The 269,240-nt window shown below is 43.7% G+C and overlaps 2 protein-coding genes and 1 pseudogene across 3 annotated transcripts; 1 reads left to right on the top strand and 2 right to left on the bottom strand.

The window, feature by feature from the left end:
• Positions 1-10,758: 10,758 nt before the first annotated feature.
• LOC143649180 (olfactory receptor 7G3-like) lies at positions 10,759-29,646 on the bottom strand. The gene is given in 5 exon segments (XM_077119379.1): positions 10,759-11,180; positions 11,183-11,700; positions 28,614-28,683; positions 29,110-29,393; positions 29,447-29,646. Coding segments are annotated over 5 exon segments (1,494 nt in total).
• A 51,370-nt stretch (positions 29,647-81,016) lies between these two features.
• On the bottom strand, positions 81,017-82,706 carry LOC143649179 (N6-Methyl-AMP deaminase-like; annotated as a pseudogene).
• Positions 82,707-109,880: 27,174 nt separating this feature from the next.
• INSR (insulin receptor) lies at positions 109,881-268,567 on the top strand. 2 transcript variants are annotated; one of them, XM_077121458.1, is made up of 22 exons: positions 109,881-110,006; positions 130,561-131,112; positions 211,137-211,458; positions 216,087-216,235; positions 217,493-217,637; positions 220,207-220,421; positions 221,685-221,811; positions 222,509-222,759; positions 224,761-224,928; positions 227,661-227,862; positions 229,908-229,943; positions 235,793-236,067; positions 239,573-239,712; positions 250,643-250,802; positions 253,195-253,297; positions 256,006-256,073; positions 258,016-258,260; positions 259,307-259,417; positions 259,504-259,663; positions 261,205-261,334; positions 261,860-261,994; positions 263,641-268,567. In XM_077121458.1, the coding sequence occupies exons 1-22, from the start codon at positions 109,907-109,909 to the stop codon at positions 263,993-263,995; spliced, it is 4,149 nt and encodes a 1,382-aa protein (XP_076977573.1). In that variant the 5' UTR covers positions 109,881-109,906; the 3' UTR covers positions 263,996-268,567. The 2 variants fall into 2 exon arrangements, with proteins under 2 accessions (XP_076977573.1, XP_076977574.1); XM_077121459.1 differs by lacking the exon at positions 229,908-229,943.
• The last annotated feature ends 673 nt before the right edge of the window (positions 268,568-269,240 follow it).

Here is a 269,240-nt window from a genome sequence, read left to right as displayed (position 1 = left end):
TCCACTGCCCCTTCTTCAAGCCAAGTAGAAGGACACTTCGGACCAACTGCCTGACATGGAAAGAGAGTTCTATATCTAAGTGATGACAAGACCAACACTGTACATATCCCGTCTCTCTGGATGGCCACAGCATATCACCTGGCCTCAAACACCCTTTTTACCCAAGAAGGCTATTTGGGGTCTGCACAGTTGGCAGAGCTGGAAGTTGTCTACTTAATACGTCAAGATGTTCTGAGCCAAGGTCCAAATCTTCACCGATTCATGGGCTGTGGCCAAAGAACTGGCATGGGGAGTCAACCAATGGAAACAAAGTGATTTTCTCATACAAGGAAGGCCCATGTGGGAGACTCCACATCTGAAAACAGCTTGCAGGATCACCCATTTCCACATATAACCCCTCACCACACCAGTGTCACTATTCAGCACCACTGCTGATAAACTACCTAAAATTCATTCTTGCATATATCTGGCAGGTCCTTCAGAGACCACCCATTTAGCCATAACAACCCCGCTTCCTTACCACTGGCAGTTTGAGCCCATACCGCTTCAGGCCTAAGATGTTTCTCTACCCTGGGGAAGTGGGTACATAGAAAGGGATTGCTTCTAGGCGCATCAGTGGCCAAAAATACCTCTTAAGTCCTGTGACTTAAGTTCCAAGTCAAAGTATTGGCATTCCATAGATGGGATCATCTTCCACAGAGAGTGGGTGATAAACCCTTTTCTCATTTCATACTAGTTACATCGACCCACTTCCATCACGGCTGGAGCCAGCAGGAAGTAAAACTTATTGTTTCCAAACCAAGGAGTGGAACAGTCTAGACCACCTTTAGAAGTAAAAGATAAAAACTATGGTGCATGCCAGCCACATCAAAAAAATTGCCTCCTTTTACCCTGCTATGAGGGCCTATTCACCATTCAAGGCACAAACATTAAACATGAGCAAGCCCTGAGAGAAAGCGTTATCCAGTCTGTCAGGAAAGGAGACAGATCATCACGTCCAGGTGTCCAGACACGGGTACCAGCCCCATAAGGTGCTCCTTACTGACAGGCACAATGTCAGAGGTTGCCCTAGTTCTGGGTGTTTGTATTTTTCTGGTTGCTTCCCCACAAGGCCTCACCATGCAGGACCAGGAGTGCTCAAACAATGCTCAGCCAATCCTAAAATTGTACCCAGGAACGGGATAGAGGAAGTTGCTCCTTAACCAACTGTTCCCAACCTGCCACCAAATGTGGCTAAGGACCCCAAAATAACCAACCTATATATCAAATGTGTCTACCAGGACAAATCATAAATGATTCCTGAGCCAGGTATAACCTAAAGAAGAGTTTCATACTGCACCAATGGCCTCATGAGTATAATCAAGTCAAAACTGCCTGGCTAATTGTCTTCTACCCCGTCTTGAGAGATACATATCCCAAAACAAGAGATTAGATTGCGAGGAGGGTCTACAAAGAATTAATACCTGATGAGCATTTAAGGGTAAACAAAACATATTCTCCCTATGGAGGGAAGTGTGTGAGGCTGCACAGAAACACACAAGCAAAGCTCTTGCTCAATGCATCCTAAACCATCCCCTAAAAGTTATGTCACTCGGTAGTGACAACTGTTTAATAGATATAATGACCAGGGATGATTGACTGTATCTTAAAGCTCATGACAAAATTTCCCACTTTTTTTTTTTTTTTGCATGGGCAGGCACCGGGAATCGAACCTGGGTCCTCTGGCATCGCAGGCAAGCATTCCTGCCTGCTGAGCCACTGTGGCCCACCCAAAGTTTCCCACATTTTTTGGATTGCTTCTGTCATGGTTAGGGACATGTGTCAACTTGGTCAAGTTGTGGTACCTGTTTATCTGGTTGGGCAAGTGCTGGCCTGTCTGTTGCGATGAGGACATTTCATAGAATTAGATCATGATCACGTCAGCTGCATCCACAGCTGATTCCATTTGTAATCAGCCAAAGGGGAGTGTCTTCTGCAATTAGTGATTCTTAATCTAATCATGGGAAGCCTTTTAAGGAGGATTCAGAGGAGACAGGTTCCATTCCTGCTTCGGCTGGTGAGCCTCTCCTGCGGAGTTCATCCAGACCCTCCATTGGAGTCATCGGCTTCACAGCCTGCTCTGTGGATTTTGGACTCTGTGTTCCTGCAATCACGTGAGACACTTTTATAAATTTTATATTTGCAAGTGTTCCCTGTTGATTCTGTTTCTCTAGAGAACCCTAACTAATACAGCTTCTTTGGAGAACAGCCCCACCCTGGGTTGTCCCCCAACAATCACCCACCTCTCCTCCAATGGTAATGCCCCAGTGCATGAATTTGCCATTTGAGATGACCTCAGCTCGGAGAGTACCAGCCCAGCCCATGATACCATCCAACACCACCACTGAGGGTCACCCACTGCTGCTCCTGTCACCGTGGTGAACCAGAGCCATTCCCATGCTCAATCCAGCTCACAAACACAGATGCTGCCTTGAGAAATAGGAAGGGAAAAAAATGTCAGAATACTCCTCAGCTAGAATGGAGAGACTGCCTAACCACGGGCCCATCTTACTTATGTGGTGCTTGTCTTTATAACACCCCACAACTGAGTCACACCCTGTGTTGAATCCTTGCCCCCGTGATTGTAAATGTCCCTTGCACTCTGCCTGCCCGCACTCACCATCTAAACCTTGCTCTTTACTATCACACAGCTGAGTCAACCTTCCAACTTCCAGAGCCCGCATTTACCCTTAGCTCCTTTTCCTACGTTCTCAACACGTTATATTCCCTGGCCAGGGAATCTGTTTGTTGTTGTATTGGCCCTTATTTAACATTCCTGATACCTTATTTAGATGTTTTTGGATAATTTCCTACACTTGGACTACCTCTTGGCCCAAAATGGGGTATCTCTGCAATAAAAGCACCTCTTGCTGCATGTGTATTGAAAATTCGGTTTGTTCCCATCTTTTGGCAAATCTGAATCATCTGCTTCTGGAGGACCTCTTTTGTTACTCAGATGTGGCTTCACTCTCTCTAAGCTCAACTCTGAAAGTGAAATTATTGCCCTCCCCACTACATGGAACATGACATCAGGGATGAAAGTCTCCCTAGCGACATGGGAGATGACTCCCAGGGATGAGCCTGGCCCTGGCACCGTGGGATCAACAATACCATTCTGACCAAAAGGGGGAAAAGAAGTGTGACTAATAAAGTATCAGTGGCTGAGAGAGTTCAAATAGAGTCGAGAGGCTCCTCTGGAGGTCACTCTTATGCAAGCTTCAGTTAGACGGTGCTACTTATCGTAACTTGTCAACCCCCAACCAAAACCACTCCATCCAATCCTAAAGAATATCTAGGGCAATTTATAAGAGTCTATAAAGGTTCCATGCACTAGGGTAACTTTCCAGGAACCTACAACCCCCAGATGGGTCCCTGGACCAGATAAGTCCTGAAACCTAGAAGGCCCAGCCTCTCCAGAATATCAACTAATTCCTTCTCCCTACCCCATATTATTGACAACCCTTCTAACATGAAAAAGTTAGAATGGCCATAGCTCAAATACCCTAAAGAATGCAAAGAAAGATCAAAGGTGATGGTGGACTTATACAGAGAACGTAAGATTTAACAAATGAATGTGATTGTTGAATCACTGAATTTATATTTCTTTTAGTCTCCAGTATCTTAGAGCAGCTAGAAGTAAGAGTCTAAAATCTGGAATTGTAACCCATACCAAACTCTGAGATCTGTTCTACAACTAATTGTGGTGCCATGTTTTGACATTTATTGCTTTTTTGTATATATGTTATTTTTCACAAAAAAGAAAAAAACGTCGATTGTGATGAAAAAAATTTATTGCTTCTCACATCCTGTATTCTGGAGCAGCCAGAAGGAAAAATCTGAAAGGATCATGCAGTAGCCCATGACAAACTCTGGTATCTGTCCTGCACTACTTGCTGAAGAGTGCTTTGAAAACCATTGCTTTTTTATTTCTTTGCTTTGTATATATGTTAGACTATATAATAAAAAAGTTAAAAAAAATGCAATTGGGTATTTTTTAAGTGAAAAATATGCCAGAATTTGAAAAATATGAAGCTCTGGCTCCTGTACTAGGAATAGGTCCCCTCTATCAGAGAGGAACGAGTGTTCTTTCTTCCAAACCTATCTTGGTTCCAGAAAGAAAACAGAGAGAGAACCATTGATTTCTCCTCATAACAGAGATGGAATTCATCTGTAAATTAGCCAAATGTGCTATTCTTTAAAGGGGTTTTTGTACAAGAACTACAGTGGGTCCTGGGGTTATACATGAGCAATATTTCACTTTACAGCTCAAACTGTAGTCTGAGAACATAAATATTCCCTACAGAGATGCAAATATCATATGGAGCGTTCATAAAATCACTCTTACTAGATTGACATCAGATGTACTTCTGATTCTGTAGCTAAACAATAAAAACAAGTAGTTACTGATGTTTGATTTTTCTATTTTCAGACAAATATAGAAACATAATAGCACAACTGAAGTTGAATTGATTATTACTACTTATACAAATATGATTTATGCATTTATTTTATAGAAATTCTCACTTGTGTCAATGGAAGAAGGAAGAATTTTCAAAAGTTTATTGAATGAAGAAAATAAATTGGCAAATAAAATTATGCTCATTCCCCAAGCAATACCGTGCATCCATCAAATTAGATTTTAACTAGACGTATGTAACTTACAGAGACAAAGAACACAATATTGGAGGTAATGAGAACATATTGGGGATGATGTGTATATTAAAAGACTAGGAAAACACTTTATGAATACTTAAATCAATACTAACATTAAGGAAATATTATTATGTAAATATGCCAATCACACTGATGACAATGGTTGTCTGAGATGGACAGAAATGCAAGGAAAAAGGATAACATAGACACAGGAAGAAAAAATCAAATGGCATTGTCCATAGCTTAAAATCATAACATGAAGCAAATATTTCAAATGTTTGCATTTTTATATAGTGCTTGCTATAAATGATAACAATAATAACAGGTAAAACTAATGGGACCTTTAAAAAGTTCCTAACATTATTCTAGCAAAAGTTCTTAAATCCATGTATTTAGGATTACCAATGGCTTTTCTACACATGAGCTTCTGATTTTATGGGTTCTTAATTAAAGTCTAGAATTCAGCATATTTTAATAGACTCATGGGTAATTATAAAGTTCAATTGGGAGAGAGACCTACTGCATTCAATATTCTGTATATATTATTTTCCTTAAATCCTTCCAACAAAACTCTAATGTAAGTTTAATTATTATATATAAATATAGTCTGCTAAAAATACTTGCATTTAGGATAGAATCAATGTTCTGATTCTAGGTTTTTATGATTATTTTGAAGCCACAGGATTGACCAACACCCAAACTTTGATTCAGATGTCCAAGAATGTCTGGAAAGGTCATTGCCTGCATAAAGAGATTGTTTGTGTGGAGCAGGCTAGACCCCCAAGGCTGGTCAGACGATGGCTGGTCAGAAATGGTTTAAGGGAGCAAGATAAGTGGGAAGATTTGAGTTTCTGTTGTGGTTAGTGGAGAGACTGGGTTAAGAGTCCTCATAATAGGACTTTGTCTTGCCTGGTTTAAATCTCTGCCTAATGTAAAAATAGAGACTTGGAACTCTTATTACCATAACCATAGGTGGGATGGAAGCAACGTCGATGGTGAGCCCTAAATGCAGTCAGAATCAAACATTCAAAAATGGGATCATATTCTTGATTATATACTTATAATTTTTATAACATTTGTTGCATTTTTTTTTTGGCATGGGCAGGCACCGGGAACTGAACCTGGGTCTCCAGCATGGCAGGCAAGAACTCTGCCTGCTGAGCCACCATTGCCCACCCAACATTCGTAGCATTTTTAACAGCATTTTTAAAGGAGAAGAATATTTCTTATTCCTTATGTTTCTTCATAGAGGAAAGAGATATTGAAGTGTCTTCATGGAGTTTTTTCAGCTCTATATCCTTATTTCTCTATAGTGGGACTACAGAGGAACAGCTGACAAGCAAATAAATCAGTGAGAAGTGGTTCTGAAAAGAATGCGTTTGTGAAGACTCAAAAGTGTTGCTAAGCTATCAGGGTATAGGCTCCTCGAGTATGAATGCTATATGTAAGTATTACTTGAATCTGAAATAAATACACAGTGCTGAGTGGCTGTATACTGTTTCCTTATAACAAAACACTATTTTCTTTTCCAAATATGTCTCTGCTTCGTGGAACCACAGAATCTAACCTGTGTCTCAGAAGTCCTCTTCTTAGTCCTCTGAATTGACCCAGAACCACAACTTCACCTATTTGCGTTGTTTTTGTCCACGTACCTGGTCACCTGGCTGGGGAACCTACTCATCATGCTGACCGTCAGCTCTAACTCCACCTCCACACCCCCATGTACTTCTTACTCTTCAAACCTGTCCTTGACTAACATTGGTTTCACCTCTACCACCATCACAAAGATGCTTTTAGATAGTCATGCCCATACGATAGTAATTTGCTATACAGGCTGCCTGATACAATTGTCCTTTCAAAAATCATTTTGGATGTTTGCATGGTCTGCTTCTGATTGTGATGACCTATGACAAGTTGGTAGAAATCTCTCACCTCCTCCCACATGAACTCTCAGCTGTGTGGCCTGATGGTTCTGCTGTGTTTCATAATCAGCCGTTCTAGTTTGCCGGTTGCCAGAATGCAATATATCAGAAACAGAACGGCTTTTAAAAAGGGGAATTTAATGAGTTGCTAGTTTACAATTCTAAGGCTTAGAAAATGTCCCAAGTAAAACAAGTCTATAGAAATGTCCAATCAAAGGCATCCAGAGAAAGATACCTTGGTTCAAGAAGGCTGATGAAGTTCAGGGTTCCTCTCTCAAGTGAGAAGGCACATGGTGAACACAATCAGGGTTCCTCTCTCATCTGGAAGGGCACATGGTGAACACGGCATCATCTGCTAGCTTCTTCTCCTGGTTTCCTGTTTCATGAAGCTCCCCAGGAGGCATTTTTCTTCTACATCTCCAAAGGTCACTGGCTGGTGAACTCTGCTTCTCATGGCTATGTCGTTCTTCTCTGCTGCCTCTGAATCTCCCATTCTCCCAAATGTTTCCTCTTTTATAGGACTCCAGTAAACCAATCAAGACCCACCCAAATGGGTGGAGACATGAACATGTCATCACCTAATCCAGTTTACCAACCACTCTTGACTAAATCACATCATCCAGAGAGATGATCTGATTACAGTTTCAAACATACAGTATTGAATAGGGATTGTTTTGCCTTTAGAAATTGGGATTTTGATTAAAACATGGCTTTTCTAAGGGACATGCATTTCAAACCTGCACGTCAGCCTTTTGTCAATTTTACTGCTCTCAAAGAAACAAGTTTTGGTTTTGTTCATTCTCTCTATCGCTTTTTTATTGTCGATTTAATTTCTTTGTGCTCTAGTCTTTGGGCTTTATTTTCTTCTGCCTGTTTTAGGATGAGTTTTTTTGTTCTTTTTAGAGTTATTATAGGTGTGCAATTAGGTCTTTGGTTGTAGCTCTTTTGTCTTTTTTTAATGTAGGCGTTTAGGACTATAAATTTCCCTCTCAGTCCTACATTTGCTGTATCTCATAAGTTTTGATATACTGTGCACTCTTTTTCACTCATCTTGAGATGTGTGATGGAATTCTCTTGCAGGTTCTTTAATCCTCTGATTGTTTTATGTGTGTAACTTTCATATATTTGTGAGTTTTTAGTTTTTGCCTGTTTGTTATTTCCAGCTTCATTCCCTTATGGTCAGAGAACATGCTCCGTGTCATTTCAGTCATTTCGTATTTACTGAGAGTTGTTTTGTGACTCAACATGTGGTCTATCCTGGAGAATATTCCTTGAGCACCTGAGGAAAAGGTGTATCCTGCTGTTTTGGGGGTAATGTTCTGTGTATGTGTGTTAGGTCGAGTCCTTTTATCATATTATTCAAGTTTTCTATTTCATTATTGAACTTCTGCCTAGACCTTCCTTCCAGTTCAACTTATTCTAGACCTCTAGCATAGCTTCTGTTGAACTCATCAGAATTTTTTAGTTCTTATTTTCTGGTTCATGCCCTGCTATATAGAACCTTTTTTAAAGAAGAGTTTCCCCAGTTAGGATCAACCCCAATCAGATTTTCTCCAACCAGAAAGGCCCAGGTCTCAGGAGGAGGGTGTAATCAGTACCAAGTGCCCCTGATGGTGAGACCCAGAAGGTTGTCAGACTTTCCTGTGAAACCTCTGAACTCTGTGCTTTTCCTATCCTGCCCAGCCAGTCATAAAGTGATGTGGTGCCTTTAATTCTCAGCAGACCTTCTCTGCCAGAGGCATGATTGAGACTGAAGCTAAGGTAGAAGGTGGGATTATGTTGCTTCTGATTGACAGCACCTGGGCCTGACATCCCTGTGGCTGACCATCAATTAAGCTGGGTGCTGGCCTCTATTTTCTTGGAGAAGGCATACCCCTTAGGGAATTATCTCCCCACTTGACTCATTACTTTGTCTCTCTGACCTACCTTAACTTAGCCCTTGCCTGGGTCCCGCTGACAATTGAACCTGCCTGGGGCTTTCTGTAATGAACCACTTAGAATAGTTTAAAGATAAAGGAAGAAAAATGCCTTCTCAGAGCCAATCCTCAGCCCCAAGGTTTGCCAGTCACGCAGTTGGTACCTCGGAGTTGGTACCTGGTTCTATGTGCTCCTCTTCTTTTGAAACAGCCTCTTTCCAGTATTCTAAGCTCAGCCAACTTCAAACTCCTCTGCTTTATTCTTTTTAATTTTATTTCATTTTAGTTTTTATCAGCCTTGCCTCCTCCCTGATGATATTAAAACCACAAATGGAGCTTGGTTGAGTTTCCTTCCCTAACTCCCAGTATAGACTAAAAGATATGCCCTTTAGGGAATTCTCTCCTTCACTGGATAGTTACTTTGTGTCTCAAACATACCTTAATTCTTCCCTTGCCTGGTGCAATGCAGAAGCCTGAGAATGCCCACAGCTTTGTCTCTCTAATGGGAGTTCTGTGTGGGATCTCAGCCATCCCACCCACTCCAGACTGGTGAACAATGCGTGTCCAGTCACTGAAGTCTGCTCCTCCCACCCCTAACAGTGGTGACTTCCGAACAGATCCTGACTATTCACTAGCAGCCCTAGAAAACTAAATTCTACACCTTTCTATGCCGCTATCTTGCCCCACTCCACATCGTCATTCAATATGAAGAAGAAAGCAGGAACAAATAAACCTTCAATGAAGTGACTCCAAATGGCATCTTGCCCACCAATAAATACCAACTTTATTTTATTATTCAGTCCAAACATGAAACAATTCATATATATTTAAATTAAGATACACTGGGTTAATTTCTGAACCAAATGACTAAAATACATTAAATCAGAAGGAATGAAAGGAACAGAGGTCTAGACGTAGAATGAAATGGTTCCAGCTCGCATTCATTGACCACCTTTGCTGGGACCTCATCAAGTGGCAGGCACACTAAGTACTTGTAGCCATTGTGTTGCTTGATCTTCAGTCTTTTCTCATCAGAAGATCCATCTAAGCCACATGCCATCATCAATTTCCTCTTGCCAAGAAGCAGTACTGGAAGGAGCATGTGTAGGCCAAATAATGACCCCAAGACAGCCACGTTCTCACCCCCATGACCTGTGAATGTCCTGCCTGTCATGGTGTAAGAAACTTTGCAAATGTAATTAATTACCTTAAGGATCATGAAATGAGGAGATTATCCCGAGATACCCAGTGGAGCCTAAATCCAACTAAAAGTATTTTTATACAGGAGATGCAGAAGAATGTTGGAAGAGGAGTGTATATAAAGACATAAGTAGAAATTGGAGTGATGCACTCTGAAGATAGAAGAGACCATATACAGAGGTGGCCACTAGAAGTTAAAGAGGCAAGCAAATAGATTGTTCCCTCAGAGACTCTAGAAGGAACCAGCTCTGTTGACCCTCTAGCTTTAGTCGAGTAAAACTGATAAGATTTGTGATCTTCAGAACGGTAAGGGAATGAATTTGTGTTCTTTTAAGCCACTAAGTTTGTGAAATTTTGTTACAGAAGCCCTAGGGAGCGAACATAGTGTATATGCCCCCATTTCAGGCTAATGAGAAACAAAATGTCTTTTGGATAATTCCTCGGAAAGATTTTCTCTCCATTACAGAGAGACCCAAGGTGAGGCAGTAAGTTGCTTCTCTCTGGGTTTCATGTTTAAAATGACCCCTGCACAGCTGCAGCCATTGATTACCATCAGGGGATCAACCTTTGAAGTCAATAGATGAAACAGTGAAATGAAGTCCTGTGGTTCTGATCTACAGATCAGAATTCATCTACCCTGTTTGTGGGTGCTATGTTAGGAAATATGATATTTACATTTATCATTGACTCAATCTGAGTTGAGAGTGAAGCCTTATTTAGAGTCTAATGCAACTCACTGATAGAATTTGAGGATCTCAAACATTCCTAAACATGTGAGCCAATATGATTATGCCAACATTACAGATGAACAAGCGAAGATCAGTGGGTTGACATAAAGTGTCAAAGGTCACACAGCTATGACAGAGCAGAGTAGGGTTCAAACACCAGGGTCAAGATTCCAAAACTCTCACCCTTAACCATGATGATTTCTGGTCTCCTGTACTCAAAAAACTTGCTCAGGCTTTCTGGAGCACTCATTATTTCTTTTTTCCCAGCATATTTGGAAATGGCTCAAGGCCATTGCCACATCAACGGAAAGAAGATATTCTAGAATTTCTCAAGGCTGCCATCATGTCTTTGTTCCTCAAACTGTAGATAAAGGGGTTCATCATGGGTGTGCCTACAGTATACATCAGTGATGCTGTTGCACTTTTATTGGATGAGTGATTACCTGCCGAACTAAGGTCCACCCCAAAGCCTGTCCCATAGAACAAGGAAACAACTAAGTGTGACCAAGAGGTGGAAAAAGCCTTGTACTTTCCACCAGCTGATGGGATTTTCAGGATGGAGGAGATAATTCGAACGTAAGAAAAAATGATCCCAGCGAGAGGAACACCACCCGAGAGACCAGTCACTAAATACACCAGGATGTTATTAATGAGGATATCGTAACAGGTGAGCTTGAGAATATGAGCTAGTTCACAGAAGAAGTGGGACACTTCAAGCCCGCACAGAAGGACAGCCGTAGGGACATCAGAGTGTGGAGCAGTGCGTCCAGAACACTGATGATAAGGGACAGCAGAACCAGCAGCCCACACAGTCTGGGTTTCATGATGACACTGTACCTCAGTGGGTGGCAGATGGCCACAAATCGGTCGTAAGCCACCATTATGATAATTCCATTTTCCCATCCGGCAAACGTCAGCACGAAGCAGATCTGAGAGAGACAGCCTGCGTAACTGATGGATTTGCTCTGTGTCTGGATGTTTACGAGCATCTTTGGGATGGTGGTGGTGATAAAGCAGATGTCCACAAAGAACAGGTTGCAAAGGAAGAAGTACATGGGGGTGTGGAGGTGGGAGTCAGACATGATGGTCAGGACGGTGAGCAGGTTTGCAGTCACAGTAACTAGGCACATGGATAGAAACAGTCCAAACAGGAGGGGCTGAAGTGCTGGCTCCTGTGAAAGTCCTAGAAGGAGAAATTCAGCAGTATCTGATAGGTTTCCTGGCTTTATGTTGTTGATGGATCTAATAGAAAAGACGGAGTGACAAGAAAACAAAACCAAAGAGAAAACTCTTTAATCTCATCTATATTTTGAAATCAAAGCAGTGACAGATCCTTCTCTTTGCCTTTCTCTTACCTCTCCTTACCTTATTTTGTTCCTCTCAATTCTCCCTGACTCCCAAGGTTTATTTACCACCTATTTTTTTTTTGACAAGTAGGGACACTTGATGAGAATAAGATAGGAATCAGACATTGCCCTGACCCACAGGATTATACTAGACCTTCAAGTAAATATTCATTCTAGAATAAAATTTTCAGAGTGTATTCTAGAACACAGGGTGACAAAATACAGCCTGTGTGCCAAATCCTGCCTGCTATCTACTTTTGTAAATAGTATTTTATTGCAATGCAACCATTCATTTATGCATTTTCTATAGCTCCTTTTACACAACAGTAGAGGTGAATAGTTGTAACAGAGACCATATGATAAAACTAAGGCTAAAATATTTAAAATATTTACTATCTGGCTCTTTGCAGAAAATTTTGCTATTCCTGATGTAGAGACTTGATTAGGGCTTGATTATATTTAGGTACAATTTTTGGCAATTATTCTTATGTATTGTCATGAAAAAGTACAAACTGTCTGTTTTACCAGATTTTGTGGTGTTTATTGCCTGGATCCATTAATTAATTCAGGGATATAAAATTCTGATAATCTAATTCTTTCCTCTCTTATTGAGTTTCTCATTTATTTCCTCACTTACTGAAATTTTTCCATAAAGAGAGACCTTCCTTGATCAAAACCATGTACTCCTTAAGGCAAAGTTCTCATAAGAAAGAGAGAATGCATCTTGATTCCTGCATCCAACACTTCTTGAAATAATAAATTGGTTCCCAGAATTATCCAAAGATGAGCATTTATCTTTATGAAGCTTTACACTCTAAATGCATTTGAGGTATTATAATCCCTTGTAGTTATTATTTGCATTGATTCTCAAATAGTCCCATCTTTGGCCAATGGAAGGCTCTTCAACTTGGTTCTTGAGTCCTTTTGAAATGAACCTATTATTCCAATATCTCTTTTAACTTTGGTAGGTAAGATATTCTAGGGCCATCAGATATATTCCTGTCCCATATTGAGAAGCAACCATTTCTCCATGGAGAACAGTTTCTTTTAAGTGGTAAATAGTAATTTAGAAATCACAGATTGGCCATGAGGGGGTTCTGAGTGTAACTGGGTTGGTCAGTGTTCTTAGCCCTTTTCAGTGGGCAATCATACAATAGGTCTTTTTAAAATATTGATAGAGTCCTGTCATAAAACCTAAAGAATAAGTGCCATTCTCATTAATCTGTTCTTGAGGAAATTGAAGAATGGAATGTTTAGTAAATTGCCCAAAGATATAACTGGTAAATGGCACAGCCAAATATTTGACTTTCATTCCATAGTTAACACGATTCATTTTATGGCACTGTGTCCAACAAGTCCAGAGTTCATCTTCTTGTGAAATCACTCAATTTCCATCATTTTATTTTGACAACTATAATCCCTACCTGGTCTTCAGTCTTCCACATACTAGCTCCCGGAGTTAGTGAGTTTCAGTTGACACCATCAAAAGAGGACACATCGTCTGGGCCCGAGGAAAACATTAGAAAATGCTGCTGGAGAAAATGAGGCCTGTATGGGTCAGAGAAGCAACCTGCATATGGGACTGATTTTAAGAGATACCAGGCCCAAGGATCTCTGTGCCAGAGATAGTCAGAGACCCAGGCTGATAGGGCTTCACCCAGTTCTAGTTACATCACCTCAAACATGGTGGCCTTAAAGCCATGAGTGTGATGGCTTAAAAATGTGTCCACAAATTATTTAATATTTCTTCTTAACAAGCAAAGAAAGAGAGATACTCAGCAAATATGACTTTCTTTTCATTACTATTATTGTTCTTTTGTATGCTGTGTGGCGGGGGCCACGTTTCCTTTTCCATGTGAGGGTCCCATATTGCACCACCATTGGTTGATTTTTTGTTTGATTGGTTTTTTGCTCATTTGTTTGCTTCTCTGTTTGTTTTTTGGGGAAGTGCATGGGCCGGGAATTGAATCTGGGTCTCCCACATGGTAGGCAAGAATTCTAACAGTGAACTACCCTTGCACCCCCCATTTTCATTAGTTGAAAGTTAAAATATCCTCCAAAGCTAAAAGGTGAAACATTTTTTTCCATAACAGAATTGTGGGAGAGAATTATACACACACACACATATATACATAGTATATATACAAGAGTATATTTATGCCCCATGTTTCATATATATGGGCTCTCTCTATATACACATGGCTATGTATATGCTATATATAGCTACATATGGGGTCTTAGCCAAATTAAAGAAAATAGCAATAATATTTAAGTATGAGATCTTTGTGGTCTTAGAGAGAAAATGTGTCATAATTAGCTAACTTTGATATCCAGGCCATTAACAGGTAAGCAAGCCTCCAGACGCCTGGCAGAAGGAGAGAAAGGAGGTTGAAGCCAATGCAGCTGGATTATTACTCTTACAGGATAATATAGTGACTTATAAATATTTAAAGTTTTTGGTGTAATGTATGCACATAGCAAAACCATCAGCACTCGTTCCCTAGTTTTATCTTTCTGTCTGGGTGAGAAGATAAGAGATTTGGTTTTGGAAGTTCTTTACCTCTGTTTCAACAGTAATTTCTAAAACAGATACCCATGATATTTTCTGTGTAACTACCTTTGACCACACGAATGGAGGTTAAAGAAGGGGATATAATTAATTGCAAAAATTTCACATATCTGCAGGATTTACGTTTACTCGCCATGTACGGATTAGTAGTCTGGGTAGATCCATTTGGCCTTTACTTTACTCTCTTTATAGCATATTGTTGGTATCTTTCTCTCTCCTTTTCCCTTTTTTATTGTAGTTTGTGGAAATAACCCCCACACCAGTAGCATAGGTGCCTCCCTTTAGTTTTACTTGTTTTCACCCATCCCTTTCATTGACATAACTAATAGACAGTACTGGAAAAGAAAATGTTAAGAGTAAATAATAGAAGATTAGACCCTCCTTCTTATTTTTCCTGGTCTGGCCACCACAGCCCCTGGTTCAGGAGTCTTTGCAGCAATTCCTGGAAGAGTCCATGGGATCAGCAAAGCACTAACTCCATGTCTCTCCTATGCCTTTTCTGCTTCCCAGATCCATGAGAAATGCATCTTGGAGCTTTCAAAGAAGTCAATAAAGGTTTGGCATGTGCTGGGAATGTCAGAGCACCTGCCTACTCATCTTATAACCTAACAATTTAGGACTTTGTGTAATAGTGTCTCAGGGATCAGTGAAAACGTACCATATAATCACAGCACGTGTTCAGTTGACTGGCACAGCAAATTTCCCTAATCCAAGCATTTTACTTCACAAATAGAGGCCCTAATCAGTGAGCGCAATTATCCTGGAGGCAGATAAGTGATCATAAAAATGTCAAACATTTCGGGATAAGACTAAGAGACTCTTTGTTTCAATTGTGAATCCCCAGTTGCTAGTTCTGTGACATGGGAATGTACCTGAATCTCTTTGAGCAGTGTCAGTTTCCTCATTTGTATAATGGGTACTTCTGTAAAAATGTACACAGCTGTTGCAGAGGTGATGAATGAATAGGTGAGACGCGTGAAGCCCAGTGTTCAGCATACGCGGCGCTTTCTTGACCTTTCCTATTCTTACTGTCTCTAACTGTAGACATGTCCTGATGGTAGGAGGGAAGTGAAGGGTAGAAGAGAGGACACTTAAAAATAATGTCCTAGATCTTTAAAACTCCTACTGATTGCCCACCTATTGTTAGGAGGCAGAGAGAAGGAATAACCTAAACAAATATCATTTTACAAATGGGCATGTCACATATAAAGATATGCAAAACCAAAATATTTAATTTCTAGATGTATAAAATCAAAGAATGAAAAAATAAGAGAAAAGCAATTTCTACAATGATAGCTACAGAGTGGTAAATTTTATGTAAGTATATATACCCTCAATTCAACCATTGCCTATTCTTATAATGTTGCATTTCAAGCATACTGAAAAGTAAAAAGAATGAGAATGAAAGACTTTAACCAGACAGTATGATCAATGCAAATATTGTAGCATGCTTATTTCTGGTTTTGTTTGCTAGTTTTGTTTAATAAATAAAATAAGACAGGCATCACTGAAGCCCCGATATGTTACCACATGGTCTCAATTCTTTCTTGCTTTGCCATGGGGTAACCATGATACTGGATTTCACATGAATCATTCCCCTGGGGAGGTTTATATGAGTTATGACATACAAGTGATATGTTTATATATTACATTAAATGGCTTTTTTTTTTTTTTTTTTTTTTTTTTTTTAAGAGAGAGGGAGGAAAGGAAGGAAAGACAGAGAAGGAAGGAAGGGAGGAAGAAAGGGAAACATTTTTAAACATTTTCTTGTTTTATTATATTTTGTTTGTTTGTTTGTTTTTTACATGGGCTGGGGCCGGGAATCGAACCGGGGTCCTCCGGCACGGCAGGCAAGCACTCTTGCCCGCTGAGCCACCGCGGCCCGCCCTTAAATGGCATTTTTACTCTATCATTCAGCAACTTTACTTTTTAGCTCAATTAACAATATATTTCCTGTATTTATTAATATTGATATAAGAAATTTGGTTCACTCATTTAAAAATCCAATTCTTGGTTTGATCATTTGGGTTTGTTACAACTTTCTACAGTAGAGGAGTATTTGGGGAGACACTTTCATGTGTAATAATGATGTTAAATAAAACATGGTGAATAACACCAAATCATAGAGAGTGGTGGCCTGTGGGAACAGAAGGAGGCTAACAACAATAAAGAAGGTTTGGTTTGTATATGTAATATTTGTAAAAGTGTCTGAAGCTCTAAGACTGGATTGAACCAAACGTGGACCCGCCAGACATGTGCAGTAGCTTAGACTTCAACCTACAAGCCCCTAGACCTCACTCCACCATTTTCTTTCATCACAGATTATATGAAGGTGCCTAGTAATAAACTTTATCTTTGGGAAAAAAATGTCTGAAGCTAACCTGGCAAAATGTCAGTATTAATATATTTTGGAAGGCATTCACAGGACTGTTTATTTTATTGCTTACCACGCTATTCCATTTCTTTAAAAGAGTACATACATTTTTTTATTTTTTTGAGAGAAGCAGACCAGCCGGGAAGGAGACTAACAGGTTTCCATAGGTCTCAACCTTCTCTCTGAGAGTCTGTTCCAGGTAATGGGCCTCATATTCAAGGATGAAATCAGGATAAGGAATGGGAAGACTGAAAAGCCAAACCCACCTCACCATGACCAAAGGAATGACAGAAACCAGAGAACCGTAGAACACTTATCAAGCTTCTGAAGGGGTTAATATATACTTAAGTGAGAAAGAGTCCCTGGAATTTCATAGGCAGAGTAGAAGATGGAAATAACGGAAGATGGTCACAACGTGAATGACAGGAGAAAGCAAATATGAAAAAGAGAGTCATGAAATAATTTAGAATTTATGTATAACTTCAACTGTACTTACTCCTTCCACTCTGATGTCCTCCAGATAGCCTGGTTAAAAAAATAAAGACCTATTCAAATTTAAACAAATTTAAATCAACCAGCCTAATAATTACTTGGGAAGGCTTTTAGGGGTTGCCTGCCTGTGAATATAGGCATCAAAACCAACCATCTTATTGTAAGCTCTTATAGCAGCTACGTATATTCAGAAGTTGTAACTGTTATTTCTAGATTCTGAGATACTGAGCTATTCATATATAATCTGGTGGTTCCCTGAAACTTTAGGTGTTTATGAGACTCAGAGTTTGAACTCTGTAGCTATGAAAGTCAGCACTACCCCATACAGAAACTTTTTAAAAAGTTGTAAAAGGGATCAGACTTCAGCTAGCAATATGAATGAAATGGATCTGGGTAGGACTAAGGTAAATCAGAATAACAGGATAAAGGGTGATATGGTCTATATTTTAAAACTTCAATTTATGTGTGAGATGAAAGGGAGAGATGTTTCTTTGGTGCAAAATTTGTATTTTTAGTAGCACATTACCTAATTTAACCTCTATGGTCAGTTTAGTTGAACACCGTAAGTACATGGAATCTTGAATATGGCATGAGCTCTTGTTGGTTTGTCTAGGTTAGTGTGATGGTCTGGTATATCCCAGAGTAATTTGGGCAGTGGATAAGAATATATTTGCAAAGTCCCCTTGGGGGACTGGAGAGAAAGGAGGAGATATTCAACTTCCCCATTTGGAGAATTCCTGATATACTGGCAAGCAGTGGGGAAAACCAAATCAATAGGCTGAGCCCTTAATCTTGGGGCTCACCCCTATGAAATTTACTCCTGCAAAGGATAAGCTAAGTGTACTTATAATTATGTCTAAGAGTCACCCTCAGAGAATCTCTTTTGTTGCTCAGATGTGGCTTCTCTCTCTAAGCCATCTTGGCAGATGAATTCCCAGCCTTCCCCCCAACCCCTACATGGGACATGACTCCCAGGGGTGTAAATCTCCCTGGCACTGTGGGACAGCACTCCCAGGACCCAGCAACATGGGACTGAGAGAGTCTTCTTGACCAAAAAGGGGAAGAGAGAAATGAGACAAAATAAAGTTTCAGAGGCTGAGATATTTCAAACAGAATCGAGAGGTTATTCTTATACATTATATTGTTATCCCTTTTTAGTTTATGGTGTCTTAGAGTGGCTGGAAAGAAGTACTTGAAATGTTGATCTGTGTTCTGGTAGCCTTGAATCTTAAAGACGATTGTATAACAATATGGCTTTTATGATGTGGCTGTATGATTGTGAAAACCTTGTGTCTGATGCTCCTTTTATCCAGGGAATGGACAGATGAGTAAAAAAAATGGATAAAAAATAAATAAATAATAGGAAGGATAAGGGGTAAAATGAATTGGGTAGATTGAAATGCCAGTAGTCAAAGAGAGGGAGGGGTGAAGTGTATGGGATGTATGAGTTTCTTTTTTAATTTCTTTTTCTGGAGTGACCAGTCCAGACTGGCAGCAGCTCCATTTATGCAGGTCCCACAGCACTCTTGTTGGCTTTCTTTGTAGTAGGATTGTGCCCATCAGACAGCAGGAGTTTCCACAAATTGTTCCTGGATAACTCCATTTCCAACCCTGGCTTTTTCTGAAATGGCGGCTGGTTCCACATTTGGTTAAACCCTCATGTGGGGCACTGTTCTCTGGGGTCTCCCTTCTAAAATTTTCCAGACCATCAATTTCTGGTTTCTTTGTACTCAAGAATTCAGTTTTCGGTTTATCTCTTTTCTTTCGCATTTCACGATGAGCTGAAAGAAGAAACTAGGCTTTACTTTCCACATTTAATTTGGAAATCTTTTCCACTAAATATTCAAGTGCATGGCTTTTAAAATCTGCCTTCCAGCCAAAATCACAATTCAATTTTGCCAGATTATCTGCCATTTTAAAACAAGGATTACCTTCCTTCCAGTTTGCAATAACACACGCCTCAGTTCTGTCTAAAGCCTTGTCAGAGGTATCTTTAGCATCTACATTTCTACCAACAGTACTCTCAGAGCATTCTAACCTTCTCTATCAAACTCTCACAACTCCTCCAAAATCTTCCCCTTATCCACTTAAAAAGCCATTTCAATATGTTTGGTATTTGCACACTGCAGCAGCACCACCTCACTTCTCTGGTACCAAAATCTGTTCTAGTTTGCTAGCTGATGGGATGCAAGGTACTAAAAACAGAATGGCTTTTAAAAATGAGGAATTTATTAAGTTGCAAGTCCACAGTTCTAAGGCCATGAAAATGTCCCAACTAAAGCAAGGCTATAGAAATTTCAATCTAAGGTATCCAGGGAAAGATACCTTGGTTCAGGAAGGCTGATGATGTTCAGGGTTTCTCTCTCAACTGGAAAGGCACATGGTGAACATAGTGGCTCCTGCTAGCTTTCTCTCCAGGCTTCTTGCTTCATGAAGCTCTCCCAGGGCCATTTTCTTCTTCATCTCCAAAGGTCTCTGGATGCATGGGCTCTGCAGTTCTTGTGGCTTTCCAAAATGGTTCCTTCTTAAAGGGCTCCAGGAAGTAACCCCACCCTGAATGGGTGGAGACACATCTCCATGGAAACCACCTAATCAAAAGTTACCATGCACAATCGGGTGGGTCACATCTCCATGAATAATAAAAAACTCCCACCAGCCATGTTGAATGAGAGTTAAAGGACATAGCTTTTCTGGGATACACAACAGATTCACACCCGCACACTATGCTAGGGGTCAAGAATAAGTTGAAATAAAAGCCAAAGAACAACAAAGAACAGAGCCAACCAACAAGAAAATCCTAGGCAAAAGAATGAAAACAACCTCCAGGATAAACGAATCGAGGAAATTAGATGCCTAGACACCAACAAAAAATTATGAGTCTTACTAGGAAAAATGAAGATACGACCCTGTCAAAGGACCAAACTAACATTTCAAACCAGACACAGGAGTTGAAAGAACTAATTAAACTAAATGTTTGAACAGACATGCAAAATCACATCAAAAATCAGATCAAGGGGTTGAGGGAAGATATGGCAAAAGAGATGAAGGATATAAAGAAGACATTGGGTGAGCATAAAGAACTTGAAAGTTTGAAAAAAAAATAACTAGAAGAACTTACGAGTATGAAAGGTACAATAGAAGAGATGAAAAACACAACGGAGAACTACAACAGCAAATTTAAAGAGGCAGAAGAAAAGATTGGTGAACTAGAAGACAGAATATCTGAAATCCTACACATGAAAGAATACATAGAGGAAATAATGGAAGAATATAAGCAAGATCTCAGGGAATTGAATGACAACATGAAGCACATGAATATTTATTTCATGTGTGTCCCAGAAGAAGAGAGGGAAAAGGGGACAGAAAGAATAATGGAGAAAATAATCATTGAAAATTTCCCACTTCTTATAAAAAATGTAGAATTACAGATCCAAGAAGTGCAGAGTACTCTAAATCGAATAGATCTGAATAAGCCTACTCCAAGGCACTTACTGTTCTGGTTTGAAAGGATGTATGTACCCCAGAAAAGCCATGTTTTCATCCTAATCCCATTTTGTAGCCATTTCTCCTAATCCCTATTCAGTAGTGTATGTCTGAAACTGTAATTAGATCATCTCCCTGGAGATGTGATGCATCAAGAGTGGCTGTTAAACTGGATTAGGTAGAGGCGTGTCTCCACCCATTTGGGTGGGTCTTGATTAGTTTCTCAATCCTATAAAAGAGGAAACATTTTGGAGAATAAGAGATTCAGAGAGAGCAGAACAGAATGACATAGCCATGAGAAGCAGAGAGTCCACCAGCCAGCAACCTTTGGAGATGAAGAAGGAGAATGTTTCCTGGGGAGCTTCATGAAACAGGAAGCCAGGAGAAGAAGCTAGCAGAGGATGCTGTGTTTGCCATGTGCCTCTCCGGATGAGAGAGAAACCCTGACTGTGTTCGCCATGTGCCCTTCCACTTGAGAGAGAAACTCTGAACTTCATTGACTTTCTTGAACCTGGGTATCTTTCCCTGGATACCTTTGATTGGACATTTCTATAGACTTGTAACTGGGACATTTTCTCGGCCTTAGAACTGTAAACTAGCAACTCATTGAATTCCCCCTTTTAAGAACCATTCCATTTCTGGTATATTGCATTCCGGCAGCTAGCAAACTAGAACACTTACTAATCAGACTGTCAAATGTCAAAGACAGAGAGTATTCTGAAAGTAGTAAAAGAAAAGCAATCTATCACATACAAAGGAAGCTCAATAAGACTGCAGATTTCTCAGCTGAAATCATGGAGGCAAGAAAGCAGTGGTATGTTATATTTAAGATACAGAAAGAAACATCGCCAACCAAGAATTCTATATCCAGCAAAACTGTCCTTCAGAAATGAAAGAAACTGTCACCGGCTCAACTATGGCAGAGTGATAAGGAATTATTCTCAACACCATGAATTTTCATTCACTTTGAAAAGTGATATTTGCATTCGCTACCAATCCTTCGACAACCGAGGTGAGCTGGAAAAGGAGATGCAGAAAATGAATCCAAAGACTGACATAGGTGCAGTATTTTCCCACAGACCTGCTCAATACAATACTGTGAAGCTGGGAGCTTTCCAGGCTCAGGAGAAAGAGCTGGTGTTTGACACTGATATGACAGACTATGCAGATGGGAGGAGATGTAGTTCTGCAGACATATGGTCTAAGTGTTGGACCCTCCCGACAATGGCCACGCACATCATCAACTGAGCATTGAAGGAGAACTTTAGATTCAAGCATCATCTCTGGGTATATTCTGGAAGGAGAGGCATCCATTGTTGGGTCTGTGATGAATCGGTTAGAAAATTGTCCTCCACGAAAGTGGATCAGTTTGATCCATTTGCAGTTCCAACCGTAAGTTCCATGTGTCGTGAACTGGACACCATTTCCACTAATGAAGAGGAAAAAGAGAATCAAGCTGAGTCTGACGTCAAACGTAGAACCAGAGATTATAAGAAGACTTGTCTAGCTCCTTATGTGAAATTTTTTGAACAATTTCTTGGAAAACTGGATAAATACCGACAAGGAAAGCGTCTCAAGAAGAGTGGTTTATGGAAAGATCTCTGAAGATAACAATTCCGCAATTTTAGACTTTGATTTCTAGCTGCTGTGAGATACTGGAGACTAAAAGAAATATCAGTTTAATAATTCAGCAGTCACATTGTGAACACCTTTTGAAAAATCAAAACCAAGGGGCAGCCCCAATGTGCAACTGGTTGTTGTGGGGTGGGAGCTATGGACTCGAGATAATTTCCTAGAATGCCCTGTCTCTGCTGTGAAATCTGGTCACCATCTTCCTTCTTTCCTGAAGTTGGGTGACCCCAAAGGCCAGCTCTGACCCCCAAAAACCCCCTCCTTTCCCCTGTTCACATGCCATCCATGGGTACCACTTCCTATAAACACATTCAAGACCTTCTTTGCTCTGCATTCACAGCCACCACGATCTGCAGGAAACTCTTTATTAAAAAAAAATAATTAGATAAAAAAAAATAGCTTCCCAGGGTCTCATCAGACAAAGCACTCTCAATGCCCTAAATGCACCTGGCTTTTTTCATTTACCTATTTACCCAGTTTTCTTGAACTTAAGACCCCCTCCCCTGCCTGCCTGTCCCGTTTCTACTCCTGCCTGGCTGAGTGGCATTTGGAGAACAGCCAGGTCACGGGAGCATCCCAAAGTGGCTTCTAGATTAAGAAATGAATAAACAGTGGGTTAGAATTAGCACTCATTCAATAAGTATTTATTGAGCACCTACTGTATGCAAGGCACCGTGGCTACAGCAGTGAACAAGACAGACAGGAATTTTTCCCTTCACGGAGCATGTAATTTTGCAGGGAAGATAAATATTTAACAAGTAAAGAATCCTCTTAGGATGGAAGCATTTAGGGTGTTGATGGAGGCATTTAACAGGGAATCAGACTAAGCTCAGGAGGCCAGAGGCTCCTGGAGGAAATGACAGCTCAGCTGACATCGCAAGGATGAGTAGTTAGGTTGATAAAAAAGAGAGAGAGAGAGAGAGAGAGAGAGAGAGAGAGGGAGAGAGAGAGAGAGAGAGAGAGAGAGAGAGAGAGAGAGAGAGGGAGAGAGAGAGAGAGAGAGAGAGAGAGAGAGAGAGAGAGAGAGAGAGAGAGAGAGAGAGAGAGAGAGAGAGAGAGATGGAGAGAGGGAAGAGAGAGAGAGAGAGAGAAGAGAGAGAGAGAGAGAGAAGAGAGAGAGAGAGAGAGAGAGAGAGAGAGAGAGAGAGAGAGAGAGAGAGAGCGCTTGGAGGAGAAGGTTCCAAGCAGAAGAACAGCGAGTTCAGAAGCTCTGGGACTAGGAGGAGGTTGCCTTTGCATGTAGCGAGAAGTGGGGAGGTTTTTTGTCCTTATCACCAGCACAGTGAAAACCCGCGAGAGAGATTGAAGCGTGCCGGTGCTGAAACGCCTTCTCTCGGCTTTAAAGGGCACCTGCTATTCTGCAACTGCCACTAGAGGGCGGTGCTTGCCCGAGGTTCCTCCTCTCTCTGGTCAAGTTAAGCCCTTCCTGAGAAAACCAGAAAAATAAAATCAGGGGTGGCTAACCCCATGGGCTACAGGGACCGGGTCTGAGTTAGTAAGAAGGATTAGTGTGAGACCCAGGAGGTTTCTTTTAATTTTTATTTTGAAATGATTCCAAACTTACGGGACAGTTGCAAAAATGATAAAACCCCATACGAGGAAATCCAACCTATATACCCCTCCACTTTTTTTGTATCTATGATACCCAGACCCACCAACTTTAAGCATTTTGTCACATTTGCCATATTTTTTCTCTCTATCTATTCATCTATCTATTTTCTAAACATCTGAGAGTAGGTTGTATGCATCGTGCTCTGAAACACTTAATACTTCCCTGTGTTTTTCCTAAGAACAAGGACATTCACTTATGTACAAGAAAGTCAACATTAAATTTCAACTTTCACATATAAAGCTTATAGTCTATGCCCCAATTTTTTCACATGTCCCCAAAATACCCTTTCTTCTCCATCATTAGTTCCAGCGTCTTCATTCTCTCTCTTTTTAATTGTGGAAACATACAACAATATCTTTCCCATCTCAACCCTCCAGGAATACCATTTAGCGGAATTGATCATATCCGCAGCCTCGCCACCATCCATCATCAGAACTCTCCTATCATCCCAAACAGAAAACCTGCGCCTACTTGCATTAATTCCACATCCCCCTGCCAAGGAACCTACACTCCACTTTCTATGCTTTTGCGTATTCTAGCTATTTCATATAAGTGGAACCAAACAACATTTGTGTCTGACTTATTTCACTCAGCATGATATTCCTTCTCCCACTTTTGATAGAGTAAAATATTCCCTGCTCTGGAAAAAAAAATAAATAAATAAATTCCAGATGGAGTAAAGATAACATGTAAAAAATGAATGAACACAAATCATAGAAGGAATCTACAAGGCTATTAATACAACCTAAGGTTTAAAAATCTGTTTTTCTTTAGCATGATGGGAAGCCCAGATGTCTTTTTTTTTTTTTAATATTTTTATTATAAACAATGAACAAGCATGCAAACATTCTTGACATACAAACATTCTTGACATGGTTGCAATCAATAGCTCACAATGTCATCACATAGTTGTGTATTCATCACCATAATAATTTTTTTGAACATTTGCATCTCTCCAGCAAAAGAAAGAAAAAATAAAAACTCATACATGCCATACCTCTTACCACTCCCTTTCATTGACCACTAATATTTCAATCTGTTCAATTTATTTTAACCTTTGTTCCTCCACTATTTGTTTATTTCTTATCCATATTTTTTACTCATCTGTCCATACCGTAGATAAAAGGAGCATTAGACACAAGGTTAGCCCAGGTGTCTTGAATGAGAAAATAGAAATATCCAATTATACATAAATTAACAAAAATTTAGGGAAAACGTAAACACAACCATAAGTAAGGATCAGTTGGTTGTCTGAGGAGGGTTAGTTCCTTCATATATAAAGAGTTCTTACACATTGATTAAAAAAAAGGCAATAATAAGCCAAAAAACATAAGTTGGAAAATGAGATAGGATATAAATAGGCACTTCTTAGAAGTGCATAACCAAGTGGCCAGAGGACATATGAAAATAAAATCCCCAGAGAATACAAATTTGATAACAATGAGCTGTCATTTCACACTCAAGAAAGTGGCAATGACAACAACAACAACAAAAAGTGTAACCTGTAATTGAAATTAGAAAATTTATTTGTAAAATTCTGTATGATTTCCTATACATTCTAACATTGAACAAATGTTTTCAAGGAATTATCATAAATATGCAATAATGCAGTGATTAAAAACATTAAAAAATGATAAAACCTCCTGCTGGCAGAGAGGCAGAGAAAAGGGTAAAGGGTATGACATTTATTATTCTGCAATTGGAAACATAAAAATCCCCTTACCATAAAAATCCACATTTGAGGCTATCCCTTGGCAGTCTCTGCCCTGTGTAATCTCGTTTCAGTGGTGCAGCTTACTTTCTAGAACTTGCTAAGATTTTCCCAACCCATCTTAGGTAAGACCCAAGGAGGGACACACCCATTGCAGGGGTCCCATTTTCTAAGTATCAGGCCTCTCCCTTCTTTGGGTTTTTAAAAATTGAGATAGATTTACACATTGTGAAATTCACTCTTTTTAGCATACAGGTCTATGATTTTTGCCAAACACATTCAGTCTTTGCCAAACACATTCAGTCACGTAACCACCACCTCAATCAAGAACAATTTAGAATTTAGTAATTGGAATTGCTCAATTTAGAACAATTGCCTAGTGCCCCTTTGTAGTCACCTTCTCCCCCTCCTCCTGCAAACTACTGATTTCTTCTTTGTCCCTGTAGTTTTGTCTTTTCCAGGATATGCTATACATGGCATCAGCCAGGGGATTTTGGGGTTTTGCTTTATCCTCTGGAGTCTGGCTTCTTTCACTTAATAGGATACCTTTGAGATTCTCCACATTGCTGCATGTATCAATGGTTCCTTTGTTTTTATTGTTGAGGAGCCTTCCATTGTATGAGTAGTTAAATTGTTTCTAGTTTTTGGCAGTTATAAACAATGCTCCTGTAAACCTTTTTGCAAGAGATTCTGTGTGAGCCTCAAGTTCGCATTTCTCTTTGGAAAAAAAAAACTAGGAATGGGATTGCTGGGGCATATGGCAAATGTATGTTTAACTTTATAAGAAACTTTCAAACTTTCTCTCAAAGTGACTGCACTGTTTTGCATTCCTACCAGCGATAGTTCCACATCCTCGTTGGCACTTAGCATTGTCATTTATTAATTTTAGCCATTTTATGTTGGTGTGTAGTGGTATGTCATTGCGTTAGGGCCCCTTTATAACATTAGAAAACTCTGATGGTTCCACAAATGCTCATCCCCTAGGCTTTTAATATCTCTGGACTGAGAAGGGAGGCAGTTGAGTCTGCAGGGGAGCTCCTGGGTCAGCTCTTGGTTCTGCCGATTATTTGCTACCTGTCTTGTAGTGAGCAGGCAACTAAGTCTCTATGTGTTGGGTTTTATTCTTCTTTAATGTGACTATCTTCCCATGACATAGGATTAGATGAAGACATTACAGATACATGGTCAGCAGCAGCCAGGCTTTCTCACAGTTTCTTTTGCTAACCTCTTTCAGCCACAGGGCCTTTGCACTTGCAATTCGCTTTGTTGGAACATTTCTTCAACTGGTCCCCTTCCTAATTTCTGGGTACGTGTGGATGTGTATACAGGCGAAAAGCTAAGATAAATTCAGTGATGCCTTTGATTTGTGTTTTTAAAGCAGCATAGCACCTACCCATGTTAGAAAAATAGGCTTATGTACATGATATTTATTCACCTGGTCAAGAAAGTGTCCCTGGTTCCCCTGTGGTCTCAGGGGTAGAGTTGCCAGATAAAATATAAGCAACTGGGTGGGTGCCCTATTTTTATTTATTAAACTGGCAACACTGCTCAGGGACCCCTTGCAGCAATCCCCCAAATCCCTGGAGTCTGGTTTCCCAAGTGCGGAGCGTGGCATGGGGTATGGGGACATGGGAGTGGGTGGGTTGGTCCCTCATCCTGCACTTTTTTTTCCTGAAGATCTGCCCTTTCTCTGGCTGACAGAACCCTCAGAGGAGCCATAGGGTGTTTCCAACGCCTCAACAGGAAAACCACATCTTAATATAACCCAAGAACCCAACATCCTCATAACGAGATACCCTCAGGGAACAGGGTCACTTCCTTACATGCTTCCAGTTGCAAGATGCCTCTTGAAGTGGCACCCGGGACGGGGAATGAATAATAGTAGGGGAGGCTCCCAGGCTAAGTGATTGATGCGATTATCTCATTCAGTCTTCACAACCGTTCTGGGAGGGGGTAAGTCCCATGGCCCCTGATTTTGCAGCTGGGAGAGCTGAGGCTCAATGAAGCTCGGTCCCAGGACGCACGGCTTCCAGGAGGCTGTGGAGTGCAAAAATTCCTTGACATGTGTGCCTTGTGAAATGCACGTTGAGAGAGGTGGCTTCTGGGCAGGCTGTGTCAGTTGGGGGGCTGGGGACCCGTATTGCGGGCCCTGACAGTCTCTGCTGGGGGCTGGGTACACAGTGTCTCTTCCCAGCAGTCTCCTTCCCATCCCAGCATTCTTCCCGAAGCTCTTCACATTCAGGTCAGGGGGCCACTAGGATCACATTCTCAGTCTCCAGCCTTGTACCCTCCTGGGGTTTATTGGAGGCAGGGGGGAGGGATGAAGGCAGGGATCTTCCTGGGATGCTGGGTGGGGTACACGAATAGTGTCAAGCCCTGCCATCTAATGGTCGGGGCCACCTGGCAGTGAGAGGTTGTGAGCGCCTCGTCTCCAGGGTCATTCAACTTCCTGCAAGGGGAAGTCAGGCTCTCCACTTCTCGACTCAAACTCTGCACCAGTCCCCACTGAGATGGTTTCCTTCTAGCCCACGAGGCTTGTCTCAGCTAGGAGTGTGAGCCGCAAAGGGATGCTGGTAAAATCCCTGCTAACTTCTCTGTCTTACAATGGAACAGCTGCCCCTGGCTGTGCCATTTGGCCAGAAAGCCCATCTCATTTTATTTATTTGGTGGGGGGAGGGAGCTGTCCAAATTTATTCTTCAACTAACAGAAAACAGCAGCAGGTAAAGCTACAGGGATTTCTCCACGGATCCTACATTCACAAAGCATATTTGGCTTGACAGGGAGAAAGCTTCTGGTGGGTTCTCGGTAACAATATCTACTTCCCAGTGGAAACAGGTACTGTTCTTAGGTTCACTTACAATTCCAGAAGGAAGCGTACAACCTTGCAAATAAAAAAAAACAAACTTTTTGTTTTTAAAGCATGCACTTTGCATACCCGACACTGTGCCAGGCATGGGACAGGGGTGCTGCCAGACACAGGTCTGCCCTTGCAGAGCTCAAATCTGCTGGAGGGGCAGACAAACAGGTTATCACATAGCCACATGGGGCGTGTGGAGGAAGAGCTTGGGGGAGGGGCCCCTGAGCCCCAGACTTGGGGTGGGGTGTCCAGGAAGGCTTCCTCAGGAGGTGAGGCCCCAGTAGACACTTGAAAGAGAGTGATGGGGAGATGGAGACCCCAGAAAGCGATGTCACCGGCCTTCCCCAGACCACAGGAGGCAGTTGTCAACATGTGGGCAACTGAGGCTGAGGCCACTGGGTGCCAAGTCTCGTTAGGTTTGTTCAAAATGAGTTTTAGCTTCACCCCAAGAACAAGGGGCACGGGGGGCGGGCTATGGGAAGCTTTATGCAACGGGTGGGGATGGGATGGCGGCTTGGGGAGAACGGATCTAAGGGCGTAAGCCTGGGGTCCAAGAAGAGGCAGCACGGGTCACCAGTGCGAGGGGACGGTGGCTTGGTGGCCTGGACTGCCTCCCCGGTGGACAGAGCCTGGGTGGAGGCTCCGAAGTCAGCTCTTTGGCCCTTGGGTACGGCGTCCCTTCCCACGTTCCCACCACTTGTGCGCTCGCCTTTCCGGAGCCCGGAATTTTCCAGCCGTCCCTTCTGGTTGCCCTGGAAGGGAGACGGCTGGGAAGAAATCCTTCCTCCAGAGCAGCTGGGCCCCGAAGCGGAGGCTCCCCCGGGCGGACGCTGTTCCATTTCCTCTGGACCCAGGCGTCTGGGAAGGGAACACTGGAGGAAGGGCAGGGCGGGGGGCCTGGAGGCAGGAACCTCTCTTCCCGGCGCCTGCGGGAATTCAGCACCCTCGGGGCAGAGGGCTGCCGTTGGAGGGGCGAGCTGGACGAGGGCCAGGAAGCCCAGGCCGCACGTGTGCAGGTCACCACGGGGGACACCTGCCGGTCCTTCCTTGGGTGCATCTTATCCTCCACCTCCACTGGGCACCGCGCCTTGGAACTGTGCTGACGGGCCATGAGCCTAATCTAGAAGGTTCTTTTCCCAGAAGCCCTTGCAGCTGGCTCCCTCTCCAGAAGCTCACACTTGCACGAAGGGCGCCTCCTCGGGAGCGCTGCCTCCCCCTACTGCCACTCTCCAAACCCTCCCTGCACTTACTTTCCCTGTCCCCCTCCAAAGCCACGTCTTGGTTCGCTCATGTCTGGTCTGCTTTTCTGCGCATGGACATAAGATCCTCAGGGAAGAGGGACTTTTGTCCGTCTCCTTCCCTGCTGGATTCCTGACACCCGTAGGTGCTCGGTAAGCATCTGTGGAAAGGAAGGAGACAGTCCCTGTCCCCCGGGGGAGGCCTTAGGTTTTCGGGGATATTTATGGGGCACCTGCCATGTGCCTGCTCCATTTATAATCAGACTTATGCTTAGAAGAAGGTCCCATCTGGGTGGAAGAGAATAAGAATAAATATGTGAATCAGGCAATAAGAGCAAGGAGGGAAGGGCACGCAAGGGTAATTCAGAGGTAGAATTCTCGCCTGCTATGCAGGGGAGACCTGGGTTCAATTTCAGTTCATGCATTCCCCAGCCCAAGTAAAATATTCAACAAAATGGTGCTGCAATAATAGGATACTCACATGGGAAAAGAATGAAGTGTGACTCCCCCTACTGTACATCATACAAAAATGAAAAAGCAGGGAGGGAGATAAATCAGGGAGGGGGTAGGGCAGTGCTTGGGTTGAGTCAATTATAATTGACTTATAATTTTAAGTAGGGAGGACAGGGAAGGCATCAGAAGGCATCTGGTGAAGACATCAGAAGAAGTGATGTTGAAGTAAAAATGAGAAGGAGCTGAAGGACAGAGCTGTGGAATGATCTCTGGGGAAGAGCGTGAGGAAATGGCAGTGCAAAGGTCCTGAGACAGGGCTGAACAGTGAGGAGGGCAGTGTGGCTGGAGTGAAAGGGAGAGTGGGAAGAAGCTGCGGAGAGGACTTGAGCCTTTACCCTTGGAGGGCTGTGGGCAGAGGAAGGACAAGGTGTGACTCGGGTACCTACAGGTGTTCTCTGGCTGCTGTGGGGAGGGCAAGGCTGGGAGTGGAGGAACCAGGTTAGAAGTGACTACACTGGCTCAGGCTGGCGGTACTGGATCTGGACCTGGTAGAAAAAGAGGGGGAAGGGATTCCGGGCACATTTGGAAGACTGAGCTGGCGGCAGGAGATTTGAGATTGGGTCCAGTTGAAGGTTGCGGGTGGACTGTGGGTATGAGAGAAAGCGAATGCAAGCCAAGGGTTCTGGGCAGAGCAGCTGGAATTCCGATGGACGGAGATGGAGAAGATGGAAGAGGAGTGCGCTGGGGGTGGGAGGAAGATTGGACCCTGGGTTTTGGCCGTGTTGAGCATGAGACATCCATGAGGTTCTCCCAGGTGGGGGTGATGGGAAGGCAACATCTTCCAGGGAGAGTCCTGGAGTGGCCATCTGTGAGCTGTCAGCTTACCTCGAATCCTCAGCGTCTTCTCGTGACTTTCGGGAGAGTGTGCAGGCATGCAGAGGGGCGTGCGGGAGGTGGGCTCTGAAGTGTGCATGCATCCTAAAGTGGATGCATGTGTCCTGGGTGGTGTGTGTGTGTGTGTTTGTGCACTGGTCTGTGAAAATCTCAGTCCCATGTCACCTGCCGCTTTAGTTTGCTAACACTGCCGGAGTGTACTATACCAGAAATGGGTTGGCTTTTACAATGGGGATGTGTTAACTTACAATTTACAATCCTTAGGCTGTGAAAACGTCCACCTCAAGGAAAGCATCTACAGGCTGGCACCTGGACACTGACGAAAGGCTGCGGGCATCTGGGACACCTCTGTCACACGGGAAGGCGTGTACCCAGAGTCTGCTGGTGCTTCTTTCCTAGGTTTTGTTGCCTACGGCTTCTGGCTTCAGTGGCTTTGACGGCTTCCTCTCTCATCTTTTCCGTGTGTCCTCTTTTTTTTTTACATGGGCAGGCACCGGGAATCGAACCTGGGTCCTCGGGCTTGGCAGACAAGCATTCTTACCTGCTGAGCCACCGTGGCCCGCCCGTGTGTGTCCTCTTTTTAAGCTTCTGTCTCTCTTAGTTTCTCTGGGGCTTTTTCTGAGTTTTACCCTCTTAGAAAGAGCTCTAGTAAGAGGATAAGACCCACCCTGGGGCACTCCTTGACTGAAATTGCCTAATCAGAAGGAACCACCCACAAGAGGTCTACACCCACAGGAATGGATTAAAAGAACATGATCTTTTCTGGTACATAACAGCTTCAAACCGTCACCTGCCCTGGCTTCCAGGGTCCCTACCTTCTAGCACCACCCCAAAAACTTCTTTGCAAGCTTGTGGCCCCCTTGGTTTTCCTTGTGCTTGTGGCTGAGTTCTGGGTTTGTGGATGCTGGGTTTGAGGCATCAGACCCCATCTGGCCTGTGTGCCCTCAGAGGGCAAGGCCGGCCTGGGTCCCAGAGCCCAGCACCCACAGCCTGGAGCACACAGGTATGCTTCAGATGTTTGTCAGCATGAATTTGACAGGTACAAAGGGAGCTGGGCCTTGGGGAGAGAGACAAGGGTGACAGGAAGGTGGGCCCAGCTTTGTTTGCCTGTGTGGGTGTCTGAACATGTCTGTGTGTGCCACATATGGTCACACACAGATGGAGCATGTTGGGATGTGTGCCTGAGGCTAAGTCTGTCTGCATGCTCTGAGCATGTCTGTCTGTACAGATTTCGCATACGTGTGCCTGTGCATGCGAGGGCAGCCTTGTTCCCTAGTCTGTCTGTGCACATTGGCTCACACAGATGCGCACGTGTCTTGAGAATGCTTGTGAGTATGCTTCCATAGGTGTGTCTGAGCAGGATTGTGAGTGTGCCCACGAGTGCACGTGTTCTGAGTGTACTTGTGTGTGCCCACGTGAGTGCACACACCCTGAGCAGGCCTGTGATTGTGACTGTGAGTGTACCCACGTGCGCCTTAAAATGTCTGTGCTTGTATGTATGGGGGGGTTGTTTTTCTCTTTGAGAGAACAGAAATAATCATTTATCATCTCTCATGGTGTCTGGGGGTCAGGAACTCCAGAGCAGATCAGATGGGCAGTTCTGGCCTGGGGGTTGCAGGAAGCTGCAGTCTGATGTCAGCTGGGCCTTTCCCAAGAGGTGAGATCCACCCCGGAGAGGACTCACTCACCTGGCTGCAAGGTGGGGCCAGCTGTGGGCAGGAGGCTCAGTTCCTTTCCACATGGAACTCTCCAGGGCTGTTTGAGTGTCCTCAGAATATGGCGGCTCATTCCCACAGAGTGAGCAATTCAAGAGAGTGAGGTTGGAGTTGCAGCCCTTGTTACCTCAGATGCATGGATATTTTGAACACATTCTTGTGGGTGTACCCACAGGTGTGCAATATGTGCTTGAGCAGGGTTGTGCACGTGGCCACAAGTGTCTGAGCATGTCTGGGAGTGTGTGAGCACACATGTGCCCACGTGTGCCTAGGCATGTTTGCATGCATATTTCCATGGGTGGTTTTGAGTGTATTCCAGCATGGGCACCCAATAAGTTGCAAAAATATGCTTGAGCATATCTGTGTATTCACCCAAGTAAATGCACACATGTCTTGAATGCACCTGATTGTGTGCCCATGTGGGTGTGTCTGAGCCCACCTGTGAGTGTGTGCTCAAGGGTGCCTGAGGATGATTGTGTGTGGGCACATGAGTGTGTCTGAACATATCTGTACCTGGGGCTCACGTGCACCCTCAGACTGACTGAGTCTGGCCCTGGTGATCACACAACTCCCCATTGATGCCTTTTGGGCCCAGGAGAGTCTGGCCTGTCTGACTTCCCTCCCTCTCCCACAGCCTTGGCTCCTAGGCCTTTGGCCTTCCCCCAAGCCAAATGTCCTTTCAAATGACCCGGATGCAGAGGAGGAAATTCCTCCCAGTGGCTTCCGGCCCTCACGGCAGTTCCCATGGAGGGCTCCAGGGCTGTCTGGAGTGAGAACAGTCTCCTTGGAAGGAAGCCCTGAGAGCCAGGGCCACAGATGCTTGGATGGCCAGTGGGTAGGTGGAGGGCCCCACCGGCTGGAACCAGCCTCATGATTCCACCACCAAAGTTCAGACACGGAACTGGATCATAGTGACACAAATAGATGTGATCGATTGGGCAGGTGGTGTGGATAGGTATGTTATGGAACCCGAAGGACATGGGCCTATAACTGACCCCATTCAGAACTGAGGAGGCCCAGGGGGTAGGATTTGAAGCCAGGCCAGTGGTTCTCACCTGGGGTGATTCCTTCCCAGCCCCACTCCTGAGAATCAATGTCTGGAGACATTTGTGGGCCTCTTGACCAACGAGAAAGACTACCACTAGCATCTAATGAGTAGAGGCCAGGGATTCTGTTAAGATCCTACAATGCACAGGACAGCCCTCACACAGCAGAATGATCCCAGCCCAAATGTCAAAAAGTGCTGATGTGGAAAACCTTCCTCTAAGGCCATGCTTCTTAGGAACATCAAGAGAGACAGGCGGGACTCTGAAGCATGGGTTGAACTTAGAGGCATCAAAGGTGTTTAATATGCAAAAGACTTGCACAGATGCTTCATACACACACACACATACACAAATAAAGATGAATAACCAGTGAGCACATGAAAAGATGGTTAATATCATTAGTCATCAAGGAGATGCAAATGACAACCACCAGGAGATACCGCTACACACCCATTAGAATGGCCAAAGCGAAAATTCTGACAATATCAAGTGTTGACAAAAACGTGGAGCAACTGGAACTCTCCACTATGTTGGTGGAATGTTCAAGGGAACAACCACCTCAGAAAAGTTTGGCAGTGTTTTAGTTCTTTGGCTACTCAAGCTAATTTCATGCAATGGTTGGCTTAAACAATGGGAGATTAATGGCTCACAGTTTTGAAGCCAGGAAAATGTCTAAATCAAGACATTGTCAGGGCAATGCTTTCTCCCCAAGACTGTGGCACTCTAGGGCTGGCTGCCAGCAATCCTTGGTCCTGGGCTTCTCTGTCACTTGGCAATGCACATGGTGGCCTCTCCTGGCCTCTCCCTTTTCTTCCAGATTCCATTGACCTTCTGCTTCTGGTGACTCCATCTTTGGCTTTCTCCCTCTGATTCTGTATTTTTTTCTGCTTCTAAAGGACTCTAGGGAAAGGATTAAGACCCAACCTGAATGGTCAAACCTTAACCGAAGTCACCTCATCAAAAGGTCCTACTTACAATGGGTTCACACCCATAGGAATGGATTAAGTTTGAGTATATTTTCTTCAACCCCCCACAGGCAGATTCATATAAGTTTACATTTATCCTATGACCCAGCAATTCCACTCCTATATATTTATGAAAAATGAAAATGTGTGCCTTACAGAGACACGTGTAGGTTTAAACAATATATTTATTTTCCTTCATTCTTTTAACAAATAGTTTTTGAGAGCACCTATATGTGCCAGATGTTTGAAATATGTCAGTTAAAAAGCCAAACCCCCTCCCCAAGATTCCCTATCCTCAAGGGACTTAATTTTTAGTAGGGGTGGGGAAATAGACAATAAACAGCAAATGTAATAAAGAAGGAAATGATTCAGCATTTTAGAAGGTGGAAAGTGCCAAGGGAAGTGGATGAGGGGGCCTGGGAGTTCTGGTGGGAAGAGGGGGATGTGTGCACCTTGTGGTTTTTACCAGGGCACTCGACAAAATTGGCCATTAGACTTTCACTAACTGACCTCCTGCCACCCAGCCCAGCCGTCCTATTTGCTTGGAAGATGAAGCCAAAGGCAGAGGTCCCCATGAGTCTGTTTTGTCTTAAAGGACTTTTGGGGGTGTAAGATTAAGGGAAGGGTCCCCTCTCCAGGACTGAAAGGTCTCCCCTGTGGTTATCGGCTGTCCCCGAGGTCAGTCTTGCTGGGTTAGCCTCTGCCTTCAGGCTGTTCGGTCTTAGCAGTGGTACCTTCAACTTGGGGTCTTCAGGTCTTAGGGCTCCTGGAGCAATCATCCGCCCCAGGGTGCTGACCTTGGTAGCCCTTTGGTTTCAACAGTGACCACTGATGTGGCATCAGAGATGAAGAAAGGGAAAGGACTGAGCCACACGCAGCCAGGAGGCTCCTCTTGAAGACGTGTGTGGAGCCCCAGGGTTCAACGATGGATGAACTGGGAGCCTTATTATAGGCTTGGGCAGAGCCCGTGTTTGGGGTTCCTCCAAAGCAGACCTGAGCCAGATCCAAGGGAGAGTAATTAATTTTGGAGGTGTGATCCCAGGATGATGGTAGTAGATATCTGTCAGGTCTATACCAAAGAGCAGAACCAGGGGGACATACGTATTCATAGGCCTGACTCCTAAATTCATCGCTCTTATGGTGCCATAGTCTATTGGTCAAACCAAGTCATGAGCACAACCCAGCTTCACGGGCTGGAGAAGTGGATTCCACTTCCTAACAGAGCTACAAAGAATTGCAATCATAAGCTGTTCCCAATCAAAGTAGCGCTTCCTCAGTTTCATAAAGGGGGAATTTGTGGCTTGTGATTACTTCTCACATACAGGAGAAGCCGAGTTGAAATGCCTTTACTCCATGATTTGGGATTTTTACGGTTGGCACAAAATATATAAAAATGTAAATGGGTTTGTCTTCCAAAGATGTCGGTGCTGATCGGCAGTCATTGCAGTGTCTTTAAAATACGGGTCTATGTGTACAAATATTTTCCATCAAAAATGAGTTTTGAACAGGTTTTCCCCCTCTTTTGGTTCTTTTCCTGAGCTAGGTTATGTAAACAAGAGTCAGCCAGTACCTGATAGACGTTTCCCATCTGCCTGAGGGGAGAGGGCAGGAAAGTGGAGCTGATTCCCCAGACTTCTTCCCAGCTGGTGGGTGTGGGTGACCTCAGGACCCGAGGAAGGATGACGCATTGACCGGTTACGGCTTTCCCAGGAGGGACCTTCCTGAGCCGGACCCTGGAGAGCTTCCCACGGACAGATGCTTGCACTGGCCACATCTGAAGACCAGGGGACTTTCCAAAGTCCCATCTTTGGGGCAGTTTGGTGGTTCTTAGTGCTACAAATGCAGTCATAGCAATTTTCCCAGTTATAGAACACTGGTGGTTGCCAGGCCTGGGGGCTAAGACATTCATAAATGCCATCTTATAGCCTCCTTCCACCGATTTTGGCCTGTTTCCTGCTGCTGACTCCTTTCCAGCCACAGACCTTTCTCCAGTCTCAGGGCCTTTGCACTTGCTTTTCTCTTTGCCTGGTGCTCTCTTCCCCAGATCTTCGTGCCTGGCCAGTTCTCATTCTCCAGGCCTCAGGTCAATGATCATTTACAGAAAATGCCCCAAAGGATATCATAAGGACATATGAAAAAATCAGAGTATCGTCTGTAAGCTTTATGTTAGTGTTAAATTTCTTTAATTTGATCATTGCAGCTAAGGTAGTTACATAAGTGAATATCTTTGTTCTTGGGAAATGTACATGGAATTATTAAGTGTTCAAGGAGGATGATGTATATAACTTACTGTCAAAGGTATAGAAAATAGATATTTAGATAGATAGATAATTGAGGAATAGACAGATAAAGTGATTTGGCAGATGTGGCAAAATATTAAAAGTTGGTGGATCTGGGTATCTGGGTGAGGGGTATGTTAAAGTTGTTTATATGGGTTTTATATCATCTTTGCAACTTTCCTGTAAGCATAACATTATTGTACATTGAAAAAGTAAAAAAAGAAAAGAAAAAAAATCACCAGACCTTCCTGGCAATGTGGGACAGAAATCCTAGAATGAGCTGAGACTCAGCATCAAAGGATTGAGAAAAACCCTAGAATGAGCTGAGACGCAGCATCAAGGGATTGAGAAAACCTTCTCGACCAAAAGGGGGCAGAGTGAAATGAGAAAAAGTGTCAATGGCTGAGAGATTCCAAACAGAGTCGAGAGGTTATCCTGGAGGTTATTCTTATGCATTAAGTAGATATCACCTTGTTATTCAAGATGTAGTGGAGAGGCTGGAGGGAACTGCCTGAAAATGCAGAGCTGTGTTCCAGTAGCCATGTTTCTTGAAGATTGTGTAATGATACAGCTTTCACAAATGTAACTGTGTGATTGTGAAAACCTTGCGTCTGATGCTCCTTTTATCTACCTTGTCAACAGACAGTAGGACATATGGAATAAAAATAAATAATAAGGGGAATAAATGTTAAAATAAATTTAGTTTGAAATGGTAGTGATTAATGAAAGAGAGGGGTAAGGGGTATGGTATATATGAATATTTTTCGGTTTTCTTTTTATTTCTTTTTCTGAATAGATGCAAATGTTCCACGAAATGATCGTGAGTATGAACATGTAACTAAGTGATGATATTATGAATTACTGATTATATATGTAGAACAGAATGATCAAAAGTTAAGAATGTTTGTATTTGGTGTTTTGGGTATTTAAAAAAAATTAAAAATAAGTAGAAAAAAAGTGAGGCATATGGGAATGTAAAATGGTGCAGCCACTGTGAAAAGCTGTAGGGCATTTCCTCAATGAGTTAAATATGGAATAACCATGGGACCTGCTAATTCTTGGTATATACCCAGAGAGAGTCAAAACAGGGTTGCAAAAACTTTTTGTATACCAGTGATCATAGAGGCATCATCACAATAGCCAAAAAGTGAAACATCCCAAGTGTCCATCAGTAAATGAATAGATAAACAAAATGTGGTACCTACGCATAGTGGAATAGTATTCAGCCATAAGAAATAATGAAGCTTTGAGACATGCTGCAACATGAAAGAAGCTTGAAAACGTGCTCAGTGAAACAAGCAAGGCAAAAATAAGAACACGAATTGTATCTTATCACTTATAAGAGATGACTAAGAAATAGCAAATTTGCAGAGATATAAAACAGATAAGGTGTTTCTAGGGAAATGGGGGATGGGGGAAAGGGAACTGTGTTTGTAAATATCAAAAATTAAAAAAATGTACAATGTGTGTGGAAGTGAGTGTACATGCATTTAACTCAGTTTCCAAAACTGAGGAACATACATAATGATTTACAACTTTCCAGGAAAGAGTTTCATTAAAGCATTGTATAGGTGAAGAAAGGTGCATAGAAGTGAGTGAAACAGACAATTCCTTTGGTTAAATAGGAAAATATAAAGGAAATTACAGAATACTTGTACCCAAACAATGATGTAACTCCACATGTCAGAACTTGGGGGACATGGCCAAAACAGTTTTTAGAGGGAGATGTATAATCTCAAATATGTTTCTTAGGACTCAGCAAAGAACGAAAAGGATATGAATAAAATACATTGGAAGAGCTAACTGTTGAGTATTGGAATATGGGAATAAAAGGGAATGTCAATTGACTTGTACTTACTGTGGACTCGGGACTCAGAATGCAGTTGGCCCCTGTTTGCTGTGTGACTCTACATGCATGAGTTTGTAAGTTGCTGGAATGCAATATACCAGAAATAGAATGACTTTCATAAAGGGGGAATTTCATAAGTTACAAGTTTACAGTTCTAAGCCCATGCAAACGTCCAAACTAAGGCATCCAGGAAGAGATATCTTAATTTCAGGAAGGTCAATGGGTCAGGAACACCTCTGTCAGCTGGGAAGGCACGTGGCTGGCATCTGCTGGTCTCTCCCTCCTGGGCTCCATTGTTTTCAGCCTCTGTTCCTGTGGGGGTTCCTCACTTTGCTTCTCCAGGGCTGGCTTTCATTTCTTGGCTTCCCATGGCTCTTTCTAGTTTCTGCCTTGCTTATCATCTCATGGCAATGTTTGCTGGGCTCCAAGCATCTCCAAACATCTGTGTCTCTTCTCTGAAGCAATTGTTCTCCAAACATGTACTTCTACTCTCTCTAAAATTTCTTCTTTTAGAGGAATCCAGTAAACTGATCAAGACCCACCTGGAATTGGTGGAGTCACATCTCCATCTAATCAAAAGGTCACACCCACAATTGGGAGTGTCACGTCTCCGTGGAGATGATCTAATCAAAAGTTTCCAACCTACAGTATTGAATCAAGATTAAAAGAAACAGCTGTGCCCCACAAGACTGAGTCAGGATTAAAACATGGCTTTTCTGGTATATATAATACTTGCGAACAGGCACACTACATAAGTGACTTAACCTCTCTAAGACTCTGTTTCTATGTCTGTAAAATGGGAATGATATAATGCCTGCTTCACTGGGTTGTGAAATTAAGAAAATTAAGTCTTCAAAACTCAACCTGTGCCTGGAGTGTGGTAGATGCTTTATTGGTACTATAATTTTTTCCCATTGCATTGCACTTTTAAGTATTTGTCCTAGTTTGCTAGCTGCCAAAATGCAATATACCAGAAATGGAATGGCTTTTAAAAAGGTGAATTTAATAAGTTGCTAGTTTACAGTTCTAAGGCCGAGAAAATGTCCCAATTAAAGCAAGTCTATAGAAATGTCCAATCAAAGGCATCCAGGGAAAGATATCTTGATTCAAGAAGGCCAATGAAGTTCAGGGTTTCTCTCTCAAGTGGAAGGCACGTGGCGAACACAGTTTCTCTCCCATATGGAAAGGCACATGGTGAACACGGTCAGGGTTCCTCTCTCATCTGGAAGGACACATAGCAAACACGGTGTCATTTGGTAGCTTCTTCTCCTGGCTTCCTGTTTCATGAAGCTCCCAGGGAGGCGTTTCCCTTCTTCATCTCCAAAGGTCACTGGCTGATGAACTCTGCTTCTCGTGGCTATGTCATTCTTCTCTGCTCTCTCTGAATCTCTCATTCTGCAAAATGTTTCCTCTTTTTATAGGACTCCAATAAACCAATCAAGACCCACCCAAATGGGTGGAGACATGTCCTCACCTAATCCAGCTTAACAACCACTCTTGATTAAATCACATCTCCAAAGAGATGATCTGATGACAGTTTCAAACATATAGTATTGAATAGGGATTATTCTACCTTTATGAAATGGGATTTTGCTTAAAACCTGGCCTTTCTAGGGTACATACATCCTTTCAAACCAGCACAGTACTATAATTTAAGACTGCAGTATCGTTACTTCATGGCCCTTTATGAGCTGAACTTGCTTTACCTTATCTTCCTGTGAAGTCTACATTCCCTTAAGTTTGCATTCTAGTCACACCCAAGTACTAGGGCATTTTCTCCCCTCTCTGCATGGCACCTCTTTTGTGAAGTAGCACATCACCATCATCAACAATGATGAACATAGCAAATAACATTTACTGAGGCCTCAACTTGCTCGTGGCAAAAGCCAAGTCAGCTACTTTTTCTGTATAGGGCCAGGATATAAATCTTTTCAGCTCTGCAGGCCATATGGTTTCTGTTCTATCTAATCGATCCTACCATGGTAGCGTGAAAGCTTCATTTGCCATAGGCAAAATGTAAATGAATGGTAAGTTCCAATAAAACTTCATTTACATAAACAGGGTAGTGGCCAGGATTTGACCCATGGGACATAGTTTGCCTATTTCTGATTGATGGACATGCTTTAATTCTTCTACTTGCCACAACTCTATAAAGCAAAAACCATCATCTCCCTGAGCATCAGGAAAACTGAGTCGAACATGCTTGGCTAAAGTTCTCACCCTGGCCCTGTCTCTTTGTCTCTCTGAGTCTCAGTTTTCTCATCTGTCGAATGGGGTGATCATTCTCAGATCCAGACAGAGGACTTCCCATATTCATCTCTTTTTTTTATATCCCCCTCTTTCTTTTCCATTGAGTGTATCCCATCCTGGAATCATGTTCTTTATTTGTCTACCCAGTTGTTAATTGTCTGACCCTCTGATGAGAGGGCAAGCCCAGAGTAAGTGCTCAATAAATATCTGTGAAATATTTGCAGTGTTGTCAAGAAGATTCCTTGTAAGATCTGGGCACAGAGTAGATTCCCCAGAGAATCCTATACTTTTCTTTTCTCCTCACTGGGCTTACAGTGCAGCTGGGAAACCCAAGATAATTATCATCCCTCATGCTCACTTTACTGCCCTCCATCTGCCTTAACAATTAGAGGTGATGGCAGCTATTCTGGCCTAGGTTCCTGGGTCTGCCCCTTCAGGAAGCTTCTTTGATACCCTGTTCCCAGAGGTGTCCTACCTCTGGATCTGCACTCCTGTGGTTGGATGAGCAGGTGAGGCCAAAGCTGATTGCATGCTGACTCCCCCAGCACTTGGCCGTGTCTGGAGAGGTGGACAATCCCACTGGTCACGATTGGAGGCCAAATTGAGATTCCCTGGTCTGGGAGGTAGGAGTGAGTGGAGGATGGTGGTTTTGGCTGCAGATCCAAACAGAGTCACCATGTCGGCAGAGTAGGGGCAGAGGTGATGGGGAGAGGAAGAGGCTTCTAGCACTCCTGAAGTGGTCTGAGCTGAGCTCAAACAGGGCTCATTGGCGTGTCGTCCCACCTTCTGCACAGGTGGGATGCGGAGGTGACTTCCTTGGCTCAGCAGTGATTTACTGAGCATGCTCTGAGTGCCAGCTCTGGCAGTGGGGATTGGGGGTAGAGGGGCTGTGGTAGTTAGATTCAATTGTCAACTTGGTCAGGTGAAGGTGCCTAGTTTTATTGCTGTGGACATGTGCCAATGGTATGTGAACCTCATCTGTTGCTCATTACATCTGCGGTCAGCTAGGAGGTGTGCCTGCTGCAATGAATGATGCTTGAGTTAACTGGCTGGTGCTTAAATGAGACAGCACAGCGTAGCACAGCCCAAGCAGCTTGGCACACCTCATCTCAGCACTTGCAGCTCAGCCCAGGCCCTTGGCGATGCAGAGAGAAATCATCCTGGGGAAAGTTATTGGAACCCAGAGGCCTGGAGAGAAGGCCAGCAGAGACCACCCTGTGCCTTTCCACATAAGAAAGAACCTCAGTTGAAAATTAGCTGCCTTTCCTCTGAAGAACTAATGGAATAAATCCCCTTTTATATAAAGCCAATCCGTCTCTGATGTGTTGCATTCCGGCAGCTTGCAAACTAGAACAGGGGCCAACAAGACAGATGTTTCTGGCCCAGGAGATCTCAAACATCGTGTGCAGGAGACAAGACATAAATTGGGGTGATCTCAATGCTCCAACACAGGTGGCTGGGGGAGGCCAGGGAGAGCCCCCAATCCAGCCTGGGCATGAGGGGAGGCTTCCTGGAGGAGGAGGCTGCAACGGGAATGATTCAATGTAGCATTTTGGGCTTGGCCATCCTTATGGACTGAGTGACTTACGGCTAATTCAGTAGGACTGAATGACTTACGGCTAATTCAGTAACATCTCTGAACCTCCACATTCCCAGCCATAAACCCAGATGGAATCTCTTGGGCAATGTGTTTGAAATTCTTACACAAAATGGGTTTTAAGCAGTTTGGTGATCTGATTTACAAAGGTGACAGACTCTAGATCTCCAGCTCTTTGGATTCATACCTAGTGAGATCCCCTGCCATGGGTGTGAAAAGGATCTGACTTCCTTCTAATCAACACGTATTAGTCAGGGTTCTCTAGAGAATCAGAACCAAAGGAGAGATCCGTAAATAAGAGATTTATCAAAGTGTCTCATGCAACTGTCAGGATGCAAGAGTCCAAAACCTGTACAGCAGGCTGCAAAACTGGCAACTCTGATGAAGGGTTTTGATAACTTCACAGGAGAGTCTCGTGGCTGAAGAAGGAGTGACAATTCTCTTCTCCCTTAAGAGTCTTCAACCGGGCAGGCCACGGTGGCTCAGCAGGTAAGAATGCTTGCCTGCCATGCCCGAGGACCCGGGTTCAATTCCTGGTGCCTGCCCATGTTAAAAAAAAAAAAAAGTCTTCAACCAATTGGATTATCTCGTTTGCAAGGGATACTCCCTTAGTTGATGGCAGATGTCATCAGCCACAGATGCAATCAACTGACTGATGATTTCATAAACCAGCCTTCTAGTTTATCAACCAGCCCCAAAATATCCTTGCAGTGACTGTCAGGCTGGGCTTGCCTGACCAGACAACTGGGCACCATCACCTGGCAAGTTGACACCAGGACCCAACCATCACACAATACAATACCACAAAGCTGATGGGATTTATGTGATTAGGTATGTTACAAAAGGTTGAAATGACTTGCTAGGAAACTCTCTGTTTTCTTTACTGGCTATGAAAACACAAAATTTCATGTTGTAAGCTGTCCTAGGGAAAGGGTCATGCTGCAAGAGGCTGAAGGCAGCTCCCAATGGACAGACAATGAGAAACTGAAAACTTCAGTCTGGCTAGCCTGTGAGGAACTGAGCACTGCCCCATGAGCCTGGAAGTAGGTTCTTCCCCGATTGAGCCTCAGATGAGAACTCGGCCTTGGTTGTCACCTCGATTGCACCTTTGCAGAGAGTCCAGCTAAGCTGTGCCTGGACTCCTCACTCCCAGAGACAGTGAAATAATAAAGGTGTGTTGTTTTAAGCTTCTGAGCTTGTGGTAGTATGGTTATACAGCAATAGATAACTAATATAAATCCTACCCCTGCTGTGGAGTGGAAAATGGATTGTAGAGGTGAGGGTGAAATAGGGAGACTTAGGAGAGATGAGTAGAGAGATGATGAAGAAAGAGGAGATGGAAAACTTTTGTTCAGTTGTGTTTTTTACTTGCTTTCTTTATTAATTTTTATTTACAAATACTCTGTATCCACCAAGCAATCCCCATTCCCCAGTGTTCTAGTTTGCTAGCTGCTGGAATGCAATATACCAGAAACGGAATGGCTTTTAAAAGGGGACTTTAATAAATTGCTAGTTTACAGTTCTAAGGCCAAGAAAATGTCCCAATTAAAACAAGTCTATAGAAACGTCCAATCTAAGGCATTCAGGGAAAGATACCTTGGTTCAAGAAGGCCGATGAAGTTCACAGTTTCTCTCTCAAGTGAGAAGGCACATGATGAACACGGTCAGGGTTTCTCTCTCATCTGGAAAGGCACATGGCGAACACGGTCACAGTTTCTCTCTCAGCTGGAAGGGCACATGGTGAGCAAGATATCATCTGCTACTTTCTCTACTGGCTTCCTTTTTCATGAAGCTCCCCAGGAGGCATTTTCCTTCTTCATCTGCAAAAGTTGCTGACTGGTGGACTCTGCTTCTTATGGCTATGTCATTCCGCTCTGCTCTCTCTGAATCTCTCATTCTCTGAAATGTTTCCTCTTTTATAGAACTCCAGAAACTTATCAAGACCCACCCAAATGGGTGGAGACATGTCATCACTTAATCCAGTTTAACAACCACTCTTGATTAAATTACCTCACCCAGGGAGATGATCTGATTACAGTTTCAAACATACAGTATTGAATAGGGAATGGGATTTTGATTAAAATATGGCTTTTCTAGGGGACATACATCCATTCAAACCAGCACACCCAGTAACCTCCAATCTACTTTCTCTGTGAATTCACTATTTCTATTTATTTCCTACAAGCAACACCACACACTATTTGTCCTTATGTTCTTTGCTTATTTCACTCATCATTAGTTTTTTGGGTTTAGCATGTCTCAGAACCTCATTCATTTTTATGGTTGAATAATATTCCATTGGGTGTAAGTGCCACATTTTGTTTATCCATGTAACTGTTGAAGGACACTTGGGTTGTCTCTACCTTTTGACTATTGTGATTAGAGCATCTGTGAACGCTGGTGCACAAGAATCTGTTCAAGATCCAGTTTTTGCTTTATTTGGGTATATACCTAGGAGTAGAATTGCCCAGTCATATGGTAATTCCATTTTTTAATTTTTTGAGAACCATCAGATTGCTCTCTCCAGTGGCTGCACCATTTTACATCCATACCACAGTGCCCTAGTGTTCCAATGTCTCAGCATCCTCTCCCACACTTATTATTTTCTGTTTTTTCTATAAATAGTATCCATCCTTGTGGTGTCCCCTTGTTTTTTTTTTTTTAAAGAAATTAATTTTTATCCATAACCATTCAATGCAATTCTTACAGCGTATGCTTGGATGGAATTTTCTCATGAGACTGATGACATGGGACGGAAAATACACCGTCTATCCCACTGGGTTCCTTTGAAATGAAGACAACATGTGTTCAAAGTTTAACTCTGGGCCGGACATTTAGTAGGTGCTTTATCAAATTCACAAGCTGAGTCTATGAGACCAGTCTTCTCTTTTTACAGGATCACACTGGCTTCTTGTTTTTTTTTATTATGACTTTGTAAAAAATATTATACAAGCAATGCATATTCATCATGAAAAAAATAGAAATGCAAAGAAAACGAATAACATTAAAAACCATCTGTGAGTCCCTGTTAGCATTTCAGTATAAATTTCCAGAGTTCATATTTATGCCTATATCATATCTTTCTGAACAAAAATTGGGATAATATTATTCTTACTGATTTTTTTATTAATTAAAAAATTAACAACAAACAAAAATATTAACATATCATTCCATTCTACATATACAATCAGCAATTCTCAATATCATCACATAGTTGCATATTCATCATTTCTTAGAACATTTGCATCGATTTAGAAAAAGAAATAAAAAGACAACAGAAAAAGAAATAAAAGATAACAGAAAAAAAAGATGATACATACCATACCCCTTACCCCTCACTTTCATTTATCTCTAGCATTTCAAACTAAATTTATTTTAACATTTGTTCCCCCTATTATTTATTTTTATTCCATATGTTCTACTTGTCTGTTGATATGTTATATTCTTACTGATTTTTGACTTGCTTTTTTCTACTTAGTTTTTTTGCAAACATCTTTCCAAGATGACAAATGTTGCACTGGATCCTTTCCTATGACGATCATTTTTTAAAAATCTTTTTAATTTTGAAACAATTTTAAATTCACAAAAATGTTGCAAAGGTCATATAGAGAGTTTCTGCAGAGGCTCTCCCCAGCTTCCTCTTATGTTAAAAATCTTACATAAGATTATGTGCTTACACGGCACATTTGTCACGACTAAGAAGATGACATTAGGACATTACTATTAACTAAACTACAGCCTTTTTTTTCAGATTAGTTTTTCCACTAATGCCTTTTTTCTATTTCACAATTCAATTCCAGTATCTTATATGTATATTTTATAGTCTGTTGTATCGATTCCTAGTTCTTACACTTATATAGATTGTTCTGAATTATCTATTATTCTGTATTGTGCATGAGAACTGTCGTTACACACAATTCTTCTCATCTTTTCCCAATAATTATTCCTTAAGATGATTCTTCTCAAATTTAGGTTTATTGAGGAATAAATTCACATATGGTGAAATTCACCCAATTTCAGAGTATAATTCTATGAGTTTTGAAAAGCCTATACAGTGTATAATCACCATGTTAATTCAGATACAGAAATTTCCAACAACTCTTCCCCCCCCCCCAGTTTCCATATGCTGCTTTGTAGCCAACGCTTTCCTTCTCCCAAGCCCCTGGCAACCACTGAAATACGATCCATCCCTACAGTTTTACCTTTTCCAGATTTTCATATAAATGGAAGCACATAGTATTTAGCCTTTGAGCCTGGTTTCTTTCACTCGGCAGAATACACTTGAGATTCATTCACATTGTTGCATGCATCAGCAGTTCATCCCTTTTTTCTTTTCTTTTTTCTCATGGGCAGGCACTGGGAATCGAACCCGGGTCTCTGGCATGGCAGGTGAGAATTCTGCCTCTGAGCCACCATTGCACCAACCCATTTCATTCCTTTTTGTTGGTGAGTATTATTCTAGGGTATGGACGTACCACAGGTTGTTTATCTATCCACGAGTGTAAGGAAATTTGAACTATTTCTAGTTCTTAGCATTTATGGACAAAGCCACTAATACACATTGGCACATGGGTTTTTACGTGAACATCAATTTTTACTTCTCATGAGTGAACACCGATTGCTGGGTGATGCAGATTCATCTTTGAAAGACTGTCATGGTACAATGGTCTGCATGTTTTTATATAGAGAGCAAACATTGACCTCAACTTTATCTCAATTTTAATTATTAATTAAATTAATCTCTATTTTATTGAGATTGTCTCACTTTATTCTTTCACCTGCAGCCTATGAGATTTCCCATTTCCCCACATCCTCACTCACCAGCACTGAGGATAATGTTTGGCCAAATGATAGGCAAAATGACATTTCATTTTAATTTGCAAATCTTTGATACCCAATAGGATTGAACTTTTTTTCATGCATTTATTGGCCATTTGCCTTTCATGTTATGATTTCTAAGATTTTTTTACATATCCAGTGTCCATTGGCAAATATATTTCAAATATTCTTTTCCAGTTTCTCTTCTTTCTTGTAACTCTTTGAAAATGATCCTCAGAAGTTTAAAAATTGTGTCTAGTCAAATTTATCAGCCTTTGCTTTTATGATTTCTGCTTTGGTGAATATTCATTCTGTGTTTTCTTCCAGCAAAGCATTGTTACAGTCTTTTAGGTTTAACTTTTTTATCCATCTGGAATTTATTTGGTTGTGTGGGGTGAAGTGACGGTCAAATTCAATTGTTTTTTCCAAATGATTAGTCAGTTGTCCCAGACCCATTTATTGAATAAGCTGCCTTTTGCCCTCTGATTTGAAGGTTCTCATTTATAAAAACATAATAATCATTTGTATTTTGATCTGTATAAAGATTTCCTATAAATCTATTTTTCTTCATGTCTGGGTCATATTGATATCTTCACAATATCAATCCTTCTCATCCAGGGACATTTATTTGTTTAGATTTTTATATCCCTCAAACTTATTTATTATTTATTCATATTAATCCTTCGCATTTATTTTCAGATTTATTCCTGGATCATTCATATTTTTGGTTGCTATTATAAAATGAGCATTTCCCCATTATATTTTCTAGTTATTTCTGGTCTATAAGAATGCTGTTAATACTTACATATTTATTTCATACTCCGTTATCTTCCTGAATTCCAATGAACTCTAGTAGTTTTTCAGTTAGATTTCCTAGGGTAGATAAAAATGATCATCCATAAATAAAGATATCCCATCTCCTTTCCTTTGGTATATGTTTTTCTTATTTTTTTCTTATTATAATATAATAGTTGAAATATCCACATAGTAAATGTTGGTGAAAAGAATTCCTAGTCTTTCCTCAATTGCAACTGGAAAGCCCATATTTCCCTGTTAACCACGATGGGTGGGTGAGATAGAGTAATTTCTTATTAAGAAATTAGTAATAGCAGAGTAATTTATTATTAAGAAATTATTAATAGCCATAGGTACTTAATGATTTATTAGGTAATCACGATGTGCCTGGTACTTTTCTAAGCACTTCACAGAGGTTGTTTCATTTAATTTTTTTCAAACAGCCCTCTGAGGTAGGTACTGTTGTTATTTCCATTTACATGCTAGGAAACTTAGGCTCAGAGAGCTGTAGAAAAACCAGTAAGGGACAAATTGCGTTTTTGGTTTGCATGGGCAGGTACCGGGAACCGAACCCGGGTCTCCGGCATGGCAGGCGAGAACTCTGTCTGTTGAGCCACCACGGCCCGCCCAAGAATTGAGTTTTAAACGTAAGCAATAGAACTTCTGCGTCTGAGTGTTTAACTATATGCTATATCAACCTCTAGAAAATAAAAACTATCCATCCATTACTAGTTTACTGAGTTTTTACATCAGGGATGGATAAAGATTTTATCAAGCAACTTTCTGACTTTTTGGAGTTGAACATGAACTATTTTTTTCTTTCACCTACCGATAATGAATTTTTTATTTGCTTCATATGATAAGTTTATTAAGGTTGTGGTACCTTCTTCTTTTTTTTTTTAATAACAGTTGTATTGAAATATCAGTCACATACCTAAGAACTTACACATTTAAAGTATATAACTGAATGGTTTTGGCATATTTACAGTTATGTGTAGCCATTACCACAAGCAATTTAGAACATTTTCATCACCTGATAAAGCAGCCCCATACCCTAAAGCTATCATCTACTTATCCTTCTGTTATTCCCCAGCCCTAAGCAACCATTATCTACGTTTTGTTTTTATAGATATGCCTTTCTTTTACATCTGTATAAATGGTAGCATGCCATATTTGGTCTTTTGTGACTGTCTCCTTTCACTTAGCATATGTTTTCAAGGTTCTCCATGTGTCAGTACTTCATTCCTTTGTATAGATAAACCACATCTGTTTATCCATTAATCAGTTGATACGTGGGTTGTTTCTACCTTTCAGCTATTATGAATAATGCTGTTATTATAAACATTTGTGTACGGGTTTTTATGCAGACATATTTTTTTCATTTCTTTTGAGTATATACCCAGGAACGGAATTGCTGGGTTAGGTGGTAATTTTCTATTTAACCATTTGAGAAACTGCCGGACTGCTTTCTAAAGCGACTGCATCATTTTACTTTCCTACCAGCAGTGTACGAGGATTCTGATGTCTCCACGTCCTCACCAACAATCATCATTAGTTGGCTCTTGATTCTAGTCATTCTCGTGGGTGTTGAATAGTGTCTCATCAGGATTTTTATGTGCTCTGCCCTGATGTGTAATGATGTTGGGCATCTTTTCATGTATTTGTTGACCACTCGTTTATCTTCAAAGAAATGTCTATTTAGGTGTGCTTCCCTGTTTAATTGAATTATTTACCTTTTTATTACTGAATTGTAAGTGCTCTTCATAAATTCTAGATATGAGGCCCTTATCAGATACACTGTTTGCAGATATTTTCTCCCATTCCATGGGATCTTTTCCTTTTCTTATTAGTGTTCTTTGAAGCCCAAATATTTAAGCTTGTGATGAAGCCATACTTATCTATTTTTTCTTCCGTTGCTCTTGCTTTTGGTGTCATATCTAAGACTCCATTGCCAAATCCCTGGGCATAAAGTTTTGCCCCTGTAGTTTCATTTAGGAGTCTTTTAGCTTTAGCACTTATGTTAAGTCTTTCATTCATTTTGAGTTAATTTTATGTATAGTTTAAGTAAAGGTCCAATTTCACCCTTTTGCGTGCGGCTATCCAGTTGTCCCAGCCACACTTGTTGAAGAAACTGTACTTTCCCCATTGAATTGTCTTCTTTTTAGTTAATTAATTAATTAATTAAACTTAACCACATACAAACACAAACATTCTTACCATATGATCATTCTATTCTTGATATATAATCAATAACTCACAAGAATTTTTTTTGAGAAGTTTTTAAAAGAATTCTGTAGAGTGCTGGTAAATGAAAGAAGAAGAAGAAGAAAAAAACATTCCCAATTTGTAGTATTTGCCAATGACCAAGGTGTAAATACTGCCATGACTGATTTCAAACTACCAACAATCTGGAGTGAGGAAGTGGGAAGAGAAGCACTTGGCTGTTTCTTGTGACCCCGTATGACCCAGTACCAGCACATCACTGCTAACATTTATCTACATTTACACTTTTGGCAAAAGCCTCCGTGATCATTGTGAATTATCATTTTAATACACACACAAGTACGGTAAAGCATCTCTACTGTTGTATCACTCAACTTCCCCAGTGAGGCATGCAGAAAGATATTGCAAACAAGCACATTAATATTCCAGCAATGAAAATGTATGGATATTCACTTTACATGTCCTAAATAAATATTAATAGTGTCACAGCACTTTTGGTCAAGTTGGTCACCTTCTTAGTTTTTTCCGATAATAATTTAAAGATATATTTTATTATTGAAGTCTAGCATCAGCTTAGTTTTGGCATCGAATTCACTCTAAAAAATGTAGTGTGCAAAGGATTTTTGGGTTTCAGAATCATGGACTGTCGTTGGGAATTGGATGGTATATCCCACAAAAGCATGTTCAGCTCAATCTGCTTCCCTGTGGGTGTGAGCTGACTTGTAAATAGAATTTGTCTAGATTGAAGTGAGTCAAGGTATGGACCCATGTATCACTAGGAACTTCCAAGATCCCACTAAGTGTAGCCAAACTGAATAAGGGTAGAGCTTAAGTTACACGACTGGAGGCCTTAATTAAGGGAGGAAATTCAGGTGCAGTCAGAGAATCCAGAAGTCAGAGAGAGACCCAAGGAGAGGTCAAGGACATTGCCATGTGACAGAGACAGTGATAAAAGTCCAGGAACCTCAGGGATGGTGACAAACCATTGACAGACTATTACAGACTTCAAGAGAAGACATGGCCTTAATGACACTTTAATTTGGGACTTCTTGCCTCCAAAGCCAATAAATCCTTGAGTCATTAAATCCTTGGGGTTTAAGTTGACCCATTGTGTATTTGTCATAGCAGCTCTGGCAGATGAATATAACTGGGAACCCGTGTTTTACTTCTGCTCTTTGTGTGTGTGTGTGTGTGTGTGTGTGTTTGTAGCTTGGTCTTTAGATAATTTTTTTGTTGGTTATTGGGGTTTGTATCAGGGCTGAGCTGAAGTTTAATTTCCTAGGCTGCTCAAGCAAATACCATGAGATGTGTTGGGTTAAACAATGGGAATTTATTCACTTGTGGTCTGAAGCTGGGGAAAAGTCCAAATCAAGGTGTCATCAAGTGATGCTTTCTCTGTAAAGACTGGAGCATTCTGGGCTGGCCAGTGGTGACCCTTGGTCCTTGGCTTGTCACATGGCAAGGTACATGGCAGTGTCTCCTGGTCTCTCCGTTCCCTCCCGGATTTTGTTGATGTTGCTGCTTCTTGCTTTCTATAACTTTCTCTGTCTGAATTTCATTCTGTTTATAAAGGCCTCTAGCAATAGGATTAAGACCCATCCTGATTGAGTTGGGCCATGACTTAACTGAAATCACCTCATCAAAATGTCCTACTTACAATAGGTTCTCACCCACTGGAATGGGCTACATTTAAGAACGTGTTTTTCTTGGGGTATGTGCTGGTCTTAATCTGTGCTGGTCCCCAGAAAAGCCATGCCCTTTGATCTTTATTAAATATGGCTGGGTGGGAGCGTTTTTTATTTCATGAAAATGTGACCCACCCAATTGTGGGTGGTAACTTCTGATTAGATGATTTCCATGGAGGTGTGTCTCCACCCACTGAAGGTGGAGTTGGTTGCTGGAATCCTTTAAAAGAGGAAACATTTTGGAGAGAGTCCCTTTGGTAGAGCCACGAGAAAGCCAGCAGACACCGCCATGTTTGCCAAGTGCCCTTCCAACTGAGAGAAAGACATTGAACGTCGTAGGTCTTCTTGAATCTTTCCGCGGATGCCTTAGACTGGACATTTCTCTAGACTTGTTTTAATTGGGACATTTTCTTGGCCTTAGCATTGTAAACTTGCAACTTATTAAATTCCCCTTGTTAAAAGCCATTCCGTTTCCGGTATATTGCATGCTGGCACCCAGCAAACCAGAACAGGGTACATACAGCGTCAAACTGCCGTAAGATGTTTATAGAATGATTAGGAAATCTTCCATCTGTTTTGGAAATCTTCACTTCCTGAACTTATTTTTTTGGGGTGCATGGTCCAGGAATTGAACCCAGGTCTCGCTCATGGCAGGCAAGCATTCTACCACTGAACCACCCACATACCCCTAATAAAACTATTTCCTGAACTTTTAAAGGTTGAATGATGGCATAACCTTCTGGGATTGACCTTTTTTAGAGGGTATTTTTGATAATATCCTTAGATTATTCCCTTATTATTTATTTGTCCATTCAGCTGTGTACTCTTTCCTGTTAATTTTGGTAATGCATATATTTGCAAAGAGCTCCATTTTATTGAGATTTCCAAATTTATTGACATAGAGTTGTACGTCATATTCAATTTTAAAAATCTCATCTATGTCTGTGTTTATAGCTCTTTTCTATTTCTGATTTCAGATGATTGTGTTCATTTTCTTTCTCTGTTTCTTGGATATACTACCTTGAGATGTGATGATTCACTTCCCAGATTTTTTTCTTTATTCCAATATTTTTATTTGTCATAATTGATGAAGATCTGCTTTTGTCACGCATTATTAATTCCTTCATCAGCTTGTTTTATTTCTATCTTTACAGCTTCTTGATTGAAATGCTCTTTGGTTCATTTACATCCCTGGTAGCAAAGTAGAGGGATGGAAAAGAGTTCATTTTGCAGAATGTAGGAGAAAGGAGGGTCAGGGAAGTACATATGAAGTGGGAATTTGTTGGGTGAGTAGGAGTTACCTAGATGCAGAAATGTTCTTGCTGGTTGAGATTACCACCTACTATAGAAGGATAAAAGACCATTCTTGTTCTAGAAATGAGTACTGATATAGAGTGTTTGCATGAATAAACAAATGCCACAAGCTGCCATTGGTAATAATATATTTATTTGTATGATTATTTGAGTTGACTATAAGCTCTATGAGGGCAGAGACCACTATTTTCTGGTGCCAACTCCAAGACATGGCACAGAGGAGGTCTACACAAATATTTACTGAAGAAATGCACAAATTCCCAGAATAGTTATTGTGTGCTAAACCTTGTTCCAGGCACTGGGGCCACAGCTGTGAAAAGAGCCTACAAAAATCTCTGCCTTCCTGGGGGGACAGATGGTAAGAAGGAGACAGATAATAAGCAAGTAAACACATAAATGAGGAAAACGAAATGTTCTAATGGAATAGTGGAAGATGAAAGCGGTCAAGGAGGATCTCACTGAGAAGGTGACATTCCCTCTCCCCGTCTTGGGAAGATGTGGAAGGAAGAGGCTGCAGGCAGAAGGAACGCCAAATGCAAAACCCTGGAAGCCATCTGAGCTTGGCATCTTCAAGGAACTGAAAGTTCTCTTGGGGCTGGAACGTGGGGAGATAGAGGCAACGTGCTATAAGGTCAGAAGGAAAGTTACGAGGGACTTTGCCCACTGAGGTGTGGAATTTGGAGTTTATGGATTGTATGGAGCAAAGACTTGGGAGGGACACGTTGGGGACAAACAGTGTATTAAAAAGAAAATATAATCCCAGTGGGTGCAGTACTGAGAGTGGACGCTAGGGGACAGGAGTGGAAGCTGAGAGGTCAGGGAAGAAATGGCTGCGTAGTTGGTACAGATGGGAGATGATGGATACAGAGAAAAGTGGTCATATTTGGCAGCTCTGTATGAAGAACAGCTTTGGACCAAATGGGACTACTTGGTTCAAAATACTACATTTTTTATGGCTTCATTGAGGTATAATTCATCTATAATATTCAAAGTATTAAATTTGATGCGTTTTGACATATGTGTGTATCTATAAAAATACCAGCACCAGCAAGATACTGCCTATATTCATCACCCCTAAAAGTTTCTTCCTATTCCTTGTTAATCCCTCCCTGCTGCCCCTCCCCTGACCCATCTACCAGCCACCTCCTCTGTGCCTTCTGTCACTGCAGATTAGTTTGCATTTTCTAGAATTTTATGTAAATGGGGCCACATAGCATACGCTCCTATTTTTTTTGTCGGGCTTTTGAGATTCATCCATGTTGCATGTATCCATTGTTCTCTTTTACTGCAGAGTGTGACATTCCATTGTGTGGATATACCATAATTTAAAAAATTCACTCTCCTGTTGATAGGTATTTGGTTTGTTTCCAGTTTGGGGCTATTAAAATTCAAGCTGCTAGGGACATTTGTGAACAAATCTTTGTATGGACATATGCTTTCGTTTCTCTTGGATAAATGCTTAGGAGTGGAATGGCTGGGCCATATGGTAAACATATGTTAACTACTTAAAAAAAAAAACACTCAACTGCATTCCAAAGTGGTTGGACTATTTTACATTCCCAACAGCAATCTTTGAATGTTCCAGGTCATCCACATCCTCAACACTTGTTATTGTCCTTTTTAAAGTTTCAGGTGTTCTAATAGCTGTATGGTTGTATCTCGTTGTGGATTTACTCCGTATTTCCCTGATGACAAATGGGGTCCAGTGTCTTTTCAAGTGCTTATTTATTGTTCCTATACCTTCTTCGGTGAAATGTCTGTTCAAATCTTTTGTCTCTCATCTATTTTTCTGAGCTTGTTTTTCTCCCTGTTGAGTTATAAAGTGTGTCTTAATTTTCCAAAGCTGCTATGACAAATACCACATAATGGATTGGCTTAAACAATTGCTGTGTATTGGCTCTTGGTTTCAAGGCTTAAAGTCCAAAGTCAAGATGATGGCAATTTCCTGGTTTCTTTAACATTCTGCTGCTAGCTAGCATCAACCCCTATGGATCCTCAGTTTCCTTCTCCATCTCCCATCACATGCAATGTCCTCTCTTTTCACTGGCTCTTAGGACTTCCAGCTTCTTCCTAGGTGGTCTTCTGCTGACTTCCAGCTTCTTTCCATGTGGCTTCTCCAGCCTCGGTCTTCTGATTTCTTCTCTTTTAACATGCCTTAGTTGAGGGACATATTCAGTCTACCACAGAAGGGTATATATTTGAGATGCCAGTCCTTCATAGGTTATATATTCTGCAAGTATTTTCTCTCAATCAGTAGCTTGCCTTTTTATTTTCCTAACAGTATCTTTTGAAGGACAAAATGTTTAACTTGGATGAAGTCCAAGTTATTGATGTTTTCTGTTACAGTGTGTGCGTGTAAAGTTTGTGGGACATCCTAAAAATACCACCAGCTACAGATGTGGAAACTGGGGCTCAGCAAGGCCAATTTGTCCATACTTCTTTCACTGCCATTTGTGGAGCCCCTGCCCTTGTGATGTGGACCAGCCTAGCCCCTTGGATTCCCTGCACAAGAAGGGGGTTTGGATCTAGTGGTGGCCAAGTCCTGCTGACCTTCCATTTGGAAGATGCATCCATGTTTTAACTCTGTCTTGGGTCATGAGGTCCAGTCTCTCTGGCTTCCTCGTTCCTCACTGTCCCAAAGACCAGAAATAACCAACCCATTGGTTGTGTCAGCTGTCGGAGCTCTTGGGGTCCTGGTCTCTGACTCCTGTCTCCTTGGAAGTTGGAAGGGGTACCCTCTTTAGTTTCCAGGATCACTTTGCATCTCTGGGGTCTCCCTTTTCCAGCTGAACCTCCCCTACTTCCCTGGTGATAACTCCAGGATTTTTCAAAGACATCCCTCCCACTCATCGTGCCTCAAAGACTTTCCAATACACCAGGCACTTACTGAAACCACTCTTTGTACTGAAAATAAAACCCACACTCTAGCCCACAGCCTACCAGACCCTGTGGGATCTCTCAAACCTGATTCTCACATCTCTTACCCTTGCTGCTGATACTCCACCCACACTGTCCCCCTTCTGCCTCTTGAATGCCCCAGACTCATTCCCGCCTCCCGGTTTGGTTCCAGCATGTGTCACTCAGCACAATCAGGCATAATTTCTTTGCTATGTCATGATGGTCTGTCTTCCCCACCAGAACATGACTTAATAAATGCAGGGACCACTCACTGTCTTGGTCAATGCTGGGCTCAGCAACTTCCTTTCTAAAATTGAAATATAACGTTCATCGTATTGTTCTAAGCAGAGGATGATGTGGTAGGATTTCATTTTGAAAGATGTGGACAGTTAGAAGGTGGTTTCCAATGAGAGCCCAAGGGTTGCAGGTTGTATTTTCTAAAAATGGGCATGACAGTATCTCCCAGGCCACATGCTCTTTTTTGCAATGTGACGTGGACCATTCTCCATCTAGAGGTGAGTTGAGATTCTCTTCCATTAAATCTGGGTGGGACCATGACTATACCGAAAGTGATATGAAGTGGCTAAGTCACTAAAGGTGATACATCTTCCTCTTGTTACTTTTGGGAGGCTCACGCCCATTACCCAGCCGTCATACCATGAGGAAGCCCAATAGCAGATTGTGGGAAAGAACTAGACCCACTGCCCACATGCCCAGCTGTGCTCTCAGCTCTAAAATGAGTGATTCATATTAGAAGCAGACCACCCATCCCAGATGGGCTGCCCCAACTGATTACTCCACGAACCCCTACCAGATTGCAGATGCATGAGCAAAATAAATGATTATTGCCACTTTAAGCCACTGTTTTCTGAGGGTTTTTTGCACAGCAATTGTAACTGATACACCAAGACATTAGATGGTCTGGTGTCTAATTTATGAGCCACTTCATACAGTTCAGAAAAGGAATTGTAAGGACCTCGGATATTTCTTGCTGTGGGTTGCAGGTACGTGAGCGTTTGTTATATCATTCTTGGAATTGTACATGGGCATTCCATGGGCTCTTTTGCATTGCCTGTATGATCTATGGATTAATAAACACTTACAAAAGTCTGTTGGAGACTTAAAAGACAAATACTAGCCTTGGCTATGCATCTGCAATTCTGAAGAGCTTCTGGAGGGTAAAGAAGTGGTTGGGAGATTTTACACCCCTCCACACTCCAAGAAATGAGGCCAGGTGCTTGCATCAACCCCCCACCCAGCCCCAACACCAGGGATAGAGAGAGCCTCCAAGTACATCACAAGTGGCCTGTATCCATTCCTTCAAATGCCCAAGTCTCTACCATGCAAATATTATACACTTTGTTTAAATATGTAAGCATTGCTTTTCCCCATCTCATGAATTAACTGCCTCCCATCTGCCCACCTATATTTGCAGATGGTTCCTTTCCCTTCCCTTTTACCCTTACAATAAGAGAACCTTGAATTTTTTTTCAGTCTACAATGCTGGGCTATCTTTCTTTTTTAAAAAATATTCTTATTGGCACATCTTCACACACATATAGTCCATGCGTGGTGTACAATCAATGGCTCACAATACCATCACATAGTTGTGTTTTCATCACCATGATCATTTTTTAGAACATTTGCAACACTCCAAAAAAAGAAAAATCTCAAACATACCGTACCCATTACCCCTCCCTCTCATTGACCACTAGCATTTCCATCTACTCAATTTATTTTACCCTTTGTGTCCTCTGTGGTGGTTAGATTCAGTTGTCAACTTGGCCAGGTGAAGGTGCCTAGTTCTGTTGCTGTGGACATGAGCCAATGGTGTGTGAACCTCATCTGTTACTGATTACATCTGCGGTCGGCTAAGAGGTGTGTCTGCTGCAATGAATGATGTGTGATTTAATTGGCTGGTGCTTAAATAAGAGACTCAATGTAGCACAGCCCAAGCAGCTCAGCATATTTCATCTCAGCACTGGCAGCTCAGCCCAGACCTTTGGAGATGCAGAAAGGAATCACCCCGGGGAAAGTTATTGGAACCCAGAGACCTGGAGAGAAGGCCAGCAGAGACCATCCTGTGCCTTCCAACCTAAGAAAGAACCTCACTTGAAAGTTAGCTGCCTTTCCTCTGAAGAACTATACGTTAACTAAATAAACCGCTTTTTATTGAAAGACAATCCATCTCTCGTGTGTTGCATTCTGGCAGCTAGCAAAATACAACACCTCCATTATTTATTTATTATTTTATTCATATTTTTTTACTCATCTGTCCACACCTAGGATAAAAGGAGCATCAGACACAAGGTTTTCATAATCACACAGTCACATTGTGAAAGTTATATCTGTATACAATCGTCTTCAAGAATCAAGGCTACTGGAACACAGCTTAAGAGTTTTAGGTACTTCTCTCCAGCCACTCCAATACACCATAAACTAAAAACAGATATTTGTAGAATGCGTATAAATAACCTCCAGGACAATCTCTCAATTCTGTTTGAAATCTCTCAGCCACTGAAACTTTATTTTGACTCATTTCTCTCTTCCCCCTTTTGGTCAAGAAGGCTTTCTCAATCCCTTGGTACCGGGTCCCAGCTCATCCCAGGAGTCCTGTCCCACATTGCCAGGGAGAGTGACACCCCTGGGAGTCATGTCCCACGTAGAGGGGGAAGGGCAGTCAGTTCACCTGATGAGTTGGCTCTGAGAGAGAGGCCACATCTGAGCAACAAAAGAGGTTCTCTGGGGGTCTTAGGCCTAATTTTAAGTAGGCTTAGCTTTTACCTTGCAGGAATAAGCTTCATAGGGGCATGCCCCGAGACTCAGCCTTATTGAATTGGTTGTCCTCCCACTGCTTGTGAGAATATCAGGAATTCCTCAGATGGGCAAGTTGAATATTTCTTCCTTTCTCCCAGTTCCCCAACAAGACCTTGCAAATACTTCTTTATTCACTGCCCAAATTACTCTGGCATTTATTGGGGCATTACACTAACCTGAACAAACCAATAAAATCTCACACCCTATTCAAGATTTCCTGTACTTATGGTGATCAGCAAAACTGACCATACAAGTTAAATTACGAAATGCACTACCCAAAATATAAATTTTACACCAAATAAACATCTCTCCCTTTGGTCTCACACATAAATTGAAGCCTTAAAGTATGGACGATATCATCCTTTACCCAGTCTTCTGATATACCTTAGTCCTATCCAGATCAGCTTCATTCATATCTCTATTTAAATTCTGATCCCTTTTCCAACTTTCTTAAATTTTTTTTAATTAAAAATTTTTTTTTTTTGCATGATCAGGCACCAGGAATCAAACCTGGGTCTCCAGCATGGCAGGTGAGAACTCTGCCTGCTGAGCCACCATGGCCCGTGCCCTGTTTCAACAGTTCCAGTCTGGGGTATTACTGACTTTCATAATGCTAGGGTATCTTCCAGAGACCTGAGGAAAAGGCTTGGTGCCTCCATACATCTCGGAACACATATTGTAAAAACAATGACATACTGCAAATATATGGAAGCTCCTTGTGGTCCAACCACGTGAACATTTGTCTACTTCCCCAGAACACTACAGACACACTGTCACACATCCGTGGATGTGTGTTTTCTCATATTCTCTATTTATATCCAAATAAATAAATACTACAATGCAATGTACCAGAATGGGGTCAGCCTATACATAGTTACCTGCAAATATTTTCCATGATGGTAGATCTTGTTCATTTTTCTGTGTCAGGACGCGGAAAACAAGACTTAGCATGCTACTTTTTAAGATGGTATAATATTCTGTAGTAGAGGTCTGCAAACTTGTTTTTAAACGTTCATAGGATAAATATGTTAGGTTTTAAGGGCCGTATAGTCTCTGTTGCAGCTTCTCACCTGACCCAGTGTAGCAGAAAAGCAGACATAAATGAGATGAAAAGGGACAAGTGTAATTGTGTGTCTATCCAAGTTCATTTATAGAAACAAGCAGTGGACCAACCCTTGCTCTACAGCACGGATATTCTTTAATATTTATTTACTCAGTCCCCTGCTGATGGGCAGCTAGGTTATTTCCTTTTTTTCCCCTCCATTCTTTCCTCTTTCAAGTGATGCTGCAGCAAATATCTCCGCACGTCTCTTCGGAAGTGCATGTCAGAATTTTTGAGAAGAAATTCCTAGAAGTGGAATTGCCAGGCTAAAGACGTGCATATTTTAGAGTTGATATTGCCAAACTGCTTTCCAAAACAGATTACACCAATACGGTCTATTAAGGGAGGGCTTGGTTTTTTTTGTTTTTTATGTATTTGTGAGAACTGGATATTGATAGTAGTTTTAATATTTGTATTGTAGGGATTAAAAATAACACTGTGTTATTGTTCAATTATTAGTGAGATTGCACATATTTTCAATAGTTTATTGACTATATGAAATTATCTTTGGGGGATGTTTAACTTTTTTCTTACTGATTTGTAGAAACACTTTGCCTATGGAGAATGGATGACCCTTACTACAGACACTGGACGTTTAAAAAACTGTTCTGTCTGTCTTTTGACTTAGCTCCTTTAATTTCTGTCTATCTGTTCTCTGGGTCTGCTATCCAAGCCTTCACCTAATAACAGGCAAATTCCCTGAGGCCCTTTCCCATTGTCTCCCCTTTCTGAACTTTCTTACTCTGTCTCCTTGTCTGGCCCATCAACTGTACTGAAATTGGCTCTCAACCCATTCTCTTCTTAATTTATATCTACAAATGACTACACACCTCCCACACCTCCTGGAAGGCAGTATATTCTAGCAATTGGTACCACAGTTGCTATTTTAGTTTCCTTGGCTGCTCAAGCGAATTCCACACAAATGGGTTGGCTTAAACAATGGGAGTGATTAGCTCGTGGTTTTGAGGCTAGGAAAAGTCCACATCGAGGCATCATTAAGGCAATGAACTCTCCCCAAAGACAGTGGCACTCTGGGGATGGCTGCCAGCAGTCCTTGGTCCTGGGCTTCTGTCACAAGGCAATGGCAATGCACATGGCGGCACTTCCTGAACTCTCCCTTCTCGCCCAGGTTCCTTGACCTTCAGCTTCTTGCTTCCTCTAGTTTTCTCTCCCTCTACTTGAATTTCATTCTGCTTATAATGTATTCTAGTAATATATGACAGCTCCTTCCAACATGATAAAGCTAGAATGGACACAGCCCAAGTATCCCTAAAAAGTATGAGAAAGATTAAATGTGATGGTGGAGTTATACAGAGAAGATAGGGTTTAACAAATGAGTATGACTGCTGAATCAGTAGATTGATATTTCTTTTAGTCTCCAGTACCTTAAAGCAGCTAGAAATAAAACCTAAAATTGTGGAATTGTAACCCATACCAAACTCTGAAATCTGTTCTAAAGCCAATTGTTGCAATGTACTTTGAAATTTATTGCTTTTTAAATATGTTATTTTTCAAAAAAAAAGAAAAAAAGAATGAATAGTATAATAGAGAACATAGGATTTAGCAAATGAATATGACTGTGAATCAATACAGTAATATTCTCTTTTGGTCTCCAGCGTCTTGGAGTAGCTGAGAGAAAAAATGAAAAATTGTGGAACTGTAACCCATACCAAACTTTAAAAGCTGTTGTATAACTACTTGTTTAAAATGTACTTGGAAATTTATTGCTTTTTTGTATATATGTTATTTGTCACAATTGAAAAAATGTTAAAAAAAAAAACTCATTCCAGTGATAAAATTAAGTCTACTTCATCCTGACTGATTAACTGAAGTCGCTGCATCAAAAGGTCCTACAGTGAGTTCACAGCCACAGGAACAGATTAAATTTAAGAACCTGGTTTTCTGGGGTACACACACCTCTAAACCACCCTACTTGCTTAAGTCAGACTGTGGCAGTTTGAACTCTGTCTCAGCCACTGATGACTTCTGAACTTTGGACAAGTTACACAATGTCTTCAAACCTTGTTTTCCTTTCCTTATCTGCAAAGGGGAAGCAATCATAACAAGCAACTCCCACCCCAGGGTCTCTGCTCTTGTTGAAACTTCTGCTTAGAATGTCCTTGCCCCAGTACAGTCATGGAGCCTGTTTCTTCACTCCACTCAGGGTCCTGCCTAAACAAACGTCACCTCCCTAGAGAGGCTGTTCTGACCAGCTTATCTCTGTCCCTCTTTCCCTTTACCCTGGTTTACTTTTCCTCCATCCATACAATGATCTCACCTTATATTATATATAACTATACATCTCTTTACTTATTTATTATCTGTCCTCCTTATAGGAATGTAGGTTCCACTAGGGTAAGAGCTTTTCTTGTCTAATTCACGGTTCCTTCTCCAGGGCCCCCCAGCAGTACCTCACAGGTCAGGCAAAGCTGGAGAGCTTTAAAGCTTAGGCTGTGTTCAGGAGATTTCTTGGTCATTGATAATCTACCTCTGGTGGTGGCGGTAGGTGATTATTGTTTCATTACTGGGATTCTTGGTAGTTGTCCATTTTCCTTTGCAATATATAAATGCCTCCCTCTCCTCTTCTGTTATTGATCTCAAGAAATGATCCTGGCCAGTGTTTATTGAACACTTGTTGTATGGCAGGTTCCAGGTTCCATGCCTCACCTGTATCATCTCATTTAATCCTCATGACAGATCTGTAGATGTTGAATTTAAAGTCCTTACAATGACCTATGAGACTCTAAGTGTCTGAGTGTCACCTCTTATCTCCCTGTCCTCAGCTCTTCCCACCCTCCCACTCTGCTCCAGCCACACCAGATTCCTGCCATTCCTCCAACACACCAGACACCATCCTGCCTCAGGACCTTTGCACTGGTCATTCCCTCTTTCTGTAATGCCCTTCCCCCACATGGCTGCTTCCCTCACCTCCCTCAGTTCTCTGCTCAAATGTTGGCCCATCAAGAGAGCATGTGGAGAATTGCAATGCCAGTGCATTGTCAGTGAGAATGTAAAACGGTGCCACCACTTTCCATAATGGTGGAAAGCAAATGGCAGTTCATTAAAAGTTGAATTTAGGATTATCATATGACCAGCAATTCCACACCTAGGTATATATCCAAAAAGTGAAAACAGGGTCTCAAACAGACACTTTTTAAAACAACATTTTTATTGTTAAACCTAACATATATAGAAACAAAATAAGAAAAAAGCAGTAATTTTCAAAGCAGACTTTGACAAGTAGTTACAGAATGGATCCCAGAGTTTGTCATGGGCTACCATTTTACCATCTTGGATTTTTCCTTCTAACCATTCCAAACACTGGAGGCTAGAAGGAATATTAATAGAGTGATTCAGCAGCCATACTTATTTGTTAAATCCTATTTTCTCTGTTATATACTCCCTCCTCCTTTGATCCTTCTCCTAATCTGTAGTCATCTTTGGGCCATGCCCGTTTTACCTTTTCCATGTTGAGAAGGGGTGTTAACACTAAAGGGTAGGCGGGTGGAATTATGTGATAATCTTGAAGAGGATGGCCCCACTGGGTTTCAAGATTTATCTGACCTAGGAACCCTCTGGGAAGTATAGGTTCCAGGAAAACCAACTTAGGGCATAAAACCTTTGTAGGGCTTCAGTTCGAGCCCTAGGTTTTCTTAAGAGTCAACAGAAGTGATGATGATTGGGGTTTAGGAAACCATGGCAATCAGCACTGTCTAACTGAAGCTTGCACAACAGCAGCCACCAGAGTAGCTCTCGACTCCATCTGATCTCTCCTGGCCACTGATGCCTTATTTTATTACATTTCTTTTTCCCCATTTGGTTTGGTAGTTGTCGATCCCATGGTGTCAGGACCAGATTCATGGCCAGGATCCACATCTCATGTGATCAGGAAGGCTTTCACCCCTGAATGTTGCATCCCACATGGGGGAGAGGGCAATGATTCTCTTTGCAGAGTTGGGCTGAGAGAAGGAGAGGCCACATCTGAGCAAACAGGTACTTTTATACCAGTTTTATAAGGACTATTATTCTCAATAGCCAAAAGGTGGAAGCAAGCTAAAGGTCCACCAAGAAAAGAATGGACAACCAAAATGTGGTCTATATGCACAATAGAAAGCCATAAGAAAGAATGAAGTTTTGAAAATGCTGCAACCTAGAAGAGCCTTGAAACCATTATGCTCAGTGGGATAAGCAAGGCACACAGGACAAAAACACTTGTAAGAGATGAATAGAAATAGCAAATTCACAGTCATAGAAAGTAGAGTTGAGCTTACTGGGGGAAATGAGGGAAGGGGGAGCGCTTGTTTGGAAGAGTAAAAAAAAGATTTTTTTAAGGTGAGAAGCAAATATATATTTGAAGGAGCGAATGTTTGGCACAATAACAGCTATGCAAAATAAAGAGAAAAAGGCTTTTTAAAAAATTGCTACATCAGAAAGACCTTCTCTCCCCGCACACTGGCAATTTCTATCCTTGCTTTATTTTTCTCTGCTGTATGCATCTCAGTCCGACCGGCTTGGTGTGTTATTTGTGTTTACTGTGTGTCTCCCTCTATTGCTACGTGAGAAAAGAGTTTTTTAACTCCTTTTTTTTTAACTCTACTTCCCCATCCTGAGACTAACACTAAGCACATAGTAGATACTCAATAATATTTACAGAATGGCTGCACAAAGATGAAGGGGCAGAGGCTTAGATCCTTGTCCAGGATCCCACTCTAATAAGTGGGACAGTAGATTGGTAAAGTGGATTTGTGACAGTCCACAATTTGTGGGAAAATGTTCTCAGGCTTTCCTACCATAAGCCCATATCTGTGGCCTTTGGAACTATCCTTGGGCTCTGGAATGGCTCTTCCAAATGGGAGCCAGAAGTGTCCCCTTCCCCACGTGTTAAGACTGACAGGTTCAGAAGTATTATAGGAGTTTTCTGTGGCTGCTTTAACAAACAGCTGTACACTGGGTGACTTCAAATGACAGAAACTTGTTCTTCCATGGCTCTGGAGGCTAGCGGTACGAAACCAAGATGTTGCAGGGCCATGCTACCTCTGGAGGTCTTGGGAAGAATCCTTTCTTGCCTCTTCCAGGTTCTGGGGGTCCCAGGCATTCCTTGGCTTGTTGCAGCATCACTCCGATTTCTGCTTCTGTCTCCCTATGGCCATTCTATAAGTCAGCAACAGAACCAATATGACATATATATATATACATATCAATTCCTAGAATTCCTATATATACAGGAATTGACTCATGCAACTGTGGGAATTAGCAAGTCTGAATACTATAGGGCAGGCTGCAAGTTGAGAACTCAATGGTGACACTGAATTCCCCAGGAGAAACTGGCTGGCTGATGAAGAGATAGAAATTCTTCTTTTCTGACTGTTGAAATCTTCAGTTCTCCCTTTAAGGCCTCCAACTGATTGGATGAGGAGATTTTTCTCATTGCTGAAGGCAGTCTCCTTTGTTGATTATAGATGCAGTCAGATGTAGATGCAATAGACTGATTAATGATTTAGATCCTCAGTAGCAATCAAGCTAGTGCTTGCTGGACCATACAGCTGGATGCATGACTCAATCAGGTTGACACATGAAATAAATCACTGCAGCTATTTCCTGTCTTTGTCTTTGTGTGGCATTTTTCTTTTCGTCTAAGGACAGCAGTCATTTTGGATTAAGGGCTCACCTTACTCCAGGATGACCATATCTTAACTAATTTGTATCTGCAATGATCCTGTTACCAAATAAGGTCATATTCTGGGAGAGTGGGGTTTAGTGTTTCAGCATTCCTCTTTGGGGGGTATTTTGGTTTGCTAAAGCTGCCAAAATGCTATACACCAGAAATGGGTTGGCCTTTTTAGTGGAGTATTTTTAGGTTACAAATGTACAGTTCCAAGGCCATAAAAATGTCCAAATTAAGGCATCAAGAAGAAGATGCCTTCTCTGAGGAAAGGCTGCTGGCATCTGGGGTTCTTTTGTCACATGGACAGACACGTGGCAACATCTGCTGGTCCTTGTCTCCTGGTTCTGGCTTCAATGGCTATCTCCAAATGTCTCTAGGTGTTTCTCTCTTAGCTTCTCTGAGCTTTCTGAGTTTTGTCACATATCTTCTCATCAAGAGTCCAGTAAGGGGATTAAAGACTCATCTTGAATGGGCTGGGTCACATCTCCATGGAAACAACCTAATCAAAATTCCCATCCAACAACAGGTCTGCCCCCCTCCCCCCATTAAGAGAATATGGACTTTTATGGGGCGTATAACAGCTTCAAGCCAGCACAGGAGGGGACACATATTAGCCCATATGCTCTAGTTTGCTAGCAGCTGGACTGCAATATACCAGAAATGGAATGGCTTTTAAAAGGGGGAATTCAATAAATTGCTAGTTTACAGTTCTAAGGCCAAGAAAATGTCCTGATTAAAACAAGTCTATAGAAATGTCCAATTTAAGGCCTCTGGGCAAAGATACCTTGGTTCAAGAAGGCCGATGACGTTCAACGTTTCTCTCTCAGCTGGAAGGGCACATGGTGAACATGGCGGCGTCTGCTGGCTTTCACGTGGCTCTACCAAAAGGGACCCTCTCCAAAATGTTTCCTCTTTTAAAGGATTCCAGTAAGCAACTCCTCCTTCTGTGGGTGGAGACACACCTCCGTGGAAATCATCGAATCAAAAGTTGCCACCCACAATTGGGTGGGTCACATCTTCGTGGAATCAAAATGCTCCCACCCAGCAATATTGAATGAGGATCAAAGGGCATGGCTTTTCTGGGGCCCACCACAGATCCAGACCAGCACACCACATCAGGCACGAAAGGCCAACTCCCTTCCATGGAGGCTGGGTGAACTCTGAGGTGTAATTCACACTCCAGAGCTGCCCAAGGGACCAGGCTGAATCCAGGCTAGGACTTCACCAGGAAATGCTCTTTTATTTGGCCTTTCCTCTCCCCAATCCTGCTTCCCTCACTCCCTTCCTGGTTTCTCCTGGATCTTCTCTTTAATAAATCTTTCCACGTAAGTTCTTGGCTCAAGGTTCCTTTTGGGAGAACCCAACCTATGTTACCGCTGAATCCCCCAGAGCTCAGCATGAACTGGATGCTCAGTGAGTGAAGGTACTTGAAGTGCTGCTGACTCAGGGACAAAGCCAACTGCCCACTCTACACACCTACCCTCTCATGCTCTCCTAGGGCTTACAAATGACCCCTGGCGTCCGTATCTCACATTGAGCTACAGTTTCCATCTGCCTTCTAGATATACCAAGGCTTCTCTGACTCAGCGTGACCAAAATCAAACCCAACATCTCCAACCGCTGCAGAGGGAAGGGCAGACACAGGAAGAATCTAGACCCCTGATTCTGCTGAATTTCGGAGCCCTAGAGTCACCCAACAGCAAAACAACTTGTCATGTAAGAAGTATGTTACCTTAAGATTTAAGGCTTCTAACACTCACAGCTGACAGCTTCTTGGATGATATGCATTCCTGTGCTCAGCACATGAGTCCAGTGAAGACATAGATGGGAAAACTGACAGCATCAATACTTCGGATAGAAGTGACTATCAGATATTGCAGGAACAGAGAAGAGGATACCTTATGGAGATTTCAAAGTCCAGAAAGCTTTCATAAGAGGTTAGCAGACAAATAAGAGTTGGGCTGAAGGAGCAGAGCATGCTTTCAAGGTGGAAGGAACAGACTGTGCAAGGGCTATGAGGCTCCAGAAAGTTTGTCCCATTTATCTCTGCAAACAGCTTAACAGTCATGCATAGTGGATGCATGTATATGAGGAGAGGTGAAAAAGAAAAGGCTGTGAGCTGTGCAGGGCTTTGTATGCCATGCTAAATTGAAGTTAGACTTTTTGTCCTGAAGGTAGGAGGGAGCCATAGAAGGCTTTGCACAGGGAAATGATGATAGCTCTAGCTGAGCTGAGCAATGTACTCTTTGTAGTTAGTTCCCAGTACATGACTCAGACCTGCTCAGTTCTCCTAATAGAAACAAGTCAACAGAACAGAACTAGGAACACATTGTGGGCCAGTGAATCAATAGACCTCTTCTTCAAAAGACAAAAAGTCTGACATTCCCCAGGATTGGCTGAGAAATGAATCACGAAGACCCTGAACTCAAGAGCTTGCGTGTCAATATCTAAATCTAATCACCAAAGTTTGAAAAATAAGACGTGCTTGAGACAAGACAGGATGGGACATTTGCCTGTGCCTTCCTCATGAAGATCCAACATCATTGCTCATCTGAAAAGAATAAATTGTGTGAACAATACCTATTTTTTTTTTTTTTTACCCCTAACTGCCTTTCCTTTACCCATAAAAACCCTAACTCACTTCCCTACTTTGAACTGGTTTGGGGAAGATTCCTCCAGTTTCTTGCAAAGCCTCTTGCAGTAAATCACCTTCACACTGAGACACGTTTCTCCTTTGTAGTGTAGGGTCAGACGGACCCTTCTATGGAAAGCACCGTGCCTGCGGGATCCCTGACAAAGTCAGAGCTCCGTGGAGGATGTCATGACGGAATCTCTTCAAACCTCAGTCTACTCAGCTGCAAAATAGGGTTAACGATGGCATCTGCCACATATTGATGATGGGAAGGATGCATGCATGTACAGGTAAAAGGTTTGGCCCGATGCCCAGCAATTAGGGAGCTCTCAATAAGTTTTAGGATGAATGTACAGAGTGAGAAGAGAAGAGGCCTAAGGGCAGGGCTTAAGAAGGGGGCTAAGGAGAGAAGTTGGTCTCAGGCTGCCTGAGTTAAAACCTAGCCACCCCCCACCCCCACCCCTGTTCCTTCCCAGCATGTGAAGTTAAAATCTCTGTGCTTTGGTTTCCTTGCCTATAATGTAAGGACAATAATAAACTCTATCACCATATGCTGTCTATAAGGGTTAAACGAGTTAATACTTTGCACAGTGGCTGGACATAATGCAATGTATAATTCCACTGCTCTATGAAAGTATTTGTCAAGTAAACCCACCCGCTCAATTGTTGGCTCCAAATTAAAAAATTTGCCTCCTCCCACCTATACCGTTACTTAGTACATTTTTCTCTCTTGCCCTCACTTAAATTTATTTTGAAAAGGAAACTTTATATCACTGCTTTAAATGGAAAGCCAGTATCATTTGCCATGAATAGAAAGTTAAGCAAATAAATACCATGAAACAAAACAATGTTACTGAATTCTATCTGGATACTATGACTTCTCTTTCCTGAGAGCTGTTCATTGTTAGCTGCAAAGGGAAATGGGGCGTTCAACAGGCAGGTTGACACCCAGTGGAGACTCGCTTTGCACCCAGAGGATGGAAAAGGCAGTAATTTTTAGGAATCACATTTCTTCAGATTCCTTTGTTCCTCCGAGGGTAAAAATGTGGTTTTTCAGCAGGTAGCACTGCAGAGCCAGTCCTCAGCTCCTACACCCCTTGACTTTCAGCTGGCTTCTTGTTTCCATTTTTTCCATGAAGAAAGGAACAGCTTATAACCCCAGAGTGGACTCTCATCCAGATTCCATTATACCAGGGCAGTGGTTCTCAGCCAGGTATGATGTCTGGAGACGTTTTTTATTGTAACAATCAGGTGGGGGATAGAGATACTACTACTGGCATCCAGTGGGTATAGACCAAGGATGCTGCACTGTCCTATATGAATAAGGATATCCCCCACCCCAGAACATGCCCAGGATGCCCACATTACAATGGCAACCTTTGCCTCTTATTCAGTCCTAAGAGTAGATACCACTATTATCCCCACTTTACAGCTGAGGAAACTGAGGTACAAGAAAGCTTAAGTAACTTGCCCAAGGCAGCCTGGCCTCAGATGCTATACATTGAATTCCACGCCATGACCTTAATAGTTAGACTTTTATTTTCAGGTGTAATAGAAAGATGTAACTCAAAATCAAGGTGTTGGCAGGACCAAGTTTTCTCTGGAGGCTCCAGGGGAGAAGCTATGCCTTGTCTCTTCTGGTGACTGCTGGCATGCCTTGGGTTGTGGGCATATCACTCCAATTTCTGCCTCCATATTCACATAGCCTCCTCTTCTGTCCTCTCATCCCTTTCTGCCTCCCTCTCATAAGGACCTCTGAGATTGATTTACCGGCCAGCTGGATAATCTCCTGTCTCCAGATCCTCTACTTCATTGCTTCTGCAAAGTAACCTCTTTGGCCAGAGAGTGTAACAATCAGAGTTCTAGGGCCTAGGGCCTGGTCTCTTTGGGGGGCCATTATCCAGCCCTCCACATATGCCATTTGTCTTCTTTTGTGTAAGACTCATTTTGCTCAATATTTTAGTCTGAAGATTGCCAGAATACAATATACCTGAAATGCAATGGCTTTTTAAAAGGGGGAATTTATTAAGTTGCAAGTTTACAATTCTAAGGCTGTGAAAAGTGTCCAAATTAAGGCATCCAGGGAAAAATATCTTGGCTCAAGAAGGCTGACAATGTGTGGGGTTTCTCTCTCAACTGGAAAGGCACATGGTGACGTCTGCTGGCTTTCTCTCCAGGCTTCTTCAACAGCTTCCCTGGGGGTGTTTTCTTTCTTCATCTCCAACAGTCTCTGGCTGGGTGGGCTCTGTTGGTTCTGGTAGCTTTCTCAGCTCTAAAGCTTTTCCAAAATGGTTCTGTCTTAAAGGGCTCCAGGAAGCAACCCCACCTTGAATGGGTGGAGACACATCTCCATGAACACCATCTAACCCAAAGTTACCACCCACAATTGGGTGGGTCACGTCTCCATGGAAACAATCAGAAAGGTCCCATCCAGGAATATTGAATGAGGATTAAAGGACATGTTTTTTTCTGGGGGTACTTAATAGCCTCAAACCAGCACACTCAATGCAAATCATCTCTGAGTTTCCTCTGTATTGACGAGTGTATCTGAAGTTTCTTCCTTTCGTCGCTGTTTTCCATCATAAGGAAGTATGTCAATTTATATACCATTCTCTGTGGATGGATATTTGGGTTGTTTCATGCTTTGGGGCAATCACAAATAAAGCTTTGGATCTCTGTGTGCACGTCTTTGTGTGAACGCACATTCCCGACTGTATTTTGCAGTCATGCCGAGAGGATTTTCTGTGGGACAGGATGAGCGTGAGAGAAAGCAGGAGCCAGGGTGACTCTGAGAGTTTGGAAAGCAAATAGACTGCACCTGGGTGGGCTGAAAAACCCACAGGAAAATGCTCTGCTTCTGTCATCGGGAGAGACAGAACCTCATCTGGATAAGTGCTGAGCATCCTCACTTTCTCTAGATGAATTGATTGATTGAAAGGCAGAGCTGGAAGCTAGAAACCAGTCTTAATGTCTGCACAATTTGCAGCTGTGTACCCCAGGAAACGAACTCTTATAAAAGTTCATCTATGCCTGTGGATGTGAGCCCATGGTAAGTAAGACCTTTCGAGGAGGTGACTTCTGTTAAGGGGTAACTCATCTCAGTTAGGATGCATCTTAATCCTACTGCTGGACTCCTTTATAAATAGAATGAAACTCAAAAAAGAGAGAGAAAGCCACAGAGGGGGAAGCCAGAATTTTTTTTTTTTTTGTATGCTGTATGGCAGGGGTCACATTTCATTGTTTTCACATGACAGTATCCCGTTATTGCAGCACCGTTCATTGAATTTTTGTTTGTTTGTTTGCTTGCTTGTATGTTTTTTGGGAAGTGCATGGACCGGGAATCAAACCCGAGTCTCCCATATGGCAGGTGAGAATTCTACCATTGAGCTACCCTTGCACTCCCTAATAATTGTCTTTTTTTTGGGGGGGGGGGCTGTGCATGGTCCGGGAATTGAACCTGGGTCTCTTGCATGGATGCAGCCAGAATTTAAACATCAGTGGAGCCCAAAAGAGAAAGGAGAGACCAGGAGATGCTGCTATGTGCCTTGCCATGTGACAAGCTAAGGATCAAGGATTGCCAGCAGCCAGGACCAGAATTCTATGCTGCTTGGGGAGAAAACATCAGCTTGATGATGCCTTGATTTGGGCTTTATCCTGACATCAAAGCCACAAGCAGATAAAATCCCATTGTTTAAGCCAGACCATTGCATGGTATTTGCTTGAGCAGCTGAAGAAACTAAAACAATGCGTCAGGACCTGGGGCCCAGCAGAGATCACTGGGGCCCCTCCTTGCTCCTGGTGAGTAGACAGGTCACCTGACAAGGCCACCAAGACTCCCAGCCTCCAGCAAGAATCTGCAGAGTGTAGACATATCATCACTCAAGAGTCCTTGGAGATGAAGATACTCCCTCTTCTGGAGGAAGGGTCAGGCTTGATTCAATCCTTCTTCAATGACCAACTCAAACATGGGAGCAGAGGGAGAGACATGTGGGACTACAGACTGGCATCAGATTTGAGGGTTTTAAAGACCAGAAGCTATGATGCTTTTTTGACAGATGACAAATACCAGATCTCTTAGAATCAGTTGGGGCATTGAAGCACAATTGTGGCAAGTTAACCCAAGACCACAATTCTCAGACTCCTCACTGGCCCCTGAAAGTTGAGGGATTCCTGCTGAAACATAGGTATACCTCACAGGGGTCCCTGGTTTTGTTTTCCAAACCGTTGGTGGCAATCCATTCCTAGCGACCAACTTATCTGAGATCTGTGGTGGTTGAGAGCTTGGGTCAACATCTGTCCCAATTTGCCTGGGACTGAGGAATTTCCTGGGACATGGGATTTTCAGTGCTAAAATGAGGAAAGTTCTGGACAAACCAGATGGTCAATCACCCTCTCATGACAGCCTGGACTCTGCCACTTGCTGGCTGTGTGACCCTAGCCCAGTCACTTAACCTCTCTGATTCTCCATTGGCTCCTCAATGGTGAAATGGACTCCACCCTGACAGGTGGTTGAGGCCAATCATGTATAATAGGGTCTGGAACACTCTACATCCTCATGCCTGTTGTTGTTCTAACCATGATGGTTATGAAGCTGGTGGCTTCCTGGCTGCCTGAAATATGGGAAGGCCCTGCCCATGCGGGACACCAGAGATTCAGGATCTAGTTTCACCCCTATTTCTGACTTGCTGCGACTTTGGGTAAGAGGCCTCTTTCTTGGGCTTCAGAATCATTACCTCTAAATGCAATTGAAATGGTCCATATCTAAGGTTTTGTAATACCAGGTACCTGGAAGTAGCCAGCCCATGGTCAGATATTTCCCAAAGGAAGCCAACTTATAACCACCACTACCACCTCCCCCTGAACAAGTTGGCTTATGGTGCATCCTTGGTAAACACACTTTACAAGATAGAATCCTCAAACTGTAATGCTGTAAGGGATTTGGGATGTCAGGAGGACAGCCTTCTATGAATGGGGGAGAAGATTGGGGAGTCTTAATCCAAGACGAGGATTTTGAGTGTGGTGATTGATTAACAATGTCTGTCATAGACAGAGTATGGGCAGGGGGGCAGCACACATGCTTTGTATTTTGTCATCTTTAATAACCCCAGTCCTTCTTTTTACAGATAGAGAAGCCCAGGCCGCTGAGAGGGAAGAGGTTTCCTCAGTGTCCGCCAACAAACAGGTCTAACATGAAGCTGCAGTTAAAGCCCAGGTCTCCCACAGTTTCCTTCCCCGACATGGTTCAATATTTGGAACTCACCCTAATAAGTGGGGGTAGAGTCTTCTAGCCTGGCAGCAGGGGCACCAGAACCAGGATTAGGGTGAGGTCAGGGAGGCACTTGCTTTAGGCGCAGAATTTAAGGGGGTGCAAAAACACGCAATCATCAAGATGAATGTTTTAATGCAATTAAAAAAAATGAAAATGAATGAAAAAATCCATGAGTAATAAAAAATAAAAATATTATTAATTTTTTCTTTGCAAGAAATTTTCATAAGAAGCACGTAAGCAACTAAAGTCTAGTTTGTCTCTTTGTGATGTCGGCAGCTGCTAATGCCCAGTGTCCAGATTGGTTCATTCATTCACATTTGCAACATACTCTAAATTATCTACCATTCCTTTTCCTTTTGTTATGAGAGGGCATGCATTTATAAAACAAAACTTCCCCTCCTCTGCTATTTGGTTATCCAGCAATATCGTTCATATCAAAAGATTGTGTTTTTATTTGTTTCTTTTTGGGCCTTAAACAACAACCATTTTATTTGTACACAATTCTGTTTTAGCAATGTAGGCTGGGCTTATCTGGGTGATTCTTTTGCTGGTCCCACAAAAGGTTGATTTTCTCCTCCCAATCCACTCTCCCAGTATTTTTTTTTAATACCAATTTTGTAGTGCATGTTGGTTTGAAGCTGTTATGTACCCCAGAAAGGGTCATGTTCTTTAAATCCATTCTTGTGGGTGCAGACCTATTGATGGTGAGACCGTTTGATTAGGTTATTTCAACTGAGATGGGACCACCTCATTCAGGGTGGGTCTTAATCTGTTCACTGGAATTCCTTGTAAGAGGATAAAAGTAAAAATGAAATTCAAAGAAACATCCGGAGAAGCTGAGAGAGGGAGCAGCTAAGAAGCTGAAAGCAACAAAACCTGGAAGAGAAGCACCAGCAGATGCCAGCCATGTGCCTTTCTGTGTGACAGAGGTATCCTGGATGCCATCAGCCTGTCTTCAGAGTCCAGGTATCACCCTGTTGATGGCTTGAGTTGGACATTTTCACAGCCTAAGAAGTGTAAATTGAAAGCCAATAAATTCCCACTGTAAAAACCAACCCATTTCTGGTGTATTGCATTCTGGTGGCTTTAGCAAATCGAAACACAGCTGCACTTCTTTTTTTAAATTTACATTGTAAACATTTCGTGTATTTTGTTGTATAAATTACATCACATGCAAAGTTTACCTATATATGTAATTTTTTTGTGTTCGATATGGTGGGGTCACATTTCATTATTTTTCCATGTGAGTATCCTATTATTGCAGCACCATTTGTTGAATTTTTGTTTGTTGGTTTTGTTTGTTTTGCTTGTTTGTTTTTTGGGAGGTGCATGGGCCAGGATTTGAACCCGGGTCTCCCACATGGCAGGTGGGACTTCTACTACTGAACTACCCTTGCACCCCCTATATATTTTTTTATAAGCAGATTTATTGAGATATATTCACATATCATACAGTCCATCCCAAGTGTATAATCAATGGTTCACAGTATCATCACATAGTTGTGCATTTGTTACCACAATCCAGTTTAGAACATTTTTATTACCCGAAACAAACAAGCAATCAAAATCCAACAACATCCCATACCTCTTATCACCCACTATTATTGACCCTGAGGCCATTCTTCTTTAAAGGAATTCTACAATGAGGCTGGAAGGAAACAGAAATAATACTGTCCAGTCTCCTGGTGCTATTGACAAGTGCCTGGAATCTATGCAGAAAAGAGGTTCCAGCCCAAGGGAGTGAGGGGGAGAAATTTTTCTAGCTGTCCTATTATATGGAAAGATTAAAGATAGGAAACCAAAGCACAGAGAGGTAAGGTAACTTACCTGAGGCCACAGAGCCAGGATATTGCAAAGACAAGCTTCAAATCCTCAGGTGGGTCCCAGAGTCTGAGTACATAATAGCTGTGCTAGACTTGAGGAAACTAGCATCAATAAGCTGTAAGAGGGGGGCAGAAAGGATGGGGCTGAAGTGTCTATGTGTGCTTCCAGTTCTCCCTCTAATTCCTGTAGGCATGCCCCTCTTCTGTTGTACTGCTAAGAGAATATTTCTGAAGAGCTCTGTGTATTTTTAAAATATTTTTATTGTGCACCACAAACAAACATTCTTGACATACAAACATTCTATACATGATGTACAATCAATGGCTCACAATATCATCACAGAGTTGTGTATTCATCACCATGATCATTTTTTTGAACATTGGCATCTCTCCAATAATAGAAATAAAAAAGAAAAAAACTCATACATGCCCATTACTCCTCCCTCTCATTGACAATGAGTATTTCAAGCTACTCAATTTTGTTTGAGTAGCTTTTGTTGAGTAGCTTTGTTCTCCCTATTATTTGTTTATTTTTATCCATTTTTTTTTACCCATCCGTCCATACTGTAGGTAAAAGGAGCATCAGACACAAGGTTTTCACAATCACACAGTCACATTGTAAAAGGTATATCATTATACAATCATCTTCAAGAAACATGGCTACTGGAACACAGCTCTCCAGTTTCAGGCACTTCCCTGTAGCCACTCTAATACACCACAAACTAAAAAGGGAATATCTATCTATCTATATCTATCTATCTATCATCTATCTATCTATCTATCTATCTATCTATCTATCTAGAGATGTATAATGTGTAAGAATAACCTCCAGGATAACTCTTGACTCTGAAATCTCTCAGCCACTGACACTTTATTTTGTCTCATTTCTCTCTTCCCCCTTTTGGTCGAGAAGGTTTTCTCAGTCCCTTGATGCTGAGTCCCAGCTCATTCTAGGATTTCTGTCCCACGTTGCCAGGAAGGTCCACACCCCTGGGAGTCATGTCCCATGTAGAGAGGGGGAGGGCAGTGAGTTCACTTGCCATGACAGCTTAGAGAGAGAAGAGAGAGGCCACATCTGGAGCTTTGTGTATTTTAAATCAGAACAGTGTCTAGAAGTCAGCGCTTGCTCACTTACTTGTCTGTAACCCTGAAAGGGCATGTATAAAGCTTCCATGCCATAATTGATATAAAAGTGTTCAAAGAGGTAAAAAGTGTCAGACAGACAGGGGTTGTTTCCTTACCCAACTAAACGTTCCATTCTGCAATTAGTAGCACTTGGAGCAGTTACCACAGAGTATTCGGAATCTGTTCAAGCACGTAGTATATTAATAGCTTGGGAAGCATCTTTGTATTGTTTGTGGCTGGTCCATTAAAGGTCGGTTACTTTTGTATTTCAAGCCATCTATTGATGGGATGGAATTTGTTAGTGTCTTCTTTTCACCTTCTCCCCCACTATTATTGACCATACTTAATTCTGTCCTGTTAGAATTTCTGGAACATAAATATCATCTCTAACAGCATGGTGGGCTCCTTTTCCTGGAAGGTTTATTGCTTTGATGCCAGTCCAGTTACTTTGTAATTAGAGCAGGAGGATCTCAACCTTGCAGATTTTTACGCTACATGTTACGGGCAGCTTTTATGGAATTGCAACCCTTCTGATGAGAGCTAATCAATAGAAAGTTCCCACCCACCAACTCCAGAAGGAAATGGCAGGTAGTACCAAAGCATTCTGCTGCCCAAGTGGCCCGAACCTCAGGGTCTGATATCCTTTAAACCATGGAGTATGATTGAAAGCAAAAGCCTGTCAAATGATCACCCATTTAGACACATAAACCCTAGATTTTTATTTTTTGATGGCTCTACTGAGGTTTAATTGATGTACAATAAGCCACACATTAAGTGTGCAATCTGATACATTTTGACATATGTATACACCTCTGAAACAATCACCACAATCGGGAAAATGAACACATTCATTGCCCTCCAAAAGTTTCCTTGTGTCCTTTTGTAACCCCCTCGCCTTCTCCCAGCAGCTACTGACCTGCTTTCTGCCATTGCCGATGAGTTTGCATTTTCTAGGATTTTACCAAAGTGCAGCACGGATTCTCTTCCGTGAGGCTTCTTTCTACTCAGCAGAATTATTTTGAGATCCAACCATGTTGCTGCATGTAGCAATAATTTATTCCTTTTTATTGCTGAGTTGTAGGTCTTTGTATGGATGGGTCATGTTTTGTTTATCCATTCACTTGGTGATAGAAATTTGTTTTTATTTTCTGTTTTGGACTACTACACATAGCTAAAGTGTGGACTTGGTTTCCTTTTCCTTATTAGAGCAGTTGTAGCTTTACCGTGGAAAGTACGAAGTTCCTACACACACTCCTCCCCCATCCAGCTTTCCCTATTATTAACATTTTGCATCGCTGTAGTACAAAGCATGGACTTTCTTTTTATTACAGTTGTGGGTTTACAGAAAAGTCCTGCATAAGATACAGGGTTCCCATATATCAAGCTTTTATTAACACCTGGCACTGGTGATGAAAGCACATTTTTATAATTATACTATTCACTATAGTACATGGTTTAACTTAGGGGTCATTGTGTTGTAAAGTTCCATGGATTTAAAAAAATGTTATTCTAGTTACATTTATCCAACCTAAAATTTCCCCTTTTAACCACATTCAGATACATAATTCTGTGCTCTTAATTATAGTCACAATGTTGTGCTGCCATCACCATCATCCACTACCAAAATGTTTCCATCACTCCTGTTCTAGTTTGCTAGCTGCTGGAATGCAATATGCCAGAATCAGAATGGCTTTTAAAAAGGGGAATTTAATAAGTTACTAGTTTATAGTTCTAAGGCCGAGAAAATGTCCCAATTAAAACAAGTCTATAGAAATGTCCAATCTAAGACATCCAGGGAGAGATACCTTGGTTCAAGAAGGCCGATGAAGTTCAGGGTTCCTCTCTCATCTGGAAAGGCACATGGTGAACATGGTGTCATCTGCTAGCTTCTTCTCCTGGCTTCCTGTTTCATGAAGCTCCTCGAGAGACATTTTCCTTCTTCGTCTCCAAAGGTCGCTGGCTGGTGGACTCTGCTTCTCGTGGCTATGTCGTTCTGCTCTGCTCTCTCTGAATCTCTCATTCTCCAAAATGTTTCTCTTTTATAGGACTTCAGAAACTAATCAAGATCCACCCACATGGGTGGAGACACACCTCTACCTAATCCAGTTTAACAACCACTCTTGATTAAATCACATCTCCAGGGAGATGATCTAATTACAGTTTCAAACATACAATACTGAGTAGGGATTAGAAGAAACAGCTGCCTTTACAAAATGGGATTAGGATTAAAACATGGCTTTTCTAGGGTCCATACATCCTTTCAAAGCAGCACAACTCCAAATATAGAATAATCTATATTCTAGGTTCTGATTCTGTGAGTTGCTTATTCTAATTATTTCATGTCAGTGAGATCATACAATTTTTTGTCCTTTTGTGTCTGGTTTGGTTCACTCAACATGATTTCTTCAAGGTTTGTTCATCCATGTTATCACATGTATCAGAACTACGTTCCTTTTTACAGCTGACTAACATCCCATTGTGTGTACATTCCACATTTTGTTTCTCCATTCATTGATTGAAGGACACTTGGGTTGCTTCCATCTTTTGGTAATTGTGAATAATGCTGCTATGAACGTCAGTGAGCAAATATCTGTTTAAACCCCTGCTCTCAACTTTTCCGGGTAAAAGAAAAGGGAGAAAAGGAGGATTTCTGGGTCATGTGGTAATTCTATACTTCCCTAGGAGCCATCAAACTGAACTCCACAGTGGCTGCACCACTTTACATTCCCACCAGCAGTGAACGAGTTTTCCTATTTCCTCAAATCCTCTCCAGTACTTGAAAATTTTCATTAAAAAAATTAATAATAGCCCCAAATTTTGGTGGGTGTGAAATAATATCTTGTGATTTTGATTTGCACTTATCTAATAGTTAATGATGTTTGTTGCAAACTTTTTCGTGTGCTTTTTAGCCATTTGTATACTTTTTTTAGGGAAATGTCTATTCAAGTCATTTGCCCACTTTTTTTCCCCCATGTCACTAAATTTTATTCTAAAACACTTTGGTAGCTGCAACATACCCACATTATATAGATAAACCGTAATCCTTTAGTATCTCTACTTTCAGATATTTAGGCTGATTTCAGTTTATACTATATAGTACTATAATGAATATTATTTTACCTCTATTTTGACTATATTTATAATTAATTTTTTGACCAAAAAGTATTTTTTTTACTTCATACACAGATTAAGGTATGAAAAGGCGAATTTCTCTTGTAGATCTCTGATTCAAACTGCAGCAGTTTCTGTCATTCCAACCCCTTAGCCAGTTATCTGCTCACTCCTTTTATTCCTAAATTGGAACAAAGATTTCAGTCTTAAGTACTGATGGGATAATCATGAGAAAGGAAAAGCCAAATCTCAGCGGCTCAAAGTCACTCCAGAGTAGATTAACCTTGACAACTGGATGTGCTCTGGAGTCAACAGTTTTGGGAGTACTTAAAGGGTTAAAGCAAGTGAAGGAAATCTGGTTAAAGTCAGTAAAACAAAATATGATGTTACTATTCCAAGCTAGAAGATGTAAAAAGTCTAAGAGGCAATCTGTTTTCCCCTTTCTGCTCATATTTTTTTAGAGGAGTGATTCTAAAACTTTTCCTGTTGCAACAGTTAATAATGCTATTTAATTATCTTTCATATTGTAACAAAGGTAACTACTCTTAAAAAATAGTACAGTTATTTTTAAAAATGCTACCATCAATTTAACGAATGTTCCACACCAATGCAAGGTGTTGATGGAGGGCTGGCAAATGGGAATCCTGTATTTTATGCATGACTGTTCTGTAAATCCAAAAGTTCTCTAATTAAAAAAAATAATAACAATAACTTTCCTGCTAGTAACTATTTGAATTTCTCTGAAGTTTTATGATCTCTAATGGAGAAGGGCTGCTAAGTCAAAAAATCAGTGGTGGAATGAGGAGTAATTGGGAGTCCCTTCCAACAAGCAGCATTGAGTTAAAGCTGTGTGAGAGCATGCAGCCTGCTTTGTCAGTTTAGTACGTGTTTACTGAATACTCTACCATGTGCAAGGTGTCATGTTGAAGCCCACGGCAGTTGCATACTCCGCTTTGGAGAGAGTGGTGCACAGTTTACAAAGTGACGTGGCATGGATATCTTCGTTGCGACACATAACTTGAAAGTGAGTCGCCTCATGAAGACTGAAAAAAAATGTAGCGCTTTGGGTTTCAGATGATTCCGCTTTCTTCCTTTGTTCAGATCTGCTGCTGTCAGAAATGTACTCGAGGGAGTCAAGAGACAGATCTCACACCTGCGACTGGCTTACAGGCCATGTTTCAGCCGCCAGCTGGTATTCTTGAGCAAGGTGTGTCACACAAACACCCTTATCATCAGTACAGATCACAGAAGTATAAGCGACGCTGTCCCAGAACCCAAAATGGTGCCGGTCATAAGGTGAAGCTGTCTGTTGACGTTTGAGGTCAGACAGAGTTCCAGTGCTGTTCTGCGTTGTTTCCCAGGGATCCTCTGTTAGGAGTTAAGAAATGTCCCATGTCCAGTGCCCTCAGGAAGCACATCCAGTAGCATTTGTGCTTCTTTCCTTTTTCTTGGTTTGGAATCTGTGAAAGATGCAATGCCAACTTTAGACCAACTCTTTTGGGTCCATGCTTAAAAAAAAATTATTGATTGCCTTCTAAAGCATTTTTTATTGTGAAATGTATCATATATGCAGAAAAGTGATAAATTTCAAAGTACAGTTTAACAAGGAGTTTTAGGCCAAAGTTCAAAGGATGGTTTGGGTTACTGTTCCACGATTTCAGATATTTCCTGCTAGCTATTCTAAAACACTGGAGACTCACAAGAAATACCAGTAGGGTGACTCAGTAGTCACAATCATTTGTTAGATCCTACCCTCTGTGTTACAACTCCTCTCATTTGATCCTTTTCCCAATCCTCAGGGATATTTGGGCAATGACTATTCTAACTTCTTCATGTTGAAAACAGGTGTCAAAATTATGCGGAAAGGGGATGCAAATAGATGATGCTCTTGGAGAGGTTGGTGCCTCTGGGTTTCAGGGCTTAACTAGAATAGGAACAATCTGAAAATTTTAAGTTTCTGAAAAATAAACTTAGTGAAATTTTTATAGTGCTTCCGATAGAGCCTTGGAAGACCAGCTCTTTCAGCTTCTGAGAAAAGGTTCTAAGAAGTCTTTTGCTTGCCCTATAGTTGGAGCTTCACTGAGTTTAAGCCCAAGAACCATGTCCTGAGTAGAAAGGAAAAATTTTTCAGCAAGTTTAATGACCAGAGAGCCACCTCTCCTATCAATTGCTACCAAATAACTAATATCAATGTCTAAGTTTTCTAGTTTGACCTGTTTCATGCCCTCAAGCATAGATTCTACATAGGTCTTTTTATTCATTCCAGTAGTATTTTCTCTCCTGGGCATGTTCCTTAGTTCCAGGTATTTGCCACCATAATCTACACACTCTGTAATAACATCTTTTGTAACCATTATAATATCTTCGGGGTTAGTGGTAAGCTGATGAATTATTTGGCATACCTAGAAGCATTCTTCTAAATTTCTCTTTATCCCTTGTCAATCACTGTCATCTGATGATGGATTTAAAGATCTCATTTCTTGGCTGTTAATTTCTTCATGGTATTAGAACTAATGGATCCATTCAAGTGGGCGTGAAGTTCCACCTTGGGCAATTCCAAGTTCAAGTTTGTCTGCCCTGGTCGTTGCTGCTCTTTGGCCTCCATCATGATTTTAGCCCAGTAAAGGGTCCTTCTTTCTTATTCTTGGTATGAACTGTTAGTGTGGTCAGTAAGACTTTTGGTTCTTCAGAAGTGTTACTTCTACACACTTTATTAAGGTTAACTGGATATATTGCTCTGGGCTCAGCTTCACCAAAGGGCAGCCTACGGCTGGACCACCTCACCCTGAGACTCTCTTGGCCATGGTCCCAGGAAGCTGCGAGCTTCAGGTGGGGCCAGTTCAGAGACCTGAGATAACAGTGCCCTCAGCAAGAGCTTCCCCACTGTGTGTGGGTACACGCCCAATGGCTTTGCAGTGTTGCTGTTTCTGGGGACCTTTTGTCCACGCTTTTTTTTTTTAATATTTTATTTTTTAAAATACCCAAAAACACCAAACAAATGTAAACATTCCTATTTTGATCATTCTGTTCTACATATAAAATCAATAACTCACAATATCATCACATAGTTGCATATCCATCATCATGATCATTTCTTGCAACATTTGCATCTATTCAGAAGAAGAAATAAAAAGACAACAGAAAAAAATTATACATACCATACCTCTTACCCTTTCCTTTCATTGATCACTAGCATTTCAAACTAAATTTATTTTAACATTTGTTCCCCCATTGTTTATTTTTATTCCGTATGGTCTACTCGTCTGTTGACAAGGTAGATAAAAGGAGCATCAGACACAAGGTTTTCACAATCACACAGTCACATTGTGAAAGCTATATCATTACGCAATTATCATCAAGAAACATGGTTACCAGAACACAGCTCTACATTTTCAGGCAGTTCCCTCCAACCTCTCCATTACATCTTTATTATTATTATTATTTTATTTTTTATATGAGCAGGCACCGGGAATCGAACCTGGGTCCTCTGGCATGGCAGGCAAGCATTCTTGCCTGCTGAGCCACCGTGGCCCGCCCTATCCATTACATCTTGAATAACAAGCTGATATCTACTTGATGCATAAGAATAACCTCCAGGATAACCTCTCGACTGTGTTTGGAATTTCTCAGCCATTGCCACTTCATCTCATTTCACTCTTCCCCCTTTTGGTCAAGAAGGTTTTCTCAATCCCTTGATGCTGAGTCTCAGCTCATTCTAGGGTTTTTCTCAATCCCTTGATGCTGAATCCTAGCTCATTCTAGGATTTCTGTTCCACATTGCCAGGAAGATCCACACCCCTGGGAGTCATGTCCCATGTAGAGAGGGGGAGGGCAGTGAGTTTGCTTGTTGTGTTGGCTGGAGAGAGAGGCCACATCTGAACAACAAAAGAGGTTCTCTTGGGGGTGACTCTTAGGCCTAATTTTAAGTAGTTTTGACCACTTTTTAACTGGGTTGTTATCTTTTTGTTGTTGAGTTGTAGGATCTCTTTATATATTCTAGACATTAAACCCTTATTAGATAAATGGTTTCCAAATATTTTTTTCCATTATGTAGATTACTGTTTTACTTTCATGATAAAGCCCTTTAAGGTGCAAATGCTTTTAATTTTGATGAGGTCCTATCTAGCTATTTTTGCTTTTGTTGCTTGTGCCTTGGGTGCAAATTCTAAGGACCCAAAGACCTAACACAAGGCCCTGAAGTAGCTTCCCTGTATTTTCTTCCAGGTGTTTTTATAGTCCTGGCTTTTATATTTAGGTCTTTGATCGATTTTGAGTTGAGTTTTTATGTGGTGTAAAGTAGGGGTCCACCTTCATTCTTTTACAAATGGAGATCCACTTTTCTTAGCAACATTTGTTGAAGAGACGATTCTTTCCCGACTGACTGGTCTTTACCTTCTTGTCAAAAAATCAGCTGACCATAAATGTGAGGGTTGATTTCTGAACCCTCAGTTCAATTGCATTGGTTTATATGTCTGTCCTTGTGTCAGTACCACAATGTTTCGATTATTGTGGTTTTAAATTTTAAGATCCGGATGTATGAGTTCTCCAACTTCTTTCTTCTTTTTCAAGATGGCTTTGGTTGTTTGGGGTCCCTTATAATTATAATTATAATAATAAATTATAAATTACAATTATAAATTTGATGAATTGCTTTTCCATTTCTGTAAAGAAAGTTGTTGGAATTTTGATTGGGATTACATTGGATCTATAAATCACTTTGGGTAGAACTGACATCCTAACAATATTTAGTCTCCCAATCCATGAACATGGAACAACCTTCCATATGTTCTGGTCTTCTTTGATTTCTTTTAACAGCATTTTGTAGTTTTCTGTGTACAAGTTCTTTATATCCTTGGTTAGATTTATATATTGATATTTGACTTTTTTTTTTTTTAGTGGCTATTTAAATGGATTTTTTTCTTGATTTCTTCCAATTGTTCATTACTAGGTATGGAAGCACTACTGATTTTGGGGTGTTGATTTTGTACCCCACCACTTTGGTGAATTCATTCGTCAGCTCTAGGAGCTTTTTCTGTGGCTTTTCCAGGATTTTCTATATGTATGATTGTTTTAGTTTACTAATGCTGCTGGAATGCTGTATGCCAGAAATGGGTTGGCTTTTATAAAGGGGATTTATTAAGTTACAAATTCACAGTTCTAAGTCCATAAAAATGTCCAAACTAAGGCATCCGGAGAAGGACTTAAGAAAGGCTGATGTATGTCATATGGGAAGGCACATGGCTGGCATCTGCTGGTCCTTGTTCCTGGTTCCATTGCTTCCAGCTTCTGACTCCAGTAGTTTCCTCTCTAAGTGTCTGTGGGTCCTGACATGGGTACTCCAGGCAAAACTCTGGGTTTCAGCTCTTAGTGTAGCATCTCCTGGGATTTCTTTTCCTCAGGTTCTGTCTATTTCTGTGAGTCCTTGCTGAGCCCCTGGCCTATGTCTGTCGGCACTGCAATCATTGATCTCCAAGCATCTCTTAATGCATGTGTCTGAGCTTTCTCCTCCAGCACTCCAAGCATCCCCAAATACCCATGTCTCTGTGGACTTTGGTTCTGTCTAGCTTCTGCCAGCTCTCTCGGCTCCTGGCATCTCCTGGGGCTTCTTCATTTCCAAATCTCTGTGTCTCTGTTGACTCTGGAGCAACTATGCTCTCTCCGAAACATTTCCTCTTTTGAAGGACTCCAGTAAACTAATTGAGACCCACCTTGAATGGGCCGAGTCACATCTCCCTGAGAGTAATCTAATCCAAAGATTACGCCTACAATTTGCTGGGTTACATCTCCAAGGAAACAACCTAATCAAGAGCTCCTGCCCTACAATATTGGATCAGGATTAACAGAACATGCCCCCCACAAAATTGGAACAGGATTGAAAGCACATGGCTTTTCTGGGGGTGCATAACAGTTTCAAATCAGTATAACAATCCTGTCATCTGCAAGTAGAGAAAGTTTTATTTCTTCATTTACTGCTTGGGCACCTTTTATTTCTTTTTCTTGCCTAATTTCTCCGGCTAGAACTTCTACTGCAATGTGGAACAAAAATGGTGGCAATGGGCAAATGGTGACTGTGGGCAAACTTGTCTTGTGTCTGAGCTCAGAGGGAAAGCTTTCAGTCTTTCACCATTGAGTAGATGTTAGCTGTGGGCTTTTCATATATGCTATCATCACAGTGAGGCAGTTCCCTTCTATGCCTACTTGTCTGTTTTTATCAAGAAAGGGTGCTAGATTTTGTCCAATGCCTTTTCTGTATCAATTGAGATGATCATGCATTTTCCTCTTCATTCTGGTAATGTGATGTATTACACAAGTTGATCTTCTTATATTGAAGCACCTTGCAATACCAAGGATGGTGGGTGTATGATTCTTTTAATGTGCTGTTTGTTTCCAGTTACTTGAATTTTGTTGAGAAATTTAGCATCTATATTCGTAAGAGAAATTGTTCTGCAATTTTCTTTTCTCGTGGTATCTTTATCTGGCTTTGGTAATAGGGTTAGGTTGTCTTCCTAGAATGTATTAGGGACTGTTCCCTCCTATTCAGTGTTTTGGAATGCTTTGAATAGGATTGGTGTAAGTTTTTCTTTGAATGCTTCATAAAATTCCCTGTGAAGTCATTTGGTCCTGGGCTTTTCTTTGTTGAGAGGTTTTTAAATGGATTCAGTCTCTTTACTAGTTATTGGCTTGTTGAGATCTTTTATTTCTTCTTGAGTCAGTGTAGGTAGCTTTTGGGTTTCTAGGTTTTTGTCCGTTTCACACAGGTTATCTTATTTGTTGGCATATAGTTTTTCATAGTATCCTCTTACAGCCTTTTTTATTTAACAGGGTCTGTAGTAATATTCTCCCTTTCATTTCTATTTTAGTTATTTGTGTACTCTCTCTTTTTGTCTTCTTCAGTCTAGGTAAAACCTTGCCAATTTTATTGATTCTTTCAAAGAATCAACTTTTGGTTTTATTGATTCTCTCTATTGCTTTTATGTTTTGCATTTCATTCATCCCCTTTTATTAAAAGCCAATCCGGCGGACCGCCGCGCGGCGCACGCGCCCCGCAGCAGCCGAGCCGCCCGACCTCCCTACCCCCTCTCTCTCTCCGCCGGACCGCCGCGCGGCGCACGCGCCCCGCAGCAGCCGAGCCGCCCGACCTCCCTACCCCCTCTCTCTCTCCGCCGGACCGCCGCGCGGCGCACGCGCCCCGCAGCAGCCGAGCCGCCCGACCTCCCTACCCCCTCTCTCTCTCCGCCGGACCGCCGCGCGGCGCACGCGCCCCGCAGCAGCCGAGCCGCCCGACCTCCCTACCCCCTCTCTCTCTCCGCCGGACCGCCGCGCGGCGCACGCGCCCCGCAGCAGCCGAGCCGCCCGACCTCCCTACCCCCTCTCTCTCTCCGCCGGACCGCCGCGCGGCGCACGCGCCCCGCAGCAGCCGAGCCGCCCGACCTCCCTACCCCCTCTCTCTCTCCGCCGGACCGCCGCGCGGCGCACGCGCCCCGCAGCAGCCGAGCCGCCCGACCTCCCTACCCCCCTCCTCCCCCTCCTGCTCCGGCTGCTCTCCAACCAACACGGTGCCCTCTTCCCCCGCCTTCACCGTGCTCCTCCGCCACCAGCCTCGACAGCCTTGCCGCCCTCACCTTTCCTCCTCCAGAACAACTACTGGGGGAGTGGAGATAATACAGAGCAGCTCCCGGAGCCACGAGGGAAATCAAAGGGACAGCGTACCCCATCCTGGAACGGCTGACTATCTGGGAGAACCAGCTCCGGTGAGATCACCAAGGGGCACGGGCTTTCCTGGGTGGGACAGCAAGCGACCGGAGTCCCTCCCTTCCACCTTCCCAGGCCAGCTGGTAGAATTGGACAGGCGGTCCCCTTAGGCCGCGGCGGCTGGTGCCCCCACCACACGAGGCCCCCCGGAAAAACTGAGATAGTTGGGTCGGAAATCCCCAGACTGCGGAGAACAGTGACCGGGGGATCCCTTCCAAACACGTGACTCCCCCGTCGGCTGGGAGCAGTGCACTCTCCCGGGCTGCGACAGCTGGCGCCCTCCCGCCACGCTTGGTGCCCCGGGCCGACTAGCTAATTTGGCCGGACGCTCTCCTGTGCTGCGACAGCCGGCGACCCTCCCCGCGTTTGGAACCCCGGGCCGGCTGACATTCTTCCAAGACGCTTCGGTTGCCGAACCTCCCCTACGGCGAGAGTTTTCCAGAGTTGAGGGACCCACAGCAACTTTCGCTGGTGGAACCCACAGACAGGCGTGTGCCACGTGTGCCACCTACTGGGCAGGATAGGAAGAACAGAACCCAGAGACTGCGCAGAAAAATCTTTCAACGTTCGGGTGGGGTCGAACACCCGGGGAAATCTGACTAAATGCCCAGACGCCAGCAGAAGATAACGGATCACGCTCAGAAAATTGAACATATGGCCCAGTCAAACGAAGAAACCAATAGTTCAAATGAGATACAGGAGCTGAAACAACTAATGCTGAATATACGAACAGAAATGGAAAACCTCTTCAAAAACGAAATCGATAAATTGAGGGAGGACATGAAGAAGACATGGGCTGAACATAAAGAAGAAATAGAAAAACTGAAAAAACAAATCACAGAACTTATGGAAGTGAAAGATAAAGTAGAAAAGATGGAAAAAACAATGGATACCTACAATGACAGATTTAAAGAAACAGAAGATAGAATTAGTGATTTGGAGGATGAAACATCTGAACTCCAAAAAGAAACAGAAACTATCCGGAAAAGAATGAAAAAATTTGAACAAGGTATCAGGGAACTCAAGGACAATGTGAACCGTACAAATATACGTGTAGTGGGTATCCCAGAAGGAGAAGAGAAGGGAAAAGGAGGAGAAAAACTAATGGAAGAAATTATCACTGAAAATTTCCCAACTCTTATGAAAGACCTAAAATTACAGATCCAAGAAGTGCAGCGCACCCCAAAGAGATTAGACACAAATAGGCGTTCCCCAAGACACTTACTAGTTAGAATGTCAGAGGTCAAAGAGAAAGAGAGGATCTTGAAGGCAGCGAGAGAAAAACAATCCGTCACATACAAGGGAAACCCAATAAGACTATGTGTAGATTTCTCAGCAGAAACCATGGAAGCTAGAAGACAGTGGGATGATATATTTAAGTTACTAAAAGAGAAAAACTGCCAGCCAAGACTCCTATATCCAGCAAAATTGTCCTTCAAAAATGAGGGAGAATTTAAAACATTCTCAGACAAAAAGTCACTAAGAGAATTTGTGACCAAGAGACCAGCTTTGCAAGAAATACTAAAGGAAGCACTAGAGTCAGATACAAAAAGACAGAAGAGAGAGACATGGAGAAAAGTGTAGAAAGAAGGAAAGACAGATATGATATATATAATACAAAAGGCAAAATGGTAGAGGAAAATATTATCCAAACAGTAATAACTCTAAATGTCAATGGACTGAATTCCCCAATTAAAAGACATAGACTGGCAGAATGGATTAAAAAACAGGATCCTTCTATATGCTGTCTACAGGAAACACATCTTAGACCCAAAGATAAATATAGGTTGAAAGTGAAAGGTTGGGAAAAGATATTTCATGCAAACAACAACCAGAAAAGAGCAGGAGTGGCTATACTAATATCCAACAAATTAGACTTCAAATGTAAAACAGTTAAAAGAGACAAAGAAGGACACTATATACTAATAAAAGGAACAATTAAACAAGAAGACATAACAATCATAAATATTTACGCACCGAACCAGAATGCCCCAAAATACGTGAGGAATACACTACAAACACTGAAAAGGGAAATAGACACATATACCATAATAGTTGGAGACTTCAATTCACCACTCTCATCAATGGACAGAACATCTACACAGAGGATCAATAAAGAAATAGAGAACCTGAATATTACTATAAATGAACTTGACTTAACAGACATTTATAGGACATTACATCCCACAACAGCAGGATACACCTTTTTTTCAAGTGCTCATGGATCATTCTCAAAGATAGACCATATGCTGGGTCACAAAGCAAGTCTTAACAAATTTAAAAAGATTGAAATCATACACAACACTTTCTCGGATCATAAAGGAATGAAGTTGGAAATCAATAATAGGCGGAGTGCCAGAAAATTCATAAATACATGGAGGCTCAACAACACACTCTTAAACAACAAGTGGGTCAAAGAAGAAATTGCAAGAGAAATTAGTAAATACCTAGAGGCAAATGAAAATGAAGATACAACATATCAAAACTTATGGGACGCAGCAAAGGCAGTGCTAAGAGGGAAATTTATTGCCCTAAATGCCTTTATCAGAAAAGAAGAAAAGGCAAAAATGCAGGAATTAACTGTCCACTTGGAAGAACTGGAGAAAGAACAGCAAACTAATCCCAAAGCAAGCAAAAGGAAAGAAATAACAAAGATTAGAGCAGAAATAAATGAAATTGAAAACATGAAAACAATAGAGAAAATCAATAAGACCAGAAGTTGGTTCTATGAGAAAATCAACAAGATTGATGGGCCCTTAGCAAGATTGACAAAAAGAAGAAGAGAGAGGATGCAAATAAATAAGATTAGAAATGAAAGAGGAGACATAACTACTGACCTCACAGAAATAAAGGAGGTAATAACAGGATACTATGAACAACTTTACGCTAATAAATACAACAATTTAGAAGAAATGGACAGGTTCCTGGAAAGACATGAACAACCAACTTTGACTCAAGAAGAAATAGACGACCTCAACAAACCAATCACAAGTAAAGAGATTGAATTAGTTATTCAAAACCTCCCTAAAAAGAAAAGTCCAGGACCAGACGGCTTCACATGTGAATTCTATCAAACATTCCAGAAAGAATTAGTACCTACTCTCCTCAAACTCTTCAACATAATCGAAGTGGAGGGAAAACTACCTAATTCATTCTATGAAGCCAACATCACCCTCATACCAAAACCAGGCAAAGATATTACAAAAAAAGAAAACTACAGACCAATCTCTCTAATGAATACAGATGCAAAAATCCTCAATAAAATTCTAGCAAATCGTATCCAGCAACACATTAAAAGAATTATACATCATGACCAAGTAGGATTCATCCCAGGTATGCAAGGATGGTTCAACATAAGAAAATCAATTAATGTAATACACCATATCAACAAATCAAAGCAGAAAAATCACATGATCATCTCAATTGATGCAGAGAAGGCATTTGACAAGATTCAACATCCTTTCCTGCTGAAAACACTTCAAAAGATAGGAATACAAGGGAACTTCCTTAAAATGATAGAGGGAATATATGAAAAACCCACAGCTAATATCATCCTCAATGGGGAAAAATTGAAAACTTTCCCCCTAAGATCAGGAACAAGACAAGGATGTCCACTATCACCACTATTATTCAACATTGTGTTGGAAGTTCTAGCCAGAGCAATTAGGCAAGAAAAAGAAATACAAGGCATCAAAATTGGAAAGGAAGAAGTAAAACTATCACTGTTTGCAGACGATATGATACTATATGTAGAAAACCCAGAAAAATCCACAGCAAAATTACTAGAGCTAATAAATGAGTACAGCAAAGTAGCAGGCTACAAGATCAACATTCAAAAATCTGTAGCTTTTCTATACACTAGTAATGAACAAGCTGAGGTAGAAATCAAGAAACGAATCCCATTTACAATCGCAACTAAAAGAATAAAATACCTAGGAATAAATTTAACCAAAGAGACAAAAAACCTATATAAAGAAAACTACAAAAAACTGTTAAAAGAAATCACAGAAGACCTAAATAGATGGAAGGGCGTACCGTGTTCATGGATTGGAAGACTAAATATAGTTAAGATGTCAATCCTACCTAAATTGATTTACAGATTCAATGCAATACCAATCAAAATCCCAACAACATATTTTTCAGAAATAGAAAAACCAATAAGCAAATTTATCTGGAAGGGCAGGGTACCCCGAATTGCTAAAAACATCTTGAGGAAAAAAAACGAAGCTGGAGGTCTCGCGCTGCCTGACTTTAAGGCATATTATGAAGCCACAGTGGTCAAAACAGCATGGTATTGGCATAAAGATAGATATATCGACCAATGGAATCGAATAGAGTGCTCAGATATAGACCCTCTCATCTATGGACATTTGATCTTTGATAAGGCAGTCAAGCCAACTCACCTGGGACAGAACAGTCTCTTCAATAAATGGTGCCTAGAGAACTGGATATCCATATGCAAAAGAATGAAAGAAGACCCATCTCTCACACCCTATACAAAAGTTAACTCAAAATGGATCAAAGATCTAAACATTAGGTCTAAGACCATAAAACAGTTAGAGGAAAATGTTGGGAGATATCTTATGGATCTTACAACTGGAGGTGGTTTTATGGACCTTAAACCTAAAGCAAGAACACTGAAGAAGGAAATAAATAAATGGGAGCTTCTCAAAATTAAACACTTTTGTGCATCAGAGAACTTCATCAAGAAAGTAGAAAGACAGCCTACACAATGGGAGACAATATTTGGAAATGACATATCAGATAAGGGTCTAGTATCCAGAATTTATAAAGAGATTATTCAACTCAACAACAAAAAGACAGCCAACCCAATTACAAAATGGGAAAAAGACTTAAACAGACACCTACCAGAAGAAGAAATACGGATGGCCAAGAGGCACATGAAGAGATGCTCAATGTCCCTGGCCATTAGAGAAATGCAAATCAAAACCACAATGAGATATCATCTCACACCCACCAGAATGGCCATTATCAACAAAACAGAAAATGACAAGTGCTGGAGAGGATGCGGAGAAAGAGGCACACTTATTCACTGTTGGTGGGAATGTCAAAGGGTGCAACCACTGTGGAAGGCAGTTTGGCGGTTCCTCAAAAAGCTGAATATAGAATTGCCATACGACCCAGCAATACCATTGCTAGGTATCTACTCAAAGGACTTAAGGGCAAAGACACAAACGGACATTTGCACACCAATGTTTATAGCAGCGTTATTTACAATTGCAAAGAGATGGAAACAGCCAAAACCTCCATCAACAGAAGAGTGGCTAAACAAACTGTGGTATATACATACGATGGAATATTATGCAGCTTTAAGACAAGATAAACTTGTGAACCATGTAATAACATGGATGGACCTAGAGAATATTATGCTGAGTGAATCCAGCCAAAAACTAAAGGACAAATACTGTATGGTCCCACTGTTGTGAACGGACATTCGAGAATAAACTTGAAATATGTCATTGGTAACAGAGTTCAGCAGGAGTTAGAAACAGGGTAAGACAATGGGTAATTGAAGCTGAAGGGATACAGATTGTGCAACAGGACTAGATACAAAAACTCAAAAATGGACAGCACAATAATACCTAATTGTAAAGTAATCATGTTAAAATACTGAATGAAGCTGCATCTGAGCTATAGGGTTTTTTTTTGTTTTTGTTTGCTTGTTGGTTTGTTTGTTGTTGTTGTTTTTTACTATTACTACTACTTTTATTTCTTTTCTTTATATTGACATTTTATATCTTTTTCTGTTGTGTTGCTAGTTCCTCTAAACTGATGCAAATGTACTAAGAAACAATGATCATGCATCTATGTGATGATGTTAAGAATTACTGAGTGCATATGTAGAATGATATGATTTCTAAATGTTGTGTTAATTTCTTTTTTTTCTTTCCGTTAATAAAAAAAAAAAAAAAAAAAAAAAAAAAAAAAAAAAAAAAAAAAAAAAAAGCCAATCCGTCTCTGGTGTGTTGCATTCCAACAGCTAGCAAACTAGAACAATCTCTGTTCTTAATTTTCTTTCTTCTGTTCTCTTTGGGTTTAGTTTGCTCTTTTCTAGTGCTTCCAGTTTTGAGGTTAAGTCTCTAATATGAAGTCTTTCTTCTTGTTAAATATAAGCATTTAGAACTATAAATTTCCCTCTCAGTACTGCCTTTGCTGCATTCCATAAGTTTTGGTAGTTGTATTTTCATTTTCATTCGCCTCAAGATACTTCCTAATTTCCCTTGTGATATCCTCTTTAGCCCATTGGCTGTTTAAGAGCACATTTTTTTTGTGAATTTTCCACTTTTCCCCTCTGTTATTTATTTCTGGTTTCATTTCATTGTGGTTGGAGAAGTATATTGTATGATTTCAGTATTTTTAAATTTACTGACACTTGTTTTTGTGAGCTGTGATATGGCCCGTGGCACTAAGAAGACTATGTATGCTGTTGTTGTTGGGTGAAATGTTCTATATATATTGGTCAAAGCACGGACTTTAAAGATCATTATAATTTAACCAGAGAGTCTCAGAACTGGGAAAGGGACTGAGCATTTCTTCCTTTGAGCAGCAGTACATCAAAGTGATTGAAGGAGTCAGAGTGCCAGGTTCAAACCCCAGCTTTAGTCCTCATGAGCTTTTTTCTTTGGGGGGAGGTGCATGATTGGGGAATTGCACCTGGGTCTCCTGCATGTAAAGTGAACATTCTACCACTGAACCACCCGTGCACCCCATCGTGAGAATTTTTTTTCTTCTTCTTTTTTTTTTTTTTACATGGGCAGGCACCGGGAATCAAACCCGGGTCCTCTGGCATGGCAGGAAATCATTCTTGCCTGCTGAGCCACCGTGGCCCGCCCCCTCATGAGCTTTTAATTCAAGGTCTCAATTGGGGTAATACCTCCCACCCCCAACAGGGGGCATTTGGCAATGTGTGGAGGCATTTTGAACCCAAAATGCATTTAGAACTATAAATTTCCCTCTCAGTACTGGGCCCCTATTGCGTTGCCACCTTATATGCTGCAGAACACCCTCTAATGCACACATGGCTCCCACCCCAAACGACAAGTAGCTCCACGTGTCAATAGTACCACGATTGAGAAACCCTGCTCCAGGCAAAGACTTGACCCCCTAAGCCTCAGTTTTTAGTATCTGTTAAATGGGACCAACGGTATTATATTCCTTGTCATGTTGTGAGATTGAATGAGTTGATTCACGTAAGGTGCTTCGGTCAGAGCTATGATTATTGTGCATGTGGGAATTTGCCAACTCTATGTGAGGCACGGGCTGAGTGTAATGGGCTCCCACTCCACAAACTCAGCATCTGAGATCCTGGCATTCAGAGTCTGTGGTGGACTTAACCTAAGTAACAGTGATAGGAATCAAAAAGAGGAGTAAGAGGTGATGATGTGCTCGGAGGCAGGACGGTCCCGGAGGACGCAGAGGTGACAAGGTGTCTTGTACAGCTGACCGAGTTGATGGAGGCAGTTCTCAGCAATAAGGGAGGTTTTTTTGTTTTTGTTTTTTTTTTCCTGGAGGAAAAAAGAGTTAAACTAAAACTTTGGGATACCTTCAGCTTGAGAAACTCACGGAACAGCCTGATGGGACACCCAAGAGGGAAATGCACATAAGGAATAGAAGCTTGGGAGATGTCTTAATTTTCTCAGGCTGCTATAACAAATCACTGCAAAGTGGGTGGTTGAAAACAACAGAAATGTATTTTCTTGTCATTCTGGAGACCAGAAATCCCCAGTCTGTAAGGGCGAACCCTTCCATGTGTCTTTCCTGGCTGCTGGTAGCAGCTTGCTGGCTTCTTGGGTTTCCGTGTTGTGCTGGTTTGAGGGGAGGTATGCCCCCTAAGAAAAGCCATGTTTTGATATAAATCCCATTTCTTAAAGGTAGAATACTCCCTATTCAATACTGTATATTTGAAACTGTAATGAGATCATCTCCCTAGGTGATGTGACTTAGTCAAGAATGGTTGTTTAACTGGATTAGGGGATGACATGTCTCCACCCATTTGAGTGGGTCTTGATTGGTTTATTGGAGTCCTATAAAAGAGGAAACATTTTGGAGATTCAGAGAGATTCAGAGAGAGCAGAACAATGAAGCCATGAGATGCAGAGAGTCCACAAGCCAGCAACCTTTGGAGATGAAGAAGGAAAACGCCTCCCGGGGAGCTTCATGAAACCAGAAGCCAGGAGAGAAAGCTAACAGATGACGCCATATTCACCATGTGCCCTTCCAGCCGAGAGAGAAGCCCTGACTGTGTTCACCATGTGCCGCCTCACTTGAGAGAGAAACCCTGAACTTCACTGGCCTTCTTGAACCAAGGTACCTTTTCACTGGATGCCTTTGATTGGACATTTCTATAGACTTGCTTTAATTGGGACATTTTCTCGGCCTTAGAACTGTAAACTTGCAACTCATTAAATTCCCCTTGTTAAAAGCCATTCCGTTTCTGGTATAGTGCATTCCGGCAGCTAGCAAACTAGAACACGCATCTACCTTGGTCATCCCGTGGGGTTCTCTCTGCATCTGTCTGCATCTGGTTCTCTCCTTTTGTTGTGAGGACATCAGTCACAGTGAATCAGGAACCACCCTAATCCAATTTGGCCTCATATTCACTAACAGAATTGCCATGACCCTATTTCCAAATAAGATCCCATTCACAGGACTCGGGGCTAGGTCTTAGACAGGTGCTTTTGGGGGACATAATTCAGCCCATAATGATATCCATTCTTTTGTACCATCACCTAATAATGCAAGGCAGTGTTCTAGGTGCCAGGATACAGCTGCAAATGGGACAAAGTTCTAACTTTCGTGGGGTTCACATGCTAGAGACGGGAGACAGAAATTCTCAGAGTGACAAATACTGCGGTAGATAAAGCAAGGTGAAGCATTAGAGATGGATGGCGGTGGTGGGTGTGGCCAGCAGGATAACGGCGCTCACCCAGCCACCCAAATACCTACTTCCTAATCCCTGGAACCCGTGAATATGTGACCTTACCTGGCAAAAGGAACTTTGCAGGTGTGATTAAATTAGGGGTCTTGAGATGGGAAGGTTATCCTGGATGATCTGGGTGGGCCTGATTCCTTATAAGAGGGAGGCAGGCTGAGAGAGTTCCAATGGAGTCGAGAGGCTACTCTGGAGATCACTCTTACGCAAGCTGCAGTTAGACATTGCTGCCTACCATAACTTGCCAACTGCCAACCAAACCCATTCCAGCCAAGCCTAAAGAACACCTGGAGCATTATATAAGCTTCCACAAAGGTTCCATGCACTAGAAACTTTCTAAAAATCTACACTCTCCAGATGGGTCCCTGGACCAGATAAGTCCTGAAATGCAGAGGGCCCAGCCTCTCCAGAACATCAGATAGTTCCATCCCCCATCCCATATTATCAACAACCCCTTCTGACATGAAAAAAGTAGAATGGACATAGCCCAAATACCCCTAAAGAGTGGGAGAAAGACCAGAGGTGATGGTGGAGTTATAGAGAGAACATAGGGTTTAACAAATGAGTATGACTGTTGAATCATTATATTGATATTTCTTTTAGTCTCCAGCATCTTAGAGCAACTTTAGAAGTGAAAACTTAAAGTTGTGGAATTGTAACCCATACCAAACTCTGAAATTTGTTCTACAACTAATTGTGTGATGTGCTTTGAAATCTGTTTTTTTGGTATGTATTTTATTTTTCACAAAAAAAGAAAAAAAAAAGTCAAAAAGATTGGGAAGAAGCTCAAAGGCGAAGGAGGAGAATAACAGAGAAGATGAGATTTAATAAATGAATATGAGTGCTGAATCATTATTTTGATATTTCTTTTAATTTCCAGTGTCTTGGAGCAGATAGAAAAAAAACCCTGAAATTATGGCACTGTAACTCCTACCAAACTCTAAAATATGTTCTATAACTACTTGTTACAAGGTACTTGGAAATGTATTGCTTTTTTTGTTTATCTATTATATTGCATCATAAAATGTATATTTAAAAAAGGGGGGGGGAGGCAGGAGGCTCAAAGTCAGAGAAGGAGACGTGACCAAAGCAGAGACCAGAGTGACACAAATGCTGGCTTCGAAGATGGAAGGAATCACAAATGCAGGAATGCCAGCAGGCTCTAGAAGCTGGAAAAGGCAAAAAAACAGATGGATTCTTTCCCCAGAACCTCCTGCCTACACCTTAATTTCAGCCCTGTGAGACCCATGCCAGACTTATGAGCTCCAGACCTGTAAGCATATGCATGTGTATTAAGCCATCAAGTTAGTGGCAATTTGATACAGGAGCCATAGAAGCTCATACAGTGGGGGACACTCCAGGTTGGGAGGTTCACTGTGGGCTTCTCAGAGGAGGTGATATCCTCAGAGAGCTTTGCAAAGGAGCCAAGACACCTGAATGACAAGAAAGTCTTGCAGGGACTGGAGGGACCAGTGCTCCAAGCAGAGGGCACAGCATATGCAAAGGTCCTGAGGCTGGAATTGGTTGGGCATGTTTAAGGACTCATGAGGAGGCTAGGGTGGCTGGCAGGGAGTCAATGAAGGGAAGAGCAGGAGAAGATGAGGGTAGAGAGTTGGGCAGCAGCCAGACCCTGGACAGACTTGATATTTTCAAGGGGGCCCCTTGGAGGTGGCCCAACTAGGTATTGCTTCCCAGGTTAGAGTAGTGGTTATGCCACGGAGACAGTGACAGAGGGCACCCGAAATCTCGGGACCACCTTCAACCCTATGGCTACACGTCAATGAGCACAACCCAAAATGAGCTCTTTAGAAAGCCAGGTTGACCATCGATCTAAACTAAAACCTGGGCACTGAGGTCAAAACATGGGGGGCTGGTCATGCTCTGCTCTGGCATGACCTTGGGCTTTTGTTTCCTGGTCTGTATGATGTGTGGTGTTTAGACTGCACCTACTTTATAGGGTCTCAGTGAGAATGAAATGAGATGCATGCCAAGAACTGGTACTTCCAACATGCATGGTAAGTTATAACTAAGTTATTGATGAATGCGGGTAAGATTCTCCCATCTTTGCCACGGAGCCAAGTTGCATGCATATTGGCCACTGCACATCGTGACTCAGAGTCCAACTTTACCCATGCTAATCCTGAGGAGTGATTGTTTGCTGGGTGTCTGGGGTAGATTTGGCCTGAAATCCTTCTGGGACGCGACTCTGTTCTCCAAAGTTTTCACGAAGCTTGCAATTTCCAAGACAGACCTTCTGTATCTTTATTTAAATCAGCAATAAAAATATTGGATAGGGAGGACGAGAACAGAGCCCTGTGGCATACTTCTAGAGACTTCATTCTGGGAGAACATCAATCTTTTCAATTATGGGAATAATCCATCACACAGTCCCAGCCTTCAGTCATATTACTCCTTTCCTTCCATAATGATTCATGAAAGGGTAACAAGCACTTACTGTCTGCAGGGCGATATGCCAGGGACTTGTTAATGCCTCACCTCCTTGGAGCTACACGATTGCTACACAAAGCCGGCATTCGTTTCCTCTCATGTGGAAACTCAGAGGAGAACAATTTATCCTAAATATCTCAGCTGGGATATGGAGAAACTGGAATTGAGATGAAGACCTTTGGACTCCAAATCCAGTGCTCAGGGTGGATCTGAGAACGTCTCAAATGCCCTTGACGTTGTCCGGTACAAGTGTGCCGCATTTCCTGAACTCACAGTTCCTCTGACAGTCGCCTATTCTTCCCCTCAATTCTCAGAAATCATCCCCATCCAGGCAGAGGCAGAACACGGGATGATGCATCTGTTTGTTCTTTATTATTAGGGGCTCTGGGCTTTCATCCAGCCTCTGACTGATATCAGCTGTGTGACCTTGAGTAACTGAAGTCACCTCTCTGTGCATCATTTTCCTTATCTGAAAAATGGGGTCATACTAGCAAAACTCCATGGAGTCAGCACACGTGAAATGCTTGGCATGTTGGAAGCACTCAGAAGTAAGTTTTTTATTTTTTTTTGGTCACTATTACTAGTCATGACAAAGCTAAGACCTTATTCTCTCCTCGGTGTTAGCATTTATCAAAACTCCTTTTGGATCTGGCAGTTTTGACTCTGTTCTTATAGATTTGTGCCGTTTTGCTTTTATGCCCTTATTGTGACATTTCACGGATGACTTTTTGGATTGGAATTGTGTAGCAAACCCAGTTTCTATGTTAGAAAAGACACTTCGCTCATGGGTAACCCCAGAAAATAGTTATTTAAACCGAGATGTTTGGAACCATGAATAAGACAAAGTAATTCTGTTTAAAAACTTTTATTCTAAAACGGATACAGCTGCAGTTACATAAAATTTAGGAAATGGGGAAAAGCACAAAAAACTACCTACAATTCTACCACCTCCACACAATTACTGTTGGTGTTTTGGTGTGTTTTCCACTATCCCTTTTTCATAAACATCTCTCGTTCTTTCTTTTAAAAACATAGTTTCAGTCACGCTTTCTTTAAAATCCCCCCCCCCCCCCCACTTAACATCGTAACACACGATTGTTTATAACCACCATTTAAAATTGTTAGGAGATGTTTCATCAAGTGACTGGTCTGCTATTTACGTAGCTCCTTCCCGATTGTTGCCCTGAGTTACCAGTTTTTCTCAAAACAAGACATTTATCACAGCCTCGCAGTTCAACGGCAAAGTTCACAAGATCAGGGAACATATCTGGTTCATGTTGTGTCCCTGCTGTTTACTTGGCATACAGTAGGTGCTCAATAAATATCAATTGAATAACTGAAGAAGTTTGGATTGTTTCCTTCCATCTGATTCCTAGGGGGCAGAATAGAGAGGGGAGACCAGATTTTCCTTCTGTTGTCTCTAGTGGTATGCCACAGGGCTCTTTCATGGCCCTCTTGCAGGTAGAATCTGATCACATCTTATCCTGCCCCAGTGTTTTATTTTGGTTACAGCACCCATCGCCGTCTGCAATCATCTTTATCATTATTTTTTTAGTGCTTTATTGCCTGGTTTTCTACCACTAGAATGTCAGCTCCACAAATAAGGGCAGGGATCTTGTTGGTTTTACTTAGGGCTACATTCTCAATGTGGTCAGGAGAATAACATGCTCCCAAAGATGCCCACACTCTAATCCCCAGAACCTGGGAATATGTTAGGCTACATGGCAAAGGGGAATTAAGGTTGCTAATCAGCTGAGTTTAAGATGCCAAGATCACTGGAGATTACATGGGTGCATCCAAGGGTTTTTAACTGTGGAAGATGGAAGCAGGAGAAAAAGAAGCAACGGGATGGCAGCGCTGAGATGGGCTTGGCTCAGTGTTGCTGGCTTTGAAGATGGAGAAATGGTCCATGAATCAATGAATGCAGTAATCTCAAGAAGCTGGTGAGGGCAAGGGAATGGATTCTGTCTTAGAGCTTCCCAAAGGACCGCAGCCCTGCTGAACCTTTGGTTTTAGCCCCGTGCTATCCATTTAGGACTTCTGACCTGTAAGATGATGTGAGAGAGGCTGAGCTGACATAGGTCAGCCACGTGAGCACTGGTCAGAATCAGAAAAGGGAATCTCCCATCCATTTTCCATGCCCCAGTTGTTTGCACTGCATCTCAATGACGGTGGGATGGTTGAGATGTCTGAAGCAGGCTGTTTTATAGCTTTCCCTAAACTGGAAAATTCAGCAGGCAAGTAACGGGATCCAACCGAAGTTATCTTAACTCACATTTGTTTGGTTAAAAGAATTGAACACTTGCTCGCTTTGCAGTTTAATTTTCTCTTGGTTCATTCACTGCCCTTCCTTGCTATCTTGTAGTTTCTGTTTTTCTTCCCTCTTATCAACTTGAAAACACCCATTTTAGAACTCACTTAGGAACCCCTTTTGTGTCACGCTTGTTGCATTGATGTTCCTATGACATTGCTTATAATTTCGTTTTGGTCATTTCTTTTGGACTATGGAGACATTCTCATTTTCATGGCATGAAATCTCAAAAGTCATTACCATGATCATTTCCTCGGTGAGTCTAAGCTTAGCAAGTTCTCCCTGCCTTGCAAGATTGATCTATACCTGATTCTCCATTCTCCTAGGTTTTTTTTCCCTGTGCTTTAATTTTTAAAAATAAACTTTTAATTGTAGAATAGTTTCAGATTCACAGAAAAGTTGCGAGAATAGTACAGATTGTTCCCTTGTACCCAGCACCTAGTTCCCTATTGTTAATTGTTGTAAGATGTTAATCTTACATGAAAACAGTACAGTTGTCACGACTAACCAACCAATATTGATATAGTATTATTAACTAAACTCCCGTCTTTATTCGGATTTCCTTAATCTTGATGCCTTTTTCCTGTCCCACAATCATGTCCAAGATACCACAATTACTTTCTGCTGTCACGTCTGCTCAATCCCCTGTAGACTGTACAAGTTTTCAGACTTCCCTTGTTTCTGATGACCTTGATGTTTTTAGGGATGTCTGGTGAGCTATTTTGTAGACTGTCTTCCAGTGTGCATTTGCCCGATTTTTTTTTTCATAGAGGGACTGAGGTTATGGATTTTGGGGACCACAGAGGCCACGTGCTGTTCTCATCACCCCAGATGAAGATTTTGTGCTATCAACATGGCATTCTCACTGCTGATGACCACGTGGGCCACCTGACCGAGGGAACGTCTGCCAGGTTTTTCCATGTGAAGTTCCTCTTTTCCCCGCCTTTGCACACATACCCTTCAGAAGTGAGTCACTGCACAGCTCACGGTTGAAGGATGGGGAGTGAGCACCACCTCCTTGGAGGGGTATCTACATAAATTGTTTGGAATTCTTCTGCACAGGACATTTGTCTCCCCCCCCACACACACACCCCAATGCTTTAATTTTTAATTTAGCCAATGGTATTTAAATGCAGCTTTAAATTCATTCATTGGCCATTTAGAGTTCCCTCTCAATTATCCTAGCCCCCTTTTATTGAATACCAGGGTGAGAGATGATTTTCCTTCCACACTGGGCAGGAGACGTGTGTAGAGATAAATTACGGAAACTCAGAGTCTGCTTCCAGTTTACCCCTTCTGACGGATTGATTCGGTTGCCTGTACTTGTGCCTATTTAAATTTATTCTAGCTTTGTAAGGTTTGAATGTTTTAATAGCCAGGAAGGCTCTGGCTTTTTCCTAACCACCTTTCTTTTCCTGATCTTTCTCCTCTACTGTGATTTGATTATCCTTTTAGCGGTTCTCAGCCAGGGACGATTTTGCCCCCAGGGACACTTGGCGATGTCTGGAGAGGTTTTTGATTGGCACAGCTGGGGCACCTGGTAGCTAGAGACCTACCCCAAAGGGCTCCCACCCCAGCAAGTTATCTGACCCCAAATGTCCATACTCTTGAGGTTAAAAAAGCCTGTTGTAGATGATCTTCAGAATAATTTTCCTATATTCTTTCAGGTATAGATTTGGATTTGAATTGGATTTATAAATTATTTTAGGGGGCAGGGAGGGATGGCCCCTATACAGCATTCTGTTTGCTGACCCAGAAATAAGGCATGTTTCTTTTATTCAGGTCTTATTTCACATCCCAGTGTAGTTGTTTTATTTTTTTAATGGGTCACAGAGATTACTGTTGATTTTTTCCCTCTGCATTTTATTTTCTTTCACTTTGCAGCTATGGTAATGCTATCTCTGAACATTTATCATGCCGATTTTTAAAAAAGTAATTGATGTACATGGCAAAAACAATTCAAACGGACAAAAAACGGTGACCAGTCTCTTGTATATTCTTTAAGAGATCTTTCATGGATCCAGAAATATTTATGCATGTGTGGATGCTGCTACCCCACCATACCCCTTTCTAAAAATCACGTGGTGGTATTCCATTTACCCGATTTTTCATTTAAATGTTTTTCATATAAAATATACGCTGGAGATGTTCTCATAAAAGTACATGTAGATTTAACTTGTTCTTTTCTTACAAGGTCATGATATTCCACTGAATATTCATTCCATTATCTATTTCTGTTGGAGAGACAGTTTTCCTTTATTATAAATTTTTGCATGATATTTTTCTACCTAGATTTGGGCACTGCATGCATGGATTAGGGTCTTCCTGTCCATTGTGACAATTAAAAGACAGAATTTTCAGGATGAAAAGTATTTTACCAGAGCTCCATCATGTTTTTCTTCTCTCCTGAAAACCAGAAGGGGGGGATTTGCAGGATAAGCAAAGAATACAATGAATTGGCCTTACCTCCGGATAGGTTGCTGGTATACATTTCTAATTTTTGTCTGCTTCAGGTATATATACATCTACACGGGAGCCTTTTTATTTCTAAGAATCCTAATCCTTGAGTCCCGTCTCTGAAAGTCATTTAAGATGAAGTGTCAATTTTGACAGTGGACCCAGCAGCAAGAGAATCAGGGACAGTACATTGCACAGAAATTCCTGTGGGTTGTTTCTCAACCCCCAGGCAGGCGTAGGTCATGAGCAGAGCGTGTAGGAGGTCTGATGCAAAACCCAACAGAACACGGAGTATTATCCGGCCACAGGAAGGAATGAAGATCTGATATACACTACGAGGTAAACAGACCTCGGAAACAAGCTGAATGAAATCAGCCAGGCACAAAAGAACTCATACCGTGTGATCCCATTGATAGGAAATGTTCAGAAGAGAAAAATCCATCGAGACAGAAAGCAGATTAGTTGTTGCTGGGGGGCTAGGGGAGAGACTCTTTAATGGGTACGGGATTTCCATTGGGGTGATGAGAAAGTTCTAGAGTTAAATGGTGATAATGCTTGCACATTGTGAGTCTACTTGATGCCACAGGATTGTAAACTTAAAAACGGTAAATTCTGTGTTCTGTGTATTTTACCACACACACACACATAGCAAAACCAAAAAAGCCCAATGAATTTGAAAAAGGGCCAGAAATGGGGACTTTTAAGATGGGCTGGGATGCATCTCTGTCTGAGGGCACAATAAGCATAAGGTTGGACAAATATTAGATGCCAGTTTTCTTAAACCTACTTCACACTCTGACTTTATATCCCCAAAGTGCTGAAAAGGGAAAAATAAAACCCATGAAAAACGTGAAAGAGTATTACAAGTTACTATCCTAACTTATTGATGCGGGTCACAGATGAGGGGTGTCAGAGAAGAAAGAAAAGACAGAGGACGAATGTGGAAAATTTGAAATATTGAGATTGATCAAGTAAGTGTTTGGGGAAGAATGGATAGTGTCTCCCTGTTCCTTGGGGAAAAAAGGTATTTAGGCTGTTCCAGGTGCTGTGTTGCGGTAATATAGATGTGAATATTATTTTCCCCCCACCTGTGCAGCATATAAATTCCTAGAAGTGAGACAGATGAGTTAAAGGTCCATGTTAGTTGCATGCTGAAAATCACTGCCAAATCACCCCCCGAGAAGTTTAAATAATTTACCCCAGCAGTGTATGAGAGTGTCTGTTTTTTCACAAATTTTTACTTTGTGTCACCAGTTTTAGCGATTGTTGGCAAACACAGTGGAAATGATGTGGGCATATTTTTAATTATGAAGAGAGCTGAACATCCTTGTATATGCTTAAGGGTCATTTGATTTCCTCTTTTCTTTTTGGTGATTTCTTTCTGGAGCTACCTCTTCATATCCTTGGTCATTTTAATTTTGGCAAATTAAAGTTTTGGCCTTTTTCTCGTTGAAGAAAAACATTAATATAGTGTATCATATGTGATTCAATATTAAGGAATCTTTCACTTAAGTGACTTAGATTATCTCACTTTTAAAAAAATGTCTGACTTTATATAGGTTTTTTTTTTTTTTTTTACTATTCACCTAATTTTAATTGTTATATAGCCAAACATATCATTTCAAAATTCTAAATTTGGGATCTGTCTCTTGCTCAGAGAGTAATATTCCCCACTCTGAATATTACAGAATACATTTTCCATATTATAGACTCTTATGGTTTCATAGTTGAGTGGCTTTGGAATTCAACAGATACATTTTTAGTATCTTGGAAATGTTGATGTGGCTCTTTTCCATCATCTATTAATACAGTGAACTCTATGAATAGATTTCCTAATTTTGAATCATCTCTGCAGTCCCGGTCTGAGTTCTCAAATCTGGTATTGGCATTGAGTTCTTTGAAGCTTCTGTCTTGTTCTATTGGTCAATTCTGGGGTATTGCACTGTCGCTTACAAATGAGATCAGATCTTTGTTGTCTTTTCTTTTTCCTCTCCTAAATGTAATGGAGTTAAGCAGGTTTCCATATCAACATAAGGGTGAGTGTTTGCATTTATTTTCCCGCTTTAATGAAAAGGAAAACAGCTCCATTGAGGGAGATGGTGCCAAGGGGTCTTGCTAAAGCAAGACCCCAGCAGTGTGGCAGTAGATTTCCCCAACTACTCCTTGAGGGGCAATATGAGTGCAATATCTGAGCACAAAGTTTGTAGGTGTCAGATCTGGCGCCTTTGTGAAATGGTCTCTCTCTTCTTGGAGCATTCAGAGTACAGTGTGTGGAAGTGCTGAAACTGAAGCAAACCTAACAAAAACAAAGTAAAACAACAACTAAAAAAAACCTCCAACGGTTTCCAAAACTCTTTTCCTTTATTTCAACACAGTCAGACTCCCAGAAAAATTGCAAGAATGGTACACTGAATTCCTGAGTGCTCGCTTTATTAGCTACACCAATTGGATCACCTCTGCTTTGTTTTCTCTCTTTTTCTTTTTCTGAACCATCTGAGTGTCAAGTTTCAGACATTATGTTCCTTCACGTGTGCTACATAGTTCAGCATCTACTTCTATAACTGAGGACATTTTCTTACATCACTTTAGCATAATGAGGAAATTAACATTCAAACAATCCTGTTCACCAATTGGCAGATTTTTTTCAGTCTTCTGCAATTGTCCAAATTATCTTTCACTGCAAAGGAAACCCAGGATCAACTTTGATCACTTGATGAATGTAGCATCTCCTAGGTTTCTCCACTGTGAAGTGACAATTTTCTCCTTCCCTTTGTTATTGACAAGTACCTTGAGAGTGATGTAAACATCCCGTTCCCCTCAAAGTTTTCCTCATTAGTTTCAAGCATCCACTGAGGGGTATTGCATGAATCAATGAATATACACATTGCTAAAGGTGATTTTCTACTTCTACAGCCATGGTTTTAATAAAGGCAGAAGATGGTCTTGAAGTTCCAATTTTTAGATGCTTTCATTTTTGCAAAAGAAACAATGAGTGGTTGGGGGGAGTGATGATGTCTTAATTTTCTCCCAGCAAGTCACAGCTGAAATGATTCTTTTGATTTTATTTCCAGCATGGAAGTCCTGCATCAATCTTTCGGGCTTTTTTAGTACATGCTACCCGGCCAGAATTGTGGCAGTCTTTGGGTTTCCTGTGGGAGCAGATTTGCACAAGGAAAGAAGGGGACTGGTATTGAGGCAGCCTACAATTCTTGATACCTGGTCTGCAGCTGCCTCCTCCATGTTCTCCCTGGGTCCACTCTTGCCCCAGTGAAGACAATGAGATATTATTGGAAAGAAAATTTGATTATGTCAACCTTATGTGTAAAACCGTCCCCAAGGGGGTGAAATGTAACACACTCTTTACATGGCATATATGAAGTTTTGTCCCTTCTAGTACCTGCCTACCATTCCAGCATCTTCTCTTCCCTTTCTGTGCTCCAGCTATAGTGCTTGGCTTATTTGCTAGACTGTCTGCTCTGTCTCCACTGGGCACTTGCACATGCTGTTCCCTGTGCCCAAAACACTTTTCCAGGTAGCAAATGATTGGCTTTTCTCATCACTTTTGGCTGGCTCCTTCTCATCTGCAGATTTCAGCTGAAATATCACTTTCTCATGGAATCTTTCTCTGAGTGAAGACTCCCCACTCCCACGAAAACGCATAATTGTTTAATTAATGCTCTCTTACTAAACTGTGAGGTCTACAAGGAAATGGACTATAATTTTGTTCACTGGCAATCCCGCTTACTTATTATTTGTTGATTCTTCCTTTCAAGAAATATTGATTAGGCGGGCCGCGGTGGCTCAGCGGGCAAAGTGCTTGCCTGCTATGCCGGAGGACCTCGGTTCGATTCCCGGCCCCAGCCCATGTAACAAAAACGGAGAAACAGAATACAATAAAACAAGAAAATGTTTAAAAGATGTTTCCCTTCCTTCCTTCCTTCCTTCCTTCTATCCTTCCCTCCTTCTCTCTGTCTTTCCTTTAAAAAAAAAAAAAAAAAAAAAAAAAAAAAAAAGAAATATTGATTAATCAACAGATATGTCGGGCACTAGGGGTGGAGGTGGCAGTAAAAAAAAAAAAAAAAAATGGCGGGGGGAGAAGATATACCAAACAATAAATAAGAATGCCAGGTAGAGATAACCAGCCATGAAAATAACAGGGGAAGGGAACAGAGAGATGAGGGTGAAGGGAGCATTTGCAGCGCGTAGTCAGGGCATGCTCTCTGGAGCAGAGATGTGGAGCACCTGGGAAAGCGTTATAGAAGAAGCAGCCTGGCAAGGAGATGTGACGTTGGCATTTGGGAATAACTGTGGGCCCAGCCATTGACAAATTAATATTTGTTTAATAAACGACGGGAAGAATGAATGTCCTGGGCCTAGGGTTGGGCTGGGTGCTTCCCCTTGTGTCTCGGCTAACTTGGCATGCAGGTATCCACAAACCCATCATACCAGACCCAGAGATTGTCCCCCGTCCGAGGTCTCCCATTGCATGAAGGGGTGAGCCGGATTCCCAGTCTGCTTGGGCTTTCCTATCTGCAAGCCGACCTCCCTCTCCTTCAGGAGGGTGGGTTGGCCATTGCCTTGTCCCCTCGGTGAAAAACCTTGCGAAACACTCAGATACACATGGACTTCGGGTCTGCATGTTGAAAATTGGGGGTGTCCACCTGCGTCCTTGTCTGGGGCCTTTAGGCACCCGGACTGTTGTGTTAGGAGCCTACACACATTGTCCCAGGTGTCATTTGTCCAACTTGAGTCATAGGTGTCCAACTTGAGCCAGAGGCCGCGCCGAGGCGCAGGGGACACGGAGTACGCGGAGCGCACGGGGCGCGCAGGCACGTGGCCGTCCCCTGGGGCCTGCCGGGGCATCCGCCGCGGGGCAGGGGGGCGCGCGAGGCCTGCAGTCCCGAGCGCCCTACTGCGCAGGTTGCAGGAGCCGGGGGTGGATTTGGGGCACACGAGCGCGCAGGGACAAGCGTCGCGCGGGCGGGCGCAACGAGGGAGGTGCTCGCTTGGGCTGCACAATTTAAGGGAGTGACCAAAACAAAAAACAAAAACGAGTAACAGAGACAAATGGGATTTAATGCACTGCTGAAAAAACCAAAAAAAAAAAAAAAAAAAAAATCCACGCTTTTAAAGAAAGACAGCATCCGAGGGGCACCTCCCCCCCGCTCCCCTTCCTGCCCACACTTTGTCCCTGGAATCTCTGGGCCGTGGGGGGCGCCGAGGCTGGAGCAGGGTGCGGGGGGTGGGTCAGGGCGCCCTCTCGGTTGGGGCGCGCCCGGGCCCTGCCGCGCGGGGCCCCGAAGAGGGCGGGCTGCCGGGGGCGGGCCAGGGCGGGGCGGGCCGGGCCCTCCCCCTTCGCGGCCTCCGCCCCCCTCTCCCGGGCGCCCCGTCCCTTCCGCGGCCGGATCCGCGCCGCCTTTTCCCGCGGCCCGCACGGGGCCCAGCTGACGGCCGCGTTGTTTACGGGCCCCGAGCAGCCCTCGCTCCCGCCGTCCGCCAGCCCAGGTGCCCGCCCGCGCGTCCCTCTGTCCGTCCGCGCGTCCGCCGACGGCGGGGCCCAGAACGCTCTTGGCCGAAGGTGCCGCGTGGAAGTCCGCGCCCCGAGAACCCCCCAGCCCCACCCCGAGCGCGGGGCCGGGACCCGAGTGGCCTGGAGGGCGGGGAGCCGGGGCGCCTGGTCTTCGGAGCGGCCGAGGCCCGCGCTCGCCCCTCCCGGGGCGGTTTCCAGGGCCCTCCCGGGGCGGGTGCCGCTGCCCGCGGGCCGCCGGCGTGGGAGAGAAGGACGCGCGGGCCCCGGCGCCTCCCGGGCGGGCCGTCTCGGAGCATGCACCCCGCGGGCCGGCGCCGCGCGCTCTGAACCGCAGCAGGACCCCGCGCTCCCGCGGCGATGGGCGCAGGGGCCGGGCGGGGATCGGCGGGCGCGCCGCTGCTGCTGGCCGTGGCCGCGCTGCTGCTGGGCGCCGCGGGCCACCTGTATCCCGGAGACGGTGAGTCTGGGGGCGCCGGGGCGGGCGGAGGGGCCCTCACCGCCCCCAAAGGAGCCGCCCCCGCGGGGCACCGGGTGTCCCCGGGGGCGGGGGACGCGCGGGTGGCCCGGACGGCCCCGCGGGGGGCTGGAGGCCGCTGACCTTGGCCTTCGCCCGCCTGGGCTCGCGGCCCCGCGCCCCGCTGTTGCGAGCCCTGCTGGGGAGGCACCTTCCCCCAGTGCCCGCCCCGCCGTGGGCGCCTCTCCCCAGCGCACACCTCGGACCCGAGCCTGGCCCCCCTGCTTGCCCAAGGCGCCCGGGAGGCTGGACGCGCCGCGTCTTCGGGTGGCCCCGACCCCTCGGGGTCACAGGGTTTGGGCGGCCTCGGACGGCCGAGTGTTTTGAGTTTGGAGCCAAATCCCGGGGTGCCGGGCCGGGAGGTCCCTTGGGGTCCCCGCTGGTGGGTGTCACTGCCCGAGGCGGGGGTGGGGGAATTAATTGGAGGACTTTCCCTTTCTCACTTCCTAGAGTCTGGGCCGGTGGCTACATTTTACAGGTCCCTAGTTACACTTTTGGGTTCTAGTTACACTCCTTCCAGATGTGAGGAGGCAAATTCTAAGAACCGGCTGCAGTTGCAACAGGAGTAGTGGCAGTTTTTATCAAGATTCTTCTAATTAGTATCACCCTATGCCACGGGCTGGCCCATCTTATCTCTCTGGACCCTCACGGTGGCCCCTGGAGACTGATAACTGTTGTTCTCAGAGTAGGAACCTGGGCTGGGACTCGAACCCCTCTCTGCCAGCTTCCCTCCCAAGGCTGGGGACTCTTTCCCCACCACCCATGTCTCCCCCAACTCCTCCCGCCCCCAGATCTACCCCTCATAAAGGGCTCTCTACCTGCAGTCTTTTTTGGGGGGGAGGGAAATCTCTGGCCTTGGGTGAGCCTCTCACACCCCCCTCCAGGTGTCCCTATGCCTGGAGCAGACAGAAGCAACCCCAGCCCCAGTATCCTTCTCATGCCTGATATTGTCTACTTTTTGAGACTGGGACTGAAGAATCATTTGAGGACATAAATCTAATTTCCCACCATGGGGTCTGAAGCCCTGCTTTAAAAATATCTGAGGTTGCTTCAGATTTTTCCATAAAAGGAAATTGATCATGGATGAAGAAGGGGTCTGGGAGGGAAGGAACAGAAGAATCTCCTAAGTGTACTCGGTGTTGAATGAGGTGGATGAGAAAGCATAGGCTTTGGAGTTGGCCAACCAGGTTTGTTGAGCAGCTCTGCCACTTAATGTCTGGGAGTCCCCAAAGGTCAGGGATGCAGTAGGTGCTCAGTGAAGGGTGGCAGTTGGTTTGAGTTCTTGGTACGAAAAATCCAAGATGAGTTGTTAAACCCATGCCAGGCTTCTCGCGGGCATGCATAATGTGCACAGCCTGCATATGTGTGGTTCCCTACTCTTCTGTTCCTTGCAGTTGTTCTGTGCCTTGGGCTTCCAGGGGTCAGCTGCTTATGTATTTACAGCTTCCATGGGGATCCACTGGGGCAGGGGCTTTTGTCTGTTTCATCTGTGCCCGGCGCGTGGTAGATGTTCAGTAAATATTTATTCCTCAGTGGGACTAGGCACAGTGCGAAGCTCCTTTGTAGTTGGGTTGAGGAGCTCCTTCTCCTCCTGGTTATACTAACTACCAGTTCTAAGAGTAAGCACATGCAAGGCACAGTGCTCCATGCTTTGCATGTATAATCTCAGTCAATTCTCACTGCTGCTGGTGAGGTAAGGTTTTTCATTCCCTTGTGGGGATGATTTGCTGAGAACCACTGAAAAAGCAAGTGGCAGAGCCACGATTAGAACTCAGACTGGTCCGGCCCCAGGGCATGGGTTTCTTAACTAACGGCTGTTCTTTCCTTAACTAGTTCCTGTTGTGGGTCCAAGCCTCCCCCACTTCTGCCCTGGGATAATGTTGAACAAAACATTATTCTTTCAAATAAACGAGAGCTGAACCCCCTTGAAAGCTTGGGTGGGTGAGGGGGGGGGGCAAGAAACTTTCCAGAGCATTAATTTCTAAAGTCGGCCAAGATGACATTTTGACTGGGGTGGGGCAGATCACCCAATCTAATGTGATTTTTAAGGAAGGAAGGACTCTTTCTCAGAGGTGTCAGTGGAACTGCAGCGCCCCAGGTTTTCCGAGGAGTTGTTGCTGCACTGAGCTGGGTGGTGGCTTTTTTTCCGCTATTGCCATTTGGATTGGATGGTTCTAACCAAGATTACTTGCCAGCATTGCAGGAAGAGAATTAAGAATTAAGAAGTCTTAACTAAGAGAATTAAGATTTAAGAGAATTAAGGTGCCATGGTATTGATTAAAGTGAAAACCTTCAGAGCTTTCCATAGTAATCGAGGTGTGAGACGCTTGTTTCTCAGATACTCCTCACTTCTCAGCTACTCTGTAATGAGGGACCGTCATGAGCTGCTTCTCTTGGGTGTTTGGTAGTGAAAGATGTTCCGGGACATCCCCTGCACCCTTGGAGTGGTTATTCCAGATCTTTGCTTCACTCCTGGAGACCTTCCACTGTCTCCTGCCCCACTCACTCATAGAGACCATGGGGACGCTTCCTAAGGTCCCTGTGTTGATTTCCATGTCCTCTTCAGTTGGAGTAGGATTTCTCAGCCTAATATTCTTGACATTTAGGACCAGATAATTCTTAGTCGTGGGGTGGGTGGCAGAGGGGGCTGTCCAGTGCATTGTAGGGTGTGGACCAGCCTCCCTGGCCTCTATCCATTAGATGCCAGCAGCACCAACGCCTATCCCCAGCCTTTACAATAAAAAATGTCTCCAAACATTGCCAGATGTCCTCCCGAGGGGTGGAAGGCAAAATTGTCCCAAGTCAAGAGCCCCCCTGCATTAGAGGAGTTAACTTTTCTTTGTCTAAGACTCCTACTGGGGTTCCTGCTCTTTCCATCCAGCGCCTTCCATCTGCCCACGAGCCTTTCTCTCTTCAATACTCTCTCGAACCCCACTGCCCACCGCTAACCTCTCCTGCTGGCCTGGCCAAGTCCCTCCTGGTGGGCCCCGGCTGCCTTCAGACCTTCACCTTTCACCCACTACTCTGCTTACCAGGTCTGGCTTGTGATTTCCATCACTTCCCCTGACGGCTCACGCTAAAATAATCCCTCACCTCCCAGTCATGTCTTCCCTGGCCTCACCTCCCTTGACTTTCTGGGTTTGACGCTGCCCACTCCCTTACATTTGGCTTGTGAATTCCTTTTTGCTCGTTTTCAGCTTTGCTTCCCCTCTCGTCATTGATCCCTTAGCAGTCTCTATTAGGATGATGTTCTCTCAATCAACTTTTTTTATTGCACATATTTATTTCCATATTTATGTATCTGTCATCGAGTACGGGGGTCAGCAGACGACAGCTGGCGGGCCAGATTCTGCCCACTGCCTGCTTTTGAAAATAAAGTTTTATTGATTGGCGCGTGGCCCTGCTTATTTGCTTAGGTCGCGTCTGTGGTTGCTTGTGCGCTGTACCAGCAGAACTGAGACGTTGCCACAGAAACCGCGTGGCCCGGAGAGCCAACAAAAATATTTACTCTCTGGGCCTTTACTGAAAAAAAATTGCCGACCCCTGATCTGGAACAAGCTTTTCGGGGGTTTATTCAGCACGCTTCCTAATAGCTTGTGTGGTCCCTGATACTTGAATGGATAAAGCCAGATGAAATGCCCAAGGACGCTGTGTTTTTTTTCCCCTTTATAGAGCAAGGTATATTAAAGACATTTACACCATCCACTGCGCTGGGTTTATGGGTTCCGAGGAGGAGAAAATAAGTGATGGTTCCTTGTTCTCTGTGCATGTGACCTTAGGATTTATTTATTTAAACAGACATCTTGGCCTTGAGTGAGGAATCCATGCTTTTGGCTCGGTCTCTAGATCTAAAAGGAAGTTTTATCTGCTAAGGGGTCTTCTCTCGAGAATCCTTGTCTTTATTTCTATTGCAGATACATCCAGGGTGGCTTGGTTTATATTTTGCAGTTGGATTCTATTTTTGATGATTTAGTTAAAATGATGGCAAGTAACGCATTCCCATTGGGAAAAATTACAGAGGCAGAAAGAGAAAAAGTCAAAGCCCCCTTTCAACGTCCTGTCCCCAAACCCACCCCATTCTTGTCCCTGGAAATGATCACATTATCATATTATCCATTTGTTCTGTCTCTTTTTAACCTTTTTAAAAATTTTAATTTTTTTTAGTGTTATCATATAGTAAAATTGACTTTTCTTTTGGGGTCCAGTTTTATGAGTTTTGATCTATTTATGGAGCTTTGTGACCATTTCCATAGTCAGGTTACCTAACTTTCCAAAACTCCCTTGGGATACCCCACCCTTTATCATTATACCCAGCCCCACCCCTAACCCCTGACAACTACAGATGAGCTCCCCTCCCTGTAGTTTTCTCTAGATTTTGAAAAACATCTATCATTGGATTACTATTCTTTTTTTCAAAACATTTTTTTATTGTGAAATATGGCATACATACAAAAAAGCAATACATTTCAAAGTACATTGTAACAAGTAGTTAGAGAACAGATTTTAGAGTTTGGTATGGATTACAATCCCATAGTTTTAGGTTTTTCCTTCTAGCTGCTCTAAGACACTGGAGACCGAAAGAAATATGATGATTTAGTGGTCATACACATTTGCTAAATCCTATCTGTTATAATTCTTCCTTCTTCTTTGATCCTTCTCTCAGTCTTTAGATTGAGCTATGCCCATTCCAGGTTTTTCACTTTGGAGAGGGCTGTCGATAATATGGGGTAGGGATTGGGACTGGTTGATGTGCTGGAGAGGCTGGCCCCTCTGCATTTCAGCACTTACCTGACCCAGGAATCATCTGGAAGTTGTAGGTTTTTAGAAAGTAATCTTAGTGTGTTAAACCTTTTTTAGAATCTTATATATCACCCTAGTGTTCTTTAGGATAGGCTGGACTGGTTTTGGTTGGGGGTTGGCAAGTTATGATAGGTTGCAGTGTCTAACTGAAGCTTGTGTAAAAGTGACCTCCAGAATAGCCTCTCAACTCTATTTGAACTCCCTCAGCCACTGATATCTTATTTTGTTACATCTCTTTTCCCCCTTGTGGTCAGGAAGGCATTGTTGAGCCCATGGTGCCAGGGCCAGGCTCATCCCTGGGTGTCCTCTCCCATGCTGCCAGGGAGACTTTCACCCCTGGATGTCATGTCCCATGTGGGGGTGGGGAGGGTAATGATTTCGTTTGCAGAGTTGGGCAGAGAGAGAGAGAGAGAGAGAGAGAGAGAGAGAGAGAGAGAGAGAGAGAGAGCGCAACAAAAGAGGTTTTCTGGAAGTAACTTAGGCATAGCATAACTATAGGTAGACTTAGCTTCTCTGCTACAGAAATAAGCTTCCCGAGAGCAAGCCTCAAGATCAAGGGCTTGGCCTATTGGCTTGGGAGTCCCTAATGTTTGAGACAGCATCAGGGGTTTCCCCGCTGGTAAAGCTTAATAGTTCCATATTTTTTCTGGATTACTATTCTTAAAACTGAAAATTTAGAATTTAAGTCCATGGTTTCCTTTCATCGTGGTTTAAAATTTGTGAATTTGGGCTTGCCATTTTCCATGTGATCTTTTGGAGCACATGTGATCTTTTTGTCTTGTTTTCATTTGCCTGCAAATCCTTAGTGGCGACTTGGAGAGTTCAAGAGAAGCTACAAAATTCTGTATTTCAGGGAGGGAACCCCTGTGCTCCGCTCATCGCAGGCCCAAGGTGTTCTGCCATGGCTTTTGGGATTTTAGAAACATATTCTGTTTCTAGAAGAGCAAGATTTGTGTCCTGTGTTGCCAAATGCAGGCTGGATACAAATTCCAGTAGGAGTGGAAGGAAATACTCTGTGGATTCAAACTTGATTTAGAATCTGACCTTTTTTTTTTTGCCCGATTCCTTAAGGAAATGTTTCTTGTCAGGCTTAGCTGGAAGCCCCTGTCTTCTGTTTAGGAATGGTTAGCCTGTTGTCAGGAGACTCTTGTCTCTCCCCTTTGCTTTTGCGGAAATGTGGAAAATGTAGGTACTTTCCAAAAACTACATTTTTTAGCAGTGTGAGAAAAGGTTGTGATTGGATGCAAAGTGAATAGGATGTTGTTTCCTGACTCCCTTTCTTTAATTCCTTGTTACCAATCTGTTCTCTGGATTGCATCCTTTGTTCCCTTCTAGCAGGCAAGAAAAGGGATGCTTTCTAGCGGAAATGGTCCTTGGTAATTATGCCCAGTTACAGTGTATCAATGCTGCCTGCTACTTTTTTACAACTTGCTTTTTTGGTCTTGCAGAAGTCCCCTTGATTTTTGTTCCTGTGTCTTCTCTGGGCTCTCTGCCCTCCTTTGTGTAAAGGAGGGAGTCAGGTTCTGGAGATGGCATGCAGACTCCTCTTTGGCCCCATGGTTTGATGTAGTTATGCTTACAAAAGTATATCATTGCCTGGAGGAATTAGCCTAGATGTTTCTGAGCTTTCAGAGCTGCACCAGGCAGGTGAACAAAAGGTGTTGGTGTCAGAGTGTGGCTGGGGGGCATTGACTGTCTCTTTCTCTCTGTAGTCTCTTGTCCTTAAATACTGGGCTCCCCGGAGCCCTCCTTCTATCCCTTTCTCCTTTCTCTTGTTGTCTCCCTGCCTTCCTGATAAAGTCACACATTGTCACCACTTCCACCAGCTCTGTCTCCCTGTCCGCTTGCAGACCTACATCTTTCCGGCACCCACCGAAACAACACCCCCAAGCATCCTACAGCCCCCACAAACCCAGCATGCCCCAAACTGAACCTGCTGTCCTCATCACCCTAAGTGGTCCTTTTTTTGGCTTCTCTAGGTTGAAGGAACCTCTCTCTCACATCTTCCCCTCTCTTCTCCCTCCCCTGGGTACCAAGCCATGTTGATGCTATTTCCTCAGGGGCCCTTAAAGCTTGCCTCTTCTTCTTGCACCCAGCCCTGGGATATACCTGGCCTCTGAATCCTCACCCTTTCCCCCTCAGCCATGCCTTAGCAGGGCTTGCAGCATGATTCCTGTTAGAACTTTCTCCACTCTGTTGCCAAGGGGAGTTCTCTGCTTTTCCTTCTTTTGTCCTTCCACAGCTACCAGGTAAGCCCCTTTTCTGGGCTCCTGAGCTTAGCTGCAGCCCTGGGCTACCTCCCCTCCCTCTCCTGGCCTTCCGAGTCCACAGTTCCTCGGGGTTCCCTGTTCTTAGTACCTTCGCATGGTTGCATGCACTTCCTGGGTCTGAACCACCCTCCTTCTCCCTTTTCCTTCACTGACTCCTGCTTCTTTCCCAACAGAACCAGGACAGAGGCTCCTTTCCTTCCCCTGATCTCTTCCTCATCCCAATCTGTCTCCTTCCCTTTCAGTACAAACTCGGTTTGTCTGTCCCGGTGCCCATAAGATGGTGGGGCCAATGTGGACGTGTTCTAGGGAAATGCTGATGACTTGCATGAATGGAATCATTTTCAGTGTGTGGGCTGGTGAGAATTACCCTTCCAGAAAGTAGCATTTGCAATACACAAGCCAATATGTGTATCTGATTTCCCTCCCCTCTTTTTATTTTTAACTGAAATGATAGTTTATCATGTTGCCGGGTCCTCCCCTTGCCCTTTACTACTAATAGCATATCCTGTAGGTCTTTTCGGACCACACATAAGGAGCTTCCATGTTCCTTTTTTACAGCTGCACAGTATTCCATCATGTCAGGGGGCTGGCAAACTATGGACAAAGTTCCCTCCTCCACTTAGCCAGTGTTCTTAGGGCCTCTGAGCTAAGAATGGTATCTACATTTTTAAGTAGTTAGTTGAAAAAAGCTCAAGTTGTTCTTTAATGCTACATGAAAATTATGTGAAATTAAAACTTCTGTGCCTCTAAAGAAAGTTTCACTAAGGTGCACGGGTGGTTCGGTGCTCCCCTTCCATGTGGAAGACCCAGTTCATTCCTAGACCATGTACCCCTCCCAAAACAAAAACAAAGTTTCACTGGTGTGCAGGATGCCCACATGTTTATGTGTTGTCTGTAAAGGATTTTGCATGCTGGGAGAGAGGTGAGCAGTTGCAACAGAGCTGGGATTCCCCACCAAAGTGGAAACATTTACTCTCTGGCCCTGCATAGAAAGTTTATGCCAAGCCCTGTCTATCACTGGTTCTTGGGGTTGGGTGTGCATCTCACCCAGAGGCTTGTTAAGACGCAGATAGCTGTTCCCCCACTCTCCTCACCCCCCAGTGTCTGATTTAGTAGGTCTGGGGTAGGGCCTGACAATCTGCAGTTTTAGCAAGTTCCCAGGTGATGTGGATATTTCTGGTTCTAGATCCCCATTTTGAGGACCTGTGCTTTACAGAAGGCTCAGAATAGATTTGAGAGCTCCCCTGTGGATGGATAGCTACATTGTTTCTAGTTTCATGCCATCATAGACCGTGCTGCATTGAATTACACTGGCATGAGCAAACCTGTGGGTTTTCCCAAACAGGAATTGCTGGGTCTACAGGAATCTGTGTTTATGCAGTTGCCTGCCCCTCCCCCCCCAGGCAGTTTCATCACTCATTCCTTCAACTCCCCCACAGTCTGTGAAGGTTTCCTGTGCTTCCTCTGGCTCTCAGTCCTTCTCTGAGCTGTCCCATCCACTTTCTCTGCTTCCTTCTCCTCTCTCTTCCCTCCTCTCCTGTGTTCTTCCTTCCCACCCTCCATTATTTTTATCTCACCCCCTCCTTCCCTAGCTTGCCACTCAGCAGGGATTCCATGATAATTAAAGCCCAGAGAGGTTAAGTAATTTGCCTGAACTCACACAGCTGCCAAATGGCAAACTTGAAATTTGCACCCTTGCTGTGTGACCTCGAGACTGTGCAGTTAATTGCTTCATTACTTTGTCTAAACTCTGAGGGCAGCTTATCATAGTCCCCTGCTTCCTGGGCTGCGGCAATCTTATTTATTTGCTATTCCCTCATGCCCAGTGAGATGCCTGGTGTACAGGGGTGCCCAGCAAGTGTTTGTCTTTCTATTCTGCTGGGTATAGAATCTGCATTAGAATCTAGATCTTCCAACGCCGTCATTCCCCAAATCTCTATTTGTTCTCCTTTCTGGAAGTCAGTGTTGAGAGACAGTCCTTGGGGTAGGCAGAGAATTTTAGGGGTGTCTGAGATCCCAATGCCCAGACTCTCATTTCTGAAGGTGCTAAATGTGGGAGTTGGTTCCATGTAGTTCGGACTGGAGAACTCATATGTACATAGACAGCCACCAGTTCTCATCTGTTCTCCATAGCTTTTATCAGGCTATCATCATTTACAGGTGAGGAAACTGAGACACGCAGAGGCTGAGAGTGTGACCCAGGATTGCATTGCATTCAGGTGCTAGATCTGGGGTGAGAGCCCAACTCACTCAGGTTTCTAGTGGTTTCCGAAGCAGGTATGGGTGGTGTCCTGACACCTGAGCTGGGAGCTTGTTGGGGCAGGACCACCTGAATTTAGCAGGAAGTGGTTTTAAGGCTGGAAAGAATGCAGAGAGGAACGTGGGGGCCCCAGGAAATATCACTAGGAAGTATTTTAGGAACGCTGCAGCTAAGGAACAGGGGCATTCGTGATTGACAGAAGAGAGTACAGGAAATCTTAGCACTGGAAAGGATTTAAAAAATCTGCTAGAACCTTTGCCCTGCTTTTCTGTTACTTTCATGGTGAGAGAAAACCTAGAGGGCTCTCCTGTCTGTCTTTCCTTCTGGAAAATTCTTAGATTCCCCTGGTTGAGGGGGAAGGCTTTGCACTGTTAGGTAGAACTTTCTGCCTTCTTTGCTGGGTAATCCGTCAGCTACTAGCCCCATGTGGCCACTGGACATTTGAAAGGTGGGCGGTGAGACAAAAGAACTCCATTTCTAATTTTATTTAACTTCCATTTAAATTAAAATTTAATTTTTAAATTTTAATTAAAATAACTGATGGTTGATTCAGTTATTGGGAAAGCTTATAGTTATCTTTGGAACAGCTTTGGGTATGCAGATCTGCATTTTCGACTTTCTATTTTATGAGATCTAAACACAGATGAATTTATTTACAGTGAAAATTTAGCATCTGAATTGAGATGTACTACACGTGTAAAATACAGAGTGCATTGTAAAGCCTTAGCATGAAAGAAATTCTGTAGACTATCTCATTAATACTTTAAAAATGTTGATTGCATGTTGAAATGATAATACATTGGGCTAAATATATTTAATTTCACCTGTTTTTTTCACCTTTTTAAAGAAAAATTCAATTTCCTATGTGGCTTGTATTATATTTTTATTGGATAATGCTGCTTTAGACCCTACATTTGTGGGTCATCCATAGGAATAAGCTATTATTTGCCATCACTCTTGACCTTAAAATGAAGTAGGCAGAACTGAATGATTTTTTCTTTCTTTAATTTTTTTTGGCATGGGCAGGAACCAGGAATCAAACCCGGGTCTCCAGCATGGCAGACAAAAACTCTGTCACTGTGCCATCATTTCCCGCCTTGGATGTTTCTTAATTGCAATGTTTAATCGTGATATCACCTCCTCAGGGAAGCCCTCCTTGATTATCCTGAACTGGACTGATAGCTCATTTATATTCTCTCTTTTAGCTCCTGAAGGTCTTTGGTGACTTCTTTCTCAGCTGTATTTTAAATTGAGTTGGTAGTTTGCATCTGCTTGGACTGTGAGATTTCGCTGGTTCTACTCCCTATAATATTTCCAGCCTTGAACAGCATTTGGCATGGAAGATGTGCCCAGTGGATATTTGCTGAACCAGCAAACCAATGATATTTTCTTTAACCAGCTTCCCCTAGATTGTCACTCCCTGAAACCTATTCCACTGTCTCCTTTTTAAAGTTGTATTCGCCAACCTTTTCATTTAGGTGTGTGTGCGTATGTGTATATATATGTATTTTGTATGCTGTATGGTGGAGGTCACATTTCATTCTTTTTCCATGTGAGTATCCCATTATTGCAGCACCATTTGTTGAATTTTTTTTTTTTTTGGTGGGGGGAGGAAGTTCATGGGCTGGGAATCGAATCTGGGTCTCCCGCAATGCAGGTGAGAATTCTATCACTGAATTACCCTCACAGCCCGTTCATCAGGTATACTTTTGCATGAAGGAAGATATTAAAATGGTGACATAATGGTTGTTCTAGTTTGCTAGCCACCGGAATGCAATATACTAGAAGCGAAATGACTTTTAAAAAGGGGGATTTAATAAGTTGTTACTTTACAGTTCTAAGGCCAAGAAAATGTCCTGATTAACACAAGTCTATAGAAATGTCCAATCTAAGGCATCCAGGGAAAGATACCTTGGTTCGAGAAGGCCAGTGAAGTTCAGGGTTTCTCTCTCAAGTGAGAAGGGCACATGGCGAACTTGGCGTCATCTGCTAGCTTTCTCTCCTGGCTTCCTGTTTCATGAAGCTCCCCGGGAGGCATTTTCCTTCTTCATCTCCAAAGGTCACTGGCTGGTGGACTCTGCTTCTTGTGGCTATGTCGTTCTGCTTTGTTCTCTCTGAATCTCTAATTCTTTGAAATGTTTCCTCTTTTATAGGACTTCAGAAATTTGGTTCAAGACCCACCCAAATGGGTGGGACATGTCGTCACCTTATCCAGCTTAACAACCACTCTTGACTAAATCACATCTCCAGGGAGTTGATCTGATGACAGTTGCAAACATACAGTATTGAATAGGGATTATTCTGCCTTTGTGAAATGGGATTTAGATTAAAACATGGCTTTTCTAGGGGACATACATCCTTTCAAACCAGCACAGTGGGCATGAGGATAGAAGCTGCATCCTGGTGCCAGCACTTATTGTGTGAATCTTGAATTGCTTGTCTGAAACATGGAAATGGAAATAGAATCTCCTTTTGGGCTTTAATTTTTAGTGTAATACCTGTGCCTAAGAGATGATGAACCATCTGTTCCTTATTAACATCTTGAAGCATGCTTCCCTTCTCACCCAGAGACATTCAAGCCAGTAGGAGGTCTCCTGATGTCATTTCTAACATCCATTGCATGTTTTCTGTCCCATCAGTAAATTGCTCTATTGTCTTATGCTAATAGGGGCATTAAATAGGGATTTAATGAATTAAAATTTGATTTATTGGATATTAAAACAAGAAAAAGCAATTCTTTATAGTCTCTAAAATCATAGCCATTTAATCTCTTTTATAATGTCTTTATTGAGGTATAATTCATATACTGTTCAATTCACACATTTAAAGTGTACAATTCAGTGGCTTTTAGTATGTTCATACAGTTGAACAACTGTCACATCCATTTTAGAACATTTTCATCACCCCCGAAAGAAGCCCCATACCCCTTAGTCACCCCACATTTCCCACAAAACCACAGCAGTCCCCCCCCCCCACCCCACCAACCAGCCCTGGGCAACTGCTAGTCTGCTTTCTGTCTCAACAGATTTGCCTGTTCTGGGTATTTCATATAAATGGAATCGTATAATATATGGTCTTTTACGTCTGACTTCTTTCATTCAGTATAATGTTTTCAAGGCACGTATTAGAAGTCATTTCTTTTAATGGAGGCAGAATTCACGTAACATAAAATTAACCATTTAAAAGGGGACAACTCAAAGACGTTTAGTGCATTCATAGTGTGGTACAACGGATGCCTTTATCTAGTTCCAAAGATTTTCATCACCCGAGGGAAACCCCTGTCCCCTGTACACATTAAGCAATTTCTCCCCATTTCTCCTTCCTCCCATCCCCTGGCAACCACTAATTGCCTTTCTGTCTCCATGATTTACCTATTCAGGATGTTTCACATAGATGAAATCCTACAATATGTGACTTTTTGCATCTGGTTTCTTTTGCTTAGCCTAATGCTTTTGGGATTCGTCCATGTTGTGCCTTGCACCAGTACTTCACTCCTTTTAATGACCAGATAGTATCCAATCGCGTGGATATACCACAGCTTGTTTATCCATTCCTCCATTGATGGACATTTCCAGCTATTTGAATAGTACTGCTATGGAAATTTGTGTTTAAGTTTTTGCCTGAATATATATTTTCACTTCTCTTGGAAGTGAAATATACACCTGGCAATTCCACTCATGTATATATATATATATGGAATTGCCAGGTGTTTTAGTTTCCTGGTTGCTTAAACAAATACCACACAGTGAGTTGGCTTAACAACAGGAATGCATTGGTTCCTGGTTCAGAGGCTAGAAGATGTGCTTCCTTCTGTATCGGTATCTTCTGGTTGGCTGGCATTCTTTGGGGTTCCTCAGCTTTTCCATCACATGGATGTACATGGCAGCATCTCTGCCTTTCTTGTCTGGGTTTCTCTGACTTCCAGCCTCTGACTGCTCTCCGTGGTTTCTTTCTGTGTCTTTTGTTTATAAGGACTTAAGCCATATTAGATTAAGACCCATGTTTCAAATGTGGCCTCACCTTAACCAATATCATCTTCAGAGGTCCTGTTTACAAATGGGTTTACACCCACAGCTCTAGGGGTTCAGACCTGAGCATGCCTTTTTGTGGGGGACATGACTCAAGCCCCAACACTGGATCACGTGGTACTTCTATGTTTAATTTTTTCAAGAAACTATCTACTGCTGTTTTTCACAGTGGCTGAACCATTGTGCATTCCCTTCAGTAGAGTATGAAGAGTCTCTTTTTTTCTACATCCTTGTCAGAATTTGTTATTGTCCATCTTTTTATTTTAGTCATTCTAGTGAGTATGAAAGTGTATCTCATCATGGTTTTAATTTGAATTTCCTTAATGGCTTATGGTTGTGAATCACTTTCCATATGCTGTTTGGCCATTTGTATATCTTGTTTGGAGAAATGTCTATTCAGGTCCTTTGCCCCCTTTATTAAAAATTATTTATTTTTTATTGATATATATTACATAGTCACATACCATGTACTCATCCGAAGTATACAATCAGCAGTTCACAATATCATCATATAGCTGTGCGTTTATCATCACAATCGACTTTTTCTCTTTTTTTGCGAAAAATAACATATATACCAAACAGCAATAAATTTCAAAACATCGCAATAATCAATTGAAGAACAGATTTCAGAGTCTGGTGTGGGTTACAAGTCCACAATTTTAGATTTGTACTTCTAGCTGCTCTAAGATACTGGAGACTTATAGAAATATCAATATAATGATTTATCAGTCATACTGATTTGTTAAATCTGACCTTCTCTGTATAACCCCACCATCAACTTTGGTCTTTCTCCCACTCTTAAGGGGTATTTGGGCTATGCGCATTCTATCTTTTTCATGTTGGAAGGGGTTGTTGATAATACGGGGTAGGAAGATGGAACTAGCTGATGTTCTGGAGAGGCTGGGCCCTCTGCAATTCAGGACTTATCTGGTCCAAGGACCCATCTGGAGGTTGTAGGTTTCTGGAAAGTTATCCTAGTGCATGGAACCATTGTAGAGTCTTACCTAATGCCATAGGTGTTCTTTAGGGTTGGCAGGAATGGTTTTGGTTGGGGTTTGGCAAGTTATGATAGGTAGCAATATTTAACTGAAGCTTACATAAGACTCACCTTGAGAGTAGCCTCTTATTTGAACTCTTTCAGCCATTGATACCTTATTTGTTACATTTCTTTTCCTCTTTTTGGTCAGGATATGTTGATCCCACAGTGCCAGGGTCAGATTCATCCCTGAGGGTCATCTCCCATGCCTCCAAAGAGACTTTCACCCCTGGATGTCATGTCCATGTAGGGAGGAGGGCAATGATTTCACTTGCAGAGTTGGGCTTAGAGAGAGTGAGGTCACATCTGAGCAACAAAAGAGGTCCTCCAGAAGTAACTCTTGGGCATATCTATAAGTAAGCTAAGCTTCTCTACTACATATATAAGCTTCATAAGAACAAGCCTCAAGATCAAGGACTTGGCCCATTTTCAAATTGGGTTGTTAACTTTTTTGTTGAATTTTAAGTGCTCTTTGTATATTATGAATACCAGTTCCTTATCAGATACATGATAGGCTGTCTTTTTGCTTTCTTGATAATGATCTTTGATACCCAAATATTTTAAATTTTGGTGAAGTCCAGTGTGTCTATTTTTCCCTCTTGTTGCTTGTGGTTTGGGTGTCATATCTAAGAATTCATTGCCAAATCAAAGGTTGTGAAGATTTACCTTATGTTTTCTTCTTGTTTTATAGTTTAACTCTTATATTTAAGGGAGTCCATTATGAGCTAATGTTTTAAATGGTGTGAGGTAGGGCTCCAACTTCATTCTTTTGCATGTGGATATCCAGTTGTCCCGGCACCATGTATTGAAGAAACCATTCTTTCCCCATTGAATGGTGTAGATACCCTTGTTGAAAAGCAATTGGCCGTAGATGTATGGGCTTATTTCTGGACTTTCAATTCTATTCTATTGATCTATATGAGTATCCTTTTGCCAGTTACACACCATTTGGTTACTGTAGCTTTGTAGTATATTTTGAACTCAGCAAGTATGAGTCTTCCAAATTTGTTCTTCTCTTTCAAGATTATTTTGGCTATTTGGGTGTTCTTGCAATTCCATATGAATCTGATGACCAGTTTTCCTTTTCTGTAAAAAAAAGGCTGTTAGAATTTTGATAGGGACGATATGGAATCTATAGGTCACTTTGGGGAGTATTGCCATTTTTAAATGTTAAGTTTTCCAATCATGAACATGGGATGTTTTTCCACTTATTTGGGTCTTACTTAATTTCGTTCAGCAGTGTTTTGTAGTTTTGGTTAAATTTATTCCTAGGTATCTTATTCTTTTGGATGCTATTGTAAGTGGGATTTTCTTAATTTCCTTTTTGGATTGTTCATTGTTGACGTATAGAAGAAATGGTTGATTTTTGAGTGTTGATTGTGTACACCTCAACTTTGCTGAAATCATTTATTAGCTCTAATAGTTTTTTATGAATTCTTTGGAATTTACTATATATGGGGTAAGGTCATCTGTGGATAGCAATAGTACTTCATTTCTGTTTTTTTTTTTTTTTTTTTTTACATGGGCAGGCACCAGGAATCAAACCCGGGTCTCCAGCGTGGCAGGCGAGAACTCTGCCTGCTGAGCCACCATGGCCCGCCCACTTCATTTCTTTTTATTGCCAAATAATATTTCATTGTATACATAAACCACATTTTGTTCATCCATTCCTCCATTGTTTCCTTTTTGACTATTAAAATAATGTTGCTATAAACATCTGTGCACAAGTTTTTGTATGGACACACAATTTTTGTGTTTTCCATTCTCTTGGATTTACAACTAGCTACGGAATTGCTGGGTCATAGAATAGCTCTACATATAACCTTTGGAGGGATTGGCTGTGGTCTAAAGTGGCCGAACCATTTCACATTCCCACCTGCAGTGTCCGGCACTTCCGATTTCCCCATGTCCTGGTGACGCTTGTTGTCTTTTTCATTTTAGCTGTTCTAGTGAATGTGAAGTGGAATCTCATTGTGGCTTAAATTTGCATTTCTCTGATGCCACCAGGCGTTTAATCTTTGAGTGCCCATCTGCATCTGATTTTGGTCCTGTCTCTGCCCGGGGAGTGTGGCAGGCAGGTGTTCGTGGTGCCTCTGTGATTTTATGGATGTCTGTGTGTGTGTGTGTGTGTGTGTGTGTGTGTGAAATATAGAGTACAAGGTCCAGGTTTGGGAAACCCAGAGCTGTGGCTGAGCCTAAGCTTTGCTCCTGCTTTGCCAGGTAAACTACAGAATGCCAGTTAAATTTGAATTTCAGGTAACCAATGCATCATTTTTAGGATAAGTATGTCCCAAAGATCGCATGGACAGACATCCTAAAATGAATTGTTGTGTATCTGAAATTCAGATTTAACTGGGTGTTCTGTATTTGTTTATAATTTACATCTGGCAACCCTACCTGCCCCCCTGGTGTGCTGTGTCCTTAGGCAGAAGGCTTGCAGTTTTCTCACCTGTAGGGTAGGCTGGGGATATTGGCAGACATCAATGTCGAGACCTCTGTAAGCAGATGCTGATGACATTACTGGGGCTGGGCGCCCTGCTGGGCTCCTGGGTGGCCGAGTGTGTGCGTTTGGACCTGGCATCCTCCCAAAGCTGCTTCCAGCCTGGACTTGGCGCCTGCTGTGCCCTTGCTCGGTGCAGACCCGAGGCTAGCGAGTGGTGAGGGGTGGTTGTGGTTTGTCGCGACCTGGGCACTGGGGCTTTCCTACAACTTCCCAGTGAACACACACACGTCATTTTCCTTGATTTAGTTTAATCTGTTCTGTACAGAATGTGATTCAGGAGCCCTGTTGCTTTCTTTCTCTCAGTTGTTTGTTTTGCTGTTTATTTTTTTTTCTTTTTAATTTGTACTGTTTTTGCTAGTTACTCTCAGGTTGGGTTTTTAAAGAAGATTTACTGTTGTTCGTTAGAACAGTCTGTTTGCCTCAAAGATATGTTATTCATTAGAACGGTCTGTTTGCCTTAAAGATATTGTGGGCAGGCTTAGTGCCTTGGAATAAAACAAGTAGGGATTGTGTACTGAGTCTTATTTTCCAGGTCCTGTGCTGAAGGCTGGGTGTGTATGCATGCGTGCGGCATTGGTGTAGCGGAGTTGTCTAAAGACTGTGACTAACAAATATTAACTGGAATGTGGGGGGTTCAAGGAGAAGGGAGAGACCAAAATAGGTGCACAGAGGAGAGGAAATCAGGGAAGGCTGCCTGGAGGTGGTGGCATTTGAACTGGATTGCGGGATGGGCTGGATTTAGACATAGGGAGCTGAGGTGTAAAGAGCTTTCCCAGTCAAAGGGGCTAGGGCTTCCCTGTTCAATCCAGAAGCTCTTAGCCACATGTGTGTATTTACATTGAAATAAATTAACATTAAATAAAAGTAAATATTCAGTTCCTCAGTCTCACTAGCCACATTTTAAGTGCTCAGTGGCATAAAGGGCTAGTGGCTAGAGTAATAAACAGTGCAGATCCAGAACATTTCTTGCAGAATACTCTGTTGAACAGCAGTTGACCAGGACAGGGGTCGTTAACTGCAACCCACAGATTAAAAATCTGGCCCACTGCTTATTTTGTCAATAAAGTTTTATTGGAACACAGCCAGACCCATTCATTTACAAATTACATGACGAGAGACTGTATGGCCTGCAAAGCTGAAAATATATAGTGCCTGAGCTTTTACAGAGAACATTTGCTGTCTCCTGGTTGGTCTAGATGAATGACGGCACAGCTCCCAGAGATGAGTGTGATGTGTTTTGGGGAATAAACACCAGAATAGCTGACACTGATTAGGTACCTACTGTGTTTCGGGACAACTTAAGTGCCTGTGTCATGTTAGCTTGTTTTCTTTCCCCTCCTCGAGCATAGTTCAGGTTTCAGAGGATGACATGGAGCCTTAGTGTTGTACGAGGGTGGGGGGCAGGCTTGTTCAGCTGTGGTGTCCACGTAGGGCTGAGGGGCGGGGGAGAAGCCTGTGGGCCGTGGGGTGCGGGGAGCCCCGAGGGTGTTGGAGCTGCACAGTGCCCACCTGCAGGAGAATGGGGCGTGGGGGATGTTTGTGCTGGCTGGGAAGCCCATGCCACAGCCAGGTGAGAGGTGATTAGGCTGTGGGGAAAATTGACAAAACAAATAAATTAAGCTCTCCTTGCTCCATTTCTGATGCTGGCACCTTTATACCCCCAAATCATTTCCTGAAGATTGTTCCCATTGACGTATCCGGGACATCTCCCCTTTCTCCTCCTGCACCTGCTGTGTTACTCAATCCCCTCTGAAATCCCATTGTCTCAGTTGCATCAGATGACATGTGATTATTTTAAGGCTCCTAGCAGGTACTGCCAGAGGAATATTTTCTTTGCCGTTTGGAAGTAATTGCTTAGGCAAAAGACGGGAACTTTGCACTGAATGCCACTCATTAGGATAGGCTGCAGAATTTGTGGGCTCCCGTGCAAAATGAAAATGTGGGGCCCCTTGTTCAAAAATATTTAAGGATTCCAAAACAGTGGAATTAGTTTCCTTCTAGGGCATCACAGAAGAATTACCTTTAGCGCCAGCCATCTCTTTTGGGCACTTTCAGCTTTTTCTGTCAGGTGCCTCCAAATTCTTCCAATTTCTACCCATTCCCTTAATTTTTTTAAAATGCTTTTTTTTTTTTTTTTTTTTTGGCACGGGCAGGTTCTGGAAATTGAACCCAGGTCACCAGCATGGCAGGTGAGAACTCTGCCACTAAGCCACAGTGGCACCACCCTTTTTTAAACACTTTTTATTGTTAAATATAGGATATATACAAAGAAAAGAAAAAAGAAGCAGTGATTTTCAAAGAACATGACAATAAGTAGATACAGAACAGATTTCAGAGTTTATTATGGGTTCTCATTCCACTATTTCAGATTTTTCCTTCTAGCTGCTCCAGAACATTGGAGACCGAAGAAATGTGTATTTTTCTTTTTTGTGAAAAATAACATATATACTAAAAAGCAATAAATTTCAAAGCATGTTGCAACAATCAGTTGTAGAACAGATTTCAGAGTTTGGTATGTGTTACAATTCCACAATTTTAGTTTTTTATTTCTAGCTGCTCTAAGATACTGGAGACTAAAAGAAATGTCAATATAATGATTCAGCAGTTATACTCATTTGCTAAATCCTATCTTCTCCGTCCAACTCCACCATCGTCTTTGATCTTTCTGTCCCACTCTTTAGGGTAGTTGGGCTATGGCTATTCTAACTTTTTCATGTTGGAAGGGGCTGTCGATAATATGGGATAGGGGGATGGAGCTACCTGAGATTCTGGAGAGGCTGGGCCCTCTGCATTGCAGGAGTTATCTGGTCCAGGGACCCATCTGGAGGTTGTAGGTTTCTGGAAAGTTACCCTAGTGCATGGAACCTTTGTGGAGTCTTATATAATGCCCTAGGTATTCTTTAGGATTGGCAGGATTGGTTTCGGTTGGCTATTCCCCTAATTTCAAAGATACTTGCCTGCAGGCTTTTAGGCATTTGTTATAATAACACCCTTGCTGTTGGCATCAAAATCTGTACCATTCAGCTTCTCCAGGGAAACAGAACCAATAGGATAAAAGATCCATATCCATCCATCTCTATATAGATATATATAAAGAGAGGTATTTGAAGGAATTGGCTCACAGGAACGTGGGGACTGGCAAGTCTGAAATCCCTAGGAAACCCAGGTGGGAGTTGATGATACAGTTGGAGTCTGAAATCCATCAGGCAGGCTGGAAATTTGAGCCAGAGCTGATGGAGCCGTCATGGGGCAGAAATTCTTCATTTCTGGCAATCCACAGTCCTTGCTCATAAGGCCACCAACTGATTGGATGAGGCCCATCCCCATTTTCAAGGATGGTCTTCTTAAGGTCAGCTCCTGGTAGATGTTAGCCACATCTGCAAAATACCTTCACAGCAACACCTGGATTGGTGTTTGGTTGAATAAATGGGGTGCTGTGGCCTCCCTAAGTTGACCCAAGATACGGTCACCATGTTGAACGCAAAGCATTCAGCCACGTGTGTTCCTTCTGGGCGTGGGGTCCCTGTTGTTGATTTCTGTAATCCAGACATGGTGGGTTGGCTCACCCGTCTTACCTCCCCCCTTCTTTTCACCTTCTAGTCTGTCCCGGCATGGACATTCGCAACAATCTCACTCGGCTCCACGAGCTGGAGAACTGCTCGGTCATCGAGGGACATCTGCAGATCCTGCTGATGTTCAAAACGAGGCCCGAGGATTTCCGAGACCTCAGTTTCCCCAAACTCATCATGATCACGGATTACCTGCTGCTGTTTCGGGTCTACGGGCTGGAGAGCCTGAAGGACCTGTTCCCCAACCTCACCGTCATCCGGGGCTCACGCCTCTTCTTTAACTACGCGCTGGTCATCTTCGAGATGGTACACCTCAAGGAGCTCGGGCTCTATAATCTGATGAACATCACGCGGGGCTCCGTCCGCATCGAGAAGAACAACGAGCTCTGCTACCTGGCCACCATCGACTGGTCGCGGATCCTGGATTCCGTGGAGGATAATTACATCGTGCTCAACAAAGACGACAACGAGGAATGCGGCGACATCTGCCCGGGTTCCATGAGGGGAAAGACCAGCTGCCCAGCCACCGTGATCAATGGGCAGTTCGTTGAGCGCTGTTGGACGCACAGCCATTGCCAGAAAGGTGGGCTGGGGATGGAGGGTTTGCAGCGGTTTCCTGGGCCTCAGCCTACAGGTCTCGGCCTTGAACTTGGGGCTGGGAGGCGGGAGTACGGGACCTATGGACACACCCACGGAAAGGCATCATTTGCTAGACTAGGAGTTGGCAAATTTTTTCCTATAAAGGCTCAGATAGTTGATACTTTAGATTTTGGGGAGGTGGTTGGGCTCTGCGGGCAGGACTTGACACGGCTGTTATGGCTTGAAAGCCGCCATTAGGCATCCTGTAAGCAAATGGGCGTGGCTGTGTTTCAACAAAGTTTTATTTACAAAAAACAAGTGGTGGGCGAGATTTTATCCAGGGAGCCATGACCATTGTTTGCTAACTCCTGTGCTAGACAGTTGAATGATTCTTCCTAGGGTATGGCGTAGCAGGAGAGAAATGTGGGCTTTTTTTTTTTCAAAACCAATTTTATTTCTTATCTGATGATAGAAGTAAAATTGCTCATGGCCAACATTTGAACAAACAGAAATATCTAAAGGGAAAAAACAAAACGGGTATTTAATAGCACGGTTGTATCTTAATTTGCTTAACCTTCTCTGTATTTGGGCATTTAGACTATTTCCACTTTTTGCTCAGAGAAGGATGAATGATTTGGAGCCTAAGCGTTTGTTTTCTTTAGGCCTGCTCTCCAGAAGTGAAATTTCTGGGTCAAAGGCTCTTGATTTTGATTGCCCAATGGCTTTCTGGAAATGTTGTACCCATAGATGTTCTTTCTAGCATCAGATGAGAGGGAACACCTTGGCCAGCTTTGAGTACTATTTGAAAAATCTTCTTATTTTGCTGTGGGGAAATTGTGGGCAGGAGAGCTGATGTGTTCTTGTTGTTTCTACTTGCATTTCTTTGCTGTTGGAGTTGAACCTTTTAAAAAATGTTTCTCATTTGGATTCTCTCTTCCTTTGTCTGTATTTCTTTCAGTGCTTTAGTGGGTTTTGAAAAATTCACCTCTGTTTAGATTTTGTTGATGAAGGTAATTAACCCTTCATCAGTGGTGGATTTCAGAGTTTTTTGTTTGGTGATCAAAAATGCTCATGTCTTCGCCAGAAAAGCATAAAATGTTTATGGAGTTCAGAGGTGGATTTTTGCATGCCCCCTCTGCTACTTTATGCTTGGAAAGTCCTTTTCTATCCATAAACAAATAAACAAATGTTCTAGTTGAAATTTGTTTTTTTTTTTATTTGATATGGGCAGGCTCTGGGAATCAAACCCAGGTCTCCGGCATGGCAGGTGAGAATGCTGCCACTGAGCCACCATTGCACCTCCCTATTTGAATTTTAATGATCTTATTTTAAAAAGCGTTTGTCTAGGAACTTTGGATCTCCTTGTGTGCATGACTTAAAGGCAATGTCCATTTTCCTCTAAATAATTAGTTGGGGTCCCAGTGTGATTTATTGCAGGAATCGACCCTTTCACCATTGCTTTGAGTCTGTTTCTGGGTACTTTCCTTGCCCCAGTGCTATACTTTTCTAATCATTGTAGCTTCATTATGCTTTTTTGTTGGTTTGTTTTTATTTTTAAAACAGTTTCATTCTCACACCATACAGTCCATCCGAAATGTAAAGTCCGTGGCTCTTGGTATGATCACATAGTTATGCATTTACAACTCCAGTCAATATGAGCGTTCTCATTTCTTCTGAAGGTAAAAAATAAATCCCATACCGCTTATGTCCTCCTGTAATTGACATTTAGCTTTGGTATAGTGCCTTTGTAACAATTCATGAAAGAATATTACACTGTTACTCTTAACTATAGACCTTAGTTTACATTAATTGAATTTTTTCCACGTAGTACTCTATTAGTAACACTCTGTAATGTACATTTGTCCTGGTTCGGGTAAGAACTCTCTTATTTTACGCAATTAACCACCATCATTGTCCACTCTGGGTTTTGCTAAGCTGTACTCCTAGGTTTCATCCTCTGGTGACTTACACGAGTCCAGCCTTCCTTTTTCAACCATACTCACACTCTGCTTCATTAAGTACACTTCTGGTATTGTGCCACCATCACACAGTATTGTGCTATCCACTTCCGAACTTCATTACCTTTTGATATCCAGGAAGACAAGTTCCACACACACGCACAGGGTGTTTGCTCATTGTTTCCTGAACCCTTTACATGTTGTGAAATTCTCTAGGAATTAGTGAAAGTGTAATCGAGGTGGGAGGAAAGTGAGTGGGTGGCTTAAGGGTTGTATCATGAAAGATAGGGGAGAGGAGAAAGGAGGGTCTTCTCCCCTGAGCTTAAAGCTAACTCACTGGGTGAGTCCATGTAGAAGCCTGTGGATTTTCGGTGAAGACTCCATCAGAGACTCAGGGTTGAGCCCTTTCTGTGATCGAGATGCTGGATGGTAAGAAACAGAGGTGAGAGAGTTTGAGGAAGTGAGTGGAGACCATACCTCCTTTGAGAGGTCGGGCAGTGAAGGGAAAGAGAACGTGGTTGTTTATGGAGGCAGTTGTGGATGGCGGTTCTGTGGTAAGAGATGATTATTATTATATTGTGGAAAAATGTTGAGAATGTTGGCAGATCAGGGTTGGGGAGAAGCCCAGCTATAGCTGAGAAGGGGGATCGTAGTTGGGGAATGGTCTTGGCAGAAGTAGAGAGACCACCCATGGATGTAGAGTTTTGTATAACAACAGAGAATCTCCTGAGGTGGGGTGGGGCGGGGGGTGGGTGGGTGGGGGCTGGTAGGGGTGAATTGGCAGGGTAGAGGTGGTGATTTAGATAAACTTAGAGTTGGGGGAGTTAGCTTACTCTGGTGGTGTGAAGAGGTGGTGTCTGCCTTGTGCTGAGACCCCACAGCTGCAAGGTGGGAGTTCTGTTATCCTTGCTTTAGAGATCAGAGAGGTTATTGCACTTGCCCAAGGCCACACAGCTAATAAAAGATAGAGCTGGTGTTTGTGCCAAAGCCGTCTAAAACGTGATAAAAGTGTGTGATTTTAGGATGTCCTTTCTGTTGAGAAATGGGGGTGGGGGGAGACACTTCTTTCTGGGAAGGCGGGACCTGGGGAAACAAAGAACATTCTTTTATCCCAACACTGAGTTCTCTCAGTTGAGTTGCTTGTTTGAAATGCTCCAGACTCGTGCAACTTGAGATATATACATGAGGATATTACTCTGTGGATTTATTTCTGTATCCTTTTGAGTCAAAATATTCAGAATGCCATTATCTACAGTTGAGTCTACTACTTGTAGTCATCCCTGGTGTTTCGAGCAGGCTTTTTATCTTTTGCTCTTGAGAATCAGGCTTGTTTTTCCAGCAGTGCAGGATTCCTCATGGGCAAAGGTGAAGCCTCACGGATAGCTCTGGCTGACATCTGCTGGTCCCAGGCTTGGGGCATTCGGTGTCATCTCAGCTGCTTCTGGTTCTCATCAGTAGATGGATAGATAGCCTTAGGTGCAGCACTCCTGAGTCCTGCTAACTGATGTCAGGAAATGATCATTCTTTGAACTCCCATCCCTGCCTAAGCCAGACCCAACCCTTGGCTTTTTAAATATTTGCATTCATTTTGTGGTGGTTCCAGAAGCCTTACTTAAAGTCATGAGGGATTTTGGGATCAAAACAGACTGAAATGAGCCTTTTGTGGATACTCCCGTTTTAGGTGACAGAAATAGTCCTGCAGAAACTGTCCATCAGTTCCTTCCTTGACCCCGAGTCCTTTCGAACACTTCCTCAAGTTTCTGTAGCAATTTTATTTTTCTTGAATACTTACCCACCTCTGGAAGCATCTGGGGACTGGCCGGCATCCGGGATGAAGGTGTTGTTTTGGTCTCTTTGGTCCAGCTTAAACTTTCTCTATTAATGTCTATCCCCTCACCCACCTGTCCCCCAAACAATGATGCTTATGGCAAAGAAGGCAAAGGAAGATTCTCATTGGTTAAGAAAATTAAAAGGGAAAAAAGTCCATTGCGTTGTGGACTGATATTGTGGGGCCTAAGATGCTTTCTCTCCATCAGTCTGTCTACACATTTGGTGTGAAGATGCCAGGAGAGACCAAATGTCCTGGAGTGGCAGGGTGGAGATAAGTTGCTCAGCACATTTCTTGAGCACCTACTATGGGCAGGCAGTGGGTACTGCATGTTGGAGCTGACTGGTGGCAAAGGCAGAGGCTGAATACATGACCAAGCCTACTTGGGAGAGGGTTATACAAGGGCCATGCCCAGGCGAGGCCCTAAACCAATCTTCGGGGTCAGGGAACTTATCCCCCAAAGAACTGGGATGTTTTCAAGATCACAAAGGTCGGTCTCGCTGGATCCGCTTCTGAGTGGTTGCTAGGATTGTTTGAAATCAGTCAGCACTGGCTTGGAGTTCTGTGATCATGAGCTGGAACAAGCCTTAGTTTCCCAATCTGAAAAATGGGGTTAAGTTTGGGATCTGCTTTTTTTTTTAAAAAAAAGTTTTTAAAAATGTTTTAAAACTATATTATACAATATAATATGTTATACAATATACAAAGCAAAGAAAGAAAAAAAGCAATAGTTTTCAAAGCACTCTTCAACGAGTATTACGGGACAGATCCCAGAGTTTGTCATGGGCTACCATACCATCCTCTTAGATTTTTCATTCTAGCTGCGCCAGAATATAGGGTGTTAGAAGGAATAAATATCTTTTTTTATCATCACAATTGCCTTTTTTAATGTGAAAAATGACATATATGCAAAAAACCAATGAATTTCAAAGTATCCCACAACAATTAGCTGTAGAGCATATTTCAGAGTTTGGTATGGGTTACAATTCCAGAATTTTAGGTTTTCACTTCTAGCTTCTCTAAGATACTGGAGACTAAAAGAAATATCAATATAAGTATTCAGCACTCATACTTGTTTGTTAAACCCTACCTTCTCTGTATAACTCCACCATCAACTTTGATCTTTCTGTCCTTCTCTTTAAGGGTATTTGGGTTATGCCCAGTCTAGCTTTTTCATTTTGGAAGGGGCTGTCAATAATATGGGGTAGGGAGATGGAACTAGCTGATGTTCTAGAGAGGCTGGGCCCTCTGGGTTTCAGGACTTATCTGGTTCAGGACTTATCTGGTTCAATGTACATCTGAACATTGTAGGTTTCTGGAAAGTTACCCTAGTGCATGGAAAATTTGTAGAATCTTATATTTTACCCTAGGTGTTCTTTAGGATTGGCTGGAATGGTCCTGGTTGGGGGTTGGCAGGTTATGACAGGTAGCAATGTCTGCCTAAGGCTTGCATAAGAGCAACCTCCAGAGTAGCCTCTTGACTCTGTTTGAACGCTCTCAGCCATTGATACTATATTATTTACACTTCTTTTCCCCCTTTTGGTCAGAATGGCATTGTTGATCCCAGGGTGCCAGGGTCAGACTCATCCCTGGGAGTCATGTCCCACCCCTCCTGGGAGACTTTCACCCCTGGATGTCATGGGACCTGCTTTTTAAGGTTGTGGTTTGGGGTGGGGGTGGGGGTTACATGAGACGATGTGTGTGTGTGTGCATGAGTGCTTAACCCAGTACCTGGTGCTCCATGGGTGTTCTGGAAGTGTGAACAGCGGTAAGAATGAAACTTCTAGTAAGTTCCACGGACCCATCCTCTGTGGGCAGACCAGCCTTCTGGGGGAGACCTGCCATGGCTCGACAGCATCTCCGTCTTGCTCTAGGGGCAGGCATAGGAAAGTCCACCGTGATGGCCTTCTGATGGGTGTGTCTTAGTTTACCCGAGCTGCTGTGACAAAGGTGTTAGCAGGCTATGCGTTTCCTGGAGAAGGTCTGTAGTATTCTCGTGGTAGCTTGCCAGCAGTTCTTGGGGCTCCTTGACTTGTATCTCTGCCTCCATCACTTGGCAACCCCTTTCTACTTCTCCTAACTGATTTCTCCGTCTCTTGCTCTGTTGTCTGTGTCTCTGTCCGGATTTGTTCTCCTTATAAGGACTCCAGTCATATGGAGAAAGGCCCACTCGGATTCAATATTGGCTCCATCTAAATAGGCTCTTGGGAGGTCCCGTGCACCAATGAATCCATCTCTTAACTGATAATACCATCTTCAGAGGTCCTGTTTACAAATGGGGTCACACTCACAGGATTGAGCGTTGGAACTGGAATATTTCTTTTGTGGGGAGCGTGATTCAGTCCCCCACAGGATGGGTACTGGTTTTGCAGCCCCAAAAGAAGACCACCCTGCTTGTTGGGTGCCATAGTTTCCCATGCCCTGAAGACCCCCAGCTCTGAGCTTCTAGGAGGAGAAGCCCCAGGATTTGCCTGATCAGCTGCTCTAGCCAAACCCACCAGCATTTTCTCTCAAGGAGGCCACCCCAGCTGCTTGCTCCCTGTCAGATGGGTGGGTGAGGCTAAGCTCATGCTGGGTGCCAGAGGACGTCAAGATGACGGAACCCGGAGGCCACAGGGGTACGGCTCTCCTCACCTGGCTGGAGTTTGTATCAAACATCTCTTATCATTGTGCTTAATTTGCAACAGATCCCACTAAATGTACACATAGTTGCTCTTGAAGGGTCTGCTTTTGGGGGTAAAAGATTTTTAAATCTTATTTTAATACTCTTTTAAGGTTAATTTTATGTACACACACTCCATATCCACCAGATATACTGTTTTTTTTTATTAGAGATGAATCGTGCAGAGAATACAGAGCCCCCGTATACCTCCCTTACACATACAGGTTTCCCTGTTATTAACACTTTGCGCTAGTGTAGTGCTTTTGTTACAATTGATGAAACAATATTATTATAATTATGCTATTAATTGATAGTTCACATTAGAGTTTGCTGTTTGGTTGTACAGTTTTATGTTGTTGTTTTTAAGTAGAGCAGTTGTAAGTTTACAGAAAAATCATGCATAAAATACACAGTAAAATATGGAGTTCCCATTTTGTCAACGCCTGGCATTACTGTGCTACATTTGTTACAGTTCTTGAAAGAGCATTTTTATGCTATTAACTATGGTCCCTTGTTACATTAGGGTTCACTGTGCTGAACAGTCCTGTTTTTTGTTTTTCTGATCTTTATCCTAAAAACCTATATGCAACCTAAAATTTCCCTCTTTAAAACCACATTTAAATATATAATCCAGGGCTGCTAATTACATTGACAGTGTTGTACAGCCGCCACCACCTTCTGTAACCCAAACTTTCCCATCACCCGAACAAACTCTGCACCAATTAAGCACCCACACCCCATTCCCACCCCGGCCCCTGATGACCTCTATTCTAGTTTCTGACTCGAAGAATTTGCTTATTCTAATTATTTCATATCGGTGAGATCATACAGTACTTGTCTTTTGATTTTTTTTGATATTAAAAAAAACAAAAGTTTATTGTCTTCAGGCTAAGAAAGACTACAAATGGGATGATTCCAAGATGAGTTAACTCACTCCTTACAAATAACATTAGGGGCTCCATTTCTTTCATCTTCTCACACTGCCCTCCTCAGGTTACTGGTGGCTCCTTATGTGCAACAAAGTATCCAGGGGTAGATACTTGGGTCTTCCTTGGGTCAAATTTTTTTTTTTTTGTATGCTGTATGGTGTGGGTCACATTTCATTCCTTTTCTATGTGAGTATCCTGTTATTACAGCACCATTTGTTGATTTTTGTTTTTCTTTGTTTGCTTTGGGAAGTGCACAGGCTGGGAATCGAACCCGGGTCTCCTGCATGGCCGGTGAGAATTGTACCACTGAACTACCTTTGCACCCCACCTTGGGTCAATTTTTTAAATGCAATTTTGTTGAGATACATTCACACCCTGTTCAATCCATCCAAAGTATACAATCAGTGGCTCTGTGTGTCATCACATATTTGTGCACTCATCACTACAATCAATTTCAGAACATTTTCATCACTCCCAAAAAATAAATGAAAATAAAAAAAGAAAATCTTTGGGTCAGTTTTTAAGTGCCCCCCCCCACCTCCCACTCCTAGCAGATGACTTTATTTTTTCTTCTCCATTTCAACAAGTTTATTAAATTTTGCAGAGTTGTCTGCTAGGCAGAAGATTTAGCTTCTGTAGAAATATTTGGTTCTTCCATTTAAAACTTTTCCCTTGATATTTTCATAGTCACAGCCAGACTTGAAGGGAATGCTGATTTCATGCCAGCTTCAACTGTAAGTGCTTCATTTAGGTTGATCCATTATTCTACCCTGCAACTCCTTCTTATAAGTGAGGCTACCGCGAACCAGTGGTTAGGTAAGCATCTTTCCCTGGGCACATGGTTAGCAGTAGAGATAGGATTTGAACCTGGATATTTGGGCTTGGGATATGAGCTCTTAACAGTCATGCCTTCCTGCACTCATTGTGGGAAATTTGTAAAATGCAGAAAACTATTAAAAAAAGAAATACATCAAGGAGAAAATTCCCTAGAATTTTCCCCTGCCTAGATTTTGGCTGCCCAGACACAAGAGGACAAATGCTGTATGATCTCTCCGATATGAAATAATTAGAATAAGCAAATACATCCAATCAGAGACTAGACTAGCGGTTACAAGGAGGGAGGGGTAGGGCAATGGAGAGTGGGTATGTAATTGGTGCAGTTTCTGTCTGGCACAATGGAAAAGTTTTGGCGGTGGCTGGTGGTGATGGTAGCACGATACCGTGAATATAATTAAGGCCCCTGAATTGTATATTTGAAACTGGTTATCAGGGAAGGGTTAGGTGGTGTATATATTAGAATAAAAAAAATCGCAACATAGTGGAGTTATATAGAGAAGATAGGATTTAACAAATGAATAGGATTGCTGAATCATTAAATTGATATCTCTTTTAGTCTCCAGTATCTTAGAGCAGCTGGAAGTAAAAACCTAAAATTGTGGATTGTTACCCATGCCAAACTTTGAAATCTGTTCTACAACTAAGGGTGGTGCTGTGCTTTGAAATTTATTGCTTTTTCGTATATATGTTATGTTTCACAACAAAGAAAAAAATGTCGATTGTGATGATAAAGAAATATTTATGCCTTCTAGCCTCCTACATTCTGGAGCAGCTTTAGAAGGAAAACTCTGAGAGGATGGTATAGCAGCCCATGACAAACTCTGGGATCTGTCCTGTTTCTGCTTATTGAAAAATACTTTGAAAACTATTGCTTTTTTACTTTCCTTGCTTTGTATATATGTTATATTATACAATAAAAAAGTTAAAAAGAAAACAAATCACAACGCAGTGAACTCTAATGCAAATGTTTGGTGGACTATAGTTAATAGTACAAGTATCATAATATTCTCTCATCACTTGTAACAAAGGCACCGTATTGATTTAAAGTATTAAAAATGGGCATGGGTATATGGGGATTCTGTATTTTCTGTAAATCTACACCTTCTGTTAAAAAGCAAATATATAAACAAATAACCAAATAGAACAAGCAATGCAAAACCATGAAAAAAAAATTCTGGCTGCCTCCTCTTTTTTTTTTTTTAACTGTATAATATGACATATATACAAAGCAAAGAAAGAAAAAAACAATAGTTTTCAAAGCACTCTGCAATAAGTAGTTACAGGACAGATCCTGGAGTTTGTCATGGGCTGCCATACCATCCTCTCAGAGTTTTCCTTCTAGCTGCTTCAGAACATTGGAGGCTAGAAGGAATATTTTTTTATCATTGCAATTGACTTTTTTTTCTTTGTTGGAAAAATAACATATATATGAAAAAGCAATAAATTTCAAAGTACAGCACCACCCTTAGTTGTAGATCAGAGTTTTTTTTGGCTGCATCCTCTTATACCCTTCTCATCCCATCTTGAGTTGGGTGCCTCCTCTATCCGACCAGGCTTCCTGAAGACAGGGGATTGGCATTGTTGTGTGTTCCCAGCATCTGTCATGGGTGCCTGACCCACAATAGGTAAATAAAGTAATGGCTCCATCTTTGCCATTCAGTGCAAGCTCATATTTCATGAACACTTAATAGGTGCTAATCCTTGGGTTGAGGTGCCAAAGACAGGTGCTACCTCCTAGAATCTTTGCCACATGCCATGAAGTCACATTATTCCTATTTTATAGAAGGGGAAAGTGAGGCTGGGATGGTCATTCAGAAACATGTGTTAAGGAACGTAGCTGGGAAATAGTGTGACCTCACTCTGGTCCAGCCTAAGGAAGTCCCATTTACTGCCTAGTTTTTATACAGCCCATGAGCTCAGAATGGTTTTGTGCTTCTAAGAGGTTAAAAACCAGTCTAAAGAAGAGTGACATTTCGTGATGAAATAGCATGAAATTTGCATTTCAGTACCTGTTAATGAAGGTTTGTTGGTTCACAGGCACGCTGTTTTTGTTTACATATTGTCTATGGTGGTGTTTGACCTACAAGGACACAGTAGAGTAATTGTCGTAGGGACCATGTGGCCCACAGAAGCTGAAAATATTTACTCTCTGGCCCTTTCCAGAAAAAACTTTGCTGACTTCTGTTCTTGGTGCCATATTTTATTTATCGATTCATTTATTTTTGCATGCTGTATGGCAGGGTCACATTTCATTATTTTTCCGTAAGAGTATACCATTATTGCAGCACCATTTTGAATTTTTCTTTGTTGTATTTTGTTTGTTTGTTTTTGGGGAAATGCATGGACTCGGAATCGAACCCAGGTCTCCTGCATGGCAGACAAGAATTCTGCCATTGAACTATCCTTGCACTCCCTCAGTGCTGCACTTTTTAAGACAAGGTGAACATTCAGGGATTGAGGTGGTTTCAAGTGGAAGTTGAGGCACTCCAGCTGACATGGGTCCTTGACAGCTCCTGGGGAGGGGGCTGCTCCTCTTTGCTGCCATCCTTGTCTCTCAGGAGTTCGTGGTGTGTTTGGGAAGTTAAGTTAGAATTCATTGTTCAAGGCAGTCATCAAAGATGTCACAAGGCTGGGCAGGCATCTTGCCAAGTGAGTCACCTGGACTGCTGATTCCAGGCATGTTTGAAGCTGGAACACCTGGAAATCATGATGTTCTCTAGATAACACTGCAGAATACTGATAAATTAAATTCCTTCATGGCTGTGTCACCATAATCCATGCAGAAAGTGGAAAAGTCTCATGTGTGTACACAGGTGTTGGAGAAAAAAGATGGTGGAATTTAGCTGAATGGACCCAAATTTGGGTTTTTTCGTGAATATTTCTTCCTTTTCTTTTTGTCAAAGATCTTTTTAAGATCCAAGAGAGGAAAAAAAAAAAGGCGCCACGTTGAAAAATTCCATGATTGTGATGATTTATTACTTTGGGTGGAGGTTGAGATGAATGGATTAAAAAAAAATGAACCATCAGTTTTGGAGATGGTTGGATTTTTTTATCATAGGAAAAAAACAAATGCTGTAGGAATCATGTTCCAGGCCCTCCTCCTTCTGGCAGAAATGATAAGCTGCCATTGGCATTTGTAGTAGAGACTGTTCCGCATTGGAATGTGTCTTAGTTTTCAGGGCTCTGTGACAGATACCACACAGTGTGTTAACACTTCAGCAGGAGTTTATTGACTCAGGGTCAGAGGCCAGGAGGCTTGCCTCCTCCTGGGGTCGTAGCATCCTGGGTGGCTGGAAATCCCTGGATTCCTTGACTTTCCCATCACATGGCGATGTCTCTCTTCTGGATTCTTCCATCTTCTGACTCCTCTCTATGGCTCTTTCTAATCAGGACTCCACATTCTGGGTTAAGACCTATCTTGATTCAGTTGGCCACATCTTCAACTAAATAACATCTTCAGAAGGCTGTATTTGCAATAGGCTCACACCTGCAGGAGTGGCATTATGATGATGAACATGATGATCTGGGGTACATTAGTCAACCTAACACAGACTGGCTTAAAAAGATGTGCTCTGGTTTGGGAGGTAAGCGATGCTTAGGAAGAAGATGAGGGGAAAGGGCGTTCCAATTGAGTGGGATGACAAAGGCAGAGTTCTGGAAGTCTTTTGTGGCTGCCTCATTGCTGCAGGGGGAGGCTCGGACCAACACAGCCAGCCACAACCCCTAAAACATCAGATGCTTACCTGCAGTTGTGCTCCAGAAAAGACAGCGGTTACTTTTGGGCTGTGTTCTCCATGGGTCTTTTCCATCAATGTGGAATGAACAGCTGTGGTGAGCCAGGCATTTTGCAGGGACCCGAAAGGACTTGCTGAGCCTGGGAGAAGGTCACAGAAATAACTGTAAGATTATCAGCCATCCAGATACAGAGTGCTCTGGGAAGTTCAGGATGCCCTTGGCGCTGTTGATTCTGGAGAAAGGTAGACCATTTGGCTGCACCTGGTGCCCTGGGAGGCTCTGCTCTCTGTAATCTTTAGTGAAGACACCGTTGTAAAAAAAAGGCAACTTCCCCAAGGGGGGTTGGGGATGCCAATTGAAAGCTGTTTTTTCACGCAGAGAAATCAGCTAGCCCAATTCTTTTGGGAAGAAGGTGGGGGGAGAGAGTTAAATACATTTGTGGAAATGGCAGCTTCTCCTTGGCTGCCTTGGCAGAACGCTTCGTAACTGGTCTGACGAGTTTTCTTTTTCTCCCTCCGACTCAATGGAATTCACTGACCAGTTCTTTCCCATCGTGTCACCAGACACTTTGTCAGAATTAAGATCTGTTCTTCCTGACTGACCACCTGAGATGCCCTGGGGCAGTCCCAGTACCTTGGCCTGCGTCAGTCTGGAGTTTGTATTCCCTCTGGCCAGTCCTTTCTCCGTGCCCTGGTACCTGATGGAAACGTTCCCTTTCCCAGAAATGAGATGTGATGTGGGTGCTGGGGACTCAACATAGTATACTTTGTCCTCTGCTCCCGTCCCTCCCATCCCCTCCTCTACTCGTTTTCCTTTCTTCCGTTACATTTTCTCCTTTGTTCTTCTCCTCTCCACTGTCTCTGTCTCCGTCTTAAGAGTCCGAGCCAGCTTAGGCTAAATGTTTGCTCACACTTCAAGATATATAATGTCAAGAATGGGGAAAAAAGGGGAAAGATAATTGCTTTCCTTTGGTCCCCATTGCCTGTCATGGGAAGGGCTGTAGATGGAGTCCCCCCAGTGTGCCACACACGGAGGCCAGGGACTGTGCGGCTGCAGGATGTTAAATTGGCCCCTGGATCTTCTGATCAAGTCCACAAGGGTTGTGTGCCTGGAGGGAGAGTTTTGGATAGAGGCCCATTTGGCCTTTCCCTTTATTTCTTCTCTTCATTTTCTAACTTTTATGGCAGTAATTCTGTACAATCCAAACTTTCCCATTTTAACCACTTTCCTTTCATTCGCAATATTGTGCTGCCAATCACCATCATTTGCCACCCAGACTTTTCCATCACCCCAAACAGAAACTCCACCCTCACTGAGCAATGAGTCCCAGTCCCCCCCCCCCGCCACGCCCACCTCTGCCCCTGGTACCCTGTGATCTGCTTTCTCACTCAGTGTATTTGTTGATTTTCGGCATTTCATCCAAGTGAAGTTATACAGTGTCTGTTCTTTTGTGTCTGACTTATTTCACGCGACATTGTGTCTTCGAGGTTCACCCACGCTGTCACACGTATCAGAGCTTCATTCCTCTTTGTGGTGGAATGATATTCATCGGACCTTTTTATGACCAACGTTTCTTTGCCTCTTGTTTTGTCACTGTCAAGGCGGGTCTTGGGTTTTTAATGACGCCCAGGCTCATTGGCTGCTGTCCAGAAGGGGAGGTTGCTTGAATGGATTTATCTATAGAGTGTTTCCAAGTGCTTACCTAGGAAGGGAAACTGTTCTCGTTGGAAGATCTGATAAGGAGAGGGTTTAAAGTGCTGGCACCTAGCTATGTTGACATGAAGTGTGCCCAGCACCAGCATTATTTATTGGCCATCCATTGTGCTTGTTCGCTGGTGAATGGGTCCACCGTCATGGGCTGCCTCGCTGGTGGTGACAAGGTTAAGGGTTTTTACTTTTGCAAAGAAATTGGTTATCATAGCGAGAGATGTGCGAAGCAAGAAGGGTTTGCCCTGAAGTGTTCAAGGTTTTTTTTTTTTTCCTTCAGTTTTTCCTATTGTGGTTAAATACGTATAACTACATTCGCAAGCTAACATCTAGTTCCAGAACATTTTTAGTGCCCCAAAAGGAAACTCATATCCATTAGCAGTCACTCCCCAGACAGCTCCCTTCCCCCAGTTTCTGGCAACCACTCATCTGCTTTCCGTCTCTATGGCTTTGCCTCTTCTGGACATTTCATATAATGAAGTCACACAATATGTGACCTTTTGGGTCTGGCTTCTTTCACTGAGCTTCAGGTTTTCTGGGCTCATCTGGGTTGCAGCATGTATCAGAATTTCATTCCTTTTTATGGCTGAGTAATACTTCACAGTATAGGTATGGTACGTTTTGTTTCTCTGTCCATCAATTGATGGATGGTTGGGTTGTTTCCACTTTTGGCTCCTGTGAATAATGCTGCAATGAGCATATGCATGCACACGTTTGAGTCCCTGTTTTCAGTTCTTTTGGGCATATACCTAGGAATGGAATTGCCGGATCATATGGTGGTTCTCTGTTTAACTTACTGAGTCATGGTTTCTTTTTTCTTTTCTTTTTCTCTTTTAGCCGTTTTATTATGAAAGATACTGAAACCCATGCAAAACAAATGTATGACCTAATGAGTTACTCACAGATACTGAAACCCATGCAAAACAAATGTATAACCTAATGAGTTACTCTGAGGCGAATCCCCTTGTAACCCCTAACTGGATGGAGAAATAACACTTTGCCTGAGCCCCATTCCCTCGGGACACCCCTCCATAGGCTGCATTCTAGTTCTAGTCCTCTCTCCTCCCAGAATAATAACTATCGTCTCTCTTTTTATTTTTTATTTTTGGGTGGGATGGTTGCATGGTCTGAGAATTGAACCTGGGTCCCCCACATGGAAGGTGGAGCATTCTACCACTAAACCACCCGTGCACCGTGTCCTGCCTTTTGTAGTACTCCCTTCCTTATTTCTGTAGAATTTGTCACTTGAGTGTGAATCTCTAGGCAATATATTTCTAGTCTTTTTTTTTTTTCTGCATCTAAAAATTTTGGACCTGCAGCAGTGGTTCTTAACTGAGGGTGGTTTGCCCTCCTTCTCCCTGCAGGGAACACTTGGCAATGTCTGAAGACATCTTCGGTTGTCACAGCTTGGGAGTGGGTACTATGGGCATTTTGTGGGTAGAGACCAGAGATGCTTGCTAAGCTTCCTGCAATGCACAGGACAGCCGGCCCACCTCAGAGAATTATCCAGCTCCAAATGTCAGTGATGCTGAGAGCAGGAAACTCTGAGCCACAGGTTCCCACTTCGTCCCTCTCTTGTCCTTATACTCTCTCTGTTGAAGAACTGGCCTGAGGAGCATCTCCCAGCGTGGATGTTGCTGATCTTAGGACACAATTCAGAATATCCTTCTGTCATCTGAACCAGAGACTTGGGTTCCGTTCCTTTGGTGAATTTTTATTTAACATCCATCCCCGGCACAATTTTCAGTAAGTGATTTTTTCCAAAGATGAAAATTACTTTGGCATGTCTGTGGGTGGTGGCGTGTGCTTTGATTAAAAAAAAATAAATCTGAGAAATTATGCAGTAAAACGGTGCCTGTTGACCTCATTTAAAAATGTATGATAAACAAGGTCCAGATTGAATTTCATAATGAGACGTTGTGTCTGTATGAAGGCAAGTTTTGCTAAGAAATTTATTTTTATGAACAAGAGAGGTATGAGGGTTGTTTGCAAAGGAGTTTTACGAGGGGGAGAAAAAATAAGATGTTTAGCCTAGGATGCATGGTTGTTAACAGAAGACCAAGTGGGAAGAAGACATTGAGACAAATGCCAGAAGGAAAACAATGGAATCAATTTGTGAAAAGAAAGATGACCCAAGTGGGGATACTAAAAAAAAAAAAAATTACTGTGGCAACATGCATATAATTTAAAATTTGCCATTTTTTCAAATTTCTGGCTTTTCTCTCTTTTGAACTTTCAATTTTGAAATAATTTCAAACTTAAAAGACAGTTGCAAAGCTACGACAATACCCATAAAGGGAATTGCAACAACCCCCTTCCATCCAGATACCCAGATTCACCAAAATTTCTAACATTTTGCTGCATTTGTGCACCCTCCTTTCCTCCCCACCCCCTTTCTTGGGTCCGTCTGTCTAACCATCCATCTATCATCATATTTATCTAAGCCTCATTTTAACCATAGTTAAGTGTACGGTTCAGTGGCATTAATTGTATTCACAATGTTATACTACCCTCATCACTCTCCATTACCAAAACTTTTCCATCACCCCAAACAGAAACTCCATTCCCATTGAGCAATAACTCTCATTATCCCCTGGAAACCTCTCATCTATTTTCTGTCTCAATGCATTTGCTTATTCTAGATATTTCATATTCACATGAAATATCATGCAATATTTGTTTTCTTGTGGCTGGCTCATTTCACTTAGCATAATGTTTCCATAATTCACCAATATTATAGCATGATCAGTACTTCATTCCTTTTTTTTCTTGGCATGGGCAGGCACTGGGAAGTGAACCCGGGTCTCTAGCATGGCAGGTGAGAACTCTGCCACTGAGTCACCATTCCACCACCCAGTACTTCATTCCTTTTTATGGCCAAATAGTATTCAGTTGTATGGATTTATTTATCCATTCATCTGTTCATGGACAATTAGGTTGTTTTGAGGACAGTTTTGGTGAAGAAAAAGAATTACTGGGTTGTCTTAAAATACAACTGTGGTTTAGAGGGGGCATAGTTCCATGATTTTGAAAGGACACCTCTGGAAGAGATCCATAAGCCTGGTGCAAAGCTTGACTTGACTTTGTAACTTCTGGGCGTTGGGAGCATTCTGTTGACAAAGTGTCTCTCGCTGGAGATTGTGAATAATAGCAGTGGGCCTTTGGTATAGCGTGGAATAGGAGTTGCAAGGAGGGGAGGGAGAAAGTGGGAGACACTTTGACACTGAGGTCTTAGGATAGATAAGGAGGCGAAAGCTGGCCCAGGTCGTGGGAATTACAAATTTGGAACCAAAGAAGTCAGAAAATGACATTGACTCTTTTCTCCTTGACCCAAAATGTGAATGTTAGTGTGCCGTTTTGAAAATACTATATACCCCAGAAAAGCCATGGTTTAATTCTGATGCAGTCTTGTAGGGGGAGCCATTTTTTAAAATCCTAATTTACCACCTACAGGTGTAATTTTTTGATTAGATTATCTCCACGGGATGTGGCATGCCCAATTCTGGGAGTGACCTTTTGATTAGATGGAGAGGTGCCTCCACCCATTCCAGGTGGGGCTTGATTAGTTTACTGGAATCCTTTGAAAGAGGAAACATTTTGGAGAAACCACAGAGGAGAGCAGATGCAGGCTCTCAACAGAGACACGGATGTTTGGAGATGCTTGGACCCCAGTAGACATTGCCGTGTGCCTTCCCATGAGATGTTAAGCAAGCCAGAACCTGGAGAGAGCCAAGGGAAGCCAAGAGAAGAAAGCCAGCCCTGGAGAAGCAACGTGAGGAACCCCCACAGGAACAGAGGCTGAGAGCCACAGAGTCCAGTAGTCAGGGACAGCAGATGCCATCTACATGCCTTCCCAGCCGACAGAGGTGTTCAAAAAAGCCATCAGCCTTTCTTGAGTGAAGGCAACCTCTTGTTGGTGCCTTCAGTTCCTTAGAACTGTAAACTTGTAACTTATTAAATTACCTTTTAAAAAGCTGTTCCATTTCTGGCATATCACATTCCGGCAGTTTAACAAACTAATACGGTTAGCTTACACAGAGACAAATTTTTAAGTTTTTCTTGAATCAGCCTGGGAGACCCTTTAAAGGTTCTAGCAAACCAGGAATGGTGAATGGGAATTGGTTTGTTTGTAGCTCTTCTTTCTAACTGAATAAGTATCAAATGACATGAGTTGTCTGTTTATTTTATTTTGGAGGAGATGAAAATGTTTTTAAAGAACTTCCTTAGGTTTGATCGTAACCCTGTTTCCTTAATGCTGTTTTCCCTTTTGTCTCTCAGTTGCCTTCTCCTGAGTGGGTGGGATTCAGAGAGGGCAAGGATGTTGAAGGCTCACCCTTGACAGTGGCGTTAGAACCAACCTGGCAGAATTCTAGACCTGTTCCATGCAATAACGTAGGCCTATTTACCTTTAAATTTATTAGAATTAAATAAAGTTAAGCATTACTATTTCCCAGTCACTCACCACATTTCAAGAGCCCAAGAGTCACCTGTGTCTACCTTACTGAACAACACAGATATAGAACATTCCCGTGATTGCAGAAAGATCGTTGGGCATCCTTGCTCTAGAACATTTTCGTTAATGGTTAAAGAAAGCTCTGGAGTCAGATTCAAGATACCTGAACTTGAATTCTGTATCTGCTGTGTGACCTTGAAAACTTGCTTAGCTTCTCTGAACCTCATTTATAATGAGGGAATGAGAAAGGAACCAGTCTCGAAGTTTTTCTCGGCTTTTAATCACTATCCCTCTCTAGATAAAACTAAAATGACCCCTCCTCTTCTCTTCTGTGAATGTATTTTTCCCTCCAAATTTAAAATACAACATTGAATGCTTTTTGCAACCCCTTTACCCACTTGCAAGTCCCTGGAATAGAGGAGAGGGTGGCTTGGGAAGGGTTAGTCCAACAAAGAGGCTATTCTGGGTAAATCTGAGCAAAAAGAGGAACAAGGAAGGAATAGGTGTGTTGATTGGGGCTGAGAATGTCATATCCATGGGTGACCAAGAATGAGGATTGTGTCAGCTCCTCTTCTTCCTTTTCTCTGGGGAACAGGGAACAGAGGGCATTTCAACTTAAGTCAATAGAATGGGTGTGGGTAAAGAGGAAGTGGGCTCCCAGGATGGTGAATGGACAGTGGGAGGGAACTGACATCCGAAGTTGCTTTCCTGGCTCAGCTGAATCTTCAGTCAACTCTTGATTGCCTGTTAAGGGAGCCTCCTGAGATTAACTTAGACCAGGGGGATAATTCTATTGGGAGGTGGTAGGACTTTCTCGTGGAATTTGTTTCAGTTAGTGTTTGCTGTTTTATAGATATCCCCAAAATAGGATGGCTTCATACAACAGTCATTTATTTAGCTCATGTTTCTGTGAGTTAGCTGGGCACATTTGCTGGTCTGTGATCAGCTGGCTGGTTAACCAGTGGCTGGATGTTCTACAATGGCCTCAACTCAAATGGCGGGTGGTTGGTGCTGGCTGTCAGCTGGAATGCCTTGATTTCCCTCCCCAGTCACTCATCCTTCAGCAGGCTAGCTTGGACCCAGATTGCACGATGGTCTTGAATTCTGTGAGCAGCAGGAGGTAAATCTCTAGTGCACAAGTGCCTTTCGAATCTTGTATTTGCTTTGGCCAGGGCATGCCGCATAGCCAAGCAAGATTGAAGTCTTATGGAAATAGACTTCACCTATTAAGGGGAGGGGAAGAATTTGTGGTCATTTTTGCCCAAGAGAACCCAAGGAAACACAATGTAACTCATGAACCGTTTTAGCTGGGACTTAGAGCGCAATCAGACACCAGAACTATGTGTATGGTATCACTGAGCATCTAAAATGATTTTTCCGAGAGTGTATTTAATTTTGCCAGTTACATTTATTGGATAATCAATTCCTTTCCCAATGATTCTTGATGTTTTCTTTATCATTGTTCTAGTTTGCTAGCTGCTGGAATGCAACACACCAGAGATGGATTGGCTTTTAATAAAAGGGGATTTATTTCGTTAGTTCTTCAGAGGAAAGGCAACTAACTTTCAGCTGAGGTTCTTTCTTACGTGGGAAGGCATAGGGTGGTCTCTGCTGGCCTTCTCTCCAGGCCTCTGGGTTCCAACAACTTTTCCCGGGGTGATTGCTTTCTGCATCTCCAAAGGCCTGGGCTGAGCTGCGAGTGCTGAGATGAAGTATGCTGAGCTGCTTGGGCTGTGCTACGTTGAGTCTCTCATTTAAGCACTAGCCAATTAAATCAGATATCATTCATTGCCGCAGGCACGCCTCCTAACCGACTGCAGATGTAATCAGCAACAGATGAGGTTCACGTACCATTGGCTCATGTCCACGGCAACAGAACTAGGTGCCTTCACCTGGCCAAGTTGTTAACTGAATCTAACTACCACAATCATGTACTGAATTCAGCCAGAAGCTGTGGTCTGCTTCTGGATTATCAATTCTGTTTCATTCGTCTGTATCTATTCTTGTCCCAGTACTACACAGATTTAATTATTATAAATTTATGTCATGTTTGAATGAGTGATAGATCTACTTTTTTCCCTATTAAACTTTTCAAACTATTTGTTTTTCTTGTTGAAATAAGAATCTCCGTATCTACCCTGTCCAGGACATATACAAACACTGAGATTTTGATTTAAAATTTGTATGAAATTAGGCAATTTAGAGAAATTTTGTTAGCAATGATCTTATTACTTGTGTCCACCATTCACTGGACACTGATCCTAGAGGATCATAAAAAAAAATTTGTGTGAAAGCTGTACACTGTATTTGAAAAATCAATACCTTGTAGATATGTGATCTTTTTTCCATTTGCTCAATTCTTTTATATTTTTCTTTTTTTGTATGTATCCTGACTATTTCTTGATATGATGATTCCTGGTTCCCATTTTAAAGAGTTTTTTATTGTTGATAATGTGAATACTTTTTTCCTGAATCTAGGTCCATTAGTAAAATTAGTAAGTTCTAATTTTTTTTATTCATTGTGTGCAATTTTAATCTCTCCAGATAGCACTCCTTTTTAAAATCCTTTCTAAAAGTTGAACCTTCCATTTCTGTTTTAAATCTTATTCTATTGATTAGGGCTTCTAGACTAATATTAAATATTTAACAGTGGTGCTGCTTAACATACATTTTTAATGGATTTCCTAATATAAAATAATCCTTGCTTCCCTGTGGTAAGCCCTACTTGGTTGTGATGAATTATTCTTTTTTAAAAAATTTCTAATTAATTAATTAAACATAACAGCATACAAACACAAACATTCTTACATTTGATTATTCTGTTCTTGATATATAATCGATAACTCACAACATGGATGGATTATTCTTTAAGCATAATGTTGAATTTGATTTGCAAGGAGTTTTTTGTTTTGTTCAGTTTTTGGATTTTTGCAATCTGTGTTCGTGAGTGAAATTGTGCCATGTGTTTGTTTCGTTTTATTTTGCAATCTCTTCACCAGGATTTGTTATCAGCTATTCTAGCTACGTAAAATGAATCAGGCAAGTTTCCATCTTAATGTTTTGGAATTATAGCATCAGAACTTACTTTGGGGAAGTAATTCTTTGAGAGCTTTTAAAAATTTCAGAGATATTTAGAAAATTCAGCTTAAAATTTTTTTTAACCTCTAGTAAAATATTTTTGAGTCAACTCTTATGAGTCACATTTTCTTATTAATCATTTCATTTAGATTTTCAGATTTAACAGCACGTGGGGTTATGCTTACTATAATTTTGTTTGTATGTTCTCTGTTCTCCCTATTAAAAATTTTTCAGTTGCTTAATATTTTTTTTCGGATAAGCAGACATTGGATTTATTTATCAATTCTGTTTTTTCACAATTCATTATTTAGTATTATAATCTTAATCTTCACTTTTAGCTTATCCTGAGACATGCTTTTTTTTTTCTTTTCTTCTGGTGTTAAATGTTTAGGTGACTCAACATCCGTTCCTTTTTGGAATAAATTGAAGGAATGTGTGAATGAAGAATTTGATCTCGTTCTTTCAATGCAATGAAAACTCTTCTCAGTTTGACTTTGGCTGCTCTCACAGGTTTTAACTGTATGATACTTTTGTTTTCATTAATTTCTAAAGAGTTTGTGATGATAAATTTGATTTTTTTTGATCATCATTCTCATGAGATTTGCTATTGAGAGCCTGTTCTCTTTCGGTCACTTTATATAAATTGTCTCATCGAATCCTTTTCACCACCTTAGGAATTATCCTTGTTTTACAGCCAGTTTTACAACAGATTGAACGGAGAGTTGAAGTGACTTATTCAAGGTCACACAGATGGGGGGGTGGCAGGCTGCCTTCAGGACTGGAATTTAGTCTGAGGTCTGTTTTGAATCTGAACCATGTGCCTTTTTGACTGTGCCACACTGCCCCTCCGGTGGAGTGAATTGTAATCACTAGTTTATTTTTGTTTTTAAATTAACTTTTCCTTTTAACGGGTTGTCTCAAGCTCCAGGTGACGGATGGTGTGTGTGTGTGTGTGTGTGTTGTGTGTTTATTAGGTTGTAGTTCTGCTAGCCCCAGGATGTAGCTTGTAAAATGTCTGCACTTAGCTATTTGTTGTGGCTTCTTGGAGGCTGAGTGACCGATCAGCCTCTGTCAACGCTGCAGGGACATTAGATGAGTGCATGAACATATAATCAGGGCTCAGAATCTACAACTCCACAAGGAAGCATTCCCCTGAAACCCACGTGCTCGTGGAGTGTGAAAATAAAAGCTTACCTCAGCTGGCAGCACATCTTTGCCCAGCCACAGTGGCCAATCATTTCTCGGAAGTTCTTACTCCACATTCACTCCATTATCCCAGCTGCTTTGCTTCCCAAGACAGCTGGAACCATTTTTTTTTCCAAATGCACTTTCTCTCTCCTTCCCTCGTCATGTGCTTGTGGTTTTGTGATGCTGGCTTGGAAGGGTTGAGGGGCCAGGCACTGACCTGCTGTTCGGCTTTGTTTTCTATTTCTGGTTTTTGTGCTCATCGTGAGGATGCTTGAAGCCAGTGCTACTTGCTGTGACGTAAGACAGCCAAACCTTTTCTTTAAATTGGGCCGTGAGTCATTTTTGTTTTTATGGGGCTGTATCATGTTAAGGGTATTACAGTATTACAGGAGTTTTCATTTGAAATCTAATAAGGGTTTTAATCTGCTATCTGGGGCCTGTGTTCCTTGTACATTTTTATCGTTCATGACTAAGAGTTGTGCTGGGGGGTAGGGTGGATCTGGGTTGGGTGATATTGCTAATATCCGCCCAGAATATCCATCTTATTTACTTAAAACCTATTTTCTCTGCTTTGGCTGTGGCCAGAGGCTGAGAGCGGGATGCTGCTGGGGGGGGGGGGGGGTGGTTCCTGCCTTGGGTTTCTTTGACTTTCTTCTTTTTTAAACTTAATGCGTTAAGGCAGGGTTTCTTGAACTTGGCACTGTTGACACATTGGGCTGGAGAATTCTCCAGGTGGGGGGCTGTGCTGTGCACTGTAGAATGTGCAGCTAGTGGCCCTGGCTTGACTCGCTGGATACCAGTAGGAGTCTCCAAGTTGTGACAACTGAAAATGTCCACCGATGTTGCCAGTTGTTCCCAGAGTGACAAAATCACCCACCGCTGCCCGGGTTGAGAATCACTGCCCTCGGACGAGCTCTCTGGTAACCCTAATCCAGTTCTAGAAAAAGCACTTTGCAGCCCTCCCTCCCCTCCATAAGCCCCCCCCCCAAGGACTTATATTCCACTCCCAACCCCTTCCATCTCCCCAAAGATAGCATTGCTTTGCCTTTTTTTTTTTTGTATACTGTGTGGTGGGGTCACAGTTCATTATTTTTCCATGTGAGTGGAGCTTGTAGCACCATTTGTTGAATTTTTGTTTGTTTGTTTGGTTTCTTTTTTGTTTGTTGCTTTTTGGGACGTGCATAGACTGGGAATCAAACCCAGGTCTCTCGCATTTGCCTTGACTTTTATAGTAGTCGTCTTGCATTTCTGTATTCAGTTACAACTCAAAGTAGCATGCCTTGGTACTATAATTTCCTGTCATCCATTAAAAACAGTTAATACATCTGTAAAAAAATTAAATTATTTATTTCGTAAGCTGGACTGTCCATTTCAGAAAAGTATACTTGGAAGAAAAAGCCTTGTCACCCTAAAATCCATCCCCAGAATCATAACTTCTCAGCTTTAGATGCGCAGTTTTCCATATTTTTCATCTGTGGCAAAAATATATGTGCCAACTGGAACCGTATTATGCATGAAAGAAAATAAGATTATACGATACCATATGATGCCTAGTGTTGCAATCTGCTTTTTTCTCTGAAATGTCCTAAGATTATCTTTGCTCAGATACAAACGTACGTCAGAATCATAATTCCTGGATTAGTGAAGATTTGGGGTTTGCTTCCAGTTTTTCATGACGAAATGCTGTGATGACAATGTAGATGCATCTCTCCATTTCTTTTCTGATCATTTTCACTTCTTTCTTTCTAACTTTATTGAGATATGACTTACACACAGTAAAATACACTTTTTACAGTGTGAAGAGTTTTGACAAAGGTGTGCATCTATGTTCACACTGCACCCAATCAAGATAGAGCTTGTTTTGATTCCCTTTGAAAGTTCCTCATGCCCCTCCACCTTCTGGCTACCACTTTCAATGTAGATTGATTTTGACATTCTGTAACTTCGTCTACATGGATCCATACTGTATGCACTCTTTTAGGTCTGGTTTCTTTGGCTCTGCATAATTTCTTCCTGAGTCAGTTTTGGTTATTCCTATTTTCTTCTTTCATTTATCCTAATCCACCAATTTGCCTCTATTTTGTTTTCCACTTTTGCTTGCAGTTTATCTGTGGTAGCAGCCAAGCCGTGTGACCTGTGGAGTTTCCCGCAGTCTTGATGTTGCTGATCATGGGTGTTGTGTGTTCCCTTGTTCTCCAAGTTTCTGAAAATTGGCAACTGGATCAAGACATGGAATCAGATTTGGCTTTGATCTATTTTGTAAGACTTGAGGTCATGCCCCAAGTTTCAGAGGCTCATGTTATTATGGAGTGAGTGAGCTTGGGGCACGGTTGTGGAGGTGCAGATGATATTGGGATGGAAGATAAGGTCGACTGGGAAGCAAAACTTGTTTTACTTCTTCAAAGATTCTGCCTTGAGCAGTGGTGAAACAAGGCATGTACAGTTCTTTCCTTGCTGGAGTTGACAGCCTTGCTGAAGTTGACAGCCTTGGGAGTTCAAAACCTCATTTGCTCAAGTACAAATAATTATTGAGTGTCTCCTGTGTATTAAGCACAGTATTAGGAAAGAGGTCCAAGGATGAGTTGCATTCATTCGTTCATTCATTCAGTAAATATTTTCGAGCTCCTTCTCTGGGTGCAACCCCTGGTCTGTGTTCTTCCACATAATCCTCAACCCAACATGATGCGGTGGGAATTATTTCCCTAATGAGGAAACCTGAGATGCTGGGTCTGGCCTTAACTGTCCTCACACAGTACACATTTTCCCAGATGACCTTGTGTCTGTTAGCTTTTGCTGTGTAACAAACAATCCCCAAACTCACTGGCTTAAAAGGAACAGGCATTTATTATTCCTCACAATTCTGTGGGTTGGCTGAGTGGCTGTAAGCTGGACTGAGGCTGAATGGGCTGGGATGGACTCCCTCATAGGTCCACTTGAGAGAGTCCATTCTGTTGGTTCAGTGTCAGACGGGGTTGACTTAGCTGTGTGTCCTTAGCCTCCAACAGGCTAGCCTGGGATCACCCAAATGGTGGTGGTTGCAGAGAGGGCAGACCCCAATGTACAAGTATTTTTCAGACCTCTATTTGCATCATGTTGGCTGTTGTCTCATTGACCAATGCAAATCCCATCAAGAAGCCCAGAGCCAGTACTGAAGTAAATTGATTAACAAAGGGCATGGACAGTGGGGGGTGGTTAGGGGAATTATGGTAGCCATTTTTGCAAAGGAGTCAACACAGACCTCACTCCCTCATTACAACTTCTGCCTTATTCCCTGTCTTAATTTCCCAGCTGTTAAATTCCATGCATGGGTTGGCTTAGACAATGGATGTTTGTTGGCTCATGGTTTTTAGCCTGAGAAGTCCAAAATTGAGGTATTCTCAAGGTGATGTGAAGACTATAGGATTCTGGCCCTGGCTGCAGGTGATCCTTGGTCTTTGGTTTTCTGTCACTTGGCCATGCCCATGGCCGTCTCTTCTCCTTTCTCCTCCAGGTTCCATTGACATCTGGCTTCTTCCCATGTTTTTTTTTCTCTGAGACCCTGTCTAGTAATAGGATTAAGACCCATCCTGATTCAGTTGGCTGCTCCTTAACTAGAGATAACATCTTCAAAAGGTCCTATTTACAATAGGTTCAAACCCCCAGGAATTTATTAAGAACATGTTTTTTCCTAGGGTACACAACTGAGTCTACCGCATCCCTTGATTTGGTATCTCCTGGATGTACTGGAAGTTAGAATGTACACTCACCTGCTGGGCAGTTGGATAGGAATGCACATTAGAACCTCAAACTTGGCCCATCTGGAATCACACTCTTTATACCCCCCTCCCCCTGCCACGAGCTTCTAGTTTCTATTAACCTCACAATCATCTTTCCAATTGTCTGGCATCTCAGTGACCCTTGATCATTCCTGCTTCATCTTCAAGTGGCTTTCAAGGCTGTTTGCTTCCCTGGCTTCTGTACTGCTCACTCCACACCTGTAGCCTCACTTTGGTATAGACACTCCTTGTTGCACACTTGGGCCGCTCTCCCAGCCCTCACTCTCTCCCTCTGATCCATTCTCCACATTTCTAACTTCCCTTCCCAAATGCATAGCAAATCATATCGGCCCTCTCCTTACAGGCTTTCAGGGGTTCCCATTTTCTTTAGGATGGGGTCAGATCTGGGTGTTTGCTCACTCTAGGCAGGCCACTGTTCTAACAGCTTTAGGTGTATTGCCACATTTACTCCTCTCAGCAACCCAAAGAAGGAGGTGCTGCTGGGATATCCATTCTACAGTTGGGAACACTGAGCAGAGGGAGTCTAAGATGCTAACTCAGGATGGCACCGTCAGTAAATAGTGAACCACGTGGATTCTGGAGCCTTCCTTCTTACCTGCCAACTTAATCGGTTCTAACACTTTTGCCATCTCAGCCAAGGAAATATCTGGATACCTGCGTGCCTCAGTTTCTGTAAAATAGGATTGTGATGGCCTTACAAAGCTATTGCAAAGATCGCACAGTAATGGTGACGGTACTCAGCAGATAGTGTCCAACCCATTCGTTCCTTTCTGGAAGCATCTTGCCATTGGAAAGCTCCATGTCCCTGAATTCTGACTCTGTTCCCATCCTGGGGATTCCATCACCCAAGTAGGAATTCTTGGTTGCCTTTCCTTTCCTGTGCTCCGGGGACAAACCTCAGTTACCTCCATTGTGTGTCTCATGGAGTGACCCATTCATTGATGGGTCTTAATGGATGAAATTAGCATCCATTTCCCAAATAGTTCTTCTTTGGAGCAGTTCACTGTGGGCTTCCCCAGCAGGGGGGGCTGGTCTGGTTCCCCTCTGAGTGCTCACCCTCAGCCTGTTTTGGGACCAGGCAACCAGTAAGCACGCAGTGAATGTTGAAATGAGTTGAAACTGGGCCTCTTCTCAGTGAGTACCTGATTGACATAGGATAAACATTCATTCTGAGTGTTTATTTCTGGGTAGGTCATTTATGGGGTTAACTTTATTTCCTCTTGTTTATAAGAAGTCTCCCGTGGTTATTGGGGCCTGTGATTGAAGCAGTATAGGATGTTAAGATCAGAAGGAAAAAACATAGCCACAGATTCAAAACCCTAAAAACATTGATTTGAGACTTTCAATATCCTATTGAGTATATTAATCCCTGGGATAACCTGATGAGAGAAGATATTTTAGTCTGTCCATTTTATGGATGGGGAAATTGAGGCACAGAGAGGGTAACCGGCCATAGTCGAAGAGCCTCAGTCTAACTCTGTGCACATCCCTCATGCTTCCCCCTTCCTTCTCCCGTCTGCTCCCTACCGCCAGGTCTTATCGACTCTCCCGGCCTCTCCTCCTTGGCGTTTCACCTGCTTGTTGCACAATTCCTCTCTGCCTTGTAAGGTCAGTTGTGGGAATCCGGCAAGATATGGGGTATTATGTTGGCTTTGTGAAATCCTGCACAAATGTGAGCTGAAACCCCAGGCTTCTGTCTTCCTTTCTTTCTTATTTTCTTTTTAATAGGATTGAGTAACATTTGTGTAACCCCCCCCCCTCCGCACACACACACACCTCCCGAGAAGGAGGTGATGGGACCTGAACGTGGACCAGGGCAGGTAGGCAGAAGCCTGTCCTTTGGCAGTGCCCAGTGTATGTGTCCCTGGAAGGGGTGGACCGGGCAGCCTGGCTTCGGATGTCATCAGATGTCCATGGTGCTGTCCTCGCTGGGTTTTGGCTGTCAGGACCCAATTCCCAAAGACCAGGGCTGTCCCCTGGGGTACCAGAGCTGGAACCTTGCTAGACATTCCCAGCTTCCCACCTAGATGCAGTTTATCCAACAAGCATCTGAGCATGTGAGTTCCCTCTCCCAGCCACGGCGGTCCTTGTCGAGAAAATTCAGAGGATCGGGTTTATTCTTTATTACTTCTGAGCATAAACACATACTAATAATTTGATTGCATTGTGGATTAACATACAACTTCAGTTTTTTACTGTTTTAAAAACTTTTTCCCCTAACATCACTGAAATAAATATCTAAATATGATTAAAAGGGGAAATGTTAGGTTGTATGTATGGTAACAGAATCAAACAATTTTTTTTAAATCCGTGGAACTGCACTTCACAGTGAACCCTAAATGAAATCATGTGTTAATAGTACGATTATAGAAATGTGCTAGCATCAGTTGTAACAAATGTTCCCCATCAATGGCATATGGGGATGTTCTGTTTTATGCATGATTATTCTGTAAACCTGCAACTTCTCTAATTAAAAAAAAAATAGAAAGTCAACAAAAACATATTTTCCTTAAGAATCTGTAAAAATCTGATGTCGCTTTTTACCTTACATATTTTTGTCCTTGAACTTTTTGATTAAAAATGTATTTTTTATTAGAGGCTTATAGAAAAATCATGCAGAAAATACTCAGTTCCCGTTTATCCCTCCTGCCCCCAGTTTCCTTATTATTTATACTTTGCATTAGGGTGGTACTTCTGTGGAAGATTTGATGAAGCAATATTATTGTAATTATACCATTAATTGTAGTCCATAGTTTATATGAGACTTCACTATTTGGGTTGTGCAGTTCTATGTTTTTTTTTTTTTTTTAATTTTATTCTGGTAACATTTATAACCTAAAATTTCCCATTTTAGCCAATTTCAGATAAACGATTCAATGGTATTAATCGCATTCACAATGGCATGCTACCATTACCATCTCCCATTATCAGAGCTTCTCCATTCCCTGAAACAGAACTTTTTACCAATAAGTATTAGTTCTGCATTCCCTACCCACTTCCTGACCCCTGGCCACTTGTATTCTAGTTTCAGACTCTGTGAATCCGAAGCTTTTTGTTTTTTACACCAGCTTTATTGAGTTATAATTGACATACAATAAAATGAACCCACCTATTACTACTTTTTTTGTATGCTGTATGGCGGGGTCACATTTCATTATTTTTCCTTGTGAGTATCCCGTTATTGCAGCACCATTTGTTGAATTTTTGTTCGTTTGTTTGTTTTTGGAGAAGTGCATGGACTGGGAATCGAACCTGGGTCTCCTGTGTGGCAGATGAGAATTCTACCACTGAACTATCCTTGCACTTCCTGAATCCATTTATTTTAATTAATCCAGTTGGATGAACTTTGGCAAAACTGTACAGCCATGGAACCACCACCACAATTAAGCTATAAAACATCTGCATCAACCTCAAAAGGTCCCTTGTACCCTTTGCAGTCCATCTCCCAAGCCCAGCCGGCCAACCACTCCTTGGCTTTCTGTCGCGATAAATTAATTCTGCCTTTTCAAGAACTTCATGCCAGTACATAGACACTGTTTTGTGTCTGCCTTCTTTTGTTCAGCATAATGTTTTAAGATGCATTCCATGTTATTGTCCTTACCAATATTTTATCCCATTTTCATTGCTGAGTAGTATTCCGTTGTATATATATGTGCCATTTTGTTTGTCCATTTATCTGTTGAAAGGCAGGTGGCGTGGTTTCCGCTTTTTGCCTATTCTGAGTAATATTGCTGTGAATGTACGTGTCTCAGCCTTTGGGTGCACATTTACTTTGGTTTCTTGTGAGTGTATCCTTAGGAGTGGAATAACTGGGTTGGGGTAGATGAGTGTCTCACTTGAAGAAATTGCCTGCTGGGTAGTGAGACATTTGGCAAGTCTTTGTCCTCAGTTCCTGGGGAAGTTACCTCTGAATCTCATTCTTCTTGGTGGACCCAGGACCATGCCTGATAGTTCCTATACTAATGAGGTGGTAGGGTGGGGGCTGGCCCCACAGAAAGACCAACCATGTGATTGCGGGGTTGGGACTTTGAGTCAGGCCTTCCAACCTCTGGGAGGGCAGGGAAGCGGCAGATTGAGTCCAGCCACACCGCCACGAGTCCATCACTCCAAGACTACATATTAAGACCCCAAGGAAACTCGGGGCACTTGAAGCGCCAGTGAACCTCTGTGATTGAGAAAATATATCTCTGCTGTGTCCAGAGGGTGACATACTCTGATTCCAGAGGGAGAGGACAACAGAGCTTGCATTTGGAGACCCTCTACCCACCTCTTCTTTTGGCTTCTTCTCATTTCTATCCTTTTACTATGACAAAATGATAATCTTAAGTATAGTGTTTTCGGTGAGTTCTGTGAGTCATTCTGGTGAATTAATGAACCCTAGGGTATGGTGGGAACCCCTGAGTTTGTTGTCAGCTGGTCAGAAGTGTGGGTGGCCTGGGCCCCCAGACTTATGACTCATGCATAAAGGACAATATTGCAACGGGTTGCCCCAAACCAGTGATTTGGCCCAACTCTGCATATTTAGATTTTGGAATGGAATTGATTGTGTGACCTGGCAGTCTCTGCAGTTGTTGATTGAAGTTTCTGATACAAATATAGTTGGTGTGTGAAGCCGTTGGAGAAGCTGGTAGAAGTTTATGATATAAACTTTATACTGCCAAATAGTTCTCCTAAGTGGTTATAACCTAAGTGGTTATGCTGTGGTTGCTCTCACAACCTATGAGAGTTCTGGCTGCTCTGTGTCATTGCCAGCACTTGATATTGTCAATCTTTTTAACATTCGTCAATCTAGAAGGTGTGAAGTGGTATCTCATTATGGCTGAAATTTGCATGCTTCTGATGGCGAAGGATGTTGAGTTCTTTTTAAGGGGTGTATTGGCCAGCTGTATGTTTAATGGAATGAATGTCCAAATTCTTTGCCCCACTACCCCATTTTTTTTTTTTTTGAACTTGGTGTACTTGTCTCATTATTTTTTTTACATTTTGAATCAAGAATGTTGTCCGAGAAGTATCATGAATATTTTCTTAGATTGAGGGGCTTGGTCCTTTCATTTTCTTAATGGTGTCTTTTTGAAGAGCAGCTGCTTTTAACAGGGCTATTTTCAATTCAATTAGCTCCAAATTGTGGCTCTGAGAATTTTTACAGAAGCTCTATCTCCGGACACACAGACATTTGCAAAATTTTATTTGCTGGTTTACTAGAAATTCTCTCTCACATAAGAAAGTTTTGAATGAAGATTTTGGGATGGGTTTTCATCTTTGAGTACAAAGAGCCAAAATTTAAGAAGTTCAAGGCATTATATTTGGAGAAGAAGAGCAGAGTGCTTTTCTAATAATCTTCCAAGAGCCTCTCGAGGGTGGAAGAGCTAGAGGCCAAGCCTTACCTTGTGTTTTAGACTGTTGATTAGGTTTAAAGTCTGACAAGTGAATGCTGTGGCAGAAGGAAGAGCCGATTGGCTTGGAGTGATGATTGGATTCTGGCATGTGCTCTCATGAACATCTGTGAAAAATCTATTTTCCGACATATTTTTAAGGGGGGATTACAAAAAAACCCGACCCTTGTTTTCACGATCTGAAGGTTGAAAGTGAGTATTTTGAAATCATATCCTTAAGTACCGATACTCTGAATTTCGTCAATTTTCTTTATTTTCTTTTCCTCCTGCATGTCTTGGATTGTGAAATAGGCACACAGGAAAAGGACATAAAACATTTGTGCGGTTTGGTAAATAACGATAAAGGGAACACCCTTCTCAGTCCAACTCAGACCAAGTAGTGGGACATTCTCAGCTCCCATGAGTCCCTTTCGAATGGTAACTCCTCACTACTCCCCAGAGGTTCTTAAATGATTGCCAAGACTATATTTTTAAATAAATAAATAATAATAATAATAATAATAAATATTAAATAAATATTACCTGTACTCAATACTGCATGCATTTTGAATGGATTGAGAGCTTTCTGCTCATTGTACAGAGCTTTGCAGCCAAAGTAAATGAACTTTATGGCATTTGTTCTTTGTACACAGGGTGCATTGGTGTTTACAAGTTTCCCATACTGATGGTGACAATGTTTCACATCCAAAGTTTGTGTATCACCTCATAAGAGGCTATGAGGTGCTAATCCCCAAGGATATCCAGAACAGAGCCGTAAGGTGATAAACACTGATGCACGGAGGAGCTGGGAAGAGTACGAGGTCCTCTTTGTAAAGGTTGTGGGGCGACTTCTTCCAATAGCGTTGCATCCCCAAATATCAAGTTATCAAAATGAAAGATAAAAAAAAGACGATTGGACAGCCATGCTCAAGGAAGCACTTTTTCAGTCATTTTAAGAGCTCGGATGAGTTGAAATCTTAACCCACTATTAATTGACAACAACCCTGGGCAGGCTGCCCATCTTCTGTGCCTCTGTTTTCCCACTTGTAAAATGTAAAATAGAATCTCACCTTCTGCGTGGAGCTGTTCGAAGGCTCTACTGAGATAATGCACATAAAACAGTTCACGCTTGGTAAGCATTCATTTAGATCCGTGAAGTCACAGTTCAACTTGAAGGGGGTGAAGGAGAAAGCAACTGAACATAAACTGGGTTAAAAAAAATAGAGTGGTCCAAATTTCTTTGGTTAAAAACCAAAATGTTGCACGATGCATCTTCAGAACCTCAGACTTAACACTCCGTAGCTTTTGATTATTAAGCAACTTGGAGAACCAGGATAAATGAATCTCTTAATAGTTAGCAGAGATAAAGAAAATACATTTTAACTTTCCTGTGCTGCTCAAAGTTGCAATATCTTTGCTACAAAAGTGCTGCTGTGCTGCTTGGTTGGGCAGTTTGTGGGCATTTTTTTTGGGGGGGGGAAGGGTTAGTGACTCACCACACCCACTTTGGTGCTTGTGGAACTTTCTGGAAAGCTGCGGTCATGTTTAATTTTTTATTTAGGAATAATTTCAAATATATAGAACTGGTACAAAAATAATATAAGCTCCATACAAGGAACTAACACATTGTCCCCACCCAGATACCCAGATATGCCAATTTTGACATTTTGTCAAATTTGCCATATCATTCTCTCTATCCATCCATCACTGTATTTGTATCTGTAGCTCTATTGACCTACCTACCTACTTATCTTTTTGTCTGCGGATCATCAATCTGTTTTCTCAATGTTTGAGAATAGGCTGTAGATGCCCATCGTATTCCATATTCCTTGACCACGTAAAACTTGCATGAAATTTCCTAAGAACAAGAGTATTTACCCATGTAATTAACTTAAGTAAAGTTAATTTTAAGTTCTAGAAATTTGACATTGATATATAAAGCTTAACTTATCCTCCAATTTTCCTTGTATTCCAATAATGTCTTTTTTAAAAAATAACTTGTCATTGTAGTAACATACATTCAACTCAGAATTTCCCATTTTAACACTTGGAGTAATTACATCCACACTATTTTGCCATCGACTTCTTTTACCCCAGCTTTTCCTTGCCTCAAATAGAAACTCTGTGCCCATTAAGCAATAATTCCTCCTTCCTCTTCTACCAGCTCCTGGTAACCTGTACTCTGTCTTCTTTATGAAATTTGCGTCTTTTAGGCATGTCATATGTGTGAGTTAGTAAGCTGCCAGAATGTGATATACCAGAACAGGAATGACTTTCAAAAAGGGGGAATTTAATAAGTTACAAATGTACATTCTAAGGAAGCAAAAGTATCCAAATTAAGGTGATGCTATAAAAATGTCCAAATTAAGGCATCCAGGGAAAGATACCTTGACTCAAGAAGGCCTGTGAAATTCAAAGTTTCTTTCTCAGCTGGAAAGGCACATGGTAACATCTGCTAGCTTTTTCCTCGGGCTGCTTAGATGGATTTCCCAGGGGCATTTTCTTTCTGCATCTCCAAAGGTCTCTGGCTGTGTGGGCTCTGTGGTTTCTCTTGTTTCTACAAAATGTTTCCTTTTTTACAAGTAAACTAACCAAGACCCACCTGGATTGGGGGAAGTCACATCGCCATCTAATCAAAAGTTAATACTCATGGGCGGGCCACGGTGGCTCAGCAGGTAAGAGTGCTTTCCTGCCATGCCCGAGGACCCAGGTTCGATTCCCAGTGCCTGCCCATGTAAAAAAAAAAAAAAGTTAATACTCACAATTGGATGTGCCACATCTCCATGGAGATAATCTAATCAAAAGATTCCAACCTCTGTTACTGAATCAGGATTAAAAGAAATAGCTGCCTCCACAAGATGGAATCAGGATTAAAACATGGCTTTTCTGGGGTACATAATATTTTCAAACCAGTACAGCATAGAAATAAAATCATTCAAAATCTGTCCTTTTGCATCTGACTTCTTTCACTCAAGATGTTATCTTTTAGGTTCACCCATATTGTAGCATGGATCAGAACTTCACTCTTTTTGTGGCTGAATAATATAATACTGATGTGGAGATACCACATTCTGTTAGTCCATTTATCTCTTGATGGATACTGAGGTAGCTTATACCTTTTGGCTATTGTGAATAATGCTGCTGTGAACATTGGTTTACATATATCTATCTGAGTCCCTGTTTACAGTTCTTTTGGATATATAACAAGAAGCGGGATTGCCAGGTCATTTGATAATTCCGCAATAAACTTTCTGAGGAGCCATCAAACTGTTTCCCACAGTGGCTGCACCATTTCACAGTTTCTTGCCTTCTCTCCAATACTTTTTATTTTCTTTTTTTTTTTTCCCCTTTAATTCTGGCAATTCTTGTGGGTGTGAAGCGGTATCTCACTGTGGTTTTTTTTTTGGCATGGGCAGGCGCCGGGAATCGAACTCGGGTCTGCAGCACGGCGAGTGAGAATTTCTGAGCCACTGCTGTACTGCCCTTGTTGTAGTTTTGATTTGCCTTTCCCGGACATCTCTTACTGGCCGTTTGTATACCTTCTTTAGAGAAATGTCCATTCACATCCACATTTTTCAAATGGGTTATTTCTGTGGTTGTTGCCATTGGGTGGTAGCAGTTCTTTGTCTATTCTGGGAAGATTATTTTTTGAAGAAGATGAACATGGAGGGAGAAATGGGTAAAACAGCGAAGGAGCTGGGGCAAAAACTTCTGGTGGCGCTTCTGCTAGAAATGCTTGTCACTCCAGAGTTCTCACCCCGTTCAAGCAAAATTCACCCTGTGTGACAGAGATGTAGCTGTGGCCTAAGAAAAGTTAATGCTTGAAACTTCAAGATGTTGGCAGCTTAGGATAGGTGAAGCTTACTGCCAGGTGCCATTAGGTTCTGAAGGCCAAGGGGTTTGGGGGTCTGGGTGAGGCCGTGGCAGATTGTTGGGTGGTGGGCATACAACTTGGACCCCCCAGTATCTCCGAATTCTGCCAAGCAAGCATAAAATATTTGAACAAAAACAACATTTGCAGAAGCAAGCGCAGGTTTAGGAACTCTTTCCTCCCCTTTGCTGAACTGCTAGAATGTTCTGTAGAGATTCCCTGATCTCCTGTTTCCACGGCACAGGCCGTCCCGGGTAAGCAGGCGATTTTGAGTTGCTGGAACGGAGCAGGCTGGTGAGTGTGTGGCTCCTGGCCTCTGCCCGGGAGGCCACCCCAGGCCTCGGGCCAGCCGAGGGAGAGGGAGCTGCCCCATGCCCGGAGCCAGGAGGGGAGGCTGGAGGCTTTTAAAGACCAGAACTCCGGCTGCAGACACGTGTTCCTTTGGCATTTGTTTGTGGAAAACACATTCCCTAGATAGTTTGTTCTTCTGCACAGGCCTCTGCCGTGCCCGGGCGGGCTGCAGGGCTTTTTGCTGAGGGAGCCACAGTCTAATCTGATCTCTCCTAGGAGAGGCAATGAGTTAACTTTTACGGAGGGTCATGTGCCACGTTCCAAACCAGACCCTCTTCGGGAAATCTCTCACCGACTCCTCGGTGTGAGCCAATGAGGTGGACGCCAGTTTTACTTCTCCATCACGGAGGCAGCACAGGAGGCTTCCAGATAATTAAATAACATGTTCAAGGTGACTCGGCTGCTGTTAGAATGGGTTGCAGGTTTGACAACCAGGACCTAGAGCTGGAAACTTCTCTTTTCCTCATCTCCCCAGCAGTTGAGGTGTCACCACACTCCCTAAATGGCCCTCAAATCCAGCTCCCCTTGTCCAGGCTCCCCATTCATTGACTTGTACACTGAGCCCCGGTCCTAAGCGCCAGGCACTGTTGTAGATGCTGAGGGATTGGCAGTGAACACATGAGCACTAGTTTCTGCCCACACGAGGCTGGTCAGGCTTCAGAGCACTTTTCCCACTTGGAGGGCTGTTGGCTTTTTCATCTTTTGCGTCTTTAGTAGCTGCTCGGTGGCTGCAACATGGAGCATTGCAGTGGGCGGATGAAGGGTAATTCGAGTCTGTGGGGGGATAGAAGCGGGTACAACAGAGTCTGCTTGGGGCACGGGGTGACTGTCAGAGAGAAGGGCGGAGAAGAGGGGTGGGTTTGTATCCTGTTGGGGACTGGCTGGCTTCGTGGGCTTGTCGTGGTAGGGGGCCAGGATCCCAGCACCATGGGCCTGATGACTGGGCTCCATCTCCAGAAAGAAAAGGGTTTAAAGCCTCGGATGGGCTCACAGGATCAGGATCTGGAAAGTTGACTTGGCCGGGTTTATGCTCACAGATCTTTAATCTCCTAAATATGGACCTTTGACGTTTGCGCCTCTCTGCCCTCAAATTTCTGATTTCACTATTACATCTGTCTTGGAAAGTTCTTCCTCAACCCAAGAGTAGGAAATGTTTGCCTATTTTTTAGGGTTTTTTTTTTTTAAATTACATATGTTTTTCACAGACATTGGGGATTTATTCCCACCTCTGCAATGAAGTTAGAATGTGGCATAGTCAACTTTTGTTGCAATGTGGGCTTAAATGGCCCGCCTCACTGGGCCAGCAGGTGCTGTTTCCCTTGTTATTTTTTTCTTGTACCTGTAGCTAGTGGGATCTGCTTTTTTTTTTTTTTTTATCTTTTTTTTTTATTAATTAAAAAAAGAACAAAACAATTAGAAATCATTCCAATCTACATGTACAATCAGTAATTCTTAATAACATCACATAGTTGCATATTCATCATTTCTTAGTACATTTGCATCAATTTAGAAAAAGAAATAAAAAGACAACAGAATAAGAATTAAAACAATAATAGAAAGAAAAAAAACCAAAAAAAACAAAAACAAAAAACCTATACCTCACATGCAGCTTCATTCAGTGTTTTAACATAATTGCATTACAATTGGGTAGTATTGTGCTGTCCATTTCTGAGTTTTTATATCCAGTCCCGTTGTACAGTCTGTATCCCTTCATCTCCAATTATCCCTTCTCTTTTTTTTTTTTTTTAATTAACAGAAAAAAAGAAATTAACCCAACATTTAGAGATCATACCATTCTACACATGCAATCATTAATTCTTAACATCATCACATAGATGCATGATCATCATTTCTTAGTACATTTGCATTGGTTTAGAAGAACTAGCAACATAACCGAAAAAGATATAGAATGTTAATATAGAGAAAAAAATAAAAGTAATAATAGTGAAATCAAAACAAAACAAAACAAAACAAAACAAAAACCTATAGCTCAGATGCAGCTTCATTCAGTGTTTTAACATGATTACTTTACAATTAGGTATTATTGTGCTGTCCATTTTTGAGTTTCTGTATCTAGTCCTGTTGCACAGTCTGTATCCCTTCAGCTTCAATTACCCATTGTCTTACCCTGTTTCTAACTCCTGCTGAACTCTGTTACCAATGACATATTTCAAGTTTATTCTCGAATGTCCGTTCACATCAGTGGGACCATACAGTATTTGTCCTTTAGTTTTTGGCTGGATTCACTCAGCATAATATTCTCTAAGTCCATCCATGTTATTACATGGTTCATAAGTTTATCTTGTCTTAAAGCTGCATAATATTCCATCGTATGTATATACCACAGTTTGTTTAGCCACTCTTCTGTTGATGGAGATTTTGGCTGTTTCCATCTCTTTGCAATTGTAAATAATGCTGCTATAAACATTGGTGTGCAAATGTCCGTTTGTGTCTTTGCCCTTAAGTCCTTTGAGTAGATACCTAGCAATGGTATTGCTGGGTCGTATGGCAATTCTATATTCAGCTTTTTGAGGAACCGCCAAACTGCCTTCCACAGTGGTTGCACCATTTGACATTCCCACCAACAGTGGATAAGTGTGCCTCTTTCTCCGCATCCTCTCCAGCACTTGTCATTTTCTGTTTTGTTGATAATGGCCATTCTGGTGGGTGTGAGATGATATCTCATTGTGGTTTTGATTTGCATTTCTCTAATGGCCAGGGACATTGAGCATCTCTTCATGTGCCTCTTGGCCATCCGTATTTCCTCTTCTGAGAGGTGTCTGTTCAAGTCTTTTTCCCATTTTGTAATTGGGTTGGCTGTCTTTTTGTTGTTGAGATGAATAATCTCTTTATAAATTCTGGATACTAGACCTTTATCTGATATATCATTTCCAAATATTGTCTCCCATTGTGAAGGCTGTCTTTCTACTTTCTTGATGAAGTTCTTTGATGCACAAAAGTGTTTAATTTTGAGGAGTTCCCATTTATTTATTTCCTTCTTCAGTGCTCTTGCTTTAGGTTTAAGGTCCATAAAACCACCTCCAGTTGTAAGATCCATAAGATATCTCCCAACATTTTCCTCTAACTGTTTTATGGTCTTAGACCTAATGTTTAGATCTTTGATCCATTTTGAGTTAACTTTTGTATAGGGTGTGAGAGATGGGTCTTCTTTCATTCTTTTGCATATGGATATCCACTTCTCTAGGCACCATTTATTGAAGAGACTGCTCTGTCCCAGGTGAGTTGGCTTGACTGCCTTATCAAAGATCAAATGTCCATAGATGAGAGGGTCTATATCTGAGCACTCTATTCGATTCCATTGGTCGATATATCTATCTTTATGCCAATACCATGCTGTTTTGACCACTGTGGCTTCATAATATGCCTTAAAGTCAGGCAGCGCGAGACCTCCAGCTTCGTTTTTTTTCCTCAAGATGTTTTTAGCAATTCGGGGCACCCTGCCCTTCCAGATAAATTTGCTTATTGGTTTTTCTATTTCTGAAAAATAAGTTGTTGGGATTTTGATTGGTATTGCATTTAATCTGTAAATCAATTTAGGTAGGATTGACATCTTAACTATATTTAGTCTTCCAATCCATGAACACGGTATGCCCTTCCATCTATTTAGGTCTTCTGTGATTTCTTTTAGCAGTTTTTTGTAGTTTTCTTTATATAGGTTTTTTGTCTCTTTAGTTAAATTTATTCCTAGGTATTTTATTCTTTTAGTTGCGATTGTAAATGGGATTCGTTTCTTGATTTCCCCCTCAGCTTGTTCATTACTAGTGTATAGAAATGCTACAGATTTTTGAATGTTGATCTTGTAACCTGCTACTTTGCTGTACTCATTTATTAGCTCTAGTAGTTTTGTTGTGGATTTTTCCGGGTTTTCGACGTATAGTATCATATCGTCTGCAAACAGTGATAGTTTTACTTCTTCCTTTCCAATTTTGATGCCTTGTATTTCTTTTTCTTGTCTAATTGCTCTGGCTAGAACCTCCAACACAATGTTGAATAATAGCGGTGATAGTGGACATCCTTGTCTTGTTCCTGATCTTAGGGGGAAAGTTTTCAATTTTTCCCCATTGAGGATGATATTAGCTGTGGGTTTTTCATATATTCCCTCTATCATTTTAAGGAAGTTCCCTTGTATTCCTATCTTTTGAAGTGTTTTCAACAGGAAAGGATGTTGAATCTTGTTGAATGCTTTCTCTGCATCAATTGAGATGATCATGTGATTTTTCTGCTTTGATTTGTTGATATGGTGTATTACATTAATTGATTTTCTTATGTTGAACCATCCTTGCATACCTGGGATGAATCCTACTTGGTCATGATGTATAATTCTTTTAATGTGTTGTTGGATACGATTTGCTAGAATTTTATTGAGGATTTTTGCATCTGTATTCATTAGAGAGATTGGTCTGTAGTTTTCTTTTTTTGTAATATCTTTGCCTGGTTTTGGTATGAGGGTGATGTTGGCTTCATAGAATGAATTAGGTAGTTTTCCCTCCACTTCGATTTTTTTGAAGAGTTTGAAGAGAATTGGTACTAATTCTTTCTGGAACGTTTGGTAGAATTCACATGTGAAGCCATCTGGTCCTGGACTTTTCTTTTTAGGAAGCTTTTGAATGACTAATTCAATTTCTTTACTTGTGATTGGTTTGTTGAGGTCATCTATGTCTTCTTGAGTCAAAGTTGGTTGTTCATGTCTTTCCAGGAACCCGTCCATTTCCTCTAAATTGTTGTATTTATTAGCGTAAAGTTGTTCATAGTATCCTGTTATTACCTCCTTTATTTCTGTGAGGTCAGTAGTTATGTCTCCTCTTCCATTTCTGATCTTATTTATTTGCATCCTCTCTCTTCTTCTTTTTGTCAATCTTGCTAAGGGCCCATCAATCTTATTGATTTTCTCATAGAACCAACTTCTGGCCTTATTGATTTTCTCTATTGTTTTCATGTTTTCAATTTCATTTATTTGTGCTCTAATCTTTGTTATTTCTTTCCTTTTGCTTGCTTTGGGGTTAGCTTGCTGTTCTTTCTCCAGTTCTTCCAAATGGATAGTTAATTCCTGAATTTTTGCCTTTTCTTCTTTTCTGATATAGGCATTTAGAGCAATAAATTTCCCTCTTAGCACTGCCTTTGCTGCGTCCCATAAGTTTTGATATGTTGTGTTTTCATTTTCATTCGCCTCGAGGTATTTGCTAATTTCTCTTGCAATTTCTTCTTTGACCCAGTCGTTGTTTAGGAGTGTGTTGTTGAGCCTCCACGTATTTGTGAATTTTCTGGCACTCTGCCTATTATTGATTTCCAACATCATTCCTTTATGGTCCGAGAAAGTGTTGTGTAAGATTTCAATCTTTTTAAATTTGTTAAGACTTGCTTTGTGACCCAGCATATGGTCTATCTTTGAGAATGATCCATGAGCACTTGAGAAAAAGGTGTATCCTGCTGTTGTGGGATGTAATGTCCTATAAATGTCTATTAAGTCTAGTTCATTTATAGTAATATTCAGATTCTCTATTTCTTTGTTGATCCTCTGTCTAGATGTTCTGTCCCTTGATGAGAGTGGTGAATTGAAGTCTCCAACTATTATGGTATATGAGTCTATTTCCCTTTTCAGTGTTTGCAGTATATTCCTCACGTATTTTGGGGCATTCTGATTCGGTGCGTAAATATTTATGATTGTTATGTCTTCTTGTTTAATTGTTCCTTTTATTAGTATATAGTGTCCTTCTTTGTCTCTTTTAACTGTTTTACATTTGAAGTCTAATTTGTTGAATATTAGTATAGCCACTCCTGCTCTTTTCTGGTTGTTATTTGCATGAAATATCTTTTCCCAACCTTTCACTTTCAACCTATGTTTATCTTTGGGTCTAAGATGTGTTTCCTGTAGACAGCATATAGAAGGATCCTGTTTTTTAATCCATTCTGCCAATCTATGTCTTTTGATTGGGGAATTCAGTCCATTGACATTTAGTGTTATTACTGTTTGGATAATATTTTCCTCTAACATTTTGCCTTTTGTATTATATATATCATATCTGATTTTCCTTCTTTCTACACTCTTTTCCATATCTCTCTCTTCTGTCTTTTTGTATCTGACTCTAGTGCTCCCTTTAGTATTTCTTGCAGAGCTGGTCTCTTGGTCACGAATTCTTTCAGTGACTTTTTGTCTGAGAATGTTTTAATTTCTCCCTCATTTTTGAAGGATAATTTTGCTGGATATAGGAGTCTTGGTTGGCAGTTTTTCTCTTTTAGTATTTTAAATATATCATCCCACTGTCTTCTAGCTTCCATGGTTTCTGCTGAGAAATCTACACAAAGTCTTATTGGGTTTCCCTTGTATGTAATGGATTGTTTTTCTCTTGCTGCTTTCAAGATCTTCTCTTTCTCTTTGACCTCTGACATTCTAACTAGTAAGTGTCTTGGAGAACGCCTGTTTGGGTCTAATCTCTTTGGGGTGCGCTGCACTTCTTGGATCTGTAATTTTAGGTCTTTCATAAGAGTTGGGAAATTTTCAGTGATAATTTCTTCCATTAGTTTTTCTCCTCCTTTTCCCTTCTCTTCTCCTTCTGGGACACCCACAACACGTATATTTGTGCGGTTCATATTGTCCTTGAGTTCCCTGATACCCTGTTCAAATTTTTCCATTCTTTTCCCTATAGTTTCTGTTTGTTTTTGGAATTCAGATGTTCCATCCTCCAAATCACTAATTCTATCTTCTGTCTCTTTAAATCTATCATTGTAGCTATCCATTATTTTTTCTATGTTTGCTACTTTATCCTTCACTTCCATAAGTTCTGCGATTTGTTTTTTCAGTTTTTCTATTTCTTCTTTATGTTCAGCCCATGTCCTCTTCATGTCCTCCCTCAATTTATCGATTTCATTTTTGAAGAGGTTTTCCATTTCTGTTCGTATATTCAGCATTAGTTGTCTCAGCTCTTGTGTCTCATTTGAGCTATTGGTTTGTTCCTTTGACTGAGCCATATTCTCAATCTTTTGAGCGTGGACAGTTATCTTCTGCTGCTGGCGTCTGGGCATTTATTCAGATTTCTCTTGGTGTTGGACCCAGCAAGGTTGTAATATTTTTCTGTGAAATCTCTGGGTTCTGTTTTTCTTATCCTGCCCAGTAGGTGGCGCTCGTGGCACACGTTTGTCTGCGGGTCCCACCAGTAAAAGGTGCTGTGGGACCTTAAACTTTGGAAAACTCTCGCCGTCCTGGGGGTTCGCTAGCCGAAGCGGCTTGAGCCGGCCCGGGGTCCAAATGCAGGGAGGGTTGCTGGTCGCCGCAGCCAGGGAAAGATCCCGTCCGAATTTCCTAGTCGGCCCTGGGCAACAAGCGTGGCGGGAGGGCGCCAGCGGCAGCGGCCCGCCCGAGAGAGTGCACGTTCCCCGGGAGTCACGGGGTCACCGTTCTCCGCGGCCTGGGGGTTTCCGATCCAATTCTCTCAGTTGGTCCGGGGGCTGCGCGTGGTGTGGGCGCCAGTCGCCTTGGTTTCAGGGGACCGCCTCTCCAATTCTCCCAGCCGGCCCGGGAAGGGGGAAGGGAGTAACTCCGGCCGCTTGCCACCCCGCCCGGTAAGGCCCGCGCGCCTCGGCGATCTCACCCGAGCTGCTTCTCTCAGCCAGCCAGCCGTTCCAGGATGGGGTACGCTGTCTTTTTTATCTCTGTTGTGGCTTTGGGCGCTTTCTGTATCGTTTCTACTCCCCTAGTAGGTGTCCTGGAGAAGAAACTAAGATCCGCGCGTCTTACTAAGCCGCCATCTTCCAGGAAGCGGGATCTGCTTTTAGAGCCACTTATTCTAAACCATCAATCTCTTCATTTCTCCTTACTTCATGTCACAGCAGACATGATTGTAGAATGCTCATAAAATATCTTTCAGAACAATTCTTCCCATTTTTCCAAAGCACCCTAGCTTTGTTTATCCTTAAAAAAAAAAACTGAAATATATAACCAAGTTGCAAAAAACAAAAAAGGAAAGAAAGAAAAAGCAAAAGAAAAAAAAAGAGAAACCTAAAGACCCTTTGTGGATTTCGTTATAGGATGTGAAGCCTATAAGTTGATGTGGCAAGAAGTGATTTCTTGGCAGTATCTACTTCTAATGTCCTTTGTCATGGATTTCTTTTCCACTTTCCCAAGATTCCTTTCCTATTCTTAACAGTAATTTATGATTTCTCTTCAGATAGAGTCTGTTCACTTCCTGTGAGCATTGCCCCTAGGTTGGCTGGCTTTCTGTCTGTCCCTCCATCCCTCTATCACGCCATCCCACCAGCCCTCCTATCATCTGTCCATCTCTCTATCCACCCCCTCTTCCTTCCTTCCTCCATCCATCTGTCCATCCATTCATCCATCCATCCATCCAACCCTCTATCAATTCATCCATTCTTCCGTCTGTCTACCTGTCCATCAGTTCATTCCTTATCTACCCATCCATCTACCCACCCACCATCCACCCACTCATCTATCCATCCATCCACCTACCCATTCATCCATCCGTCTGTCTGTCTGTCCATCTATCCATCCATCCATCCATCCATCCATCCATCCATCCATCCATCCACCTACCCATCCATCCATCTGTCCATCCACCCATCTACCTACCCATCCATCCATCCACCTACCCATCCATCCATCCATCCATCCATCCATCCATCCATCCACCCATCCATCCACCCATCCATCCATCTACCCATCCATCCATCCATCCAACCCTCTATCAATTCATCCATTCTTCCATCTGTCTACCTGTCCATCAGTTCATTCCTTACCCACCCACCATCCACCCACTCATCTATCCATCCATCCACCTACCCATTCATCCATCCGTCTGTCTGTCCATCCGTCCATCCATCCATCCATCCATCCATCCACCCACTTACTCATCCATCCATCCATCCATCCATCCACCTACCCGTCCATCCATCTGTCCATCCACCCATCTACCTACCCATCCATCCATCCACCTACCCATCCATCCATCCATCCATCCATCCATCCATCCATCCATCCATCCATCCATCCATCCATCCATCCATCCATCTTCCACCTATGATGAGAGAGATGTTTTAAAGTATTAATAGTAGTTATTTTTCAGAATGTTGGATAAGGATATTTTTTCTCTGTTTATTGCTACTTTATTAAATATCTACTAGTTCTAAAAGTCACACAGTTGATTCCCTTCAGTTTTCCGACTCTACAATCATAGCACCTGCTGATAATGATGATTCACTGCCCTTTACCAACAATTACACCAGATATTGCTATTAACTCATTACAGCAGGAACTTCCAGAACAATGTTAAATAACAGGCAATGGACGTAGCCAATCCAGGCTCATTTCTGATGTGAGTAGAATGTCTCAATTGTTTCACCACACAGGATAATTATATAACAGTTAAGTCTCCTGGACCTCCTGTTTTGAGCGTTGCTTAGTAGATGGGATGTGACCGTGAAATCACATTTCTGACTGTTTCATAGAGCCAAGAGACACAGTGACATTTGTCCACTTACAAGGGAAGCAAATCCACTTTGTTAAGCTGTTAATATAGCCTTTAAATCCCCCCTGCCCCCATTTTTCAGCAGAGTGGAATGTTGCATTGTTGCCTCCTGTAAAATGGAGACGTTTGCTCAGTGCTGGCTTTTCCATGGAGGATTTTGTGGGCTGCAGGCTGGGAACTCGTGGGTTTCCCGTATCCTCACTGAGGGTACCGTGGGTTCCAGAACTGTCTTGTATAATAGTGGCTTAAAAACATGCCTCGGTGAGAGGGACCCACCGGGGCCCTTCAGGACAGTTCCTTGTGCCCTGTTGTAAGTGTCAGGTTTAGGACAGCCTGGCCTAGGTTTGCAGTCAGCTTCTCCAGGTGGTCCCACCCCAGTTTCCATGTTAAAATATGACTCTGCATGAGGATGGCCTACCCCAGACTGCCTTGTTTTTGATATATTAAGGGGAACACAACCACAAACAGACCATATTCCAGGATAACAATGTTAATCATTGGGGCTAGTTTTGGCTTTTAGGGGGATACAAACAAACAACATCAATCTGTTATACTGCTAATGTGGTTTCCAGCAAAGTGGGCTGCTTTTGCAGGCCCTAACCCTGCATGGCTCAATGGAGAGATTCTTGTGTAACTTTCAGGGGATGTGCAATAACCTCTGCTCTTCTTGGCGAAAGAGGAGACCCACATCAAGAGTTGTTCTGAGCTGACTAGATTTGATATTAAGGCTCTAACATGCTTTAGAAAATGCCAGTGGTTTTTAGGCAAGGGCGCAAGCATTTATTTGGTGATTAAGCAGTTATTTAACACCGCAGTCCAGAGGGAATGTCTAGCAGCAAAGAGCAGAATTTGTTACTTTTCCAATCTGCTCTGTCACTTCTCACTTTCTGGTAGTCTACACTTTAACACCAGGCCTACAGAAAATAAATGAAAAAAGTACATGTGCTGGAAAACTCTTAACTCATTCTAGAAAGAGCCGCATTTACCACCCTGTGAGCCAAAGTCACAGAATATCTGATGCTAAGTGTTGAGGGGAAAGGATTCCACCCGGAGCTGTCAGCCAACTTTCCTTGTTTCATTAGTTTCCAAGGTAAGATCTGAACTGTTTACTAAAGGAAATTAGCGTAATAAAGTCTCCTCTGGCACATATTTCCAGCGTCCAAGTGGGGCTGCCGAGGCATTGCTCAAGTGTAGTCCAAGGGTGGGGAGGGGGTGGAGAGCGTCACATCGGTTTAAGGGATTTTTATCAGCATTTCTGCAGTCTGGAAACTTGTATGGAGCTGTGGTATGTGGAGGTAAAACGGGCTGGTTTCTAGATTTATCTCCTCCTCCAGGCATTTGTTTTGAGTATTGCAGCCAGCCATTTGCAAAGCAGGACTTTTGCCCTTTGCATTGAAGTCAGAGATGTCAGGATGTTGGCTTTGATGCAGTAGAGAAGGGGCGCTCTTTGCTGTGCATCATAATTCTATAATACTACCAGGTGTCAGTAGCAACCCAAAACGACGTCTCCAGACTTTGCCAGATGTCCTCGTGAGGGGTGCATGGGCCAAATCAGCCTCCGTGGACAGCTGCTGCCCCAGGATGGTGGAATCTGGAGAAGGGTCATATTCTGCCGTTGTTTTCTGTACCTTCTCATGGCACAAGGAAACCAGCTGCCCATTGTCAGCCAGGTGCATGGGCAGGACCAGGGACTTGGCCCAGCAGTGTTCCCTGCGGACAAAAACCACATCTCCATCCTTGAGGGACCAAAGACCTGGAAGAAAGGTGATTCCTGTCCCTTAATGTGGCATGGGTTTATGTCTTCTCCAGGTATTGTGCTAGGAGGTGAGGATACAGCAGCGGGGAGCCTGTCCTCTCAGAAGATGCGAATGAAACACCTCATCAGTTACTTCGTAAACTAGAGAGGCACGAAGAGCAGTTCAAGTTTATTTGGTTCAGGTTGGGGGGCTGGGAACTTCAGCTGATCCAGAGGAGAGGCCAGGGAGGTGGAACCCTTCAGAATTTTATATCTTCTCCGTAAACCCCCCGAGTGTTTTACACAACTATCGGGCAGAATAAGACGGAATCTTTTTGCACACCTGCGGTGCCGTCTGCCGTCATCGTGGTGCAGCCAGTTGCTGTGTGACCACAGTCAAGAAGGTTGCCCTCTCTGTGCCTTGATGTTCTCACTGTAATATGGGAGTAACCTCACGGGGTTGTGGGAAGGGAATATACAGTCTGTAATTGCAGCAGTGCTAGGTGCACAGGAAGCCCTGTCTGAGTGTATGGCAGCATGTGGGGACGACTTCTTCCTTTCTTCTACTGCCTAGATGGGGCTCTCCCCTCTGGCCATTGCTCCCTTTTCTTCCCTATGTCAGCTGAGTGCCGTCCCCACCCAGCCCTGCCATTTCTGCCTCTCTCCCCAACTCCGCCTGTGAGGTTTGGCTGAAGGTCTTTCCAAGACAGCCAACTTAAGAGGCAGGAGTGACCTGGATATTTAAGGAGGGCTGGGATCTGACATTCAGATTAATCATGCAAAAGCCCACCGGCTCTCAGTTAGCCTGGAGCATCTCCACGTTTAGACATAGAGCTTCACACAAATGCTCTTTGCTGAATTGTACCCCTGCATTTCCTCGGACTGCCACGCCTTCTGGCTTTACCCAGCCCTTCATCTCCAGGCTGCGGCAGTGTCTTTTTTTGTGCATGCTTGTTCCCCTGGTTGAGATGTGGCTTGGTGGCCTGGAGTGGGGCCGTTGGCAAGTCTCGTCAGCTTCAGGGAGTCTCCTTGTCTCCATGGCTGGAGTCTCGGCCACACACACCCAGGCAGGCCTGACACCTTTGAACCACCCTTGAATGGTTTTTTCACAGCTTCCCTTGTTTACTTCGCTGCACGCCTCTCTTTGGGCTGTTGTGAAATCCCTGGGAGAGGAGAAGTCCAAGTGGAAAACAGTCCCACTTGGTGTCAGGGCTTGAGGTCGGAGAAAGACTGGAATGGAGATTTGCATTCATAAGTTTGCATATATTACAAGACCATCTTTTATTTAATTTTTTTTTTTTATTGAACACTAGCTATGTGTTAGTTTGTTGTCTGGGTGCAGAGAAGGAAAGATGGGGACTCTGAGTCCAATGGGCAACAAGGAGAGGGGAACAGATAGACCAGATTAAGGGCTCTGAACATCCACAAACCACTGTTTATTGAGGACCAACTATATACAGCTAGTGAGAACCTACATATATCAGGCACATGACTGTCAAAACAATCTTTTGTAGAGCTAGGATTTGAACCTAGAGTCTCTCTGGCTCCGGAACCCTAGCTTTTCCCACTGCACTTTGCCTTACAGAGGACAGGATATTTTGCACTGGGTTTTGAAAGGTGAATAGGTGTTCAATGAGTAAGTGGTGTGTCCTGGACTGGCTTTGGCCTCCTGTTCCTCCTAGAATGACCAGAGGCCAATACCCAGAGGTCAGAATTAGGTCATGAGGGTGATCAGCTTAACCTGGTTTGAGCAACAGAATGTCCTGTGTCTAAGAAATCCGTTAGTCCTGGGCAAACCAGGATGATTGGTTCTACCCAGCAGCAGAATTTTTTAATTCTCTTTTACCCATCCCTGCCTGTGGTCGTTCCTCCAAATACAATCTGGTGTTTTCATGCTGATGTTCTTTCTCTAGACTCTTTTATTTCTTGCTAGGGTGGTTTGGGTGAGGATTAAATGAGATAATTAATGCTTCTGTCATGCTAAGCATAGCGCCTGGCACTGGGTAAACTCTTGAATTTTAGCTGTTGTGAGTTGACCTCCCACTTGGCCCTCTCTGCAGTGGGATTTGGCACGTCTGTCCATGGGGTAAGCGGGCCTCCTTGTGCCTGTGGCCTCCTCCCAGGAAGCTTAATTACTTCTGGCCAGGCTCTCTCCAAGGACAAAGCTGTCACCTCCGCCAGAGCAAGGGGTGGGCACCGTCTCCATCCAAGAGGGACTCCCAGATGGGTGTCAGGGGGGATCATGGCAAGTGTCAGGCTTTAGTCGAGTAAATAGGAAACAGGTTCAGGGTTAGGATCTGGGCCAACACAGCTTGAGGTCAACAGAGGCCAGGGATTTGAGGGCTGGCTGCAGGGCACCGCAGAGCTGCAGCTGAGAGGCTCAGCCTGGGCCAGATGTTGGCTAAGAGTCACTTGCTCCTTCCAAGCATTGCCACCATCGCCCCTTTGCCATCCTTGCCTTCAGCCGATCACCCAGTCGATCTTGCTCATTTGTTGAGGACATGGGTGCAGAGTGTCCTCCAGCCTCAGATCCATCCTGGACTCTGCCCAAGCCTCCTCCAAAAAAATTGTAACCACAGGTATGTATCGGGTGCCCACTCCATGCTGAGCCCACGACTCATGAGGTGTCGATGCCCACAATCACCTTATAAAGTAGGTGTTCTTCTCATTACCCCATTCCAGCAAGAAGGTGGACGCACGGAGAGGTTGAATTTCCAGATGAAGGACACTGCCGGGAAGGGGTTTAAACTCAGGCAGTGTGATACCATAGCCCCTGCAAATGTTTCCTCTGAAGGGCCCCGGAAATATTTTTGACTTTGTGGGCCATACTGTCTCTGACTTAGCTGTTATTATACTTCCAAAGTAGCCACAGACAATGTGTAAATGAATGGCTGGGCCGTGTGCTGATAAAACTTTATTTACAAAAACAGGTGGAGGGCCAGACTAATCCAGGCTAAAGAAAGAACCACCCGAAGTACCTTGGGACTTACAGTGTCCTTCGTGTTGTTGATATTAAAGCACGGCGGACAGTCCTCTAAGGAATTTAAACCTCCTCTCTGAGTTTGTGGTTTCTCCCCCAACACCCAGACGGCCCTGGTAAAGAGGGGCCCCATCTCCCTACCACAGAAAGGAGGAAGTGTCCCCCAGCTCCTGGTGGGGCTTACTTTTCACCCAGGACTGAAACCTAAAACTTGTTATGGGAAGCCCTTGACACGGTTTCCAGGGTAAACTAGCAGCCCAGTTATGTATGCATTTACAAACTGGTTGTTTTCCTTCTTTTGTATAAAATTAAATATATATATATATATATATATATATAATGGCATAATTTATATAAAGTAAAATGCATCCTTTTTAGAACAGAGGTTAAGTGAGTTTTGACAAATGTACACAGTCATGTAACCACCAGCACAATCAAGATAGAAGATGGTTCCATCCTCCGCTCCCCCCCCCCAAAGACCCCTGTGTCCCTTTATAGTCAATCCCTTCCTTCCCCGCCAGCCCCCTGGCAATCACTGATCTCTTCTCTCTTCCTATAGTGTTGCCTTTCTAATATGTCATATAGCTGGAATCATGCAGACTGTGGCAATTTTTTTTTGTCACATCAAGAATTAACTTTATCCAAAGAAATCAGGCTGTGGCCATTTGAGCATTTGTTTTTATTTTTCTAGTGATATGTTAGCAAACAATGCACATAATAGGGCAAAATTGTGAGGGTATGACTGGACTGTGAAAGAGTTAAGGCTCAGAGATAGGAATTTGGGAAACAGTAAGGAGAATATGAATTGGAAGGGAGGCCTGGCACATTGTACAGGAGAAATTCAGCGCAAGCCATACACGGAATTCAAGATATTCTAGTAGCCATGTTCAAACAGTGAAAGAAGCAACAGGTGACAATAATTTTAAGTATATTTTTTATTTAACCCAGTATATCCAGATTATTCTTTCAAAATGCAATCAGTATGAGAAATTATTAATGAGGTAGTATTAATGTCAAGCCCAATGGTGTCTTATGTGATATCTTAGTTTGCCAGGCTGCTATGACAAATACCACTCAGTGGCTTGGCTTAACCATAGGAATTGCACGCTTTCCAGTTTGGAAGGCTGGCAGTCCAAAATCAACATGTTAGCAAAGTGATGCTTTCTCCCCCAAAGTCTGTGGCACTCAGGTGTTGGCCTGCTGCCATCCTTGGGGTCCCTTGGTTTGCATCTCTGTCTCTGTCACATGGCACTCTCTTTCTCTGTGTCTCTGCTCTTCCAGTTTCTCCTGCTTCCAGCTTCTTCCTGGGTGGCCTTCTCTGACTCTTGGCTTCCTGTTTCTTCTCCCTCTAAGGCCTCCAGTAATGTGAATTAAGACCCACCCTGATTCAATTGCCCACACCTTAAATATAAGTAACACCCTCGGAAGGTACTCAGGAGTTCACAGCCACGGGACTGTAGCTTATGATTAAAAACCTGTCTTTCCTTGGAGTACATAATTCAACCCACCACACATACCGTGATCATGAAAATGAAACGTGATTCTACCAGAACCACTCAGTTTGGGTTAACAAAAACATTTTACAAGGCTGCCAGGTTGATATTTAGATTTAGAGTCATTAAAATGAAATAAAGTTAAAAATTCAGTTCCTTGGGTAACACTTGCCATCTTTCAAGTGCTCTGAGGTGGCAGGTGGACAGGGGCTGCCACATTGGATGGGGCAGAGACAGAAAATTTCCATCCTGGCAAAGTTCTGTTGGACAGCACTGCTTTAGCCACCCCCACCCTACCCCTAATTTACTTATGGTGACACAGAAGTGTAGAGAGGGACGGGGTGGGGAGAAGACATTAATAAAAAAATAATAACAATACGATAGGCATTATTTTTGAGTAGCTACTATTCAACCCTCCAACAACCCTGTAAAGAAAATTACACGATCTTTTTTGAAGTTGCGAAGAAACTGCTACCTTCTGTAGTTACATAACTTGTCTGAGTCTGCACCCTGGGTCAGTGGCCAAGCCAGGTAAGAGTTCTGGTGGCTCTGACACCAGGCTCTTTGTGATGGCCTGGGCACTCCACGCATCTCTCACCCAACAGCTCATCCTGGACCAGCACCCCCAGACCATGGCCTGATTTCACATTGGGGGTTTGTGCTTTTCTGTTATGCAGACAGATGCTGAGCTCAAGGCACTTTTTAATGGATGACTTAGATTTTGCTTGGGTCCAAGTGAGCCATTTTCATAGCCATAGCTCTGGAGTCTATGATTTTTGCTGGGGGTGGGGGGGTGGGTGCGGAGATTGAAATATAAAAAACTTGGGAGGTGCCATGTGGTCAAAATGTCTTCCTTTATTGCTAAGTGGTAAAGTTGACAAGATGATAATAGCACTGGTTTAATAATACTATTAATGGGTACTTGTAGTACTGATGTTAAAATTAAGTAAGCATATTTACATTCTTGATCATACGAAATGCTATATTGCCCATAAAAATTAAATAATAAGAATAGAATGTGCAGAGTTTATCTAAAGTGTTAGCCCCTCTCTAAGTGTTTTATAACTTCTTTTTTTTTTTTTTGGCATGGGCAGGCACCAGGAATCGAACCCCTGTCTCCGGCATGGCAGGGGAGAACTCTGCCTGCTGAGCCACCGTGGCCCGCCCTATAACTATTATTTTATATAATCTTTTCAGTCTCTACATGAGCTAGGCTTTGTTAGTTCCATTTTCCTGAGTGGGCAAAAGAAGGCTGACCCTACCTAGAGGTTGTCCAAGGAGTGAAAATGGGATTCACTTTTGCCCTATATTTGGAAAGGAGGGAAACAAGACCAGCCATCCTTTTGCAAGGATTCAGTCTGGGTTTTGCCTGTTTTGATGTTCCCCTCCTGGAGATGGCACCATGTTCTGCTTGGGACGCCAGCACCCCTTCCCCGCCCGGAGACCAGGGGTTCATTCAGGGAGCCGGGGTGAGCACATGGCCTGGCTGGCTGACCAGCTTCCTGTTTTCCTCCAGCCTGTTATTGGTTCAGGGGTGGGCATGTGACTCTGTCCTGGCCAATCATCTCCCTTCATCCCTCTAACATCTGTGACTGGTTCAGGGGTGGTCATGTGACTCTGGCCAGGCCACTCATTTTCCTTCATCCCTCTAACTTCTGTGACTGGTTCAGGGGTGGGCATGTGTCTCTGTCCTGGCCAATCATCTCCCTTCATCCCTCTAACTTCTGTGACTGGTTCAGGGGTGGGCATGTGACCCAAAGTGGCTACAAGAGATTCAATTTTGAGACTTCCGTGGAAGGAGTGGACGGAGAGGTTACCTGGGATTGTGAAAGTGTTAACCTGGTGCCACCACCTGGATACCCGTCTCTACTCAAACTGATGCCAACTTGGAGGGAAGGTGGGTCACAGAGGAGACACACACACACACAGGGATTCCAGGATGTCATTGACACCTGGATTGAGTAATACTTGAAGGCAACCCTGTCCTATGACTTGTCAGTTACATGAACCAGTAATATCCCCCCCGTTTTTTTTTTTTTTTTTTGCATAAACCAGTCCAAACTAGCTATCCTGTTATCATACACTGATAGAGGACTGGGTAATAAGCCCTCCAATACCCAGTAATTATGCAATGTGTAAAATGATCAGTCAACATTTCCCTGGGCCTGATTGCTGCAGAATCCTCTCAGTGCCTTCTGTTCCTGTCAGTGGGTAGATCACTGGGAGCAGGTCAGTGGGGTTAACCTGGAACCCAGAGGGCCATAGGCCAGGGAAGATGGCACCTGTGTTGGGAAGGTTGGAATGGGGGAAGGATGACTTCCTTGTGGCGGGCACCATCCTGTGATTTTATTTGGGATTGTGGTTCATTTCCTTAGCATACGGGAACCTTGGCAAAGCCCCTGCCCACGCCTCAGATTGTAAATCTTTCTTTTATTTGAAGTCTATTTCACATGTGTCTGAAAACCACTGTGTAAAAATGGGTGGGTGGTTTGTGCTCTGCCTTTGCTACTGCTCCGCAGCCCATCACCCGCCACTTGGCTGTCGCATCCCATGATGCAGCTCACTTGTCTCCATACTGCTGACCCCAGGGCCTTTGCACCTGCTGTCCCAGTCCCTCAAACAGGAGGGATTACTTTTGCTCAAACAGGAGACAGGGGTTCCAGAGCATAAACTGTGACATCCAGATCCTCGGCTTCTCATCTTGACTCTGCTCTTTCCAAGTGGAGTGACTTTCAGCAAAGTGGTTTGACTTGTCTCAGAGCCAGTTTCCTCCGTTTTAAAATCACCAAATCTGTTCCAGGGCCACTCATCTGTGACACCATTGATGACACCTCATCTCGATAATTCTTTGTCAGGGATTGTCCTTTGGACTGTAGTGTATTTAGCAGCAACCCTGGCTTGTAACCTCTAGATTCCAGTGGCAGCCCCCCCCTTCCCCACGCAGTTGTGACAACCAGAAAAGGCTCCAGCCCCTAGAATGTCTGCTCCTGGGAGGAGCAGAATAGCCCCCACAAGAATCACTGCTCTCCTTCTCACCTGGTGTTTCCCTACAGAGCAGGTTTATTTATTTAGTTCCCATCTTGTGATCTCTCTTCTTTACTGCTAGGCGGGAATTCTGCTGTCTCCAAGTCACTGTCCTGTCCTCCTGGCCTCATGGAGCCCTTCAGGTTCTGGTTCCCTGGATTATGGGAACAGGAGGCAGGGCCAAGGGACATGGGCTTGTGGGGAAGCCTGGTTGTCCCAGGCAACCCTCAGTTGCAAATATCTCTTGCATTTTCTGAGGGACTCACCCATTGCGTCTGGGTGAAAGAAAAGAAGGAAAAAGAAAGAAATGAAGGAAGGGAAAAAAATGAGCAATTCACAGACATCCTTCAGTTGCTGCTGTGAAACATCTTGTGGTGGGGGGAGGCCCATTCCGGGATGGGTGGGTATGGGCAGCTGAATAATACCCCCCCACGTTCCCCCCCTCCAGCCATCTGCATCCTCATTCCCTGAATCTGTGAATGTGGCTTTGCACGGTGAAAGGGACCTTGCATATGGTATAACGTTAGGGACCCTGAGATGGGAAGATTCTCCTGGATTATCCAGGTGGGTCCTGTGTTATCATAGGCATCCGAATTAGAAGGCAACAGGGTGTCAGAGAGACAGCAGACAGGAGAAGGCCACGTGGGTGGAAGGCAGTGAGGGGACTGATGTGACCTCAGAAGCTGGAAGAGACCTGGAGCACATTCTCCCCTGGAGTCTCTAGGAGGAGACCCAGCCCTGCCGACACCTGAATTTTAACCCACTCTGGCTTCTACTCTCCAGAGCTGGAAGCCTAATAAATGTGCATGGTTTTAAGCCACTGAGTTTGTGGCAATTTGTTCCGGCAGCAGTGGGGAAATTAATACAGTGGGTTAACCCGGCGTTTGGGCCTGGAAAGCTCTGCAAGGACGGCTGAGCAGGTCTCTAGCCAGGGCCAGCAGGTGGCAGGGTTGGATGGGCTCGAGTGGGGTCGGGTGTGCTTGGAGGGGGGGACACCTGCAGTGGCTCCCCTGGTCTGGGACAGTTTGTTGCTGCCGCATCTCCCTGGGTTTCCATGCAAAGTGGGAGCTTAGGGGCCGTTTTGCCTGCACTACAGTACCTGGCCAGGGTTCCAGAGTCCTGACGTCCATCTGTGCCATGACTTCCCCGTAAAATTAGGCCCTGAGCCTTGGGAACCCGCTTTGGTTTCTGTTACAATTTCCCCATAGGCATCGCGTGATGTGACGAGACCTCACAGCAGCCTTGGTGATTTGAATGTGCCCATCCAAGGAAGGAGGGGACACAGAAGTGGAGAATTCTCTCAGGAGAGGAGGCTAGCTATATCCCAGGGCTTGGTGACTCTCTGGGCACAGCATTTTGCTTAGAGTCTATTTCTGTCCTTCCAGTAGTGACAAAGTGGAACCGGGACAAGGTGGGCAGCCGTGGGCTGCAACCTGCTCTGCCTGGATTGGAAATCTGGGAGATGATTGTGGCATGTTGGCCGAGATTCTTCCCCCAGGTGTAGTCAGTGACCCAAGGGGACAAATACGAGGAACTGTGACCATTAACCTCATGCCGTCACTTTTAAGCTTTTGACAGTCTGGACAAAGCCAGGGGCGCTGAGCAGTTTACAGGTTCACGCTACAAGTGTGTCCACTCGGGCGTCTGAATTCTGGCTCTGCTATTTCCCTGCTGAGTGACCTTTGAAGGTATCTAGCCGTCTCTGTTTCCTCTCCTGTAAAATAGGGATAAGTCATCGTACTCGCCTGTATGGATTACATGAGACATGTTCCCCCACAAGCCTCCAGCCCATCCTGGCATTGCAGTGGCCGATGTTGTTGCTTCTTGAAGTCAAGCCGTGGTCGATTTAAAACCCTGAGACTGTGTGCAGAAACCTCGCACATGTGTGCACGGTCCACGGGTGGGGAATGTATTTTCTGTCCCCTGTAAACCTGGGGGAAAGGGACGTGGATCCAAGGCCAGGCTAGAGAGACCTGGCTCTGACCTTGGGGAGGCTTTTAACTTTTGGCTTGAGTGCCAATAACTGGTTCTCTCCGGTCAGGCAGTTGGCGACCCAGGCCTCTCAAGGTTTCTGTTGCCTCCGATTCATTGGTTTATTTGTTCAGCAAACGTTAAGGGGGGGCGGGCAGATGGGGAAATATGAGCCAGGTTCTGCTTTTTCCAAGCATCTTGGTTGACGTGCCGGCAAACAAAAAGGAATTGAGAAGAGGCGGGTTCAGAGAGGGAAGGAGGCTGCTGCCTCCCTTCGGAGAAAACATTTCCGCTCATAAGCTGGGGTCTTTTCTTAAAATGAATTTCCCCCTTCGGTTGAGGAAGCGGTTTAATTATAAGAGCACATACCTCCATTAAATTGCCATCCTGAAAAGGCATTTATTAAGGGGCGGATTCCTGTGATGCTTTGCCAGGCTCTTAACATCTGGGTGACAGGAATCCTATTTATCAGCCATTGCTTCCTTTAAAAATGCAGATTAACTTTTACCTCTTCCAGGAAGCCTTCTCAGATTTACAGAATTTCATGTCTTTACTCTTTGTCCTGTTTTGGCGCTCAGGTTCCTCCTGTACGTCCTTTCGAATACCAGTATGATTATATGTTTAGAGATTTTTAATTTTGTGATATGAGATGCGACAGCAGCAGTTTCTGCTGATCATGGGTTTCTCATTTCACAGGTTTTTCCAGCCTGGTTGTTTTTCACACCTCGGCTCCTTTAATCTGCCAGTCACCCTGCTAAGTGGGGATTGCCATTCATTGTCCCCGTTTTACCGTCGGGGAAACTGAGTCCCCTGAACGTTAACTCACTCGTCCAGGTTAGCGGCAGGGACAGAGGGGCAGTCACTGAACTTGAGTCTGCTCAACTTCACAATCTGAGCTCTTGATTCCAAGTCAGTGATACAGTACTGTCCCCCCTCCCCCTGGAGTCCCCCCACCTCAGGAGAGCCTGGGGGGGGGCGGCTCAAGGCCACTCGTTGAACTGGAGAGGATTTGTGTGTGTGTGTGTGTGTGTGTGTGTGTGTGGTCTGGCTGGGGGTGGGGTGGTGGGGTGGTGGTGGTGGTGATGGGGGCTGTGATAACCACAATTCCTGCCTGTTGTTTTCATGGGCACCAGCAGAGAGAAGCCTGGGGAAATGGTGGGGGAGGGGGGCGGCATGTACTGAAGGCAGGGAGTGATGGCAGAAGGAAAGAATTCGAAAGTCCAGAGAGGGTAAGGAAGATATGAAAAGTGCCCACCCCTGGGCAGATTCTGGGTTCAAATCCCGTCTCCATCCCCCAGTGCCCTTGATGTGTGACCTTGAGTAAGTTACTGAACTTTCTGTGTCTTCTCTACAAAAAAAAAGGACGATTCTACCTTCTCTGGTTAACGGGAGGATTTGGATCCCCCTAAAGCAATGCCGGCTGCAATTACTTGCTCCCCGTTTTTTTTTTTTGTTGTTGCATGGGCAGGCACTGGAATTCGAACCCAGGTCTCCGGCATGGCAGGCGAGAACACTGCCTGCTGAGCCACCGTGGCCCACCCTCTCCTTTACTTTTAAAGCCCTCCTTGTTGTTGATTTCTTGCACATGTGTGTCCATGCAGCCAGCCCTAAATACAGTTTCCAGCCCGTGCAAACTCAGTGCAAAATGCCTGTGTTTCCATCTGCTCCCTGCAGGTGCCTTCCGTCAAGTATCTCCATGAGAAATGAGAGGACCCAACCTATTTTCTCAAGAAGGCTATGGGGAATGGAATGAGATAAGGCATGTGAAAGGGCTCTGTAATGGTCAGCAAATGCAGATCTCAGGGGGTCTGCCTTGTTTCTCTCGCACTGTGATTCTTGTTGACTCATTTTTAAATACCTTTTCTGTCCGAAGTCCTTCCCTGTTGGATTTGAGCTGTTGATGGTGCCATTTTTTTCTTCATGGGTAATTTTAGCAGCAAATGTGCTGGACTTGGTGTGGATTATTCTGCTGTAAAGGCATGCAAATGATTTGCAGTCTCTGCTCTAAGATTGTCCTCTCCAAGATTGTCTTTGTCTTGAAAATGTAAGAACCCGTAAAGGAGACTATCCCGAGCATTTCCAGGTGGAAGAAGCAAAGAGGAAAATGGACGCCTACTAATAATTCTTTGCATACTTCATTTGGGGTGGGTTCCTGTTTAAGGAATTCTCGGTGCGGTGCTGGTTCCAAACCTCACGTCTTAAACAGAGCTGAGAAAGGACCTGCTTTGCTGGTCTGGGGCCAACACGTGCTGCAGAAATTCACTGTGGGGTACTGGGGGTGAACAGGGCCACCTCACCCCAGCCCCTGTCCATGTAATGTGTGATGCAGAAGCAGATGGAAGCTTCTCTCTCACTTTACCTGCCCGCGAGGCTTGGCATATTGCGAGGGCAGCGCCCACTGTATCCTGTTGCCGTCGCAGGCTGGCACACAGTAAGGCCTCTGTAAAACTCGGACAGGTGGATGCTCAGGTGAATTCCACTTGTGTGTACAAGGTGGGCGCTGACCTGGATTTGGGGGGTCTTGGGTTCCTGGGGACAACTGGAAACTACCCTGGGACTTCAGGGACGCTTGGGGCGTGGGCGAAATGAGGAGACTCCCCAAAGCTTTTTTTTTTTTTAACATAGGCAGGCACTGGGGATCGAACCTGGGTCTCTGGCATGGCAGGCGAAAATTCTGCCACTGTGCCACCGCTGCACCACCCTCCCCAAAACTTTTTAAAAAGCTGTAAATCAGGAGCTGGAGGACAAACAGATAGGCGCAGCTGTTTCAACCCTCCTGCCTTCCTGATGTCCCTCTGTTCTGTGGATTCCTGGAAGGCGGTGGTTTTCACTTGGGGTGAGAGTCTGCCCCCAGGAGACACTGGGCAATGCCTGGGGGGTATTTTTGGTTGTCATGACTAGGGGAGGGTGATATATTCTGGAAAGAGGCTGGGGGTGCTGCTTAGCAGCCTGCCATAGCCCAGGACAGCCTCCCGCCTGGAGACGGATCCTGACCCATAGTAGTGCTGGGATTGAGAAACCCTGCTCAAAGCAACAGTCATGACAGAATTCTTGGTGTCGCCCCCCCACCCCCACCCCCACCCCCAGGCGGTGACCCGGGAAAGCACTCCAGAGCGACCAGGTGTAAAACTGGCAAGGTGAAGGGAGAAAGGGGAAGCTGGTCCACCGTTCTCACCTGCCCCAGACAAGCTGATTGTTTCTTGCCCATGGTTTTGCCCCCGATAAGCTCTGTGGATTGTTCCAGAAGGGTGCAGATGGGGACAGCGTGCTGCTCCGTGGGTCTAGGCCCCCAAAGCCTGGCATCCCTGGGAAGGGAGGCACCTGCTCTGCTCATTTATTCTCTGGGTAAATGTGGCCGGGCATGCTTTGGCTCAGAAGGGGTCACTGGCTTGTGTGCTTTCCTTTTGTTGGCAGTCCATTTAGTTTGTTACTAATAATAAAATCCGGAACTTACCTTGCCCTGAAGCACCCCAGGTCATTAAAGAAAATTCTGCGCAAACACACATCCGTTTGGGAGACTGGTGTGGGCAATAGCGAAAGGAGTAAAACCTTTTGCCTTAAGGGGTGGGGGTGGGGAGGCTGGTACTGGGCTGTGAGGGTCATTTCCTGAAAACCGCAGGGAAGAAATGAGTGAAATAAACCAACAATTTGATCTCAGGGGAACGATTTTTCCAGGATTACCAAATTGTATCAAGGTCAGAGCAAGGTTTCTGGATCAGGGCCCCTGGAATAGAATTTTAGGAGACACTGAAAAGCTCGGTTATCAAGGTAAATAGCATTTCAGCGCAATATTCTTAAAAAGAAAAATGCATGCAGAATTTGTGGCGAACAGCCACGTTGTTTTAAGGTTTTTATATAAAGATGGGATCTGCCAAATCTCAACCCTGTTGGAGCCTGTCTTTATTTGACGTTTTGGTGTTTTGTTCATCATGGACTTTTGGCATTCATTTCCATTTAATTAATTAATTTATTTATTTTTCATTTCCATTTTAAAGATTTTCATTAACATCTTATTTATCTTGATGATGGAGGTTTTTGGCTCCACCTTAAAAGTGTTGCCCAAAGATGCGGATTTCACTCACTTTGAAAGTGTGAAGGTCTGGGTTATTTTCTCAGCCTGGGTCTTCTGATTTTGCCAGTTTCTTAAATTTGCATTTTGGGTGGGCCGAATTCCTCCTGTTAATTTGTTATGGCGAGGAGACAATCATATATTTCCTTTTGGCTTTTACCTGCTTGAATTAAGCAGTGAAATCACGGATGATTAAGAACCCTATCATTTAATTGCTCAGATCCTCAGATTTCCACCAACCTATGTGTATTTTTTTTTTTAAATGGGGTATTTTATATGCAACGCTCAAAACAATTTATAGATAAATTTACAGGGACAAGGAAGGCTCTCCCCTGCTGACCCTCTCCCTAGAGCAATGATTCTTCAGGGATCTTTTTTTTAATGGTGACATGTAGGTATCATAAAATTTGCCATTTTAACCATTTTTTCCTTTTTAGTTTTTCTTCATAGAGCTGTGCATTTATTATCATAATCAACTTGTTTTTTCTTTTTTTGTGTGAAAAATAACATATATACAAAAAAGCAATAAATTTCAAAGCACTTTGCAACAATTAGTTGTAGAACAGATTTCAGAGTTTGCATTCTAACCATTTATTTTGTGTGTGGGCTGTATGGCGGGGTCACATTTCATTATTTTTCCATCTGAGTATCCTGTTATTGCAGCACCATTTGTTAAATTTGTTTGTTTGTTTTTGCTTGTTTGTTTTTGGGAAGTACATGGACTGGGAATCGAATTCAGGTTTCCTGCATGGCAGGCAAGAATTCTACCACTGAGCCACCCCTGCACCCCTTAATCATTTTTAAGTGTACAGTTCAGCGGCATGCATTTCATTCACAGTATTGTGTGCTACCATCACCATTATCCATGACCAAAACTTTTTCATTACCCCAAACCAAAACTCTGCACCCATTAAGCAATAACATGCCACCCCATTCCCTGTTCCATCCAACCCTTCTCCCAGCACCTGGTAACCTGTAATATATTTTCTGTCTCTCTAGTTGCGTTATTCTAATATTTCATCAAAGTGGAATTGGTACAAAATTTGTCCTTCTGTGTCTGGCTTACTTCATTTAGCATAATGCTTTGAGGCTCATCTGCATTGTATTATGTATCCTAATTTCAGACCTTTTTGCAGCTGAATAATATTCCATTATATGGCTAGGAACATCAGTGTACGGGTATCTGAGTTCCTGTTTTCAGTTCTTTTGGGAAGACTCAAGAGTTTATAGTGCAGTCTCCTTGGAGGTAAATCCTGTGTAAATGCATACAGATGCCACCCACATCTGCCTGCCCCCTTTATGCCCAAGTATACTTTCCTCCCTGCTCTGCATCTTTGCTTTCTCCCTTAACAGCATTTCTTGGAGGTCTTTGTTTCTTCTGCGGCCACGTTCATTTGTAATTTATTTATCCGGCCCACAATCGATGGACATTTCCAGCCCTTTGTTTGTATAGACAGTGAAGCAGTGACTGTGTTCCTACTTGAAATGCACAGAATTTTTGTTTTGGGGGTGCTGTTTCTGAATGCTAAGAACATTCCAGACCTTGCTCATTGGCTCAGAGGAGGCTGGATGGCTTAGCATTCAAAGATGAGGCTGGTGGAGACATGCTGCATTCTAACCGGTAAGTTAGTCGAGCATTATTTTTATCTTCAAACCCACGTCGATCTATCATGAAGTAAAATATACTGCTGTTATACAGTTTGAGTTCACATTTACGCAATTGAAGAGTGGAAGCTGGAGATTTCAAGTAGGTGGGTTGAAGTGGGAGTTCTCTGGCTACTCATAGCTCTCTGCAAGATGTGCTTTGGAGGAGTTAAGCCGGAATGATTAAGATGATGCCCAGGTTTATTCTGGGTCCCACAGAGGCCTCTGATGGGTTGTGCTTCCAAGCTTTGTCCCCTTGACCCTGCTCCCGCCTGGTTTTACCTGTTGTTAAGGTTGTGCCCTCGTTCCTGTTTTAACACTTACTTTGAAAATGGGGATTTGTTCCAACACTGTGATTATATCAGGCCACGGTTTGAGCATGATGCAAATTTCGTGTTTGCTTATGCACAATTATGTCTTGGAGAAACATAGACAACTATGCCAGGCTGAACCCAGCTGTGTGAGAATATACAAAAATGCACGCAGTAACCTTTGAGCCATTTCCTCCATGTCTGTGACAAGCTACCCCCAGCTCCAAGGTTCCGACTTTCCTTCCAATTTCCAACAGTCTTTCTCCGTCTTCACAATAATGCTAAGCTGCAACCCTCTGAGGCCCATGCCCACAGGCGACCTCCAGGCCTTTTTCGTGCTAGAGCATCACATTTACTGTAGCGTTTTTTGTACTTTTTAACCTTTTAACATGTTAAAGCCGTGCGGCGATTTTGATGGGATTCCTATTTTTTTTTTTTTTTTTTTTAGTGTGTCACCGACGATGGTTTTCGGTTTTGGACTCCTAACCCCTGTGTTTCCCTTAGACTCTGGGTTTTTCATTGTGCCCAACTCTGTGCAGGGAGGTGATTTTTAGGAACGCATGTGTCGCCTTATAGGAGAACGGATTTTGTTTCCTTTTCACAGACTGTCATGGGGTGGCGGTGGAGGGGGGACAAGACTTGGGGGTGCCCTGTGGCCCAGCCTGTGAGGCCTCAACTTACCCCCCTCCAGGTTTGGTGACCAGCCCCAGGCTCATTTTGGGCTGGCAGGATCTTTGGCTGACATGAGACCATGAGGAACTCACTGACATAAATAGCTCTCTGTGCAGAGCTTTGGGGGCTGGCAGTGAATAAGAAAGAAGCACAGGGAACTTGCCCTCCCGCTGCTCCCTGGTCAGTGAATGGGGTACTCAGTAAACACATCACAAACGGATGGGATAGCTTCAGGTGGCATGAAGTCGTAGGAAGGAAACTACATCAGGGTATCGAGACGGGACAGGGGACTCCTTTAGGTCGAGGAATCATGAGGCTTATCCTAGGCTGAGAGCAGAGGATGAAGGGGAAACCACAACTGGAGGAAATTGGGGCAAGGGAGTTCCAGGTGGATAGAAATGCATGTGCAAAGGCCCTGAGGTGGGAAAGGGCTTAGAGAACTTAAGGAACCAAGAGGGCAGAGAGCGGAGAGGCATTGCACAATATAGACGGGAGAGATGATGTCAGGCCTGTGGGCCAGCCTCATAGCAACTCTACAAAGTAGGTGGCCTAACTAGCCTCAGTTTTACAAAAGGAGAAACTGAGGCTCGAACCAGTTAAGACAGTTCCTAAGTTCCTAGAGCCAGGAGTGGTAGATTCCACGCCACATCTGTCTGATTTACCAGCCTTTACTACAAACCACTGGCTCACTCTACCCTGAATAGAGTGTTGAAGGAAAAAGCTGCTTCAGATCCTGCCATCTGAGTATAATAGCTGCCTCCTCCACCTCTCCTGGTGGGGTGGGGGGGTCTCTGGTGCTTTGGACTGGCGGGTCAGCTCTTATCTTGGCCCCCCCACCCCTGTTTCCATGGCACCCCCCCCTGTTGGTTTCTCACACGTAGTAGAATTGTTCTCTGCTAGTCAAGGTTATGACGCTTTTTTTTTTTTTTTTTTGGTGAGTGTGTGTGTGTTAGACCCCATTTTTCTAAAGCAAAGTTTCCATTTGGCTATCTGCTGTTGAATTTTCCAGGGACTTCTAAGTTATTTATTTTATTTATTTCTTGGTTGCTAAGGAAAGTGCATTAAATTTTATCTTTGCATCCTGTGGAACGCTTGGTGAATAATAGGCAGGCCGGGGTGAGAAGTGTCAAGGAAACAGATAGGAAGGAAATTCAGGGGAGATGAGTATTGGTGAGCCAAGAAGCACCTTTGATCTTCAGATTTCAAAGTGGGAAACTCAAGGTGAAATTGGGCTTTCATATTAAGAGCTTCCGGAATCAGGCATTTACCCAGGCGGGCCGAGCTGGCAGTTCCTCCTGGCAGCTACATGAGGGTTACATGGCACAAGACATCTCAGAAGGAGTTGTCCCTGCTGTAGATGAGTTCCAAGAAGCAGAGGCTTGTGAGCCAAGCACGTAGTGGTTTTCTGGGGGTACGAAGGCAGGAAGGGCTTGGAAGAGGGCAAGTTTTTCATCATAAAGCCTTTTCCACCTCCAAGGCCAACCTCCTTAAGTCTCCTTTCCTTAGCCAGGACGAGGAGGCATCATGGGATGGATCTGTGTTTTAGTTGAGATTTAGTTGAGATTTGCTTCTCTGCGTGAGGATTTCTTTCTTTCCAACTTCCTCGTGTCCCATTCAGCTTTCCCTCAGCATCTGTGTGTGAGACACTCACTTAGCTGTACCTCCTGGTTTGGGGCTTAACTCATTTTCGTTCGAGCCTGACATCCACTGCTCGAGAGTGGGGCGCCGATCTTTTCCCAGCAGTCCAGAAGTCCGGCCCTCAAAGTTGGGGAGGGATATACCCAATAGCCCTCAAGTTATGGTTTCCTTAGGAGGCTATTAAGTCTTTATTTCTGAGAGGAAAATTGGGCCTTTCGTGCTTTCACTTTAAGGGTCGGATCGAATTTTCTGCAACTGTGGGTGAGCGCTTCTAGAAACTTCCAAGGAAGTGTAGCGATTTTACGACACAGCACTGGGGCTTTACAAAGGGCATGTTTCATGTTTTACTTAGATCCCTGGGTGACTTTTTTAGGCTGTTTCCTTCTCGGGAGGGGGCAAGGTTGGTGGAGGGCTGATGAGAACATGGGGACACTGTGGGATTCGGAGCCGAATGGACACAAAGAAGTAGCTGGCTGGGACCTTTATGTGACATCCTGGTGGACAGGAGCTGCTCTGGTCACTTCTACTTACCCTGCGTGGCCTGGGCACCTGGCAGGACTTTGTTTGCATTTGCTGAGTTGGGTGATTTCCAGGGTACCACGTCTTGATCTGTCCACTTGTGCGTAAGATTTGAAAAGTAATGTCCAAAAAGGGGGATGGATACACGGTTTCCCCAAGAATGCCTCAAGGGGGAAGGAAGTAATCTTTTTTTTGGGGGGGATGGAAGCTTTAAATTTAGTTATTTAAACCATCCCCCCTACCCCCCACCCTACTGGAATGTAGGGGCTTATTATCCCTACTTGACAGAGGAATTTGAGGCTGAGAGATTAAATGCCATCAGTAGCCACTATGAGTGCTTGTGACACATTTTAAAACCCTTCCTTGGACCTTTCAAGGGCCAGATGCTGCCTGAGCACATTTTGGGCACCGTTCCATCTCATTCTCAAGACAGCCCAAGGTACTATGGCATATGGGGAAACTGAGGCCCAGAAGGCAGAGTCAGGACCAGGAATTGAAAAGAGTCTGCTCAAAACCTAGTTCTGTCTGGGTCCACAATTCTCTTTTCTTTTAACATATTGTAGTGAAATTCACGTGACTTTTAAGCATTTTAGGGTGGTGCAGTGGTGGCTCAGTGGCAGAATCCTAGCCTGTCATGCCAGAGACCCAGGTTCGATTTCTGGAGCCTGCCCATGCCAAAAAACAAAAGAACAAAAAACCAAAAAACCAAAAACAAAAAACAAAAAACAAAAAAACAAAATTAAGCATATTAAAGTGAGCAATTCAGTGGCATGACGTATATTCGCAGTTTTGTGCAAACACCACCTCTACCTGGTTCTGAGACATTTTCATCACCCCAAGCGGAAACCCTGCACCCATCAGCAGTCACTTTCCATTCCCCTCTCCCCCAGCCACTGGCAACCACCAACCTGCTCTCTGCCTCAGTGGATTTACCTATTCTAGGCATTTCCTGTGAATGGAATTATACAATATGTGACCTTTTGTGTCTGGTTTCTTTCACTGAGCATGTTTTCAAGGGCCATGCATGTTCTAGCAGCATCAGCTCTTCATTCCTTTTTAGGGCTGAATAATGTTGCATTGTGTGGATGGACCACATTTTGTTTATCCTTTCAGCTGTTGATGGACATCTGAGTTGCAGTGTTTTGGCTCTTGCAAATAATGCTGCCATGTGATCATCAGACACAGGTTTGTTTGAGTGTCTGTTTTCAATTCTTTTGGGTAATGTAACTTGCAGTGGTACTGCTGGGTCATATGGATGCTCTGTGTTTTAACTTTGAGGAACTGCCAGACTGTTTTCCTTGACTCCATGACTCTTTGGCTGCACACTCTGGTGGCCAAAGCTGTGGCACCCAGATCTGATGGGAGAGCTTCAGGAGAGCTGATTAGGACAATTGAGCATTTCTCTGAAGTGATGGAGAGCCACACCGTCTCCATTTCCGGGACAGTGATGCATGGCCAACATCCATCTGTCCCTCAGCTTCATCTAGTGGCAGAGATGGAGAGGGAAGCTGGAGACAAAGCAAAGCAGGAGGCTCTCTAGCTGCTCTCTTTAGGAAGAAAGTAACACTTCAGCTTTTGTAGAGTAACTTGGGAGGAAATTAACAAGCCAGGCACTGGTTAGGCCCCCTGTGGACTTGCTTAGGGCATGGTGTCAGTTTGTAACTAAATCTTCTCCTGCTGGTTTGCTGATTTCTCTGTCTTCCTGGTAGGTGGGAGAAACCACATTTCTGCTATTCACCACATTGTGCCCGGAGTTCAGGGGGTTGCCTGCCATCCTGTTGGAGCTTCGAGCTGTTGAATGAGGGAGTTGGCAGGCAAGGGATCAGACTGGCAACAGGTGTGTGTAGCTGCCTCGTAAACTTTTAAATTAAGAAACTAAGTCAAGAGTTCATTAGAATATGGTTGTCCCAGTAGCCAGGCGGCCAGTCTGTAAAAGGTCGAAGGGGTTTCCAGGGCGTCTCCATGGCGCAGAAAGCAATCCATCTGTGAATAAATACCAGCAGGAGGGTGAGGGCGTGGATGTTGTGGATCTGGGAAGACAATGCCTTCCTGGCTGTACTATGCATGTAAAAAGGGCTTAATTTTACTTATTCGTTATTAATAAGCTTTCTCCCTATCTGGTACCTTGGCTTAGGTTCTGAAGTCTTGTGCATATCCCTTAGATAACACTCTGGCATCCAGTCTGCTGGGGAAGCCTCTGCGTGGTTTTATCTTCCTTCTTGACATTTCCCCCAAGTGTGCACTGGGCCACAGCAGTGTAAACAGAGGTGGGGCCAGGAAGTTCCAGGTGTGTGGACTGTTCTTAGGTAGATGGGGAGCTGCAAGAGTGGATACAAATAGCCAGTGAAGTCCAAGGATCCGGCTGAAAAGGGGCAAACTCTTTATTTTCTCAAGCTCTTTTCCAATACATATGGGCAGGAAGTAGATCCTTACCCCTCTTCAGAGAACTCTATCATTTTCTAACAGAATAATGACATCTGATGTGTGCACACAAGGGGTAACCCTCCAGAAGCCAAGGGGCTCCTGGAACAGAGATGACGCATTGAGCAGCCTCTGTCTCTTCTCGCTTGGAAAATAAAGCCACCAGACAAGCTTTAGGAATGAGTTCAGTGAGGAAATAAGCCAAAAGTTGTCTCCCTTTTGTCATGATGGGACTTGAAATAGGTGCATCTTCATTCTGGTATATGATTGGATTTCATTGTGTCTGCAGAAATTCAGTAGATCCTATCATTTACTTTGTTTTTTTGCATAGGCAGGCACCAGGAATCAAACTTGGGTTTCCTGCATGGTAGCTATCATGTATTTTTATCCTTTAGGAATTGAGGAAATTTTCTTGAATCCTTGTGACACTGCCTAAACTCTGCCTTGCTCATGCATTTAGGAGCTCCCAGGAAACTGCCTTCTGCTTGCTTTTTCATGTCCAAGACCACCTTCTACTGGTTCCTGAAAAGCTATCGGTCATGTGAGCAGGCCTTTTATGGTTGAGATTGTCCCCAGGGAAACCCTTCTTGCAAGTCAGAACTTCCACAGGGACAGATTTTAGACCCTGGCATTCCTTGTCCCCATTTCCATGTCCCCATGGAGCCTGCCATTCTCTCTTTGTTCCTCTCTGTCCCCACCATTGGGAAATTGTAATACCTAATACCAAAATGACACGGACACATAAACGCCCCGGGCAAATATGAACCAGAGAAAAATAAGCAAAGGATTCAATGCAAAAAAAGCATTATTAGGAAGACAAGGAGAGAGGTTTTACATTGATTGAAGGGACGGTCTTTAATGAAATAGGTACTTAGGTACTTCGATAGGATAAAATCAAATTGCAGAGAGCAAATTGTTGACAATACAAGGAGAAATTGAGAAACCTCTGAGTAGATTCAAATGCAAGCCTTGATCTTGTAGATAAGCCTCATTTAGGCAACAAGAAGTTTGAATACTATGGTTAATAAGATTGTGGTAACAGATATGGACTGCACTTTGTACTCTGCAAACAGCATACACTTTCTAAAAGTACTTTTGGAATATTTAGAAAACTTAATCATCTGTTAAATCTAAAAAAGAGATGGAAAAAAAAACCAACCAACAACAAACAAACCCCAAACACAAAACCTCAATACATTCCAAAACAGTAGACATTGCACTGCCCGTGATTTCTGGCTGTAAGTTAAGTGAACTGGAAATTAATTTTTAAAAGCTTAACCCAACAAGCATGTAGAATAAACCCCTACCATTTGAGAATTTGGAAAATTCTCTCTTAAATAACTTTGGTGAAGGAGGAGTGCCTTTAATGATAATACAGAGAACTCAACTAAGGTGAGACAATGAGGAATGAAAATACCCTATGCTGGAGGAAGGAAATAATAAAGAAGCAGGAACTAATTGATTAGAAAGCAAATAGAACTGACAAATTCAAGAGCTGGGTCTTTTAGAGCTGCACTGCCCAATAGGTAGTAGCCACGTGGAGATTAAGTTAAAAATTCAGTCTCCCAGTAGAACTAGCCAAATTTCAAGTGCTCGGTGGTCACATGTGGGTACTGACTAAGTACTAAGTGCTGGCTAGTACAGATGCATCACAGAAAGTTTATCAGGCAACACTCTTTTAGCGGGAAGAATCAATAAAGTGTAATCCATAAAAAAAGGGGGAAGGACAAATACTGTATGTAAAATTGAGCTTGAAAATGGAGACATAACTTAAAATCCGTACAAATGATAAAGATAGCTCAGCTAATGATTTCAGAAATCATTAGCTTTATGATTTCAGAAATCATTAGCTTTCTGAAGCTTTAAAATAACTTTACTGATTAGGTACTTATTTTATTTAGAGGGCTTTCTTCTGCCACAAATTAAGGCTCTGAATTTGCCTCTAATGACAGGTATGCCTACATCTCGTACATTGTATTCTCCCACTATCAGTATTTCTAAATAGCCTGTGAAATTTACATTGACTCCCAAAGCAGAAAATCTAGGTAGACTGAAACCCAACAACTTTAAACATTACTCCTATTGCTAATGACCTCAACTGTGTAGGAATTACACACCTATATGAGGAAAGCTTTTAAAATGTCAACAACAAACAGGGGCCCTTGCTTCTTAGCAAGAGTGGGTTTTCAGGAGGAGGCTGGGGTGGTTTGCTGTAAGACTTGGCAGCCGCAAACACAACCAGTTGTATGCAGAAGCCGCAATTGCCAGTCCTTGCTTCCTGGATACCAGCCCCTTAATTTTAGCTTGCCCCTCACTGAGCACCCAACTTTCTCATCTGGTATTCATCTCCTGAGTGCCAAGAGTGGGGACTTGGTCATCAACTAATGAATAAGTCCTGACAATTCCCCTCCCAGATTGCTTCAGAAGCCAGCCTCTTCTTCCTCGTTCCCTCTGCCTCTGCCTTCTTCATCATCCAGCATAGGGTGAGAAGGGGGACGTGGATCTGGTCGTGTCCTTTCTGCTTAAAGTCCTACTTTAGTTCCTCCCGCTGGGCAAAGTCCAACCCCCTGGCTCCCCACCCTTCCTCTCTGGCCTCATCACCCACTCCTCTCCCTCTGTACTTTGCCCTTCATCAACTCTGGACTGTTTATAGTTCCCTGATGATTCACACAATCGCACATACTGTTCCTCTGCTGCTGGGAGAAGCCACACTCACCTAATCCCCTTCCCCCTTTTCCTGAGACATTTATTGAATACCTACTGTGTGCTAGGATCTGGGAAATGGTCATAAGATAGAGATGTTCCATCCCTTCATGGAGTTTGTCTTTTTTGTGCTTCTTTGAGAGGCCTGGCGGTGTCTCCACCCAATTTTGCACCCCAGTGCCCACAGAAGGGCCAGGATAAGACACAGGTAAATAAAACCCACGGTGTTTTTCTCAACCATTCCGTTTCTCCCGGAGCCTGGGGTTCCATTCTGGCCCTGCCCCTTGCCAGCTGGGGTAAGCGGATAAGAATCGGGCACTGAGCAAGTAAAATAGCCCCATCTGTGCCTCAGTTTCCCCATATGTAAAATGGGGCTGGTCGTTTGAATAATAGGGTTACTGAGGTGTTATTAAGAGATGGCTCGAACGTTCTATTCTGAAAAGGGAGTACAGATTCTAAAGTTTATTCGTGGGATGGTCGGTGGAGAGTTAATGAAATAAAGCCTATTTGCTCCCTGGGTCTATTGGAATTGGAAAGACCTCTTGGATACGCTGCTTTGAATGTCTTTAAATGGGTGGAGAACAGAAGCTGGATGGTACCCCCAAAAGTAGCCCGTGTATCTTAAGAATGCATTTATGAGTATGATTTTTGGTTTTCTGAGCGAGTGGGAGGGTCCCAGAGAGCGCTGCTCTAGGAGTTCAGAGACTCATCGTACGCTCCCCTCTTCCAGGAAATTTTGCTGTGTGACCCTAGCCAGCCGCTGCCCCTCTCTGGGCCTCTCACAGTCCCAGCACTGCCACGCGGTGGCCTGAGCTCCTGCCCGGCACAGCTCCGTGCGCCCAAGCTTCTTGGGATCGCTGCCTGGGGCGGCCCCGTAGCTTGGGCTCTCTTTTACCCAAGTCCCATTCCGCACCCAGGAGAGGCCCACCTGGGCCCCCGGCGCTCGGCCCCAGAGCAAGTCGCGAAGCGAGCACCTCGCGTCTGGGGGCGGGGCCAGCGCTCCGGCAGCCCGCCCGCCCATTGGCTGAGCGCGAGGGCGGCGTTGCGGCCGCTGCCACTGTCCGGCCTGGATTTCACGGAGCGGGGCGCGCTACGGGCTCTTTGTAGTGCGCGGACGCCGCGGGCTCACTGGGGCAGGGCCTCGCGAGCCGTGGGCCCGCCCCCTTTGGCCCCCGCGAATGTCTGGAACCTACCAATCCTGGGGCTGTCCTGGCGGGGCGGCCCCCTGGAACTCCGCCTCCTTCTTGGCGCGCGGGCACCGTATTTCTCAGAAGAGACTCCGCAGCTTGATTCCGAAGGCATCGGGAGACAGAATCTGGGAGTGCTTCTGGGAGCCACATCGCCGAGGAAAGGACAAGGCGAACTTCCCTGTTTTAAGTCCACGCGCTCCTGCGGCCCCGGGACTTGACCCACAGTGCTCTGCTTTCTTGGGGGCTGGCAGACCAGAGAGGGGTCTGCAGGCGACCCAGCTGTCAGAAGTTCACTCCTTGCCTCCATCCGCCCTTGAATCATTTTACGTAGTTCAAAGGAGAGAAAATTCCTGCCAGCGTGCTGCCCTCTCCCTGGGCCCCTGGGACTGGAACCGCTGCTGTCCCGTGAAGGCAGGGCGCGGGAGAAAGCCTTTGAGTGGAAACAAAGTAAATTACTTTAGGGAGCTTATAAAATTCACACTTGCAGAGAGAGAGCCGTTGCGCCCTGCTCTAAATGTGGCTGCAGCCCCATGACGCAACTGTTCCGTTTGGAAATTTCTGGAGAGCAGCGATTTTTGGGACAATAAATCTTGAAGGTTTTCTTTCTTTCTTTTTTAAATGGCAGGCTTTGGAACATTTGGAATGTAACGAAATGTTATTAACATATGTCTTGCAATGGAAACATTTCATAGTGCTTTTTACCATGTAGCTTCGTTAAGAAAAAACCCAGAATGATTTGAATTTCAGAAAACAAAGGCAAAGAAAACTCTGAGTGCCTGTCTTTTTTGTGCATAGGTCAGTTATAATGGCGCTGCTTTCGTCTCTCCTACTGCTCTTTTTTTTTTAACGTTTTATTGTGATAAAATATATACAACTCAAAATTTCCAGCTTTTATTGCTTTCATGTGTACAGTCCAGTGCTAATAATTGCAATCACAAAATCCACACCATTTATTACCCCAACTTTTTTTTTAATCATCTCAAACAAACTTCACCCCTTAAGCAATCACCGCCCCTACCGCTCTTGATAACTTGTAATATATATCTGAATTTATGAAATTTGCTTCTTCTAGGTTTTTTCATGTAAGCAAGATCATATAATATTTGTCTGTTTTTGTGTTTCTGACTTTTTTCACTCAGCACGGTATCTTCAAGGTTCGTCCATGTTGTCATATGTATCAGAACTTCTTTCCTTTTTACGCTGAGTAATATCCCCTTGTATGTCTTACCCCATTTTGTTTATTCACTCATCTGTTGATGGACATTTGGGTTGCTTCCGTCTCTTGGCAATTGTGAATAATGCCGCTATGAACATCGGTGTGCAAATATCAATTCAGGTCCCTGCTGTCAGTCATTTGGGTAAATACCAGGCTGTGGGATTTCCAGTTCACATGATGATTCTACGTTCAACTTTCTGAGGAACCACCAAACTGATTTCCACAGAGGCTACCCCATTTTTCTTTCCCACCAACAATGTATAAGAGTTTGCTGCTTAACTTTTACCCTTGGTTCTGACAAGTTGGTAACTTTTAATTTGAATATAATTTAAAAGCGCACAGAAAATCAACAAGATTTGTGCCTGGATTCAGCAATTGCTTACATTTTGCCCTATATGTTTTATCTCCTTAATTAATATGTATGCACACATTATGTACATGTGGATTTTTTTTCTGAGCCGTTTGAAATTAGATTGCCAACATAATGCCCCCTTACCCTTTATTTCTTCTGTATTCCCTGCAAGAGAATTCTCTTACACAACCACAGGACAATGAGCAAAACCTTGAAATTGCCGTCAATACAATATCTTTCTCTAATGCACATTCTCTTATATAAATCTGATCGGTTGTCCCCATATGTTTTAGTTTGCTAGCTGCTGGAATACAAAATACCAGGAACAGAATGACGTTTGAAAGGAGAATTTAATGAGTTGCTAGTTTACAGTTCTAAGGCTGAGAAAATGTCCCAATTAAAACGAGTCTATAGAAATGTCCAATCAAAGGCATCCAGGGAAAGATACCTTGGTTCAAGAAGGCTGATGAAGTTCAGGGTTTCTCTCTCATCCTAGAAGGCACATGGCGAACACAGTCATGGTTTCTCCGTCGGCTAGAAGGGCGAGCATGGTGTCATCTGCTAGCTGCTTCTCCTGGCTTCCTGGAAGCTCCCCAGAGGCATTTTCCTTCTTCATCTCCAGAGCGCTGGCTGATGAACTCTCTGCTTCATGGTGCTGCAGCATTCTCTGCTCTCTCCGAATCTCCATTCTCCAAAATGTTTCCTCTTTTATAGGACTCCAGAAACTTATCAAGACCCACCCACATGGGTGGAGACACGCCTCCACCTAATCCAGTTTAACAACCACTCTTGACTATATCACATCTCCAGGGAGATGATCTGATGACAGTTTCAAACACACAGTGTTGAGTAGGGATTATTCTGCCTTTACGAAATGGGATTTTGATTAAAACATGGTCCATACGTCCTTTCAAACCAACGCACTGTATTATCCTTCCTGAATATTTTCTTTTTTCCCAGTCCAGCTTCCAACCCAGGATCACACTTTTGCATTTAGTTTCCAGTCTCTTTAGTTTCCTTTAATCTTAACAGTTCCTCAGTTTCCTTTGCCTTCCGTGACACTGACACTTTTGGAGAGCGCAGGTGTGTTATTTTGTAGAACGCCTTCGAGGTGCTCCTGCTGCTTAAGGAGGAAAACTACACACATTGTGCCCTGCTCGGTAGGGTCCCTTCCTTTGCCTTGAACTGAATCTCTTAAGGATGTCGACAATTCTGTGGCTCGTTGGCTCCTTACTGCGCGGCATCTTACCTGTCTCAGAGGGTCCACCCGGTGGGGAGGGGTGGATAAGCAGCTACTGAATTGGGAGGAAATTGGAACAAGCAGCCTGTCTTAGTTTTCCGGGGCTGCTATGACAAATATCACACACTGGTCTGCTTAACCATAGGAATTCATCTGCTAAACAGTTTTAGAGGCTGGAAATCCAAAATCAAGGTGTCGACAAGGTCAAGTTTTCTCTCTAAATCTGCCGTTTTCTGCTGTCTTGTTACAATTCTTGGGATTCCTCTGCCACAGGATGATGGCCTCGCTGTCCTAAGTTTTCTCCTGACCTCTGGCTTTTGTAAGGTCTCCAGTAAGGTGGATTAGGGTCCTGATTTGGTTGGGCTGCACCTAAATGAGACTCTTAGGAGGTTCTCTTACTAAATGAGTCCACACCTTAACAGATCATACATATTCAAGGTGTCCTATTTGCAAATGAATTCACACTCAGGGGAACACAGGTTGTTCTAGTCTGCTAGCTGCCAGAATACAATATACCAGAAACAGAATGGCTTTTAAAGAGGGGAATTTAATACATTGCTAGTTTACAGTTCTAAGGCCAAGAAAATGTCCCAATTATAGCAAGTCTATAGAAAATGTCCACTCAAAGGCATCCAGGGAACGATACTTTGGTTCAAGAAGGCCGATGAAGTTCAGGGTTTCTCTCTCATCTGGGAGGGCACATAGTGAACACGGCATCATCTGCTAGCTTCTTCTCCTGGCTTCCTGCTTCATGAAGCTCCCCTGGAGACATTTTCCTTCTTTATCTCCAAGGGTTGCAGACTGGTGGACTCTGCTTCTCATGGCTATGTTGTTCTGCTCTGCTCTCTCTGAATCGCTCATTCTCCAAAATGTTTCCTCTTTTATAGGACTCCAGAAACTTAGCAAGACCCACCCAAGTGGGTGGAGACATGTTGTCACCTAATCCAGCTTAACAACCACTCTTGATTAAATCATATCTCCAGGGAGATGATCTGATGACAGTTTCTAACATATAGTACTGAACAGGGATTATTCTGCCTTTATGAAATGGGATTTAGATTAAAACATGGCTTTTCTAGGAGACATACATCTTTTCAAACCAGCACACAGATTAAGAGGAGAGTATGTCTTTTGTTGGGGTACATAATTCAACCTACCGTCCAGCCCAAGGAAACTTGCAGATAAACAGAAGGTGAAAGGGTGGACAGAAAACCTGAGTTTTCCAAGTGGGAAGTGCTGGTGCTTGTGGGATCTAGGGAGGAAAAGACAGATGTCCCCTACAGACTCAGCATGGGCTTGTCTTGGGCATGTGATGGCTCCAGGTGGCATTTCCCAAAAGGCTGCCATCTTCTCTGGCATGAACAGCCTCTCCTGGGGTGGCCTTGAGGCCAGGACTGCTGCTTGTCCCTGCCCTAAGCCAGAGTGGCAGGGACTTCACTGAGACTCATTGGGTGTCCTCACAAGGGAGAAGGGAGAGGGAACTCAGCCCTGTCCCGCACTGGATCTGTTTCCTTACCAAATGGGTTTCATGATGTCTTCACTCCATGGTCTGGAGATGGCTATAGTTTCATTTTTTGTGCCTCGTTCACGTCTGTGGCAGTCCCTTTCTGATGCCTCCCTGCCCTGGGCTTCTGGTCTTCCCCTGGACACTTGATATCCCCAGCAAGCTCAGAGGGATCAGTTTGGGGAAAGAGTAGGTACAGGAACCTCCTCTCCCTGCACAGAGTCTGAGGGGTGGGGTAGCTTCCCTTGGGCGCTATTTCTGTTCAATAAGATAAAGTACTTGGAAGCAGAGTTGGGGGCACTGGAGTTGGTTTGGAGTTATTTCAATCAATTTTTTTAAAAAGCTTCGACTGTGGTTCTTGTGTAAAAGAAAAAAATGAAAAAATGTGTGTCAGAGCTTGATTTAACCTATTAGTGAAGGGACCTACAGGGTGGTAAAGTTGAAATCAGATTGCAAAGTTAGAGCAAGACTGCTGAATGTTCCACAGGGCAATGAAACTGTAACCTTTGGCAGTTAGCTTTTTGTTTGGACAAGAATTCACAACGTATTTGTTTTGGTTTGTTAATGCTACCTGAATGCAGTATACCAGAAATGGGATGGCTTTTATAAAGGGAGTTTATTAAGTTACAAGTTTACAGTCTTAAAGCTGTAAAAATGTTCAAGCTAAGACATCCAGGGAAAGACACCTTGACTCAAGAAAGGTGGAGGGGTCTGAAACACGTGGGAAGGCTTGTGGCTGGCACGTGCTGGCCCTTTGGCTTCTAGTTTCAAGCAGCTTCTGCTGGGATGTTTTCTTTCTGCATCTCCAAATGTTTGGGGTATTGGCTTTTTGGGCTCTGAACTCTCTCCAAAATATTTCCCCTTTAAAGGAGTCCAGGAAACTAATCAAGACATGTTAAATGGGCACTGTCACAGTCCATCTAATCAAAAGGTCACACCCACAATGGAGTGGATTGTATCTGCATGGAAACAATCTAATCAAAGGGTTCCACCCTAAACGATATTAAATCAGGATTAAACAACATGGCTTTTCTGGGGGTACGCAACAGTTTGAAATGAACACAGTATCCATCTCTCAGTTGACATCTGATTTCTGGAGTCTGGATGCTGGTAGAAAATAGCACGTCAGCGGCAGGTACATTTCCCTAGACCCAGGATCGATTGGCAAACTGTGGCCTGGGCCAGGCAGACCAAATCTGGCCCTTCCCCTGTTTTTGTAAATAAAGTTTTATTGAACACAGCGACAGCTATTTGTGTAACTGCTTTCACACTGTAGCAGTGGAGCTGTAGTTGGCAGACATTTTTCAGCCTGCCAAGTCTGTTATTTCACTGTGGCCTTTTACAGAAACATTTGCCAACCCCTTTGTGAGAGTGTGATAATCCTCAGGTGAGTCTTTTAGACAGAGCTTCTTTGGGACATCAGAGGGCTCAGCGGGTAGCCTTTTTGCCTCGTCTCCTAATATCGGATACCATAATGTCTCAGCACTGTCTAGGCCAGAAGGCTTATGTGTTTGTGAAATTTTTGTTAGGCTTTTCCTGATGCCTCTTTTGCATAAAAGAGCTGACCCTCAGATGCAGTCCCAACCCAGGAAATAGGCTCTTTCCTCCCCACATGTGCTCTCCAAAAGGGCGGATCTTTGTGAGTCCCAGGGGATTTTGTCATCTGCCTTATTGCTTCTTCCGATTGAGTTTCAGTCTTCAGGTCCCTCTGCAGACAGGTCAGATGATAGTGATCAAATACCCCCAGTGGTTAAATTATACCAGGGTGCAGCGTGACCATGAAAGAACCCAGTGCTTTACCTATGTAATCCCATTTAGTTCCTGGAGCAACCTTAAGTGAGAGATAGGAAATTTTATCAACTCTGTTTCAAGGACAGGAAAACTAGGGCTACGGTCCATCCTTTAAAGAAATCTTTATGCCAAGCCTGTTGGGAGGTGGGTGCTGTGTTCCCAAAGCTGAAGACACATCCCCACTCCCGGTCAGGGTGGACACTGTAGATGGCCTGGCTAGTCTTTGGACCCCAAAATAGACCCCAAGATGGAGGTTCTCACTTTAGCACACACCCTAAGTTTGCATGTAATTTTTCCAGGGTTCTCATGGACCTCCGGTAACTGGAAATTCTTGGTATGAATTCTCGAGCTGCTGGCTAATATTTGGAAACTGGGAGCTGCTTTCTCTTTATCTAATTGGACATGTTGCTGAGCTCCCACTGAGTACCAAACCCTGTTGTGAGTGCAGACATCAAAGGCGCAGGAACAATGAATAGAGCAGACATGGCCTTGTCTGCTAGTGGGACAGTCAGCAAGCACCCAAGGTCATATTTTTTCTTCTTTTTTTTTTGTATGGTAGGCCCCGGGAATTGAACCCGGGTCTCCGGCATGGCAGACGAGAACTCTGCCACTGAGCCACCATTTCACCACCCACTAAGAGTGATAAGAGCTGTAAGAAAAGTGTAGTAAGACAATGTGTTGGAACGTGATTTGAGGAGGAGGGTGTGGCTTGCACTGGAGGTGGGGGTGGGGTCAGGGAAAGTCTTTCTAAGAAGTTGAGACTGAAGGTCGAGATGGCAACAGTCATGGTGGGGGAATGGGATGAGAAGTGGGGTGCTCTGACTGCACAGGAGAGCAGGTGTAAAGGTCCTGAGGTGAGAGTGAGCCTGCATGTGCGAGGGGAGGAAAGTGGGCAGAGTGGCTGCTGTGTGGGACAGGGAAAAGGGCTCAGAGAGGCTGGCAGGGACCAGAGCTCATGGGGTGAGGGGTTTGGTTTTATTCTCAAAGCCTGAGCTGTCCAGGGTACAAGAGTCACCAGTCACAATGGCTATTAAAATTAAAGTTGAAATGAAAATAAGATTAAATGAGTGGGAATATTTGCTGCTACAGTCACAGAGCCCAAGGATGTGGAATGAATAACTCTGTCCAATTTCCAAGGAGTCAGAGAAGGAAGTGGCTCTGAAAACAGGCTTTGCGTGCAGCTGGGGTGGGGGGAAGCCATCTGTCCACTGAGGAAGGGAGAGGCATTAGAGTGGCCTTGACCCGATGCCAGGAGACCAAGTTAAGGGATAGTTAGGGAGCGGTAAGTAAGTAGCTTACTTACTTATTCTAGGATTTCTGTCCCACGTTGCCAGGAAGGTCCACATCCCTGGGAGTCATGTCCCACGTAGATAGGGGGGAGGGTGGACCAATCCATTTTGTGGCAGGGGTGCATTGGCATGCCAGGAGCCAGCTTGTGAGAGCCAACGATGAGAGTTTCAGGAGATTCGCCACCTGGTTTTAAGCACAGCTGTTGTTAAAAATTTCAATCATAGAGGCTTGCAATAAAACAAATTATATTAAAAGCAAAGTTAAGATGTACCTGAAATTCACCACTTCCTCATTATTTTTGTTTTACTCTGGCTGCATTTTGCAATGAAATATGTTGCATGGACAGGCACTGGGAATCAAACCTGGTCTCCGGCATGGCAGATGAGAACTCTGCCACTGAGCCACCATCGCACCGCCCGATGGCATATGCTTTTGAGGTTGTTCGCTACACTTGTATCTACATGTAGACATACTATTTAACGGTGTGTCACTGGCTGTCTTTCGCCAGCTCCCCGTTCAGTGACATGGCATGGGGAACTTGAGCTCCGGCCACAGTGCGAGCATTTACACTATGGAAATTGGCTACTACTACAACCGCTCCCCCTCTCCTGAGGCGGTTGCTAATTTACAGGCAGGAGACTGGTTCAGGGGCTTCAGTGAGTTAATAGATAGGCCTCGTGGATGTGTTCAGTGTGGTAGAAGTGGTGGCTCTCCTTGTTACTATTTTGCTTGGCTTTCACTCCCCGGTCCAGTAGCATTTTGAGGTCTACCTGGGAATATTCCAGGATTGCCATATGTACAGATGCAATCTGGGCTGGGCCATTGACCAGCTGTTTTTTTTTTTTTTTCCCCTCCCTCTCTCCCTGTCTCTTCCCATCTCTCCCTCTCTCTCCCCCTTGCTCCCCTTCTCTCCCTCTCTCTGTCCCTCTTTCCTCCTGCCCCCTCCCCCTCCCCTCTCTCCCTCTCTCCCTCTTCCCTCTCTCCCCCCTCTGCCCCTCTCCCCCTCTCTCCCCGCCCCTCCAGTTTGCCCGACTGTCTGCAAGTCGCATGGCTGCACCGCTGAAGGCCTCTGCTGCCACAGTGAGTGCCTGGGCAACTGCTCGGAGCCCGCGGACCCCACCAAGTGTGTGGCCTGCCGCAACTTCTACCTGGACGGCAGGTGTGTGGAGAGCTGCCCGCCCCCGTTCTACCACTTCCAGGACTGGCGCTGCGTGAACTTCAGCTTCTGCCAGGACCTTCACAACAAGTGCAAGAACTCGCGGAGGCAGGGCTGCCACCAGTACGTCATTCACGACAACAAGTGCATCCCCGAGTGTCCTTCCGGCTACACGATGAATTCCAGCAAGTGAGTCCCGCGGGCATCTGGGGGGCAGCGGGTAGGGATGGAATTGGGCTAGCAGTGAAGAGGGGAAGGACCTGGGGGGGGGTAATAACAGTGTCACTGGTTCACCCGATGTGGAAACTTAGAGTTAGGGAGCTGCTGACGACTGAGTGATGTGCTTGAGTCTCTCAGATGCTGTTTTGCCTCATTTTTTTTGGCTCCTGGGCTTTAGAGCAGGAATTGGCAAACTTTTTCTCTAAACGGCCAGGTGGCTTTGCAGGACACAAGGGCTACTTCTCTCTGCTACTTTCGAACAGAAATCGTAGCCATAAATAAATGCGTAAACCACTGGGTGTGCCTGGGTTCCAATAAAACTTTATTTACAAAAACAGGTGGTGGGCTGGATTTGGCCTGTGGTCCAGAGTGTATTGGCTCCTGCTTTAGAGAATTGACTAGATTGCTGGGAGCTCAGTCAATATTGTAAATTGCCTCTGTGACAATTTACAGCCGATGACACCTAGAATTGTAGCTTCTGTGCAAGGACAGCTGTGCCCATGCCAGTCACAAGGCCAGCCTTTCCTCTTCCAGCCCCAGGCCTCCCTCCTTTGTAAGCCTGTTCATCAGAGAGTCCAGGCTCTTTCCTGAATTGCATCTTATCTTACCCCCAGGAGGTGGCATCTCAGACAGCTGAGACCAAGTTTATTCCTCTGGTGTATCTGAGCATCATTAGCTGCCACCTAAACTGGCTGATCTATGAGAGGTTGCAGTGACTCTACGGTCCCTGGAAATGCAATGGTTGTTTTGGGGCAGGTTCCCTGCAAATAGATTTGCCAGCAGGGGGTTGAATGGGAAGGGTTCTTCCCAGGAGAGTGCCGGGAAGCAGGTTTGGGCAAAGAAGAAGTTGAGCTGTCATGCAGTCACAACGAAGACCTCCTCCGATCCTATGGGGAACTTTGGACCCTGCAGAAATGTCCTGGGTTGAGATGCAGGGACAAAGCTCTCATACCCTGGGTTGACCAGTTAACCATTATGGGCTGCTAGGGGTACAGCGTCTCTGAGATCATTTCCCCATGGGGCATTCAGCAGTGGGTAATACTCCCTACAGCCTCTGTCCTGATATTGAGGGATTTGGATTCGACATCACAGCACCACACAGCAGGTCATTGATCATGGCCAGGGGTAAGTGGCTTTCCCTTGGCTCCAGATTAGCTGTGCCCAAACCTTGTTCTGACATGTTCCACCATGTCCACTGGAGCTCCGGATCTGGGGGAAGGAACACACCGTCTCTTGGCTCTACCTTTTGGGAGCAACAGTGGATGTCATCATTAAATTCAGTTTCTAGACGGGGGGTTTCTTAGCCTTGTCACTGCTGACATTTGGAGCTAGATAATTCTTTGCAGGGTGGGGGGGTATTGTATTGTAGGGTGTTGAGCAGAATCCCTGGCCTCCATCTACTGGATGCCAGTAGCACCCCACTGTGTCCTCCAGAGACCAAAAATGTCTCCAGGCATTGCTAAATATGCCCTTGGGGGGCAGAATCAGCTTGGGTGAGAACTGCTGACTTATCCTGAGTCCCAGGTGTAGAGAATGTGCTCCTCTCATCTTTGCTGGGATTAGCTTTGGGACAGAAGCCCTAGGTTTTTCTCTAGAATATTCTGTGCCTGCTTCCCTGTTCTCATCTGTTCTACCAGAAATGGAGCTGAGGCTTTTCACGGTTTCCCCGTTTGGGGAGCTGCACCCCATGTGACAAGGGTAAGCCTGGAGCACCTCATCTCAAAGACAGAAAAGACTTACTTCTAGATTATTCTCAAGCCTTGGTTGGTTTTTTTGAAGGATGGTTCTTTTGAACTATTTCCTACTGTCTGGGTGGAAATAGCAAATTTTCTCTCTTAAGCTGTGAGTCCGATTCCCTAGGCAGGTCGCAGGTTTTTTATTCATCTTGTTGGTGTTTTTAGATTAGCTGTTTCGGCCTCTGGGGGCCACAGACTGCATTTAAAAACCAGCTTCCTGGTGTTTGTATGTAGGATTTTAAAAAACACACAACAAAACAACACAAAACAAATCAGAAACAGACGCAAGTCGAAAGGCCTTGGAGCTGATCTGCTTACGTAAAAAATCTTCTTCTTCAGGTTTGAAAATTAGCCAAGCGGCAGTGTTCTGGTGGGAAATTTTATTTCCCGGGATGAGGAGGGTGGGAAGGAAAACAATCTTTATTTCAGCTCGTTAAGCCTCTTTTCCAGTGTTTGTTAAACCTGCAAGTACAGCACGTTTCGTCTGATTCATTTTTTGATAAAACCTATCAAGTGGTTTTGCGGACAGGAAATCCGCCCTATAAATCACCTCTGCATGTCAGATGGAGCTGTTTTTCCCCAGTTTATCAGGAAGGTGGGAAAATGATTGTATTCCTTTTGATTTGTTTCTTTCTCTTCTATTTTTTCCACGTTTGAAATAAAGAGAATAATAGACTCCCGGTGCGACCTTTGTTTAAAAGATGTTGGCTTCAAATGAAAGACAGTTGACCTTCCCTTTAGCTGAGACTCCAGAAATACTGCAGGCTCTTTTGATGTTGGAGCTGATGCTGCTTTTGGTCCTTAGAATTGGAGCCCCAGGAAGTTGACAGGGCATCTCGCAAAGCTTGTGGGGCTTTTACTGAATGGTAGCGGGCGAACATGCTAAATATCACTTGTTGTGGTATTTTTACTCTGTAGGGGTTATTATTATTATTATTTTTAATTTGGCATTTTTCTTTTGAGCCTTTTAGTCTGTGAAAGACTTTAGTAAAATACTGCTTCCTGGCTGTGGCAGTCTGTGAAAGAGGGCACCGTTGCTTTTTCCCATGTGACTTGGTATATGACATGGGACCGAATATATTTTCTTCCATCCTCCTGGCTTATCTAGAAAATGGTTTTTGACATATTCAAAGCAGAGATCTAGGAAACCGCGGAGACTTAGTAAAGTCTATGATCTATGATCATGCCTCTAGAGGAGCTGGGAACTCTTTGCCAAGAGAAGGAGAACTTATATTTGCGGTGAATGTTAAGTTTTCAATGGGTTCAGGGCAAAAGTGAGGAGGGGGTGGTGGAGGTAGAAGAGGATAACTTAAAATCTAGAGTTACTTTCAATGCCTTCTTGCCCCGGTGCCTTCTAACACCCCAACCACCAGATTCACCACCTGCTACCCTGATGTCTCCAGTTTGTCCTCTTGTCCCCCTCTTCCGGCATCATTTGTGCCCAGCCACCCTCAACAATCCCCTCACTCCTCTTCTTGCTTCCATTCTAACCACACATCAGCTAAAAGGAAACTCTTGAAACTGCTACCCGATCATGCCCCTGCCCCTGCTTAAAACCCTCCACTGGGTCCCCCTTGCTCTTGGAAAAAGAAATCCAAATGCCTCGCCGTGACAAAATCTCATTTCCTTCCTGTCTCCGCCTTGCTCATTTCCAGCCGTGTGGACTGACCTGCTTTCCTTCTAACTCACCGAGTTCATTTCTCCCTCTGTGTCTTTGCACTGGCTGTTTCCCCACCCCCTCCCCTTGGACTGCTCTGCCCCGTGGTCTTTGGCTGGCCAGCCTCTTCTCCTGTGTCCGGTATGCAGCTTGGTTCACCTCCCCAAAGAAGCTTTCCCAGTCTGAATTAGCCATCTGCCCAGTCTCTGGCATATCACTCTTATTTTAACTGTTTTCGTGGCATTTAGCACTAGCTGATATTTTTGTTGTCAATTTATTTGTTATATTCTCCCTAGACCATCAGCTTCATGAGTGTATCAGTTAGGTCTTGCTGCGTAACAAACCACCCCAAAACATAGTGGATTTTATTTAAAACAGGGATCGTTTGTTCTTTCTAATGATTTTGTGGGTGGACCAGGAAGTTCATCTGGCTTGGTTTAGGATGGCTAGGAGGCCAGGGGCTCTCTTCACATCGTCTCATCCTCCGACTGGTTGATCTGGGCTCCTTCACACGGTCATCTTGGTGCCCCTTGCAGCCAGGAAGGGAGGGTCCTGATGCCTGAGTAGTTTTCACGCATCTACTTGCCTCACATTTGCTCAGGTCCTTTTGGCCAAAGCAGATTCCATGAGTGGAGAAATGGAAGGGAGAGGCTGCAGACAGCTTGTGGCTATTTGTAACCTCCCATAGGGAAATCAAGTGGTCTGTTTCTATTTCTTTCACCCACGTGTGCCTATAGCTTAGAACAGGGGGGGCATTTTTGGTTGTCATGCTGGGATGGGGCTGAGGGCTACTGGCGTCAAGTGGGTAGAGGTTCAGCAACCCTCAAGACACAGGACAAAGAACTGCTCAACCCCACATGTCACTAGTGCTCAGGTTAAGAAACCCTAACTTAGGAAAATGGCCCAGGTCCAGTGACTTGGGATTTTTGTAGGGTGCTATGTCTGCCTTGTGGGAGGGAACCATAGTTTTCTGAGCCCTGGAATAAAGAATAAAGAGGGTGACATTTTAGAGACGTTTCTGGTCTGGACAGGGTTGCTTCGCGATGGTTCTGGAGCAAACCAACCAGAGATACAGAGAAAGAATATTCCAGACTAAGTAGTCAGCTAGTGCAAAGGTCCTGAGGCAGGATCATGCTTGGCCTCCTTAAGGGGTGCTGGCCTGCTTCCTGCCCATGCTGACTCCTCTTGCTGTGTTCCGTCCTCAGCCTAATGTGCACCCCGTGTCAAGGACCCTGCCCCAAGGTCTGCCACATCATGGAAGGGGAGAAGACCATTGACTCGGTGACATCTGCCCAGGAGCTCCGAGGGTGCACCATTGTCAATGGGAGTTTGATCATCAACATCCGCGGGGGCAGTGAGTGCTCTGGTGGGGTGGGGCTGGTGGGGACCAGGCTTCCAGTGGGTGGTCAGTGACGAGGGAACACACCCATGCAGAGAACTCCTCTGCAAGGAGAACTAAACTCTCAGCAATTCTGAGTCTCACTAGCAAAAACAACTTTAGTGTCATCGATCCCTGGTTCTCCGATGAGTGGACTCATCCCCTGAGGCGTTGGCTTAAAAATCAAACAAGCAAACAGAACAAACAAGCAAACGGAGTATAAGAGCTCTCATCCCTGGAGAGTCTCCTTCTCCAGGTTTGGAGTGGGAGTGTTCAGGAATTTGCATTTGCATTTTGAGCAAGCAGGAGACATGCTCTGTTGCAGAGCTGGGGATGATGTTTCAAGAAACACTGTCGCATTGAGAATTCATAGAATGCAAGAACCCAAGAGGTGTTGAGAGTTACCTGGTTCACCTTTTTTTAAAGGGGGAAAATAAAAAGACAGGCTGTCATAGGCAGAAAAGATATTCCTTTGTGTATTTAGTAAGTATTTATAGAATACTCACAGTGAACAAGGCAAAGACCTTGCTGCTAATAGAGCTTACAAATAAAGGAAATCAATATGCAATACAAGCTTAGGTAGCAAAGCAAAGAAGGATAACGTATGGAGCAGGGCTCAGCAGCCAGAGAGTAAATATTTTAGATTTTGTGGACCATACAGTGTCTGTTGTAACTGTTTATCTCTGCTGTTGTGTGAGAAACAACATGGGTGATAAATCAACAGGTCTGACTGTGTTCCAATTAAACGTTATTTACAAAGGTAGGTGGTGGGGCTGAATTTGGCCCATGGGCTGTCATTTGCTGACCCCTGGAATAAAGAATAAAGAGGGTGGCATTTTAGAGAGATTTGTGGTCTGGGGAGGGTTGCTTTGAAATGGTGCTTCAGCAAGCCAACCAGAGATATAGAGAAAGAGTATTCCAGACAAAGGAATCAGCTAGTGCAAAGGTCCTGAGGCAGGACCATGCTTGGCCACCTCAAGGAAAGACAGGGAGGCTTGTGGATCTGGAATGCAGTGAGCGAGGTGTTGTAAAAGAGAAGGAAAGCAGGGCTTCCTTGCTTGGGAACTTGTAGACTCTAGTAAGGACTTCAGATGCTATTCTTAGCATGATGGGGTTTGAGGAGAGTATGTCAAAATCACTGGCCACCTGTAGGTTAACTCCTTACCATGGGAAGTTAAAAGAAGATGAGAATATTTCTGCTGAGACTTACTGAATACTTTCTCCTTTCTCTAGACAACCTGGCAGCTGAGCTAGAGGCTAATCTTGGTCTCATCGAGGAGATATCGGGGTATCTAAAAATCCGCCGATCCTATGCTCTCGTGTCACTGTCTTTCTTCCGGAAGTTACGTGTGATTCGAGGAGAGACCCTGGAAGTTGGGTTTGTGTGCCTTCTTTTGCATTTGTGGCTGTCTTAGTTTGCCCGAGCTGCTATGACAAACCCCACACCATGGGATGGCTTAAACAACGGGAATTTATCGGCTCGTGACTTTGAGGCCAGGAGAAATTCAGAATAGAGGTGTCAGTGAGGCGATGCTTTCTCCCCAAAATATGTCAGCATCCCAGCACTGGCTGCCAGCGGTCCTTGGGCTTCCTTGGCTTGTCTCCCTGCCTTGCTGTGACATGGCGATGTCCTCTGCTTTCCCCTCTGGTTTTTGTTGACTTCTGGCTTGTGGCTCTTCTCTGTGCCTTTTTCTGACTATGTCTGAATTTCTTCTGCTGAGACAGGACTCCAGGAATCCAGGTAGGGGCTGACCCTCACTCGGGTCAGCCTTATTTAAAATTACATCCTCAAGATTGTCCTATTTACAATTCCACGGGAAGGCAGATTGAGATTAGGAATATGTCTAAATTGGGGTATACGATTTAATCTGCCACAGTGACCCTAGCACTCACTGGGAATTTAGGGAATTAAAAATGTTTCCAGGTTTTTAAAGCTGCTCCTCCCCAGCTCCCCCAAAATCTTTTAGGAGTGAGTGCCTGGGAAAAACCCTGAGAGGAAGGAACTCGTGCTGGAACGTGTCTGAAGGTCCAGCCAAGGAAAATGCTGTGCCTTTTGCAGTGACTCCAGGGAAACCACAGGGGGTCTGAGCCAACCTCTGAACCCTCCAAGGAGCTGGGTGGAATTTGTTAAACACAGCCTCTGGCTCTCTGGGCTACATTGTGAGTTGGAGCCTAACCATCTGACGCCTGCATCTCACTGCCTTGTGCTCCTTAATCTCTTGCAGAGATTCTCATCTCCTCTGGCCTCACCTCTCATCTCCTCACCTCCAGTGGGATTCTCCTGACTCCCTCCATTTCCTTCCTCGTGTCGCTCCCAGGATCCCTTTTCTCCACTTGCCCTTAAGAGTTGGGGTTGTAGGTTTCTCCGCTTAGCTGTTCCACTGCTTCACCTACCTGTGCTGAGACTGTGAGCCCTGACATTCCTCCTTGCTCCCACGCCTGCCTCCAGCCCCCTTGGGTGACTCCCGGGAGCCTCCAATGCCACATGCATGAAGTAGAATTCCCCTACTTATCCCCAGCTGTGCATCCTCATTTCTGAGAGTTTCTCTTTGGGCCACCAGATTGGAAGCCTTGAGGTACTGCTGACCTCGTTTTGGCTAGGAAAACAGCAGCATTCTTGACTCTCCGTGTTTCAGGCAGAGAGAGAGGTGGACTCTTGGTAAGAAGTTTGGAGGAAAGCAATCCGGCAGCGCTCCTCGTGATCACAGAACGGCTGCCCACTTCCAGCCTGACATATGGAAGAGGCAGGAAAAGGGGAAAGGGACAAAGGGACATGCCAATTCAGACTGTCTCTAGCAACTGTCCCTCCAACATTGACTTGTCCTTATGAGTCATTGGCCAGAGCTGAGTTGTGTGGCTACTTCCAGCTACAAAGGAGGCTGGGAGAGTGAACGCTTAGCTTTTCCAGCCTCTATAATAGTGGAAGGTAGGGGGAAAAGAGGGGCGTGAATGACTTTTGAGAGGGAAGCTAAGTCTCTGAAGTGTCTAGACTGCTTTTCCTATTCACTCATTAGCTCCTGTTGAAGCTTGGACCTTTCATTTGGACTATTATCCTCACCTCCTAACTCACCTCTTGGAGCTAAGACGAGTGCTGCCCAGTAGAAACATAACGCAAATCACATATGTAGCTTTGAATGTGCTAGTAGCCACATTTTTAAAACTTTGCAAGGAACAGGTGAAATTGATTTATGTAATATGTTTTATTTAACCTCCTATATCTACAGAGTGACTTCGGCATGAAACCAATATGAAGAAATTATAAAGATCTTTTACATCCTTTTTTTCCTGCTAAGTCTTAGAATTAGAAACCTGGTGGATTTTTTTTTTTCCTTCCAGCATAGTTCAGATTAGCCCCATTGCAAGGGCTCAGTAGCCACCTGTGGCCAGTGGCTTCTGTATTGGACAGAAGGGGCCTAGATGCATCCTTTCTCCCACCCATTGCATGTCGAGTGGTCATCTAGTCATTTGAGATATAGGTATCATCAAGTCACTGTGCTGTTTTAAAACCTTGCTCCCCTCTGCCTACGAATCAAGATTATATGGCATGGTCTGGCATGTAATGTCCCAGAAGGTTTGGCCCATTGCAGCTTTTCCAGCTTTGTTTTCTGTTGTCTCTTTAGCCCAAGAATGCTGCTCTGCTCTTCCCCAGGTCCCTTTTTTTCTCAGCTGCCTCATTGTCTTTGGCCTTTCCCCTCTACAAAACCCATATCCCAATCCATCCCAGTCTTCCCCCCTCCTTGAAGCCCTCTCTCAGATACCTTCTCTGCCTTGAAGACCTCCTCAGCTTCCCAATCAAAACATTTGCATTGAGTATAAGCAAGTAGTTAGAACTTGAGTATAATTGCTGAACAGGTTCAACTCCAGTCAAGGCCCCGCCATCTTGGGGTTGACCTCAAGTGGAGAAGATGAGCTGTTGAATAACTAGACGTGTGTGTGTGTTTCCCTAGGAACTACTCCTTCTATGCTTTGGACAACCAGAACCTAAGGCAGCTCTGGGACTGGAGCAAACACAACCTCACCATCACTCAGGGGAAACTCTTCTTCCACTATAACCCCAAACTATGCTTGTCAGAAATCCACAAGATGGAAGAAGTTTCCGGAACCAAGGGGCGCCAGGAGAGGAACGACATCGCTCTGAAGACCAATGGGGACCAGGCATCCTGTGAGTGGGGTCTGATCCTGAGTCACCTTCCCCCTTGACCACTGCACTGACCTCCACGGGATGGGGTACCATTGCCTGCCAATAAGCTAAGACAATTATAGGTGTGATGGGTTTCCTGAAACACTGAGGGGGATTGCATCTTTTATCTCCAGCGAGGACAGTGCTTGATATCTGGAAGGTATCAGATGAGCATTTTTGCATGCATGCATGAAATCAATGCATGGCACTTCAGTATAAACATATCATCTCTCGGTCCTGGTTCCCTGGGAATGCCAAGGTGGAGTTAGAAGTGCAAAAATTGTCTCGGGGTGATGCCTGTGAAATATACATGGGAGAAAGAGCTGGAGCAGTCAGAGAACCTTCGGACAGCCCTGTAGGTCTGACCCTGTGAATGGAGAGGCAGAGGAAAGGAGGATGGAGCAGGGAGAGCTGCAGATGGCATTGTAATTCTGCGCATCTCCCCCAGGCTCAGGGGGAACTCTCAGGCAAAGACCATCCGTAGGAGAGACCACATTGGATTGCAGTGCCCAGGCCCCTGCTGTGCTGACCTGGGAGAGCAAGGCCTTCCTGCCAAATGCTGCAGCAGATCTTGTAAATGCTCTAGCTGGAGGCTGTCAGCTGACTGCAATCCTCGGGATAGGTTCCTCTTGAGGGGATATCTGAGCAGCGCCCAGGGCTTTTGTAATATCCTCCTGGGAAATTTAGTCCTTCTGGTGGAATATGGTCCAAGTTGTGTGAATTCAGGGGAGGGTGAGAGTGAAATTGGACTGGAGCTGAAGGGAAGGGTTGTATTCCAGGCCTTGAAGATGGCTTTGGCTGTGCCTCTCCAAGGTACAAGGTTCTGTGCGTTCTTTAAATTCATTTAGCATGTGTTCTCTTGCACTGGAGTTGCATCTTCTGACAGGGTAGGCTTGGCAGTCTACGTGCAAGACAAATGACTCTTAACAAACTCCTTCTCCCAGCAGTTTATTGGGCAGTGGAGTAAATGGCTGTTACTCGGTTTCTGGCAAAGTAATTGACTTGTGTTAGGGGGCTGCAACACATGACTGGATCTTGCCTGTGAACCCCCATTCCCGCCCTGCCCCCGCTCCGCCATTTACACTCAGCAGTTGCTGCTGACACTGGGAGAGGCCTGGGGGAACGGCAGACTGTCATCTGCCTTCTCATAGCCTCTCATGGAGCTGGGCAATCCCCCGCTTTGGCCTGAAACAAATCACTCGGCATGTCTGGAGCCAGTTTTGTGTCTGTTTTTAACTTTTCCAGGTGAAAACGAATTACTGAAGTTTTCCGACATTCGGACCACTTATGACAAGATCTTGCTGAGATGGGAGCCCTACTGGCCCCCCGACTTCCGAGACCTCCTGGGATTTATGCTCTTCTACAAAGAGGCGTACGTAGAAGGAAAAATTATGGGAGCTGCAAAGGCCCAGGCCAGTGAGCTCTGGGTCTGGCCTTACATCCCCGCCACCCCTTCCCCTGGGATTGTCGGTGGCTTCCATCTTCCTTAGTGAATAAATATCATAGGGGTCCTCTTACAATCTCATCATTTGGTTTGCAAAGTGGCTAATGTCCCTTTGCATCAAAAGTCAGACATCAAAGCAGACCTGTTCCTTTCAGAGGTCCAGATAGGCTGATGCCTGCAAGAATATTCTATTCTGCCCATCATGTCCATGACTCATTGGCCATTCTCATAAAAGGGGCTCCATCTACCTCGTGGTTTTGAGTCTACCACTTGGCTGGAATTAGTAGTCATGCCAATAACAGTTCCATCTATCAAGATTTAGTATGTGCAAGATCGGTATTGAGCAGTCACACACATCCCCTAATGTAATCTCATCAGTAAGTGGGCGAAGTTGCTTCTGTTGGCGTTGATGTTGGCATTGGCATTGGCATTGGGAAATTCTGACTTCAGGGGAGGAAGGTTGCTTTCTCTTTGGCTTTTCCTGGGTCCTTTTGTCTTATGGCTCGAGATTATTGGGTGCTTAAGATGTTGAGTGAATGGGATGTGCCTTTCCTGGGTCCCCTGTCTTGGGTCCCCAGAGTGGGAGTAGCGAAAGAGTAACCACCGCCTCCTTTCGTCTTGAAAGCCCTTATCAGAACGTGACGGAGTTTGACGGGCAGGATGCGTGTGGTTCCAATAGCTGGACGGTGGTGGATATCGACCCGCCTCAGAGGTCCAACGACCCCAAGTCGCAGAGCCAGCCCGGTTGGCTGATGCGAGGTCTCAAGCCCTGGACCCAGTATGCCATCTTTGTTAAGACCTTGGTCACCTTTTCCGACGAGCGCAGGACGTATGGAGCCAAGAGTGACATCATCTATGTCCAGACGGAAGCCACGAGTAAGTGTTTCTGTGAGTGGGGGTCTGCACGCAAGCTGGACGCCTGGCCTTTGCCGTGCTGACACTGAGATGGCCTGTCTTGGCTGTGGCTAGTGACTGCTCGGGGAGCCAGGGCTCTGACGTTTCGTTTTGCAATATGCCGCAGGAGCCGTGAGCCGTGGGAGGGCACCATGCACGGACTCTTCCCACTAGGGGGAATTTTCAGAATTTTCTACAAAAGTAGAAAGAGCAGTGCATGCCATGTCATTGTTGCCCAGCTCCAACAATTATGAACTCTTTGCCATTTTTTTGTTTTATTTCAGCTCTTCCCCATTATTTTTTGGGGAGGGGGTGTGGCTGGAGTATTTCATGGTAAGGTAGTAGTATTTTTGTAAAGCAGTTTGGGTTGTTTGTTCCCCAGGAGGCATTGGTTTGGAGACCTTTTTAGGCTGTTAGGACCGAGGAGGATGTGTGGGCTACTGGCGTCAAGTGGGTGGAAGCCAGGGTTGCAGTTCAGCGTCCCACTGTGTACAGAAGAGTCTCCCACGACAGGAGAATCACCAGCCCCAAATGTCAGTAGTGCCAAGGCGAGAGCCCTGTCCTACACATGGGGTCCAAACTTTAAAAATCTGTCCCAGCTTCTGTTTCAACTAGTCTCCTCTCTCCCAGTGTCCTTAATACGAAAGGAACTGTAATTTCTCGAAACTTCCAGCGTCCGAGGCATGTGAGCGCGCTGGACTCTGCACCTTGAGAGTCCCTCCCTACCTCCCAGCCACTCTCTCTCCCTGCCCCCATACCCAAGGGAAGCTTTTGTAGAGCCCGAAGGTAGTTGCATTTTGGAGGCAGGTTAGGTCAAGTGGCAAGAAGTTGCCAAAGTTTGCCCTGTGGTTGGGTTCAGTTCAGGGTGAAAGAACTGAAAAAAATGGGGGTTTTCTTTGTCTCTTCCCACCATCGCCTCCTCCCCCAGGATCAATCTAGTGCCCAGGACAGAGGCAGCTTGGCAGGTAGCTCAGTAAACATTTGCTGCGTAGATGGATGAGTGAATATCTGCATAATCTGTGATATAAATGGGCCGCGATTGGTACTATATAAAGGTTGCAGAAACTTCTGTGCACTTCTAGCAGCCCCTGAAATACTGCAATGGACTTGCTGTGGTTACTGGAAATACTGCAGTGACTCAATTCAGCTCCAATTCTAGCTGCCTCACAGGTATGAGGCAATCTTATACAAGATTGAACTTCAAGCACCAGTGGCAAAGTTGGGGGCCCAGACCACCTGCACTTCCAACACCCTGGCTACAAACTTGGGGGTTCCTGCCACCCCCTTGGGTTCCATAATTTGCTGGAACCACTGAGAATGTCTACTGAAGACACTATGTGTATGATTATAGTTTTATTATGGTAAAAGGATACAAGTCAGAAGCCAAAGAAGAGACCTTGTAGAAGGCAAGTTCTGGGAGGGTCTCAGAGGTCTCACATGCCAGATTTGTTTCTTTACTCCGTGTCACCCTCCTTGTAAAACAATGTTATCCATCATAGCTCACCTGAGCCTCGAGTGTCCTAAGTTTTTGTGGGGTCTCATGATGGATGGAATGGATGGAACGTGCTTGGATTCAATCTCCAGTCCCCTCTCCTCCTGGAGTTCAAAGCCCCAATTCCCCAGTCATTTGGTTTTTCTGGAGCTGCCCCCACTCTGTCCATCTCATCAGCATAGAAATTGTCAGGCCAGGACCTGGGACCACCACGAATAACAGAGTATGCTCCTCTCATGGGACATTCCAAAGATTCAGAGGTTACCACCTCTAGGAACTGGGGACAAAGACCGGCCAAGGTTTTCATTACTGCCCAGTCACCCAACCCCTCAGTGGGTGAAACACCCCATGCCTCTCTGGTTCTCTCCGATTCTCAGTGGCACCGCGGCTGACATGCTCGGAATCCCTTTACCTCACGCGCCCTCTGCCCAGCGACCCCGGCCTCGGCCTCACCCAGCCTCACGGGGCCCCGTTGCCTTTCTCCTCTGCAGATCCTTCTGTCCCCCTGGACCCCATCTCGGTCTCAAACTCCTCCTCCCAGATCATTCTGAAGTGGAAGCCGCCGTCCGACCCCAATGGAAATATCACCCACTACCTGGTCTCCTGGGAGAGGCAGGTGGAAGACAGCGAGCTGTATGAACTGGATTACTGCCTCAAAGGTGAGTGCGGGCAGGTGAGCTGCAGGCGGCAAGCTTGACCCAAGACTGACCCACTCCCCTCTTTCCAGGGACAAGGCACTTCCCTCTTGTCCCTCGCTGTGTACACACAGACTTGTGCCCGCACACATGTGTGCATGCACACGCATCAGACTCCAGCATGTGAAAACACGTATACACATTTCCGAGCATCCTAACACAAGCACGTACTCTGATGGCTTGCCCCGAAACTAGACATTTTCTATGCTTTGGTCCCGTTTCCCGCTCACCACTGCCCCTCCCTTCCCTCTCTTTTTCTCCTCCGCCTCTCTCTGCACGCCATTGCGGATGCAGGTGTGCCGTTGTAACCCACGCCACGCTTCTGGGCAAAGCTTGAAGCACAACCCGGTGCATTGAGAAAGTTAGGGACAAAATCAGGCAAAGGGTTTTGGCCCCATTTCTGTCCTTTGGTTTAAGCTTCTTCAAGATCGCAGCCAGGAACGATAATCCCCTGATCGCTCCCGTGCGTTTAAAGAAAAAGCTGAACTGATGGCAACAGTTTTCCGGCCTTAATTTCACTTCCCTTTCACGTGGGAAAAGGAAAAACATTCGAAGCCTCAAATCCGTTTTGTAAAATTCATTCAAAATTCATTTTAAAACTCGGTTTAAAAAAAAAGACCTGGCGCAACAAAAGTGTCCCCCCTCCCCCCCCCAGCATTCACTGTTCTTTAGATGCTTGGAGTTAGCAAATCCCTGAACCCAGGGCTTGCTGTATGGCTTTGGGCAAGTCACCCTAGGCTTTTTGGGAGAAAGGGTGGAAGGACAGATGGCCTCTGGGATCTGTCCCAGATCTCAAGTCATCTGCTATTAGCATGCCTGTGACCTCACTCACCGCCTGAGCTGAGGGCTGCAATTGTGATTTATCTCCCCGTCTGCTTTATATAACTCGAGGGTGACGATGGTTGTGCTATGAGCCGTTGGCCCTGCATTCGAGTAACAGAAACCACCCCCAGCCTTGCCACCAGTAGCGTCCGTGTCCAACTGTTATGGTGCCGGGAAAGACTCAGGGCACCAAGTTTCAGGCTGAGGATGCTGGAAGTGGGTAGCAGGTGCCCTGGAATATTTCCACCCCAGCAAAAAATGTCAGGAGTCCCTTTCCTAAGGAAATCCTACATTGTTTGTTTGCTTTTTTCCCCCTCTCCAGTTTGTAATGCTCTATCTAGCCCTCCTCACACTTAAACCAAGCCGGTTATGTGATTCCTATTCCTACACTTCACAGTTTGTTTTGAAGAGTCCCTTGCAGGCTTTCAAAGCTTTATAAATACTCGCGCATCCAGTGGGTATTCACCAATCACGAAAAGGTACTTGATAACCATTTAGAGCTCATCCTCTAGGCTCTGAGGCGTTAAAGGGGATGGGAAAAAATGGGATTTTCATTTGCTGGGTAGATGCAAATCACCTGGCACAGGTGTGGTACACCGGGCACTGAGGGCTGGAGGGGGCGTCAAGGAGGCTTTTTGTGGGTTTTGTCCTGTAGTGAGTGGCAGCGTTCACACCCCACCATTGTATGAGAGACGTGGCTTTGTCACCCCGTGGTCACCGGGATTTGACCCCATGGCTCAAGCCCTGCCATTGGTGCTGTTTCCAAACCAGTTTTGTATGTTCAGGGATGCTACCTTGGCGAACAAGTTATATTTTCATTTCTGCTTTCGTTTGCTCGTTTTGCTGTGTTTTTAATTCCCTTTTCTATGCTTATTGGAGAGATGTCTTCCCCGGCTCTCCTTTGTTAGTTTTTAGTCCAGGATTTCACACCCTTGGCATTTGGGGCTGGGATAATGTTTTGTAGTGGAGAATGTCCTGGGCATTTTGCAGTGTCCCTGACCTCTATCTACAAGAAGCCAATTGCACTTCCCATCTCCAAGTCAGGAAAACCAAAAACGTCTCTGGACGCTGGCCAACGTCTCCTAAGAGGCAGAATCATCCTAAGTGAGAGACAATGCTTTAGTCTGATTTCTGGATTCATGAGCGGATTGCAGATTCTGTAATTTTGCTGCACAGTTTTATTGCCCAGGATAACTGCCTGGTGTGTAAGTCAGGCACATTAGAGTTTCACGTGGGATTCTGCTTTGGCCTCCGGTCAATTGATATTTGTCTGCTTGATTGACTGGCTCATTGACTGAGTCATTCATTCAGCTGTGAGCTGTCACTCTCACTCCCTCTCTGACCCCTCTCTCCCTCAGCCCCTTCTAGCTCCATTGGGCCCTTGGTTTTTCACTTGCCAAAAAAATTCTTACCTCAGGGCTTTTGCACTTGCTTGCGTTCTGTCTGAATTGCTTTTCCCCAACACATGCGTGTGGTTTCATTGCTTAATTCTGCACTCCTCGGTGACCCCCTGCTCTGAATCCACTTTACAAAAAATAGCACCTCTCCCCCAATACCCTTTACTGTCATTCTCCCCTGCTTTTAAGTACTCATCACCATGGGCCATCTGACGTAGATATTTATTAGTTTATTGGGTATTCCCTCGCTCCCCCCATTCGATGCCATGAAGGCGTGGGTTTTGTCTGGGTACCTCTAATCCTGGCTCCATGAGGGTATGGCACCCTGCAGTTTCCAGAACACATTGGAAATGCATCTTCACACTGAGGATCATGGGAAAGCTTTTATTTCCACAGTTGAACTTGACCCTGGCCGCCAGCCCTGGCCCTGCTCCCCATGCCCCAGCGTCTGAGCCTGCCCGCTGTACCTCTCCCTAGGCCTGAAGCTGCCCTCCCGCACCTGGTCCCCACCCTCCGAGTCCGAGGAGTCTCAGAAGCACAACCAGAGCGAGTACGAGGAGTCGGCCGGTGAATGCTGCTCCTGCCCAAAGACCGATTCTCAGATCCTGAAGGAGCTCGAAGAGTCTTCGTTTAGGAAGACGTTCGAGGATTACCTGCACAATGTGGTTTTCGTCCCCAGGTCAGGACTTTTCGGGGCGCTGGGCTCTCTTACTGGTGTCGAGAATCTTGGGGTTGGGTGATGGCTTGGGCAGGGTGGGGTGTAATGCCTTGGGGACAAGGTGACGTAGTGACCCAGAGACCACAGGAGGGGCTGCAGACCCTCTACCCTGCACAGAGAAGAGATTTTGCAATTGCAACAGCACCCTTAGAGGAATAGTGAGTAATCTGGAAAAAAAAAATGATTCTACTCCAAGGAAAAGTTTAATAATCCAATATCTTCTTTTTTCCATCTCCTGAAACCTTTGCCCCAGCCCGCAGGTCTCCTTCTGAGTTCTGAAATGAATTCACTTAGATGATGGAGGCAAAGCCTGAGACATGCCTTTCCATTCCTGTGCTTAATTCATCACCAAGTCTCGAACTCGGTGCATTCTCTCTTTCTTTAATCCACGTGACCCCCTGATCGTCCTTGGCCTTTCCACAGCACACCAAAACCCGGAGGCTTCTCGTCTTTAATTATGTTGAGTGTCCTTTCGCGTATATGTGAAGGGATCTGTGGATAGATGCCGAGTGTGTGCAGTAAAAAATCACGCTTAGCTTTTCATCCAACTTTACCTTTATTGCAAACAAAGACACTTTTTTGCAAGAGCAGGTCGGAGTGTTTTCAGCTCCAGTCTTGGACAGTTGGGCATACAGGTTCGAAGGTTTTTTCCCACACACGTGTAATTTGGAGCTCCAGCTTCCAAGTTACATGTGGGTGGGGAAGAGGGAAGGGCCCCAGGTGGGTCACATGGTTCATAATGGCCGCTTGGGAGGCTGAACCCCTGGGTTCCTTCCCCTGCCTTTCCACTTTCCATCCTAGTGGGTTACTTCACCTCTCTGTGCCTCAGTTTGCTCATCCGTAAAATGGGTCCTTGTGAGACGAAATGAGTTATACTGAGTTTCCTCTCTTTGGCACTGTTAGCATTTAGAGCCAGATGGTTCTTTGTGGTAGGGGGCTGTCCTCTACATTGCAGGATATAACAGCAGCCTTGCCCCCTTCCCCCAACCATGAGATGCACCAGTGCCCCCCCATCCCGCCCCCCAAAATGCCTCCAGGAATTGCCAGGTGTCTTTGGGGGGATTAAATCACCCCTGGTTTGAGAACCACTGAGTTCATGAGTGAGGATTAAATAATTTAAGTGCTTAGAAGAATGCCTGCTGAGCAGTGGGTACCCTACAGTGTTAGCACCTAGTAACTTTTCTTCTACATATCCATCATATAATTTCATGAATCTGTACAGTAAACTGTATAGCTGCTTCTCCCTTTTCACAGATCCCCAAATTGTTATTTCTGAGCTGACAATTGACTAGCCTCAGCTCGTGTCCCTGCCATGGGTGACCTGAGTTCTGAGTCCAGACTGGTATATTCATAGCTGGGCTGCTTCCTCTCTCCCTCCCCTTGGGCCCCCTTCTCCTCTCCCGAGGATATTAGCGGGTGGCTGCATAAAAATGCCATTTCCAAAGTAAGTCGAAGCCCCGAAAGTTTAACGTTGGACTAGAACAAGATTCTAAAGTGCATTTTTTTCAAATATCCACCGTGGCTTCTCATCGGAGCGGTCTCTCCTCCAAAAACCACCAGTGTGTAATGTGTATGGTTTTTTTTTAGCATTTCTTGCATTTTCCTCTGTGACCTGAGTCCAAAGAGTGCTCAGTGGGCCCAGCCCAGGCCTCGAAGCAGTTACTGTTTTACCCAGCAAAGACACTACATTGCCAGACTTGAGGAAATTGCTGCATCGGTCCTGAGGTTTATTAAATGCAGGCAGGTTGACACCCCACCCCCCCACCAAGGAACCCTCTGCAGACCCCAGGTCCTTGGGTGTCCTTGTCTCTGATTTCTTTTTACGCACTGAATTCTGCGTACCTGCTGGGAAAGTGAGGTTCATTCTTGCCGTTGGGTGATGGGCGTGAGTTGTCAAGGCTTTCTTGGGCTACTTGGCTGGTATGTGGCCTCTGGGGAGCCAGAGTCCTGAGGACTATCCGAGGAAGTTCCCTCTGCCCTCAAAGCAGTTGGTTTTGTTTTCACAGAAAAATCTCTTCAGGGCCTGGCGCAGAGCACAGTAGGTACGACTCGCCTGGGGGGCATCCGAGGGTCCCCTGTGGGGTCCCCCGTGGCTGCCCAGCCCTGGTTCAGCGGGTGGGGGTGGGTGAGAAGCATGCTACGTGCCTGGGAGATTCCAGGCGCTTCCGTGGCTTGGTTGCATGCGATGAGCTGTTCTGCTGGGGCTTGGACGCTTCACGGATTCCTTTGAAATGTCTTCACACTGAAATGAGATCTGGGCATGATTGCAGGGAATAATCTCGACTAACACACTCTCATTAAAAAAAAAATGAAATCGAGGGAGTATAATGACCGGGGGGGGGCCTCCTAAATGCCACATATTTACCCCTATCCATTCAGTCATTAAATGTGCATCAGCACCTATTATGTGTGAAGAACTGATGCCCAGTGCCAAGGCACGGGAGGCAGGATGCCGGCCCCTGTAATTCTTACTCTAGTGAGAAGGACTGATACGGAAGCAGAACATTTCTATGTGGGATTGATAGTGCAGGCTTCTAGGCTTGAGCAGAGGTATGTTGGGTGATTCATTCCACCCAGGAGAGTCGAGGCACTCCCCTTTGAGCTGTATTTTGAAGAATGAAGGAATGGAGTGCTGGTCTGGAGGACAAGCCCTTGAGGCATTCCATGTAAGGAAAACTCCTGCAAGGGCGCGGAGGTGGGACTGCTGGTGGGCTTCTGAGAAGTCGGTGAGAAGGTGTGTCGCTGTGGAGTGGGGAGGATACAGAGGTAAGCCTGGAAAGGCAGGTTGGGGGCATGTTGAGGGATTTTGATCTTTAAACAGGGAGTGTTTTATTTTTAAATTTTTTATGTTTTTAGGGATGTGTGTAGCCTGATCTGCCCTCTAGTGGACACTTGGAATATAATCAGGCATGAGGAAAGACCTAGAAATCTGTGGCCTTGGTTCAGATCAGGATTTCTCTACCTTAGCTCTACTGTTTAGAACTAGAACATTCTGTGGGTGGGGTTGTGGGTTGGGGAGGCTTTCCTGGGCACTGTAGAGTATTTATCAGCACTCCTGGCTTCCACCCACTTGATGCTAAGTAGCACCCTTCTATTTTGGTTTGCTAAGAGCTGCCAGCATGTGATATACCAGAAATGGGTTGGCTTCTACAAAGGGGATTTATTAAGTTACAGTTTACAGTTCTTTGGCCATGAAAATGTCCACATTAAGGCATCGAGAGGAAGATACCTTGACTCTGGAGAAGGGCCTCCGGCATCCGGGGTTCCTCTGTTTACATAGGAAGGCACATGGAGACATCTGCCAGTCCCTTGCTCTCAACCTCTGTTTCCAGTGGCTTTCTCTTTGAGCATCCTTGCTTGCTTCTCCAGAGACACCTCTGTGAGCTCCCCTTGTCCAGCAGTTCTCTTCTCAGCATCTCCGGGACATCTCTCTTCCTTTCTGTCCTTCACTTGGTTTCATCTTTCTGCTCTCTGTATCAGCTCTGAGCTCTCTCTGAAATGGTCTCTCCCTTAAAGGACTCTAGTAAGTGGATTAAGACCCATCTTGAATGGATGGGGTCCCATCTTCATGGAAACAACCCAATCAAAAGGTCCCACCCAACAATAGGTCTGCCCCCACAGAATTGAATCAGAAGAACATGGCTTTTCTGGGGTACAGAGCAGTTTAAAAGCAGCATGCCTAACCCCAAAGATGACAACTAAAATGTCTCCAAACACAGCCTAATTTCCGTGGTGGGTGCAGGGGGTTTTGGTGAGGTTGGTGATTGTGGTGGCCAAAACCATCTCTGGTTGATAACCACTGGACTTTGCCTGTGATCGTGGGATTGTGAAGAGTCCTGGGGTATGTGTGTGTGAGTTAGTTGATGCTTTCTCCTGGGGATCCAAATCTTTAGTTTTCTCTTGGTGGTCTTTTTGGCTATAATCCTTTTGGTCTCTACCAACAGGTGAGACGGTTTTATCTTTCCAGTTCAGGTAACAATTTCTAACTCACTGGTGCTGACTTCTAAGGCTCTGATGTCTTGATGATTAGGGGAAGACCTGTTTGTGTCTTTATAGAAAGGTCCTGAAAGCTGCATTAGCAGTGTTGGATATGTGTTCAGCTTTATATGTGGTAGAACTGTCTCGTCTTCCATCGGAGAGCATCTTTAGTCTTGTCTTTCAGAAAGATAAGTGCCCCAACGTAAGACACGTTTTCTGGCTGTAGGGCAGTCAAAGCTAGAAGTTAAGTTTGAACAGAAAAGCCTACTTCCTGGCAATTAAAAGTCACTCATTTAAATGTCTTTGGGGCTAAAGCAGTAATTGAAACTTCCGTTAAAGTGTTTGGAAAATTGTGAAAATAGGAATAGCACGTGTTACTTTGTTGAATATTGTCAACCCTTTGCATTGGTTGCAGATTACTAGGCTTAAATGGTTTCATATAATGAAAGACTTAAAAATATAAAAAATATAAATGTACTAGAGAAGGAGGGAGAAATCAATAATAGTTAAGCCAGAGGTAAAGGTGATCAAGGGGAAAGCCAGAAATAGCTAGAGATAAAGTATGTGATAGAACGCTAGGGTCTGAGTAAATTTTTTTATATGTTGAATTTTCTGGAAAACCATATGGGACTGATTTGAAACTTGTCTAAATTGATCCAAGAAGAAACAGAAATGTAAGTAGTCTAGTCATTTTGGAAGAAAATACATAACAATTTCCTCAAAGTCCCCGGGCCTAGAAACTTTTACATATAAGTTATTTCAAACTCAGAAAAAAACGACTGTTTCTTGTAATATAGAAATTATATTCCAGCGCATAGAATTGTCTCTCTGTGTACTTTGCCTATGTTTCCATGACGTTTTAGCACTTTTTTCCCCATAGCTGCGCTCTTTATTCATTAAGAATAGTAACCCTTTATCTATCGAATTGCACGATTTATCCCAGCTCACTGTTTGCCAGTGAGATTTCTTTACGAGAATTTGAAAATCTTCCCAGTTCATTTTGTGGAACTAACATGACACACCCAGCAGAACCTGACAAAGATACTACAATGAGAGAAAAGCAGGTCAATGCTAAGGTATGACTTTAGATCCAAATGTCTTACATAAAATACTCAGCTGAACATATAATTTATTTCAAAAATGGTTTAAGATCAGATCTCATCTTAAAATTTATTTCATCAAGAGGCCCAGTAAGGAAAACCATTTAATTATCTCATTCAACAACATTAATTTAAAAATCTTAATTTGGAGAAAGGGGGAAAAAAGAGCCTGCTTATAAAGTGACGTATAGGATATTTCCTAGGTATTACATATATTACTAATAGCCAAGCTAATGTCATAGTTAAAACCTCCCAAGCCAGACAGCCCATTCTCAGCATTACTAAATGCACTTCTCTGAGTGTCTAACCAATGCAATATGACACAACACAGAAATTAGAAAATAAATAAAGAATGGCGGGAAATGAAGTTATTGAGTTTTGCAGATAAACTAGCACAGGGGAACCTGTCTTTTCAGATGTAGTTTTATTGGGACATTACTACACCCATGTGTTTACATGTCATCTCTGGCTGCTTTTGAGCTCCAGTGACAGAGTTGAGTAGCTGTGACACATACTATCTGGCCCTGGAAAAGTTTGCTGACCATTTTTCTCCTCTAGACTTTGAAAACACCCCCCAAATCAGCTGTGACACTCTTAGAATAAATAAGAGTTTGAGGAACTAGGTACACTATAAATAAGCAAAATCCCAGGACTTTTGGATATATTTGGTTTAGTGATGTATTTAGGTATTAAATGTATTTAGATACTAGCAATATTAGAACATAAAACAGGGAAGAGATTCCTTTCAAAACAGCCATAAACCTTAGTATCTCTCATAATAACCCCTTCTGGAATCACCTGAATGGAGAAAATTTTTAAATGGTCTCATGCAGAAACTTGTGCAAATAAATGCAAAGGACCGTGTTTCAAATCCTTGTAAAGAAAACTCATTGGCAAACAGCAAGCTGAGATAAATCATACAATATGATGCATAAAGGGTTAATATCCTTAATGAATAAACAGGGCAGAATGAAAATAAGGAAGCACTAAAACGTCACGGAAAAATAGGCAAAGGACACAAAGAATTACAGTTCTCTGGAGAAATTTAAAGAACCAATCAAGGAAAAAAGAGCTCAAGCTCAGCAGGACAAAGAGATGTGATAAAGTAATGCTGTTTATTTTTATTTCTCTGGCTGAAAAACTAAAATATAAATAAATAAAAAAATCCCAGAACATGTGTTTTAGCTTGCTAAGGCTCCAGAATGCAATACACCAGGGATGGAATGGCTTTTATAAAGGGGATTTATATTAGTTACAAATTTACTAATTTGGGAAGGCACACTGCAGCATCTCCTGGGCTTCTCTTCTGGCTTCTGGGTTTAAACTGCTTTCTCCAGGGTGATTTCTTTTTGCATCTCCAAATGTCTGGATCTGAGGTGCCTCTGAGCTCCTCTCTTCTGACTTCTTTTAAGTCTTACTCGTTGCAGAAGGCATTCCCCTTAGCGACCGCAGATGTAATCAGCTGTAGATGAAGTTCACAGCTTGATGATTTAAGTTCACAGCAGCACAGCACCTGGGGGTCATCACCTGGCCAAGTTGACACCCAAACCTAACTACTACAAAATGTGAAAGTCTCACTGTTGCTGAGGTTATGTAGAGGCAGTTTCCTGTGCTGCTTCAGACCAGAAAGTCTATAGGAAGTTTCCAGATAGCAATTTTGCCGTGTGTGTTGAGAGGCTTAAAAGAGTTTTTATATCCCCTTGAGCCTGGTGATTTCTTTTCTAGGAATCTACTGTTCAGAATGAATATGACAATCATAGCAATAGTTATAAATAAAAAAACAATTGGGAATACTCATATAAAAAAAAGGAGGGAGATGGTTAAGTAAATTATAGCTCATGTGTTAAGTGGAATATTTCACAACCACTGAATTTTTCCCACGTTTTCTGAGATGAACATGTGCTACTTTTATAATGGGGCAGAGAGGGGGTACTAACATTAAAAAAGAAATCTAACCCTTAAATCCTGCCCTACTTAAAAAACATTGTGTTTTAAGAACAATATTTGATGACTTGGGAAATGCTTCTAATACAGTTCATGAAAAAATAGGGTTATAAAGCTGCTTGAATCCTAATCCTATCCATATACTATTTATGGAAAAAAAGTGTCTGAAGGGCATGGTGGGCCGTGAAATGACTTGTAATTTAAATATTCTTCTGTATGCTGATTTTGGATTTCAGCAATTTTTTTTTTAGGCTTTCAGCATTTATTTAATTGTGTATCTTTTTAAGGAAAAGAGAAAAAGGTGTGTTGATTGCATAGACGTTTCTTACTAAGCATGAGTCATAAGATTCCTTTACCAAGAATTGAAATCTCACCACCCAAAGTATGCAGGTGTCCGAAAGAGTCATAAAAATGAGATGACTTCCTCCTGTTTAAACCCATGACGCTGGTCAGTTGCTCAGGCCGTTCTGGGGGAAGCGACATCTGGCCGGCCTTCCTGAGAAGCTGCATACTCTTATATCCTTCTTGCATCTTATTTTTAACACTGACCCGGGATGGCCTGTTGATCTGCAAAATGAAAACCTAAAATCAAGCATGTTGAGGTGCTATTGGAATTTCTCGTCTGAGGCACGTGTCCGGGGCCACCCAGTTCTCGTGGGTGGAGATGCCCTGGCACGGGGTGGGGAGAGGGGGTGCTTACAGAACCTTCTGGAAAGCTGCTCTTGGTTGTGACTCCTGGTGATTCGCATTTTAATCCATCGGCCCTAAGTGCCCCTGCGTAACGGTCTTTCATTCTAAGCCTTCCAGCCCCAGCCCCGTGCAGTAAGTGGACGCCGACATCACGGCGTCCACCCGATTGTCCTTTACAGGCCATCGCGGAAGCGCAGGGCCCTGGCGGACGTCAGGAATACGACAGTGGCCGTGCCCACAGTGCCGGGTTTCCCCAACACCTCCTCCACCAGTGCCCCCACCAGCCCGGAGGTGCCCAGGCCCTTCGAGAAGGTGGTGAGTAAGGAGTCTCTGGTCATCTCCGGCCTGCGGCACTTCACCGGCTACCGCATCGAGCTGCAGGCTTGCAACCAGGATATCCCCGAGGAGAGATGCAGCGTGTCCGCCTACGTCAGCGCCAGGACCATGCCCGAAGGTGGGTCTGCCCCTCCCTGGTTGGCACATCTCCTGGCCGGGGGCGGCAGGGAGCAGGTGTGCAGCCGCTTAGCGACTTTTATGACTGCGTAATTATACAGCTCACACGTGGCCGTCGCTTTACAGAACGGACGCGAGCAGTAAGGAAGATGAGATTAAGAAATACATGTAAGCAATAAGACAAATAAAAATCTAGTCGCCTCCCAGATTCCCCCCCCCCCCCCACCCCGGGATGAGTCCTTTTTGTCTATTCATGCGGAACTTTTCGTTGTTTGAAAACCTTTCTACTTATCGACTAGAATGGAACTGAGATAATCCTGTTCATTTTTTTTGTTGTTCTAGGTGTTTTTTTTATTAAATTGTAAAATTGTGAAATCTAACATAGAGATTGAAAAGCAATAAATTTCCATTTTTTTATTTAAAAATTTTTTTTAAAATACCAAAAAAACCACACCAAACAAACGCAAAACATTCCTAACTTTTGATCATTCTGTTCTTTCCAAGTACATTTTAGTAAGTAGTTATAGAACAGATTTTAAAGTTTGGTATGGGTTACAGTTCTACGATTTTTTTTTTCTTCTAGCTGCTCCAAGACCAAAAGAAACGTCATTGTAGTGATTCAGCAGTTGTACTCATTTGTTAAATCCTATCTTCTCTGTTAAACTCCTCTTTTTTTGTGAAAAACAACGGATATACAAAAAAGCAATCAATTTCAAAGCATTTCACAATAATTCGTTGTAGAACAGATTTCAGAGTTTGGTATGGGTTACAGTTCCATCATTTTAGGTTTTTACTTCTAGCTGCTCTAAGGTACTGGGGGACTGAAAGAAATATCAATGTGATTCGGTGATCATACTCATTTATCAAAACTTACCTTCTCTGTATGACTCCACCATCACCTTTAGTCTTTCTCCCACTCTTTAGGGGTATTTGAATCGCTTTAGCCTTTTGTTGTATAGTCTTCTGCAACTATTTTTGTGTGTGTGTGTGTGTGTGTGAGCTAAAGTACTTACACTTATGCACCCTACATATTTACCAAAGTGGGCTCAAACTGTAGACACTTTTTAACAGGTCACCTCTTTTTGAAGGGGAGGGACATATAGAAACATTGTTTTTATGGCTCTGTATTTCATTTTGCATGTGTGCCTTGATTTTTTTAAGTTTAGAAAACCTTTCTCACTTTGTATCTGATGCTCTTTTTATCCACGGTATGGACAGATGAATAAAAAAATTAATAAGGATAAAAAAATAAATAATAGAGGGGATAAAGGGTAAAAAATTGGGTAGGTTGAAATACTGGTGGTCAGTGAGAGGATGGGGTAAGGGATATTGGTGCATGAGTTCTTTTTTTCTTTTTATTTCTTTTTCTGGAGTGATGCACATGTTCTAAAAATGATCATGGTGAAGAATATATAACTATATGATGATATTGTGACCCATCGATTGTGTAGTCTGGTTGGACTGTTATGTGTGTGGACATGTCTCAATAAAAATATTTTAAAAATCCTTTTTCAGTGGACATTTGGGTCATGTTGCAATATTGACCTTAAAAAAGAACTCTAAAATGGGCATCTTTATGCACTTGTCCAGGTATTTCTTTTAACTCCCTCCTTGTAGAATTAGGATTACTGCTTGGAAGATAATCCGTTAATGCAATTAAAAGTAGGGCAATTTTTTTTTATTTGAAATAATTATAGATTCACATGAAGGACAATTGATTTTTGTCACATGATCCTCCAGAAAAGTTGTATCCATTTACCTGAGTTTGCTGGTTGCTTTTCTGAAATCAGATTCATGTATGTACATGGTGTCTCAGTTAGCGAGGGCTGCTGTGACAAATAGCACACATTGGCTGGCTTTAACAACAGGAATTTATCGTCTCAGTGGTTTGGGACGCTAGAAGTCCAAAATGAGTGTTACAGCAGGCTTTGCTTTCTCCCAGAATCTTTAGGGTTCTGATGCTAGCTTGCTGCATTCCATGGCTTGCTTCTCTGCCTCTGACACTTGGATTTCTGTCTCCTTGCTTTCCTCTTGGGTCTTTTTCTGACTATGTCTGAATTTTCTCTGTCTTGTAAGGACTCCGATCATATGGATTAAGGCTCACTGTGATTTAATTTGGCCTCATCTAAATAGATTCTTCAAAGATCCTATTCACAAATGAGTCTGCACTTTAATAATAATTAGCACCCTCAAAAGTCATATTTACAAATGGGTCACACCCACCAAAACGTAGATCAAGACTTTAACATGTCTTTATAAGGACATGATTCAGTCCCCCAGTGACAGGTCAATTTCTGACTCTCTTTTATTTTTTTTTAATGCAATTTTATTGAGATAAATTCACAACTATATAAACCAGCCAAAATATATAATCAGTGGCTCACAATATCGTCCTGAAGTAGTACAATCATCACCACAATCAATTTTAGAACATTTTTTTTACTCCAAAAAATAAAAATAAAAAAGGACGCCTAAAGCATCCCATACTCCTTATCCCTGCCCTATTATTATTATTATTTTTCTTTGTCTTTATGTTGTTACGCATCTACTCATACACTGGAAAAAGGGAGTGTCCGATACAAGGTTTTTACAATCACAAGCCTGGAGTCTCTTTTTTTGCCTTTATTGATTGTCCATCATTTTTTATCCTGATACCATGGTTTTAAATTCTGTAGTTTTCCAAATCAGTTTTATGGAAGAATAATTTATATGCGGTAAAATGCACAGAGTTTAAGTGTATAGGAGATTCCGTGACCGCCATTTCCTGATTTTAATAATATCACAATGTAGGGATGGAAAGCTCGATCTGAAAGTCTTCTGAGACTTCTCTGTTATGATAGACCTTTCTTTGTGTGCACTTTCCTTGAACAAGAATGGAAATAGTGGTTACTTACTGAGTAGGATAATCCTAGGTATTGAATATGTGTATGTGAATGATGTTCACAGGGCGCCATATTGATATGTGGGGTGTTATTGGGGGAAGCTGGGTGAAGGGTCCCCGGCAACTCTGTGTACCATTTTCTCTGGAACTTCCCGTGATTCTGAAGTTTTTCCAATGAATTAATTATATAGAGGGAATAACCCATCTAATCTTCCTGACTGTTCCTGCGAGGTGAGTTTTATATACGTCCGTTCTCTGATGAGGGAAATGGAACAGAGGAAAGTTACCTAACCAGCTCAAGCTCCTTTTTTTTTTTTTTTTTTTTTTTTTTTTAAAGGAAAGACAGAGAGAAGGAAGGAAGGATAGAAGGAAGGAAGGAAGGAAGAAAGGGAAACATTTTTAAACATTTTCTTGTTTTATTGTATTCTGTTTCTCCGTTTTTGTTACATGGGCTGGGGCCGGGAATCGAACCGAGGTCCTCCGGCATAGCAGGCAAGCACTTTGCCCGCTGAGCCACCGCGGCCCGCCCTCAAGCTCCTTTTGCTGTCAAGGAGTGGAGCTGGGATTTGAACCTGGGGTTGGGACGTCCTGGCTGCTGACCATGGCTCCCTGCTTCTCTTTACAGCCAAGGCTGATGACATCGTTGGTCCGGTGACCCATGAAATCTTTGAGCACAATGTCGTTCACTTGATGTGGCAGGAACCCAAGGAACCCAACGGTCTGATTGTGCTGTACGAAGTGAGTTATCGGCGATATGGCGATGAGGTAAGGCCCTCGACTCTTTGATTTCATTTTTTGTGGAAAAATAACATATGCAAAAAAAAAAAAAAAAGTAATACATTTCACGTTATATTTTAACAATTACTTACAGAACAGGTTTTAGAGTTTGGTATGGGTTATCGTTCCACACCAGGTTTTCCCTTCTAGCTACTCCAAGACACTGGAGACTAAAGGAAATATCAATATAATGAGTCAGCAGTCATACTCATGTGTTACATCCTGTCTTCTCTGTTATAGCTCCATCTTTCTCCCAATCTTTTTTTTTTTTTTTTTCGCATGGGAAACAAACCCAGGTCTTTGACATGGCAGAACTCTGCCACTGAGCCACCCTTTCCCAATCTTTAAGGGTATTTTTCATGTTCTCACTTTTTCATGTTGGGAAGGGCTGTTGACAGTATGGGATGGGGGGATGGAACTAGCTGAGGTTCTGGAGAGGCTGGTCCCTCTGCATTTCAGGACTTATCGGTCCAGGGACCCATCTGGAGGTTGAAGGTTTCTGGAAAGTTGCCCTAGTGCATGGAACCTTTGTAGAATCTCAAGTAAAACCCTAGGTGTTCTTTAGGGTTGGCAGGAATGATGATGGTTGGGGTTTGGCAAACCAGGATACACAGCAGTATCTAGCTAAAACTTGCATAAGAGTGACCTTCAGAGTAGCCTCTCAACTCTGTTTGAACTCTCTCAGCCACGGATACCTTATTATTACATTTCTTTGCCCCCTTTTGGTCATGAAGGCAGTGTCGATCTCATGGTGCCAGGACCGGGCTCATCCCTGGGAGTCATGTCTCACATTGCCAGGGAGACATTCACCCCTGCTGTCATGTCCCACATAGGGGGGTGGGTAAGGCTCTTGACTGTTAGATGTGTACCTTCAAGGCTGTCCTTGGTGCCCTCCTCCCAACACTTGAAATCTGCCCCACCTGTTTAAAGCTGCCTCTTGTTCAGTGCTTTGTGGTCAGGACTCAAAGCCGTGGTGCACAGCTTTGCTGGAAACTGAGTCAGGAATGTCAACCTCCAAATTCTTATTTTTTTTCCCAGTTTCTCACATTGCTTTTTAGCTCTTACAAGTTACATGCTGTCTGCCTGCATTCAAGTTCCTCCCAACATGAGAAGAGAGTCATTTCAGTTTAGAGAACATTGTCATGTCTGGGTATGAATCATTTAAAGCCTTAATAAATGACCTTTGGCTGAGTGCTTCCCTTCCATGGAAGGTACCACACAGGTTAATGGAGAATGCAGAGATAGAAAAGAGGCAGAATCAAACAAGGAGAAAAATCCTGAGTACTTCCTGTATGTCCTGCTCGTGTGAAATGCTAATTTATACCGAGACTTTCCTTTATGGTGTTTGAGCACATCTAAGATATTGAAAACACACATCTAAGATTTTTTTTCCTTTGGTGGACTGTTAAGGATGAAAAGGATTCTGCTAATTCTCTTCATGAACGTTATTTTGCAAGGTGCATTCCGACTTCTGAAATGTCAAAATGTGAACATAATATGTGTGCCTCTTGGGGCTGATAAAATAACTCCTCAGAATAACCCAGAACTCAGTACTGAGGCTTCCAAATTTTAAGTTGCTGCTAAAAGGTCTGTTAGAATACAGCAAAAATTCAAATCCAAGGCTTTCTGATGTTCTGGTGCAGAGGTTAGCAAACATCTGGAAAGGACGAGAAAGCACATATTTTAGGTTTTGCAGCCAGGCTGTGTCTGTTGTACTACCCAACTCTGCTTTTGTGGCATGAATGCAGTAATAGACAGAATGTAAACTAATGGACATGTCTGTGTGCCAGTAAAACCTGATTATTTACAAAATCAGGTGATGGATGGGTTTTGGCTTACAGGGTATAGTTCACCAACTCCTAAGAGGGGTTCTAGCACAACTCCCCAATTTCCTGTAACTTTCGTGAGAGCTGTCCGAAACCCGTGGGCCAAAGCATGGCTTCTGCAAGCCAGAGGTTCCAGGTAGCCTGCCCCATGTTGAGCCACTCTGGGGAAGTGACCGCAGGGGCCGTTGGCACCCAAACCACAACCTGCAGCCAAATCTGTTCTGTGTCTGCTTTTGTACAGCCCATAGAGGGTTATAAAAAGAAACAAAGAAGAATATACGATAGAGAATGGATGGGGGCCCTATACAGAAAAAGTAAATTTCAGAAAGTAGAAATGCTCCTACTGAATGTTCCTAGGCAAGTCTCCTCGTTTGCCTTTTTTTGTGTGTGTCCATTCACCCTCGACCTATTTGTCACTCTGAATTCAGGTATGCATTGGTGCGGAACATTTGTCAATTGATGATAGCACATTTATAGAATTGTGCTGTCAATTAAAGTCCTTGATTTCACTTAGGGTTCATTGTTATATAGTGTGGTACCAAGGATTTTTAAAAAAATTTATTCTATTACCAAATATACAATAGAATATTTCCTTTCTTAATCTTATTCAGATATATGGTTCAGTGCTGTTAATTCCATTCACAGTGTTGTGGTAGCAACTTCACCATCTATCACCAAAACAGTTCTGTCATTCCAAATAGGAACCCTATTCCCTTAACTTCCCTTTCCCTCTCCACACCCTGTCCTGTCCCCTGGCAACCTATATTCTAGATTCTGACTCTATGAGTTTGCTTATTCTAATTGTTTCAAATCAGTGAGATCATACGATTTTGTCCTTTTGTATCTGGCTTATTTCACTCAACATGATATCTTCAGGGTTCATCCATGTTGTTGCATGTATCAGAACTTCATTCATTTTTATGGCTGAATAATATTCCATTGTATGTATATACTACTTTTTCTTTATCTGTTCATCGGTTGATGGACACGTGAGTTGCTTCCATCTTTTGGCACTTGTGAATAATTCTGCCATGAACATCAGTGTGCAATTATCTGTTTAAGTCCCCATTTCAGTTATTTGGGGGTATGTATCTAGCAGTGGGATTGTTGGGTCATATTGTAATTCTGTGCTTAGCTTTTTGAGGTGCTGCCAAACTGTCTTCCACAGTGTTGCACCATTTTACATTGCTACCAGCAGTGAATGAGTGTTCCTGTTTCTCCACAACCTCTCCAACCCTTGTTATTGTTCATTTTTTCATAGCAGCCATTCTTATGGGTGGGAAATAAATGGTGTCTCATTGTGGTTTTGATTTGCATTTCCCCAGCGGCTAATGATATTGAGCATCTTTTCATGTGCCTTTTGGCCATTTGTATGACCTCTTTGGAGAGATGTCTTTGAAAGTCTTTGCCCATTTTTTTTAGTTGGGCTCTTTATCTATTTTTGTGATTTTGTAAGTAGCTGGTGATAAGACAGATTTACTTGAAGCTTCGACCCTTCTATCAGAAGGGTCTGCCTGAGGCAAATGCAGTTCGCAGGGCTTTGTCTTCTGGGCCTCTGTCTTGCCTGGGCTCTTGCTTGTTAGTTGTTTTGGAGTTCCCCTGTTTGCAGCAGTTCGTTTATCCCCTTTGTTTCCTAGGAGGCAGCTCTCCCTCTACCAGGTATTTAAAACTAGCAGACTTTGTCCCAGCCTGTCCACCTCTATAGTTTTTATGCTCCTTTCATTGTCTCTAGCTGCTTTTGCCTGGAGGGAAAATCCTGAGAAGAGGGTCACCCCAAGGCGACTTTCCGAAGTCAGTCTTTTCCGACCAAAACAGGGACAGGGAATTACACAGTGGGGACAAAGACATGCTCCAAAGTGCCTTGCCGAAGGGGATCAGAAAGAGAGCCCAAAGCTTCTCTGACGGTTCCCCATTGCTGAGCTTTCCTGCTCCGTCCAGCAAATGCAACCTTTCAACTAACTTCCCCCTGCAGCCCTGGGGAGGCACTGTGCCTTTAAATCTCTGCTTCCTCTCCCTGTCCAGGGAGGGTTGAATCAATAGCTGCCCTCAGGGCCTGGCAACAGCAATGAGATAATCAAAAGCCGTGGTCGGTGATCAGCCATGCTCAGCCCTGTTCTTGGGGAAGAGAATGTTTGTGTTCCTTTGTGTCACCAGTGTTCTATCCAGCTACTGGAACTCAAGGCAGTCGGCCATCAGAGTCCAGGATGGCCATTGGTAGTCAGTGTGAGGCAAGAATAATTTACTGTTCTTTATCATAGTTTATCAGCTTCTTTCTCCCTCTCTTCCCTGGATGCTGGACAGTGTACTTCTAGCCTTGGAATTTTCCAGCAGTTCTTTCAGACAGTTCCTGCCCTGTTTAATAGTGGTTTCGGTGGAAGGGCTGAATTCTGGAGCACTCACTCCACTGTCTTTCCCTGAAGTCACTTGTTTTGGTTTGTTAAAGCTGTCAGAATGCAATATACCAGAAATGGCATGGCTTTTAAAAACGGAATAGATTAAGTTGCAAGTTGACAGTGGTAAGGCTGTGAAAATGTCCTGATGAGGGCACCAACAAGAGGTTACCTTAACTCAAGAAAGGCTGATGCTGTCCAGAACACCTCTGTCAGCTGGAAAGTCAAGCGGCTGGCATCTGCTGGGGACTTTGGCTTCTGGACACCTCTGTCAGCTGAGAAGGCATGTGGTTGGCATCTGATGGTCCCTTGCTCCTCTGCTTCTTGATTTTTAGCCTCTGTTTCCTGTGGGGATTCCTTACTTGGCTTCTCCAGGACTGGCTTTCATCTCTTGGCTTCCCGTGATTCTCTCCAGGTTCTGGCTTGCTTAGCATCTTATGGAAAGGTGCATGGGACATCTGCCGGGCTCTGCCTGTGTTTAGGCATCTGTTCTTTCTGTTGGCACTCAAAGCATTTACAAACATCCATGTCTCTGTCAGCTCTGAAGCAACTGTTCTTCAAGCATCTGCATCTGAGGTTTCTCTAAAATGTTCTCCCTTTTAAAGGACCAGTAACTAATCCAGACCCACCTTGAATAGGTGGAGTCACACCTTCATCTAATCAGAAGGTCACACCCACAACTGGATGTATATCACATCTCTGTGGAAACAATCCAATCAAAGTTTCCCACTCTAAGCCATAGGTCTGGCCCCACAAGATTGGATCTGGATTAAAACATCGTTTTTATGGGGTACATAATAGTTTCAAACTGGGACATCACTCCTAATCCATATTCTTAAACAGAGTTCTTCTAGTTATGTTTTCTCTGTTCACATAGCCTTTGGAATTAAAAATGTTTAATAGCTGCACAGGATTTATGCATCATTTACTCATTTAAGTCTCTGTTTTGAAATATTTAGGTTGCCTCTGGTTTTTACTATTCTAGATAAGCGAATTTTATTTGGAAGGCAACATAGCTATTTGTATGACCAGCTTTAGATATTGTATCAGTCAGCTTTTGCTGCATAACAAGTATCCCCCCAATTTTACTGGTTTAAAACAGCAGACATTTGCTATTTCTCCTGATTCTGTGAGTTTATTGAGTGGTTCTTTTGTCCTGGGCTTATTTGGTTGGGTTGGATGGCCTTAACTCACACATGTGGTCCCAGCAGGTGTGGTTGCAGCTCTCTCTAAATGGTCACTTATCCTCCAACAGACCAACTCAGGCTTGTTTATATGGTGCCAGAAGGATTCTTAGCAATAAGGAAAGGCATGCCCTAATATGCAAGCACTTTTAAAGTCTCCACTTGCCTCATATTTGCTAATGTCCCGATGGCCAAAGGGAATCAGCCATTTAAAATTATGTTTGAGATGACCCTTGTCCAGTATAATGTAGGGGGTAAGCTTACAGGCTCTGGAGTTTAGATTCTCTGTGCTGTTGTCCCCCCATCTTCCACCAGCAGTTAAGAAACCCTCATACAAACTAGCTTTTGACAGATGGGAAGCTTATGGTTTGTATAACTGAAAATTGAAGGAGCTTCAGGTATGGCTGGATCCAGGATTCCTCTGGATGAATTGCGTCTTCAGACCTCACACTGTGAACTCAGCAGTCCCAGGTGGTCCTTTTGTAGCTTTAGTGGTTCCAAACCTCATACCTTTTGGTGCCAGGCTTAGATGAAGAGAGAGTGTCTGCGTCCTGGCACTTCCAGGAGAACTAGGCACCCTCTGGCTGGACTAGCTTAGATCAACTGACCACCTGATGACAGATTGGGCTTAAGTGTTTTTTTTTTTTAATGACAGGTTTATTGAAATAAAATTCATGTACTGTAAAAGTCATCCTTCCGAAGTGTACAATTCAGTGTTTTTTAGTATCTTCACAGAATTTTGTAATCATCACTCTCTAAGTTTCAGAACATTTTCATCACCCCTGAAATAAATCCTGTGTACATTAGTCGTCACTCCCATTCCCCTCTGCTCTTAGCCTCTGATACCCACTAATCTGTCATCTATCTCTATTCTGGACATTTCATATAAATGGAAATGTGGTCTATTATGACTGGCTTCTTGTACTCAGTACAGTGTTTTCAAGGTTTATCCATGTTGTAGCATGTGTCAATGCTTCATTCCTTTCTTACAGCTGAATCATATTCCACTGCATGTATAGCCCATAGTTTGTTTTTCCTTTCATTGGTTGATAGATACTTGGGTTGTTTGGCTATTATAAAAGCAATGAACATTGATCTACAAGTGTTTGTGTGGATATAACATATGTTTTAATTTCTTTTGGGTGTATACCCACAAGTGGAATTACTGGGTTATCTAATAACACTGTGGATTGTCCAAAGCGGCACCATTTTACTTTCCCACCAACAGTTTATAAGGGTCATAATTGCTCCATATCCTTGCCAACACTTATTATTATCTGCCTTTTTAATTATAGCCATCCTGGTGGGAATTAGTGAAATGGTTTAGTATTTATATTTGCATTTCCCTGATGGTGAATGCAGGTCTGAGTTTTGTGCCCGTCTATGAACCAATGGACTCTTTGGCTTTTGGCAGTCAGGGCCAACCCTGGAACTGGGGAGGGGGAGAAGGGTAAGAGGTCAGTACCTCTTTAGGGGAAGAAGCAGCTTCCTATGGAAGTTCAGGGCAGTGTCAGTACTGGAAGAGGGGATGGATTCTAGGTGGTGAGCAACGCGTGCCCACTGCAGACCCCCCTTGATTTTATTTCTATTGCTCTGACCGCTTGTCCTTGTTTATCCAGAACTTTCCTGGTCTAAGCACTGAAAGTCCCAGGGATTCCTGACCCTAGGTAAACTGGAAGAAATGGTCATTATTGGCATGGGATCTAGCCCTAACCCTCCCTAATCTCAACTCTGCTTTTTCCCCGATTCTCCCAGCTGCCTTCTGCAGACCCACCCCTCGCACTGCTGGGGCCCAAGGGTCACCAGCCAGAAACCCATTGAAGCGTTTGTCCCACAAAGTCCAACTCTGATCCCAGACAGACCAGCCAGATTAGCTCTCAAGGGGAGCAGAGACATGGGGTAGAAAACTAGGAGAGAGCAAGAGGTTACCATGACCTTTCTAAAAATCTTTATGTGGAAAAAAACTGCAGGATGGTTTTCCACGTTTTCCTTAATTGCCTAGCATTGCTTTTATGAAGAAAAAAGGATTTATAAAACTTTTTTCTTCATACAATATACATAGCACGATATGGATTATGCCAGTTTTACAAAATTCTCCCCAGCATTTGGTGACAGATTTTTTTTTTCCTGTTTTGCTAGCTTAATAGACAAAACCACTTTTAGCTGTTTTAGTTGCATTGCTTTTGAATGTCTCCTTTCTTAAAATTTGCGTCCCATCACCATCACTCCCTTAGCTGAGAGACCCCCCTTCCTTTCCTTGGAAAGAGCATCAGCTTTTGTGTGTTTATGTCCTTTGCCTCGTTATCTTTTGGAGTTTTCATTTTCTTTTCCCGCTCATATTTGCACAAATTTTTATGTAAGTGACAACTTCATCCCTAAAAAGTTTTTTTTTTTTAATTTTTATTTTGAAATACTTTCAAACTTACAGGACAGTTACAAAGATAACATAAACCCCATCTAGAGAGCGCCAACATAACCTATCCGTACCTCCCCACCCCCATATCCAGAGCCACCAATATTAACCCTTGAAAAGGTTTTGATTCTCATGTTTGCCTTATTTTGTGGCGTGTGTATTAGGAGAGCCTTATCAGGTTCCAGCTGTTTTGGTCAGAGTCTCTTCTTCATCCCTTAGGAGGGTAAATTGAAGGATGATTTTTCCCTTCATCCCTGATAGCAGCTACCTTTGGTTTATTTGCTCATTATCCCTTCCTACTTGGTGACTCATTCTACTGGGAAGAGCCTTTGGATTAGAATTACTCCCCCCGCCCCCCCTTCCCCCCCAGCTCGATTTGTTTTCTTGCTCTTATTGTCACATGATACACATGGGAGTTTTTACATTTCTTCTCTCCCCTCCCCACCCCTCCCCCCAAATTTTCCAGCCCAGTTTCCAGTTTGCTGGACACACTATTGGCTTAGAACTCATGCGGAAAGTTTTCAGAATTCTGACCTGACCCTTGCAGGTTTCACAGTTTTGCTTTCCAGTGAACCTCCCGTCTCCCCTAATAAGCCCTGGGCTTGTCTCTAATTTCACAGTTATCATTGGCATGTGTCTGTCACACTCTACTGGTCTTTCCTTCTCTTCCTGGGAGGATTTAACTGGATTCCCACCTCTTTCATGCTGATTTAAAAAATCAGAAGGCATACAGAGAAGGTAGGCTTTAACATACAGAGAAGGTCAGGCTTGACATACAGAGAAGACTGAGTTTAACAAGCGAGTATGAGTGCTGACTCATTATATTGATATTTCTTTTAGTCTTCAGTATCTTAGAGCAGCTAGAAATAAAGACTTAAAATGGTGGAATTGTTACCCATACTAAATTATGAAATTGTTACCCATATTAAATTATGAAATATGTTCCACAACTAACTGTTATGCTATGCTTTGAAATTTACTGCTTTTTTGTATATATGTTATTTTTCACAACAAAGAAAAAAGTTGATTGTGATGATAAAAAAATATTTATTCCTTTTAGCCTCTAATGTTCTAGAGCAGCTAGAAGGAAAAATCCAAGATGATGGTATAGTGGTCCGTGACAAACTCTGGGATCTGTCCTGTAACTACTTGTTGAAGAGTACCTTGAAAACTATTGCATTTTCTTTCTTTGCTTTATAGATGTGTTATAGTATATAATAAAAAGAGTTAAAAAATGAAAAAAATCAGAAGGCAACACTGAGAAAATTGACTTTCTGGTAGAAATATTCTGTAGTTGCTTTAAGAATCTTTGGAGTGGGGCAGGCACTGGTGGCGCAGTGGCAGAGTTCTTACCTGCCATGCCTGAGACCCAGGTTCGATTCTCGGTGCCTGCCCGTGTTAAAAAAAAGACAAAAAAAAAGAATCTTTGGGGTCAGGCAGTTCTAGCTTCCAGGGTTGACCCTGCCACCTCCCAGCTCTGAGACCTCAGGCATGTCATTTAAACTCCTAAGCCAAGAGTTGGCAAACTACAGAATATGGGCCAAATCTGGTCTAAAAATCGCTTTTACATTGAAAACTGGTTGAATAAAGAACTCAAAAGAAGAAGAGTATTGTGTGATATGCAGTTCAGATTTCAGTGCCATATAAAGTTGGCTTTTGGATGTTAAGGGTTCGTTTGTGGCTGGTTTGTGCTACATCTGCAGAATTAAACAGTTTCGACAGCTGCCACCTAGAGCATAAAGCAAAAATATGTGCTATCTGGCCTTCTTCTTTTTGTCTTTTTTTTTTTTTTTTAACTTTTTTTATTGTTAAATATAACATATACAAGAGAAAACAATGATTTTCTAAATACACTTCAACAAGTAGATAAAGAACAGATTTCGGAGTTTGTTATGGGCTACCATTTCTACTCTTTCAGAGTGTTCCTTTTAGTTGCTCCAAAACATTGGAGGCTAGAAGAAGATTTTTTTGTGTGTGTGTAAAAAATAACATATATACAAAAAAGCAATAAATTTTAAAGTACATCGCAACGATTAGTTGTAGAACAGATTTCAGAGTTTGGTACAATTCCACAATTTTAGGTTTTTACTTCTAGCTGCTTTAAGATATTGGAGACTTAAAGAAATATCAGTATAATAATTCAGCACTCATACTCATTTGTTAAACCCTACCTTCTCTGTATAACTCCACCATCACCTTTGGTCTTTCTCCCACTCTTTAGGGGTATTTGGGCTATGCCCATTCTAACTTTTTCATGTTGGAAGGGGTTGTTGATAATATGGGATGAGGGGATGGAGCTAGCTGATGTTCTGGAGAGGCTGGGCCCTCTGCATTTCAGGACTTATCTGGACCAGGCACCCATCTGGAAGCTGTAGGTTTTGGAAAGTTACCCTCATTCTAGAACCTTTGTAGAATCTTGTATATTGCCCTAGGTGTTCTTTAGGATTGACTGGAATGGTTTTGGTTGGGGGTTGGCAAGCTATGATGCCTAACTGAAACTAACTTGTGTAAGAGTGACCTTCAGAGTAGCCTCTCCACTCTATTTGAACTCTCTCAGCCACTGATACCTTATTTGTTACACGTCTTTTCCCCCTTTTAGTCATGATGGCATTGTTGATCCCACGGTGCCAGGGCCAGACTCATCCCTAGGAGTCCTCTCCCATCTTGCCAGGGAGATTTCACCCCTGGATTTCATGTCCCACATCGGGGGAGGGCAATGGTTTCACTTGCAGAGTTGGCCTTAGAGGGAGAGAGGCCACATCTGACCTTCTTAATGCACACACAAAAATTGCCGAACTCTGGTAAGAATAAGTAATCTTTAGCTTCCTCATCTTGCACTATAGATAAGCCATGGCATTTTTAAATGAAATAATCCTGGTACAAGGCTTGGCTTCTGGCGTAGGAAATTTGGCTGTTACCAGTAAACAATGCCCTCTGCGTCTGCTTCCTTATCCATTTCTCAGATTCTGGGATTCTCAAAGTCAGACTTCCCTTGGAATCAGCCCTGGCAGAATCTTTTCTGTGAAGTCCCTGGCTGGGCTGGACATTCTCAGATATATGAAGCCAGGCAGCCGCCACCTCCTCTCTCCTCCCCTTGCTTTCCAGGAGCTGCACCTCTGCGTCTCCCGCAAACATTTCGCCCTGGAGCGGGGCTGCCGGCTGCGTGGGCTGCCCCCCGGGAACTACAGCGTCCGCGTCAGAGCCACCTCCTTGGCGGGCAACGGCTCCTGGACAGAAGCCACCTATTTCTATGTGACAGACTATTGTAAGTTTCCACAGCGACTGTGAGTGTGTAGGTCTGTGCTTGGTGCTGGGCACGGCAGAATAGTTCAGAGATTAGATTGTGTGGAAGCTGAGAGGGCCAGCTCTGGCCTTGCCTCCTGGGTTCGCCAGCCACTGCTATGTGTTTGGGATCAGGGAATTGCCTTCTCTGAGCCAGCATCTGCACCTGTTCCTGGGGATAGGAATGGGATCCACCTCAGGAGGCTGGAGGGTGTCACTGGCCTCGTGCACATCAAGAGACTGGCAAAAGGCAGTGCTAGGTACTCTCGTTAGCTTCTGCTACTGATCTAGCTGTCTTTGGGATTATTAGGTGGGCCGTGGTCTCCCGGGAGCTTCCCTACTCCCCTTGGGCAGAGCAAAAAATCCTGAGCGGGAAGCATTCCCAACATGCAGGCAGAAAGTGCTGCTGGCACACCGTATGGGCGGTAAGGCAGGAGGATGTGGGGAGGGCTGAGCTGATCAGGGAGTGCTTCCTGGAGGCGGTGGCATCTCCGCAAGACCTAAAGAATGAATAGTGGAGAAAAAGGAGACATTCAACCTGCACGTGATAGGAACCCAGAAGTTTGAATGCATGAACCAACAAGTGACTTGGCAGGAGGAAAAATTCTGGTTTGGGAGGAGTGGGGGCTTGGATAGAACTTCTGCTGGCTGGCTGGATTTCTGCATACTTGGGACTGTTGGCGGAGGGGTGGGGTGGGGGGTGCGTAGGAAGTGGGAGTGAACCTTGCCAGGATAGTTCTGGCCAGGATCAGGGTTAGGCATGTGAGGCATCCAGGGTGCAAAATAGAAGGCAGCCTCAGCCCTGGGGGCCACCCCTGCTTTGTTGACCTGGACAAAGGGGTACCTCCTCAAATTGTGCATGCTGGGCACGTCCCTTGCCTCATCCTAGTCCCAACCCTGATTGTGATGGGAGCTGGAGTCGGAAGAGCGGGTGGGACTGTGCAGCCTGGGAGGTGGTGGGGATTGGTGGGGGCAGCACGACTCTCAGACTCCAGCCTTGACTTTTACTAACACGCTTAGTCCTGACCCCTTGGTACAAGCCCCTGCAGCCTCCAGCTTCCCCGCTCCCAAGGAATGAGAGGGTGCCAGTGGTGAGGGGCAAGCAAACAGAGGCACGTGACTGGAAGGTTTCCATTTCTCATCTCCCATTCTGTTCCCCAAATGTATATGGAGATGGTCAGTGTGCCACCACAGGGCGAGGCTGTCGGCTGTCAATTCAGGAAAATGTGGGAGGCAGGGATTTCTCAGGACGGAGCCGGGCCCTCCAAGGCAGTGTGGGGTGGAGGGCAAGAGCCCTGGGCTCTCAAAGCCTCTGCTCCCTCCCTGGGGTTAGGGGTAGCACCTGCCTCCACGCTTACGTGACAATTAAATAGTCTTTGTAGAGGGCACTTTGAAAGGTGCTTGGAGCTGTCCAAGCTGTCAGTAAAGAGTTATTATTAAGGTGCCTTTGGACCTCCTCAGCCCTGCAGAAGCTGATTCCTTCCTCAGCTGTGAAGATCTGAGCACATGAGTATGTCTATAACTATAGGCAACTCAGCCTTGGATGTAGATTTTGCAAATTCAGATGCTGAACCTTTCTTCAGCCTGCTTAAAAGGGGTCTCTCTGGGAAAAGGCACTTTTCCTTTATTCGTACCTGAGCTCTCCCTGGCAACCACCACACCCACAAACCTATTGAAAAGTCAGTGGGCTGGTTGTGTAAGGGTGGCTCAGTGGTAGAATTCTTCCCTGCCACGCGGGAGACCTGGGTTCGATTCCCAGCCTATGTACTTCCCCAAACAAACAAAAAACCAATGAAAATTCAACAAGTGGTGCTGTAATAATTGGATACTCACATGGGAAAAGAATGAAGCATAACCCCCGCCATGCAGCATACAAAAAAATAAATAAGTAAAATCAGTGGGCCAGTCCTTCAGGAAGGAGGGGGCAGGACCCCCTGGCACCCCCTGGGCTCTTCCTGATGGGTTGTTCCTCTTGGCAGAGAGCAGTGGTGGAATGACTAGCTGCAAGATTTGCAGTGTCCAGTGCAAAATGCAAACATGGGGCTCCTTGTGCAAAAATTACTAAGAATTTCAAAGCCCTGAAATTCTTAGTGCCACATTAAACCAAGTGGGCAGAGAGTCCTGGGTGGAGAAGTGTGAAGAAGGCTTGTAAGGGGCCTTCAGAGCAAGCCCCTAGCACACTGACAGGCCCCATTGAGCCCAAGGATATTTTGGGGCTGCCAGAAAATAAGTCTGGGAGACAGCAGAGAGAGGCTCAGAAATAAGAGGATCAGCAAAATGTGTCCTGTCATTCCAGGAACAGAGAGAATTTGCTGCTGAAGAAACCTCAGTGGACACATTTTGCAGTGATGCATTGTTATCTTATTCTATTTCAGTGGACGTCCCATCCAATATCGCAAAAATTATCATCGGCCCCCTCATCTTTGTCTTTCTCTTCAGCGTCGTGATTGGAAGTATTTATATATTCCTGAGAAAGAGGTGAGTGCAGTGATGTGGTCTTGAATGCTTAACAAGCAGTTCTCGCAGAGAAATGTATGCCAAGGTATAGAGATATCTAAGTTTATTATAAATTTTACTGGTGTTAAGGATGGGTAGCATACAATTGGCAGATAATAATATAATAACATGCCATACCCTTGGTCTTAAATTCCATCTAAGCAGTTGATTCTCGCTGAATGATTTTTGCTGAACTCTTGAATCTCTGGCCAACCTGTTGTTGCAGTTGAACAAGTACAGATCTGATGGATGCTGGTTGATATTTTGTTTGTGTAAAGAGTAGGACAAAAATGAAATACGACGAACCTTGGAACGTCACTTGTCAATGATGTGATTGGCTTCTTTGCCCAATCAGATATTAACTTGGAGATACTAGAAGGACATTTCCTGAGTGTTTTTGTGCAATACCTAATGTCCTGGCTAGAAATGTTGCTTTCGTTTGTTAAATGCTGCTAGAATGCAGTATACCAGAGATGGAATGGCTTTTTAAAAGGGGAATTTATTAAGTTACAAGTTAACAGTTCTAAGGCCAAAAAAATGTCCAACCTAAGGCATCTAGAGAAAGATGCCTGGACTCAAGAAAGTCTGGTGTCTGCCACATGGGAAGGCATGTGGCTGGCGTCTTCTGGTCCCCGTTCCTGGTTCCATTGCTTCAAGCTTCTGATGCCAGTGGTTTCTTCTCTGAGCATCTGTGGGCCTTCACTTAGCAACTCTGAAACACAAATCTGGGTTCTGGCTTGCTTAGCATCTCGTGGGAAGGCACATGGTGACGTTTTATCTTTCTGTTAGCACTTCAAGCATCTCTAGATGTTTGTGTCTCGGCTCTGAGCTTTCTCCAAATTGTTTACTTTTTCAAAGGACCCAACTAAACTAATCAAGGCCCACCTTGAGTGGGTGGAGTCACATTCCAATCTAATCAAAAGGCCACAAAAACTAGGTATGGTATATCTCCATGGAAACAATCCTATCAAAGTTTCCACTCCACAATATTGAGTCAGGATGAAAAGAAACATGGCTGTCCCCCTGCCAAGATGGGATCAGGAAAAAGGCCATGGTTTTTCTGGGGTACATAATAGCTTCAGACTGGCACAGATATGATCCACTTTTAAATTTAATCTGCATTGATGGCTTCTTCCATCCGTTTCTCAAGTCTGGACAAGTCCCGATTTGTAATGTTTGCTTAGCTCTGTGGTGTAAATACTTCCACCCACTTTATCAAGTTCAGTCTGTGAATATGCCCTCACTGAGTACAGAGTTGGGAAGTGTTGTAGTTTGTTAGCTGCCAGAATGCAATATACCAGAAACAGAATGGATTTAAAACAGAGGAATTTAATAAATTGCTAGTTTATAGTTCTAAAGCCAAGAAAATGTCTGAATTAAAACAAGTCTATAGAAATGTCCAATCTAAGGCATCCAGGGAAAGATACCTTGGTTCAAGAAGGCCAATGAAGTTCAGGGTTTCTCTCTCAAGTGGAAGGGCACATGGCGAACACGGCATCATCTGCTAAGTTCTTCTCCTGGTTTCCTGATTCATGAAGCTCCCCAGGAGGCATTTTCCTTCTTCATCTCCAAAGGTCGCTGACTGGTGGACTCTGCTTCTCATGGCTATGTCATTCTGCTTTGCTCTCTCTGAATCTCCCATTCTCCAAAATGTTTCCTCTTTTATAGGACTCCAGAAACTTATCAACACTCACCCAAATGGGTGGAGACATATCGTCACCTAATCTAGTTTAACAACCACTCTTAATCAAATCACATCTCCAGGGAGATGATCTGATTACAGTTTCAAACATACAGTACTGAATAGGGATTATTCTGCCTTTACAAAATGGGACTTAGATTAAAACATGGCTTTTCTAGGGGACATACATCCTTTCAAACCAGCACAGGAAGAGATAGGAAGTAGGCACCACTCCTACAAAGAACAATGTAGTAAGAACCATTAGATAATGATGAGGTTTGAGTACTTGTTACCTTTGCTTTTTTGTTAAAGTCGTTTTATTGCAATAAATTCACATACCATACAATCCATCTAAAGTATACAGTCGGTGTCTTCTAGTGTTTTCAGAGTTGTGCATTCATCACCACCATCAATTCTAGAACACTGAAGAGTCTCTACTCTTCCTGTACAGCCTCTGGCTTTCCTTCTAGTGACATACGTGAACCTAAACTTTCCCTTTCAACCACAGTCACACCCACATATCATCAGTTAGTCACACTCATTATAACGTGCTCCCTCCACCTCCATCCATTTCCAGACATTTACAATCAACTGCTGCCTTTGCTTTTAACACAGTTTACTTCATTGTAAACATTCATAATTCAAAAAAATTTTTTTTTAATGATGGCTGGCTCTAACAACCAGAAGATTGTTACATTTGTTTCTGGAAGATGTAACACTTGTTTCTCATGAGCCTGAATGAACTGGCTCCAGAATACAGCTGCTGGATAACTGGCTTTCACATGTTGCAAGGGCTACCACAAATTACAATAAAAGCCACCAGGGGCCAGCAGTACCATGTCGCTGCCCTTAAACAGCAGGTCTCAAAACACAAGGGTCTCTTCCCCCAGGCTGCATCCAAGATTACCCGGATGCTGCCGATAAGGGGTCTCTCCTTGTGAGACCCGCCCCGCCCCCCCCCAAAGCCATGAGAGTTTCAAGCAGGTGGGTTTTCCTTTTGCTCATCCAGGCAGCCAGATGGGCCACTGGGACCGCTCTATGCGTCTTCCAACCCTGAGTACCTGAGTGCCAGTGATGGTGAGTGCCACCCCCTTCCTGGGGTAGGGAGAGAGAAGATCCTGCAGTGCAGTTTCCCTGGCCATTGCCATCAATGGGTGCACTCCTTGGGGAGGCTGTCACTCAACCCCACTTTGAGCCCGTTGGCCTGCCCCTGACTGCAGACACCCCATTGTCTTGAGCCTTTGGACGCTGGTACCTTTTGGACAGTCAGGGACCCAAGGACCAGGCTATGGGGAGTGTGGAGACTGGAAGGCTGGGCAGTGTATGCTCAAGAGAGGGTACCAGGAATCCGAGTTGGAAAGCCCTGTCCAGACTTGCTGTCCAAGCTGAGGGCCAAAATAGAAGGCTGGTGGGGATAGGGCACAGAAGGGCGAAAGCCAGCCTTGGTGGGGAGTACCTCTGGCCATGGGTGGCGGCATGATGCCGCTTATGGTGGCAGGTATGGGGGAGCCCAGGACAGGCCCCAGTGCCCCCCCCCCGCCTTGATGGTTCCCAAGGGCAGAGAGAGACCCTTATCGGTGAGACTTGGCTCTTCACACAGCAGTAAAAGCATTTCAGCTTTTCATGCAGCGAAAAATCAAATGTGCCTTCCAAGGCCTGCCCACTGTCACTCAGCCAGATGCCTCCCCGGGACATGGGGGTGGGATGATGCAGAAGGAGGGGAAACATGCTGATCTGGGAGCCTCTCCATGCTGGGCCCACTCCCTGCATCCCTCCCCTGCCATTTGAGAATTTGGGGATGGTGTTGTCAATGCACATGGAGAAGCAGAGCCTCAGGGCTGTCATTGGGTTCCCCGTCCCTCTGGGCTGGGACGGGCGCCCAGAACTGCCTTTCCACCCTATTTTTAGCAACGTGACAGTGGCTGATGGCACACCGTCAGCTCTGGGGTGGGTGCCATGAAAGCTGAAAAGTGGTGTGCAAGGGTCTTTAAAGGCTGAGAAAGACCAAGCCAGTGGGTATACACAGGGAAGGGTCCTGGGCCAGGGCCCTGAAGAGGCAGCCTGCCCCCACCGAGCATCTGTGAGTTCATTGGAGTGCAGAACTCCCTTCTGATCCAGGGTGTTTGCATGAACCACTGGTGATGAGGCAGAGGAAGCCAGGAACTGGTTTGGCTTTTATTATGAAGCCTTAGTACATTTGCCTTTCAATTGTTTGCTGTGCACAAACACACACAAATGGAGTGGCTTAAAACTGCCTCCATTGATTCACTCACAATTTGGAGGGTGCCAGAGGCCTGTGCTCAGCTGGGCAGTTCTCCTGGTCTTGCCCGGATTCTCTCAGGTGGCTGCAGCTGGCCAAGGGGATCAGGGGCTCCGTGGTCTAGGATGGCCTCACTCATGACCCTGGCGCTGGCAGGGAGGGTGCACCCAGGGCCCTCAGCTTGGGTGGCAGAGCCTTCGTTTCCCACTTGGTCTCTCAGTCACCAGTAGGCTGGCCCCAGGCTTCTTTACTGGGTGTGGGGCGGGTTCCCAGCAGCAAGAGAGGGCTGGCCCCAGGGACCGAGAACTCTCCAAGTCTTTGTTTGGGTGACACTTGCTGATGCCCCAAGATACAAGGGGTGGGGCAATAGACTCCATGCCTTGATGGGAGGGCTACCAATATTTTGGCCAATTTTTTCCCCCCAAAGGATGGCAATCTATCCGCACTCACTTGCAGCTTGGCATCTACAGCAGCTTCTTGTGGAAAGTAGTGTTCTTCAGTCATGGGGTTCTGAAACCTATTGCTCAGCCAGGAGAGATGAGGATGGAGGCCCAGCTCAGGACAGATTGACCTGAACCTTGGGTCCATTCTGGGCTTTTCCCGCATCTCAATCATCCTCTCCATAAGGACGGGGCTCCAGGTCTGTCTCGTTCACGGCCACATGCCCTGGAATGTGCAAGTCACCTTATCAGCATCTGCTGGGGCTAAGGTGAGGGTGGTGGGTCTGCTCGGGACACTTCCCAGATAAGTGAGGAGTAGTGTTTCCATGCTCTGTGTACGTGCCGGACGAGTGGGAGGTGCCCCGGGAGAAGATCGCCCTCCTGAGGGAGCTGGGACAGGGCTCCTTCGGCATGGTGTACGAGGGGAATGCCAAGGACGTCGTCAAGGGCGAGGCCGAGACCCGCGTGGCGGTGAAGACAGTCAACGAGTCGGCCAGCCTCCGGGAGCGGATCGAGTTCCTGAACGAGGCCTCGGTGATGAAGGGCTTCACCTGCCACCACGTGGTGAGTCCAGCGTACACCCCAAGCTCAGGGAGAGGTTTCTGTGCATGTCATGTCCTCCCACCCTGCAGAGCAGAGAGGACGTGGTGCAGACCCCTTACTCATTCCCTGTCCCCCACGAGGCGCCCCAAAGGCAGAATCCAACCCCAGGTTCTCCCACCACACAGGGAACCAGATTCCATTGCATATCCATTGATTTTGGGAATCTTCCACCTCTTGCCCTTTCTTGAATCCTTTGTAGCCCGTAAACACACAGAGGTCCCTCGCTTCTTCCACCTGCCCCCACTTGAAGCCAGCACACACCCTCCCTGCCTTTCTGCTCCTTCAGAGGTCTGTTCATTTCTCTTTGGGCTCGTGTCCTTTCATACTTGCCACGCACACTTACAGAAGCCCTGGTCTGTGCCAACCTCTGTTCTTGGCCTCACAATGCAGCAGTTTCCTGTCCTTATGGAGCTCCCAATATGGCGGGCGGAAACAGACTCTAACCACAATAAGCTAATTTTATGGTACTGTTTGGGATAATGCTATGGGAAAATGAAAAAGGGGAGTGGGCTCAGGGGATTGGGAATGCTGGGGGATGTATTTATTTATTTTTTGGGGGTGCATGGTCCAGGAATTGAACTTGGGTCTTCTGCATTGAAAGCTAGCATTCTACCAGAGATGGGGGATGTATCTTGAACAAAGACATGAGGGGATGAGCGATGATGGCATGTGAGAGGGACAAGCATGCTTGGCAAAGTGTACAGCGAATACAAAGACCCAGAGGAGGGACAGTGCCTCCTGTGCTCAGGGAGTGTCATGGAGACCAGATTTGGTGTGGTGTGGTAGAGTATGTGGGTGGGAATGTGTTCACATTCACCATAATGTGAGCTCTGAATTCTTTCCCCTGAGCAAGGCATCAAGCATGACGGTTGAGGTGGACAGCCCAGGGCTGACCAAGCTCCACCCAGGAGCAGGGTGGTGTGTCCTATGGACATGAAACAGGGTGATGGACATGAGTTGAGGTCTCCCCATGGACCATCATCCAGGAACCCATACTTTCCCCACAGGTCCGCCTCCTGGGGGTTGTGTCCAAGGGCCAACCTACGCTGGTGGTGATGGAGTTGATGTCCCATGGAGACCTGAAGAGCTACCTCCGTTCGCTACGGCCTGAGGCCGAGGTGAGCTGCCTCTAGGTATGGGAGAACACCAGCTCTAAGCCATGGGCATGAGTCTTGCTGAATATGACCCCATATTTCAACTGTAGAACAACCCCGGCCGCCCTCCCCCTACTCTGCAAGAGATGATTCAGATGGCGGCAGAGATCGCAGATGGGATGGCGTACCTGAATGCCAAGAAATTTGTGCACCGGGACCTCGCAGCTCGGAATTGCATGGTTGCCCATGATTTCACCGTCAAAATTGGAGGTTTGTCTAGCATTTTGCTTGCCGGGGTGCAGTTGGTCTGAGTTTGGATTAAGGCGTTTTCTCTGACGAGTTGTTCCATCTTTTCCAATTATAAGGGGCAGGATTATGGATGGAGGGGCAGGTGTGATCCTTAAACTGGAGTTGAATTCTTTCATTAACTCACTCACTCAAAAGATTTTATTGAGTGTCTTCTTTATGCAAGGCTCTGGAGTGAGTGCGAACAAGACAACGATGAAAAAAGTCATCACGTTCCTACTCTCTTGCATCCAGCAGTCTTGGTCTGTGGTGTTCTGGTGCAGAAGCCATGTGTGGCCATTTGCATTTTAAAAATGAATTAAAACTAAGTAAAACCAAATGTTTGGTTCTTCAGCCACTCTAATCACATTTCAGATGTGGAAATAATGATACTTGGCTAGTGACCTCCATCTGGTCAGTGTAAATATCAGCTATGTCCATCATCACAGAATGTTCTATTGGACAGTGCTATCCTACATGAACAATAAAATAACTAATGATTATAAAAATAAGATAGTTAAGATTAGGAAAAGAGCTCTGAAAGAAATAATGAATTTAGTGATATAAAACTAGAGTCGTGGTCAGCTCAGAAATTACCTCCGTAAGGAGGTAACTTTTTAGCTAAGACTTGCGGGATGAGGAAAAGCTGAGCTTCTTCTAGAGGTTAGCACATGCAAAGACCAGGAAACTGGAAGGAAGGCTGATGTGGTTTGAGAAAAGTGAATGTAGAGGCGACCAGAGCAATCACAAGATGGAAAGTCAAGGAGAAAGACAGGAACTGGCCCTAGAAGGGCTTTGCAAGTTGTGGTTGGTCACTTAGACAATGATTCTATGTTGTCAAAGGGAAGCAAGAAGTAATATCAACTTATTTAAGATCCAAAAAGGTATTATTTATATAAGCAGTGGGAAGCAGGAAGTGAAGTGATCCTAGCTCCTCTTGGACTGTTAAAGGGTCAGGCTGTCAAAGGATCAGGGCAAGGTGGGGTCTTGCAGGTGAGAGATGGTGGTGGACCTGGGTGGGGTCAGGGCGATGGAGAACCAACAAGTTAGAAGATGTCGAGGGAGTGTGGACAGGACTGGCCTTCAATGTGGGTGTGATGGAAGGAGAATGGTCAACACAAAGCAAACTCCCAGGTTTCTGACTGGAATGCTGGGTAGTCATTGGGTCTATATCCAATGGGGAGCCCCAGGTTTGCCAGAGAAAGCCAGAAGTTTGGTTTGGGGTTCTCATGAAATCATAGAGGGGAGGGAAGTGTTGCTGAAGATGGGATTCCCAAGCTGTGTGCTGGACGTCACTTCTTGGTCCCTTGGTGGTTTCCTTTCCCTTCCCTTAAATGCCGGTCCACCCTCTCTCCCACACTTCCGAGACAAGCTTCAGAATCCGGTCTCACAGCTATTTGCCCTCCACACTCTTGGGTACACACTTGGGAAAATCATCCCAGGCTCTGCGAGGGGAGGGCACTCAAGGAGGTGGATGCCTGAGTCACAGGCCAAACCTTCAGAGTGTGTCAACTGTCTGTTGTCAGATTTTGGAATGACCAGAGACATCTACGAAACGGATTACTACAGGAAGGGCGGAAAGGGCCTTCTCCCTGTGCGCTGGATGGCTCCGGAATCTCTGAAGGACGGAGTCTTCACCACTTCTTCTGATATGTGGTAAGTCACGCATGGATCGGCACACAGGACACCCCAGGTTTGTATTCCAGGGGCCCCGCCAGTGGACCCTGCAAGAGGGGTGGTCAAAGCCTGCCTTACTGGCCCTTCCCTAGCCATTTCTCCATCAAGAAAGTGACGGTGGGGCCCGTCTCTCAGACCTTGGTGGTAACCCTTACTTCCAAGTTGGGACTGATCTCACGGGCAGTTGGGAAATGCAGCATGAATTGTTTTATGAATGGGTCAGCTTAGGGTCTAGTCAACCAAGGTATGTGTGTGTGTGTATGTATGAGCGTGAGTGTGTGTGTGTGCATGGGCCTGAGCATGGGTTTGTGTGTATATGTGGGTATGTATACACATGTGTGTGTCAGAGTGGGCTTGTGTGTATATGCGTGTGGGTGTTTGAGTGCGTGTGTGTTTGTGTATGCACAGGTGGCAAGTGTGAGTGTGTGTGTTGGTACGTGTGTACGAATGTGTTTGTGTGTATTTGGTGGCTTCTGTGGTACAACCCTCAGCTGTCGTTCGCAGGTCTTTTGGCGTGGTCCTTTGGGAAATCACCAGCTTGGCCGAACAGCCTTACCAAGGCCTGTCTAATGAACAGGTGTTGAAATTTGTCATGGATGGAGGGTATCTGGATCAGCCCGACAACTGTCCAGACAGAGTGTAAGCATTGAAAGAACACGTGGTGTGTGGGTTTTCGTAAAAATGGCATTGCCCTGTATATGTGTGCTTGCATCTCACATCTTTGCATGCATGCTTATTTGCATGCCATATCTTTGCATGTGTGTTTGTTTGCATGTTGTATTACACGTCTGCTTGCATTTGCATAGCATATCTTTGGAAGGTTGTATAAGAAATCTGCAGTAGTGGTTACCTAGGGAGAAAGGAACTGGAGTGAGCAGAGAGACTTCTGTTTAACTATTCTTTTTTTTTTCCTATAATGGAATAGAAGTAATGTTTATTTTTAAAAGCTTCATGTCTGTGATTTTTTTAAAAAACATTTCAACATTTTTATTGTGATATGTAATGTATATACAAAAAAAAAGAATAAGCAATAATTTTCAAAGTACATTTTAACAAGTAGTTGCAGAAGAGATTTCCAAGTTTGGCATGGGTTATCCTTCCACAATTTCAGGATTTGCCTTCTAGCTGCTTGAAAACACTCGAGGCTAAAAGAAATATCCATATAGCGATTCAGCAGTCATACTCATTTGTGAAATCCTGTCTTCTCTGTTATAATTCTTTCTTCTCCTTTGATCCTTCTTCCACTCTATGGGGATCTTTGAGCTATGCCCATTCTAACGCTTTCCATGTTGAAAAAGGAAGTCAACAGTATAGACTATAGGGACGGAATTAGTGGATATTCTTGGGGAGGCTGGCCCTGCTGGGTTTCAGGACTTATCTGACCTAGGAACCCTCTAGAGGTTATTGGTCTCCTGAAAATCCATGGTAGACACCAATTTTAAAGCTTTGAAAAAGTATGAGGCAAAATATTTCTAAACATTGGCTCATGGCAGTCTTCCTTAATTCTGGAACTAGGAAAATGAAGTAGGCCTGAGGACAGAGGTCTACAACCTTTTTCTGTAGAGGACATGGCGTAAATATTTTCACCTTTGCAGGTCAGACGAGCTCTGTTGCAGCTGCTCCCCTTTGCCTGTGTTGCTCAGAGGCAGCCACGGGCAATGCCCAAATGAATGAGTGCAGCCGTGTGCCAAAAAAACTTTATTTACATAAACAATCAGGGGGCCGGATTTGGCTGGTGGGTGGGTGTTTGCCAACCTCTGCCCTCAAAGACGCTGGGGTGGGGAAAAGAAGAGTTAACACTGGAAACACCAGCTCTCGGTGTTTATCCTGAGTGCTCTCCGCCAGGTAGAGCCATTGGCCTGTACAAAGGGTGCAGAGTTGGGGTCCTAGATACCACTGCAGAGGAGACCCCCACACCAGCACTTCTCCAGGCAGGTGCTGCGTGGCCCCCCCCCGTGACCACCATCCTCCTGAGAGTGAGGGCTGAGCCTGCAGGGTGGACCCTTGGAGCTAGCTCCCTTCTAGGTTTGACCCACACAGCTGCAGCTCCCCCCCACCTCCCAGTTTCCAAGTGCTGCAAGCTGGAAGGTCTTTTAAATAGTGGCACCGGCAAGCATTTTCAAGCAGCTCCAGATGCCAGATAACGCCACATGGGGAGAATCCTTGAGGGTTTCTGTAAACTGATGGGCCGTGCTCGGGAGAAGCCCTTTTTGGCCTGGTTTCGGGTTGGGGACAGTCTTCCTTTGGCTTTTCTTCACCTGCCCGCGTGTCCCTCTCTCCCCCAGCACCGAGCTGATGCACATGTGCTGGCAGTTCAACCCCAAGATGCGGCCGACGTTCCTGGAGATCGTCGACCTGCTCAAGGATGACCTGCACCCCAGCTTCCCAGAAGTGTCCTTCTTCCACAGCGAGGAGAACAAGGCTCCCGAGACCGAGGAGCTGGAGATGGAGTTTGAAGACATGGAAAGCATCCCTCTGGACCGGTCGTCGCACACCCAGCGGGACGAGGTGGGGGGCTGGGAAGGCGGGTCCTCGCTGGGCCTAAAGCGCAACTACGACGAGCACATACCCTACACCCACATGAACGGGGGCAAGAAAAACGGACGGATTTTGACCCTGCCGCGGTCGAATCCCGCCTAAAGGATGCTTTTTCGGGGGGAGGGTCTCCTTGTTCTGATCTTCCTCTGGTTTAAAGGTCTCCAGAAAACTCAGGATTCTCACTGCTCTGCCCCAGCGACGGGCAGAGCTCAGAGATCATGAAACACATTTCTGCTCATCTTTGTGACTTAAGACACATGCGTTTGATTGCCAATTTGACTAGCTGTCAGTGGTGGATTTAACTGTGAACACAGAGGGGAAAGGGGTTTCCAGGGCTGCCGTCCTTTTCGGCAACCATGGTGCCAAGCCAGGATTTTATTATTATTGTTATTATTATTATTATTATTTTCTAGTAGATTGAAAGAAAGAAAGCACCTGTTTTTACCAAGTTGTTTTTTTTTTTTTTTGCTGGTGTCTGAGCTACCATATAAAACCTAAAACTTAGTTTGTGGAACAAAAGTTTGAAAGAAAAGAATCTGTTCCAGTGGAATTCCAAGCTTTTTAGAGAGTGAGCTTCGGGGAAGTTTTTCTCATCCAGGCTGAAGGATTTTTCGCCCCCCCACCCCCACCCCCTACAGAATCAGTTTCCTCAAATTGACCAATAGCTGCTGCTTTCACATTTTTTCATAAGGGTCTTCAGTCCCAGTGTGTGCTCGTGTGTGTGTGTGTGTGTGTGTGTGTGTGTGTGTGTGTGTCCAGGTTAGACACAGCTGATGCCTGTGTGCAGGATATCCAAACTGGGTTGATGCTTTTGGGTTGGCTCATGGAAGTTCTGCTCTTTTGGAGTGTGTAAGCCAATTCCTCACTTTTTCTTCTCACTTACTGGGAGAAGGTACCTTCAACAGATTCTTCTTGTGTCTGATGTCAAACCTCAGGAGACTTCTCTCCCTTCACGTTGCTGAAAAATGTCTTTCCGGGAGCCAACGGAGTGAATTTAGTTTGGAGTGATGGATCTTTTCAAGACCAAACAAAGCCAGGACAAAAAAAAAGAACTGAGATGACAGAGTTTTTGAGAATATATTTGTGACATATTTAATATTTTAAAGTCTTCGGCATTCATTTCATAAGTTATTGACTGCTTTCTGGGGCTTGCGGGTTGGTCTGCCTGTTTGGGCAGGCAGAGTGGAGCACGAGTGGTCTCTTTGTTTGGTCTTAAAGGCATCCATTTTCTGGGAATAAAGCCACATTAGCTGCTAACCCTTTTGGATGTTGGGAAGCCCCGTCGTGGGTGTGGGTAGAATGGGTTTTCACGAATGGTTCGGTGTGACAGCGCAGCCTGCCAGAAGATTCCTGCTCGGCAAAGCTGTTTGTGACCTGGAGCTGAACCTTGCCTGCCCATGCTCCTGGGGCTCAGTGGTCTTTTGGTTTCCTGTGTGTGTGTATCTTACACGCTTCCTCTCCTGGGTGTGCATTTTCAACAGGTATTGTGCAAGCCCAACAAAATCAAATCCCAGAGAGCAATGTCATGGATGGATTTTGAGAACACTAAGCAATATAAAATGAGATGCGCCAAGAATGCCCGTCAGTCCCCTCAACCATTTTGGGGGCATCTGAGTATCTCCAGGACAGACCTTTCAGAAGCTGCTTTGCACCTAGGGGTCTCAGCTTGCCAGGTGTGGGGCAGGAGCAGAACTCTCAGGTTTCTGTGACATTGCAATCCTCACGAGAGTGGAGTCTGGAGAAGAAACAGGGAAAGGACCTTCACATGACTCAGAAATTATAGATGCATAAATGGGCATGAATCCATGGTTTCTTTTGGAAAAGAATCACGGCTGTTCATACCAAACACAATGAACTGGTTATTTTGGTTCATCGAAATCACCCATTGGGTTGCCTCAGAGTGCTTTTTTTCAGCAAAATTTCGATTGCTTTCTTCTCCTTACGAGTTGTGGAATTAAGGATGGGATAGAGATGCAATGGTGACCTCCAAGCCTTCTAGTTCATGTTCGAGAACACAGGTAGACACAAATCCCAATTGTCTGTTGCTATCTTATTTATGTGATTTTAGAAATTATAGTGTGCAAAATATTGCTGGCAAGAGCATCAGTGATCGGATACTAGAAGCAAGAGGACAAAAATTATTTTCGCCAAATTTACCTTGTAAATCCGAGAGGGTCTGTACGTAAATTATAAAACACGTAGATCTAGGTATTTTGTTCTTTTCCTAGTAAATTTGTAGTGGTCATATACTTCATTAGCAACAATTTTCACCTTTTTCTAATTCAGAAAGTTTTTCTTATATTAGGAAAAATTATTTATTTTAATATATAAAGTCACTGTAAAATTCATTTTCATAAAAAATGGAGTGCATGTAAATTTTTATCAAAGGAAAATAAACAGGCGGATGTGGGTACTGATTTTTTTTTTTTTCAGCACAGTCTACCTCAGTGTATTGTTAGGGTGTGATTCAATAATGGATATCTCAAGACTTCAAAATTCTGCCTGGATCCAGTCCAAATCAAAGAAAATTCATGATGTCAGCTGATTCTGAACACCAGGGACCAGTCAGAATTTTGAGGGAGGGAGTTGGGATGGAGAAGGCATGGCCTTTTTGTGAGCATAGATTCTTTTTGTCCTGGCTGCAATATTCTTCTCTGATTTCAATCTTCCCTTTTTGTATCTTATTTTACCTTTGGTCCCCTATCTATTGACACTGTGCTCCCAACCATGAGACAAAATCTGGGCTATCGTGATATATCTGATGCATGGGGACCCTTACCCTTTGGAGGTAACCCAACAGCATGGTCAACACAATTTTTACATGACAAAACCTTGGATCCCCTTCTTTTGGGGTGTGGTTGACCTCGAGCTGATATTGTTTGACCTTGTGTGGCTTGAGAGGACCATGTGAAAGTTGGAACAGGGCTGGCAGGGCTGTGAGTGTGTTAAACCTCACTGCCCTTGTCATAAGTTTAGGCATGTCCTGCAAACTTAACCTTCTTCACCTGCCCAGGAGAGGAGTTGAGCAGGGTGGGTGGGGATCTTGCCCCATGCATCAGGATTGTGCCCACTTCATTGAGCTCTCTCTCCTGCCACAGTGAAAAGAACAAGCACCTGCTGGGTCACCAGCCTCCTTTAGAATTAGAAAATGTTGGCTTGGTAACAGTAGAACTTTATAAAGTCCTAGTTGTTCTGCAGGTTTGTGGTGATGAGTTAAGGACAGCAACAAAACCATGCTCGGGTTGAAGGTTTTTGTTGTTCATTTTAATTAAAAAGATTTTTTTGTGTGTGAGAAAGGGGGGTGTTGTTCCTGTTTTGAAAGATCATTCACTGTTGTAAAACCCTTTTTCATTCATTTGGTGCAGTCCACATAGTGGTTTCTTGTTCCAGGAGAAGAATCCTAGAGATATCACTTTCTCCCTGGATGAGCAATGTCAAGCATACATCCGAAAATGTCTGCACACTGGTTGTTGTCCTGGGAGTGTCTTTTTAAGCTAGTAGGAAGGGGGAGTGTCATTGGTTCTCTGGAAATACCAAAAGGAAATCTGGGAATCAACACAAGAGTCTATACATACAACCCTGTGACCACTGGGGACCGTACTGCCAACCCGATGGACAGATCTACCAGTCTCCCACCAGGGTGGACCATCTGCCAATGAAACTACTTGTTGGGTTGGGAGATGTTTGCTTTTAGCCCACTGTAACACTGATCTCTGGGCAGGGGTTACTCATGCTGATTGTTGGGGAGACTCATCTGATGTGCTGTAGTCCCAGTTGACAATCTTTTTTTTTTTTTTTTTCACAATGGGGAGGAGGGCAGAAGCTTTGGGTTAAATATCTTTTAGATGCCACCTTGTGTGTCCTTGGACACCTCAAGTTCTTTAGTATTTATGGCTTTGTTGGGGACAAGGAAAAGGGAATGCTGATTTTATACAAATGGCATGTAGAATGGTGTCACTTCAGAGGACCTTTCGTAATGTTCTCCACAATACTGATTTAGACCAGAGGTGAGGATTGGAACAGAAAGAACAGATCAGCGTTTGAACTGAAAGAATGTGACGAACTTTCAGGGGTTGCAACTAAAGGTGGTATTTCCTTAGCAGTTCCCCAGAAACAGAGGGAAATGAGTTTTAAGCTCAGTATCACCTGATACCAGCCAAGACCTGAAATCAGACTTCACCCACATTCTTGGGGGATGTGTGTGTGTGAGCCATCACAATCCTTGTTAAAAAGCACATCATGGATTTGGGGCTTCTGGTCCCATAACGGAAGGAATAGCCCAAAAATGAGTGTGTGTGTCCTCATATACCTTCAGGTGAGACTTAGTTTAGTCTTAATATAGACTTTGCTTGAAGGTTGCTGCTCCTTCTACATGTGCCTGAGTGGCCTCGGTTCTGTGTCTGCAGACACCTCCTGACACTGTTACTTGGGTCTTGCTTTCCTCCCTCTGCAGTCAGCAGAGCAGGGAGTATGTGCCGTGGCGTACTCTGAAAACAACTCAAACACAGAACCCACAGAAAGCTCGGTGATTATTTTTTCAATGTTTTCCTACAAGAGCCAAGTAGTGACCTGTACAAAAAATGCCTTTTTTGGAGTCTTGAAATTGTTCCGCATGTAAAATATTGGATAATTACCTGTTTATATTAAAATTCTGAATAAATTGTCTGAGAATTATCCTGGTTTTGTATGGTGTCCTGTGCTAGGACCTGTGATCTATGTGGGGTTACGGTTGTGGCTGTGGGGTGTGTTGTGCTCAGGGAAATCTCCCTGGAAGGTGTGGGTTCTTGTTCTGAGAGGGGATGAACTCTGTATTCTTCAGCGCACAAAGCTGGAGGCTAAATATTAGACCTGGCAGGGTTAACAATAGACTATTACATATTGTAGAGTCAAACCGATGGTTTCAGTCTTCAACTGTTTCCATCCTAGTTCATCAGTATTGGCTCCCCCAAGTGTCCCAGAATCCTAGACCTCCCCATGACCCAACCACTAAGGGTTCCACTCCAGGGAATTCCAGGACCTTGCTCCATTCCAACATGCAGGAGACTTACATGTGGTTAAATACTTTGAAAGTGATCCTGGGAGTGAGAATTTGTACTCAAGATGGGTGGTGGATGGGTGTGGCCAGAGAGGGACCTTGGATTGAAAGAGGATTTTGTGCAGCTTTCCTTGGGCTGGCTGCAGAATGTACAGGGTAGGGAGACAGACTCCCTGCTCTAAGCCCCCTGTGTGACTTTGCACGAGTCACACAACTTCATGTGTTAGTTTTTGCTGGCTTAGTGGAGGAAACATTTATTTCTCATGGTTCTGTGGGTTGGTTGGGTGGTTCTGGCCTAGGATGGTCATGGCA

Source organism: Tamandua tetradactyla, chromosome 11, assembly GCF_023851605.1.
Source record: "Tamandua tetradactyla isolate mTamTet1 chromosome 11, mTamTet1.pri, whole genome shotgun sequence".
Taxonomy (NCBI): Eukaryota; Metazoa; Chordata; class Mammalia; order Pilosa; family Myrmecophagidae; genus Tamandua; species Tamandua tetradactyla.
The sequence above is the reverse complement of the archived record's forward strand: the minus strand, read 5'-3'. Positions and strand labels throughout refer to the sequence as shown.

Bases quoted from the DNA above. Each gene is read 5' to 3' on its own strand.
- INSR (XM_077121458.1), top strand. From the start codon at position 109,907: ATGGGCGCAGGGGCCGGGCGGGGATCGGCGGGCGCGCCGCTGCTGCTG. The intron at 216,236-217,492 runs GTGAGTGCTCTG...TCCTTTCTCTAG, and splicing joins CATCAACATCCGCGGGGGCA to ACAACCTGGCAGCTGAGCTA. The intron at 239,713-250,642 runs GTAAGGCCCTCG...CTTGCTTTCCAG, and splicing joins ATCGGCGATATGGCGATGAG to GAGCTGCACCTCTGCGTCTC.